General features: G+C 32.8%; 14 protein-coding genes, 2 non-coding genes and 3 pseudogenes across 27 annotated transcripts in view; 6 read left to right on the forward strand and 13 right to left on the reverse strand.

Moving 5' to 3' along the window:
- The window catches only part of LOC114193977 (protein PPLZ02-like), a 1,346-nt gene extending 78 nt beyond the window's left edge, over nt 1-1,268 (reverse strand). Inside the window, exons 1-2 of one of the 2 annotated variants that reach the window (XM_028083991.2) lie at nt 1,097-1,268; nt 1-766 (exon numbers count right to left, since the gene is read on the reverse strand). The exon at nt 1-766 is cut by the window's left edge and continues 78 nt beyond it. In XM_028083991.2, coding sequence (XP_027939792.1) covers nt 274-766; nt 1,097-1,179 — 576 coding nt within the window. In that variant the 5' untranslated portion in view covers nt 1,180-1,268 and the 3' untranslated portion in view covers nt 1-273. The other variant, XM_028083990.2, reaches the window with a different exon arrangement.
- A 13,810-nt stretch (nt 1,269-15,078) lies between these two features.
- On the reverse strand, nt 15,079-15,636 carry LOC146884053 (uncharacterized; annotated as a pseudogene).
- Nucleotides 15,637-17,849: 2,213 nt separating this feature from the next.
- Nucleotides 17,850-19,888, reverse strand: LOC146884054 (protein ANTAGONIST OF LIKE HETEROCHROMATIN PROTEIN 1-like; annotated as a pseudogene).
- Nucleotides 19,889-20,947: 1,059 nt separating this feature from the next.
- On the forward strand, nt 20,948-21,021 carry TRNAI-UAU (transfer RNA isoleucine (anticodon UAU)). Its single transcript has one exon. It is a non-coding gene; the product is annotated as a tRNA-Ile (tRNA).
- A 10,049-nt stretch (nt 21,022-31,070) lies between these two features.
- ASP5 (aspartate aminotransferase 5) lies at nt 31,071-36,042 on the forward strand. Its single transcript, XM_028084178.2, has 12 exons — nt 31,071-31,312; nt 31,384-31,464; nt 31,539-31,607; nt 32,293-32,487; nt 32,886-32,924; nt 33,013-33,102; nt 33,205-33,313; nt 33,408-33,517; nt 33,885-34,028; nt 34,177-34,343; nt 35,194-35,458; nt 35,627-36,042. The coding sequence occupies exons 2-12, from the start codon at nt 31,387-31,389 to the stop codon at nt 35,756-35,758; spliced, it is 1,398 nt and encodes a 465-aa protein (XP_027939979.1). The 5' UTR covers nt 31,071-31,312; nt 31,384-31,386; the 3' UTR covers nt 35,759-36,042.
- A 495-nt stretch (nt 36,043-36,537) lies between these two features.
- LOC114194119 (putative receptor-like protein kinase At1g80640) lies at nt 36,538-41,094 on the reverse strand. The gene is made up of 10 exons (XM_028084179.2): nt 40,778-41,094; nt 40,174-40,344; nt 39,559-39,809; nt 39,337-39,469; nt 39,182-39,245; nt 38,488-38,584; nt 38,270-38,372; nt 37,268-37,386; nt 37,100-37,189; nt 36,538-37,010 (listed from the first exon to the last, which is right to left on the reverse strand). The coding sequence occupies exons 1-10, from the start codon at nt 40,926-40,928 to the stop codon at nt 36,834-36,836; spliced, it is 1,356 nt and encodes a 451-aa protein (XP_027939980.2). The 5' UTR covers nt 40,929-41,094; the 3' UTR covers nt 36,538-36,833.
- Nucleotides 41,095-50,951: 9,857 nt separating this feature from the next.
- Nucleotides 50,952-57,179, reverse strand: ALF4 (aberrant root formation protein). 2 transcript variants are annotated; one of them, XM_028084226.2, is made up of 14 exons: nt 56,856-57,179; nt 56,441-56,617; nt 55,665-55,814; nt 55,079-55,151; nt 53,927-54,102; nt 53,761-53,820; nt 53,481-53,631; nt 53,325-53,381; nt 52,957-53,228; nt 52,761-52,832; nt 52,527-52,604; nt 52,228-52,431; nt 51,847-51,898; nt 50,952-51,568 (listed from the first exon to the last, which is right to left on the reverse strand). In XM_028084226.2, the coding sequence occupies exons 1-14, from the start codon at nt 56,943-56,945 to the stop codon at nt 51,348-51,350; spliced, it is 1,833 nt and encodes a 610-aa protein (XP_027940027.2). In that variant the 5' UTR covers nt 56,946-57,179; the 3' UTR covers nt 50,952-51,347. The 2 variants fall into 2 exon arrangements, with proteins under 2 accessions (XP_027940027.2, XP_027940026.2); XM_028084225.2 differs by having other exon boundaries at nt 53,325-53,384.
- A 14-nt stretch (nt 57,180-57,193) lies between these two features.
- Nucleotides 57,194-66,460, forward strand: TRS120 (transport protein TRS120). The gene is made up of 10 exons (XM_028084224.2): nt 57,194-57,715; nt 58,507-58,713; nt 58,863-59,045; nt 59,923-60,026; nt 60,169-60,228; nt 60,758-61,046; nt 62,052-62,347; nt 62,975-63,852; nt 64,250-65,191; nt 65,907-66,460. Exons 1-10 carry the CDS (start codon nt 57,305-57,307, stop codon nt 66,125-66,127), a joined length of 3,591 nt encoding a protein of 1,196 aa, XP_027940025.2. The 5' UTR covers nt 57,194-57,304; the 3' UTR covers nt 66,128-66,460.
- Nucleotides 66,461-72,358: 5,898 nt separating this feature from the next.
- LOC114194294 (uncharacterized) lies at nt 72,359-72,784 on the reverse strand. The gene has a single exon (XM_028084422.1). The coding sequence runs from the start codon at nt 72,782-72,784 to the stop codon at nt 72,359-72,361; it is 426 nt and encodes a 141-aa protein (XP_027940223.1).
- An 11,580-nt stretch (nt 72,785-84,364) lies between these two features.
- LOC114194746 (Hyp O-arabinosyltransferase-like protein) lies at nt 84,365-87,561 on the forward strand. Its single transcript, XM_028085134.2, has 8 exons — nt 84,365-84,929; nt 85,542-85,609; nt 85,719-85,920; nt 86,006-86,103; nt 86,204-86,273; nt 86,821-86,892; nt 87,022-87,135; nt 87,295-87,561. The coding sequence occupies exons 1-8, from the start codon at nt 84,537-84,539 to the stop codon at nt 87,352-87,354; spliced, it is 1,077 nt and encodes a 358-aa protein (XP_027940935.1). The 5' UTR covers nt 84,365-84,536; the 3' UTR covers nt 87,355-87,561.
- A 39-nt stretch (nt 87,562-87,600) lies between these two features.
- Nucleotides 87,601-108,677, reverse strand: LOC114194743 (uncharacterized). Of its 2 annotated transcripts, none has more exons than XM_085665307.1 (14): nt 108,368-108,677; nt 108,122-108,236; nt 94,095-95,842; nt 93,516-93,606; nt 93,272-93,392; nt 93,084-93,170; nt 92,328-92,771; nt 91,600-91,695; nt 90,631-90,792; nt 90,334-90,498; nt 89,595-89,708; nt 89,336-89,518; nt 88,252-88,296; nt 87,601-87,940 (listed from the first exon to the last, which is right to left on the reverse strand). In XM_085665307.1, the coding sequence occupies exons 1-14, from the start codon at nt 108,540-108,542 to the stop codon at nt 87,809-87,811; spliced, it is 3,678 nt and encodes a 1,225-aa protein (XP_085521433.1). In that variant the 5' UTR covers nt 108,543-108,677; the 3' UTR covers nt 87,601-87,808. The 2 variants fall into 2 exon arrangements, with proteins under 2 accessions (XP_085521433.1, XP_027940926.2); XM_028085125.2 differs by having other exon boundaries at nt 93,516-93,588; nt 108,368-108,568.
- A 3,053-nt stretch (nt 108,678-111,730) lies between these two features.
- On the reverse strand, nt 111,731-118,825 carry LOC114194744 (uncharacterized). 6 transcript variants are annotated; one of them, XM_085665311.1, is made up of 7 exons: nt 118,357-118,825; nt 115,685-116,330; nt 115,506-115,594; nt 115,286-115,384; nt 114,000-114,145; nt 113,470-113,918; nt 111,731-113,342 (listed from the first exon to the last, which is right to left on the reverse strand). In XM_085665311.1, the coding sequence occupies exons 1-7, from the start codon at nt 118,441-118,443 to the stop codon at nt 112,633-112,635; spliced, it is 2,226 nt and encodes a 741-aa protein (XP_085521437.1). In that variant the 5' UTR covers nt 118,444-118,825; the 3' UTR covers nt 111,731-112,632. The 6 variants fall into 6 exon arrangements, with proteins under 6 accessions (XP_085521437.1, XP_085521435.1, XP_085521434.1 ...); XM_085665309.1 differs by having other exon boundaries at nt 113,470-114,145; nt 118,357-118,497; nt 118,620-118,824; XM_085665308.1 differs by having other exon boundaries at nt 113,470-114,145; nt 118,357-118,497; nt 118,568-118,824.
- A 5,240-nt stretch (nt 118,826-124,065) lies between these two features.
- LOC114195558 (rust resistance kinase Lr10-like) lies at nt 124,066-142,359 on the reverse strand. Its single transcript, XM_085665314.1, has 4 exons — nt 141,551-142,359; nt 138,892-138,939; nt 136,992-137,027; nt 124,066-125,367 (listed from the first exon to the last, which is right to left on the reverse strand). The coding sequence occupies exons 1-4, from the start codon at nt 142,335-142,337 to the stop codon at nt 124,250-124,252; spliced, it is 1,989 nt and encodes a 662-aa protein (XP_085521440.1). The 5' UTR covers nt 142,338-142,359; the 3' UTR covers nt 124,066-124,249.
- Nucleotides 142,360-162,327: 19,968 nt separating this feature from the next.
- Nucleotides 162,328-194,680, reverse strand: LOC114193566 (rust resistance kinase Lr10-like). 4 transcript variants are annotated; one of them, XM_085665660.1, is made up of 4 exons: nt 193,668-194,679; nt 191,920-191,951; nt 185,916-185,936; nt 162,328-162,628 (listed from the first exon to the last, which is right to left on the reverse strand). In XM_085665660.1, exons 1-3 carry the CDS (start codon nt 194,419-194,421, stop codon nt 185,919-185,921), a joined length of 804 nt encoding a protein of 267 aa, XP_085521786.1. In that variant the 5' UTR covers nt 194,422-194,679; the 3' UTR covers nt 162,328-162,628; nt 185,916-185,918. The 4 variants fall into 4 exon arrangements, with proteins under 4 accessions (XP_085521786.1, XP_085521785.1, XP_085521784.1 ...); XM_085665659.1 differs by having other exon boundaries at nt 162,329-162,628; nt 191,898-191,951; nt 193,668-194,680; XM_085665658.1 differs by lacking the exon at nt 162,328-162,628 and adding an exon at nt 181,159-182,392 and having other exon boundaries at nt 193,668-193,954.
- On the forward strand, nt 174,909-176,822 carry LOC146884055 (uncharacterized; annotated as a pseudogene).
- Nucleotides 175,290-175,396, reverse strand: LOC146884056 (small nucleolar RNA R71). The gene has a single exon (XR_014984300.1). It is a non-coding gene; the product is annotated as a small nucleolar RNA R71 (small nucleolar RNA).
- Nucleotides 176,910-178,548, forward strand: LOC146884057 (uncharacterized). The gene has a single exon (XM_085665657.1). It carries the CDS (start codon nt 176,922-176,924, stop codon nt 178,524-178,526), a length of 1,605 nt encoding a protein of 534 aa, XP_085521783.1. The 5' UTR covers nt 176,910-176,921; the 3' UTR covers nt 178,527-178,548.
- Nucleotides 194,681-214,389: 19,709 nt separating the features above from the next.
- On the reverse strand, nt 214,390-214,809 carry LOC146884058 (uncharacterized). The gene has a single exon (XM_085665649.1). The coding sequence runs from the start codon at nt 214,807-214,809 to the stop codon at nt 214,390-214,392; it is 420 nt and encodes a 139-aa protein (XP_085521775.1).
- Nucleotides 214,810-282,761: 67,952 nt separating this feature from the next.
- Nucleotides 282,762-284,060, reverse strand: LOC114195475 (expansin-like B1). Its single transcript, XM_028085961.2, has 4 exons — nt 283,875-284,060; nt 283,619-283,731; nt 283,174-283,485; nt 282,762-283,072 (listed from the first exon to the last, which is right to left on the reverse strand). Exons 1-4 carry the CDS (start codon nt 284,008-284,010, stop codon nt 282,887-282,889), a joined length of 747 nt encoding a protein of 248 aa, XP_027941762.2. The 5' UTR covers nt 284,011-284,060; the 3' UTR covers nt 282,762-282,886.
- Between the last annotated feature and the right edge of the window lie 4,298 nt (nt 284,061-288,358).

The following is a 288,358-nucleotide window of genomic DNA, read 5'->3' on the forward strand; positions in this document are numbered from 1 at the left end:
TATCGTTATCTAATCATAATCAAAGTTTTACCTCGATAATATAAACTTTAATCAGATAGGTTTAACGAGGTAAAACTCTAGTTTTGATCAAAGAACAACACTTAAAGAATTTCATCCGAATTGCGCTTGATTTAAAATTGCAATTGTGGACACTCTTTGAGTTCATCACAACTACTACAGCTGCAATTTGAGTCACACATACCCAGAATGTTGTTAATGACAAGGCAACTACAATTGTGACTCTAGCTTCAATTCAAAATCATGCACATTCCATTAGGGTGAAAAGACAGAGGAGAGCTCAACAGAGCCATAATCAAGAAGCTCCTCAATCATTTGCTCTATGTGATCTTCCTCAAGAGGCTTGAACTGCAGAGGAACACTTTCAACAGTTCTGGCCATTGCCTCTGATTCTTGATCCTCCTCTGCTCTCTTGTGTGGCAACACTTGATGAGTTTGGTCACTCTTCACACTGAGACTCTTTGGTTGGGATGTGGAAGTGGCATTTGGCACTGAAGCTGTTCTCTGAGACTCAGAAGATGCCAAAGCCTGTCTTGTCATTTGCAGAGAAGCCATGTAGCACCTGTGAAGTTTTGCAGTCAAAGTTGCTGAGAGAAGCTTTGAACTAGAAGATGATGTGTGAGACACATTGGGGTTGAAAGGGAAGTTTGTCCTTGCCCTCGCACCACACATTAACCTAGCTGCTTCATCATAGGCTCTAGCAGCATCCTCAGCTGTTTCAAATGTACCAAGCCATATCCTTGTCTTCCTGCACAAACCAAATCAACCATTTTTATACCTTTTATTCGTTTAAACAACACCAAAACAAAACCCTTTTCCCATCTCAACCTCTTACTCATTCACTCAAGTTAAAAATCAAATTTTTAACATTACACATTCGGCTTGATTCTTGTAAACAACAACAGTAGGTATTTAGGAAAACCTTTTCCTACCAGTTACATGAACACATGACATTACAAAAAATATCCTTTCCGGCCAAAAGACATGAACCTTAAAGGCATGTGAAAGATTTTGAAGATTTGGAAAATGTGAGTGGTTTATAATCGGTGACATGCATGGGAAAATGGTGGAGACTTACAATATGGGGTGGCGAATTTCGGAGACCCAAGAGCCCCAATGCCTTTGTCGGACACCTCGGTAACGCTGTTGTGGTCTGGCCATGTTGGGGAAAGAAAAATGGATTGTTGTTGTTGTTTTTGAGAAAGTGTTTTTGTGGAAAATGTTTGGAGTGGTAGCAACTGAAGGAGAAATGGGAGAGAAGGGGTGGTTTTGTAGTGAGGGAAGTGTTACATGGCACTGTTTTCTCTGCTCAACAATCTGGCCCCACTCAAGAACATGGCCCCCACACGGATTTTCTTATTCTTTCCCTATCAGCTGTAACTTGGCTATCTTCTGCAATTTGCAAGCCATGATTACGGCATAACTATTCATCAGGTTTTGGTAGGAATACTCCTTTCAGATTTACCACTTCACAAATATTAACAATTCTTCCTACAAGTATTTCAGATCGTTATTTGAACGGTTTAAATGAAAAAAATATATTAAGGAAGTAACCTTTTTTACTTAAAGAATATAATACAAGCATAAGCGTCGACTCATTTGGCTTCTGTAACAAGACAATTGATATCATTTACAACAATCTCACCATCGACAGATGTTCTATTAGAAATTCCATACTTGAACTGTGACTTGATCCACTTAACCTTCGTTACGAGACAATTGTGCAATCTACATCAATTGAGTTAAGAAGAGTATGTTGATTCATTTTCAAGATTTATAGACTCAATTGTATCAAACTTTAGGATAGAGACAAATTCCAAATTTTTTGTTCAAATTTAAAGACTACAAATATATTTATCCCTACATAATTCTTCTTATGTCTCACTATATATGCTTACTCTTGTTTTTTAGTCATGAAATCATATATCTATCTATTATGCAGATACCATGTACCTTTCTTTTTGTTAATCACTGCTTTGAGAATAAAAAATAGAGTGGTAGATTGTCCTCATGTGAGTGTATGGAGCAAATGGTGGATGATGACGGATGTGAAGTTTGTTAAGAGATAAAGTTAGAATTAAAATATCTTTGACCAACATAATATGAAAAATGCAGAAAAACACAGACATTGGGTTAGAAATAAAAGAAGAAGCACTTTAATTGGAGCTTCTGCATTATACCTTGGACAGGAACCAATTGGAGACCAAGATAACGATGATACGTTGCAAATTGTTGGAGTGATCCGTAGTAACACATGTGCAATAGATATCAATAATATCTTTTACCATTGGATTTTATGGATATACATGTGATCACTTATGAAAATGTTTTTATTTTATGATTGGGTCAATCCCACCCAAGTTGCAACAACACTCTTGGGTTAAAATCAAAGATTCTTTGACCATAATAATTACCCTAACATGTCAAATTATTTAATCAAGTTTTTGTCACCATTGTCACTTCAAAAACCCATCACAACAACAACACAATATCCTTTCCTCTATTCTTTATTAGGGTGGGGATGGGGCACTATGATGATGTGAGCTAGTTATGGAGGTAAGAGTATGGGTACTGTTATGGAACAACTGCTAGTTTAACTCACAAAACCTTTTGTTTAAGGTATGTTTCAAAAAATTATCCACAAACACTTTATGAGACAAAAAAAAAATGGAATTATCCACAAATTTATATAAATTAAACATACACTTTAGAAAGTATTGTTTTTAGTGTTTGAAGAAGACTTATAGGAATTTAAATGAGACATGATTTTAATTTATATAATAAACTAACATTATTTTTAACTTCAAATTTTAATAGTTTATGATTTTATTTTTATATATAATTGCTATTTTTTTTTCATTTCTACTTACTGTAATTTTGACTCTCGGTTATATTTTCAACCATTAATGTAAATAATATGGTTTAGAAGGATCCAAATTGATGCTTATATGATGCTGCTTAGAATGTGTTTGTAGAAAAGTAGGTTAGGAATTTGGTTGGTATTTTTGTGGTCCATGTGCTTCTTGCAGCTACTGTTCACCCACGTGCCCAGATAATTCATTCAAATAATTTTCAACACATTTAAAATAACGTTTAAAATTATTTAAATAGGAGAAAACCAAGTTAATTACAATTATTTAAAATGATTCATCTCATTCTTTTTCACATTTGTTTATTTTCTGTTTATTTATCTCTGTTTTCTATCCATACACCTCAAAAAATAATTGTAGACTACCATTATTTCAGTGCTAAGGAAGGCCTCTGATGTGTTTAAATTACTTACATAAAATTTTAAAAAAAAAATTATAGGTCATTAATTCAATAAAAAGATTAATTTTGTTGTCACTGTCATGCATCTGTGTCATGTGGTGAACTTAACAACCACCTTAGAATTCTTCTTATTTGAATAAAAGAAGATGGGGTCCATTATGCATGCTCATCACTGCAGGGGAAGAAGTTCGGCTCCACCTGTAGCTAAACACAACAAAATGCTGCTTAATCATAATAACATTATGCTAACCCTAGTATTTATTTCCCAATAAAAAATACAAAATTTAATCTTATTGTTATTATTATTATTATTATTATTAGTAAAGAAATTTTTAGTATCAGGACATTTTAACAAATGAATTTATATCAACTTCATTTTAAAAAAAACTTAGTTTGTGTTTGTTTACGAGGTAGATCAACTGCTCTACGTTGTTTACTAACTTTTATAGTACACTTTTTATTTTGGAATATTATACTTTGATTTTTATTTTTATTTTTTATATTTTGATATGATTTAATATGAGTTATAATTTAAAAAAAAAGTGATACATTAATCAATAATTTATATTAAATCATATTTAAATAATAAAAAATATAAGAGTCATAATATCGTTAGTATCATTATTTTTTGGGTTAAATATGTTTTTGTTCCTTTAATTTTGAGTAAATTTTGAAATTAGTTCATTTTGAAACTTTGGACTAATTTAGTTTTTCATTTTTTAAAATACGTGGATTTAGTCCTTTTAATCAAATCTTGTTAGGTTTATTTGATATTTCGTACACATTTTAAGATTGTATTTGAGTTGTTTATAATGTTTGACACGTTTTTGTTTTAATGTTAAGTCAAATACTATTATGAAACACGCTTTAAATGTCAAATAAATTTAACAAAATTTGATTAAAAGGACTAAATCCACATATTTCGAAAGGTGAAAGATTAAATTAGTTCAAAATTTTGAAATGGACTAATTTTAAAATTCACTAACATTAAGAAAACAAAAATATATTTAACCCTTATTTTTTTTGGTTTTTGTTTGAGAAAAGAAGAAATTAGCAGGCAGTGAGAAGGAAAAGTTGAAAAAAGAGAAGAAAAGTATGGGGGACAAGAGAACAAGAAGCATGTAAGGTGTATGTCATGGATTTAAACAGTTCCAACTTTATCAACATTCCAATCTTTCTTTCTCTCTTTCTCTTTACCATTTTCCTTTTTGCCTTCCAGCTAACACCAAATTAACTTATATGCATTAATTATCTACAAAATTAATCACATTAATTCAGAAAACTACTACTTAATTAGCTCTAACCCTTGCTTAATTATAAGTATGCGCGTGAAGTGGGTCCAGAATCATATATAGCATGGGCATGGATGTTCAAAACAAAAATTATGTCACTTATTTCTCTCTCTGTCTCTCTCTATCTATGTTTGTTTATGCAATAAAACCGATTGAGAAACATGTTTCAATGTTTTTGTCCCCTTTCATGTCATCTTAATCAAAAATTAACAATTCACCAAACTAATCAAAATTAGATGAATTTAAGGAGTTAATACCTCCCACAATGACAAAAAAATTAGTTTTACAAAGAAAGTTTAATTTAACTAATGTTCCCACTTTTCAATGAGGCATTACTTTCTTATTTTAGTTTGTTATTAAATTAACTACTCTTTTGCCTTCGTTAAATTAATATATTTATTAAAAAAACCATTAAAGTAAATACACAATTCCCAGAATAAATATAATTGTTTTAAATATATATATATATATATATATATATATATGTATGTGTGTGTGTGTGTGAAGTCATTTTAAATTATAATAATTATGGAATTCTCATGGGCTCAACTAATTCAAAAATTAAAACCAAGCTAATCATAATTGATAGTCATTAATATGAGTATTAGATTTATGATTTATAATTAAACTGACAATATGAATCTTTCCATTGTTATACGTTGAATTTTATAAAATGCTTACGAATTTTTTAATTATTTCATGAGTCAATTACAACAAAATATGTATTTTTTTTAATTATTTATATCCTTTAATAACTTTTTATATATTACTTTTTTTGTAAACTAATGTAACATTTTTAAATATACTGTTTACTATAAAAAACTCTATTATTTATTTTGAATCAAATTTTCTTTTTATGGATTTGACCCTACTCAAACTATGAATAAATCTCCAATTTCATGTGTAAAAGTCTATTATTCTCTTTTTAATCAATTAAATTTTAAAAAATGTTAAAAATTTATTTTGAATTTTATCAAAATTAACGTAAAATTACATAATTTTATATCGAATATTTTCTCTGACCTAAATTTACTTCTTTTACCATATTCTTGGCAAATATAGATATAATCTTAAATATTTGACATAAAAAAACTCTTTTATAATAGTGATATATGATTTTTTGGTAAAATAATATAATTTCTTTAAAATATATATCTTTCTATAAAACAAATGTATTGATTTAAATTGAATGAATCTCTATTACAATCTTATATGTGTAAAAAAGTATTATTGTTTTTTATTTTGTATGATGTTGAAGATCTCCATATCCAGTCTATATGGTGGAGTCTCTATTGATCGCATGCCTCACGAAAACTTGTCCACATGTAACATCCATTGAATTCAAACCAAGAAAATAAGAAAGGTGAGACAAATATAACATGGGACTTTCCATCAAGTTACAGACAAATTAAACCCTTTGGTCTTTTTCTCCTTCACTTCTTTGGGTCCTTACCCTATTAATACACACACATGACACATGCCTCCATCGACTCATATACAAGATACATTCTCCTGCTTTCTTTTTCTCTATTTTCTTTTCATCTTCTTTCCTTATTATTCAATGAATGTCAATTTCATAAATCAATGTGATCATTAATTATCATACTATTATTTCCTTCTTCTTCTTTTTTTTTTTTTACCATTTTCAGCTTTCAAAATGAATCTATAATTGCTTAATCTAGGTTTTTTCACCACAAGTTGTCTCACTTTTCACAAGAAAAACAAAATACTTAACCCACCATGTCTTCATCCATCAATTAGGTTGTTTCACCTAAAATGAAAAGATAAAAATTAAAATTTTAAATAAAATCATGTTAAACATTACTATAAACTTTAACATTTCAACTAAAATTAAAAAATTGTTTATTTATTTTTATATAAAATATTAAAGGAATTACATTTAATTTAAAGTTTTAAATTGATATTACCATATTTGTAATGTATTCAATACCTTTTATGTATTAGTAAGATAGTTTTTTTTTTCTTATTTGAATCCCAACCTCACTAGTTAACTTGATTTACCATAAATTCTACTTATATGCCTTGAGTTCTAAGTAATCCACTTTTCTTATGATTGTGGTGATTTTATTTTTATTAACCTAACACGGCTCAAATGTGTGGTTAAAAGTTTGATTTTTGCAAACAGAATGATAAATCTACTCACACTCAATACGATTGGATTTAATGCGTGAAAAATATTATAGATGACTTATTAATGAATATGATAGAGTTTGAATTCAATTCTAAAAAACAATTTTTAAAGTAAGTATTGTTCACTATTTATATTATACCTTTAACTAATGAGATTTGGATTTTTTTTTCCCTTCTCAATATATTTCTCATCCGCGATATTATTAAAGTTTGTAAGTGAATAATATGCGAAGTAATTCTTAATGGATATAAAATAAACTGTTATTTTATTTTATGATTTGAGTTTGAGTCTACTTTAAAAGTTACGTATAAAGTACATGTTTTTCTCTTTTATATGTTCTATTTTAATGATATTTTTAATTAAATATATGATTAAAATATCCTTTTGGTCCTAATTTTCGTCAAATTTTTTCAAACAAGTCTTAATTTTAGTTTTGTGTTCAAATAGGTCATAATTTTCGTCAATTTTGTTCAATTGGGTTCTTTTTTCTAATACAGTTTATTTTTTGAATTTTTTTTTTATTTTTTGAGTTTTTTTTTATTTTTTTAAGTTATTTTAAAATTTTTTATAAAATGTACACATGTCAACCCAGTAGCATGCCACGTGTCACTTCGTGGTTTTTTTTTAATTTTTTAAAAAAATTTTATAAATGTCCACGTGTCAACCCAGTAGTGTGCCACGTGTCAAAGTCAATGTTCTATATTCAATTTGGTCCCTATATTTGTTATTTTTGTTCAATTTAGTCCCAATTTTTTTTAACATTAACCAATTTGGTCCCTATCAAAGATGTGATCAAATTTAATTTTTATATCAAAGTTATAATGATGTGAATTTTAATATATTATATAAAAATATTTAATAAAAAAAGTGAATTTTAATATAAAAATTAAATTTAGTTTCAATTTAGAGAGGGACCAAATTGATTAATTTTAACAAAAATTGGGACTCAATTGAACAAAAATAACAAATATAGGGACCAAATTGAATATAGAATATTGACTTTGACACATGGCACGCTACTGGGTTGACACGTGGACATTTTAAAAAAAAATTCAAAAAAAATTTAAAAAAAATTCAAAAAAAATTCAAAAAGCAAATTCAAAAAAAAAATAATAAAAAAATCAAAAAAATCACAAAGTGACACGTGGCACGCTACTGGGTTGACATGTGTACATTTAAAAAAATAAAAAAATAAAAATAAAAATTCAAAAAAACCACAAAATGCCACATGGCAATCACTGTTCATGGCCGTTAATGATTTAAATGGTGTTAGCAAAAAAGGACCCAATTGAACAAAATTGACGAAAATTGGGACCTATTTGAACACGAAACCAAAATTATGACTTATTTGAAAAAACTTGACGAAAATTGGGACAAAAAGGTATTTTAACCTAAATATATCATCAAATTCTATGTGATTCTAAATATAAAAAGGAATGTGCAAAAAAAATTTCCTCTTTTTTTTAACCTATAAAAAATAAGTTAGTTATTTAAAATAACATAGTTTATGCTTTATTTGAATTTGAGTGTAGGTCGAAAAAGATAAATGTTCCTATAATCTTTTGACACACACCGTTATCAATCTCTTAATTCATAAAACACACACAGTTATTAATCTCTTAATTTATAAATTCATAAAAAGTTAAATTCATCAAAAATGGATTTTAAATCTAATTCAACATTACAAAACTGACTTGTAAAGTGAGGTTTTTACCTACTTATATATTGTAGATTCATTCTATCTTCAATCGATATGAGACTTCCAACCCCCCTTTGACACCAATACACCTTTTCTGTCAAAAAATGTACATCTCGAACATAAGATTAAATATTAATGAGTGGTTCAATAGCAGTCTAATAGCAGATGAAACAATAAACCTAATAATAAACAACAAACTTCACTAGGATAAGATTCAACCCATAACTCTTATATCATGTTAAGAAGTGACTTTTAAGCCTAACTCAACTTTACAAAATCGCTTATAAGGTGACAATTGCACTAAATTATATATTGTAAATTGATCTTATCTCTAGTTGGCATGAAACTTTCAACACATCATGTCAACAGTTCTACAATGAAGCAAGTGAATTTAGGTTTTGAAAAAGATACTAATTGTAAGGCCCATTTTATTCTGTCCCTTTTATTTTAAGGGTTGCCCCAATCTTATGGGCCTAAAGGCTGGCCCAAAGAGGAAGGATCAGACCTAATCTGCCAACCCTAACCTTTGTGCTCATTTTGGTAACACATGACCTTCACACCCTTAGAGCAGCTGATGTTTTCCTCTACTAGGGTTTACTCCCAACCTAGAACCAATGAGCTCAGTTACGTTCCTAGCCTCATGTAAGTGCTTTACACCTCAGGTCTTGATTTCTTTCCGCTCTTATGTTTGTACTTCCAGTTGGGGGTTCATCGTAGGCTTAGGTCTATTCTTTCGCATTTGTCTTCCAGCTCAGTAATCTGCATCTGGAGCTTTCGCGTTCCGTTGTTGGAGACGCATCCTGCTCTTAGTCCTTTCCAGGTATGGGGAAGTTAGGGCTTACTGTTTTATTTCATGTTCTTGCATGCTCAGTCTGGTTTCGTGAGTTGAATGTTGGGTTGCCATTATAAACTGTGTGGGAGTTGTTAAAAAGGTGTTTTGAGCTGTTTGGATGTATCTGCCTACGTGAACAGTGACGGGTTCTGGTTGTCTCGCCCAAGCGAGTACATCTCGCCTAGGCGAGAATAGCAGTAACTCGCCTAGGCTGCTTGAGTGAACGGTCGCCCAGGCGACGAGTGCCAGTTTTGAGCGAGAACCCATCTCGCTCAGGCGGGGTGGTCTCGCCTAAGCGAGCAGGCGCGACAGTGCCACTATTCCTGACTCGAGCCCTCACCTATGCGGAGGGTGCTCGCCTGAGCGAGGCTCTTCTGCCTGAGCGGGGGGCTAAGCGAGGAGTATGTATGTTGACGAATTTTCCTTGTTCTTGGATGTTGAGTACATGTATGAATTGTTTATGCCTTTCTAAGTATGAATTGAGTGGCTTTGTATGAATAAGATGAATGATGAATGGTGATTCATGAGTTTTAACATGATATGAGTATGCTTTTGGTATGGGATGATTCATGGAATTATAATGATGTGTTGGTATGGGTTTGGCATGAGACATGAGTGAAGATTGGTTAATGAATATGGCATGATGTCGGTATGAACACACTCCTACTTTCGTGGTTCGAGTTTGATGAATGAAAGAGATTGACATGGGATACAATGGAGGATGGAATTGCCAAGGTTGGCATGGGATATTTATATATGTGTGTGTTGAATAATTACTTGTTTTGATAATGTTTTGGTCTGTGGTCAGTGCGTAATTCCTTAGAAATCCCTAGGTGGGGTTTTCAGGGTCGTGCTTCAGTGGTCGGAACGTAATTCCATGGCCCATGTTAGTGGGTGCCTATGATGGTGCCTCATCTGTATAACTAGGTAAGGATTCAAGGAAAGGTTGCATCCTGAAACTCTAAGGGGTCGGTTAGTCTCACCTAGAGCGGACTGACTCCTGTGCAGGAGGCCTGAAATTCATTAAGGGCTAACCTTGTGGTGAGGGAAAATTGATTCATTGTAACACTTGTAACACATAGCTCGGGGGTGAGCAGAGGTATCCACCACAAGTGCAAGCATCCGCTGAATCCGACCAGGTTATACGTATCTGGATGAGTCGAGTCGTGTCGTAGTGTATTGTCTGAAAGGTCATAACATGCTTGGTTGATATGAGTACATGATATTGTGAAATTATATCTGATTGGATGGGTGAAATCTTTTGTGCTCTAGCTTACCCTACTTTTGTTGTTGTGTGTTCTGTTGTGTGGTACTCTCTTTTGCGATGATCATCAACTTGTTGATGTGAACAGATGCGAGGAACACCCGTGGACAACAGGGAGGTGATAGTTCCGCTGCATAGTTTGCGTAGGCTGGACCTTATTCCTTGATGGGCTTTTCCTTAGGGCTATGGCCCATGTATTGCTCTATGTTTTATTACTGTACTTCGTCTGTTAGACTTTTCAATTGTTTCTGTTGGCATCGTGGTGTGCCTAGTTTTGTAGGAGTGGCGTTAAGGATCCCAAGACTGCGTTGTTATATTATTTATGTGTGGCGTTTCTTTTAATTACGCATATTAATTAAATGGGACGTTACACTAATTAAAAAAGAAAATAAATAAAATTGTTTAGTTTTCTATTTTAAAGTTCTTAACTATTTTTTTTTATTTACATGTCTTTTACATATTCTCTCTCACACACACACACACATATATATATATATATATATATATATATATATATATATATATATATATTATGTTGTAATGTATTGTAATATTATATAATATAATTTAATATAATAGATTGATGGGCTTTAAGTCTAAGTTAGATATAAAGTTATGATATCTACTATGAATTTAATGTTTAAATCCTTAATGTTGATAAAAAAAATCCTTACTTAATATATTACGGAAACTAAAGAAATCATATTTATAAATCTTAGGACAATTCTAGAAAAAAAAAATTAGAATTTACAAAATGACAAATGATTAAGGACCAAACTTTACAAAAAGGAAAAAAAATATTTTTCACTTTTCATGTACAAATATTGTTTTTATTACACCAGTGCAGTAAGGACTTTTGGCATCGGTTGTTTTTGGTATTTTGCCCTGGTTCCAGAACCGAGGCATATTAGGGCGAGATAAAAAAGGCATGACTTTTGGCCTCAGGTGTGCGAACCGAAGCCAAAGCACAATCTGCAGTTTTCGAACCCTAGCGACCATCTTCTTCACGCTGCCGCCACATACAGATTTATCGACCACCGCAGCCTCACACTAGTCCATTCAACCACCATGGAATCAACCAACCTGCAGCAGAACACGAACGACAATAAACCTCCATTGTAGACGCGAATATCGCGACACACCACCTCTGCAACACGAGCATATCGAAAATCGTCGTTGCGAGAACAAACGTATCAGCGCCTGCATCGCGAGTTCAGCCTCACTGCAAACTACCATTGAAATCACTTGCACCTTGAAACATCATCTTGATGCTCATAGAAACCCTAATCGCGCCACCAAGCACCTACAAGGAGCAAAATGCACAACACGTTGTGGTGGCTCTGAATCGCGCAACAAAGGTTTGATTTGGGGATGAAGAGGAACAGTGTTGTGATTCACGATTTGGGAACCTAAATCAGACATATGACCTCATTTCAATTAATAACCGAGGCCTAAAGTGCATACTGCCTCGGTCCTATTCCACCCGAGGCCAAAAACTCAGATATGTGGTCTCGGTTCAATTAGTAACTGAGGCCTAAAGTGCATACTGTCTCGGTCCTATTCCACCCGAGGCCAAAAACTTTCTTGTCAATGACATTTTTGAAATTTTGAGAAACTCTGATGCTTTATAGGCTTCGGTTGCCTTTTGACCGAGGCAGAAAAGCCCCTATAGGCTTCGGTTGACTTTTGACCCGAGGTAAAAAAGTTCAAAAAATTATAAAAATGTCACCGCATCCTTATAGGCTTCGGTTCTACAATAACTGAGGCCTATAAGACGACATAAAAACAACAAATTGCACTAGTGTTATGTGGATCTTCGTGAACTTTGCCGAGAATAACAAACACTTACAATGACCTGTGCGTTGAAAATTCAAGATTCACATCCGAAAGCTTACTTGTCTCACGTTAGAAGAAACATCGATTCAATTATTAACAAGGGAAGCTACGTGGGTGTTACCTTAAGGCTTGATGTGAAAAATACCTCTCTAGAATAAACTTATACTTCAATCTTATACCACTCTTACATTGAATTTCATGCCCTCATTACAATGCATGACACGTTCAAATATGTTACCATCAACATTGAATACCTAATTCCAGCAACTAATGTTTGCGAGAAAATGTACCACGTTACAATAGTTTGTGGGTCTCTTACGTTATTATGAAAGTCAATTCAATTCAAGACTCATTAACAACATATGTTTAGAGACTATATATCAAACTCATAACTTTAGCCTCCATTCTCTTACAAATTAAACCCTAAAAACTCATTCATGTAAGAAATGTTCAATCACACTTTAATCATCATCACTTGTCTCAACTATTTGAAATAAGTTGTTTGACTTGGAAATGACATTTAATTCGTAGTTGTCCATAAAGAACACATTTGATGAAATAATTTATTAGATATAGATCCCAAAGAATTAGGTTTAAACTTAACCAAACAACTCATTATTTATATAGCAAAGAATTATATTGAACTATAAGTTGAAACATATTTTTCAAATTTAAATTATAAATTTAGTTTCTCGAAAAAAAAAATATACTTTTCATTTAGTTAGAGATTAATTAATAAATTTGAGGGCCATTAAACACAACATGTTGCTATGATTTTTTTTTTTTTACAACAACTAGTGTAGTACAAAATATGGTGAGATATAACAGTGCATATGTTTCCAGAAAAGTCATTTTCTATGAGCAGGAGCATGTAAAAGGACTGCCCCCAACCTTGTCTGGCCAGTCAATTTTTGAATTATATGCAATCTAATTAATGCCATTGACCACCCAAACAAGTTTCTTGTAACCCTAACCTCATTAAAAAAAAAGATAAATGCAATGTTTTGAGAGCGCGTTGAATAATTGATTTTGGAAGAGTTGATTATATGAACACAGAAGCTAATAATATTAGTTTCTATTTCGATGTAAATTTTTTTAGTTCAAACTCAATTTTAAAGCCAAACATAATATAATTTTATATTGGAAAAACAATTACACTTAGACGTGAAACCAAACACACTATGAATGTATAAATTTGCAATACAATTGTACCTTTAAATGTATAATTTTGTGGACAAAAAAAGTAATTAAAGAGAACTAAAAAGGAAATCTACAAGTTTCTTCGATAAAGTTAATCAATAACATAGTTAAAAAAAATGAAGATTTGTTTTGTAATAATTTTATCTAATCATTTACTACATTTCATCTTTGTCCTTTTTATATCTTTTTAAAAAAAATATACTGTGCAAATACCATTTCTCTTGTATAAGGGAAAATTGCAGTTAGTTTCTTAGAAATCTTCCAATGTGATGCTCGTGTAATTTTCTGTTTTCATAGAACGCATAGATATCTCTTGATATCACTATCTCCATCTCTCTGTTGTAAGTTTTGTTTCTCATGAAATAGTTTTAAAAGCTTCCTTAGTTTTTTTATCATGCCTATCAAATGTATATTAGATTGTTTTTCATTTTCACTTTTATGATAAACTCATGGGTAGACTTGCGCATGTGGATAAACTTTTTGTGACAAACAGCCTAATTTTTTAAGTTGTATGAAATAACATATAAACAAACTTATATATACCCGGTTACAAAATATATGATTTATAATTTTAATAAGTTATTTATTAATAAATAGAGATGTTAAAACGGATTCTAACATTTGAATCTGACTCACCACAGGTTTGAGCTGGGTTGAACCGAAAAAATGGGTTCATTTTTTTTTAAATGTGAGTAATTAAACTTAGTTCACTTAACCTTAGATTCATCGAGTTTGAGTCTAGTTGAAGGTGGATTGATTCCATATCTATCAACAACAACTCTTTATTAGTTTTATTACTATTTTTCATAAATTTTTTATATAATTATTTAATACTTCTAATTATGCATGTTGACATTTTTTATTTTTTTTAAATACTAGAATATTATCCGATAATGCTTGAATAATTTTGATATTTAATTAATTTGCTTGTCAAGTTACGTAGGTTAACACTTTAATTTTCAACTAGTATCATATTACATGGAATTTTTCTTACAAATTTATTAAAACAAATTACAAGAAAAAATATTTTTTTATTATTTTTTAAGAATTTTAATTGACAAGTAATTCCTTCATGAATAATTATTTCTTCAAAATTCTTTTGCAAAAAGTGTTTATACGAAATATTTTGTAAAAAAAAAATTGTAGCAATTTCTTATAATTTTTTTTCATAACAAAATTTGTAAATATTTCCTACGAAAAAAAATTCAAAACAAAATTGACAAAAAATATGAATTTTCTTAGTAGTATCTTTATAATAATGTTTGCTAAAATAGGTGAATACTTTGATTATACTACTATAAAAAATGCGTTGAGTCAATTCACTTCAATTGTACTACAATAAATATATAAAATAAGTTGGAAGAACAAAACATCCTTAAGTGAGTCAACCCACTAATCCACCAACATGTGGTGAGTCAATTTAATTACAAAATCTTTTACTCACCAAAAAGTAAGTCAGGTAGAGCTAACTCATTTTTAGCTCAACCGGTGATGAACCAATTTGTGTGAACTGGATTAGCTTAACACCTTATAACATTGTTCCATTAGATTTTCGTCATGTATGTTCATGTCAACTAACATCTCCCATATGTTGCTTTCTGAGTATTGGAAATTTGTCATGCGGCGCATCATGCCAACTTGCTCAATAAGTATGTCATTACGCACCTCAATTGCGACAACCTACCTTTCTGTTGTAGATGATATCTTTTCGGAATGGGAGTTACCCGATCCCATGACATCCATGAACACGTTTAGCTTAGTAGTAAGTTTCTCAAACTGTGAGTCCATGGAATCAACCATTGGTGCTTTTCTTTTAGAGCCTCGTGATGTCGACGTCCGACATGAAGGAACTTATGGTTGTCATTGAGTAGGCCTAGGACTGTACTCATCCATAGCTGGTGGTGATGGTCGAGTTGGGTTACTACCTCCTTCACACAAAGGTGGGTCAGGTATGTACTCCATTTGATCAATAAGATCAACCTCTAACATGTGTTGCTCACGCTGACATCGTGCTTTACGTGTTATGCGTACCCCAACCCTTGTGGCTCGATTTACTCCCCATAATTCCTCCATGAGGTCATAATACCTAATAGTAGTAACCTTCCATTTATCATGGCCATAAATCAACAATTAATTGATTCCTAAAAATCAAAATATTGTAATTAATTTCAATTACCTTTATTAGATCGGACCATACTTCTTCCTCTGTTTCAAAGCGCTACGAGATTGGATTCCATGCAAATCAACTAAGTGAAGAAAATAAATATGAACATCGCGCCATCTCTCTTTCAAGACTTTTTGTCTGTTTTTTACATTGCTTTTTGTTACTGCATCAAACCTTGATTGGTGAAGATTAGAGATGACAAATAAACTCGTCCTCGTGGGTATTGTCCGAACTTGTCCTCGTTTTGACAGAAAATCACTGCATTGACTATGCATAGGTATGGGTATGGGTATGAGTATGGAGAATCTCCAACTTTTTTAATTGGATATGGGGATGAGTATGGGGATGTATATATCCACCCCGTTCCTTTCCCCATACTCGCCATAATACTCGTCCCCGTCATATCCCCGTCTCCATTTAAACTATTAAAATATTCACAGATAATTAAGTGACCTTATATATATATATATATATATATATATATATATATATATATATATTCTATCTTTTATTTCTTCTAATTGTTTAGTTTGTCATGAAATTCATTCGCATCTACAATATATTTTTCATCTTATCATAACATTTATGCAATTATGTTCAAATGATATATGTCAATTAAATATTTTTTTTGTCTCACATTTGAATATTTCTATTCTTTTTTAATATTTTTTTTATTGTATATTTTCCTTTTACATGAAAATGTTTAACACTCTCAAATTAAGCATTTAATAGCATAAACATTTCATTTACCAGGCAATATTAAAAGAATTTATTCTTTACTTTATTATTATTAATTTTTGTTTCATTTAAAGAACTCTTTTGTTTCACTAAAATAATTTTCGTTATTTCTCAACCATTGATTATATATGTTGATATTTGAAAAGTTTTATCAGAACTCTAAGGTATTTTTTACATCTTATCATACTCTTAATTATACATTTATTTTTCTTTGTGCGATTTGATTCAATAGTCTCTCAAATTATTTCTAAGACATATATTTGTTAATTTTTTAATATTTTATTTGTTGTTTATTTTCATCAAGTACAATACTATTTTGATATATTTTATATAATTATTTTGTATTTTCTAACTCATTATCAATCATGCTGTAATTTTGTGACTATAATTATTTAAACAAATTTTATTTACTACAATATAAAAAGTTAATGTAATTGTCATGCCTTTTTTTAGCACCATCCAACATATATTGAAGTTCAAAAGATAAAGATCTATGTTAAAAATTTTATTTATTAGTTTAATATTTGTTCTTTCATTTTCATCATGTAATGTATTATAATTTTTATTAGTATATAAAAAGGATATTCATTAGAATTTAAAAAATTGGAGTAAACAAATATTTAAAATATATTTTAATTTAAATATTTGTTTTTCTTTTATATTTTTATAAAAATAATTTTAAATTTTATCAATTAGATTCCATCAATGTTTGCAAATTTAATAAATGTTTTGGTTCTCATGAAATTTTATTTGGTATTGTAATTTAAAATGTATACAATTATAATTTCTTTCAAAATATTTGATATCGAAAAAACAATCATCCTCTTAATATTGAATATTTGATAATATTATGTTTCCTTTACCATAATTTTTTATTATTTTATAAAAATCAATTAAAATTAATATTGAAGCAGTAAAAAAACGGGTACGGGTATGAGTACAAGATTATACCTGTTACCTGATGAGGATGAGACAAAAGTTTGATATATGTTGGGTTTGGGTATGGGGATGTGGATGAATTTTTTTTATGGAGATGGGTAATGGGATAGTGAAACCCGTCCCTGCCCCGCCACGTTGTCATCTCTAGTGAAGATGATGAATAATGTTACTATATGCTTGTGTTGTCCAGCTGCTGTTAACCCCGTTGCCTAATCGGATTCATCTATCATGGCATTTAGAAGTTTCTTATCCATTTCCTCAATCCACTTGATGAACTCTCAAGGAGCTGCAACAGAAGCAACAACTACTTTATTTCCCGTATTCATAAGATAATACCTAGGACAAACAAAGGTTTCATGACATTGATATTAATGTAATAGTTCATCAACATAAAATTTTTTATTTAATAAAGCCATTCTAAACATGATTAATTAAGTACATGTAGCTAATTGTTTTGGTAATCAAACCACATTTCATTTGCTATATCATCCCTAATATTACAACCTACCTTATAATCATCATCATGATCCACTTGACCATTTATTGTTTCATCAAGATGTTCCTCTAATTCTCAATCAACCTCATCAATTAAAGATTCATCATTATCAAAACCTCGTAGGAAATTATGGAAGATGCAATATGCTAAAATTATATCTGTCATTGTCTCCAAAGCGTAATGCAGCTCAGTTCCACTTGCTATGATAGGAAAACATTTTTTTAGCACATCAAATTTTCTCTCAATCACGTTTCTCAAACACGAATGTCAAAGACTAAACAATTCACGAGAATTTTGTGGCCCTCTTCGTGCATACTCTTTTAGATTATATCTTACACCTCTATATGGAGTCAATATTGACTTTTTCAGCATAAAACCAGCATCCCCAAGATAATATTTTCCTACAATTGTGATAATTATTAAGTTATTAGTGATGGACGACTTAAACGTCATAAAATAAACAAAATTTAAAACTAACCTTCGGGTATGACCAAAGGATCATCTCTAACAAGAGCATATTTCAATATTCTTGAATCAGGTGATGTCCCCTCCCATCCAGCCAACACATAAGTGAATTTCATATCAAAATCACATGCAGCGAAGACATTTTGTGTTGGCTTGTCCTTCCTACCTCGATTACCTAGGAGCCTTAGATAAAGGAACCCTTATTCTAACATGAGTTCCATCTATGGCCCCTAGACAATCCTATTTCAATAAAATTAAAATCGTAAATAAAGATTGTTTAATTTTTGTAAGTAGCTAACAAAACATAAAAGTATTATGGCCAATGTTACCTTAAAGTATGGGTAGATTCGAGTATTGTTCAAGACATGATTTTGCACCTCTGTCCCGAACGGTTGAATTAAAAACTCTGACTCCAAACTTAAAATGGCATCCAAGACATTATGAAATGTCTGCTAACGGTCGACCTAGAATGATAGAAGAAAATTGACACACTACGATTCTTCACATTATGCCCAATGATATGTAGAAACTTAGCAACATATTCCTCTAGTGTGCACCGTATAGCATCTTTCACTTACCCAGTTGCCCTTAAGTGCAAACATAGGTTAATAAATGACTCTGGTCCCTTCTGAATAATGTCACGACATCAACTACTCTCGTGTTGATCATTATCTGACACAAAATCCCTAACACTATTTCTTAAAGAAGAATACATATTCAATATATTCAACGCATGCACAACAATGCATAACATTGTTAGTTGTGCACAATTGTAATTTTCAGTGTAAGTGTGCAACTATATTGAAGTTCACACTGAAAACATCATCTATTACATCTTCGGTAAAAAAATGACACATGTAATTCCTCCTCCATCTAAATTACTAGTATAAAAAATTATAAGCAGCTCACATTGAAACAAATAGAAATAAAAATAACAAAAAAATTAATATGTTTTATAACATCAAAACAAGAAAAATTTCTTATCAAAATCAAACTCATTGAAAAATCAAACTGATATTATACAATAAATTTTACCATAGCAGATAAATAAGATACAACTTATAACTTACTTGTTTGTTAACAAAGAGGTTAGATACCACCAACAAACCAAAGTCAGGAACCACCTCCTTCGAATATCATCAAACACCAATAAGCGATATCACCTAAAACAACAAAAGAGCACTAACCTTGGCTTTAATATCACGCATGACCTTAGGACCCTATAAGACCAACAACAATGAATAAGTGAAGCAAATCATAACAGTATCACGCACCACCATATACCAATAACAACACCACCATTATAACAAGTGTACCACGACTACAACAATCAACAACACGTCCACCACCTCTTTCCACGAAATAACCTACAAAACCAACCACATCTCAACATGGATTTAGATGGTTTAGATGAAATTGAAGTATAAAGCATTGCACTACCATATACCACGAAAATAACTCCCCACTATAACACCACCTCCACGATTCACGCCGACGAGAGCAACAAGAACGACTACCACCATCATCCACTAGGGGAATAAGCGTCGTCCTCCTTCAAGACTGTTGTGAACTCCTTCAACACAACATGAACTTCCTGCCACAACCAGATAAAGGAATTAGAAACTAGTGGAGAAACTGGTGGAATTAGGTACACCCAAAATGGAACCGATTAAACAACAAAAGCCTTTCATTTTGGACCGGATACAAGAAAAGTATAATTGGGTAAATTGAACAAAAGTTATTGAAGTTGGAACCGGATCCAACTACAACGTATCCAGGTCCATTCCTTCTTCAAAAACAAAGTTGTTGTTAGCTATTATCTCCGTGAATGAGCAACAATGGTGGAAAGCTACGAAAATGCTACAAAGCTTAAGAACTGGTATGGATCTTCCATCCATCAAAGGGAATGGAAGTATAGTGCATCAAACAACAAATAGGAAGGGAAGTACAATTTTAGGGCACATAAAAAAACTACAAAATATAAGTTACCTTGTTATAGCTTAAACATATGTGACTCTCTCCGCCATGGAGCAGCTTTGTTCTTCCCAACTCTTGTAATATAATATACCAACCACCTTCTTAATGGCATTCAATGGTTCATTCAAGAGGCTCAACAACACATAATACACGGTCAAACAATTCAAAATTCAAACGAGTCAAGAATCTATCCTGTTACGCATCATGAATCCATATTGTAGATCAAAAATCTTCTTCTTTATACAGACCTTGAGCCATGAGAGCAGTGGGAGCAACGAGGGGCATATTGGTAAACTGGTAAAGTCACTCTCAAATCTCTTCAAAATAGTGGAATGCAAAATGTGGGTGAATCTCGCAAATCACCGCTTTTTGTTCCTTTGCATTCATCGAAAAAGAACATGATAATTCTCTACGGTCATCGCTCTACATCACCTTTCCATAGTAATTCAGCACAAAAGAACACGTCCTAAATGCAAGTCAAATTGTCACATATAATCATGAATAGTATTATTTTTCTTTTATAATAATTTTATTCATACCAAATATTTATCTTGATACTTAATATTGACAAAATTATTTTATTTTGAATTTGTAATGCATGTATTGGTTCCGTAGCTCAGTTGGTTAGAGCGTTGGTCTTATGAGCCGAAGGTCGCGGGTTCGAGCCTCGCCGGAACCATATTTTTTTGGAAAGAGAATCATCGGCTTTCGATATATGAATATTTACTTTTTTTTCAAGTTTTTTCATAATTTTTTAATTTTTAATAATATTTTTTATGTGATGATAAATAATAAATGTTTTGATTTGTTAGTATAGCTAAAATGTTAAATATGTAATTATGTATTGCATGAACTTTTGATAAATACAAAAATAGAGACTAGTAGTATGGTATTTTTCTTAGTTATATTTTATTATCTATATTATTTAAATCTACAATTTTATTCAAAATTAAATTTTAAAAAAATTTCTTTTTAATGTTTTTGTGTAAATGGAAAACAACCTTGTCTTATTTTAATTTTCGAAATTTGAAGGTAGTGTGACAAACACCCAAAACACTATTAGGAAGAAATGACAACACAAGTGTTAGAAAATTCAAATTAAAATTTCTTTATAAAAAATGGATTTTGGATTTTGAACTTGATCAAAATATTTGGATCTAGATTTAAAAAAAAACATCAAAATAGTTCTACAGAAAAAATGGATTTGGATCCACAATCTAATACAATTATTTGTATCTAAAATGGATATGGATCAGATCATTAGAAATTGAATCCATGATCACCCTATCAATGATGACTCTTCTTCCTTTGTTAGACATTTTAAGGCTTCTCTCTTGTAGTCACTGATTTTTTTCCTTTTACATATTTGTGTGTACCAACTTTTGTGGAGCTCCTAATGCATAATTTTTTTCAACCTTTTGTTGATAAGATTCGTGATAAACTTACTTCTTGAAAAAGAAAGTTGCTTTGTATGATGAGAAGAACTCAACTAGTAAATTTTGTGATTGTTAGCTTGTTGTCTTATAACTTTCAAGTTTATAAATGCCTTATTAAGCTTCTTGAGGTGAACAATGGATTCAAAATTTTGTTTGTACTTGGGATACATACAAATGACAATCACTCATTGTTAAATTATCTATCTTGTGTAATTTTAAGGTAAATGATGATTTGTATGTTATTAATACTCAATTGGAAAATAAAGCCTATCTCATTTAGCTTGGGAGGTTGCTTATGGTAAAATGACTTGGGTTGAACTCATGTGTACTCAATTTCTTAAGTCAAAATATAAAAAAATAGTTTTTCTTTAACTTGTTGTTAATTTGGTATGCTATTATGGATGCATATGATGTTATTCTTGAAAATAGTTTTTTGGATAGTAGGTAAAGATGATTGTGTTAATGTTTGAAATGATCACTGGTGTTTTAGACATTTGGACATCTAAATTGATTAGAATTCCTTATTTTGATAAAGTAAAGTTATAGTATATTATTAGCTCAACTTGATAAGTACTCATTGAAACTTTCCTTATATTGTTGCCAATTTATGTGATTTTTCTTCTTTGATGGTTAATAAGGATAATGATGTGCCTAATTGAATTCGGGATGGTATTGGTGTACTTTTTCAAAAAGTTATTAAAATTTATTCTTCTTCTATTATGGAATGTGTGGAATGAGAAAACTTGATTTGGTTGAATGTTGTACCACTAGCTAAAACTTTTATTCTTTAAATGTTATTGTATGACTATTTAACTACTAATTTGAAAGTTAAAAAAGATGTGGTTTTATGTTCTATGTGTTATTCATGTCAATATTTCTTTCATTTTTTCTTTCATTATTATGTTCTTATGCGGTTGTTGGAAAGAATGAAGGAATTTTTTCAGGATCTGTAGTTTTTCTATTTGGATTTGGTTTTTCAGTTTATGAAGTCCCCTTTGCTTAAAGTGATTAAATTAACTTTTATTCTTGTAGTTATTTGACTAATTTGAAGGATGATAAACCATAGTAGATTTTTGATTTGAATTATTTTTACTTATCTTATTTTTCAAATTAAGGAGTTGATGCAAAATAAATTTAAGAAACATAAGAGTAATATTGTCTCTGGTTTTTTTGTGTTGAAATTTTTCAATATTCAAATTATGGAGGGTATGGTGGATTCATTTATCAACGTAATATGGGAAGTTTCATCTACTAATTTTCTTAAGGTGAATATTGATGATACAACTAGGAGTCATCTTGGTTTAGCTACATTTATTGGTATTTTTAAAGAAAGTCAAGGTGAATATATGGATAGTTTTTTTTAAGCTTTGTTAGGGGTGCAAACTTCTTTTATATTGAGTTTATAAGGGTCATTTATGCTTTCGAGCACACTTGAAGAGAGGGTTTTTAGATGCTATGATTACCGAGTAATTCTACTTTTTAATTTGTCATGATTTCTTAGATCAACGAATGGATCCTTGAAGTCTTAGAAGAAGATGACATTAGTGTTTTCATTTTTATAAGTATATACAATTCAAAGATTCTCATATTTTTATGACAAAAATCATTATGTTGATAAGTTAGCTAGTTAGATTTTTATTTATAAAAAAAAAATAATATAAGTGGTTTAATGTTTCACCTATATGTATTATTTAGATTTTTTTTTTCATAATTGGTATAATTTATCTATATTTCGTTAATTGTAATTTTTTTATCATAAATTTGATATGATCTACCATATTTTATATTTATTTATTTATTTTTATTTTAATAAATTTTATGTTATTACTAGGGGTGGGCAAAAAAATTAATTTTCTTGATCCAATCCACTTTTGCTCCAATCCACTCCATTTATAATCCATTTTATTAAAAATCTAATCCATTTAAAATCCATTTAATGGATATGGATCTAATTTACATTTTATATATCTTATGGATTGGATATCCATTTTATAAATCAAGATTTTTAAATATGGATAATCCAAAAAATCCAATCCAAATTTTCAATTTAAATTTTTAGTTGGGTTAGACTAAAGGTTGAGATGAACTATGCTAAATTCAGACTTGGATGGGCCTTGCTCGACGACCTATACGGATCGGACAGGCCCGACAACCATAAGAGGTTGGGCGGGCGTAAAGATATGAACGAGATAGGCGGGCCCGACAAACCGAACGAGTCGATCAGGCCCAATGACCTGATGAGCCAGGTGGGTCCGAAGACCCAAACGGGCTAGGTAGGTTCGAAGATCCGAATGGGCCAAGCGGGCTCGAAGACTCGAACAGGCCAAGCGGGCTCGATGACCCAAATGGTCAAGCGGGTTCGAAGAACTGAACGGGTCAAGCAGGCCCGAAGACCCAAACAGGTCAGGCGAGCCTGATGACCCGAACGAGTCAAGCGGGCTCGAAGAATTGAATTGGGTAAGGCGGACCCGAAGACCCGAACGGATCAGACAGACCCGAAGACCCGAAAGGGTCACGCGGATCCGAAAACCCGAATGGACCAGGCAGAACCAATGACGAAAACAGGTCAAGCAGCCCAAAGACCCAAACGAGTCAAGCAGGCCCAAAAACCCGAACTTGCCTGACAACCCGAACGGGCCCGAAGACCCGGATGGGCCGGACGACCTGGCCACCCGGATGGGCCCAACGACCCGGACGGGCCCGACGACCCGGACGGGTCTAACGACCTACACAGGCCTTACGACCCGGATGGGTACGACGACACGAACGGGCAGGACGACCCGAATGGGCCCGACGATCCGGATGGACCTGATGACTTGGACGACCCTGACGGGCATGGCGACCCAGACAATCCTGACGACCTACACGGGCCTTACGACCAGGATGGCACGATGACACGAACGAGCCCTACGACCCGGACGGGCCCTACGACCTAGACGGGCTCGACGTCCCAGACGGGCCCTACGACCCGGATGGGCTCGACGACTCAGACGGGCCTGATGACCTTGACGTACCTAACGACCCAGATGGGCCCCACGATTTGAACATGCCTGACTACCCGATTGGGCCCGACTATTTGGATCGGTCTGTCCGGGTCGTATGGCCCGTCCGGGTCGTTGGGCCCATTCGGGTCGTCCGGCCCGTCCAGGTCTTTGGGCCCATTCGGGTTGTCCGGCCCGTTCAAGTCATCGAGCCTGTTCGTGTTTTCGGGCTCATTCGGGTTGTCCGGCCCGTTCGGGTTGTAGAGCCCGTTCGGGTCATCGGGCCCATTTGGGTCGTTCGGGTCGTCGGGCCCGTCTAGGTCGTCCGGGTCGTCGGGTCTGTCCGGGTCATCGATCCCATCCGAGTCATTTGAGCCTTAATGACACAAGTTTTAAGAAATTCAATTTAAATTTCTTTTATTAAAAATGGATTTTGGATTTTAAACTTGATCCAAATATTTGGATTGGATTTAAATCTTGATCCAAATATTTGGATCTGGATTTTAAAAATATCCAAACTACTTTTTCTAAAAAAATGGATTTTAGTAAAAAATCTAATCTAATTATTTGGATCTAAAATGGATGTGGATTGGATCATTAAATATCCAATCCATGCCTACCCCTAGTTATTACAACATCCTACAATACGTTAAAATGAATTCTAACTCCTTTATTATTTTGAGGAAGTGACATCGGAAAGATTAAGCACTAATTAATCACGAAAAACTCTTATAAAATATTATGATACTACTTCCAAAAATTTGTGATGCTTTTTTTATATATATTTTTATTTATACTCAATATGACCCAAACACATATTTAAATTTCTACTAAATTTATTAATTTTTTTAGTCAGACTGAAAATTGAAAAATTATTTATTATAGGAACAATGTATACTTTTAATGAAAAACTGAGACATTCCTAAGTTTTTGTTTTATTTTAATATTACAAATTGTATTACATGAATTTAACTCTTATTTTAGTAGATGGCAAAGTGGGTTAGGAACCCGGCGCCGATCATTAAGGTTTTCAACTTATCAACCTTTCATTGGTCAACCTATTTTTTTAAAATTAAAAATAATTTGAAAAATAACTACTTCGTACAAATAAAAAAATAATAATATTATAACTTAAATTATTAATATTTATAAATTATATTTTAATTATAAATTATAATAAAATTATTTTATTCAATTAAAAATATTAATTTATAAATTAAAAACTTATTAAATGTTTATAAAATTAAATATATTTTTTATATATATTAGTATGCACACAGTTGCTGTCATGGCTGTGTGTATGCATTTTTTTAATATATGTGATATTATATTAGTAGGACATGATAATGTAATGTTATTAAGTTAATATATAAAATAAAATTATACTTATTAAAAGTAAAGTGAAATATATCAGGAAAAAAATGAGAGATAAATATTGATGAATAGAGAAAAAGAGAATAGTAGAAATAGACGATTTTATAAAAAAGTGTGTAAAATAACAACCAATTTTCAAAAATTTAATAAATAATATTTTTAAAAATAAAACTGGTATTTTAAAATGTGAACAAAAAAAATCATTGTTATAAATATATATTAACAAGAACAATTAAAAAAAACTTACAATCTAACTCGGAAGTCTATCCGGTCCAATCCAAAAAAGTTCCCATCATCCTAGTTTTTGAGGACCAACACCGGCCCAATCCAAAACTTACTTGTAACCCCATTGTCGGGTATTTTTTCCTGCACCTTCATACTTTCTTCCCGCACCCCATTATTGTGAAGGCATAGTGTGAGAAGACAAGAGGGATTTTTGGAAAGTGAAGATGAAATTCGAGATGGTGACCCCGGTGTTAGTGAATCCAGCAAGTACTACGCTGAGATTACTTTTCATTTCAAAGTTATATAATTAGGAATATAAATTTTACATTTCAAATTTTGATATACAATTTATATTCTAAATTATACAATTTAAAATAAAAAATTATGAATTATACGATCTGAAATTCAAACTAAAACATACATTTTAGATTAATCTAAAATGTATTTCGAAGGTAAAATTAGAATTTTTCTTAAATATATAGAAGTGCAGGAAGAAATTGTAAGGTGCCGAAAGAAATCCCCTCTATGATTAGATCAACTTTAAAGGAGTCGCTTTGGAATGTGGTGTCCAATATCGTTTAGAAGCCAAAAATTGATGAGAAGTTAAAACAAAATGTACTAATGGATGTCTAATTTTAACAATTGAAGCTGCATTCTGACATACAATTTTTGTTTTCATTGTATATTTGTTAATCAATTTAGTGTATTTTTTAATTTAATTTTAATTCTTTATTTTAGAAGTGCTATGTTTTCAGTTAATTAAGTTTTTTTATTCCTGAAAACTATAAATTAAAACCTTTTGCCAAAAGTTACTCACAAATTTAAAATACGGAAGGAAATTAATTACTTGTGAATTTTAAAGTTGCAAGAAAAAAGTACATGTTGATTTTTTAATTGATTTTTTCACAAAAAAATAAATTATTACAAACTTTTTTTTCCATGAAAATTTGCTGTAAATATTTTTTTCATAAGAAATTTTGTAAGAAATTTCATACTAATTTTTAAATTCCACATTAACTAATTACTCATAAAATAATTATTTATCAATCAAAATTCAAAAGAAAAATCACATGAAATAATCTTTCTACAAAATTTTTAAAAAATTTTACAGGAACATCTCCACGAAATTTTAAAAAAATTCTAATACTGTTTAGAATATAAACAATATGTTTAATTAATTATAAGTATATTTATTATGATTACTTTTTAAATATGCATGATATTATATTAGTAGTTGATGATATTGTAATATTATTAAGTTAATAAACAAAATAAAATTATATTTATAAAAATAAAATGAAATGTATGAAAAAAAATGAAAAAATAACTGTTGATAAATAAAAGAAAAAAAAATGATATAAATAAATAGTTTTATAAAAACTTATAAAAATAACCGTTAATTTTTAAAAGTTTAACAAACAATTAAATTGTAAAAGGTAAAGTTGGAATTATGAGATGTGAAAAAAAAAAGAAAAAATTCTTTTTATATATGGTTATAAATTATAGGATGTGAATATTTTTCTCATACAAATCGACTTTCTTCACAAATTTAGTTTCTCATACCAATTCTTTTCTGATATGTTTTTCCAACATTTTCATTAATAAATATTAATGGAAGCTTTCTCATTTTTAAATGATTTTTTTTATCCAATAACAATGTTGGTTGCCACGTATATGTTTAAAAAATTAAATTAAAAATGTTATAAAATTAAAATACATTTCATGATAAGCTGAAATACTAATTAACAAAGCTTAATACTAACATTTGTTCATATAAATGGGAAAATTTACATCTCTTTACCAAGTGTTCTATACACATAAATGTGATGTAATAATTCGTTAAAACTTGATTAAAAAATTTAAAAATTAGAACTAAAATAATGTGAACTACATAAAATAAAAATATTGTAGAAAAATAAGTGTTTGTATTTTCTTTTTTAAAGACTCCAAGTTTTTTTTTTTTCTTTTTACAAAATATGAATTATGAACAATTTGATCAAGTGGCAAACACTTGTGCGAATTAATGTTTTTTTTTTTTAACTTAATACAAATGTAAACTCATAATATACAAGGTTTAATGTTATGCCAATGTAACCATCGAAAATCATTATTGATATGAATTTAAAGTAAGAGAATTATTATTATTATTATGGTTTTTGTTGTTATAATAATAAATAAATATTGATCTCTAATCCTTAATATAAAATACTTTAAATGATCAAATCTATCTATAATTATCTATATCTATAATTAATATATATATATATATATATATATATATATATATATATATATATATATATAAAGAGATAATTTTTTTTCACATTTCGTTTTAGTTTTACCCTTTAAAAAATTAAATTAAAATCATTATAAAAATTATTTATATTTAATTATAATAAAAATATTATTACTAATTATATTACTTTTTAATATCATAAAAAAAAGTTAATGCACATGCACGGAATACATGCATTTTCATTAGTTATATATAAGAAGGATACACCTTATGTTGTCCTATTTTGTTTTTTCAATTTATCCTTTTAGTTTTAATTTTTTAAATTTACATAATCTATATCTATTTATATATAAAGAGGATTTTATTTTTTGTGTACACATATATAAAGATGATTTCATCTTATGAACTAAAAAACTTTGTTAGACAATAATATCTGGTATGACATTTTATTTGTAGTTAACTCTCTTATTAAGAATTTATAATCAAAATGTATATGCATTGCTGAAGTTATTGAACAATTAAAAGGTCTTTTTTCATTTTTTTCATTTTTTGAAAAGTACAGAGAAAATGGATTTAAAAATGCATTGATTTCTTCCAAGGAAATTGCTTTCAAAATGAATATATAACCTAAGTTTCGTAAAAAATATATGAGATGCAAAAAGAAACAATTTGATGAAATTGTAAAATTTCTTCAATAATCATTTAGAATTGATTACTTTTTGCATATTGTAGATAGAACAATTATCACACTTTAAAGTAGATTTGAACAATTTAAAATATATAAAGATATTTTTGGTTTTTTATTTAGTGTTAAAAAATTAAAGTCACTGTATTATAAATTTTTGAAAGAAAAATGCTTAAACCTTGAAAAACCATTAAAATATGATAATTTGTTAGATATTGATAGATTTGATTTATTTTCAAAATTAAATATCTTGAGGAAAATTATACGTGTAAAAAATAATAAATCAATTCATATTCCTAGTTATATATATAAAAAATTGTTTTCCAAATGCATATATAGCTTATAAAATAATGTTAACAATTTTAATGTCAGTTGTTTTAGCCGAGATGAGTTTCTCAAAGCTAAAGATAATAACAACTTATTTAACATCAACAATGTCCCGAGAAAGATTAAACGTATTAGCCCTATTATCTATGGAAAAAGAAATATTCAATGAAATTAATTATCACAATTTAATAAATAATTTTGGATAAAAAAACTTGAAAAATAAATTTTAAATAAAATACCTCATTTTTTAAGTTTGCTTTAGTCCTCCTAATCTCTTGAGTCGTTCGCCCCTAATCGCACTCGCACATGTCCTTTTTTATTTTTTCAATCTTACTCTCTTAATTACTCCTTTTTAAATTGAAATAATTATTCATAATAAAAAAAGTTATTATTTATTTTATAAATTTAGTAATTATATCTTTGAATTTAAATAATTACTCATTATCTTTGCCAATATATAAAGAATACTCCATTTTTGTGATCACATTTCTATTTTCAATTTTATACTTCAATAAATAACCGTTTTCTTAAACTAAAACAATTTTAAAACAATGGTTTTAACATATTTACCTTTTGAATAACTCTTTTTTTTATTTAGATTTAACTATTTCATTCATTTATTTTTAAAATTAATTATTTTTAAACTAAAGTAAGTATTTTAATAAAAAAATATCTACAAAAATAAATAAATAAAATTATAATAAAATTTTAAATAAAATTTATATTTATTTTTAAAATTAAGAAATGTTAATACTAGGTAATACATGTGTTTTCACTAATTATACATAAAGAGATACACCTCTTTAATGTTCTTTTCTATTTTCTTAATTTTATCTTCTTAATTACTATTTTTTAAATCTAAATAGTTATTCATAATAAAAAAATATTTTTAAGTTTTATAAATATAGTAACTATTTTTTGAATTCAAATAATTACTCGATTATAAAAACATTATCTACTCTTTACTCTTTTATCATTTTAATAACTATCTTTTTACATTTAAAGAAATACTCATAATATTATTTACAAAATATTTTTTATAATATCTTTTATTTCAATAACTAAAATTTATTTTACCTATAATTATGTACAATTTTTATTTTTTCAATTTTACTTATTATTATTATTTTTAAAATTTAAATGATTTATAAATACTTAAAAATGCATACGAGTTACGTCCGTGTTTACGCTATATCAATAACAAAAATTAATTTAGTTAAATTTAAATTTTTTTATAATATATTAAATTAACCTATAATAGTTTTTAATTTTTTTTAACTATTTATTACTACTACACAGAAATACTCATAATATTTATAATAAAAGTAAAAATATAAATACACATATGATTAATTTGTTTTTTCTTCTAAAATGTGTGTTGTAATAATAAGGGCAAAAAAGATTGTAAATTGATTAATTTTTACAATAACTATTTTTAAATCATAGTTATCTAAACTGAACCCGTGTGAAGTTCTCTTGATAAAGCAATTAGGGAAGAACTTTTCTCCCTTCCTCCGCTTTCTTCTCTTTCTTCCCATCGCCCACTGTTTCGTTCACTTCTATCTCTCTACACTTCTTCAACTCATTCACACACGAAAACGAATCTACTTCGTCTCTTCATCATCATCATCTACTTCGTCTCATCATCGTCATCTTAACTACGCTATTCAACTTTCCCAACACTCAAATCCGTTCAATTTTTCACAGTTAGTGTAACAGTTTCTGCCGCAGTTTTCCATCGAAAATAGTTGCAATCGCTTAACATTTTCTGTTGCAGGTGATGGCTTCTTCTGTTCTCTCCGCAGCTTCACCTTCTCTCGCTGTCTCTTCTTCTCTCTCCTCGCGCCAAACCCACAAGGTACCTCTTTTTCATTGTTCCCACATTGGTTTTAACTACTTTCCTTTTTGTGATTTAACATTGCTGTCCAACAGGGGAAGCCCAAGACTGGAGGCAACGCTTTGAGATTTAACAATGGAATCAAATCCTTCCCAAATGCAAGGGTGTGTTCTAAAAACTAAAGCTTGTTGCTTCAATTATATTCATCTGTTTTTGTTGCTTTGGTTGGTTCATTTTGATTTCGTTATGATCAATTGTGTGGGACCATTGGGAAACCAAGTTGGTTTTTGCATGTGGTATCTCCGTTGTATGTTGAATGGTCGATGTCTGTAAACTGACCGAAAAAATTAATTTGTCTGACATAGAGACACTTTAATGGACTCAAATGAAACTTTTTAAGTTTAGCAGATTAATGAGATGAGAGATCAAAAGAATATTTTAGCCACTTTGTATTTGTTAAATTAACCTCAGTGTAGAATTTTTTGGTGGAGTTTATTTTCTATACATCGTTAGTATGAAACATGCTTTTGCAGACATTCAATGAGATTTTACAACTTTGCCATGTCATCCTGTTTATTAATACGATGATGTGGGAAAAAGATAAATTCCTGCTGGATGTCCGTGTAAAGATGTTTTACACTGGGGTGTATAAATTAAACTTTTTTTTGTAAAATAATAATTCAATTTAGATTGTGATTAGTTATATTCTCATTCTCCATTTCATACTTGATGGAAGGACAGTTTTAAAGCTGTGTAAAAGTAGTTTGTGAGGATTAAGGAGTGTGAGGGCCCAGAAGCTGTGGGTGCAAGTGTGCTAATATAATATGATTTCTGTCAATTTTGTTTCAGTCTAGTGGTCGGGTCTCTATGGCTGTTGCAGTTAATGTTTCTCGGTTTGAGGGCATACCTATGGCTCCTCCTGACCCAATTCTTGGAGTTTCTGAGGCATTTAAAGCGGACACAAGTGATGCAAAGCTCAATCTTGGAGTAGGGGCGTACAGAACAGAAGAACTACAGCCATATGTGCTTAATGTTGTTAAGAAGGTATCTGTTCCTTAATTTATATGTGTGCTGTCTAAATAGCCCTTTGCAACACTTCTTGCTTTATTATTTTGGATTTTGCCATCTGGGTTATTCTTTATCTTGTACACCCATTTCACACCAATAGCTTCTTTGTCATTTGGCTTCTCATTCAGCTCCCATGTTTTGTTCTTTTCAATTACTTCAATTTCTTCTTGCATACCCTTCCTCCAAGCTGCTTCATTAACTGCCTCTTCAAGGCTTTCTGGTTCTACAACACAATAATGACACCTTGTATAAATATCATAGTTTTCACAATTCTCCTGTCATATTTTTTCATAATTTTTGTTCACGTTCACAAACCTAAGACTATTTTTTAATTGACTTTGATGTTGATTTAGATTAACTTCTTTGTTTTTTAGGCAGAGAATCTTATGCTGGAGAGGGGGGATAAGAAAGAGGTAACTTTGTTTACAGAATATGCGACTGTGTGTTGTGTGGAACCATTGGCCCTTAGGTTATTGACTGAGATTTAACTTGCAAATGCAGTATCTCCCTATTGAGGGTTTGGCTGCCTTTAACAAGGCAACGGCAGAGTTGTTACTTGGAGCAGACAACCCAGCAATCAAACAGCAAAGAGTATGTAGTTGATTTAGAAAATAGAGAAGTTCTGAAGGACATTGCAATTTCTTGGTTAGGATTTTTTTCCATTTCTTACTTACATTATTCAGTTGCATCTAGGTTGCCACTGTCCAAGGTCTTTCTGGAACTGGTTCTCTGAGGCTAGGTGCAGCTCTGATAGAAAGATATTTTTCTGGGGCTAAAGTTTTGATATCAGCTCCTACCTGGGGTGTGCTTTTGACTGCTTACTATTTTTATATTACTTATTAGTTATATATTTGTTCGGGAGTTCATTCAACCTGGGTAATACTATTATCTTGCAGGTAATCACAAGAATATTTTCAATGATGCTAGAGTACCGTGGTCTGAGTATCGATATTATGAACCCAAGACTGTTGGCTTGGATTTTGAGGGCATGATTGAAGATATAAAGGTTACATTCCTGATCCAAATCGTAGCAAGTCAAATGGACAATGAACAGTGTTGTATTTAACTGCTTTGAATTGGAAATCAATGTTCAAGAATGTTCTATCTATTCAGTTATTTCTTCTTAATCGTCGTTGTAAAAGTGCATGTTTTAAAAAAATATCTTTCACTTGAAATACAACTGGTGTAATCGTTTTGAAAACATGCCATTATTGGGTAATGGTATTTGATGCTGAATTGATTTAGTAGTTCTAACTTGCCATCTTGTTATAGGAAGGCACAAGTGGAAACACAAATTCATTTTTAATTTAAAGATTCCTCCTATCCAATATATGATTGAACTCACGTAACTGTACATTCCTACATTTTTACAGTCCGCTCCTGAAGGATCTTTTGTGGTACTACATGGATGTGCTCATAACCCAACTGGTATTGATCCAACACCAGAACAATGGGAAAAAATAGCTGATGTAATTCAAGAAAAGAACCACATTCCCTTTTTTGATGTTGCTTACCAGGTACCAATCTTGGGATAAATGAACTAATTCTTAATAAATTTCTTGATAGCACATTTCAAAAACCATTAACATATTCAGCATTATGGCTAAATCTTTATAGAGACCTGGAACCTAATTCGCAACATGCTGAACCCCTTGTTAATTTTAGGGCTTTGCCAGTGGAAGCCTTGATGAAGATGCAGCTTCTGTGAGACTGTTTGTTGCTCGTGGTATGGAGGTTCTTGTGGCTCAGTCATACAGTAAAAATCTCGGTCTCTATGCTGAAAGGATTGGAGCAATCAACGTGATTTCATCATCCCCAGAAGCTGCAACTAGGTACTGTAAATTAAATCTCCCATTCTTTCTCATATCTGAAATTGAATGGACATGTTTAGGAAAACGATTGGATCTTTCTATTTTCATCACATGCAGTTTTATCCCTTTTCTAGTTAGATAAAGGGATCATCAATTAAGTAAAGGTAGTAAGAAGTAGTTGCAATCTAATGTGATGTTTGGAAGAACTTATTTCCAGTTTATTTTAGGTTATGATATAAGCACTTACGCAAGTGTTTTGAGAAAGTTAATGAAACTAGCACATGCTATGTTCATGAGCGGTTTTCAGTTAATTTCAATAAACTCTTCAGGGTAGATTATAAAACCCACTCACAATTTATATGAAAACGATTTAACCCTATTTTTTTCTCAATTAGAGATACACCTTACATACAAGCGTTTATTTGGTAAGTGTTCATTCAACAAGCTCTTAATTAAGTTGTTTACCCAAAATGAACTAATACTTTCTTTACTGAAATTGTCACAAAAACGCTCCAGTTCTGTTTTAAGAAAGGGAACATCTTGGATTCAACATGATTGGGGCAATGTGTGCCTAAAAGTTCTGTATTTGGTCATATAGTCTGAACTGTTAGTTGGTACGTGGTTACTAGTTAGTTTTTGTTTTTCGGATTCACCTTGATTGGGGCATTGTATACCTCTTGTATTTTTGTTTTTTGTATCTACAAATGTTTTTTGTAAGTGAAGAGACTTGAACCTGCTACCTATCCCTTCAGTTCAACTCCTCTGTGTAAATACCTTCCTGTTATGCATAATGAACATTAAGCTCCCTTTTCACACTGGTCCAATCATGTTGTATTATCCTGATGAACAATGTGGTAACCATGTATTGCAGAGTAAAGAGCCAGTTGAAAAGGCTTGCCCGACCTATGTACTCTAATCCACCTGTACATGGGGCTCGAATTGTTGCCGATGTTGTTGGAAACCCAGTTCTCTTTAATGAATGGAAAGCAGAAATGGAAATGATGGCAGGAAGGATCAAGAATGTTAGACAACAGCTATACAATAGCATTACTTCAAAAGACAACAGTGGAAAAGATTGGTCATTTATACTTAAGCAGATAGGCATGTTCTCATTCACCGGCTTGAACAAGGAACAGGTAATTGATTCCCTTATTATTACTTCTTGCCTGTGATCAATTTCTGTCTTTTATGCACCACTTCGAGTCTTATTGCATTGAATCTTTCAAAAACAATATTGATCTGTAATTTGATTTTACTGTATTGTTATATTGTCTGTGTTCTTAAATGAGACTGTGTTTTATCAGAGTGACAACATGACAAATAAGTGGCATGTATACATGACAAAGGATGGAAGGATTTCCCTGGCAGGATTGTCGTTGGCGAAATGTGAATACCTTGCAGATGCTATCATAGACTCGTATCATAATGTCAGCTGAAACTCAATCAAATATTTTTGGTGAGTGTGGTATCCAATCGGAAAGATTGAGATACATGAAAATAATTTATGTATGCATTAATTGTCATACATATGTACCTCCAAAGTACCTTAGGAAATTTTGTAATCTTATTGAAACAAAACGACTTAGTATTGTTGACGCATAACAAGTCGGATTATGTCTGACTTAAACCTTGTTGAATCAGTACCGATGCATAGTGAGTATGTTTCTCATTTCATATGGGTGAGACTGAGTAAATCATGATAGCGAAGTTTCGTTGGCCACAGTGTCCTTTAGTCGTTGATGGGTACCTTTTTTTCTTTTGTTAATCCTCCTTCAACTGTGATCGAATCATTTATGTTGATAGAGATACCCTGAGATTTCACGCGTCAATTATTGTGAATGGTGATGAGGTATTTTGGAACCAAGAACGTAAAACAATTGAATATATATGGTTTTCCTACTTGAACCAAAAATTTAAAGGCAAGAATGTCTTCGTCATCTGCATAGAATCTGGACAAGTTACCATGTTGAAATTCCTTTATACAATGTTGTTGGAAGGAAATGCAGGGAAGAAAGGAGTAGGGATTCTTAAATTTTATACATCTCTTGATTTAGTATCAAATTTAGAAGAATCCAAATAATGTAACATTCTTTTATACTGTATTTTACTGTATCAAGTTTTTTAGGAAATACAGTAGCAGACAGTGAATCGGAGAACGTTGTTAGTATGTACGAATTATTTGTAGTCTGGTTTGCTGTTATGGCGAAAGAGGGAATAAAGACAGTAAGAGTCTCTCTGAACAATTCAATGATCTGATCCTATATACACAATTATTTCCACAAAAGTGAAACCGATTTGCTCGCATTTATCATAATCCAATACTATTAAGCCTGCTCTTTTCCTCAATCTATCTGTTGTCACACTCCCGGGCTGTGTTTATTACAAAATCAGTGTAGTTGTCTTGGATCTTTCTGTAATATCAAGCCTTGATGAAGCCTCACTAGTTGGGTAGAGAGAATCACAAAACATGTCATTGAAGGATTATCAATGAGTGATGCTGTCTCAAACTGATCATGGACTAGAATCCTCATGTGGGTTACCAGGTAATACTTGCTGTGGCAGCTGAGCTACTTTAAGTGTTCCACCAAGCTCTACAGGGACAAGAGGAATGAGTGAGTGGAGAACATCTGCAATTAAGGGTCGGTAACTTGGCTCTGGTTGCACGCACAGCACGGCCACTGCAGCAACCTACAAAGTACAAGGTCAATGTTGTAGTTAAGCAAAGTCTATTTCATAAACACTTACAAAAGAAAAAACTGTTTCCGACGCATTCAAACCTGGTACAAGTGTTTGGGGTCCATTGTATCCTTAATTACAGGATCCACGATGTTTGGAAGCTTAGATCTGTCTGTGAGCTGTGGCATGGCCTGCAAACATCATAAATAGCTACATGTCATTCCCAATACCAACCCAGTTAAATTTCATGATCATCAAGAAAACAGTACCCATGTGACAATAGATTGGCATTGAGCTGGTGCTAGTTTTTCCACAGGCTTCTTTCCCAAGAGAAGCTCCAGCAGCACAACTCCAAAAGCATATACATCACTTTTATCAGTCAATTTACCTGCAAAAAATAATCAAAAATGAAACTTCAAATAGATAACAGTTAAAGTTTTGCAATAACTGTTTCTCATGTTCCAAGAACATCCCTGGAAAAGTGATCCAAGAACATCTCGTTATTAACGTGTAGTAGTTTGATTCACAAACTCCCTTGATAATTAAAAATAAACTTGCCATATGATCAAAGTTTTCAACTGAATAAAACAAAGGTATTATTATACTTCCAATGTTTCTCATCTCTAAGACAGGAATCAATTGAACTAGCTGAGAACAAATTTCAGTTCCCACCCTTAGGACATTTATTATTACCATTATTCTTTTTTATCACTGACAAGAAGCAGCTGGAGCAAACTAGGCATATGGGTCTGTAAGGTGTAACAGACAACATATTAATTTAATAAATAATCTTATAACATGCCAGATCAGATGGCACGTACATTCCCAAGAGAAGCACAAGGTACACACATTTAAAAGCTATTAAATGGATCAGGACTATCATGTGTTCATAATAACTTCAATCAATCTTCACATCAAACTTAATCAGCTTTTTCAATTTGCGAAAAATAATTAACAAAAGGAAAACAATTTACACAAAATATTAGTTTCATAACTGTTGTTCTGTAATTAAATTTGAAAATTTATCTGCACACATAGAACTACACTATGAAAATCTGTAAGTTATGTGAGGATTTGTTCAGAATCATCCAATCATGTAATAGTTTCTTGCACAGATCACACTTTCAAACTCACCCTTTGGATAATTAATGCATCAATTGTCCAAAAATACAATTATCTTGGATCTGTTATGTTGAAAGTTTTAAACATTTAGCAACTTGTCAGACCATTGCATATGCTATGAAATTATGTCATATGAGTTCAGTTCATACCATCTAAAAGATACTCCGGGGCTACGTAACCCAACGTGCCTGAAAGCTTGATATTATTCTTGTTTTGGGTCCCATTGGTTATGGCAAGGCCAAAATCTGAAAGCTGAATCCACCAGTAACAACACGCAGAAAAGAAGCTTTTGTGAACTCTATGAAATTGTATGGTACAAAAAGAGAATAATAAATGCAGCAAATTGAAGGTGGCCCTTTTGTTTTACCTTGGCATTGAACTTTGTATCTAAAAGAATATTAGAAGATTTCAGATCTCTATGGATCACAGCAGGGTAACAGTGTTCATGCAGATATTTTAATCCCCTGCTTGACATTAATCAAATACCTTGTCAACAAAAGACACAATAAACCAGATAAAAAATTGCAAACACACTCACACTCTTTTAACACACTTCATCATTAACCGAAAATTATTTAATGTAATAAATTATACTCCTTCACTATCATAGCCTTTTTCTGGAAACAATTTAACACAAAACCAGCATTCTAAAAAAGATTATCAGGGGAAGAAATGAAAAAAAGAAGTAATTAGTATTATAAATCAGTTTGGTTACACATAAAAGTGTTTGAAATAAATAATTTTTAATAAGATCACTTATTTAAGAAGTAGGTAAGATTTGCTTCTTTTTTTTAAAAAAAAAAGCATAATACTAGGCAATTTTTTTTTTTTAGAAAAAAACTCATAAATATGTTTATTTTATATATACAATATTAAAAAAAAAAACACAAATAAACTCATCCTATATTAGAAAACTAAATGACAGTAGTTTTAAAATTTATTATTTTGTGACTTCAAACAAATTTTAACAATAATAAAAGAGTGCATGGAAAAGAGTGAAGGTAGCATGGCTTCTAAGCAAATAGAATGATATAGATAAAGAACTGTTTAGGGAAGGTCACCTTGCTGTGTCAAGAGCAATCTTCATCCTCAAATGCCAAGTCAATGCTGAGCCATGAGAAGGTCCTTCAAATAATAATAATTTTATAACTGACCTCATTATATCTTAATCATGTGTCTTATACTAGGTAATAAATCATATAAAACAATGTTTTACCATGTAATTGTGTTTCCAATGATCCATTGTGCATCAATTCATAGACAATAATCCTTGTATCTTCATTACTGCTACATCCCAGAAGAGAGATTACATTTGGATGTTGAATTTTACTTAACAATTCCACCTCGTTCTGTAAATTCATAGAAGCACAACTATTCAATATAATAATGAAAAAAATAAAAGAGAGAGAAGCATGAATAAATTATTAGCAAGGATTACCTCAAATTCTTGCTCAGCACACGGATTTTCACAGTGCAATTTCTTAACGGCAACTTCTAAATTATCTTCCAAACGTGCTTTGTAAACACATCCAAAACCTCCCTCACCTAAGATGTTACTTTCCTTGTAATTGCCGGTGGCTTTTTCTATTTGCTTATAATCAATTATTGGAACACACCCTTTCTTACCAACCAGCTTTATAGAACTGAATTTACTCAGAGTTGGTGCTGAAGTTAGCCCTTTCTCAGCATCTTGGGATTCAAATTACAGAAAAAAGGAAAAAAAAATTACAAACCTCAGACAATACCAAGAAAGCAAATTTATTTGACATTCCAAAATAGTGATTTGTGAAGCAAAATAGAAACCTAAGGGATCTTTTGGTTTGAAAAAAGAAAAGCTTTTCTTTTTTTTTAACTTCAGTTCTTGATTTCAAAGGTTTGCATTGAAAACAGTGAAAACAACTGTTATTGTTTTCTGTTTTCATTGTTTCCTTACATAAACTTCAGAAAATAGGAAACAGAGTGAAAACAGAAAAATGCAAATGAAAAAAACTTTAACCAAACCAAATTTCATGAGATTTTGAGAAATGGAATTGTGAAAAAAAGGAGAAAAAACCTGATCTTTGAACGTTTTTCCCTTTGGATTTTGAAGGGTACTTGGTATGATAAATCCAGATGCACAACACACTCAAAATGACTGCACCAAGTGAAGTGCTGGCTATGGCAATGGCAATTACCATTTTCTTGTGCGAATCCATTTGCCGCTGTTCAGCCCCCATCACAATTCCTGACCAATATGCAGTATATGGCAGTGAGCACAAATCAAACACATGGAAACAAAATATGTGCAATTCATTCAAATTTCAAACCATTAATGACAAGTTAATAGAGTTTAAGCAAAAGGGTAGTGTAGGATCCAAAACGCACTAGTCCAAGAAATGAATAAAAATTAGTTACTACATGCTATCAGCATTAAGTGCCTATCATGATTTTCAATCTCAAATTCGAAACTGTTGGATGCCAACTCCCATCAGAAGTGACACAGATTGTGACAGGGACAACAAAATGGAACAAAATCTTAAGTAATGAATCAGACGCAGCAACAGACAAACATAAATTGCATCAAGTATCTACATTTAGTATCTGAACATAATTGTCCCCGAAAAAAACCGTGAATAACCAAGAAAAAAACATAAACACAGAAAAAAAAGGGAAAGAACCTGGAGAGGAAGCAGACATTGAATTGGGAAATGGAGAAAAGGGTGGAACTTGAGGTGACGGAGCAAAAGGATATGGAGAGGCAAGAGTCGAAATGGGTTTGTGGAGAATAAGGAGGAGCATGAGAAGAAAAAGAAGAAGCTTCCTTTTCATTGTTTCTTTCTAAGAAAACATGAAGATAAAGATAGAATAGATGTGTGAGTGAAAGAAAGAAAGAAAGAAAAAAAAGAAAGAAAGAAAGAAAAAAAAGAAAGAAAGAAAGGTTGTTGTGTCACACAAACACAAAAACAAAAACCATCACTGAGTGAGAGAAAGTGAGAGTGTGTTTTGGGATCTTTGAGACTTGACCTCTTCTTTTAAACTTCCGAAGAAACAACATTTTTCTTTTTTTGTTATATTTTTTGACGCTTTTTTTATTTGAGCATTCTCTGTCTCATCTTTCTCCTTTATCTCTTCCTTCTTTAACTGTCTTTCTCATGCTTTCTCAATGGAAGGAAAAGGGACAACTTTGAACATATGAGATTCAATTTTAAGGTGGGGGCAACTGCACGACAATCATGTGCACTCGTGCATTGTTTTCAATGTCTGAAACAAACACCCAAAATCTTTAAGCCCAAAATTTAAAGAAGGAAATAGAAACTTGTGAGCCATCACCACAATTTTTTTAATTGATTTCATTCAAATCATTATGGAAAAAAAAGAGGTTAATGTTAATTACTTTAACAATTAATTTAATCATATACTTCTATTTCGATAAACTAATTTTTCATTATTCAACTTTTAGCTGGTAGTTCATAAACTTAATTTATTAGCTTAAGTTGGATTTTTTTGTTTTTGGCAAAATTGCCTCCCACAAAACCTAAACCAATCAATTTGAATTTTTCTCTTTTTTCTTTAATCTGGCTCCATGTGACGAACCCTAATCAAGTGACGTGGGAAGATTGAACAAATCTACATATATAATCTTTCTATGTTTGCGACAATATGAATCTTAAAACATGTGTGAGTTAAATTTGATTCGTATTTACATACAATAACTATTTTTAGAGGGCTTGTTGCGGAAATCTTTGTTCTAATTTAGGGTCATTTGAAAACGAAAATGCCATAATCAAAGGGAAAAAAAATAATTAGGTTATTTGCGTGGTAAGTTTTCTTCATTTTGTAGGAAAGTGTAATATAGTTAATACTCACAATCACAAACGTCACTGTCACAGCTCATGGATAAGAAAAATCTTAAAAGCATCATCATAATGCTTCATCGAATCATTGGTAGCTAATGGAAGATTATTGGTTAAAAATAATTGTTAACTCAAATTAAAGCATATTCTTCAAACTCTGAACCTATTATTGTCTTTGGTACGATCAATCATTATACTGAGATTTTTTTCAAAAAATATTTTGGTACTTATATACTTAAAATTTGGAAGTATTATTCAAATTGACATAATTCTGTAAATCTACAAGCTTAATGGTCCTAGCTATACAAATTTTTTATTGAGTTTTCTTAAAAAATTTCGAGGTAAACATTAATAAAATTAAATAATTTTTTCTAACTTAAAATTAGGTTATATATATATATATATATATATATATATATATATATAAATGTTAAAAATATTTTTTTGAAGTTTTTTTTATAAACTAGTTTGTATAAACTAATTTTAGTTTTGAAATAAATATTTTAATTTACCTTTTGGTTCCTCGGGTATTAGAATTGTGTGGTATTAATCCTTATATATGTTTGTTGAGTCTTTTATATATATTGCAAATGTTTGATTTCAGTTTAGGGTTCAAATTATGTTAATTTAGTTTCCTATATATTATAAATGGCAGTAATTACAATAGAGACAGTGATAGAAATTCCTATATATATATATATATATATATATATATATATATATATATATATATATTATAAATAGTAGTAATTACATTTTACAAAAAATAAAATAAGAAAAATATATTTATTTATTGTTTAATTTTTTTAAAAAAACAATACCAATTTTGATTAATAGTAATTTAACTGAATTTTCATTAATAAATTGTGTTAAAAACTTGTAGGTACATTTTCTTCGTACCTTCTTATATTTAGCTATTCTTGGGTTGGTCGTTGAGGTTTGGTTTGTTCTTGAAAGTACTTATTAGGGTTGGTTCAATTTGAGCTTGTATGAAAAAAATTATTAATGAATGAGTGGTTATTATTATTATTAGGGTTCCTTTATTCTTAATCATGCTATATCATTACAAACATTAGAGACAATTTTTTTGTCACTGATAAATAATTAACATGCATAACACTAATAAATCACAAATCATTAAGTTTTATCATAAGAAAAAGAGAAAAGGACATACATATATAGTATATATAATCTTATGTATATGTATAATTGATTAATAGTAGGTAACGTGCATCTTCACCAAAATTCTAACCATAATCGACCTAACACGTGAGGATTATTTTTCTAGTAATATATGTATTCAAAAGTTCAAAGATTTTGTCCTTTAGTTATATGGATCCATTAACTTTTCTTGTTAGGGTTGTTTTATAATAAATAAATGAAATGAGAAAGTACAAGTTTATATACATAATATTTTTTGAGTGTTATGAAGAATTGTTTCCTACATGTTTGTTTTGAGTAATGCTTTTATGCATAATTTTTTTCTTCTTTAAAGATCAATATTTTTTTCTTTTGTAGTGATTGTTTATGAGAAAATAAGAATAACTCTGAATTTGTATTTTTCTTCTTGATTTTGTTCTGTGTTATTTTTATGTTATGTTTTTTAAATACATCGATCTGATATTTTATAAATTTTGATTAGAGATAATTAAAATTATTTTAATTCTAAGATAAATAAGTTAATTTTATACAAGAAATATCATTATTCATTTGATAAAAGTAATAGGCATGATGCAAAAATTAAGAATAGAAAATTCGAAAAGATGCCATATTATAATGGGAAAAGGCATCATGTTGTAATGAAAAAGATAAAGACGACTATTATTCCATATATGTAAGAAATATGCAAAAGTTTAAATAGTAAAACCAAAAGACTTAGCAAACAATATCTATATAAATGAATTTCTCAATTTAGTTCCAATAAGGTTATTGTAGACATCATTATGAACTTGACATCTTAAATATATTGACACTTTAAAGTTCATTAATTATTTGTTATCATATAAAAATTTATTAAAAAAATAAAATAAAATAATTATTACAATAACCCTTCTTATAACCTTTAGTGAAAAGAAAACAAATTCATACAATCTTTTGTCATGAAGAATTGTCTTCCATTGACCGAAATGCTTTCAAGCCATATCAAGCTTCTTACTCTAAGTGTGTGAAGGGTTTATCACATTTTATCAACAAAATACACCTATGCAAATGATTTTTGCACTCCTAGAAACCAACAAGATATTCCTTAACAATTTACATAGAGACTACATCTTCCTCAATGCAAGGAGAAGGTAATTATAACGAACAAATATAACATATATTATTGAGAACTTAAGAAAATGTACGATTTTATGTCCACACAGTTGAAGATGATTTAGAGAAATATCATTGTCCCTGATCCATTAAACAACCCCATCGATATGAAATCCCAAAGAGGAAACTATCTTAATTATAAATAACCAACAACTATTAAGGTCAATGCATCATTAAGCACCAATCAACTTGATCTTCGGTAAGAGTCACTATACAATATCAACATCCAAGTTCATATTTAAATAGGTGTAGGGATTAGGAAAGAAACCCTAAACAATAGTCCCCTTAGTGGAATCTAGTTTTGCAAGTTAAAGATTTAATAAGGATGACAATTCAGATTGAGCTTGTCCTACATTTGGTTTGTAAAAAACAAGTTGTGTTGACCGTTCCACATAAGAATTGTGAACTAGTTTTGTTGGCTTACCTTGTATAATGATTGGCTTGCGGGTTTACCAAAGCTTTAAAACTTTCCTTGACAAATGTTGTAACAATAATTTTATTTTAATGTGTAACATCTTTGTTGCACTCCATGAGTTTACTATTGACAATAAAATTGAAATAAACTAAACAAACATATAAAATTAAGACCAACATAAATAAATATGTCAAAGTTCAACCTTTCATGAACAAGGAAACATAAAAATAAATTATTGTCTAAGCTAACAAAAAACGATAGCAATTAATCAATACTAAATGCGGGAAAGAGAACTAGCTCACGTTCAAGGATTGAGTAAATGGATAAGAAAATAAAATAAATAAAAGCTTTGTACAAAGCATGAGCTTCACACGACTTGTTTCTAATTGTTGAACATAAGCCTAAGCAAGAATCATATTCTAAACACTAGCTAACTTCCCATAAATTCAGTTTCCACCTTCTTTTGCAATCGACATTTTTAGTTTGACGTCTTAGCACCTAAACATAAATATTCTTTAAAAGCATCAATCAAAAATCATTCATGTTTGATATCAAGATCTCCAAAGCATTAAAGTTGGTTTCTTGTGAACATTCAAATGTGTGAAATAAACCATGTATCCTTCCAAGTTCTCTACAATGATTAAATTGAAACCTGTAAAAGATGAGCATGGAATAAGCATAAAAGAAATATACAGTGATCCATTACCTTACTATCAACTTTCTCATTACTCTCTTAATCATCTCCAGAAGGTTCCCTTGATTCATGAGGAGTACATTCAGACTAAACACAGGGAATTTGGTGTTGTAAACAAAACAATGTTAACAACAAAATAATGCTAACAACAGAGAGAGGAAGACATTAAAATCACTAAGTTATTTTCTATTTTATTCAAGGATGAAAACAAATTATTTCAGAAAAAAAGGAGGCAAAATAACTACAAAAGTTACTAGAAACTCTCATCTATATTCCCCTTTTTTTCTCCATGTGCAAAAGCCTTCACTATTTGAGAGGAATAATTCAATATGCAAGGATACTGACGTGTAGAACCCACCAAGATACATACAGTGACATGTGGTTACACAAAATATACCATAAAAATTATATATTTAACTTCCAACATTTCATTGTGGACAAGTGATTATACCATAAATTTTTAAAAAGATAGCAACATATTATGATGTTATATTTCTGCACCTCAGCTTCTGTTGCCCCCATTACAGAATAATTTTTTTTGCATCAGAACCTCAATAGTAATAGAGCAACATACTTATATATATATATATATATATATATATATATATATATATATATATATATATATATATATATATATATATATATATATATATATATATATATAAGCAATAGAGTGTCAATCACCATCAACAATTATGAGATTAATTTACTCACGAAAACAAGAAAATGGAAATGACTTTTCACTCTAAACATATCTCATTGCATTTTTATCAAATTCAGTCCCTGTAAAAAATAAAATCTTTTTATGTATGATCAGGAGAACATTCAACAAGGTATCGAATAACGACCATTCTCTGAATTCAATGGAAACAACCTTAATTAGTAGAGAAGAACAACCTTAATAAGTATAAAGATTAAGCAAGTCTTGTATAAGCACCTCAAAAAGTAAGAATTAGAAATCTGATTCCAAATCTAAATTAGAAACTTGTCAATACGAAATAAGCATAAAAGAAAGAACTTCTTTTAAATTACTATCTTTCCATGTTGGTGACATGTGACAGACTCTCTCTTGTCAATTATTATTCAAAGTGTTTGCAAAGATAGATAGTTCTTACACATTTTTATAATTAATATGCATTTGATATTTAAAAAAAGTTCAAAGTTTGTCTTTTGTCCATTTTAGTGTAGATCACAAGGCATAATAATTGAAGTTTACTAAATCTGAAATAGAAATCACCTTTTGTCCATTTGGTATTCACTGTCATCTTTTTCCCAAACGTTTCTTCTAAAGAACTAACACTTTCACTATAATTGGTTCTGTAAGTATATAGTGGCACACATATTAAACTCTTTAATTAATATTTTGCAAACAATTAAATAGTTAATATATATGCACAAGTATCATATACTTGCACATAGATAGTAACTTGGTAGAAGGTTGACGTGTGTTTGGCTTTTGCGTGCATGTTCCAAAATCCAAATCTAAAAAAAAAAAGTAAAATTTGATTGTTCACACAAATATATGCATCAAAATTCAAATGTATTGACCAAAGAGAAGTAACCTAATAATCGTTTTTTGAGTTCACCAAGACTGATGCTAGGACACTGCCAATAGAACCAATCCAACATAACAAGAAAAAAGAATACTAAATCACCTTTGTCACTGTCACCACTCTCTAATTTAATAGATTTATGCATTTACTATGAAGTGAATCCATGCATTGCATAGAATAGAACAAAGTCAGAAGAAAGAAAACAAAACAATCCCTCTGTTTAGCTTCCAAGAAAAGACCATTTAATTTTTTATGAGAGGCAAAAATAAAAATACCTACACATTGTAATTGTGAACACGTGAAGTAGCTATGAAACAACACGAACGTAGGCGGTCCAAACGTAGAACCAATTTGGATGAAAACATGAAAGTGAAAAAAAAATCGAAAGCCAAAGAGAATGAATAGAAAACCATTACCAATTCGAAGTTGCAATTGAAGGGTGAAGATTGGAAAAGAGAAATGTGGACAAATTGGAAGCTACAAGAGAGGGCAAACAAAAGGTTTTTAACTAAGATTGAGAGATGAAGTAGAGATGAAGAGAAGAGAATTAGAGATTGAGAGATTGAGGGTAAACATATTAGGGTGTGGATTGTATGAACAAGAGAATAGAATGTATTGTATCCTAATTCTGGAAGACCTACAACACACCGGAACGAAGAAGGCGCACCATGCACTATCGAAAGCAAGATGCATGCTAGTTCTAAAAATGTTTTTCTAGGCACTTATTCGAAGCAAAGGAAGAAATATTCAAAAGGTCTGAAAAGATGAAATAGAGAAGGCGAATAATATTTTAACTTGAATTTGACAAAAAGACTTTGGTAATTATCAGGGTTTAGAAAACCTCCGTAAGCATGTTTTTTTCTTGAGGTTATTATAACCTCTCTTAAATAACTCCAGGTAAAATTAATGTTTTTTTGTAATGTGTTTGGCTTATAGATTAAAATATGATAATTTCTTTTTATGGGTTATACGAGTTAGATCACCCCGTCCCGCCATTATTCTGCCTGGGTTGCGGGTTATGCGAGACAACCTAAATTGATCAATAGGCTAAATTATTCAATCTCCTTTGCACTTTTGTTTACGAGCTAGCAAATCCACTTACATGACTCATCCCACATTGTCATCCTTAAAACTTAGTTCAGAGGAGGAAATTGGAATTTATCTCTTATTATTCTTTGTGTTTTGCTTGGACAAAGGACTCTCTCTCTACACATCTATGAAACTAAAAAAAACTCAATGTTGGGTTTGTATATACCGTCTTCTTTTGTAATATTCGCAATTGAATACAATTTTTTCAATTGCACATGGAATTGACATACCTCTATTTTTGGATGCTTATATCAAGAATAAGTCTCGTGAATTTTTTGGTCGTGTTTTGGTTTACGTTGATTTGTTATCTGAATTACCTAACCTAATTTTGGTAGAAAGGAGAAGATATGTATTTATTGCTCATGTGGAGTAAGATAAATTGTATCTATTTTGTTTAAATCGGAGAATAATTGGTCATGGTTTATCTAATTATAAAATATTACAAGATATCAAAGCTAATTCTGGTGGTGAGAAAACAATTAATACAAAAATACAACAACATTGTCATCCTAAGGGTGACATTTAAGATCCAGTTCATGTGGCTCAATCTATTTCAATGATATAGTATGTCTTGTAGTGCAGTTTTTTTAGGAGTGGTAAAACGAGTTAGGCCCGACAGACCAACTCATCAACCCATGTTAAAAGAGACGAAGTGGATTAAAGATTTCAATTCGTCAATTCGTTCTAACTCAGTCCGTCAATTTGACGGGCTAAAATACTAGTTGTGGTATCTCTGTCATGCAATAACATCAGTTAATGTGGTTAAGTATGCTAATATTCATGTTTTGAATAAATGTTCCTATGTTAAAATTTTAAAATTGTACACATAAGACATAATGAAAGAAATAAATATTAACGGCTCTTTAACATATTTGTCATCTGAATGGTTTTGTTAGATATCTCCTCTTCTGTAAATGTTTCTTTTTTTTTTTTCATAATCTCCTGTCTCTAAATATAAAACATAGATAATTAATTTATATTTATCTAAAATAGGTTAATCTATTTAATAACATTACATTTATTTAATTATAATAAAAAGTAATTAATGTAAGTAATACATAAAAATAAGTCTTATAAAAAATCAAGAAAAATTTAAAATAATATATTCAAATCATAAAAGGGTATTTTAGTTTATATTTTTGCTCATGTTATCATGCCAACTTATCAATGTTTAAGATGATTCAGCTTGTCATCTCTTAAACAGAAAAAGACAAACTATAAGAAAGTCATGGTATACAAATATTTATAGAAAATTATTTTGTATACAAAATATTATTTTTTATTATATATATATATATATATATATATATGTTTTATAAACTAACTTATTCATAAACTAATTTTAGTTTGTACAAAACTAATTTTAGCTTATTTTTTTAATGCTTGTAAAGAAACTCTTCCAAATATTTTAACAATATTAAATGATATTCAAACAGATATGAAAATATATACTAGAAAAAAGTTATATTATTATTATTATTACTATTATTATTATTATTATTTCGTCTAAGTATTTAAATAGCTGGTAAAATGTTGAAGTTGAATTTGGGTGTTAAACAAATCTTTAAATGGGTCCAGTATCATTCAAATTCCTTTGTCGCTTCTTTGGTACAATAATCGGTGTAAACATATTTTATACATGGTTAAATATGTTTTTGGTCCTTCAAGTTTCAACGAAATTTGGAATTAGTCCCTCATCAAAATTTTTGACCAATTTAGTCATTCATCTTTCAAAATGCGTGAATTTAGTCCTTTTAACCAAGTTTTGTTAAATTTATCTGACGTTTCGAGTATATTTCATGATAGTATTTAAGTTAACATTAAAGCAAAAATGTGTCAAACAGTATAAATAATTTAAATACTATCATGAAATGCACTTGAAATATCAGATAAACTTAACAAAATTTGGTTAAAAGGACTAAATTCACGCATTTTGAAAGATGAAGGACTAAATTGATCAAAAGTTTTGATGAGGGACTAAACCCAAATTTCGCTCAAACTTGAGGGACCAAAAACATATTTAACCCTTTATAAATCGTGTTAGTACAATAAAGTTTTACAAAAAAGTTATTTATCATCGAAAAGATAAAATGAAAGCAAAGAAAAAGGTAATAGTGAAATATAAAGACAAGTTAGTGCTATAAAAAATATATATTTTATGAATAGTATAATTTTGTGAGAATGTCAAACGTGGGGTATGCATATACTTCACTCATAAAATTTCACCTTTCAAGATTTTGAAACTATTTTGTAAACAAAATGTGGCTAGTACTGCAAATTGTCATAAAAAAGTAAGAATGATAGATTAACTTATTTATTCAAGAAATAAATTGAGCATCAATAATTCTTTGAGAATGTTTATAATTAAAAAAAAATTTAGTTGGCGTAAATAAATATTATTGATTATTTATCTATTCATGTAAATTATAATTAAAAAATTTTCAACCAATATCCACCGATTATTTTCCCATCACATATTTCTGGTGAAAATCTATCGGGGTTACTTTTCTCTTTATCAATTTCATTCCCAACATGCATCATTAATGACTTCTTCCGATGCATAAAAAATACCAATAGTGACTAAAATTGTTTTAATTTATATAAATAAAATTAACTTTCTTACCTAACATCGATTAAAAACCTAAAATAAAAAATTATAAAAGAATAACTCTTATCAATATCAATCTAAATAATTATAACTATAGTAATTGTGATCAATACTAAGTAAAAATAATTTTAATCAATTGTAATACAAATATTCTAAGTAACATCAATTGATAAATCGAAAAACATCATTAACTAATAATTCCAAATTACTAAATATTATTTAGTATTAGAATATTTTTTATATTTAATGATAATCAAAATATTCTATCTTTTAATATACTTAAATCTCTACACAGACAAAATAAAAATAAAAAATTAAACAAATGAAAGGAATTCAATTTTAATGTATTTTAATTTCGTGAGAATTATTAGTTATAAGGTTATTGTACAGGGATACCATCCAAAGCATAAAGATACCTTTGCTAGTATCCTTTTCTATCTCAAATTCTCCACTGGATAAAAGACATAAAAGAGGAAGAACTTTAACATCCAAGATCAAGTCAAGCCAAACACAGAACCGTGATCAACATCCAAGCAACTTCCCAGTTGTTTCACATCATGAATCCGATTTTCAAACATGCTGGAAATTGCATTGCATCTGAAAGGATGATTTCCAATTTGAATTGCATTTCAATAGCCTTGCTTTAGATGTTTAAATTATGAATATTTCAAAAATAACATGCATCAAAATTTTTTCCATAAATCCTGGCTAAGGGCACCTTATGTGGATTGCTTTAGCTTCTCTTCCACAAGTTCAATGCACCGGTACAACACCAACTCAAGTGGATTTAAGGTGCATACAGTGTCAACTGAAAACTCATCATAGTCACTCTTGCTGTCTGCCATTATACCTGTCACTAGGGTACGCAAAGGAAGCAGCCATTCATTGTAAGCCTTCAGTAAACTGTTCCTTGACAGCACTCCAGTGAAGTTTGTCTTTTCTGTTACCAATGAAATAGAAAAACCTTCCAAATTAGACTTAACTTTTAGATTAGATAAACACTACCAACACACTCTATTATTAGTTGAAATTTATTGAAAATCGCATTTTTGAAAGTCTCATTTCATATTTAACAAGTATTAGTGATTATTTTGAAATTTTCTTCTATAACTCAAAAACTTGTAACTCACTGATCACTGCTTCAATAGTATATTTTTTAAATCAAGACTTCTTGTCAGTAATTTTTCCCATAAGTGATAATTAATTGATGCTACATACCTGCAGATTCTGTCATCAATACAAATCTGTATAGATTGAGGGCTGACAACATCTGTGGATCATAATACATAAGACCATTATTTAAAGCCTTTACATATCAGTTCATATTCATAACCCAAAAATAAATGACAATTACGCCAAAATGCTTCTTCTAGAAAATGCATTTCAAGAAACCAGGATTACACAAAGGTTTAATAAATCATTAGGTCCCTTTATCGCACTAACTTTTATTTTAGTTCCTATAAAAAAAAATGCTTGTACATAAGGTACGGTTTTTAGATATAAGAACTAAAATAAAAGTTGGTGTAGGTAGATATAGAGACCAAATGATCAATTAAACCTAACATAAATTACAAAGAACGCATAAGATAGGAAGAATACCGCATCACTCTGCTCAGGTAGGATAGGAGGTCCACCCTGTGGAGGTCTTAGAACCAACTCAACCAACTCTATGACCTCTGGATTCCAAAACGGGGTATCTGGAAATACTTTGTTTTCTATCTGTAGGGCATCTTTTACTATTGATCTACTATTGCAGATTGCTGTGTGCATTTCCTTCCGGATAAGATCGATGAAAATGGCAATCTTCAAAAGGGTGCAAGATCACCATTAGATGATTTAACTTTTAAAAGAAAATAAAGAACAATGCTAAACAAATTGTAATTTAGGTAGAGCATTACCATTGAGGAAGAGTCGGTATTTGTAATCAATGCTTTCAAAATGTCTAATCTTTGGGAAATTGGAATATCATCAAGTACCTAGTTTGATTAACATTAGCACAGTACCATAAAAATCTTAAGAAATATTTGCCCAAGATATCAAGCAGTTCAACAAACATCATATATCTCTATTTCAAAAATTTCTCACTACATTTTGCATCTATAAAAGAGGTGCATCTAGTATTAGAAACTCACTCCTTTTAGCACAGCAAAGGATTTTTTTCTAAGTTCTGGCTCTGGGGCATGCATGATAACCATTTTTACAGCCTGAAAGGTTAAATGTGTAAACATAACAGAAACATATATCACATCAGCATTTTCCTTCATTTGAGAAAGTAGAAGATTGAACAATGATAAACAAACTGAAGTCACAAATTGCAGTGAACACAACCTGCAAAGCCGAAAAAAGACTAGGCATATAAGATGACCATTCAGAATGCTCCTCATTGCAGTTTCTGGAGATACTTCCATCTGTGATGCAAAGCAAGAAGTCGATAGCATGTTTCTTTAATTCCCATGGTAGATTTACAAAGGAAAGTACTTGCTTTAATGTTCCTATTGCTTGCCACCTTTTTGTTTGGTTATTACAAAGTTCATCCTTGATGGCAGTCAAATTCTCTTTTGCAGTGTAAGCAACCTCCTCTGAGACAAGTCCCCAAATTACTAAAAAAAAAATAGAGTTCGATGGGTTAGTGAAAGGGAAAAGGAAAAACAGAAAAGGCATAGATTCAATTACAGAGTAATTATTCAAGCACAAACCTGAAAGAGCAGCACCATGTTTGACATGGGATAAGAAACCCATATATTGATCTTTATCTTCTGGAAAATTGAGGAGATTAACAGAAAAATATATAGTGATGTAAATAGTGCTTACTTTTAAATAATTAACAGAAACAAGGTGAACAAGTGTACTACCTCCAAAAATGGAGCCTGCCACAGTCTCAACTTCATAAGTTGTTAGTAGACTGAGATATGATAAACCACAGTATGAAGAAATTTGTGACAGTTGTAATACAAACGAATGACATCTGGAAGCTTTATAACCTAAACTAGCTGAAATGAGAGCCTGGAGAGTGCGTGGTAACATGTTAAATCATTATAAAATCAATAAAACCATATTTCCATTTTAGTAAGAAAAGTTAGGAAGAAATACAAATTGCAACAATTAATTTTAATGCAGTATAAAAACATGCACCATGCATTGCAGGACATATAGACCAAGAAGAGATTGGAGCTTCTCCTTCGCATCCCCCTCCTAATGTAAAAGAGGAAAGAGAAAAATATCAGCAAAAGAGTTGAAAATAAATCAGCCATTTAAGTTTTTCAACAAAGAAAAGATAATTGTTTTAAAATTGACCGACCAATTTATTGCAAACTTCACATATAGAATTTGCAATCCCAACAGCTCTGTCAAATACATCCTCAAGTTCTTCTTCTTCTTCTTCTGACTCCAAAGACACGACTTTCAGTACATTAAGTATTATAGGAACAGCTTCTTTTACTTGCTCAAACTGACGCCTCTGAATGGAAATAAAGACTGAAAAGGCAAAATAAGTATAAGCTGAAACTTCTAATAATGTGGTTTAAAATCATTGACAGAACAGAGTGAGCCAAAACTAGCATTAAGGTTTTGCATTTCATCAACAAAGATACTTTTCAAGTTTAAATATTTGCTCAAGTCGTAAGAAAAATTCTCCCTTGGTCATATTGCTGAATAAAATGAGCCCAATAAAAACTGCCTGCAATTGACAGCAACAGGACTAGGTGATGTAGTATCCAGCTGAAGCTTAGGATCTTGAGAATATTTATTTTAATTAAATTTTATTTGAGATTGATATCAAAGTCAAGTAAAAAATATATGATGCCGCTTCACCCAAACAAATAATGTGCCAGATTTGATTGTCACTAGTCCTGTTAAGCTCGACATTCAAGTAACTATGTTCAAGCCAAAAGATTTTGTCACAACAATGCTGAACCAAAAGCGTACTGTCCTGTAAGGAACTGCTTTTGTGGTTTCATCTCATTTATAAATTTACAAAAATTCAATAGACAGAATCCATACCTTTTAAATCATCTCTTTTAAATTGATCCTATCATTTTCTTCAAAAGTAATGGTGGAAAATAAACAATTTGTTAATAACTACAATTGATCTCTACAAACCATATAAAATAAAATTAACTTTATATTCAATTTTCCCAATATAAACATAATATGGCCATAAATTGATGCAACTTAGGCTGTGAACAAAAGAAGGAGCCTGGATTATAAATGTAAAGGTCAGAGTGACTAATGATTAAGGAATTGGTTATCTTCATATAAAGCCCAGAGCAATTGAGATTCAACAAAATCAAAACCAAAAAATAAGTTCATGAAATGAATCCAGTGCCAAGTGATTCACATGCTCTACATTGGTAGAGAATTAACAAGGTAATTGCTTCCATCTTTCATTCATTGAACAGAGACTACAGTTTTGTATTCTATCCATCGATTAAAAGGTCAATGCAATAATTACCCTTTGAGATCCCTGATAACGGAGGGACAATGTAACTGGCAGCCTTGGTGATCTTACTTGAATAACCTAATGTCTGCTCAATTACATTAACAGAAGCATATGATCAATATATTAACAAAAAATAGATCAATTAAATGTCACTCTGTCACTGACATGTAGTTCTTTGCATGAAAACTATGATGTTATTATGAGGAAATTTGAGTTTTCTTTTGGATAGAAGATCATCAGATAGAAAGTGAATATTTCAAACTGAGTAAGGAAGGACTAAGGTCCAGCAGGAAGTGAACAATACAAATGAGTAGGAGGTGTGAGGGTTAAGTGATGGGCTGTCAAAAAGAGGGAAGGAAATGGATCTCAAGCCAAAGATACATCATGTGGAATGAGATGTAGGATTATCAGAAAATGTGGAGGTTTCGATGGTAACTGTGTCTTCCACATTATATATTAATTTGGATTCTCCATTGAAATTTGTTCAACAAACATCCAATAGGTAACAGTATTGTCAACTAAGCAAGGGAGTATTAAAGTGAAATTGTGTGTCTTGGAAGTGCTAATATACATTTACTCACAATAAAAACAAACTCACATTACAGAGAATTGAGAGCATATCCCTTGGACCACATTTCACTATAAAATGATCGATGATGCTAGTTGCCATGTCCAAAAATCTACTTGAAATCCTCACAAACTTTGAAACAGCCTTTGGCAGTTCAAAGGAAAGGGCATCAACAACTTCCTGTCACATCACCAAACAATCAACATCGCATTCTTAGTTTTACACTAAACTGTGAGCTCGAAAGACTATATGATACAAATAATAACATGGTTTTCCATAGAATTATTAATCTCCCATTTCTAGTCCCATAAAAGGGTTCTTGAATAAAAGTATAACTAGATGCCTCCCATGGTTCCAGCTTCAGTGCTGCTAGCTTTTCCACATAGCCAGTGTAAAGAAACCATTGGATGGAAATTGAATGACTCAAGTCATCTGACCTTCATCTAATGGTTCCAAGTTGTTGACTGCAGGGAATCGTGTTTTCATGTCTCTAAATTTTTCTTTTTTCTTTATTTTTTCAAAGGACGTAATTGAATAAATCTCTCCACACAAACCTTTATAAAATAAGAAGATAAAATGAATTAAGTTTCTCACATAAGATAAAATCAACTTATGCACTTACCTTTCATTGAATCTCATTTAAATTAGCTTCTCTAAAAGCTAAAGTGCAATAGTAGTAGCTTAAAAAACTCAACGCATTTTTTCTTTTCTCCTCCTAAAACTGATAAAGAAATACATCCAAGCGGTGGCTGAGGCTGATATGAAACAAGAAAACTTAAAAAGCTCGAATGCGAAAATTCACCCACCTGGTCAAGGGAAGGAGAACAAATATATCTGTGGATCTCAGATATAGCTTCAAATGCTTCATTCTCAGCACGTTCACTATCTGGATCAGACATAGCACCATCATAAACAGAATCAAGAAACTTGATAAGCTCCGAAACCGTGTTTTCAGACTCATGAAAATCTCCAGCCTCAACCAACTACCAAGTATAAAACATCATGACAGTCATCACCATGTTAGTAAACAAGTATCCTTTCAACTCTAAACATCACAGACATAAGCATTCCTTTTAAGAGTATCAAGCTTTCATTTTAAAAATTAACAGCAAAAACAATAATCTATACCAACAATATTTGCAAGAGTTATTATTATACACAAACAGAAATAAATAAATTTCACAAAATCAAATTTCCTGAAAAAAAGGTGAGTGATCATACTTTAGAGCATGACTCGAGAACTCTTCGAAGATTGTTTCGAATCTCAGAATCCCGAAAGGACGCAATTTCGCGCTCTACAGAGACCGACATGAGAGTGAAATTTATAGGGAAACAAACTTCGACACTACTACGAAAAACCCCTTAAAGAACAAGACGAGGGCAAAACAGTCATTAAGTTCGAAGGTGGAGAAACACCGAGTACAAAAATATAAAAAATACAAAAACTTAAAATCGTGTATTTTAATTTTCTAGTAACTAATCTAATATTTAAATTTTTATAATCTTATCTTATGATACTAAAGTTCTTTACTTATTAATTTTCATTGTAAGGTATATAGCAAAATTTAGGAGGATATAGAAGTAATTTCAAGTTTTCTGAGATGTTGTTGGTTATTATTCCGCAGCGAAGTTGGTTCGGAAAGAGGAAGTAACCAAGCACCACCATCGCAATGGAGCCGGAAGTTAGCATCGAAGGATCGGCGATGATTCAGGTGGCAGTTGTTCCGGTAGGAGCGGTGCCGTCGAACGTGCTGCGGGACTACTACTGCATGCTGCTCCCGCTGCACACGATCCCGCTCTCCGCCATCAGCTCCTTCTACACCGAGCACCAGAAGTCCCCCTTCGCCGTCCAGCCCTGGGACTCCGGCTCCCTCCGCTTCAAGTTTGTCCTCGGCGGCGCGCCGCCCAGCCCCTGGGAGGACTTTCAGTCGAGCCGCAAAACTCTCGGCGTCGTCGGCATCGTCCACTGTCCTTCCTCCCCCGATCTCGATGCTGCCGTCGACCTTTTCACCAATGTCTGCAAGTCCTTCCCCTCTTCCCTCGTTGAGCGCTGTTTCGCCTTCTGCCCTAACGATTCGCAGGTCGTGCTTCGCTTTCCTGTTCAATTTCTTATTTTCGTGGCGATTTGGTGAAGAAATGGGTAAAATATGAAATAATAACGTAATATTTCTTTGGTTTAATTTCCCAGTGAAGGAATGGATCAGAAAAAACGAACTGTCTTACAGGATTTTATAACTTTAATTTCGTTTATTTTGGCAATTCGATAAACAAGATGAAACAATGTTATAGGTTTTTTCGTAATTTCCTCTGTTTTTGGTGATATGGTAAAGAACTGGATCGGAACAAAACTGTTATGTTTTTTCTTTTTACTTTAATCTCCCCTGTGTTGCCATTTTAGTGAAGAAATGGATCAAAGAAGATAAAGGTTCTGTCGGTTTTTTCACTTTATTTCCGCTGTTATTTTGCAATTTAATGAAGAAACAGACCAAAGAAAAAGTTCTGTAGTTTATATTTCTCTTAAGTTGCTGTTTTTGTCAATTTTTACTGAAGAAATGGATTGAAGAAAAAGTCTTGCATGTTTATATCTTGCATTTCCTTTTTTTTTTGTAATTTAGTGAAGGAATGGATCTCAAAGTAGTAGTCCTATAGTTTTATTTCTCTATTTTTGTCATTTTTATTGAAGGAATGGACTGAATAATGGTTATGTAGTTTTTTTCTCTGGTTTTAGCAATTTAGTGAATAAATGGACTGAAAAGAAACAATCTTGTAGTTTTATGTTTTCCTTAATTTCTCTATTTTTTGCTATTTAGTGAAGAAAGGAATCAAAATGGAATGGCCTTATAGTTTTTTTTTTTCATCTTTGGTTTTGTAGCTTGAGGAAGGAAGTAAGAAAGGGGGAAATTTGAGGTTGTTTCCTCCTGCAGATCGTCCTACATTGGAGTTCCACTTGAACACTATGATGCAAGAGATTGCTGCGTCACTGCTTATGGAGTTTGAGAAATGGGTGCTTCAGGCAGAATCTTCCGGAACCATTCTCAAGACGCCTTTAGATTCTCAAGCTAGTCTCAGCTCAGAGGAGGTGTTCATGTTTAGGTGTCCTGATTTTATTTTATTTTTTTGTATTTTTAGTGGTGTTATGTGAAAACTATTTGCTTTTGTTTTAGATTGATTGTTTCTGCTGTGGTTTAGTTCGGTTAGGTTCATGCTCGAGTGTGTTGTGGACTGCAGGTTATCAAGGCCAAAAAGAGAAGGCTAGGGCGTGCCCAGAAGACCATTGGTGATTACTGTTTGCTGGCAGGGTCCCCTGTGGACGCCAATGCCCATTATTCTACTGCATTGGAACTTTCCAGGTTAACTGGTGATTACTTCTGGTATGCTGGAGCATTGGAGGGTAGTGTCTGTGCCTTGCTGGTATTTTCTCCTCTTCTCCTTTCATTGTTGTTTTATTTGATATTAAACGTTATGGCCTGTATGGTCATGCAATCTATGTGTTGTGTATTTTATGGGACTTCGTTCGCTTTGGTTTGTTGATTGTACGTGTCATCTGTCTGAAAATTAGAACTTCTTTTTATGATTAGTTTTAATTTTTAAAACTGATTGAAGATCATGCACTTTGGCAATCGTATATTATTGATCTACCTACTTGAATTAACTGTTACTAGTGCTTTATTTCTTATTCAGTTGCATGCAATGTTAGCAGAACAGAAGTATTCATTTTGTAACTATCTAAGTAATTATAAAGTATCAGCTAGTTAGTGGGCCATAGTGCCAAAGAAAACGCACTAATGATTAAAATCCTTGTCCTCATTGGCACTCAAATTAAATAAGATATTTATCTTAGTCCTTGAAACAGAAGAATGAGATGTGCAGAAGACAATCATATGAATCTTTCTGACATTTGTTTTCTCTGGATTATGGATAGATATATATTGTTAGGGTGTAAGATTAAAGGTCAAAATTAGTTGAACTTGGAAATGATGTATGTCTGATATAATTTGGTTATTGATTTATTATTTAGAGAGTTGCAGTTCTATTGAATCTAAAGCTAAACTTAGGCGCTACTGTTGTTTCTAGAGCTACTATGACATAGCATGCATAGTACCTATGGCCGTCTTTACTTAAAAATAAATAAATAATTTAATAGTTTTATAAAATGAGGTAGTGACAATGCAAGGGAAAGAATAAGATGGTAGATATATGGTGACTTACTTATCCTGATAAGTGGGCAGTGTGACTTTTGCCTGCATTCACATCTCTATCTTTTAATTAATTTATTTTATTGTACCAGATTGACCGAATGGGCCAAAAAGATTCAGCACTGAAAGAAGAAGTTAGATATCGTTATAACAGTGTGATAGTGAATTACAAGAAGTCACAAGATAATGCTCAGAGGTAAGAGGCTCCGCTTTGAGTGTGATAGTGAACATAATTGTGCTTTCTCTAATTATATTAATCTTTTGTATTTATACCTCTCGCTGTTTATTCCAAATACTACTGGTTGTCAATCTTAATTGTTTTTAATCTTTTTATGCAGAGTTTCTCCCCTTACTTTTGAACTTGAAGCTACTTTGAAATTAGCAAGGTTTCTTTGCAGGTACATTCTTTTCTGTGCTTTTACTATGGGATAATTGAACTATGTTGATGTGTTGTGAATAATAGGTACAGCTAAGAGTATTTTTAAATAAAGATTATGCACCATATTTATTCTGACATGAATTTTGCTGTTCATTTCTTTGGCTTTTAGAATTTAGATCAACATATCTGCTTATGCTTCACAAATTAAATGTGCTATGGGATAACTGAACTATGTTGATGTGTTGTGAATAATAGGTACAGCTAAGAGTATTTTTGAATAAAGATTATGCACCATGTTTATTCTGACCTGAATTTTTCTGGTCATTTCTTTGGCTTTTAGAATTTAGATCAACATATCTGCTTATGCTTCACAAATTAAATTTGCAAAAGCAATGAGTTCGATTAATAAAAACAGTGGAGATATAATCTGATTATCTTTGCCATTGTATACACAAAATTTAAAGAAATTTGAGGTGCTGTATTTCATAAAGCAATATTCTTGTTTTCATTATTTTACTTCAAGTTATCTAAATTCTCTCAATTAAAAGGAGAGAGCTGGCCAAGGAGGTGGTGGAGTTGTTGACCACAGCTGCAGATGGTGCTAAATCTTTAATTGACGCAAGTGATAGGCTCATATTGTATATTGAAATAGCTCGTCTGTATGGAAGTCTGGGATACCATAGAAAAGCTGCATTTTTCTCAAGGCAGGTTGCACAGTTATATCTGCAGCAAGAAAATAGATTGGCTGCAATTAGTGCTATGCAAGTTTTGGCAATGACGACCAAAGCTTATCATGTTCAAAGTAGATCATCAATCTCTGATCATTCTTTGCACAGTGTGAGTTACCGAGCCTAACCAATCAGAACACCAAATTTTGTTATGATAATTGGTATGCTTGAAATATATGCATGCTATAATTAATTTATGCATTGGGCAGAAAGTTATGCTTGAAATATATGCATGCTATAATTATTAGTCGCTATGATGATATTGCATTACTGCTTAGATGTGATTTTGGTTTTTTTTTCTTAGGTTTGGGAAAACCCAAGTCCACGTTGTCTAGAAATAGATTCAAAATACAGTATATAACTGATGACAATTTTCACCTTACAAGCTAGTTTTGTTGTAATATTGAGTTGAATCTAGATCATTTTTTATTACGAAAAACCCAAGCCTCACACAATATATAAATGGTGGCAATCTTCACCTTTAAGCTTGTTTTGTAATGTTGAATTAGGCATAAACCATTCTGTAAGAGCTTAAAATGTTGCCGGCTCTTTTCTCTAGTTGGTTTGACTAACCTGACCCCTTGTCTAGGTTGTTACTGCTCATAAATATTTTCTTGCATTGCTCTGGTGGTTGTTAGGAATGAAATAAAAATTGAAGCCAGGATAATAATAATAGAAAAGCATTTTGAGCATTGATCTATATCTCATGTGTCAAAAAATATAGTGCTTTGTTTTGTTGAATTTATGGTGAGAAGAGTAAAAGTCCATCATCACAGTGGAAACATATACAAAGATGTTATAACGTTTGGTCTTGAAAGGATTTATCTGAGTTTGAATTATTTATATCTTGTGTAGCTAGTTTGTCAACTATATGGCATTAGCGTTTTTTATTTGAATATATGTGCTTCCATATAACTTGTGCACACTGAGTTTTCCTATTGGCATTTTGTATTTGAATTTTTTAGTGGGTAGCACAAATAATTCAAATATAAAGTTTAGTATAAAAACATTTACTAAAATCAGAGCTCAAACAAAGTTGATAGTTGAAATGACTTTTATTATTGACAAGCTGCGCATTTATAAAATTAGAACTTAAGTTGCTGCATCTTTGCAGAATGGAATTGTATCAAATCATGCTGATAGTGGGAAAACAAACCACCAATCAGCAGTCTCACTATTTGAGTCTCAGTGGAGTACCCTCCAGATGGTTGTATTAAGAGAAATTCTACTCTCTGCTGTGCGTGCTGGTGATCCTCTCACTGCGTGGAGTGCAGCAGCCCGACTCCTTAGATCCTACTATCCTCTAATAACACCTGCTGGGCAAAATGGCCTTGCTAATGCACTTTCAAATTCAGCTGACAGGCTGCCACCAGGAACTCGCTGTGCTGATCCTGCTTTACCCTTTGTGAGGTATTTACTTGGTTAAAGATTTCTTTTCCCACAACTCTTATCATGTTTAAGTCATACAACAACGATGACAACAATGATGATAACAATCACCACCAAGTCATTTTTAGCATTGCTGGGGTATATCATGATTAAATCGTAGTGTCATAATCCTTTTAATGGTAGCTCATTTGTGCTTACGCAAAATGAAGCTAGAGTTAATGGTGACTGACATTTATTTGAATAGCTGCTTATAACTACCTTTTTCTGAATATTCCCTATCAAAACTTGAACTTCATTCCATTTTACTGTATTTTGACTCATCCGATATATGGTGTTGAATATTCCCTCATCAATGCGTTTATATTTTTCTGTTTATGTTGTCATATCAAATAGGTATTTTTGAGAGCTAAGGACAATGATTGAAGTGTTGTCTTGAATGAAATAACTAAATTGCTATGATAGCATTAGAAAAAATGTATGACAATAAAATGGGTTTTCAGAATCCTGAGATATTTAACTTTTTCCTGTGGGAAATCTTTATCATTGTTTTCTGCTTAGGGATCATTATTAAGTTTTTCAAATACTAATTTCTTGAGTCACAAATTTGGAAAACTAACAAAAGAGCAACTTATTACTAATTGCTTCCAGGCTGCATTCATTTCCTCTCCACCCAACACAAGTAGACATAATAAAGCGCAGTTCTGCCAGAGAAGATTGGTGGGCTGGTGCTGCTCCTTCTGGGCCTTTCATTTATACACCATTCAGTAAAGGAGAGACTAACAATGTCAAGAAGCATGAGCTTATTTGGATTGTTGGAGAACCTGTTGAGGTCTTGGTGGAATTGGCAAACCCATGTGGCTTTGATTTAAGGGTTGATAGCATCTATCTATCCGTGCATTCTGGAAATTTTGATGCTTTCCCCGTAAGTGTAAGCCTTCTACCAAATTCTTCAAAAGTGATCACCTTATCTGGTATTCCAACATCAGTGGGACCAGTTTCAATTCCTGGGTGCATTGTTCACTGTTTTGGTGTTATTACTGAACATCTGTTTAAAGAGGTTGACAATCTGCTTCTTGGGGCCTCACAAGGGCTGGTTCTTTCTGACCCTTTTCGATGCTGTGGATCTCCAAAGTTGAAAAATGTGTCTGTGCCTAATATTTCTGTAGTACCACCACTTCCATTATTGGTATCACATGTTGTTGGAGGTGATGGAGCCATCATTTTATATGAAGGAGAAATTCGGGATGTGTGGATTCGCCTGGCTAATGCAGGTACTGTTCCAATTGAGCAGGCCCATATTTCACTGTCTGGAAAAAATCAAGATTCTGTAATTTCATATTCTTCCGAAACTTTGAAATCTTGCCTCCCTCTGAGACCTGGAGCAGAAGTTACATTCCCTGTGACCTTGAGAGCCTGGCAGGTTGGCTTGCTGGATGCAGATGCTGGTGCAGGGAAGACTGTCTCAGGGAACAATTTGAGGCATTCCAAAGATGGAAGCAGCCCATCGCTGTTGATCCACTATGCTGGTAATGTCTTCAATTACAAGCAGTAATATTTCATGTTTTCCTCTGGATTAGCTTATCTGTTCAATCTGCAGTGTTTACACTGGAATACATTAAGATCAAACCTTTTTAATTTCTGGATTGCGATATTTAATTAAATTTGTTCCCCTTTTTTATTTTCTTTGTCTTCACACTTTTCCCTTTTATTATACCAATGTCATTGTTTACTTGCATGCTATTCTGTAATTAACAAAAGCTCCCATCTCATGGCGCACTGGGATTATGTATTGAGCAGATATATGCTTTTTAATGATTTTCATGGTGTCATTTTCTCATTTCGTAGCTTCATATGTTGCCAGGACCATTATTATCTTGTGTGAAATCCTTTATATATGCAACCAATGCTGTTTTTCTATTTCAGGTCCGACGAAAACCTCTGAAGAAACTACCACGAATGGATCTACTGTGCCCCCTGGCAGAAGGCTTGTTGTTCCTCTGCAGATTTGTGTTTTGCAGGGCTTGTCCTTTGTGAAGGCTCAGCTTCTTTCAATGGAATTTCCTGCTCATGTTGGTGAAAGTCTTCCGAAGTTGGATGATGTAAATAATAAGTCTACTGATGAAAATGTTAACTCAGAGACAAAAATGGACAGATTGGTGAAAATAGATCCTTTCAGAGGAAGTTGGGGGCTGCGATTCCTTGAACTTGAGTTATCTAATCCAACTGATGTTGTGTTTGAAATCAATGTCTCTGTCAAACTGGAGAACTCAAGCAGTGAGAACAACCATCTTGCTGATCAGGGTGCAACTGAATTTGTCTATCCTAAAACAAGAATTGATAGAGATTGCTCAGCGAGGGTTCTAGTGCCTCTTGAGCATTTTAAATTACCCGTTCTTGACGATTCCTTTTTTATGAAGGATACCCATTTAGATGGGAATGGAGGAAGAAATGCATCCTTCTCAGAGAAGAACACCAAAGCTGAACTAAATGCTTGCATCAAGAACCTTATATCTAGGATTAAGGTTCGATGGCATTCAGGACGGAATAGCTCTGGGGAGTTAAATATCAAAGAAGCTATCCAGGCTGCTCTCCAAACATCAGTCATGGATGTTTTACTTCCAGATCCATTGACGTTTGGCTTCAGGCTTGTTAGAGATGGTTCTGAATCAAGAACAGCTGATCCTGATAAAGAATCTGAATCTGCTGCTTCCAAAGGTTCCGTGATTGCTCATGAAATGACAGCAATGGAAGTTGTGGTTCGTAATAATACTAAAGATATGCTCAAATTGAGTCTTAATATTACATGCAGAGATGTAGCCGGTGAAAATTGTGTAGATGGTACCAAAGCGACTGTTCTATGGACGGGTAATTCCTTGTTTATTAAGTTTTTTAGTCCCTAAACTTTTCTAAAATTCTAATTTTAATCCCTACAGTTCTTTGTTCATGAAATTTTCTTCCATTAGCATTTTAGTTCCCGTCGGTAGTATTAGTGTTAAGTGATGACTTGATAGTCACGGCATCAACCGTGTCAGGTGCCATCTCATCTCATCAATTTTTCTGACGTGACAACTACATACATATTTTGGGTAAATTATGTTTCAGTCTCTAATCTTTTCAAAAAATTCCCTTTAATCTTTATATGAAATTCACTTTTAATCATTCAACAATCTTTTTACCAATCTTATTCCCTTAACTATGATTTTCATTGCTTTTAGTCTTAATAGATGATGGGAAATCCAAAATCAATGATAAATATAGTTGAGACTAAGACTGCAGTAAAATTTAATTTCATGAAAAGATAAGGAACCAAGATTGGTCAACAAAAAGTTAATGGAGTTGAATTATTTAAAATGATGAAGGACTACAAACATAATTTATCCAAAAAATATTAGTAGCTGTCACGTTATCACTTAACACAGACTTAACGTTAAGAAAAATTCAGGACTAAAATTAGAATTTGAAAAATTTGTAGGGACTTAATAAGTATTAAACCTTTTTTAAGTTAATGACTGCCTTTTCTAATCAGCATGCATTTGAATTGGTGTCACTGTATTTGCTTGCCTGAATCTCTCTTTTTCAGGTGTTCTGAGTGACATTGCCATGGAAATTCCCCCACTTCAACAAATCAGACACTCGTTCTGCCTTCATTTTCTTGTCCCTGGAGAGTATACACTACTTGCTGCAGCAGTGATTGAGGATGCAAATGACATTCTTCGTGCTCGTGCCAGGACCACCTCGGCTTCTGAGCCAATTTTCTGTCGTGGACCACCCTATCACGTTCGTGTCCTTGGCACTGCATGAAAATTTTCCATTGATCAAATTTGAAACTGCAGATTTCATTCACAATTTACACTCTCAGTATTAGGTTTTCCCTTTGTTATCTAAGATAATCCTCAAGCTGCAGAAGGTGACGCATGTGGGGTTCTTCTGCTTCAGATTTCTTTGATATGAACTTTCCAAATTAAGAGTTCATGGGAAGACATGTATTATGATAAGATATAGAGAGTTTGAGAATTTTGTTTATTTTTCCAAATACTGATACTTGTTTCATTTTCTTAGACATCTCATTTGATTGTTGTACGAATTCTCAACACGGCTTTGGTAGATAATTTACTTCATTATTTTACACAGTAAGAGGCCTTCATTGTTAACAAATTGATCTTCTTTAACATAAAAGTTATTAAAAATTTAAATAAATACACTTAATTTTTTATAAGCTTAAAACATGTTACAGTATTATTTAACAAACAAGACTAGTAAGATGTTCTGAAAACTTTATTTTTTTTTATATAAGAATTAAATAACTATTTTTCAAGAATAAGGAAAATATTTAAGTTAATCCATTTTAATTACTGAAAAATATTTTAAGTTTATTTAAAATATATTTATAGAGTTAAATGGTTTTGGTGAAAATTATATTAAACTAATCATAATTTAATAAATAACTCTTTTTACTAATGAATTGAAAGTATTATTAGTAACACATTTTGTAATGCACTATTTTGAATACATCGTTTGTTACTAGTTATAATCTACTAAAAATTACACTAGCACTGTTCCATCACATGAAAAATATCTGTATTTAATTTCTCAAAATATGATCCTAATTAAGATTAAGATTTTTCAAACGAGGATAAAAGCATAATTTAACCAATGTTTTACTTATACTTTCTATTAATAATATATCAATCAAAGTACCAACTTGCAAGAAGAATAAATATCTTAACAAATTATTTTAAAATAATCAAAGGTATACCAAATTTGTTATTAATACAGTGGTCTATTTTTATTGTTTGGTTAACAAAAATACTTACTTCTTTCTTACTTGTATAAAAAAACCATAAATAATAACAAAAATATGCCAAATCACGAAAATAGTAGTAGTAATATGAGTGGTTGAATCTTCTTTAAATTATTTTTATTAATATAAGTATTATAATCATGTAATATATATATATATATATATATATATATATATATATATATATATATTATTAATAATAATAATAATAAAAAGATTGTGATAGGATGAGTTCATTTCTTTTTCTGCATCAATATTTACTATTTATAATTTCATATGTTAGGTTTTTTATTTTTCAAAATTAATTGTGTAAAGCGTGAATTAGGCCAAAATTAATGTTTTATTTAAAAAAAAATAACATGTGATGCATTATTTGTCATGTAAGATCAACTTTAATACAGTAAGAAAAATAAAGACAAAATTTTCAATTATAAATTAAACTTCAGGACCGAAAACAGATTTTTTTTTTCTTTAATATAAACACCATATTTTTTCATTGTGGTTAATAAGTTGAAGATAAAGACTAATACTGTTGTTTAGTTTTTTTTTTTCTATGTTTGGGAATATATAAACAAATCATATATGTATTTGTTTTTCTTTGATTTATTTTTGTATATGAGTTGGTACTTTATACATAAGTATATAATTTTCTTTATTAAAAGAATATTGCTAATATTATTTTTTGGATGATTTGTAATAAAATAATGTGTTCATGCAATATAGGTGGTTTTTTCAAAAGTAGTCACTTTTTTCCTTTCCAGAACAAACATTGTACTTGAGAGTTGTAGTGCATCTGTATTTACACATACATTCTCTTTGGTACCACACATTTACTTTGCAAGGTTGAATTAACGGTTATTAATAAAAAAATGCACTCTTACTAGTATGAACTCAACAAATTAAAAAAAAAAAAAAACATAAATAGAACATGATACTTATATACTCTTTTGACAAACAAGCGATACCGTTTTAGGATTGACAAGTGGAGAAAGATTCTTCTCCTCAAAATTCGAATTGTTGTATGAAGTGAAGTCTATTAAGTTTGGAATAAGTTTAAAAGTATATAGACAAAGATAATCTCATGTTAATTTTGGAATTAATTACCTTTTAACTATCTTAAAACATTAAAAAAAAAAAAAGGAATAGGTAATCAGTGCAGTTTTAACACATTTTATTTTTTTATATTAAAAAAGTAAAATTTTATTCAATAATTTTAACTTTGTTAATTTTCTTTAAATCTTATTAATAGTTAATATTATGTATTTGGTTTTTACTAATTTTTATTAAAAACAAAGTTAACGTTAATATATTTAACTTTAAGAAACAACGAATTTAAAATGTATAAGACAAAAATATAAACAGTAAAAGGTTTTCTTAATTTCTTTAATAAACATACATGATAATGAATAAATACTAAATATGCACTTAATTACTTCAATTATTAACTGAGTCCAAACAAAACTATCAAAATTAGAAATTTTAATTTTTTATTATACTAAAAATAAAATATAACAATATTTATTATATAAATTAATTATTTATTCTATGACAAATAAGTATTATATGGATTGTCATTTTCATCACGTATAAAAATGAGCTGGTCTTCTTAAAGAATGAGGATTTATTCTTGTTTCAGCTTTCTTTGCCAAACTTTTGACTCATCTTTTTAAATTTACACCAACAACGTTCGGTCGAGGACATAAATGTTTAATACTATTTTGTCTTCTGATGCTTTTTTTTTTTTCCCACATTACGTTCGTTCTTTTCGATTGTGCTTTTTGATGCAGCATCATACTTGAAATTCAATCATTATTATGATCCTATACTACAACTTTGATTATAATTAATTTATAATCATGTTGTATGTTTATCATTAGCAAATAATAGGAGACGATTAATAGACCAATAGTCTTAAAAAGGAGAAATGAAAAGAAAAAAGTATTTAGATACATCACAACTAATAATAATCAATGAAGAAAATTATTTCTTTGATAAAATTTAAAGCAAATTAATTTCATAACAACATTAAATTTATTTATGTTGTACATATCTTTCTTGGTCAAAAAAAAAAAAACACAGAAAAAGCCAATCTCAGGATGAAAAGATCTTAATTGAATTATTTTATCTTGCCATACACTTTAAGCTATCATGATGTCTTTTTCAATCAATAAAGATATTTTTTTACGATGAAAGTCCATAAACAAAAGTAAAATAAAAGTGTTCCAAGCATCATGTTATTTTGGTCTTTTATCTCTCAAATGACATTGGTTATCCAAATTAAATGGTTATTTCCTATCCTTTAGACTAATAATGAATATAATTTGTTAATAATACCAAAAAACATGGGTAATTCAATTTTATCGAGGATTACCGATGATAAAAAATTTGTTCGTATGTTGGTCGTCGATGAATTTCACCGATTACTAAAACTACAAATTCGTCGATAAATATCCATTGATATACATCCGTCAATAATTATCGATAAATTTTGGTCGTCTGTAAAATACATCGCTAAAAGATCGTAATTGGATATTCTTCTTCCTCCTCCTCCTCTTTTTTTTTTTTCACATTTGTCACTGATAGGGGTGGGAAAAAAATCTAATTTTCTTGATCCAATCCACTTTTGCTCCAATCCAATTCATTTATAATCCATTTTAATAAAAATTTAATCCATTTAAAATCCATTTAATGGATCTGGAATTTAATCTAATCTACATTTTATATATTTTATGGATTGAATATCCATTTTATAAATCAAGATTTTTAAATGTGGATAATCCAAAAAATCCAATCCAAATTTTCAATTTAAATTTTTAATTGGGTTAAACTAAAGGTTGAGATGGACTATGCTAAATTCAGACTTGGACAGGCCTTGCTCGACGACCTATACGGATCGGGCAGGCTCGACGACCATAAGAGGTTGGGCGGGCCTAAAGATATGAACGGGCTAGGCGGCCCAATGACCCGAACGAGCCCAACGATCCTCAAAATTCGAGTGAGCCCGATGACCCGAACGGGGCAGGCGGGCCCGAAGACCCGAACTAGCCCGAAAACCTGAATGGGGCGGATGACCTAGACGGGACCGGCAACCCGGACGGGCCCAACGACCTGGATGGATCTGACGACCCGGATGGGCACGACGACACGAACGGGCCGGACGACCCAAATGGGCTCGACGATCCGGACGGACTTGATGACTCAGACGACCCAAACGGGCCCGACAACCCAAACAGGCCCGACGACCCAGACGAGTCTGACGACCTACACGGGCCTTACGACCCGGATGGCCCGACGACACGAATAAGCACGTCGACCCAGATGGGCATTACGACCCGGACGGGCCCTACGACCTAAACAGGCTCAATGACCCGGACGGGCCCTACGACCCAGATAGGCTCGATGTCCCGGACGGGCCCTACGATCCGAACGAGCCCGACGACCCGAACAGGCCTGACGACCCAGACATGCCCGACGACTCGGATGGGTCCGATGACCCGAACGGGCCTGACGACCTTGACGTACCTGACAACCCAAACGGGTCCCACGACTCGAACGTGCCCGACTACTCGAACGTGCCCAACTGTTTGGCCCGTCTAGGTTGTCTGGCCCATTCGGGTCGTCGGGCCCATTCGGGTCGTTCGGCCCGTTCGCGTCATCGAGCTTGTTCGTGTTGTCGGGCCCATCCGGGTTGTCGGGCCTGTTCGGGTCGTCGAGCTCGTTCGGGTCGTCGGACTCGTCTGGGTCGTCGAGCCCGTCTAGGTCGTTGCGCCCATCCGGGTCATTCGGGCCTTAATGACACAAGTTTAAAAAAATTCAATTTAAATTTCTTTTATAAAAAATGGATTCTGGATTTTGAACTTGATCCAAATATTTGGATTGGATTTAAATCTTGATCCAAATATTTGGATCTGGATTTTAAAAAAATCCAAACTACTTTTGCTAAAAAAATGGATTTGGGTCAAAAATCTAATCCAATTATTTGGATCTAAAATGGATGTGGATTGGATCATTAAAAATCCAATCCATGCTCACCCGTAGTCACCGATGTCGTGATTGTTGCTTCAACTGTCGTCACCTCTGACTTATTTTTCTCCTTTTCCTTCTGTTTCTCTTCCTCTTCTTCCTCTTCTTCCTCTTCCTCCACTTCCTCCAACTCTAGCAGCCACTGTCATCACACCTTTGCATCAACGTCGCACTTTCGAGTTGTCACTGAGTCGTCGTTGTTGCAGTTTTCGTTGCACCTTCGTTGTCACCATTGACTCCAGCATGCTCCTTATCCTTCAACACCTCCTCCTTCTTTTCGTCCTCTTCTTCTCACTAACCTTTTCTTAATATATAAAAATTTGTCAGTCAATTTATCGGTGAATTTTTTTTTCAAAAATCAAAATTATGATTTATTGACATAACAAATTATCAGATATATTATTGATAAAAAATTTGTCGATAATACAAATTTTAATTTATCTACAAATGTAGCTAATGAATTTTACTGACAAATTTATTATTAACAAAAATTTATGTCACTAATTTAAATTTTAATATTCATCAATAGTCTTACCAATAAATTAATTTCTATTAGTAAAAATTCGCTAATAATTTCAAAAGTTGTTGTAACTAATTTATCTCAAATTATAATTAAAAAAGTGATATAAAATAAATCACATTAAAAAGGTGAAATAAATGAATGAAAGTAAAAGATTTTTTTTTTCAAGTGAAATACAGCAGTGAATCATGTGACAGAATTCTTGGTATTTTAGTAATCCCTCGACAAAATTTCTCTCAAAACAAATCTACCAATTCAATATTATTTCTACCTCAAATTTTGAACCTCGATCGGAGTTTACCTAATGAAATATTTAAGCGAAGCAATAAACACCTAGTACATAAAAAGAAGAAGAAAATGATTTCTAGAAATGAATAAAAACATGAATCACTAATTACAAGGATCAGAAGTTGATAACCAAGTTTCTTAAAACCCGTAAAATAGTTATATATAAGAATAAATGTCTTGTATACAAGGGGAAGAAGTAGTATCCACCCATATTTGGCCACACAACACCACAACCTTCACAATTCACCACAAAACCAAAAATATTTTCCGTTTTCATTCCAAACTTTACCTCGCTAATCCCCGCGGCACCCATCAAATTCAACAACGCCAAACCAATTAATTAATCAATCAATCAATTAATCTTCCAAATAATTAATCAATCACGAGATTAAATGATTAATCAGTGGCCGGAATATTCGACCGGCGGCGAGGGCGGCAACCGTGAGCTGAAGTTTCTGAAGGGAAACTCTTCGGGGCTTTCGCTCTCGAAGTTGAGGGCGTAGCTGGAAGGGTCGTAGCTAAAGTCCGCCGACTGTGACTGACGGTTATGGAGGAGCTTCCGACTCAATCGGGACTTTAGACTCCGTCCCCTCACACGTGTATGCGAGTCATTCCCGAAATCGGTGCCCGGGGGTGACTTTAGTTTGAACCACGAAAAAGATGACGTGGAGCCTGCCGGAGAAATTGGCGTTCTGGGTATATGAAATTTGCTGTAAAACCCTTCTCCGTGTTCTAGGGAATCGTTATGCGATGTTCCTGAGAAACAACATATGGAAGATTTTAACTTCTCCCTCAGAGAATGTTGCCGGTTAATACCACTTTGCATTATTATTGTTGCTTTGTTAACAATAACAACAGCAACAAAATTATGGTGAAACACAATAGAAGATAGGTTTTTTAAGAAATGGGAATTTTTTTGGTTTTTGCTTTGGAACACAAAGAGGGATATATGTTGTGGGGGTTTTGATTTTTGAGATCGTGTGGGTATATATGTCGGGAATTGTTTGAGTTCGGAAAGTCCGAAGAATCCGTGGGATGAACGTGTGCCCGATTTTTTTGTGGAAACTTTGTTGTTTTCTTTAGGGTTTTGTTTTTCTTCTTCTTTTTCACTATATTCAGTAAATGGGTGCCAATTTTTGCCCTCACGATTTTATTTTTTATTTTTTAAATATGTAAAACTAAAAGATGGGGTGTTGAGTTTCTGTTCAATAATCAATGGGGATGGGATCCTTAAGCTGGTGAAAGATTTGGTTATATCTTAACAGCTCTTTTAGTTTTTGTTTTTCTACTTTGTCATTAACTGTCTCGTAGTATCCTTTGTTGTATCACTCTAACTGTAAGTTTAAATTTAGTTAAAAATCATGTTCATTTTTTTTTCTAAAATATCATCATTATGTTACCTTAGTTTATGTTAATAATTTTTATTCTTCGTAAATAAATAGAATGAAACAAAAAATGTCATTCACGTAATTAAATTACGTAGTTAGGTAGCCTAAAACCAAACATTAGATTCATCATAACTACAACTTGCAAAAGATTTGACCTCGGTACAATTTTTCTAGTTATTCTCTCTCACAAACATTAATAACTTCTTCTATGTAAATATTGCCCCTTTTCTCTCCTCAAACTTTCCCCCCTTTTTCTTCCTTTTTCATTTCAATCAAAATATAAGTATGACAAAAGATTCATTATCTCGTATACTCTTTTTTTTTTCTCCAAAATCACTTCACATGTTTTGGTAATATTTTGAGAAACAATCAAGAGAATTAAAAAAAGGGTAGTACGATTAAGAAAGAAATAAACATAGTAATTTAAATTAGAAATTAAAAAAAATTTACATTTATTTTTACTTGCATAATATAAATTATAAAATAAGTTTAAATTTATTTTTACTAACATTATATATCCTCCTATTGATTTGACTTATTCTTGGATGTGATTCATTAATGATCTTAGATTAATAATTCCGAGTTATTTACGGTTTACTTGAAAGTATTTTTCAGTAAGAAAATCTAGAAATGAATATAAAAAATTAACTTCTTTATAGATAAAATTTAATTTATTCATAAGCTAATTTCTAGAAAATTTTCAAATTCTTTATTTTTAATTTGAACATAAATTAATTTATATTTACAATTTTGTATACTATAATTTTTCATTTTATAATTTCTCTCATATGATATAATTTGTATCCTATGTCAGAAAAGTTTTGATATAATATATTTCTTAATTAATTTTGGAGCTTTCTTAGTCAAGTAGGTAACCATGATTTTACTTTCCCGTTGTGATTAAGGTTCGATTGACAACGTCACAAATATTTTAATGTTGTAAGTAAGGATCTCAACGGACGAGTAAGGTACCGGTAATACTTTCCTCATACCTTATTCGTTACATCAATATTTGTCCTGTATCTATACTCATATTAATATCCACGGATATTCAAGGGTACTCACAGGTATTACAAAAAATAAAAATAAATATTTAATAACACATTTTAATCGTAAATGCAAATAAAATACAATACATAACATTCATAAATTTTAAACAAAGTCCAAATAACTCATTTAAATAGTGTTGAATGACAGTTTACAAAGAAATGAAATTTTTTATAACTAATTAATAAAAAAATAACTCATTCAAAATCAATATGTTAATATTTTTATCATGTTTTTTTATTTTATTTTTTAATTTAATTTAGAGTATAGCGGGTTCCTGTATTCACGGATACAGATACTATGATACCCGTATTCATCCTGTTAACAAGTGGGTATTAAAAAAATCTGTACCCGTTATCCACGGGTATCCATTTAGAATATTTATTTTCTTCCCGTTACGGATTTTATTCGTGGATACCCATGAGTACGAATTTTTTTGATATCCCTCGTTGTAAGTAAATAGAATAGAACAACCCTTGTATTAGGAAAATATATATGTTAATTAATCATGCATTACAGAATCTAATCACTTAACAAAATATTTTTAAGTATTTTCTATTTTGTGATGATTTCACTAAAAATTATATGGTTTGTGACGGAAGCACACGTGATTCAGAAATTTCAATGCATGATAGTTTCAAATTATGTTCCTAGGATTGGTTTTTTGTTGTGAAATATGAGAAATTATGTTTCTCTATGGTAATTAAAAATGAAAGACAAGATGAATTCATTGAAATGGAATAGATGAAATCAGTGGTCAATGCAAAGAGGGAAAGAAGTAGAATGGAAGAGACGAAGGTTTCCAACGTCCAAATCACTGTGCATTCTGCGGAAAAATAAGATGTAATTAATAGGTTTCTAAACCTCCCAATACCATATTAAATAAGAATAAGAGAGATAATAAAAAAAAGAATAAATTGATGTTTAAAATTTAGATAGTTTTCGCGTGTTGACACAAAAAAGCTACTAGGACTTTTTTTTTCTTCACAATCTAATGTTGCAGAATCGGAAAAACTTATTTGGTTGTATGTTATTCTACCGATCAAGAGTTGTTGAAGGTTTTACATCACAATCACATATTGCTTATTGATCTGGATTGGGTAGCGTTATGTGTTTTAAATACCCAGACTCTAGTAAAGAGAAAATCGGTCTTCCTTTTCTCCACCAAATCCTTCCTTCCCGCCATCTTCCCTTTTCCCTCTCCGTCTTCCACTAACTCTCATATCACTATCTTATACTTCTTATGTACATCTTCCATCCTTTTTGTAACAGAAACGGGATTGGAAACCCTACGGAGCCCTTCTCTTTTTGACTGAACGTTTTTCCTCTTTGAAACCCTTGAGTTGAGTTTTTGGATTCCTGTACTCTCTTTAGTTAAGGGTTTTCCTTTCTCAGAGTTTGTAGTTGTTTAAAGGTAAAGAAAGCTAGAACTCCCTCTTTTTCTTTGAAATAGATTGTATTTATTTTCATTCTGGAATGTGCTGAGTATGTTTGATTGGTGATTGTATTGAATGGGGATGAATTTCATGTTTGGGTATCTATGGGTTAGAGAAATTTATGGGTGATGTTGAATGCATGTGATTTAAGATAAATTTGATGGAAATTGAGACTGTAACGTGGAATTGAACATGCTTCTAACTTACATGGGGCTTAAAATGGGTTTTAGAATTTGACGTTGTCAAATTGTAGGATTCACGTTTCTACATTATGCATACTCGTTGGACGAGCCAAATATCTTATTGGGCAAGTTGGGCTTTCCAACTCTGATTCATCTCGCAAAATTTTAAATTTCAGCTTTGTTAACCATCAAATCGAGCTGAAATGTTTACAACAGGTTTTAAACATATGATTCTTTGTTTTTACTGTTGTGATCTTTGTTTGGATGTGTAAAGTGAGAGCAGTTTTTTTTTTTTTGTAAGGTTCCCGTAGATTAGGTTGTTGACAACTTTGATTTTTATCACTTGTTTAGTGCATAAATTTTTTCATAGGTATCCAATCGAATTGATTCTTTTGCATCGAGTTCTTAATTCAATTATCTTTCACTTGAATGTAAAAACATAACTTTTGGATCTTTGTACAAATTGCAATTTTATTTATTTTTTTAAATCCCAACCAATTTGCATATGCATTGTTAAGCTATTGTGTAGTATATTTGGTGATTATGTGAATGCGTGGGGATATGAACTTTTGGAATATAATGATGTACGAAACTGTGATGATGACCTTGCCAATGGATATGTGTATTATACATTGATGATATATTGTAGGAGATTTGTTTAATTGTGAATTGAGAATGATGAATTGATTTTCAAGGGAAAATCCTTTTAAAGTATGTGATGAGAATGGTTTTGAGATAACTTGTGGAATGCTGATGATGAAAGAGTTTCAAGGGAAATTCTGTGTTGGATGGTGTGGTTAGTGTATGCCTTGATATAGGAGATGTCTAGATAAGGAAATATATTCTGAACTCTAATAATCACTCACACTCACTTAGAGTAGAGTGATTATGTGGTGAAAGTGGCAAAAAGTCCTAGTCTTGGAAGGTGTTTTGAGCCCGAGACATATTGAGATTAACCTTGTGGTTGGTTGGGTGATAACACATTACGATTAGACTTTGCAGAGTCTAGTAATCAACACAACTGCATATTTTCCTTAAAATTATATATCAAGTGCATAATCTGAATAATCGAGTTAGAGGGTCTTCTGTTGCTTGATGCCTTATGATGTTTGTATCTTTTAATATGTTGATTTATCTGTTATATTAATTTTATTTTCACTAGCTTACCTTTTTCTCTTTTTGGTTTGTATTTCTTGTTGTCTTTCTTTCTTTTTTTTGCGATGATCACCAATATTGATGGGAGAAGATGAGGAAGCTATTGTCGATCTTGACCAGGCGGAGGAAGTTAATGTTGTTGCTTAAAGTAGAATGCAAAAGTTTGATATCTGTGTAGAATTCTTTTTGGAGAACTTGTATGTCTTGCTAATCTGCTCAGAGGAGCACTTTTTTCAAACTCGTGATGTATAACTTGGATGATTGTATTGTTATTATCTTATACTTTCTGTCGTTGCTTGTTTATATTATATTATGTGATGTGTTATTTGATAATGTTTCCTATTAAATGGGATGTCACATTATGCTCCATATATTTCTTTATGTGGAAAACATAGAGTTTGTAACTCATTTTTTTATTGTGTTAATGTACGTTTGGACTTGACTACAACAAATTTTTAAATCTTCATATTGAATCTACTGTGTCTATTATTTAGTTTTTAAAGTATCAAAGCAGTCTTATGCTTAAAGTTGTTTGAGTTATAGTTATTACTATAATGATTTTGATGATTTGGCGTATGAGAAACTACTGTAAATTTCAATATCCCATTGATTTTAGTATGACAACATGCAAAAATAAAGAAGTAGTTAGATTGGTTGGTTCCAAAAAGACATGCATAACATTGTTTCATATTTAATGGTTTCTAAAATATTTTAACATAAATACTAGACATGGTAAAATTTCTACTTTGAAGGAAACTGTTTGGCAGTTTCCATAACCTAATTGGATAATGGTAAACACTCATAGAGCTACCCAAGGTTGTCATACTCTAGCTATGTGTGGTGGTATTTTTAAACAAAGGTGAACATATTAGGTATTTTTTTGCATTCTTGAGTATATATAATTTTGTTTATGCATAATTTATGGAGATTATCTATGCGTTGCAAAAAGTTTGGACTATGGATTTTACGAGACTTTAACTGGGGTATGATTCATCTTTAGTTTGTCAAGCTTTTTCTACTAAAAAAATAGTGCCTTGAACACTTAAAAGCATAAGGCGTAAATGTTTACATGTTTGCAAATAAATTCATTTTAAAATTTCACATATTTTCGAGAACACTAGTGTAGCAAAGGGATATGACTACTACGGTTAATTTCAATGTTATATTACGATTAATCAACCGTAGTATATGCACGCGTAATAAAAAATGATGGTTTATAAGCTACGATTAAAAACCGTAACCTATAGACCTAAAAAAAATTACATAATAGGCTACGATTGGATGAAAAAATCGTAGCCTGTTCATAACTATAAGTTATAGTTATTAAAGGAACCGTAGCCTATAGTCATGAATAGGTTACAATTTTTTCATCCAATTGTAGTTTTCTATGGAATTTAAAAAAAAAATATTTTAGTAACTTTTACACTTTATTAAACAACATGAAACAAGCACCAGATAAAACAAGATAACATTATTGAACCAGAAACAAGCAACATAGAAATTCAATAAACATAGGTAAAAATTTGCCCAAACGAGCTCAGGTGTTGACAGCTACTAACTATTAGCTACAAACTCTAGCGACTAACTACTAGTTCTAGCTACTAGTTACTAACTTTATATCTACTAGCTACTAGCTAGTAGTTACTAGCTCTACCTCTAGCTACTAGCTACTAGTACTAGCTCTTGCTACTAACTATGCACTAGGTTTAGTTACTAACTCTAGCTACTAACTCTAGCTACTAACTCTAACTACTAGCTCTAGCTACTAACTCCTAGCTCTAGCTACTAATTACTAGCTCTAGCTACTAGCTACTTGCTACTAGTTATTAGATCTAGCTACTAGCCACTAACTCTATGTTAGGTACTAACTACTAGCTATTAGCTACTAGCTCTAGCTACTACCTATTGGCTTGTAGCTACTGACTATTAGCTACCAGCCACTACCTACTAGCTCTAGCTACTAACTCTAGCTACTGGCTTCTAGCTCTAGCTACTAGCTACTAACTCTAGCTACTAGCTACTAATTACTAGTTGTAACATCCCGGTAGGATATTACTTAAAATAAGAAGAATTAAACAAAGATGAAATGAAAAACCTCATTTATTATCAATCCATTTCCTAAAACGCGGGAAATTTTTTAAACCTTTAAATTTAATATCCACTATAAGTAAACAAAACACTTATAATTCTCTATTACAATTTGAAAGTCCAAAACAGTAATTTAATTACATGAAAATTAAATACAAGTATTTATAAAATTCCCTCGTACTCTGCTCCCTCACTCTACCACTAAGCATCTATTGGCTCACTTGAAACATCATCTGCTCCCGGATAACAAGTTATCTGATCATCGCCACACACAAACAGATAGGGTGAGCTATGCACGTAGATATAAATAAATATGAAATACTCCCACCCGACAATTCATAATAATTCATTCATTTAGAATAAAATTTCCCTTTTTCCCCACTCATAACCATTATGAGTCCATGCATGCACTCTAAATCTTGGGATTTCATGTGCTTCCACAACCCTCCTCGCTCGTGGTCCAACCTACAAGCCTATCCCACTCGTAGTCCTGCTTCACGGACTCCCTCGCCCGTCATCCAAACTCCATGCTCGAACCTGGACACGCATACCCGCCTTTCCTACTACGAACTCCTTCGCTCATAGCATTCCTAAGTTGAGCATGAGATGAACTCCCTCGTTCACTCATCCCAATGAGAGTACCTCTGATGAACTAAACCGTTCATGTTCCGCATGCGGTCCACCCATCACGAACTCCTCGCTCGCGACTCAAACCAAGCACATCCAAGATCCTAAGCTTAGGACACCAAGCAAACCACCTCAAAACAATATACACAAACCTGATTGCTCGCCATACTCTCTTAAGCCATGGGTCTTTGCCCAAGCAGGTCTCATCAAAAAAAGGTTTAATTCATGTCTATCAAAGCCAATTCAATACACCACCACTCAACCAACTCATATTTCATGATAATTATTATAATCTTTTGATTATACTATCACTTACAGGCTCAAATATACTATCAAAATAATAATAAACCAAATAACACACAATTGGCATACATAGGACTTGAACCCAAGTCCTCTCACGCCACTAAGTACTCTCAACCATTTAAGCTAGTACTTTTCCACGTCACACTATTGAACATTTAATGTCATCAAAGTTTCCACCACTCATATTAATTAATTAATTATTTAATTAATTAATTTTCACGGGTCTTACACTAGCTTCTAGCTCTAGCTACTAGCTACTAATTACTAATTACTAGCTTCTAGCTTTAGCTACTTGCTCTAGTTACTAGCATTAGGTACTAGCTATTAGCTCTAGTTACTAGTTATTAGCTACTAGCTACTAGCTACTAGCTATTAGCTCTAACTAGTAGTTACTAACTACTAACTACTGGTTACTAATTCTAGCTACTACCTACTAGCTCTAGCTACTATCTAGTAAGTATTAGTTACTAGTTACTAGTTACTAACTCTAGCTAAAACTAATTATTACTAGTTTAGCTACTAGCTACTAGCTCTAACTATTAGCTACTAGGTAATTTGTACTAGGTTTAATTATTAGTTAGTGGCTTCAGCTACGACCTACTAGCTCTAGTTATTGTCTCTAGCTACTAGCTATTAACTCTAGTTATAGCTCTACATATAGCTCTACGTATAGCTACTAGTACTTAGCTATTAGAATTTAATTTGGAGTGAGATTCTCACTTATTTTGAATTTTATTTTTTTATCTTTCTTTTCTAATTTTATATGTGAATATCATGGAGTTTTATATATTCAATCAGTTGAAAATGTTATTTCTTTTAATAAAATCATGTTTGATATTATTATAACATTTTAACATTTTATCTGGTGCCACGTAATAAAAAAAGAAAGAAAATACAAAAAAAAACATGTAAGAGGATTAAGATAAAGTTCATTCAAGAAAAAAAAAATATAATCTCAAAAAAATAACAAAATCGTAATTCAGGGAGGCTCAGGTGATTTCTACTTAAATTAAACATAATGTATTATGAAAGCAACAAGAAATTAAATCTATTATCCACACCAATATTAACAAAAGTATCAACACACTTATTTTCTTAGCAAAAAATATGACAAAATGTAAACAAGCTTTGCATGTGTCTTTTAGCGGGTTTTTAGGTTTTAGGAAACAAACTTTGGACTTTCAAACTTATACTAATGCAAAATCACACTCAATCCAAATTGTTTTGAAGATTTTTATTTTAAAAATCTATATAATATAAATGATGACCATCAACTAAAACATAAAAGAAGTATCTAATACATTGATAAATAGTAAATTCTCTAACAAACTTTCCTTTATTACCTCTACAGATTCCTCCATTAGCATTATCTCTAGGACAACCTTTAGTAACACAATCAAGATCGACCTTTATCCAGCTAACTTTGAACAAAATCTACTCCACATATCTAACTCTAATACCTTTGGAAATTCTAGTTTCAACATTAAAAAATCTCAAAATACAAAGGTTAATCATATCGTTAAACTTTCGTTTTCACCGTTGCAAAGTTTACACTTGAAACACATGTTGATGCCTCTGGTCCAAACATCTTTCTCAAATGGTAAGAGAATATGAAGTAATTTCCATAAAATCAAGTATTTAGTGGATGAATAAAATCAAAATCCAGTCTTAATATTCAACAGGATAAAATCATTTGACTTCCATATATGTTCAATATCTTAATAAGTTATAACCATGTTATTAATATTAGGGTTAAATATCTTTTTGTTCCATTAACTTTCAGTGGATTTTAGAATTAGTCCATTTTGAAATTTTAAACCAATTTAGTCATTCATCTTTCAAAATACATGGATTTCATCATTTTAATCAAATTTTGTTAAGTTTATTTGACATTTCAAGTGCGTTTTATAATAGTATTTGACTTAACATTAAAGGAAAAATGTGTCAAACAATATAAAGAATTCAAATACAATCCTGAAATGCGTACAAAACATCAAATAAACCTAACAAATTTTGATTAAAAGGACTAAATTAACGTATTTCGAAAGATAAAGGACTAAATTGGTCCAAAGTTTCAAAATAGACTAATTTTAAAATTCACTGAAAGTTAAAGGACAAAAACATATTTAACCCTTAATATTATTCATCCTTAATAATGATTAGTTTAATTAAGTAGTGTATTATGAGATTATACAGATTTTGAGGCATTTTTAGTTCTTTCTCTCATATAGAGTTGTTGTCACTTAATAAGTGAGTTCATGTGTTGTTGAAATGTTTATATACACTTGAGTAATTCAATACTGAATTTGAAATTTGTATTGCCTCAATGAATTATAGTGTGTTCATGTGTTTTTAGGTATTGTATACTTATATTTTGATTGATATACTAAATTATGGTTAGAAGTGCAAAAGTAAGTGTAGATGAGTGTTTTAAGTTGCTCAAACTAGTATCTCAAGTGAGGATGTTGTTGCTTAAGTCAAGCAAGAATGTTATTGCTTAAGCAACAACATTCACAATTCAAGTGCCATTCTTGTGTTTGTGTAAAATTTAGTAATTTATAATTTATTTATCCATGGTTAGTTGTTTAAAGTTAAATATTGATTGTTTTATTATATATGATGCATGTGGGAGCGTGAGATCACATAATGTAATTGATCTACAATATATTACTCTACAAATGATATTGGAAAAAGTAGTCATAGAAGGTACTAAAAAGTTATTGATTGGTTGTGTAAGTATTAATTTGGGATTTGATAAAATATTTGTGTTATAATGATACACTATATCAAATAGAGAAAATACGAAGATATTTAATATCAAATTAAAGATAAATAACTATCGATATTCAACGAGATATATATCATATCATAAAAATTTATTAGATAAGATTTCTATAAAAGAATGATAGATTATCAAGAAAATCAAATAGTGTGATTCATATTAGTCTTTTTAAGTCTAAATTTAATATTAATCTTCCTAAAAAAAATCCATCATTATATATTTTTTGTGATTTTGGTATAACACAAAAATAAATAATTCTAGAGTTTAAAATTGAAGGATCCAATAAATGTTACACGGTACTTTTATTTTATGTACCTGTAATTTTAGCAATATATATATTCAAAGAATGTGCCATAAACTTATAATAAATATGCAATGGAGAAAATTATACATATTTTTTAATAAATCTAAGACTACATCGTTATGAATGTTGTAATGAAATATATATATATATATATATATATATATATATATATATATATATATATATATATATATATATATATATATATATATATATATCTTTTCACAAAATGTTACTTTAAAAAGGAAAATAGCATCAACTCTACTTTCGAAGAAAAAAAAATCATATCAATGAATTTTTCGCATGTACACGTATCATAAATGACATTTATAATGGATGAATTAAAATGTACAGTCTCGAAAAGAATCATTCAGAAAATATAAAAGTATATAATTAATTACCAATTTCAAAAGTTTATTAAAAATATTTAAAATTAATAGTTTATTTTTAGCATTTAAAATAATGATTAATTAAAGTACTGGTAGTATAGGTTGTATACCATAATTCAATCACAACTAACTATACATATTAATTTTAATTAATTATTTGAATTATTGTGCTGTTTTTACTGTGTTTTCCCTGTAAATTTTTTGCAATAAATTAACAAGTTGTTTTAATTACCCATATTTCTAATTGTCTTATTTCTTATATCTGGAAACAGTTTTGCGACCTGTTAAGAAGTAAAATAAAAAAATATATTTGAATATTTCTCAAATGTTTTGTTGGAAAATTTTTAAAAATGATTCTAATTTGAAAAACTCTTAACTACAATCTCAATTATCTAATCCAACATAACCAACTATATCGTATAAATAGAAGTTATATACTTGAATATTGTTGACCTTATTACAAAATTATACCCAAAGTCTAAATTTGAATGCATAGAAATTAAAGTTTCAGAAAATGTGCCTAATTAATTAATGCAAGTGAAAAAATTGTTAAAAGAGATAGTGACTCTGATGGCGATGGCTGACCATATAAATTCACTTTACCAACAATAGCATAATATAAACAAAATAGACACTAAATATATCTTATTATTATTATTGATGAAAAGGGAACAATAAAAAAAGATAAATAGGAGAAGACTTTTTGGAGTTTCATTTCAATGCATCACAACAACTGGACACAGAACAGAAGAAGTATGACCAAGCCGCCTCTGTTGTCAAATCCAACAACTACTCTCTATTCTCTATAATTCTGAACAAAGATTCTTCCTTTTTGCTTCTTCGTTCTTCGTTTGAAGCAAACCCATCGAATTGGAAAATGGGGTGTGGCAATTTGTTCTTCACAATTCTGATAACTTTCTCAGTGGCTCTCATAACATACAACATCATCATCTCAGCCAATGCCCCTCTCAAGCAGGACTTCCCAGGGCCTTCTCGCCCTTCCATTTCGGTGGATCCTCTCATCAAGATGCCACTTCACAGATCCTCCTCCCAAAAGAAGAGGCTTTTTCACACTGCAGTCACTGCTTCTGATTCTGTCTACAACACGTGGCAGTGCAGAGTGATGTATTTTTGGTACAACAAATTCAAGGATGGACCCCAATCTGGGATGGGTGGCTTCACTCGGATCCTTCACTCTGGGAAGCCTGACCAGTTCATGGATGAGATCCCCACCTTTGTTGCTCAGCCTTTACCTGCTGGGATGGATCAGGTTTTGCTTTGCTTCTTTCACAATTATGCTTTCTGGGTTGTGTTGGGTGTTTTTTGCTGTGTTTCTCTGCTTCACTGTGGATGTAGTTTTTCTGAAGTTCAAAAAAATTGAATTTTTTTATATGGGGGGTTCAATTTCTGAATGATTAAATTGTGGGAATGGTATCACACTCTAAAAGGTTTTGAACTGTTTTCCGACAACATGGTGATATGTTGACTTTTGTTTTTTGTAATTTCAAGTGGTTGGGTTGTGTTTCTCTACCAAAAGAACAAACAAAGAACAGGGACGTTTCTAATCCCTCCCCTTAACTAGCTTTTGAGATTGAGTTAGATTCAAACTCAAATTATAAGAAGTTGTCATTGTTGACGAGTCTAAATTCAGAATGTACTCTTTCTGAAATGGGAGAAAATAGCTATTGTATATGTGATCGTATTTGTTCCAGATTTCGATTATGAAATGCTAGTTCCAATCATAAAAGGGTTTGGATAATTGAGGGACTAAAAACATTAATTTAAGTCAACGACTGATACGTGAGGTACATTTTCAGGGATGAAAATCATTAGTTTATTCCTCATTGTTGTGGATTTCTTACACATCTGCACTGTATAACAGGGATACATTGTGCTTAATAGACCATGGGCATTTGTGCAGTGGCTTGAAAAAGCTGATATTAAAGAAGAGTATGAGCTGTTTTTTAACTTTAAATTTCTATATTGAAGACTGCAATAATTTTCTGTATTTCTCTCTCTTGGGAATTTGGTTTTGACTTTTGTTAGCGCTGTGTATCAGTTACATATTGATGGCAGAGCCAGATCATATAATTGTGAAACCTATACCCAACTTAGCCACAGATGGGCTAGGAGCAGCATTCCCTTTCTTCTACATCGAGCCTAAGAAGTATGAAAAAGTGCTAAGGAAGTACTTTCCTGTGGAAAAGGGACCAATAACTGATATTGATCCAATTGGGAATTCACCAGTTATTGTTGGGAAGGTATCTGTCAATTGGTTTTCTGTGGTACTAATGAATAGTGTTTGATTTGGTGCCATTTCATGAATTTTGTGTGGATGAATGTTAGGAATTCCTTAAGAAGATTGCTCCCACTTGGATGAATGTTTCCCTGGCAATGAAAAAGGATCCTGAAACTGATAAAGCTTTTGGATGGGTTCTTGAAATGTAATTTTATTGTTTTCCTTCTCTTATTCATGTTATTCTTTCTTAGAAACTCACAACAACTTGACCTTTTTTATGTTTTTATTTTCTATGGGTGACTTAGGTATGCTTATGCGGTTGCATCTGCTCTTCACGGTGTTCGTAACATATTACACAAAGACTTCATGATTCAGGTTCAATAAGGTTCTTTCTTTAAGTTTTTTATACGACCAGTATTCATATACAAATTATACAAGGATCTTTGATGTCTATCCATTACTTGTAGCTTAGAAAAAAATGAGTTATATGTGAGAATGTCCTATCGTACACTAGTGACTAGATCCCAAGTAAAACACTCTAGTCTTGTGTGGCCATTTAAATTATCAATGATAAGAGTCTGTCGGGATATATTTTCTAACAATCATGGAAAGAAGAAGAAAAATAAAATAAAATAAATTGAACCCATTGCTCGCGATAAATTCAATTTAAGCACCTCAATTTCTTCGTACGCACTTGAATACCTAAAGAGTTTGGTTTTATTTTGTTTTTTGGAAGATCTTAACACGAGCGATTTATAATTAAAAAGTTCCTGTAAAAAGGTTATTAAAAACTGAAGTTTTTTATTTTTTGGTCTATCATTCATTGCTTTATATTTCATAACTTTTCAATAAAACGCATAATTCATCGAAAGCTCTCTATCCTCAAAATGGCTAATATTTGTTTGTTTATTATGCGTTTCAGCCTCCATGGGACAAAGAAATTGGCAAGACATACATAATTCACTATACATATGGTTGTGACTATACCATGAAGGTACTGTGATGGGATTGAGCTTAAAGGAAAATATTTATAAATCAATGATCAATCTAGGAAAAATACATCTTAATTTCTATTTAATTGCTTACAGTTGTCGCTCAATGTGTGTGATGTTAAATATTTTAGGGTGAGCTGACGTATGGAAAGATCGGAGAGTGGAGATTTGATAAAAGATCGTTTGATAAAGTTGCCCCTCCGAAAAATCTGACATTGCCGCCCCCCGGTGTTCCAGAAAGTGTGGTATGCAATTTCACCTAGTTTCATATTTTTTGTTCGCGGTGGCTTTCTTTTGTTTGTTATTCCGGTTGTACCTTATATGAAACATTTTATTTCAGACTTTTTGAAAAGTTTTCTTTTTTAGACTTTTGATGTTGACGATTCAGCTATAAACCTTAACAGGTGACTCTTGTAAAAATGGTGAACGAAGCTACCGCAAGTATTCCCAATTGGTGGTCGTAGGCGCTACAGGTGGTAACAAATTACAATCGTTCGAGAGAATACACTGTAAACGCCTGTGCTTATGTATTTATTTAATTCTTCGAACATGGTTGTGGCTGCGCGACAAGCCTGGGAAATTGTAACGTGTGCTTTTACGAAATGATTGCGTTCAGCTGCTGCCAAACTATTTGTTTTCTATGAAAACTTTCTTCACCTTAATTTCATTAATCCTGAAGGCGTCTAATAATTGAAGATGAGAAAAACTGATTGAAGATCAAAATATTAAGACAATCAAGGGAAAAACTCATTTACAAAAAATTAAGGAGCAAAACTTTCGCTGCTCCACGTATAGATCTCGTAGCAAACTCTTGCCAGTTATATACAAACTACAAATGGCACCTTGATTACATTGCAGCGACTTGCATTTTCAGGCGCCATGAATGCTACCATGTAGTCCATCCATAATTGCAAGTCGTCAGTTCATATATCGCCTGCAATTTTTTGAATTGCAGTAACATTGAATCTTTCCTTCGTCCTCATGGTTAAAATGGTAATCATACGTGATCTCTTCACCAGGAAATATATCCCTCTCAGCAAAGAAGATAACCTTGAAAAAAAGCAAAACCCAATTTTTTCCATTAGCGTGCAGTAAAAGAAAAAAATGGAAGCTGAAACCACAAACGTAATCACAACGTTGCTTGGAAGGACCGGGTGCGCCTAAATATACAAACTATCAGAGCATATAAAAAAAAAATTAATCCACAACGTTTATATATTTGCCAACGATCCAACATTAAGTAACCTTTACTGTAATCAAGAATCATGAATGAAATAATTCCTATGTATAATCAAGTGGTGACACTTTCTAAACCATAACCTACTGAATCCAGAAAATTGAATAAAATGTTCGCAATTTACCTTCTTTTCATGCCTTATAGTAATCACTTTTGCCACGCAATTTGGCTGGTCATAATAAAAAAATATTTGTTAGAATGAATTGAAGAACAAATGGAACAGAGCAATTGTTAAAACACATCTCATCTATTGAAACTTCTCACGGTCGTAGGACACAAGTTATATCAAGGATAGACCACAAGGATAGACCACAGAAATATTCATGAGTAGGGATTTAGTTTGCTCAGTGAATTGATTTTTTATTAAATAATAACCAAATCAAACTACCATTCTGCAGTTTTGTTTACAGCAATTTTTACGAATTTTGTCGATTACAATTTGTTCATTTTTTACAAAAAAATAAAATTATAAAACGTTTGTAGATACTGTTAAACATAAATGTACGAAGAATTGTGAAATAGACATACAAAATAAATTCTGTTTGTATGATTATTTTTATATTTATAATTTTAGCTTTAGCTTCCTCTATTATTTATAAATAAATTAGATAATATAGTTAACAATTACAATACAGATGTATTACCTTGTTAATAAATATAAATATTTTATAAGTAAAATTCAATCAGTCCATAAACAACCTTAAAGAGACTTTCTCTTAGATATTTGTTAGCTTTTAATTAACTCTAAATTTATAATATTTTACTTAAATACAATAAGCGATTTTACTTAATTTTATTCTTGATCCCAAACCGCACCGTTTAGTTTAGGAAAAAATAAATTCAGAAAATATCAGTTATGATCAACATCTGGTTTTACGAATTTTGGGTCGGTTTCAAATATGAACAACCTTCATTCCAGGAGTATGGAGTTGAAAGTACATGCAGCATGCACTGGCACAAAGACTGATTAGAAAAAAGGTTCTTGTTTGTACAAGCACGGTAGCTTTTTTGGACAGATCATCAATACTAAACGTTCTTAACATACATATTTGAGGACACTAGCGGAATCAATTTTACGACAAGTATTGAGTCTTTATAAGCCAACAACCATAAGCGTAGACGAAGGCATTAATGAATGCACAATAAAATCGAGAAAACTAAAAACGAGATGAACAATAAACAAAGAGTCAAACTTGAAGTAAACATACCAGACACGAGTGGTTAACAAAACGAGCAATCCCCCCTTTCCTTGTGGCATCAATAATATGCTCTTTGTCTATCCTGAAGAAGTAGCAGGCACTCTTGTACTGAAGTTTCTTTCCAGATTGATAATCCTTCTCCCTTTTATCAGCCACACGCAATCCCACAATTTCACCAATATATTCAACTACCTAAAGAAGCACAAGATACGCTTAATATTTGCAATCAGTGTAGAGGCATATGAACACTTGTAAACCAGTATCATACCACTTCACCCCGGGAAATGAATCGAGAAGTGTAAAGACCAAGTGCGTGTATACGGGACTTGTATACAACAAGGTGTTTCCATCCCTTTGCTTGTTTGTACCGAGCGTAGTCCTTCTGCATACAGTAGGAAACAAGAAAGTCAGGACAATAGGCTGAAGCTTACAATAAAAATTAGAAACTCTATCTAAAAAAGTACACGTTTTCATAGTCATAAAGCTTATGATCTGCTAAAGTAAGATGCCCGAGATATATGGAAATGCAATTTTTGTTAGGAAAACTAAACATTATCTTCTTGACTTTAAAAATGTTGAAATAAGAGGATTTAAGAAGAGGGAGGAAGGATAAATGACAATGAAACATTAGATTAATATTAACTGAGATATGTTAATATTACAATGTATGGATATGATTAAGAAACCTAGAGTATTAACCATTACACTAATCATAATACTAACTAAATAAGAGACAAATTAACAAGAGGAAATATGGTGACTGATCTTGAGAAATCACCAGTAAAGAGGAACGTGAATCTAAAGGATAAAGATACTCTAGGATAGGACAAGATAGGATGTAATATTTTCCATAATACTAACAGAGTCATATTAGTTACACATCCCAGGAAAATACTTAATCTAAAATATTAATCAGCTACTACTAGTAAACAAAATTTAAAACTCATATTTCAACAAAACAAATGTAATATCCATATTGGAGGCTATGTAACACAATCAATACATACTCGACAATCATGCTCCATATCCAAATCTGGGAATTTTGTGAGTCCTTGAGAACATAATTTCTGCCCATTGATGTGAATCCAAGCATTAAGCTGCTCCTCAGGAACAAGGCATCCACCTTGGCAGTGATTATTCTGAAAACCATCCCATCTTCTTCCCTTGTAACCCTACAATAATCCAGAATAAGACATTTAATATCATTATATGTCAGTATTCCAAAAAACTTTTGCCCTGAAAATGGTTCCCCACATCACCCGAGAGGATATAAGTCCCAAAAATGCTATGAATGAAGAAAATACCTCTACCCTGGCACAGGTGAATTCCTTTTCTTCTTGACTTCCCATTTCATGAATAGGATCATACATGGACAAATATCTAGGTTCAATAGCATGAAGCATGCATCTTCCATAAAATCCAATCTTTTCATCATCAATACCTTCAGTCTCACTTTGCAACAGGTTCTGTAAAGTTGAGAAGCAATTCTCATGGGAGTTATGGCACACTAATGGATGCAACACTTAATTTGCATTATCAAATATTTATTGACAGCAGAATTCATAATATATGTTTAAAATCAATGAAACATTCATAGTTGGCAGAAATTCTTGACAACTCATCTTAGGTACCAAACTCAAGAAAAAGAAAGTGCATACCACAGCAATGCCCAATTGTCAAGTGCAAAATAACCGACATTTGCAAAGCACTTGCAAAGTACTTGCGAAACCAGGAAGATTTAAAATGAGGTAAAGTTCATCATGATAGTTAAAATTGTAAGTCAACATGTAGAGTCATGCGATTACATTTTCTTCACAGGAGCAATTCTGATTGAAGCTCCAAACATGTTTTGATGAGATTAATAGAGCCCTAAGTCATGCAGTAGTAATACTAATACAAACCCAAGTTCACAAACAGCAAGCGATAATCCTAATATACTATAGCAGTCCCACCCAAACTAAGTCAACTAAGCTTAAGCTTTAAGCATGTCGTAAGTAATAAACCCATGATACAAATGAAATGACCTATTTCGAAAGAACTCAGACAAATAGTACTCGAGAAAAACCTTGGCAACATCCTTTGGCATATCTACTGGTAGGGAAGAATAGATCTGAATTTTTTCATAAGCTATGGTACGAGACATTTTCCCTAACAACAGATATTATTAGACCGCGTACCTATAAATAAAAATTATAGTTTTGGAAATAGTTTAACTAAAGCATCAGCCGAAAGTTTTATGATGTAAATTCCCACTTATCAAAAAGAAAAAGTACCTTTTGATGAGAACACCAAGGATGAAACTTGACAGAGCAATCAGCCACCCTGCACTCTATACAAGAACCACCCGATCGATTGCAAATGGAACAAACCTGTGAAAATAGTTTAGCGAAAGCAGAGCAAATGCTAAATGCCACAAAATAATGTTAAGAAACAGTCATAAAATAAGTTTGACCATACATACAAGTCAGAGCAAGTTGCAGGCATAATATATTTCTTCATTTTCATAGTCAAACACTTCCAACTTTTACAACTCTATATTGCATTCATTCCACAAACTACTAAGCTCACATATAAGGCCCAACAATCAGTGCGAAGCTTGCCCAAATAACCCAGAACATGAAAATAAATAGCACAGCACAAATTAGTGAAATAACCAATAAAAAGCACAAAAATTGTGAAATTATTGGGTTAACTGCCTGTACTGTAACAAGACAGACAAAGGAAGAAATAAACAGTGATTATCTATGTGACAAACAGCTTATACCCTGTTTTGCATTATATGAATTAGTTTGTGTCCTTGTTTTGAATAATAAGATACAACAAAAATAGAGAAATAGAATACCTACACGTTATACCATGTAAACAGACTACTGTATTCACACAAAATTACTAATAATGGTAAAAGGGTCAGAACCCATGGAGAACAATAATAACTTTAGTTTTACTTCAGAAATCAGTGTTCAACCAGCTTAGCAATATAAAACTCCTGTTAGGTACTCACCACATTTGCCCTGGGACGCGAAACACCAGATACATCAAAAGCACTCATGGTGTCAACATTCGGGCATCTTGTTCCAGGAGTCCAAAGACCACAAACCATATGAATCCATTGTTTAACAGTTGGATCAAGAACTCCTGCAGTAATGCTGTTGTGTACCTTGAATTTAGAAAGACTAGTGGTGGTATGCTGCATATGATTTGTAGATATTTGAACTTTCACCAGATCTGTTGATGTATCACCGATTTTTGTCTTCAAAACACTTTTTTGATCAGCCCTTGAGGATGGAAATGCATACATTTCCTTTCCAAAAAATTCACATGAAGTTGTATGCTTAGGCATGCCATCTTTCTCACCATTCCACACTTTTAGGAGGCTCTTGACAATCGCATGACTCATTGTTGCTCGAGTCATGGCTCCACCTCCATAACCACATAGGACACATGCCTTGATATTGGAACCACGCAAAACAAAAAGCATGGAAAGAAGTGTTAGATTAATTTTCATTTTCAATGAACTTATTATAGAAGACTATACATACACAGCAGCAGAGGAATCACAAATATTCATGAAAAAATCATTCAACAGATGAATAACTTTATCTTGGGGTCTGGATAGAGGGAAAGAATAAAAAACTAACACGAAGTAAAAGATTTTGATGAATGGCTTCATGTATTAGAAAGGAAAGCACAAAAAACAAAACTCATATATAAGGATTGAGAAATCAAATACAAAATTAAAAATGCACATTGGATATACAATATTTTTTGAGTTCGTTCGGCATGGTCTGCAACACCAGCGACTTCTTTTGGGTAATTTGGAAACACCATAGCAAGCTTGGTGCACCTGGCAGACAAGATAAAGGTGATATATTAAAATCTTGTTTCATACAAAAAATATGAACCGTTCAACAATTCAATATTACTTAACTGTAAAAATAAACATACTCTAATTAGGCATTGACAACATTCCAACAAACAGTTGATTTTATCATTGCTTGAGCTTCGACACACACAGCAGAACGTATCTGAGTTTATAGTAGATATGTTTAGGTGACCTTGAATAGAGCTGCAAGACAACAATGCAATGAGACACACAGTAAGAATAACAATATGGAAAGAAAACACTGGCATTTAAATGGAATACATCTAAAACAGAATATGTAAATAGGACAGTTTTTTATTTGCTTACTTTCTACTTTTTGGGCTACACAAACCAGTCTCTCTGTCTTGAGCACAATTCATCATATCCGTCACTTTGGTTTCTAACATGCATTTAAACACTGTGAGGGGACATTTCTCAGGAAAATAATTCTCTACAAATACGTGTAAATAAGAACCATGTTTCAAATGAAGAAGACATACATGTGTAAATAACAATGCATACTATTAATAAATATTGTAGTATGGGGACGTGCTCGGATAAATTTCAACCCTAAATTTAATAAATCATCACTCAGAAGTTGTTGCTACTAGACTCTGATGAAATCACAATACTCAAGTAACAAAGTTTGGTAGAATATGAATAGTCAATAAAACCAAGCATTAGTCAACATCTATCAAGATCAGCTTGTAGATCATCATAGGGTGTGGCACTCCAATCATGAAAGAAAGCCCGCATTTAAGTCAAGGAATAAATAATAAACCAATTAATAAACTACTCCAAACATGAATATGTTAATAATCCACACCTCATCATTCTAGATTCTGTTTAATTTGTTGCTAAAACAATTATTTAGAAAAACAATCACATAGCTCTTCTCAAATTCACCTTTAGCAGAGAGCTCATTAATGCTACGGTGTTTCCGAATGTCCTTGTTCTTCACCTTCAAAGGAACATTTTCTCTATTTCCAACCCTAACAACCTGCTTATCTTTAGCATCTTGCTTGCCACCTCTCTCCAAGTCTTCCAGGGACATATCAACATTTGCTTCATCATAAATTATTGTATTTTGTGTTTCAATGCTTTCCTTAAATTTTAAACCATGGTTCCCACAGCAGTACCCACTATCTGTTCCAATGCTCAATCTCTTCCATTGCTTTTCTAAAGTTAGTCTACGTTTTCCATTTGTGTGGCTCATACACCTTTTGGAAGACTTAAGGACCTTCTTGAGGGAGACAATTTTTGCAGGCTTTTGCACCTCTTTAGCCAAATGTTCTTTACAAATTTCACCATGTTTTCCACAGACTACTGGCCTTGTGATTCCATGATCATTTTCCTTCCTGCATAAGAATGGCCTCAACTTACCATTTTCAGGTTCCTCATAGGATGGTTCTTGCATATGAAACTGCTCAAAATGAGAAGTGAGATTCTTTCTCAATCTCTTTGTTCCAGAAACTCCAGGAAATGAGTGAAACTCAGCATCAGAATCTGATTGAGACTCATAGGCAACTTTATGACCGAGATGCTTTCTTAGACGATTCTTACAGGAAACAATTTTGGATGCAAATGCAGACTGTATTCGTTTGTTACAAGGTTGAGCAAAGGAAGACTTGTTAAATGATTTCTGCAGGCTAGGCAGAGAATGCAGTTGCATTTCTTTTGACAAACAAGAGGAATTAAAAATCTCAGCATCTTCATTATTCTTATTGTGCAACAAGGAAGTGAATTCGGAAGATAATGAAGCATCTAGAATCCTCACTGCATTTCTCTTTCGCTTTCTTCCTTTGATGCCCCTCTTGACTTTTTGAGATTGATTGGTTTTACAATTAGCAGAAAGCAAAAAATGATTTTGATTCTTTTCTTTCTTCCATATCGAGGAATCTAACAGTTTAAGATCATCAAGTAGATCACAACATGATTCATCATTCAACACTCTCGAACAACCATTTTTCAAATAATTCCCAGAGATCAAGCCTAGAGACTCATCAGTTCTTTTACTTTCAACCAAATCTGACATGGAGCCTTGATCAATACCTGACCCTTCATCAACTACGAGGTTGTTGACAAAGCCAGTGTCTATAGCATCATCAGTACAGTAATCAATTTTGTTCACCATCACAGAGGCCTGAGTAATCACAGGAGCAGAGCATCCAGAAGAAACATTAGAATTTTCTTTCTCTTCTGACAGGTCTCCCATATCAGTGGTTCTTTTGGAGCGTTTTGTGGAAATTTTTCCAAGTTGAAAACCATCTCGTCCTTCCTTATCCAAACCATTAGATGTTTGATCTAAAGTTCTTGCATCACAAACTGCTTTCCTGACCTTACTGGGCACATCTCTCCATTGAGGAGTATGAAAGCCAATTATGGTTGAGTCTTGGCCAAGTATCTTCCCACCTTGCTCAAAGTGGATATTTCCATTGTTCGAAATATTCAGATTTCTACACAAATCTAAAGGCATCTTCAAAGAAGTTTCACCACTGACATCAGCAAATTGTTGCCCTATGTTCTTACAAAGGGGTTGGCAACAGTTTATCAGAGCAGCACAAGGATACTTCCCTTCCACACATATATTTGACGGTTGCTCAGAGCATTTTTCAAATGCACTAGATCTGATATTGTCTTTGCTTATACCAAGGCTGCAACATCAAAATTGTAGGAGAGAAAGTGACAAAAATAATTAGAGGTGTCACTTAAAAATGGATGGAAAAGTTTGCAGATATTAGTAAATGTAACCCAATTTTCTGATCTGACAAGAGGGAATTAGAAAAATGAATAATGTTTATCAATGAAATACCCAAATGACATGCATAAAAACAAAGCCAGGCAGGCATTTTTTTTCGCAGTTACTGGTTTTAGGTGTTTATCCCAGCATAAACAAAAACTACAGTACCTATTCTTGCAACATATTGCGTTAAAGTTCCATCACCCACTCTTCTGACAATGGATGATTTCACCTATATATCTCTATGAACATGTTAGGAAGCATTTCTACATCCACTCACATCTACATCCACTCACATTTAAGATGCCAAACTTATATAGTCAGCTTTCTCTACAGAAATTTGAAGATCAATTTACACAATCTTGAGGTTTTACCTAAATAAATTTGCTTAAGAAATTACCTGAAAAAGAACAAGAGTTGCAGTTTCATCCACAAATGTCAACAAAATAACGGGTACAATAGTCACTGCTACAGAATAATGTTGGAGACTGATTTATCCCCAAAGCCTTAAGTATTATACCAGGGTAGCCAATTATGGAATGGCCTCTATGTTGACAAAAAGAAGATGATGAACATCTTCCTCCAATAAGGAGTTTTGATGATGATGATGACTTATGAAGAAGTATGGAAGACTTAATGATGATGCATGAAAAAATGTTGAAGACTTAAAAAAATGCTTCGATTCAAGAGATTAATTGAAGACTTAAGAGTTTAGTTGTTTAAAGTCTTGTAATATGTGTACATTATTTAAGATAGTTAAATTTGTAGGTCAAGAGTCAAAAGGCAGAATCCAAACAACAGAACACTGAAAGAAAGTCTTATTTTTATAAAACCCACTATGATAATTGATTATCATAAGTTTTCTTTTAAACTTTTCAGAAACTACTCTAGAATAATCGATTATTTCAGAGGATAATCGATTATCAGCGCGAAACAATGTTTTCCAGAAACTGCTCTGGAATAATCGATTATCACTTATGATAATCGATTATCTATGGCAGTTGTGACTTAACTTTTCATATTCTTAACCTAATTTCTAAATAGGCTTTTATAAATAGAGTGGTAGGCTTTCATTGTAAAATACAGAAGTTAGAGAAGTTTGAGTACTTGAGAACTCTCGGTGGGAAGGCTTTGAAAAACCTAGTGTGGGTAGAGCGATAACTTTCATCAAGTGGGATCTTGAGTGATTGAGTGCTGCTGCTGTTGCTAGGAGAATTCAGTCATCCTTTGTGTGATTCAAAGGAGGTGTTCATTCCTTGTGTGATTCAAGGAAGGTGTTTTCATCCCTTAAGATTTCAAGGGAGGTGTTTTCTAAACTTAATCTTTCTTATCATTGATTGTAAATTTGGTTCATTTTAGTGATTGAGTTAATCTCGTTTTTTAGAGATTAACAACTGGACGTAGGGTCTTTTGATCCGAACCAGTATAAATACTTTATGCAATTTTCTCTTCTCTACTCTCTTTATTTTATTATGTTTATTAAAATAAAGGAAATAATTTTAATTGTTCTTTGATATTAAAAGGGAAAATTTTAAAAGCACAATTTTTATTAAGAACCCAATTCACCCTCCTTTTGGTTTTTGTCCAAATGCCAAACATTCCGCTGCGCGATACCAACAATTGGTATCAAAGCTTGCTTTGATAGTTCTTCAAAATTTTCGAAAATGGTTGGACAAAATCAAACTTTTGCCGAGGGTGCGTCTATCAACGGAACTCCTCTTTTTACTAGTGAAAATTATCCTTTCTGGAAAGTTAGGATGCAAATTTTTCTGGAATATGTTGATAGAGGTATTTGGATGCAGTGTTAAATGGTCCATTTGTGCCTGTTAATGTTGTAAATGATGTGCAGGAACCAAAGTTATTCTAACAATGAACTGCAGATGAAAATAGACGAGCTTAGTACGATGTAAAGGCTAAAAATATTATTTCATCTGCTTTAACCCTTGATGAGTTTTACAGGATCTCAGTCTGCACCAGTGCACGAGATATGTGGGAAATTTTGCGTGTGACTCATGAAGGAACAAATGACGTAAAAAGGGCACGCAAGAACTCCTTAATACAAGAATACGAAATGTTCCGAATGCAACAAGGCAAAACCATTTACGATGTGCATAAGAGATTCACCCACATCGTTAATCACCTCTCTGGATTAGGTAAAAATTTTGATATTGATGAATTAAATATTAAAATTTTGAAATCTTTGAACAGGACATGACAGCCAAAGGTTACGACGATTTCTGAATCTCAAAATCTAGCAACAATGTCCATGGAGGCTCTTTTTGGTAAGTTGAGAAAGCATGAACTTGAACTTGAACTTGGGCGTTTAAATGAAGAAGAGGACCAAGGAAGGAAAAGGAACATAGCTTTCAAATCTAAGATTTTGAAAAGCAAAAGCCTCAAAGAAGATGATGACACTGACAATGAGAATATGAGTCTCATGATAAAGAAATTCACAAAGTTTATGAAGAACAAAGGCAAAGGACATCACAGAAGGTTTAAAAAACCAAAACCAAAACTTTGTTTCAAATTTCAATTGCTATGGATGTGGTGAAACAGGTCACATAAAAGTGAACTACCCAAATGCTAAAAAGGGTAAAGATAAGAAGGGCAAAAAGGTTTTCAAGAAAAAGAAATGAGAGGATAACGATTCAAGTTCTTCTTCAAGCTCATCCAGTTCTAGTGAATCTGATGTGGAAGCAAATCTATGTTTGATTGCTGACCATGACTCTTCTGATAGTGAGGTAAGCTCTTATGGTGAAAATGATTATGATGCTCTATATGATGCATTTCAACAATTGCTCTTTAAATCTAGTAAATTAGATGTTGCTCACGAGAAATTAAAATTTGATTTTAAGGAGTTACAAAGTAAGTTTGAAAAGTCTCTTGAGGAAGAAGAAATTTTGAAAAATAAAATTTCAATTTTAGAAAATAAAAAGACTGAAAATGTTGAATGTGCATCTTGCAAAAGTTATATGTTTGATATTAACATTCTTGAAAAACAACTTGAAGATGCAACAAATAATAAAATTTTTGAAAAACCAATGTTTAGGAGAAAGGTCTTTCATAAAAATAAGCAAACTCCCAAGAATAAAAATAAAAGAACTCGTAGAGTATGGGTAGAAAAAGGAACAACTCATTCTTGGAATATAAATTGTGTTACATGTTTCTATTGTATGCAAAAAGGACATACTTCTAACAAATGTAGAATCAAACATTTTGATGTTCCTAATGGAAGATGTGCTTGGATTCCTATTATAAAGTAACATGTCTCTAACCTTAAAGGACCCAAAGAAGTTTATTGGGGACCAAAATGTTATTGTTCTCTGTCTCACAGGTTATTTCAAAATCAAGAAAGTCCCTTTGATGTTTAAGAGCTAGTATATTCATCAAACTTTTGGTATCTTGGTGAGTTCTATGATTTTATAATGGGTTTGGGAATATTATATATGTGTAAAAATGGTAAAAATCATTGATTTCAGTGTTTTCCGATAAAACTCCGCTGTGATAATCGATTATCTCAAGTGATAATCGATTATCAACAAATCTGGAAATTTTTTTTCGTGGGTATGAACCAATAATCGATTATCTTAGGCTGATAATCGATTATCTTGCATAGTAGGACGCATATTTTCAAATTTTTTACCGTTTGAGTGAGCTTTTCGAAAATTTAGACCATGAGCAACAACTAGGTACTTCATAAATGCAAATTAGTACGTTGGAGTTCATTTTGTTAATATAACATTTCCTTCTTTAAACCCATATTTTTTAATCTTTAGAGTCTCTCTTTCATTTAGGGGGAGTCTTTGATTAAGGGGTAGTATTTATTCTTGAAATGTTTGTATCAAAAAGGAGAAATATTAAATGTAGGAGGAGTTTTATATCTTAAACAATTTTTTAAGAGGAACTTAAGTTATTTGATTTAGGGGGAGTTGTCTAAAAAAATTCATTTTTGATTTTGATAAAAAAGGGGGAGATATATTTGTGTTGATATCTTGTGATAATTGGGAAGATATGTGTTTACTGATGTATTGTAATACATTGTTTTTTAAAAAGGAGGAGAAAAGTTATTTATCTTTTATTTGGATTAACTATTCTTTTCTCTTAAGTTGTTTATTAAGAACAAAACACATCACAAGTCTTCAGCAATTTTTGATCATCATAAAAAGGGGGAAATTGTTGACAAAAAGAAGAAGATGAACATCTTCTTCCAATAAGAAGTTTTGATGATGATGATAACTTATGAAGAAGTATGGAAGACTTGATGATGATGCATGGAAAAATGTTGAAAAAAATGCTTCAATTCAAGAGATTAATTGAAGACTTAAGAGTTTAGTTGTTTAAAGTCTTGTAATATGTGTACATTATTTAAGATAGTTAAATTAGTAGGTCAAGAGTCAAAAGGCAGAACCCAAACAGTAGAGCACTGAGAGAAAGTCTTATTTTTACAAAACGCACTGTGATAATTGATTATCACTTATGATAATCGATTATAATAAGTTTTCTTTTAAATTTTTCAGAAACTGCTCTGGAATAATCGATTATTTCAGAGGATAATCGATTATCAGCGCGAAACAATGTTTTTCAGAATCTGCTCTGGAATAATCAATTATCACCTATGATAATCGATTATCTATGGCAGTTGTGACTTAACTTTTCATATTCTTAATCTAATTTCTAAATAGGCTTTTATAAATAGAGTGGTAGTCTTTCATTGTAAAATACAGAAGTTAGAGAAGTCTAAGTACTTGAAAACTCTCTATAGGAAGGCTTTGAAAAACCTAGTGTGGGTAGAGCGATAACTTTCATCAAGTGGGATCTTGAGTGATTGAGTGTTGCTGCTGTTGCTAGGAAAAGTTAGTCATCCTTTGTGTGATTCAAAGGAGGTGTTCATTCCTTGTGTGATTCAAAGAAGGTGTTTTCATCCCTTGTGGATTTCAAGGGAGGTGTTTTCTAAACCTAATCTTTCTTATCATTGATTGTAAGTTTGGTTTATTTTAGTGATTGAATTAATCTCGATTTTTAGAGATTAGTAACTAGACGTAGGGTCTTTTGATCCGAACCAGTATAAATACTTTGTGCAATTTTCTCTTCTCTACCCTCTTTATTTTATTGTGTTTATTAAAATAAAGGAAATAATTTTAATTGTTCTTAGATATTAAAAGGGAAAATTTTAAAAGCACAATTTTTATTAAGAACTCAATTCACCCTCCTCTTGGTTTTTGTCCAAGCGCCAAACATTCCGCTGCGCGATACCAACACTCTATACATATCATAAATACGCATCATAACTAATAATCAACAATCATAATCTTGAGACTCAATCACCCGCCAATCTAAGGGACATTTAACAAGTCAACAAAAACAAGAGTCTGATCTGAGGTGTTCTGTTGACCTGATTGTGACTAAGAAGATGCTGTGTATAAACCAACTGCAATTAATAATCAGCAGAGGAAAACAAAAGACAAAACAGGATGAAGAGGGTGTGTTTCACATAATAAAGAAACAAAGAATAGAAGGATGCAAGAAGTTGCACAGAAAAAAAGGTGAACCTTCAGGGAATGCGGCATATTATGTGGAATAAGGAGAAGACTAACCCAGTGTAAAGGAGGCCAAATAAAACTGGTTAAATTTTCAGAAAGAATGTAATTGTAAATGGGATAAATTACACACCACACAGTATCATATAATCACAAAGCAAGGGTTTTTACCCTATCTAGAAAAGCAAAGGCATCTTCCAGAAATTGTCGCATCCAATGTAAATTTTCATGTTTACTTGGAGAAGCAACCATGTTAGTCATTCTTTGAGTAAGGGAGGATTTTTATTCCTGTTTTCATTATGATCCGGACAAACATAAAATTTCAAAATCACCTTAAAATTTTGAGCGGTTAGTGAACAAAGGAGAAAAGAGAAAAATTTAACGGCCTGTTAATCTCAATGAACATAATTTGTTTTCAATCTGTAAGATTGATATCATAACTTTGCACAAACGCAATGCAATGTGTTGAGAATAAAGAAGATAGGGATTGAGATTAATCTCCCTTGTGTATAAACCACACATAGGGTAATCTATTTATAATAGAAAGAGGTACAAGTAAAAAGAGTAACTGAAAATAAAAAGATTAAATAGAAGATATTGTTTGATATTGTGGTTATCAATATCTAACAATATCTTAATAATATCAAACTATATCTAACACTCCCCCTCAAGCTGGAGCATACAAATCGTATGTGCCAAGCTTGTTACAAATATAATCAATTCTAGGCCCCCGTAAGGACTTCGTAAAAATATCTGCTAACTGATCACTTGAGTTAACAAACTCAGTCTTAATGTCTCCAGACATAACCTTTTCCCGAACGAAATGACAATCAATCTCAATGTGTTTAGTCCTCTCATGAAAGACAGGATTAGAGCTAATATGAAGGGTAGCCTGATTGTCACACACAAGTGTCATTTGAGTAACATCTCCAAATTGTAACTCTTGAAGCAATTGCTTGAGCCAAACAAGTTCACAGGCAGCTGAGGCCATAGCTCTATATTCTGCTTCTGCACTAGATCTTGCTACAACACTCTGTTTCTTACTTTTCCACGAGATCAAGTTACCACCAATGGAGACACAATACCCAGATGTAGATCTTCTATTAGAAGGAGATCCTGCCCAATCAGCATCTGAATAGCAAACAACTCTTGAATGGTTATTAGAACCATATAACAATCCTTTTCCAGGAGATCTTTTAATATACTTCAAGATACGAATGACTGCATTCCAATGATCTTCACATGGGGAATTAAGAAATTGGCTTACCACACTGACTGCAAAAGAAATGTCAGGACGAGTAACGGTAAGATAATTTAATTTTCCAACTAATCTTCTATACTGCTCAGGATCAGATATAGGCTCCCCTTGATTTGGTAGAAGTTTAGTATTGGGATCCATGGGTGTATCAACAGACTTTGAACTCACCAACCCAGTTTCCTCCAGAATATCCATGGCATACTTTCTTTGAGATATAACAATACCATCATTGGACTGTGTCACCTCAATACCCAAGAAATATTTGAGTTTGCCAAGATCTTTTGTCTGAAAATGGTGACAGATATGTTGTTTCAACTGAGAGATGCCATGGTTGTTACTCCCTGTAAGAACGATGTCATCAACATATACTATCAAGTAAACACATCCAGCACTCGAGTGTTGATAAAAAACAGAATGATCTGTTTCACACCGAGTCATACCAAATTGTTGAACAACATTGCTAAACTTTCCAAACCAGGCCCTAGGAGATTGTTTTAGGCCATATAGTGATTTGCGAAGACGACATACCATCCCAGAAGACTCCCCCTGAGCAACAAACCCTGGAGGTTGCTCCATATAGATTTCTTCTTGCAAATCACCATTGAGGAAAAAATTTTTAACATCTAGTTGATAAAGAGGCCATTGTTGAAGAGCAGCCATGGCGATAAATAAACGAACAGAAGCCATCTTTGCCACGGGGGAAAAAGTATCGCCATAATCCAAACCAAAAATTTGAGTATAACCTTTGGCCACAAGACGAGCTTTGAGGCGATCAATAGTACCATCAGGTCCAACTTTGATAGCAAACACCCACCTGCAACCAACAACAGATTTTCCAGACGGTAACGGGACCAGATCCCAAGTTCCACTGTTATGAAGAGCAATTAGTTCATCTGTCACGGCCTGACGCCAACCAGGATGGGCTAAAGCTTCACGGACAGTTTTTGGAATGGTCACAGTAGAAAGAGAGGAAAGACATGTATAAAAAGGTAATGACAAGCGATGATAACTCAAAGCAATATAATGGGGAGAGGGATTACGGGTAGAACGCATACCTTTTCGGAGGGCAATGGGAAGGTCAGACTCAGGTGTTAGAGCCGGAGGAGACAGAGCAGTTGGCACTTGAGTGGAGTCACATGGTGGTAGTTGTGATCGGTTTCGGCGACTATAAACCTGAAGAGGTGGTGGAGAAGCGGACTGTGGAGCAGGAACCGATGGTGACGAAGACACAGTACGAGGGTCATAAACAAGAGGAACATTAAAGGTATGAGAAGAGGTGTCAGAACTAGATGGAGGTAGAGGTGAAGTTTGACTCTTAAAATAAAGGGAGAACTCATCAAAGGTGACATCTGCAGACACAAAATAACGATTAAGAAAAGGAGAAAAACATTTGTATCCTTTTTGTGATCTTGTAAACCCTAAGAAAACACACTTATGTGATCTAGGAGAAAGCTTGTCAAGACCAGGACTGAAATTATGAACAAAACATGTAGACCCGAAAACTCTTAGAGGTAAGGGATGAAGAGGGTCATGAGGAAATAAAATGGAATGAGGGATGTTATTCTTTAAAACCGAAGAAGGCATGCGATTAATAAGATAACATGCAGTAAGAATAGCATCACCCCAAAAATGTTCAGGAACCGCTCCATGAATTAAAAGAGTGCGAGTGGTTTCAATAAGATGTCTATTTTTACGTTCAGCTACACCATTTTGTTGAGGGGTATAAGCACAAGAAGTTTGATGCAGAATACCGTGAGAAGCCATAAATTGTTTAAAAGAATGAGAAAGATATTCACGGCCATTATCACTGCGCAAAACTCGAATAGAAACACCGAACTGAGTTTTAATTTCATGAAAAAAAGATTGAAAGATATGAAATAATTCCGAACAATGTTTCATTAAAAATAACCAAGTACATCTAGAATAATTATCAATGAAAGTAACAAAATATTGAAAACCTAAAGTAGACTTAACGCGGCTAGGACCCCAAATGTCAGAGTGAACCAATGCAAAAGGGGATGAAGCACCACGTGTGACACTACGAGGAAAGGAAGTACGACTATGTTTGCCTAATTGGCATGACTCACACCAAATGAGATAATTTGAACAAGGCAGGGACAAGCTGTTGTAACTTAGCAAGGCTTGGATGACCTAACTGAGCATGAAGAAGAGAGGGAGACTCCATAACTGCACCAACTTGTGTAGAAGGACGGAGATGATAAAGACCATGAGACTCACATCCTGTGCCAATCACCTGTTTCGAACTCCGGTCCTGTAAACACACAGAATTGTGGGTAAAAGAAACAACACAATTCAGAGAACGAGTTAGACGACTAATGGACAACAGGTTAAAAGGAGACCCAGGGACATAAAGAACATTATCAATGGTTAAAGAAGGAAAAAGTTTAACAGTGCCAACACCATGAGATGAGACTCTAGAACCATCAGCCAGTGTAACAGAAGGTAAATGATTAGGAGAGGATAAAGAAGAGAACAAAGATTTGTTACCAGTAATATGATCAGTGGCTCCTGAATCAAACACCCAAGGACCAAGAGAAGAAGATCGAATCAGACCAACAAAAGATGTACCTGTGTGAGCGAGTGGAACTAGAAGACTCATGATCCTTATACCATTTGAGAAATTTGTTGAACATAGCAGGTGTATCAGGTGAAACAGAAGGAGGATCCCCAGTAGAGGAAGGTGGGGAAAGGTTGGTCTGAACAGCTTGCCACAATGTTCACACTCATGTAATGCATAACACTTGTCAATCTTGTGACCGAGCTTGCCACAGTGGTCACACTTAGGACGCCCTTTTCCCTGTTTGCGAGGGCGAGTCCGGTCATCACGATGAGATACCAATGCAGAAGAATCATCAACGGAAGCAGGTGTATCAGTGTTAGGTTGTTCTGGTACACGCAAAAGAGTAGAGCATGTTGAAGTTAAGGTGGGGACAACCGGGGAACCCAAAATTTGATCACGAATATGTGAATATTTATCAGCAAGCCCGTGTAATGCTCCGAGCATGAAGAACTTTGAGCGTTGTTCGATCTTCGTGGCAGGGTCGGGGGAAGGAGGCAATAATTCATTGAATTCATGAAATAAAGCATGAATTTTGCCCATATAATCAGTCATAGAGTCTTGATGTTTAGAGGAAATAAGCGTTGCAAATTTAGAACAGACACCATAGAGACGTTGAGTATCATTGGTGTATAATAACTTGGCATGCTCTCAGATTTGAGCACACGTTTCGTAGGAACGAAAAAGTTGCTTTAACGAAGGATCAAGAGTACCCTTAAGAACCACACATAATTGAGCATCAATGGTTTCCCAACGGTCGTTCTCAGCAGGAGTGAGAGTAGATGCTTTCGGGGCAAGATGATCAAGATACCTCTGACTCTTAAGCCATAAGCGGACGTCTGATGACCATGTGGCATAATTATGGCCAGTTAACTTGTCAATGGATAAGTGTACATTAACATAGTTAGTGTAGATGGACGGGTCAGACACACTAAAAAAGTTTTCAGAATGGGAAGAGGCAGCGGAAGACGCCATGGAGGAGGCACGGCTTCAAGGTTGCCGGTCAGAATTGGCACTCCAGCAACAGAGGTCCGACGGCGAAGGTCCGGCGGAGGTCCGGCGGAGGTTCGGCAAAGATCCGGCAAAAGTCCGGCGAAGGTCCGGCAAAAGTCCGGCGAAAGTCCAGCGGCGGTCCGGCGGTGGTCCGGCGGCGACAGAGGCAGAGGCAACGGCGACGAAAAGAAAAGATACCTTAAGCTCTGGATACCATGTTGAGAATAAAGAAGATAGGGATTGAGATTAATCTCCCTTGTGTATAAACCACACATAAGGTAATCTATTTATAATAGAAAGAGGTACAAGTAAAAAGAGTAACTGAAAATAAAAAGATTAAATAGAAGATATTGTTTGATATTGTGGTTATCAATATCTAACAATATCTTAATAATATCAAACTATATCTAACACAATGCAATGCAACTTCAGTTGTCTTCAATCTGTAAGACGCACTATCATGCCACTAAAGCACACTGATAGCTAATTTGATGATAGGTGAAAGTCATTATTAAAAAAAAAGTAACAAAATTAAAAAAGACAACCTATATCCTTGACTGTGGATAATGAGGACAGAACATTCAAAATGAAAAATATAACATGATTATTTACATTATCTGAACTGATCATGCCCCTAAAAGTAAATTATCCCATGCCACAAGTAGCGACATAATTGCATAGTTCCTTTAACTTTGCCGGTCTATTTGTTAACCACAAAGCAAAACAAGCACATCAAACATATCAACACATTTAGCAAATATATAACCAAGTAAGCTAGGCCTCCTAGTTATAACAGCCATGAGTTTCCACACCCATGCTTTCCATTATACTACCTAGATTAAGCCAATGGCTGATGTTTCTTCCCCAGAAAATTTAAAACATCTTGCAACGCTTCATTGTTGTCTTGCTAACAAAGCCATTAAATTAACTACCCCACCCCCAAATATTCACATATTTAATAAGAGGTTGAAATTATTTGCTTGCAGGTACAGGTTAGGTTCGATGGGATCATTGGTTATAACAGGACAGGTTTCTCTCTCCCTCCAATGTATCACATTTCTCTCACTATCTATCCCACATATCGGAAAAATCCTAAACTTTCACATTGACTAGAAATAGAACTTAAAAAGGGTATATTATAAGGAGAGCACAACACTCATCGCATAAGTTCTTTTCGAATATTTAGTTAGACACAAACTCAGATTCTATACCAGATCCACTCTACTAAAGGGTGGCCTATCATGTTATCCATGCACCAAATCCAGCCGAATTGGGTGAGGAGAGATATATGGAGAAAAACTCAAGTCCCACATTTACTTGACATAATGAAGGAGTGTACAAGTGAGGGGCACTGAACTCATAAGTTGATTTTGGGGATTTAAGTTAAGTCCAAACGCACATTCTAAGACCCCCAACACATTGAAGTAAACAAATAAATTAAGCATCTATTTAATTAGTTTCTACCACACAAAAGCTTATTTCATAACTTTGACCATAAAAAAAATATAACCTTATTTCATTCGTAAGCTTCACCATGAACTTTAACTTACAGAAATCATAACCTATTTCAAAAACCCAAACATACAGTTCTCCAAATGCGCCTCTAGTATCTTCTTCCTCACCCTTCTAGAGTCAAACAAAACAACAACTCATACCCTAAACATAGTTATAGAATCAAGGGAAAATCACTCCTTAAGAAGCCATTAGAATAGGCTGCAAACTGAATATGCTAGCTGATTTTAAAATCAAAGCTACAAAAAGATAATTTTCCAGCAGTGCAACACAGATATCCTTATGACATTTAACATCATAGTTTTCTGCAATTACCTTAAAGAAGTCTCTTCATTTTGAAGATCGTAAGAATGTTTACATTGTGATTCCTTTTCTTTAGAATGTAAAGGTGTTGGTGACAGGTCAGACAAATGATAATATCCGTTCATACCTGTAAGAACAATCACAATTAAATGCACAAGCTACAAAACTAAACTAACATTAAATTTCACAATCAATGGAAGGCTATCTCTAAAACCACAGTTAAAAGTCATGGGAAAATTAAAAAAGCATTATGCTTGCCTTTGAGGGAAGGCAACTTCTCTAAACCAACAGTATTCTCATGATTCTCAAATATCCAACTATTCTGAGGCAATTTTAATGTTGCACAAGAGGTTCCCTGTTCAGATGTTGAAGCCTCACAAGTATAATGCTGAACTTTCAAAATACTGCTGGATCCCCCTTGCTTCTGATTCATATTAAAATGCAATGCATGATGTGCTTAGATAACTCTGGTATCTGTGTCATAGCAAGCAACCTCGTGTTTTCATCAACAAAATAAGCATCCATATTGTTGAGAATAAAGAAGATAGGGATTGAGATTAATCTCCCTTGTGTATAAACCACACATAGGGTAATCTATTTATAATAGAGAGAGGTACAAGTAAAAAGAGTAACTGAAAATAAAAAGATTAAATAGAAGATATTGTTTGATATTGTGGTTATCAATATCTAACAATATCTTAATAATATCAAACTATATCTAACACTCCCCCTCAAGCTGGAGCATACAAATCGTATGTGCCAAGCTTGTTACAAATATAATCAATTCTAGGCCCCCGTAAAGACTTCGTAAAAATATCTGCTAACTGATCACTTGAGTTAACAAACTCAGTCTTGATGTCTCCAGACATAACCTTTTCCCGAACGAAATGACAATCAATCTCAATGTGTTTAGTCCTCTCATGAAAGACAGGATTAGAGCTAATATGAAAGGCAGCCTGATTGTCACATACAAGTGTCATTTGAGTAATATCTCCAAATTGTAACTCTTGAAGCAATTGCTTGAGCCAAACAAGTTCACAGGCAGCTGAGGCCATAGCTCTATATTCTGCTTCTGCACTAGATCTTGCTACAACACTCTGTTTCTTACTTTTCCACGAGATCAAGTTACCACCAATGGAGACACAATACCCAGATGTAGATCTTCTATCAGAAGGAGATCCTGCCCAATCAGCATCTGAATAGCAAACAACTCTTGTATGGTTATTAGAACCATATAACAATCCTTTTCCAGGAGATTTTTTAATATACTTCAAGATGCGAATGACTGCATTCCAATGATCTTCACATGGAGAATTAAGAAATTGGCTTACCACACTGACTGCAAAGGAAATGTCAGGACGAGTAACGGTAAGATAATTCAATTTCCCAACCAATCGTCTATACTGCTCAGGATCAGATATAGGCTCCCCCTGATTTGGTAGAAGTTTAGTATTGGGATCCATGGGTGTATCAACAGACTTTGAACTCATCAATCCAGTTTCCTCCAGAATATCCATGGCATACTTTCTTTGAGATATAACAATACCATCATTGGACTGTGCCACCTCAATACCCAAGAAATATCTGAGTTTGCCAAGATCTTTGGTCTGAAAATGGTGACAGATATGTTGTTTCAACTGAGAGATGCCATGGTTGTTACTCCCTGTAAGAACGATGTCATCAACATATACTATCAAGTAAACACATCCAGCACTCGAGTGTTGATAAAAAACAGAATGATCTGTTTCACACCGAGTCATACCAAATTGTTGAACAACATTGCTAAACTTTCCAAACCAGGCCCTAGGAGATTGTTTTAGGCCATATAGTGATTTGCGAAGACGACATACCATCCCAGAAGACTCCCCCTGAGCAACAAACCCAGGAGGTTGCTCCATATAAATTTCCTCTTGCAAATCACCATTGAGGAAAGCATTCTTAACATCCAGTTGATAAAGAGGCCATTGTTTAAGAGCGGCCATGGCGATAAATAAACGAACAGAAGCCATCTTTGCCACGGGAAAAAAGTATCTCCATAATCCAACCTAAAAATTTGAGTATAACCTTTGGCTACAAGACGAGCTTTGAGGCGATCAATAGTACCATCAGGTCCAACTTTGATAGCAAACACCCACCTGCAACCAACAACAGATTTCCCAGACGGCAACGGGACCAGTTCCCAAGTTCCACTATTATGAAGAGCACTTAATTCATCTGCCATGGCCTGACGCCAACCAGGATGGGCTAAAGCGTCACGGACAGTTTTTGGAATGGTCACAGAAGAAAGAGAGGAAAGACATGTATAAAAAGGTAATGACAAGCGATGATAACTCAAAGCAATATAATGGGGAGAGGGATTACGGGTAGAACGCATACCTTTTCGGAGGGCAATGGGAAGGTCAGACTCAGGTGTCAGGGCCGGAGGAGACAGAGTAGTTGGCACTGGAGTGGAGTCACATGGTGGTGGTTGTGATCGATTACGGCGACTATAAACCTGAAGAGGTGGTGGAGGAGCAGGTGACTGTGGAGCAGGAACCGAGGGTGAAGAAGACACAGTAAGAGAGTCACAAACAATAGGAACGTTAAAGGTATTAGAAGAGTTGTCAGGATTGGATGGAGTCAGAGGTGAAGATTGACTCTTAAAATAAAGGGAGAACTCATTAAAGGTGACATCTGCAGACACAAAATAACGGTTAAGAAAAGGAGAAAAACATTTGTATCCTCTTTGTGATCTTGTAAACCCTAAGAAAACACACTTATGTAATCTAGGAGAAAGCTTGTCAAGACCAGGACTAAAATTATGAACAAAACATGTAGACCCGAAAACTCTTAAAGGTAAGGGATGAAGAGGTTCATGAGGGAATAAAATGGAGTGAGGTATGTTATTCTTTAAAACCGAAGAAGGCATACGATTAATGAGATAACAGGCAGTAAGAATGGCATCACCCTAGAAACGTTCAGGAACCTCGCCATGAATTAAAAGAGTGCGAGTGGTTTCCATAAGATGTCTATTTTTACGTTCAGCTACACCATTTTGTTGAGGGGTATAAGCACAAGAAGTTTGATGCAGAATACCGTGAGAAGCCATAAATTGTTTGAAAGAATGAGAAAGATATTCACGGCCATTATCACTACGCAAAACTCTAATAGAAACACCAAACTGAGTTTTAATTTCATTAAAAAAAGATTGAAAGATATGAAATAATTCCGAACGATGTTTCATTAGAAATAACCAAGTGCATCTGGAGTAATCATCAATGAAAGTAACAAAGTATTGAAAACCTAAAGTAGACTTAACGCGGCTAGGACCCCAAATGTCAGAGTGAACCAAGGCAAAAGGGGACGAAGCATCACGTGTGACACTACGAGGAAAAGAAGTACGAGTATGCTTGCCTAATTGACACGACTCACAATCCAAACGAGACAACTTGGACAAGGCAGGGACAAGCTGTTGTAACTTGGCAAGGCTTGGATGACCAAACTGAGCATGAATAAGAGAGGGAGACTCCATAACTGCACCAATGTGTGTAGAGGGACGAAGATGATAAAGACCATGAGACTCATATCCTGTGCCAATCACCTGTTTCGAACTCCGATCCTGTAAACAGACAGAATTGTTGGTAAAAGAAACAACACAATCAAGAGAACGAGTTAGGCGACTGATGGACAACAGGTTAAAAGGAGACCCAGGGACATAAAGAACATTATCAATGGTTAAAGAAGGAAAAAGTTTAACAGTGCCAACACCATGAGATGAGACTCTAGAACCATCAGCGAGTGTAACAGAAGGTAAAGGATTAGTAGAGGATAAAGAAGAGAACAAAGATTTGTTACCAGTAATATGATCAGTGGCTCCTGAATCAAAAACCCAAGGACCAGGAGAAGAAGATTGAGTCAGACCAACAAAAGATGTACCTGTGTGAGCAACAGATGCAGTGGAACTAGAAAACTGTTGATCCTTATACCATTTGAGAAATTTGTTGTACATAACAAGTATATCGGATGAAACAGAAGAGAGTTCAGAACAGAAAGAGGCAGCGGAAGACGCCATAGAGGAACTGGAAGACACGCGGCTTCGAATGCGGCTTCGAATGGCGCGTGAGGGATGATCAAAACTGTATGGTCGCCGGTCGGAACTAACACTCCGGCGACGACAACGGTGGTGGCGACTTCGGCGGCGGCTCCGGCGACGGCTCCGGCAGCGTCTCCGGCGACTACTCCGGCGACGGCGCCGGCAGTGGCGCCGGCGGCTCCAGTGGCAGCAGCGGTGGTGGCGGCAGAGGTGGAGGCAGCGATAGCGGAGAAAAAAAAAACCTTAAGCTCTAGATACCATGTTGAGAATAAAGAAGATAGGGATTGAGATTAATCTCCCTTGTGTATAAACCACACATAGGGTAATCTATTTATAATAGAAAGAGGTACAAGTAAAAAGAGTAACTGAAAATAAAAAGATTAAATAGAAGATATTGTTTGATATTGTGGTTATCAATATCTAACAATATCTTAATAATATCAAACTATATCTAACACATATTAATGGCCTGCTGCTGTGGCAAAGTCGGAGTCTGATTTGACACAGAAACTGAAACATGATACGGGGGGGCTTTCAAAATATCTTTAAATGGAATGGAGGTCTGAGGATTCACATAATTTTCTAGCCCATGAGAAGACGTATTGTGTGAACCATGCAAAATATTTGCACGAACGGATGTATCTGATGGCAAGCTAGATTCAAAATTTGCTTCATGCATCTTTTCGTGAACAACTGAAATACAACTATCATAACCACCAACAGATCTCATGATGGAGCTTGGATATTCCATTAACTGACCAATTCCAAATCCCAGATTTTTTTTGCCACCAGAATCTTCGGCAAAGCTCACACCTATATCATTTTCCAAATATTTATTGGTCCCTACGACAGATTTATTTGATTGCCTTCCTGTGTGACCATAATCAGAATATAGTTTCTTAGGCATGTTAGGGCTGTCATCAACCCACAAAATTTCACTAGCTTGTGTCTTTCTTCCAGGTACATCAACTTGCAAAAATGGTGAAAATGATACACCCTTAGCCACATTTTGTATTTCTGATCTAGCTTTAACAGAAGCCTTACTCACCGCTGACATATAGTTCTTGGGTTTAAGCTGAGGCAATTCTTCAACCATTTTGAATGAAGCAGCAGCATAGCTAAAATTATTCTGTAATCCCTCCCCCCTGCTGAGGTCTGCATCTAATGTACAACGTACATTGTTAAGAGGTTTCTTCAAAATTAAACAAAAGGACAATACACTGACTAAATAATAGATACAATATAACACTCAAGCAATAAGCTAAAACAAAACATTGATTCAACGCACTATTAATCATCTGCTTCTGAGGTTGCAATTTTGGTGTACTGGCAAGGGCCTTAAACTGCAGTGGTTCTACAAATGATGGAAGTGGATTTCCTGTCTGAGGTGGTTGACCAAGCCTAAGGTCAACATTAGATGAAGCCGCATCTCTGCCTACAAGACCATTTGCATTTTTTTTCATGCAATCATGGTCTTTCAAACGGTTTGTTGGTGTTTGCAAAGGTGAGTGGACAGTTGACAAACTTACTTTCCTTTTCAGAGAATCCAGGAAAGGAGGTATAGGGTGACAACCATCATCCAGTTGAGTTCCACCAAAATTTGGTGCAGTTGTGTACATAGCAAGATTAGATTCCATTAATTGGTTTTTCAACTGACCAACAAAGCTGTTTTGTGAAATACCAGTAAAACCTTTGAGTGGAATGTTGCAACCATCCTGGATTGTTGTTGCTTGTTTTCTGGACAATGTACCAATAAATAAATTGTTCTCCATATGAGCATTATTTGGACACATGACATAGTCAGAAGACTTTCCAGACCTTGACATGACTGCAGATGAACTCAAAATATGAGACAAATTAGTCTTGGACATATCAAATGCCGATGCATTGGATTTCATCAGACTTCCTGTTGTTGATAATACTTCTGGCCAGTCCCATTCATTCTCATTCCCCAGAGACCTAATCTAAAGCATCATAAAAGTATCACCATCGAGTGTTCTCGTTGCTTCAAACATGCAAATAAGAAATTCAATTCTTAAAGCCAACAACAAAAGGAAAGGTAAAATGAATGCACAGATTTATCAAATTTGCACACACAGTTTAAAATATGGTTCTGTTGTAATAAGTTAGCAAGAGTTCACACAAATAAGTGTCATTGCCTATAACAATACTACAATGCCCTAATGAAAGAATAATCATCACGAATGACTATAACTATGACTAGGATGAACAAATATAAGATTAGCATACATGTTTGGGTTGTACAGTAATCTAAAGTGTAATATCTAGAGTTATCGATATTACTTTGTAGTTGCTATTTTACCCCATGCAAAACATACTTACAAAAACAGGACAGGCTGACTGAATAAGAAATACAATTCATGGTTTGGTGGTATGATCGTAAATCTAATAGGAAATTTATGAAGTCATTAGTCAGCAAATAAGTAAAAGAACTTGCTAGTGACAATTTATATAAATATATAAGATTTAATAGTTTGTAGCATAGGAGAAGTTTAGCTTAATGATTAGCTTTCTTGACTGTCAGTGTTAGAGAATGTGCATATGGCAACCAGTGTCATAAAGAAGATTTAATTTGCACAGTCCAACAATTTAAATCATCTTCCTAACTCTTAAAATCCTCCCAATATTAGAGGGAAGACAAAAGTAGCAAGCAGGAAATTTAGTTCGCTTATCACCCCCCTCCTTTCCCTCCAAATTTTTAAACCAAATTAGGATAAAACAATTCCCTCCCTCTTCTCTGTTCCCTCCAACCCAACACACTAAACAACAAACATCAGCTTATGTGTACTAGAAAACTTCCAACAGAAAGGAGAAAATAGAAGCAACTGAATAAAATTTTAGGGACCAGAACATGACATCCTCAAATCTTGAATAAACTTGAAGAATGGAAAAGAAATCTATGATTCCATGCTCAGTGGAAAAACTTAAAGGAAAGCATCAACACTCAGAACAAAGAAGATGATAAATTCCTAATGTAATAATAAGCAAAAGATAAAGTACAAACACTCGTCTCCAAAACACAATAGCATACATTATATATCAAGAAACATCAACAAAAAAATTGCATGAGAGCTACGACTTACCCCAAACTTCAAAAAGTAAAGCTTCCGCCATTGTGAAATGGTCTCCCCACTCTCCATACAAACAGCATCCCCTGGATCACCGCCATGTAAACCTGAATGCTGCAATATCAGAGAAGACAAACCAGTAAGCATTAATTGTGCATAAAATTGTGAAATCAACTGCTCAAGAAGGGTGTGATTAAACATTGTTATAGAGTAGAACCAGTTTTACGGGATTCACCTCACAAAACTTAAGAACAGACATGTGGGAACAATGGCATGAGCAAACAACACCAAGAAGCCCTGTATGGCTAAGAAGAAGCTGGCCACCTTTAAATTAAAATTGGAAATGTGAGCTATCTATACAATAACCAAGGATATATCTTATTCAATAGGACACTATAAGCTTCTACCACTCACTTTTTCCCATGCAGAACACACGAGGACACCCACTCATATAAGGAGTTGAATACTTAGATGAGCTCCATTCTAAAGCAACATTTGGTGTAGTGTGAATATCTGAGCAGCGACCGTTCAGACCAAATGCAGTGCATGTACCTCGGCACTGACCTGGAAAAGAAAAAGATTCCGCCACTTTTGTATCACCAGGAACTGTGTGCTGAGTAGCAGTATTGCTTGCCCAGATATTATGGAAGACAAAATTACTACTATTATTCAAACCAACCATTGCTCTAGAAGAAATCTCAGGAAAATTATTCACCCAACTTTGCAGGTTACAGTTAACCAAATTTTCTGTTATCAACCCCACACCGGATGTCCGGAAGGTTCCACTTTCTATAGAACCAACAACAGAATTCCCAATAGCATCAGTATAATCACCAGATGACATGCCAAGCTTGCATTCAGACATATTCTGAAAATCATACCGTAACGAGGATGGAGAACCATAAAGTAGAGTCAGAAAAGAATTTCCAGCATCTGTTTGGCCTGATCCATGGGTGGTTGAGAGGGGAAAGCTTGGGTAAATAGGGCCTTGCTTCCCTCCAACAAATTTTGATCTTAAACCATGGGCAAATTGTGGATAAAGATAACTTGCATCCATCTCCTATTTAAAAGAACGTGATAAAAGAGATCTATGAAAATAGCAAGAGTACTACTAAAAACACAGTGATCTTAAAAGAAAGAGAAAAAAATTCTAAAAGACGGTATTATTAATGATGTAGTACATGCAAAGTTGGCGACTATAAAGCATAGATACAACATGTGAGCCAGATGCAGCATAACTGTTAGAACATTAAATAACCATAATACAAAATATAAAGAATGAAATTAACAAAATACATAAGACTTAAACCAAAAGATAATCACTGTTTTAAAAGAGAGCAAGGGCGCATTAGCTGTTGTCACCTGATAAAATATTTCAACTTCTCCAGTTATTGTATCTGTAGTATTTCCGTCTATAATGCCATAAAAGTTCAAAAAGAAAAAGAAGAAAAAAATGTAAAATGCATTTAGGATTATTCAAAGTATCCAACATAGGTAAGCCGGTATTTTAAGTGTTCATACTCATTTGGTTGCAACTGAAGATGAGCGTGCTATTCCCAAAGATGAATAAATACTATGAAAAAATTCCCATCATGCTCAAACGAATTTTGAAGCTACTAGACAACAGTAGCCTCCACGGAAAACAAATTATGATCATAGGCAAGGCCACATAAACAATTTACAATTAGTGCACTAAAGGAGCAGTAATGAGATCCAAAACAAACCAAATTAATAATATCATTTTTGTAAGTTGAATGAAAACCTATCCACTCTAAAAAAGGCCACCCAAACCGAAAACTACCAACCAAATGCAAACCTTTTCTGCTCAGCAATTCATCACCACTGTCAGAAATTTCCAAAACTAGACGGAATATTATTTCTTAATTGTCAGTAAAGACCTTGTTAAGAAAAAAAAAATTAAGGACATTTGGGGTCCTAACATCCATGTTCTTTCTCATTATATTAATTTTTTAATTTAAAAACAGAAAACCTGCAGATCCCGAGCAGATGCATTATTTCCAAAGAAAAAAAGCTTTCCCAGTTTCCAATGAATGTTCTTGGTCGATCAAATTTACTACAATTAGTGTATCCAATCAAACTACTGTGATATGTCAACTAAAAGTTCGTTATAAGAGACAGCAAATAAAGTATCACTAATACACGCCACGTCACCAGATACTAACTAATTCAAGTGTATATACGTGCAAACATAGACGCTTTTCAATTAGATTTGAGTCCCACTATTGGAATTTTTTTACAAACTCAAAACATCAATAAATGAGGCAAAAATAATTCCGCTATGCAAATCTTGACACAATACATGATTCCTTTAAATAGAATTGGTTCCTATAAAAAATAAATTGAAACGTAGTGACTATTAGTATTAGTACTGTAATATCTCAACTAAAACTTCATTAAAAGAGACAGCAAATAACGCATCGCTATAACACAACCACATTAGCAATTATTAGTTCAAGGAGTGAGCATAATACAAACATAGACGATTTCCAAGTAGACTCCATTTCATAGAGAACTCGAAACCTAAATAAACACGAAACAAAAATCTTTCACTATGCGAATCACGTGACACGATACATAATTTCTTTAAATAGCATTGGTTCGTAGGAATATATATATATATATATATATATATATATATATATATATATATATATATATATATATATATATATATATATATATATATATTAATAATGACAATAATGACGGCACCAACAAAATTACGGAGAGTTTACATGGTCATCACGGTTGAACAATGATAAATTACATTGCATTGCATCGAAACAACAAAGCAATTTATCAGGTTACAGATAAGAACACTCACGAAACGTACGTTCGTCATCGCATTACTGCATATTTGGTTTATCATCCAACACAACTCGACGCGTGTTTTTTTTTCTAAGCAATGCATAGTAGATTTCACGTTCTTTATGTGGAAATTGGCATGAAAATGCGTAATTAACACGGAGTCGAACAGAACTAAACTGTAACAACCGAAACGCACAGGTAATCACAGTAACCGAAAGAAACAGCTCAGACAAACAAACAGAGCAGAGTCAGGTTACCGGCTCCGGCGCCAGTACGGAGGAAACCGTCGCAGACATGGACGGCTGAAACGGCGAATCACTATTCCTCTGCCACGCGCCCTCCATCTCTCAAAATCCCAAACATTCCACGAAACCACTGGAGAGCCACGATGATAACCACTGCGGAAACAGCGTTATATAAGAAGAGAACAAGGAAATGGAGAAAATGCGCAGAGTGAGAAGTGAGAACCCTAAAGCGAAAGGAAGTGGTGGAGTTGTGTTGAGCGCAGTGGGAACAGCACCTGAGGAGGGTGTGGATAAAAGCGGGGTGCAGGTGATGGTGGTGGAGCAATCCGAGGCTGACAGAAACTGACACGAAAGGTTATGTTCGGGGATTTTGGAGCGTTGATCTATCTTGTGTTTGAGGGAAGAGAGAACGGAGGCCGTTGATTATGAATACAGGTAGTTTGGTCAAGTTGTGTGAGCAGGTTTTACTGGGCATCGTTGCGTGGCAACTCTCTCACTCTCAATCGGGGGCAGTCTGGTTTTGCCAATGGAAAGGTGACACGTGTCCTAGTAATAATTTCTCTTGCGGTGTTTCTCTATTTTTATAAGTTCGGCAATATAAAATTAGTAGAGTACTAATATGTTAGTTTGAAACTTTAGCTTCAAATTAATCTAATATGTAAAACTTTTATAAAACGGAACCATTTGAATTCATGCAGTTCTAATTTTACATTGTCTACTTTTATAAAATAAATATATACTATTTTATGTAGTTTAATTCTATAATTTCGTTCTTTATATTATTTTTATTTTAGTATATAGTTATTTCTCTTTTTTTTTAATTTTTATTATTAATAAGATTATTCAATTTAAACAACTTATTAACATTTTTAAATAAACGTGATTGATTGGTTCCATTTAAATTGTTGGTTTTGTTTTGAAATAAATAATTCAAGTCAAACTTATTAATATTATATGTATTGATAATAGTATTTCTTAAAATTAAATTAGCTCTTCTTGTGGTCACATCTAAATTCTTTTATACTATTTTCTTCTAATTTTAATTTTCCTATTATGGTTTAATAATTACTTCGAGTCTTTTCATTATTTTTTTTAAGAGAAATCACATTTTTAGTTTTCATTTATTCAACTTCCTTTCTAAAGAACAATTTAAATAGAGAAATATAATGTCTTAAATTTTAGCATAGGTAAATATCAAACAAATATAGAAATTTATAAATAAGATGTAGACATTTTTTAGTAACCTAAAAAATTATTTATGTATGATAGTAAACTGAAGGGAAAAGATAAGTCCATCAAATTTCCTAAAAAACAAAATCAAATTCTTCAGGTGAATAACTAATCTATTTATGTTTTTTTTTTTTTTGTTAAGGATTCAATTCTCCATCCCTCTTCATTTCTTAGTTTTTTTTTCTTAAGATAGGATAATATTTCTATAATATATATATATATATATATATATATATATATATATAAACTTGTTCTAATTATATTCTCAAATTACATAAATTGGATGGTCAACTGTGTTAGATTCTCTCGAGTATTAATTTTCTAGTCTCATAATTGTCTATATAATTGAGATAACTTGTGTTATACATTGATTGTGAGATAGTTTGGTACGTTTGCATTTAGACATTTCTTGTTTAATGTGAGAATATGACCATATTTTTTAATATTTGAGTGTTCTGAGCTTGTGTGTAAAGAGTTATAAGGGAAGCAATTATTGTAATGAAATTGATTTTTGTCTGATTCTTTTTAATATAATTACATAAATGGTTAGAAAGGATAAAGACAATTGTTTTTATTTATGTGTTTAAAGTTAGTTAGTTAAATAACCAACCCTGATATGTGTTAATCATTTGTTCTTTTTAAGCCTAATCGTTTCATTATTTTATCCTTAGCCTTTAGAGAGAAAAATATCTTGTTCCACACCTTAGTCAAGGAGAACAAGTTAATGTTGAGTAATATAAAGGTATGAGATCATATCAGTTTGGGATAGGGTATAAACATCCTACCAGGATATGAGATTGGATAAGTTTGTGTTAGAATTATGCAACGAAATGTTTCATGTGTGGACAAAAACAAGAGCGGGTTGAATTGGTTTGACTAATACAAATTAATACTTTAAGGTTTTCCCAAAATTTATCATTTAAATTAAAGATTCTTTTCTTTAAAGCAACTGAAAATTAATAAAGAGAGTAAGAAAGAAAAGATGAACACAGAATATTTATACTGGTTCGGATCAAAAGACCCTACATCCAATTGTTAATATCTTGAACAATGAGATTAACTAAATCACTAAAATAAATCACAGTACAATTAGATAAGAGAACGAAAGTGGGGCTTTCAAAGCTTTTAAGAAATTTGAAAAATTGATTCAAAATGAAAAAGATTTGAAAATCAAAGTATTGAGCAGTAATCATGGGAGCAAATTTCAAAATGAATTATTTGAAAATTTTTGTGAAGAAAATGGAATTTTATATAACTTTTCTGCACATAGAACTCCTCAACAAAATGGAGTTGTAGAAAGAAAAAATAGACCATTAGAGGAACTTGCTAGAACAATGTTAAATGAATCAAATGTTCCTAAATATTTTTAAGCTGATGTTGTGAGTATTGCTTATTATGTTTTGAATATAGTGCTTACTAGGTCTATCTTGAACTGACTAGTTATGAATTGCTTAAAGGTAGAAAGATTAATGTTGATCATTTAAAGATTTGTGGATGTACATGTTTTGTATTAAATAATGGAAAAGAAAATTTAGGAAAATTTGACTCTAAAGCAGATGAAGTCATTTTCTTGGGATATTCTCTTACTAGTAAAGCATATAAAGTCTTTAATAGGAGAACTTTAAATGTAGAAGAATCTATGCATGTTGTTTTTGATGAAATTGTAGACCTTGAGGAGAACCTTCTTGAGTCAAATGCAAGTGATGAAGAATATCTTAAGGAGGCACTTGGCGAAATATACTTAAATGAGAATTCACTCCCTCAACCTGAAGATCTTGCAAAAAGTTAGAGATCACCAAGGATTATCTTTGGACAACATCATGGGAGACATATAAAAAGAAGTAACTACTAGGAAGATGACAAATTTTTGTATGAATGTAGCCTTTTGTTTCACAGATTGAGCCAAAGAATGTGGAAAAAGCTCTTCAAGATGACCAATGGTGCATAGCAATGCAAGAGGAGCTAAATCAATTTGAAAGGAATGAAGTTTGGGAACAAAGTGGAAACAAAGAGGACTCACATCAAGTCATTGGAACAAAGTGGGTGCTTAGAAACAAGTTAGATGAAGATAAAAACATTATCAAGAACCAAGCTAGGCTTGTTGCAAAAGGATGCAAACAAGAAGAAGGTATAAATTATGATGAAATATATGCTCCGGTTGCAAGGTTAGTGGTTATACTCCCTACTTCTTGTATATGCCTCTATTATGAAATTTAAATTGTATCAAATGGGTGTTAAGAGTATTTTTCTAAATGATTTTATTAAAAAATATGTGTATGTTGAACAACCTTCTAGTTTTGAGGATTATAAGTTCCTAATCACATCTATAAGTTAAAGAAAACACTTTATGGATTGAAACAAGCACCTAGATCTTAGTATGAAAGATTAAGCACGTTTTTGTTAGAAAATGATTTTGAGAGAGGAAAAATTGATTTAACTCTATTTATTAAAAGAGTAAGTGATCATATATTGCTTATTCAAGTATATGTGGATGAAATAATTTTTGGATCAACTGATAATTCTTTGTGTGAAGGTTTTGCAAGTATTATGTAGGGAGAATGTGAAATGTTAATGATGAGTGAATTGACATTCTTCCTTGGACTGCAAATTAAGCAAATGGAAGGAGGAACTTTCATATCTCAATCTAAGTACTATGAGGAAGTACTCAAGAAATTTGGAATTTGTAACGTCCTAACTGAATATTACTTAATAAAATAAATAAATATAAATAAAGTTCAAATCATCTTATATTATTAATCCCAAAACCCAAGAAATTTAAAATTCGTCCATCGCGCTTAAATTCAAATTCATAATTTCGAATGTAATTATTACAATTCAAAAATCCAAAGCTAATGGAAGAATAAATAACACAAATACAAATGTCTTATAATATTTCCCTAGGATAGAACTCTTTCTGTCTCTAAGCATCTCCAGCATCATCTGGAAAATCATTTACTCCCGTGTGACAATAACCAGTGCGGACCTCATTTTCTCTTCACTCTTATCTTCGCGCGAGCTTCCAAGGTCACTTAGCAACTACGACGATGACGAGGAGCTTCTAAAGTGGTTTTTGTTTCATTTTTCACTCATATTTATGTTATTTCGATGCCTTCTATAACATTTTTTTCTTGTTCTCACTGATTTTTTTTCGTGCAGCTCTGTTCTCAAGGCTCCTTAAGCTTTGTGTTTTCTCATCCTGTCTTTCATTTTAGTCGTTTTAGGGTTTTCTAGAGTGTTCATATCTCAGATATTGTTCAGAAACCTCGAATGGAGACGCTAAAAAGATAAAAGTTGTTGGAAAGGGGGTGACATATGTGTTGGCCAAAAATCCATCTTTAAGGTATTTTTTTTTATTTCGTAGTAATTTTTACCAATTTTTTCATACTTTACAACTTTATTTGAGATACCTAGAGTACTTAGACATTTTTTAAACTTTTTGTGGTGTATCATGTATTGTATATTGATTTTTCGTGGGTTTAGTGGAGAAAACATTGAGGAAAAAATTTGAAAAAACAAACCCACAAATTGATGTATGTTGTTCCTACAACAGACATCAATTAAAGTCTGCTATAAATACAACAGACGTTAATTGAGGTTGTTCAGAGACAATAGATGTCAATTTAACGTCACTCGCTGTGACGTAGGATCTTCAACAGACGTCACAGGTCTAAAATACCAAACGTTATAAGTTATTTTTGTGTTAGTGATAGGTAAATTTCAAATTACTTGAACAAGAGTGAATATTTATTAATTACAAAAGTTAGATATAATATTAAAATAAGGAATGGTAAACAATTTTTTCTTTCACTAATTATGAAATTTTTTTAAAGCTTACCAAATTATGGCTAGTCTTGAGTATTGATAATCTCTTTATGTTGGTTGTCCAAGAAAAAAATGTGTACATGACATTAATAGTGGTGTGAATATTAGCCAAACAAGCTTTGGAACTAAAATAAGGACATTTGTTTAAACTTTTTGGTGCAAATATTAAAAAACATGTGCAAGTGAATGATAGAGAGTTAGAATATTGTGTTCATTTAATGCTCGACAACCATCTTTGACAAACCTATAATAGTGACTCCATGTTCAACATGAGTAGAATATTCACATACATAATATAAGTGTTGCAAAAAAAAAAAATTATCGATGATAATGACTAAAACATAAATATGATAATTTAAAATTTTTCCATAATGATAATTTCGACGAAGTGAAAAAGAATACATCTTTACCCTTCACTAATTTAACATCATATCTTACAATGTTTAGAGTATAAGGTTAAACAATGCTAAATCTTGGATAAGTTATGCCAGTTCAATTAGTCTTTATTGTCCATTCTCAAATAGTATATTTTATTATTTTATCAAAGGTTTTGTAGCACTTTACAAGGATTAATAAGAACAACTTTCACTATTAGAAGAAAAAAACATTATTTGAAAAATATTTACTTATATTACTCAAATAACTCAAATAACATGTGCAATTAAAAAGTGAAATATATAATTGTGAATACAAAAACATATTTTACATGAACAATAAATATACAGTTTCACCTTAAAACACCTTGCTTCTCTTTTTCTTTTTTTTTTTAATGCAATATGATGCACATTCCATTGTTTTTCCTGCAATCCCATAACCTTATCACATCTTGTAACCACCTTAATTGAAATCATTACTAAATGAATTCACTTGAAATTGTTTGGCTAGAGTTGATTGTTGTATCCTCTACAATCATTTCATCTGGATATAAAGCAGGCTTTGGCGGTATTTCTAAGTCTTCAATGTCTCCTTCAAGCATTTTTACTACTTTATTCATTGAGGGACGATCCTTTGGTTTCAATTGTATACACCATAGAGCCACTATGATCATCTTCTTTGCTATTTTCTTTTCCTCTTCTGTCACATCTTCAATATCTACATCTTCCTCTTCTCTAATGTGATCGTAGATCCAAAGGGGAAAGTAAAGTTGACTTGAGTGGTTTGCATAGGGATTTAGATTCTTCCTCTTGCTAGCCATCTCCATCAAAAGCATTCCAAAGCTATAAACATCAGCTTTATGAGATATTCCTCCAATATTATTATAAAATAGTTCTGGAGCCATATAACCAATGGTTCCTCTTGCTGCAGTCATTGTGACGATGCTATTATCTATCGGATATAACTTTGCCAATCCAAAGTCCGAAACCTTTGGGACGAAGTTTTCATCCAGTAAAATGTTATGGGGTTTGATGTCAAAATGTAAAATTTGCATCTCACACCCATGGTGGAGATAAGCAATCCCACGAGCCACTCCAATTGATATACTATATATTTTTTCATGGCTTAAATGCGCACTTCCATCTTTTGGAAAAATATATTTATCAAGAGATCCATTGGACATGAACTCATATACAATAGCACGTTTTGAACCATGAACACAAAATCCAATTAATCGTACCACATTTTGATGACATATTCTTCCAATAGTTGCAACTTCATTGATAAAATCTTGGCAATTTCCTTTTGATTTGCCTAATATTTTGATTGCCACATAAGGTCCGCTACACAACTTTGCCTTAAAGACGGAGCCAAATCCTCCCTGACCTAACTTTTCTTTGAAACCTCTTGCCATCTTCTTGATTTCCTTATAAGAGTATCTTATAGGTGCCAAGTTATTTTGTTCAAGGTAATTTTCAATATTTTCATATGTTGATGCATGTCTTTTCCTCCATTTACATACAAAAATCACAAATAAAAATGGCAGTCCAAACAAAATTTTGTAAGCCCATGCAATTGAGACAAGAAAGAGAATATCTGCAAAAAAAGAAATAAAAATCTTATACTATAAATTGTAAGATATTTGTTAAAGTAAATTTTCATATTCAATTTGCAGTTTACTCATCCATTCCCTTACTAACATCACACAAAAGAGTAAATTTAATGTTTAGTATAAACAAATATCAAACAAATTTAGTTTTTGAGGTTGTTATTAGTAAATAGATTTATATGTGATGTTAATATATACTATAAGCTAATTCAATGGTGGAAAGAAAGTTGTTTGTGTTTCCACAAAGCAAAATTTTCTACAGTTGGTGTCTGATTATTCTCCATTCTAGGATTTCTTCCGATTGGTATCCTAAGTATATGAATGAGTTTCCATAGTTGCATAGTTCAATATAATTGCCATTGTTTAAATGTTTAAACTTTCCACCTTAATTCAGATTAGTAAATTAGTTCCATATGATCTATAAATTGGTTAAAACTTTACGTTTCTCAGTTTTTTTCAACCACTTAACCCATTCTTTCTCATTTTCTTCTTATTAAATTAAAGTCCTATGTTAGGCACCACATATTACTTGCATAAATACGCCCTTTCCTCTCAATTGTATCAAATCCTCCAATAATGTTCTTTTTCCTTGTATTTCGCTTGACCAATAAAATATAAAATAATCATTCGTATTTGACATCTTTTTCATGTCCTACTACCCTAAAGTGTTCGTCATTTACTAAGGATGTTTTAACTGTGAACATTTTGTGTTCTCTTGAATGATATATATTCCCTGCTTTATTTACTTATGGGCACTAAGCTCACCATATGTCATCGTCACTTTCCAATTTATAACACATTTTCCTGTTCACTTCCTCCAATTTTTGTTTCTCGTATGAAAACAAAATTAAAATTTTCTAAAAGTGTTATCTTCATGCCTTACCTCCTTTTCTCTTTACTCTTCCTCTTAAACTTTTAATGTTGTAACTTAGGATTTTCATGTGATAGTCACTTATATCTTATTTTCCTTTTTCATGTCTTATAACATATGTTCTTCTTTTATTATCTCATTGTTCCGTATCTAAGAATTTTTCCAATATCCTCTCCTCTGCTCCTTTAAAACCCACCCCCAATCCCTTCTCTAAATCATACAATTTATTTTTCCTCAAAATCATTATTTCTTATATTAAGCAAGCAATTTCACATGTCTTATACCTTGATCAAAAATAGAATTTCTAAGAGAATGAAAGGTATTCCATACTTGTCTTCTTGAAAATGCAAGGGTTTTCTGTAGTTGTGGTATCAGTTCAATTGATCTGAATCGTCTATACTCCACCCTTCATACTAAAGCCAACTTCATCCTGTGGTATAACACTTTTCTAACTCCTTTTTGTAGCCACTTGTTGTAATTCTAATAAATCTTAGTATTGGTTCCGTAATTGAGGTTCTTATCCCAACCTTCCAAACTCCAGCCAATCAAACTTTGTTGTTGCTTCATCAATCTGGATCAACTTTCCCATCGACACCACTACTTTGTTTAAAACACTCCTCATTCCACACATCTACAACTATTCTCGGAAACTTAATCCATGTGATTCGATGACCAAGGATATCCATTGGATTCTATGGTTGTATGGAGTCTGCAAGACCCGAGAAATTTAATTAATTAAATAATTAATTAATTAATAAATGCAGGTAGTGAAAGTCCTTATGATAATTAATGTTAGCTTTTATGACATGTAATACTATTAGTTCAAGTGGTTGAGAGTACTTAGGTATGTTGAAAGGATTTGGGTTTGAGTCTAGTGTATGTCATTTGTGTGTTATTTTAAATTATTTATTATTTTAATAATAAACTACTTGATCATGATAAATGATATTAAAATCCTAGGTTTATAGGAATTATCATGGAACATGAATGGGTTGAATGGTTGGACATTGTCTTGATTATTAAGTTGTTATGGGTTCGAACCTTGGCTAGCATAATTTAGCCTTGAATTTTTTTGTTATATTATTTTTTTTTTTTGGGTTCTACCAGGTTAGGGAAAACCTAGAAACACTAGTAGCTGTCAGAGAAACCAAAGAGGTATGGAATAATCAGTTAGAGTGCAATGAATTCACTTGTTAATGGTGTAAATTAATATTTTCATTTTTGGTGAGTAAAGGAATATTATTAGTGTAATAATTGGGAGAGGAAGGAGTGTTAGGAAGGGGGAAGAGTGGAATTTCATGTGAATTGTTGGAGAGAGTTCTGGAGGACACTAGAACGTGAGAAAGAAGAGTGTAGAGAGACTTTTCTGCAAATGTTAGAGAAACACTTGGAGCTAGATCAATGGTGGTGCAAGAAGGACTCTAGGATTTCGAATTGGAGCAAGGAATACAAGGTTAGGGGAGCTGCTCTATTTGTCAGATTAAATTGTATGATTTTACGTGGTATGTTGTATGATTGGGTCACTTTTCTGCATTAAAATTCCATTGATTTTTAGTTTTTGGAAATTTCCAGAAACCGTCTGGCAAGCCTTCAAAGCCGCCAAGCGATGCATGAGTGTGACACCCATTTCTGGGTTATTTCAGATTAATCGCCGGGAGACATGAGTGCTTCCGCCAGGCGGCACGGATAGTAGTGTGATTTATGTGATATTTTTTTTATGGACTTTATGATATTTTGGGTTTTGCGAAAGTATCCTATGCATGTTGAATGAGTGATCATGTGTAATCGTTGATCATTACTGTGTTTTATGATACTTGAAAGACTGAATAGGTTGCAAATCATGAAGGGTTCATGTTAGAATTCGGGGCTGAAACTGTTAATATGAATTTGGGGGTTTTAACCATGATGAAATTACAATTATATGATTGTACTGGATGAATATGCATGGGAAGAAACCAAATGGCTATAAATTTATGCATGTAATTGAATGGAATGAGATTTGAGAATTTAGGGTTCTTCACGGGTGCGGGAAAAATCTAGGATTTTCCCAAAACTGTTTGCACTGCCTGGCGGTAATGAGTTGCCGCTAGGCAATGAGTGTGGTGTTTTGTTCACGAAAAATATTGTTTTTCGTGTTTTCGCGGAGCAGGTATCGTCGGGCGCTAGTTTCATGCCGCCAGGCGCTACTGATTTTTTTTGTTTACGCAGTTTTCGTAAAACTGCATTTCCTGATTCGTTAACCGTCCGCTTTAGGTGAAATTTTGTAAGATGATTCACAACATGTTATTATTCACTTTGATCGGTGGAGATTTGAATTGGATGCCTGCAGAGGGAGATATACGTCACTCATGATTGGTTGTTTGAATTCCCTAATAGTATGATTACTAATGGATTATTAAGTGTGCTCAAGTGCTGGTATGGACTTGATTAGTGAATGTATATATATATATATATATATATATATATATATATATATATATATATAAATATATAGATGTGTGATTGATGAGTATGTTTTTGGTAGTGCTTGCTAAGACATGTTGAATATATGAACCTATATAAGTGTGTGAAAAAGGTCACTATTGATGATATCACTATGACCGAGTGTTGCATGATCATGACGGGTTTTGGGAAAGTATGGAAACATGATAATCATACTTTAAATGTAATGGAATTGTGAGAGCATGCAGAATAAGTATATAGCTTTGATTGTGTCTTATGTGGGGTATGTGAATTTTAAGCATGCAAAGGGTTGGGAAAATGAGAAGGGGAAAATAAAGTGTGTTGGAATTGATTTAAAAGGTAAGTATATATGAATTATAAAAGAGAGGAATGTGTGCTTATACTTTAAAGATGCATATGTGTTGTGATGTTTTAATTTGGAATATATGAATGTTATGTTGATTTCTGGATGTTTGAGAATTGAATGGTTGAATGCTAGGAAATGAATTAGAGTACCTAAAACCAATAGTGTCACATTACTGGTGTAGTGCCTGACGGTGTAAAGTGAACCGCCAGGCAGTAGTAGGAAACATGGATCTCTTATGAGTTGTGGCGCCCGGCGGTGATGTGAAACTACTAGGCGGTTTGTACTGCCATTTCGCCTAGCGACGCTTAGGTTGCGCTAGGCGATGGTGTAGTGGCAAGGTGTGTTGCGATATGTTTTGCATGGTTTGTTGTGTTGGTCCTGGTCTGGGATATGCTTGATGTTGTCATGAGCGGGTAGGTTCATGACTGGTGATGAACATGTGATGATATGAGCAGGGAGGTTCATATCCTGATACTCTCGTGTGGGGATACGAGCGGGGAGGTTCGTATGTTCCGTGCTTATACTTGAGAGATGTTGCGAGTGGGGAGGTTCGTAGCTGATGGATGACGCGTGTTGGACTACGGTCAGGGAAGTCCGTAGAGTTGGACTACGAGCGGGGAAGTTCATAGAGTTGAACCACGAGCGGGCATATTCGTGGAAGCATTGGAATCCCTAAGACCAACTTGAGAATGTACTTTGTGTAGCGTAGTGTGCTTTTATTGTTTTCGTTATCATGTTGTGATGTAAAACTTGGATCAGGGGATGTTGTGTCATGAGTGGGTAGGTTCATGGATGGTGGTGAACACGTGATGATATGAGCGGGGAGGTTCATATCCTATTACTCTCGTGTGGGGATACGAGCGGAGAGGTTCGTATGTTCTGTGCTTACACTTGAGAGATGTTGCGAGTGGGGAGGTTCGTACCTGATGGATCACGTGTGTTGGACTACGGTCGGGGAAGTCCGTAGAGTTAGACTACAAGTGGGGAGGTTCGTAGAGTTGGACCACGAGCGGGCAGGTTCGTGAAAGCATTGGAATCCCTAAGACTAGCTTGAGTATGTACCTTGTGTAGCGTAGTGTGCTTTTATTGTTTTCGTTATCATGTTGTGATGTGAGACTTGGATCAAGGGATTTTGTGCCATGAGCGGGTAGGTTCATGGATTGTGGTGAACACGTGATGATATGAGTGGGGAGGTTCATATCCTATTACTCTCATGTGGGGATATGAGCGAGGTAGGTTCGTATGTTCCGTGCTCACACTTGAGAGATGCTGCATGCGAGGAGGTACATAGCTGATGGATCACGTGTGTTGGACTACGGGCAGATAGGTCCGTAGAGCAGGACTACGAGCGGGGAGGTTCATAGAGTAGGACTACGAGCGGGAAGATTCGTAGAGGCAAGACCACGAGCGGGCAGGTTCGTGTGATTATCATAAACCCTGAATCCGAGGATAACTATTTGTGTTGTGAAGGTTGAAAAGTCTTGGGGATTAAGGTCTTGGCCAAGAATTAACTAGAATAAATTAGATGGGTGTATCTTGATTTTTATTAACTTATATGTTAACTGTTTATGAGCTTACCCTATCTACTTGTGTTTAGTGATGATCGTGTGATGCGTTACACAGGAGCAGATGATGTTGCAGTGGTGCTGGTGAGACATAACATCGGAGAGAGGGTTAGTTGGGAAAAGCTTTTACTGGAGTTTTATCATTATTATTTTTATGAACTTTGTAAACAGTGTTTTACTGATTTATGAATTTGGATATTGTATTGGAGTTTCATAAATTATGGATTTTTGGATAACTTCTGATTAATAAATGTTTTAAAATTTTCTGTGTTTTTGGGAAGCGAAGTATAATAAATGAGGTTTTCATCATATTTCTTAATTTTATTACTTAAATTAGTAATATCTGATCGGGATGTTACAAAGTCGAGAAAGTAACTTGATCATTATTGTTCCTCTATGATAATGGCATGTAGGTTATCTTCTTCCACTCATTTCATTAGTACCATGCTAGATCTCCCATGGACCTCAACCTTATGGTTTTGGCGTCTTTTAGTAGGATGATCTCATGTGTGTGTTGTGTATTGAATGAATTAAACAATCTTCCCACCCAACTTTGATTTTGTTGGAATAAACTTAAATGGGTGGTTAGTGTCTCAAGAGTTTATTATGTTGTTAATGGTCGTAAGTGTCATGTTTCGCAATAACCAACATATTTGAATGGAGGAAGATGAAAAGTCAAAATTGAGTCTATAAAGTTTAGGTATAGTGTTTAATTTAGTAAAACAAGTGTATGACAAATATTTGAATAGAAAGACTTGTTGTCAACAAATTAGTATCAAAGTTTGACAGCTTGAGTGTCTCAGTGCTTGACAAGTTTGAGTGAGAAGGTCAACCTTACAAATAGTGTGTCTTTGTCCAAATTGACAAAAGTAGTAAACTATAATAATTGGAATCTCTAGTTGAAGGCTTTTCTCGGTTCCCAAGACAATTGGGAGGTGGTTGAGAATGGTTTTGTAGAACCAAAAAGCATCATTGGCTTTACGAATGCCCAAAACAATGCGTTAAAAGTAGTGCATATGAAGGACAAGGCAGTCTTGTACGTATTGTACCAAGTTGTTGATGAGTCCAACTTTGAGAAGAGATAGCAAGTGCAAAGTCTTAAAAGAAAAGCATGAGACTTCAAATACTCAAGGGTGAGTTAGAGAGTATTAAAATGAAAGATACAAAAGGAGTTTTCGAGTACATAACTCGGATTGAAACCATGGTGAACCAACTCAACAAAAATGGAGAGATGTTGCTCGCGAGCTTACTTGTGGAGAAGATTTTGAGGTCATTAACCGACAATTTCGAGAATATGATATATGCAATTGAGGAGTCAAAGGACATGTCAAGGCTATTGGTTGAAGACCTTATTTGTTCTCTTGAGGAGCACAAGTAGTGGAAGAAGAAGAAGAAGAATGTGGAGTCAATCGATCAAATACTCCAAATGAAGGTGTTAATTAAAGATGAGAAAAATTATAATACTCAAGGCAAGACGAGATCGAAGAAGTAGAAGAAATGGTCGTGGAGGCAAGTCTTGGAAGATGAAGAAAAGGAGCAATCTAACTAACAAAGAGGACAATGTTCGTGAAGAGAAGGTCGGTCAAGCAACTCAAATGTTGAGAACTTTAAGTGTGGCAAATATGAACATTATGTAAAAGAATCGAAGAAGTAGAAGAAATGGTCATGGAGGTAAGTATTGGTCAAGATGAAGAAAAGGAGCAATTTGACTAACAAAGAGGACAAGGTTCATGAAGAGAAGGTTGGTCAAGCAACTCAAATGTTGAGAACTTTAAGTGTGGCAAATATGAACATTATGTAAAAGAATGCTACACTAAAAATGTTATAGAAGGGAACAAATAACCAACTTTCTCATAGAAGATGTTGAAGAGGAAGAGGTGTTATTGATGATGACATGTAGCTCGGGTGCCGAGAAAAGCAACTGAGCAACTCGGTAAGACATCCGAGTAGCTTGGATAACTTAGTGGGATGTCTAATAAACTTGAATAACTCAATGAGGTGTTTGGATAACTCAGACAACTCAATGGGGACATCTTGACATCTATACAACCTAGATAACTCGATGTGGCTTCTTGACAACTGGATAATTTGATGTGGTATCCTGAAACGGTGCAGGAAATCACATGTTCGAAGACGAGTTTGTCATCCAAAGGTTATAGGTTATAAAAGGTAATTTGGAACAAAGAAGTGAAAAGAAGGTTAAAGGCAATGAAATTTTACAAGCAAGTCTAGAGAAAAGGAAATAAGATTTGTATAAGCAACATTTGGAACTCAAACAAGATGTTTCAATATTACAAAAAGAGTTGCAAATTAAGAAGGGTCTTATGATTGCACTGAAAGTGCAATATGAGAAGTGAAACCTATAATGAATGATGAGATTGGTGTGAAGTGGGCGTAGAAATTGTCCAATCTCTCAAAAGGAGTTCGACCTATGGACATGAATCCGATTAATAACAAGCTAATAACCACCGAGATAGCAAAGACCCCGGTTAATCATGAACGGAGCAAGCACATTGATGTGTATTTTCACTTCATTTAATAACAAGTAAAGGAAGGTAAAGAGGATTCAATGCTCGTTGTAAGTTGGGATGAAGGATAAAAGGAACATTTAAGTTTACGAGGGAGTTTTGTTGAAAATAGCTTTAATTGGTAGTTAATGTGTTAGGAGTTTTTGTCTATTTTTTTAGTTGTGGAGTGCAAAGGTCATGACTTTATTGTGTTGTTAATGGTCATTAGTGTGTCATGTTTTGTAATAATTAGTAGACTTGAACGCTTGAAGATGGAAATCCAAATTAAGTCTATAAAAGTCTATAAAGTTCAGGCTATAATGTTAGATTTAATGCAACAAGTGAATGACAATTATTTGTATAGAAAGACTCATCGTTAACAAATTCAATCGTAATACCTCCACCTTGTATTTAGATGAAGCATTTCAACAATGCCGAGAAATTGAAATGCATTGTATTTGAATTGCTTGTAATTAAATTCCATTTATTTATTTAATAACTTGTTTGGATAAAAGAACTTAAAATACCTTACATTTAATTTTCTTGTTTGGATAAAACAATTGAATTTCTTGTGAGATAAACTTTCATTTTAACAATATTTATTTTAGGTTTAATTATATTTTGAGTTCATGATAAATTTGGAAATGGGCTCGACGACCCAAATAGGCCAGGCCGACCCGATGACTAAGCTGGGTTGGTCCGACCTGACAACCCAAACGGGTCGAACCGACCGGGAAACCAAGACAGGCTGAGCCAACCTGACAATCCAGACAGGCCTGTCCAACATTACGGCTCATACGGGTTGGTTGTGCCTGTTAAGCTCATACACCTGACTCGGCTTGTCTGGGTGTTGGCCCGACTTGGCCCCACTAGGTCATTGGGTCCGCTCGACCTATATGGGTCATCAAGCTTGTTTATGTATCCGACTTGACGACCTACCCAAGTGAGCCAACCCAACGACACAGACTGGTCGGACGACCCATATTGGTCGTTGAGTCGATCTGGCTCGTACAAATTATTGGGCTTGCTCGACATGTCTGGGTCGTCGGGCTTGTTCGACACCTCTAGGTTGTCTGGCCCACCTGTCCCGTAAGGGTCGTTAGGCCTGCTCGATCTATTTAGGTCATCGGGCCCGCCTGATTCGTCTTAGTCGTCGAGCCCATCTGACCCTTCTTGGTCATCGAGCCCACCCGATACGTTTGGGTCGTTGGGCTTGTTTGGGTTGTTGGACTTGCCTGACCCATTTATGTCCTCGAGCCAGCCTGGTTCGTTTGGGTCTTCGGACATGCTCGATACATCTAGGTCATCGAACCCGCTCGATCCATGTGGGTCGTCGAGCCTGCCCGACCTATTTTGGTTGTCGAACCTGCTGGACCCGTTTGGGTTTTAGCCATGTGGTCTTCTTTAATGTGCAGCTTTTTGGCCTTGTGGGCTTTTTTGGTCCTAGCCCACATGGGTCATTGCCAAGTCTTGTGGACTGGGCCAAATTAACAACTCTACCAAAGAGTCTTGAGTGTGAGGTTGAGTGAGAAGAATTTCAAATTCTACATATTTTAAGGGTATTTGAATATTTACTAATTTAGCTAAATGAAATACTTCAAAAAAATATTTTTCATTTTAAATGTTTTTTAATTTCTTTATCCAAAAAAACATTTCATACAAAGAAATCAAAATTCTCTAAACAAATGAATTACTTCATTAAAATACTCTATTCAAATACACCACCAAGGTTTTTGTTATAATATCTAGCCTTGTGGAGTCTCTCGCTTCCTCTTCTCTCTTGTTTCTTTATTTCCATCTTGTGTTTTTGTTAATTTTTCGTTCCCCTAAAGCTTAAATATAGGGTATCTCTTTAGTTTCGTGTATCGTCACTTTCCCAAGGTCACCTTGAACTTCCCTTTTATAAGAGAGCTTGCTTACTGAATTGAGGTCATTTTTTTAGTCTTACTACCTTTCTCCCATACCTTATAATGCTTACTTTCATTCTTGTCCCCTATGTAGATACCATTAAGTTCCACAACCACCCGTTTCGAGTTCTTGCATCCTTAAAAACCTAACAAATCCAAATCGTTAACCCTATCAATATTTGTTACATGCAGAGAATATTGTTGGGAAGTCTCACACCATCTCCTCCATGTCTTTAGATGAAACTATGTGTCTCTTGGTCAACTTTATACAATGTCAATTGGTTTTGGTTTTAAGATGAAATCTAAAATGGTATTATTAGAACCTATATAGCCTAGATTGAGAGGCATCAATGGAAGGGGTGAGATGGAATATTTATAAACTTATACCAATTGACCACAGAACATTTATTGATTTTCTTAGCATATTCTATAATCCAAGAGTTATAAAAGTAGACAAGTAAATGATTTTAGTTTTAGAAGAGTTACATGTTCCAACCAACACATTTCACTTTCATAAGTGTAACGATTGTTTGTAACTTAAACACATGGAATGTGTATGTTATCATGAGTTTTCTTTTAAGTTATTGGACTACCTCCTTTATTTAAGGAAGTACTCAAATATTTTTCCTAATTTCGAGGAACTATCATGTGTTAATCTAGTTTAGGAGTTAATGAGATAGTAAAATTTGAATAGTTAATTGTACATTAGTGTCACTTGTCTTTCAAATTTGTATTTTCTTCGTCCTGAGCTGAGTTCCATACATGTATAAGGATGTCTCTCCAACTTGTAAAATCAATTTTGAATATTGAATGTAATTCTTCTTGTGAGTTCACCTTTTAAAATCTTAAAAATTCTCTGATTTTTTTAGACTTGGAATTAACTACGTATGAAATGAATCCTAAAAAATTTAGGTATCCATCATAGTATATAACCTGTTTTGTCAGTGGTTTATAATTTACTTTCAAGTTTAAGTAAAAATAATTTTATTTCTAGTTATTTTTGACAGGGTTATGATAAGGGAAAATTATACAATTTATTTAAAACAAAAAACTCTTTTTTAAACAACAATTTTAATACAAATCGTTGTCGTTTTTGCAATTATAATAAGGTTGTTTTGGCATAACTTGTCGTCATTTTTTCAAGTATATTAAATATGTTTTTTCTTAATTCAATTTATAATGATGGCGTTTGAAATCTATCGTTATATTTTTAAATAAGTGACGCTTTTGAGCACCGTCTTTGTTTACGCTTTTGAATGATAAAATCAATGAGTGTCCAATCACTGTAGTACAAAGTTGTTTTAACCTTTTATATATATATATATATATATATATATATATATATATATATATATATATATATATATATATATATATTTCTACGTGCATATGTATATATTCTCATCCCATGTATATAATGATATTTTATGACAAGGTTAAATACGTTGTTGATATCTTAATTTCAATAAAAATTAAAATTAAAATTAGTCTCTTTTTGAAATTTTAGTCTAATTTAATTTTTCAACTTTAGAAATATATAAATTTAGTTTTTTTAACCAAATTTTGTTAAATTTATTTAAGATTTTAAATGTTTTTCATGATAAATTATTAGTTAATATTAAATTAAAGATGTGTCAAATGGTGCAAACAACTAAAAAGCTACCATGAAACACTCTTTAAATAACAAATAAATTTAACAAAATTTTTAAATTCACACATTTTTAAAGTTAAAAAATTAAATTGATCTAAAATTTAAAAATGGACTAATTTCAATTTTTAGTAAAATTGAAAAGACAAAAACATATTTAACATTTATTATATGGTTAATAATACGTATATTTATTGAGTTAATAAATCATAGGCATATGATGTCGTAAAATATTAAATTAATTATTATTATTGTTAAAGTATATAATTAAAGCAATGGTAAAATAAGATGATAAAGTTATTACCTCTTCTTGCAAAGAATTCTGGGTTTTCCAGCAGTTCTAATAGGTCACCAAGAAAAGAAGGAAAATATCAATTTCAGAATCCAGTTGATCTCAATAACCAGACAAAAAAGAGATACTATTTGCATTTGAAGATTTCATAAAGGTTGTGTTGGACTAGTATAAATCACACTCTTTATTCCTATATTCATTAGGAAATTATGATAATATCTAAAAGCTATTACGGGGTTAAAGTAAAACATCCATTTACATAGTCAATTTGAATAAAGATAATTTAATTTCTACACCTGTTACGAAATTATTTGTTAAAATTATAGAACTAAAAAATATTCATCTATATTAATTGAATACATTTCATAGAAGCATATTCTTTTAAATAAATTAATATTAGTAATCACACGTGTGTGGTGATGTTTTATTACATAGTTAATGAATTTTTTAATATATATATATATATATATATATATATATATATATATATATATATATATATATAATTTTTTTGATAGATTCAGAATTTTAAGTCAGTGGGACAATAAAAAATAATGAGTATATTCTTTTTTTATTTTTTATAACTATGTTTATTTAAAAAAATCAAAAATCAAAGATAAATTATTAAAATGTAATTTAATATTAAAAAATATAATAATTAAAAAGAAAATATATCGTTACAAATAAAATAATATTATAAAAAAATACATATTAATTAATTTTTTCTTTTGTTCTCATAAAAATTACTATACGAAAAAGTAATAAAATAATAAGATATGAAACTAATATTTTTAAGTGATACAAGAATGAGGTTTTTTTCTTTCTCACAATAAAACAAAAAAAGCCATAATAAATAAAAAAACCATAAGTAAATCAAGAAATAAAAGAAAAACTAAAAAATATCAGGTTTTTTTTATTATATTTAATTTATATTTGATTATTTATTAACATTAAATAATATGTTTTATAAAAAAGTTAAAAAAATATTAATTTAATTCTTATATATTCTCATCATCAATTTTTTAAGTTTGGAGCCTCTACATTTTAGGACTTCTACAAGAACCGCCATGGAAAGTGATGTTATGTTGTTATTGATTTGATTATGTTGCATATACATCAAAAGTTGTTGTAATTTTGAATAAGAAAAATATGAAAAGAAATGGGCACGTGTAAAGAAAAAACTTCTAACTGAAAAATTAAATACTCATACAAATTTATAACTTTGTTTAAAACAAAATAAAAAGAAAATCAAAAGGGAATGATATCTCTCGTTTAAAGTGACTTCATTCAAGGTGAAACATTTGATACACATAATCAAAATATGTTTAAACATGGACGGATCTTAGTGTTAACCCGTCCAATTTTCTTTATATATATATATATATATATATATATATATATATATATATATATATATATATATATATATATATATAATATTAAAATTTTATGTAAAGATGTGTCATTTTGTTTAAATATGATAACTTGTGCTTAAGCAAACCATATCTACGCTTAAACAAAAATAATTTTATGTTTTTTTTAATTTTCTCTTTAAAAATTATTATTTTTTTGAATTGTATTAAAATTGGTTTAATCTATTATATATATATATATATAATATTAAGTAAATTCTATTAGTGTCCACTAAATTTACTCTGTTAGATTCTGATAACGTTTTTTATACTAATATAAATATTTATTTAAAAAATCAACTAAAATTTCATATTTTTTAAATTAAAAAAAGTTTTTAATCGTATAGTGTTGGCTTAACCTATTTTAATATTATGTTTTATAGTAGTGAATGATTCTGCTATGATGGTAGTAAATAATGGTCATTTGGCCTCAGCCAATTCTTATTACTATCATGCACAAAACTAAAGCATAGGGAAACTAAGATGATATAAAATCTTACCTGCTACCAAGGATTCCAGCACTTGACGTATTGTACCGTAAAGTGAAACTGAATATGAAATGAAGGAAAATATACACCAATTTCAGAATTCGCATAATCTCAATAGCTATAGAAAAAAACTATTTGCATATTTTCATAAATGTTATAGATTTTTTCCTTTTTTTTTAAACGGAGTAAGTGTTTAATTTAATGCATAAATTCTCATAAATACCTGTAAAATATGAAAGATAACAAGTAATTATTTTTCCTCTATTGAAAACACATGCATTATGTGGATGTGTTTTTACTTTTTTAAAGATAATAAAATATAATAAAATTTTTATTATTATGAAAACCCCATTATCCCTTCCCCTTACAGTCTCTTCTCTCTGCTACCCATCTCTGCTACCCATGTCACAGAACAACACACTCCACCTTCATTACAATTCCCTCTCATTGTTTTCACTGCCTTCTCTCTAATAGAAGCTTGAAACTTCCATTCTGATCAATCCTCCATTTCTGCTATAGCAATTGAACCTGGAATCAGAACAGGAATCCCTCCCCCAGCTGAGTCATCTTCTTCTCCACGTAAGTCAGATTCGGTTTTCTCAATTTTCTTCAATTTTTGGAATTTCTGGAGCTCAATACTTACCAAAATCGAATTAGGGTCCTATCCTCACTCTGAGTTTATGAATTTCAGTCCCTTAGGTTGTGAAATTGAGGTGCCCCTTTGTTGATAGAGTTCTTACTTGTGGTAGTTCTAAAAGGTAAGGGAAGCTAACTGTATTTCTTCTTATTTAAATTCGTGAACCATGTTTGATGAGTTTGATTGAAGCATTGTGTGCTAAATTGATGTTTGAAATGCATGTGTGGTTGCTTGATTGATTTTTGCCATGGATTTAGTGCTCCTGCATGTGGGAACAATAGAGTAATCTGGTATTTTCGCTTAGGCGAGTGGTTCTCGCCCAAGCGAAAACACCAAAACCCACCCCTGTTCCTGCGCGAAGTCTCGCCTAGGCAAGCTGAGGTTGCTTAAGCGAGAGACACTCTCGTCTAAGCGAACTAGTTTAGCCTGAGTGAGAGTTCGCCCAGTTTTTAATTTTTGCCACTGTTAAAGCCTCGCTCAGGCGAGACTAACTCGCCTAAGCAAGATGGCCTCTCGCCTGGGCTAAATTGTCTACCTTGAGCGAGAGCCACTATAGTGGAGTGCTTAAGGTTCTGTTTTAAAGGGTGAAATTATATGTTCTAATGTGATCTTGATTAGTCTTTTATATGCTTGGAATGTCATTATTAATGTATTGAGTGGTGAAATTGGATGAATATGAATTATGAGGAGTTGTGGTTGGAATATAATATCAGGGGAAATTCAAATGAGCTTGTTAGTGTGTGTAAGGACGTGAGGAATCTGTATTGGTTGGTATCCTGAAACTCCAATAATCATTCACGCTCAGATAGAGCAGAATGGATTATGTCGTGAGGAGTAGCAGGAGGTCCTAGTCTTTGAACTTGATCAAGTCCTAGACGCGAAAGAGACTTACTCTGGGAACAGTCAGGTGATAACTCCTCGTGTCTAGACTCTACAGAGTTTGGGAATCGTTACAGGTGCAAGCCACCAAGAGCTCCAATGTCTTTTACATAATCCGGATATTGAGTCTAGAGTCATGTATATTATATTGTGTTATGGAAGCTTAATTGTTTATGGCGAATGTGATAAGTTCTGATTGATACTCAATATTAAACTGCATGAATTTTCTTATTCAAGTTAGCTTACCCTTCTTGTTTATGTCTGTTTTCCTTGTGTGCTCTCTTTTGCATTGATCACCTACTGTTGGTGTGAACAGAGTCGAATCCAGATGAAGACACCCCTCTTCTGAGCAGAAGTTGATCTTTTGTTTGGATGTCCCGTGGTAGTTTTTGGGTTAGATGCTGTGGAATCTTGAGATTTATAGTTTAGCCCTTTTTCTTGTATACCTATACTTGCTATAGGAGGGATTTATATGGTTATTTTGGATGACTGTACCAGCTATATATATATATATATATATATATATATATATATATATATATATATATATATATATATATATATATATATATATATATATATATATTTATATATGACAATTATTTTCTCCTATCTGCTTTGCTTGATCATAATATAATGTTTTACTTGGTAGTGTGAATGTTACAATTATTGTTATTATAATAATTATAAAATTAAATACAACTAATTTTTATATATTTTGTAAATAAATTTTATTTATTTTATATATAATTTTTTAATTAAAAAAATAATTAAGTTTAAAAAACGGTAAAATAAAAAAATGATTAAAATTAAAAAAAATCACTTAAATAGTAAAATTTGATAAAATAATTATTTTAATTTAAAAATCGTTGTTTAAAAGATAAAATTAGAAAATAAATTAGACATTAAAGATAAATTCTTTTCATTCTTTTTATATATAGGCATTGGTTGAATTATTAGAATGATGTTTTGTCAATAGTAACATATGTAAATGAAAAGTATAATATGTTTGAAACTCTGTTTTGAAAAAATCTTAAATATTGGTCAATACATGAAATATCAATTTGTATAAATAAAAACTGGTAGGTATTGATAAAACTACTCAATGTATATTACTTTCTCATTTAAAATAAATTTAGTTGAGATCTAACTCACTTGTTTCAAATTTTCCGCAATCAAGTTTCTGGCTCGCAGAGTCGATATAGCAGAATCCATCTGGACAAGGATGATTCTGGCAGGCGAGGTTTATCCAAGAAATCTGAAATCCATAGGCCAAGCCCCGGTGCATGGAAGTGTAGGAATGGTTATTGAAAGTCCTCAAAGATGTTGGAACAACAAGCTTTATGGCACACCCAACTTCCAAGTCCTCTGCTTTTAGGTCACCAACAACAGCATATGCATAGCCCTTTGAGTCCCACTTCACGCACTCTTCTGTTTTCACATACTTCCCATTCTCTCTCACTGTATGCTTACAATTCACAAACACTATATGCTCGAAACTCAGAGATCCCCAATTTTCATATGAACTTGTAATGGCTTGGTATGGATCCGAAGAGTAAGTGTAAGTGTAAGTATCAGAGAAATTGGAGCGAGAGAGGGAGCGGAGAGGAAGAGAGGAGCAGTTATGAAGTTGAAGCGCAGGATCAACCACTCTGACTGTGTAGTTGTTGTAGTTGATTGCCTGAACATGGTATTTTGCAGAGTGCAGATACAACACCGTAACATTATTCTCACAACCAACCTCATAACTTTTGTTACCGCACTTCTCTGGGTCGCCTTGTAATCGAAATGGATAAGTGATGTTGCTGATTTTGCCACACGAAGAAGGGGGACAGAGGTGTTGTTCTTGGTCGTCCTTGGTAGCACAGATATGGTGGACTTGAAGTAGCACTAGCAGGACAAATGCTCTCTCTCTCCACATCGTGTCCAAACTCTTTCTCATTCCATTGAAGTTAGATATTAATATTTAAAACAACCCAGACTGACTGAAAATATATAAAGGACCACATTTTTCCATTTAGACAGTTATTTGATGACTTGTGATAACCGTAGACTTTGAATGAGAAACCGCGTTGCCATATGCTTTCCGCATCATTTAATGAATACAAAATATTTAAATGCTCGTCAAGTGCAGGGATCACGGAGTGACTATGGGCAGCGGCTTTCAGCTATACTTTTACGGATAAATATCACTTGGGAAAATTATCTTTTAACAATTTTTTTTTTATAAATTTGGTAAAGTTTTGATAAATAAAATTAAAATGAATAAATATTTTATTTTTTAATTAAAATAAATAATAAAATTGTATTTTTTTACTCAAATTAGTAGTTTATCCAAATTTGTTATTTTTTTTGTTTGTTAAAACTATCATTTTCCTATTCGTTGCTACCTGTTCCATGATACTCACATTACTCATAGATATTACGGCACAAATATTTAAAGAAAATTAAAAATATATTACAAAATATTTTAATCATAAAAATTTATACAAAATTTTAAATAAAATTTTATAAAATTTTTATTAAAGTTTAAATACAGTAAATCATTATTATAAGTTTCAAAGTCTAAATCAACTTAAATTAATATAAGTTCAAGTAAAATTACAAAAATAAATATTAAATTATCTTAGATACAATATGAGTAAAGGTGTCAATTTGGATATAGTTCATGGGTCAGCTCTATCCTAATCCTTTCTAAGCCTCCTTTAAGGGGATCTTTAAACGAGAGGTCCAAAAAAAAGTCTCAGCCCCCAAAACTCCATCTCGAGTGGGTTAAGATCAGGTCCAAAGTAAGTTTAGTCCATTAAAATACTTTAACTAATTCTTAAAAACAATATTTGTGTTTGAATCAAAGATGGAGACAAGTTGGTTTAGGTTGATCCTAACTGAAGGTTGAGACTGAATGATCGGACAAAAGACCAAGATCAACATAGGCTAGCCTAGGCCAAAGGTCGTAATGGACTATCTCAAGCCAATGATTGAGATGAGCTGAAATAGTTTGGACAGACAATCGAGAAAGGCTGGATCGAGGTGACGGAAGAGACAGGCCAACCTGGACCGATGGATGAGATGAGCCAGTCTAGGCCCACAGTTGAGACAGCCCAGTCCGAGCCGAGGGCTAAGACAAGGTGGCTGGGCCGACAAACGAGAAAGGCAGACCCGATTGATGGACGAATTGAGCATGCCCAAGCCCACAACCGTGATGGACCATCCTAGGCCGACAACCGAGACCGACTGGTGGCCACGACGGGTTGACTTGATGACCAATATTTGTCAAGTTGGACCAATTAATGATATGAATGGTCCAAGGCTGACATGCCGACCTAAATTGAAAGTTTAATAATATATTTAAAAATAATAATATATTTTTCTTGTTTAAAAAGGAAGCCCATGGGTTGACCCTAATTCACAGGAATTTTGTGTGTTTTTTGGCCTTTTGAGTTTTTTTAATTAGGAGCATTTTGGCCCTGTGAGCTCTTTTGGCCCCAACCTACGTGGGCTAAGGCCAAGTCGTGTGGACTGGACAAAATTGACAACTCTAAATGTAGTTCTTTAATTAATTAGTGTTTGGATCCGCCAAAGCAGCATAAGTAGGCTTCTATTGCTACGCAACAAGAGAGTGCATAGCATTTTGTGACCACATGTTTGAATTTTTTGGTAAAAAGCTCGCTTGTTATTTGGGATACGATGCATCCAACAGAGCAAAGCAACGTTCCCTTCTTTTCGGTGGTATCATTCCACATTGGCAACGAGTGGAGTGCCACAATCCCATTCATCATTTTTATCTACATAATCCAAATCCCATAGCATTGACAATGTCTCCAGCATAAATGCAAGAAGGATGTATAACTCATATAAGATCTTGTGGAACAGGATTTGATTCTACAAGCGGTTCGGTGCAAACGAAGAAATTTTGAACAAAAGGATCGAAACTCGCTGATAAGAAAGGAGAGAATGTAACGTCCTAGCAGGAAATTACTTATTTAAAATAAAAATAATATATAATATATAAATAACCTCATTTATTAATAACTTCTTTCCAAAAACGCGGGAAATTTAAAGCAATTATTTCAACGCGCCAAACTAAAATAAAATCGTGGCGTTCAAGTATTACAACTATAAAATGTTTATAAAGCCAATACAAAAATAGTTTATAAAATTCTATAAAAAGAACTACTAAAACTACCATAGTTAATCCTCACTCCGTCGCTAAACATCCACATGCTCACCTGCATCCACATCTGCTCCCATGTAACAAGTTACATGATCATCGCAAAACACACACAAATAGGGTGAGCTCATTTAAAAGAAACAAACTAAAACATGGCGATAAATAAAGCATCTCAAAACTATAACCAAAGTTAGCTTTTCCCATTCCTCAGTTCATTAACTTTTATCCATTACGTCAAACGTCTCTTGATTCTACACCCTTTGGGTGAGGTCACTGATCGGTCTTTGCTGCACGAGTGTCTACTCGCCCCTCCGATTACAGGCCACCACCTGATAGTCCACACACGTTAATGAGAAGATTTTTATTTTTAAACGATATGAAATCCCTTCTTAGATTTATAAAGGACAACCTGGCACAAAGTTTATCACTATAAATAACTAAGTGAATTACACACTGATACTGTACGTCAATTAATGTCCCTGTATTAAGTGTTTATATAAGACAAATCTTTTGTGAAAATCATTACAATTTTTTAACCTTATGTTTGGATGAAGCATTTCAATAATGTTGAGAAATTGAAATGCATTTGTACTGCACCTAGGCGGCTTAGCCTGACTATAGCCATAAAATCCGTCTACATAACTCCCAAGGACGCAAATAATCACCATATATATGCTGAGCAAATAAAAGTAACCGGCCTAAGCCGCTAAAAGAGCAACCAGTCGAAGTTGCTAAAGAGTAACCGGCCTAAGCCGGTAACTTAAGGAAACTAAGCGAGAACTTGAAAAATTCATAGCATTACCAACCCCTAGGGCCCACGATAATCGAACTAAGTGACCTAGACTAAGGCCCAGGCCCACCTGCAGCCCAAACAGGGGCCCAACCCATGATGTGGCCATACATAATTAATAATCTATAAATATGCATGGACCCCAGCAATTAAAGGTACGCATTCATTACTCCCTTAGTCACGAGATTTGACTTTTTGAGAGTTCTTTTGCTGACTTGAGCGTCAGAGTCTTCTCCGCAGGTAACCCCTCTCGGGTCCAGACCGTTCCAAACCGAGATACCTATAGATAGCATATGCCAACCGGGAGGAAGCCTACTGAGAAGATTGCGGATTGAGATAAGGTAACGTTTGTGTCTGACATCTCTTATTTGTTCTCCGCAGGAACAACATTGTATTTGAATTGCTTGCAATTAAATTTTCTTCATTTTCTAAATAACTTGTTTGGATAAAGAAATTAAAATACCTTACATTTCAATTTCTTGTTTGGATAAAATAATTGAATTTCTTGTAAGATAAAATTTCATTTTAACAATATTTATTTTAGACTTAATTATGTTTTGAGTTCATGATAAATTTGAAAACAGGCTCGACGACCTAAATGGGTCGGTATGACCCAACGACTCAGCCGGGCCGAGAAACTCAAACGGGCTAGCTTAGATCGACTCGACGATCCAAACAAGCCTAATCAGCCGACGACCAATACGGGCCGGTCATGCCAGTCAAGTTTGTCAACCCAGCTCGACCTAATCTGTCTAGGTCGTTGGCCCGACTTGGCCCTACTAGGTCATTGGGCGGGCCCGTCCGACCCATATGGGTTGTCGGGCCCATTTGTCTCATCGGGCACACTCGGCAAGTCAGTGTCAATGTGCTGGCCCGACCTAGCAAGGTCGTCGGGCCAGTCGATATTGCTCGGGTCTTCGGACCGGTCAGGCTTGTCTAGGTCGTTAGGCCGGTCGGGCCTAACTAGATCATCAGGTCGGTCAGGCTTGTCAGGTCAACGGGTCGGTGGGGTTATTGGGCCTGCCCGACGGGTCGTTGGGCCTGCCCCACAGGTCTAGGTTGTCAATACCGCTGAACACCTCTAAGTAGTCTGGCCCTCCAAACTTTTGGGGTTCATCGGACCCGCTAACCCGTCTTGATTATCAGGTCAATTCAGCCCGTATCTGCCTTCGAGCCCACCCGGCTCGTCTAAGTCGTTACTCCCATCTGGGTCATCGAGCCCGCCTGACCCGTTGATGTCGTAGGGCCAGCTTGGTCCACCTAGGTCATTGGGCCAGCTCATTACATCTTGGTCGTTGGGTCCGCCCAGGTGGTGTGGGTTGTCGGGCTTGACCAACCTTTTTGAGTTGTTCAGCCCGCCCGACCCGTATGTGTCATTAGGTCACCCCGGTCCGTCTGGGTCGTCGGGCCCGCTCAACCCGTCTAGGTCGTTAGGCCAGCCCAACCTGTCATGGTTGTCGAGTTTGCCGGGTCCGTTTGGGATTGAGTGAGTAGAATTTCAAATTTCACCTTTTTTAGGGTGTGTTTGGATGAGGCAATTCAAGAGGGTGATTCATTTATTTGAAGAATTTAAAATTCTTTTTAATGAAATGCTTTGTTTGGATAGAGAAATTAAAAAGCATTTAAAATGCATGCATTTTTTTGAAGTATTTCAATTAGCTAAATTAGAAGAAATTCAAATACCCTAAAAAAAGGTGGAATTTGAAATTCTTTTCACTCAACCTCACAACCATGGCAGGCTGGGCAGGCCATACGATCCAGACGGATCAGACCGACTTGACGACACAAACAGGTCGAGTAGGCCTAACAACCCAGGTAGGTCGGGTGGACCCAATGACCTAGATGGACCAGGTGACCTGATGACACATATAGGTTGGGCGGGCTTGATAACTCAAACAGTGGGTCCGATGACCAACACGAGTTTGGCGGGCCATACAACCTAGAGGTGTTGGGCGAGCCTGACGACCAAGATGTGTCAAGCAGGCCCAACGACTTGATCGACCCGTTGACCCGACAAGCTTAACCGACCCGATGACCTAGTTAGGCCCAACTGGCCCGACGACCTAGACGAGTCTGATGACCTTGCCAAGTTGGGTCGGCCCATCGACACAAACTTGTCGGGTGTGCCCGATGACAAAAACAGGTCTGACAACCCAGATGGGTTGAGTCGATTTGACGACCTAGTGGGGCCAAGCCGGGCCAATGACCTAGACGGGCCGACTTAGGCCGAGTCGTGCCGGGCCAAGTTGATGAACTTGACAGGCATGACCGGCAGGTATGGGCCGTCAGGCTTGTTTGGATCATCGGGTCGACCCATCCTATTTGGGTTTTCCAACCGGCCCGACCCGTTTGGGTCGTCGGGTCAGACCAATTCGGTTGGGTAGTCGGGTGGGTCAGCTTGGTCCATCTGGTCATCGAGCCCGTTTCCAAATTTATCATGAACTCAAAACATAATTAAGCCTAAAATAAATATTGTAAAAATTAAATTTTATCTCACAAGAAATTCAATTGTTTTTTCCAAACAAGAAATTGAAATGTAAGGTATTTTAATTTCTTTATCCAAACAAGTTATTTAAAAAATGAAGGAAATTTAATTGCAAGTAATTCAAATGCAAAACATTTCAATTTCTGAGCATTGTTGAAATGCTCCATCCAAACATTTCACCTTTTTTAGGGTATTTGAATTTCTTCTAATTTAGTTAATTGAAATACTTCAAAAAAATATATCCATTTTAAATGCTTTTTAATTTCTCTATCCAAACAAAGCATTTCATTACAAAAAAAAATTTAAATTCTCCAAATAAATGAATCACCCTCTTGAATTGCCTCATCCAAACCCACTATAACCTTGTGTTTGGGTGGAGCATTTCAACAATGCTTAGAAATTGAAATACTTTGCATTTGAATTGGTTGCAATTAAATTCCATTCATTTTTTAAATAATTTGTTTGGATAAGGACGGATCGACGACCGAGACAGGTCCAACGACTCGGACGGACCTTCCAAACCGTCAATGATGTGTTAGAAGATTCGAAATAGCAGAAGCCCCCTAATCGACAATGATGTGTATGACAGGCGAGTTTTACCCATGAAATCTCAAATCCATAGGCCAGTCCCCTGTGCATGGTAGTGTAGGAATCGTTATGGAAAGTCGTGAAGATGTTGGAGCAACAAGCTTTACGTCACACCCAACTTCAAAGTCCTCTGCTTTTAGATCACCACCAATAGCATATGCATATCCCTTTGAGTCCCACTTCACGTACTTTTCAGTTTCCACATACTTCCAATTCTCTCTCACTGAATGGTTAAAGTTCAGAAACATTATATGCTCGAAACTCAGAGCTTTCCAATTACCATATGTTCTTAGACCGACTTTGTTATAAATTCAAGTGTGAGTCTAAGTTTCACATTGGCTAAAAATGAGAAAGTAGAGCACTATATAAGGATAAAGGCCCATAAACCCATTGTCTTAAGGTTTTGGGTTGAGAGTAGTGTCAATGCCTTACCTGGTTGGGCTCAGGTCTCATTGGTGTTTGATCTCCCTAGTGATACACCCTCCTTATAAACCTAACAAGTGGTATCAGAGCCGATGGTTAAAATCGGCTCAGACGAGTGCAGTATGGTCCCAGTATCGAAAGTCTTCCTGGCAAGGGCCGGCTCAAACGAGTGCAGTATGGTCCTAGTATCGAAAGTCTTCCTAGCAAGGATTCCAGGTAAAGCGTGTTGCGTTAAAAAAAACGACAGTACAGAAAAGGACAGAAAAGGAATACTCGTCGTTGAGAATGCTTCCGCTGAAGGGGGAATGTACTAATGTGGTTGAAGGGACTCACCACACTTCTCTAGGTCGCCTTTTAATCGAAATGGATGAGATTTCGGTGATGTTGGCATAGAAAGATGGAAGACAACGAGCATGACTTGTCTCGACTAGAAGTAAGAGCAACACTGCTACCTCTGGCCACACCATGTCCAAACTCTTTCTCATTCAATTTGAATCTGAACTGTAAAACTTAGATATTCATATTTAACAAATAACTACAAAAGGACCACATTTTCCCTTTCAGAAAATGGCTTCAAGACTTTATCATACTTCGAAGGTAGACTTTGACTCAGAAACCGCGTTTCCATATGCTTTCCGCATATCATTTAATGAATACAAACTTTTCAAATACTCGTCAATTCAGTGAATTCTTAGATATTAAATCATGTAATTTTGTTCATGGACTTCTTCCAGTTTCTAAAGCCATCCTATATTCTTCTTTTTGAAAGGTTTTATTATTATGATGTCAAAATAATTTTAGACAATTAGTTTGAGAACGCAATTATTGTTTTCATGACTCTCCATCCCAAAATGGCCTCATCTTTTTCCCTGTGTTAATTTTTTCAACATATTCTTCTTGGACTTGGACATGGAACAGGAAACAAATAATAATACATTACTTTTAAATAAAAATTTTATTATATTATTTACTAACATTTAAAATATAATTCATATAGTAGTTAGTAATTAGAAAGCTAAAATTAATAATTATGGCTTGATTAATATTATTAAATCTTATTCGATCAAAAACAAAATTAATATCGTTGGATTGCAAGTATCATGCCGATAATATTTATTTACATTTTATTTGATTATTTTTTCATGTTATAATTTATTAGTCGTTGACGAAGTTAATTTACAATTTTTTAATAACTTTAACGTGTCCTTCAATTTAGATTGAGATTTACATTCTGTTATTTAAAGTATGTACTTTTGTTTATGACGTTCCTTTTCATGAAATGTTTATGCAGTTTTTCATTTCAATGAAAACCAAGTTACATGCTAACATTAGAGGTTGTGCCTGTCACATAGATTAATAATAATTCATGCCAATCACATGGGTTCATAATAATTCGTGCCGTTCACATGGATACATAAAAAGTTGTGTCAATCACATAAGAACATAAACGTTCGTGCCACTCACATGATAACATTAAATATCGTGCAAGTCACATGTTCACGTAATAGAAAGTCATGATAACTTTAATTTTGGTATAAAACACTACCACCACGTTCTCTCCTTTACAATCTCAATCTTCCAATATTTCTGTACTCTGAAAAGTCATCAAACGTGAGCTTCAACGAAAAGCTAGAATGGAAGGATCAATGTTTGTTTGTGTATACGATGATGGAGAAATCGCCAATGACCCTCAAACTGGTGTTTACTTTGCATCTGCAAAGACAATCATGATCCTCATCCATAGAGGTTTCTGCTTGTCCAATCTTATTCACATAATTATGGAGAAGGCAAATAAAGATCCAAGGGATGAATTTCCAGTCATTCACTTCAAATTTCCAACTAAAGTTTGTGGCCAACATGTGACATACACTACCACTTAGATCCAAGATGACGACGACTTGGATGACGCTTTCGACATGATTCAGACCACCCCAACAGTTACATCTATTGAACTCTACACGACCTACAACTTAGGTACGAGACTTTTCGAAAATATTTCTTTAACACATTTAGATCTGCATCATACACACCCAAACACTGAACCAGAACAACAACTATTTGACCTTAACACTACATACCTAGGGGAGTGGGAAAAAGATATACAAACATATACTGAACTACTAACCTGATGAAGGATTATCTTGTTCCTTTTTAAGATTATTGAATATGGTGTGAGTTGATTAAGAAAGCTAAGTGAAATCCCCACTGGACATTAAGATAGCAAGCTATCTAGATGTGAAGGTTCCTTTCACAAAGCTCAAGAGAAGAAGATGATGGATTGATTCAAAATGAAAAGGATATGAAAAGCACATAAATCATAGAAAACCAAGAACAATTAAAGGAAGAAGAAAACATAAAATGGAAAGGAAAGAAATGGTAAAAATGTGAGAAGCACGCCACTACAAGGCTAGGCTAGAAGCCATGACAACCTTGAAGATGAGTGGATATATGCCGCCACTTGCTATGCAAGATAAGGCTTAAAAGTATTCACTCCCAAGGGAGGAAACTCTCACAAATGGTTGAGACACAAGAGTGTTTTTACTTCAAAAATGTTCAACCCTTTTACATGTCTAGGAGCACCCCTTATATAGAAGAGTTTAGGGGCCTCTAAGCAAATAAAAGATACCTAAGGATGTCTCTACAAAAACCTAACCCTAGCTTCTAGAAACTAGGTCAAATAAGGTTACAAAAATGAGAGACAAAAGAGCTAACTATGGTATGTGCAAGGCTAATTTCGTTCTAGCATAAAAAGAGACAAAGAATGTGTCTCATATGTCTCCAAAAAGTGGCCAAAGTGTGCTAAAAACAAAGGAGACCAAAGGTACATAGGTACACTTGCTTCATGCCTTTTACTTTATGGTTTATGCCTTTGCTTTACTCTCTCCTCCACATCATTTATGCTCTCCAATCACTATGCACCACCTAGCATTGCTTTCTTACTCCTAATTAACCTACAAAGCAAATAAACATAGATTAGCATGTTGGCTTAAGTCAAGTTAACTATAGTCAACAAGTCAAGCCTAGTCAAAGGTCAACAAGTCAACTAAAGTTGATTCAACTAAGTCAACTTAGGGAATCAAAAATAGCAAACACAAATGAAAGGGATGAAGGATTAGTGAACTTCCTTTCTAAACATGCTTAGTCTTCTTAAGCATTTGCTTCCATCCTTGGTTGGGGTCAATCCTTCATCATCCTCCCCTCCTTGGAGAGAATTTGACCACAAATTCTTTAAGCCTTTGTAGATGGAGCTTGACTTGATTTGGGGGAGGATTTGTGCCTCCCTTTTATGAGCTCTTGTTCCATCCTTTCTAAGGGTATTACCCCTAGCTTTGGTTAGGCCATCTTTATTTTCTAGACTATTCTTCCTCTCTTGCTTGTGCTTTGAGCCTTCCTTTTTGGCTTGGAAGAGAAGGAATAGTGATGTACATCTTGCTTTGGAAGAATTTTTTTGTAGGCAAGTAACACCTTGGTGAAAGCTTGCCCCTTTTCTTTTTCTTCTTTATCTTTTCTTATTATATTTCTATCCTTATTAACTTCTTGAGGTGATAGAGGTAGTAAAGTGGTCTTTTTCCCATTTATGAAGAAAATGTATTGGTTGGTATGACCATCATGTAAAGTTTGTTTATCAAATTGCCATGGCCTACCTAGTAAGATATGTGTGACTTCCATGGGAACAACATCACATAGCACCTCATCTTTGTAGCTTCCTATAGAGAAGTTAATTAGGACTTGTTTATTGACATCTATTTCTCCCTCTTTACTTATCCAAGCAAGCTTGTAGGGCTTAGCATGAGGAATGGTCTCTAAGCAAAGCTTTTCCACCAACCTTGTGCTAGCTACATTGGTACTACTTCTTCCATCAATAATTAGAGAGCAAACCCATTTGTTAATTTTGCATCTAGATTGAAAAATGTTTTCTCTTTGAGTTGGCTCAAGCTCACTTTGATCTTGACCTATCATGCGCCTTAATAACATAGGGTCTTTCTCAAAAATTTTAATTTTACTAGAGGAAGAAGATTCTTTTGAAAGAGAATGGAGAGATGAGTGTTCACTTTCAACATCATTACTCTTCTTTAAGATCATGGTCCTTTTGGTTGGGCAATTTAAAGCAATGTGATTATAACCCAAACATTTAAAACATTTAATGGAACTTGATCTTTGAGAAGTGGAATGGTGAATGTGATCACTTGGTGACTTACTTTTACTTGGTGGTTCTTGATGAGAATTAGAAGGGAACTTATCATGTTTCTTTTTATCCTTTCCCTTCCATGAGTGACTAAAGTAGTGGTTGGGTGAGTAACTCTTCCTTGCCATTCTTTTTCTTTTCAATTGAATTTCAATCCCAAGGGCAAGTGTGAAAACATTTTCAAGAGTGGAGTACTCATACAACTCTACTTGGTCTTGTATGTCTCTCCTAAGACCACTCACAAATCTTTTTATTTTCTCTTTGTTAGTTTCTTTTATTTCAACCCTACGCATTTGAGACTCTAATTCTTTAAAGTACTCACTCACACTCATAGAACCTTGGTGAAGCCTTTGGAGCTTCAAAAGAAGTTCATTCCTATAGGAGGGTGGAACAAATCTAGCGCGCATAAGAGATTTAATGTCCATCCAAGAAGCCGCAGGTGGCCCTTGGTCATAATTCTTACAAACTTTATGCCACCAAGTATTGGCATACTCCAAAAATCCTAAAACTACTAGATCAACTTGTGCTTGATCCTTTACATGATTTTCATTGAAAATTTGATCAACTTTAGCTTCCCAATCAAGGAAGATTTTGGGATCACTTCCACCATAGAACTTAGGAATCTTTAGAGTTTGCTTCTCTTGTGATGGTTTGCGCCTAGAATGCCCTCTTTTCCTAGCCTCTCTTTCTTTCTCCTTAGCTTCAAGCCTTTGAATGTGCTCTTGGATTCTTAGGTCTCTTTGCTCCTTGTCCTTTCTTAATTGTTCAAAGGCCTCCTTCCTAGACAACTCCAAATCTCGAAGCAATCTCATCAATGTATTGTTTTTGTTTGGTGTAGGTGCATTTGATGAACTTGCCATGATTCCTACAACAAAAACACTCAAATCCGAGACAAAATAAATGGATTAGGGGTTAGACAACATGAAAATCGAGACCAAATTTAACCCAAAATGCAACCCAAGTGTTTAGATCACACTCCCAAAGTAACAAGGCAAGGCTAGCACTCAAAATCCACCAAAGGAGTGAAGCAAACACTTTTAAAAACTTGTTCAAAACCTTTCAAATGCAAGACAAGTGATTCGGCCACAACATCCCAAGAGTTTCAAGAAAAGAAAACTACTAAGACACAACAAAGAACACCTAGTGACAAGCAAGAAAAGCACAAAAACAAGAAAGTTTAACTTCTAAGGAAATTTTATTTTAAAGACAAAACTTGAACAAGACTAAAGCAATGAAAAACACTTTTAAAGACTCTATGGAAAGCATTTGAACAAGCCAAGATTATACCTCAAGTTATGCATACACCAAGAAAGATCATAACTAAGTTAAAGCATGGAACTAATTTGCCAATATCACCCAAAATCCAAGTATAAAATTTGGTAGCATAACACCTAGTAAAAATGGCCAAATGGATTCACCAAGCAACACATTAGCTCTTGGCCAAACTGTTTTTGGTCATGAAAATAATTTTTCTTTTCAAAACTAGGTACTTAAGATGATGAGAAGGATATTTTAGGGTGTCTTGAACACTTAGTTCCTTAAAAATTAGGTCAAAATCAATTTCATGGAGCATACATCAAGCAAGACATAAAGTGAAAGCAAGATTCAAATACTTGGAAAAACAAGAATAAGAAAACTTCAAGTTAACATATGACATATGACTCAAGCAAAGGTTAGGAACATTTAAAGACTCAACATGACATATACAAAGACACAAACATGTAGCTATCATGCATTTAAACTCATGGATTTGAGGCTCAAAGACTAAGCATCAAAAGACATGTTATCCAACCACATTTAGGAGCAAAAGAGTCACAAAACCGAAGCCAAAATTGCCACAACATAACCTGAAAACGTTGTTTTTCGTATTCTCAGCAGCTTTGACCTTTGCTCACTCATTTGATCATAACTTTCTCCACAGAACTCCCAATGCGTTAATTCTTTTTTTTTTTGTTGGAAACTAGACTCACAAAGCTTTCTTTTGATATAAAGAACGTTACTTTTGGACCACTGAGCTAGCTGCAGTATTTTTTTCAAAAACCACATGTTGCTGTCAACACTGTTTTTATGTGGACCATTCAAAGATAGCTACACAAGACAAGGTTAGAACATGAAAACACCATATTCAAGGACAACCAAAGCTCTAGATACCAAATGATGAAGGATTATCTTGTTCCTTTTTAAGATTATTGAATATGGTGTGAGTTGATTAAGAAAGCTAAGTGAAATCCCCACTGGACATTAAGATAGCAAGCTATCTAGATGTGAAGGTTCCTTTCACAAAGCTCAAGAGAAGAAGATGATGGATTGATTCAAAATGAAAAGGAAATGGAAAGCACATAAATCATAGAAAACCAAGAACAATTAAAGGAAGAAGAAAACATAAAATGGAAAGGAAAGAAATGGTAAAAATGTGAGAAGCACGCCACTACAAGGCTAGGCTAGAAGCCATGACAACCTTGAAGATGAGTGGATGTGTGCCGCCACTTGCTATGCAAGATAAGGCTTAAAAGTATTCACTCCCAAGGGAGGAAACTCTCACAAATGGTTGAGACACAAGAGTGTTTTTACTTCAAAAATGTTCAACCCTTTTACATGTCTAGGAGCACCCCTTATATAGAAGAGTTTAGGGGCCTCTAAGCAAATAAAAGATACCTAAGGATGTCTCTACAAAAACCTAACCCTAGCTTCTAGAAACTAGGTCAAATAAGGTTACAAAAATGAGAGACAAAAGAGCTAACTATGGTATGTGCAAGGCTAATTTCGTTCTAGCACAAAAAGAGACAAAGAATGTGTCTCATATGTCTCCAAAAAGTGGTCAAAGTGTGCTAAAAACAAAGGAGACCAAAGGTACATAGGTACACTTGCTTCATGCCTTTTACTTTATGCTTTATGCCTTTGCTTTACTCTCTCCTCCACATCATTTATGCTCCCCAATCACCATGCGCCACCTAGCATTGCTTTCTTACTCCTAATTAACCTACAAAGCAAATAAACATAGATTAGCATGTTGGCTTAAGTCAAGTTAACTATAGTCAACAAGTCAAACCTAGTCAAAGGTCAACAAGTCAACTAAAGTTGATTCAACTAAGTCAACTTAGGGAATCAAAAATAGCAAACATAAATGAAAGGGATGAAGGATTAGTGAACTTCCTTTCTAAACATGCTTAGTCTTCTTAAGCATTTGCCTCCATCCTTGGTTGGGGTCAATCCTTCATCATAACCGGTCCGTCTACCTCAAATATTTTTCAAACTCTCGCATATGAGAACACCTAAACCTTCTCTCCTCCAACTATCGTAGAAGTTGAAAACCTAGGTCTACCTCCAACATCCTTAGACGCATTTAGTGAAGATGAGGACATTATACTTTTTTATTAACATGATTACCATGATCGAACACTATATGTCCACCCCATACAATAACAAGACCCTCACCCTCAGGCACATGTCCCCTATAACCCACCACAACACTTCCAATTATATGAGGAATATAACCAGAGCCCACACTAGGAATACCCAAACGCATATGACCACCACACAATGTTGAATGACAACTTTAACCACGATGTTGGTACACTGACCCAAGGAATGAGGTTCCATACAAAGAAACAACTTCTAGATGCTTTAAATAGGTACCACATAACAAACCATTGCACCTACAAAATGACACACTCAAACACCACAAGGTTGAAGGTGCAAGTGTACAACAGTTATGTCCTTGGAAATGTCAGGCAATATTACGTACAAGGGACCAAGTGTGGGAAATTCGAAAAGTTGAAGGTATGCACACATGTGCCACACAACTCATAACGCAAGACCACAGACACCTAGGCTCAAGAATAATTTCTCAACACGTAAGACAAATGGTGGACTCAGACCCATCCACACCAATTGCAACAATAATTTCTTCCATCCAAACCTCTATGGGATATAACACAACCTACAGAAAGGCATGGTTGACGAAACAAAAGGCAATTAAAGATGTGTACGGAAACTGGGAACAGTCATACAACCGATTGTCGTGCCTACTACAAGCCATGCAAACTTATTTGCTTGGGTTTGTATACAAGTTGAAAACTAGCCCATGCACAGATGGGGACGACGTCCTACAAAACCAACAATACTTTCGAAGGGTGTTCTGGACATTCAAACCATGCATTGATGGCTTCTCATTTTGCAAACCAATAGTCCAAGTCGATGGGACCTTCCTTTACAGAAGGTATAGGGACACCCTTCTAGTAGTTGTTGCATAAGATGGAAGAAATAACATTTCCCCATTGCATTTGCTATAGTAGAGGGTGAAACCGCTGAAGCTTGGTTTTTTTTCTCCTTAAAAACCTAAGGACACACATCATGCCTCAACAGAATTTATGCTTAATATCAAACCGCCACAATTCAATCAGTGCAGCATTCAACAGACCCAATAGTGGTTGGACTCAAGGGAATTGCATGCAAGTGTTTTGTATTCGACACATTGCACAAAAATTTACAAAAAGATTCAAGAATACAACTCTGAAAAAGGACCTCGTCAACATGGGTAAGTTATTACATGTAAATCTGTCTTTTTCATTTTTTTTGGCTGTTAATTATTCACACCCAATATTAAATCATAAATTGTTCTTAAAATTATATTTTCAGCGTACGCATTGACGAAGCCACGCTGTAACTACTACTACAACATCATTAAAGAAGACAACCCAGAAGCAACAGCTTGGGTTGACCAAATTCCAAGGGAACAATGGTGTCTTGCATATGATCAAGGAAGAAGGTGGGGTCACGTAACAACAAATCTGGCTGAAGCAATAAATTCTGTCCTGAAGAAGACAAGGAATTTGCCAATTTTATCCATAGTATTGGCCACATACACCGGGTGCAACACATACTTTACTAAAAGAGATAGACAAATAACTGCAATGCTCAGTGTTGGTCATGTGTATTCTGAATATGCGACGAACTTCCTACAAGATGTGGACTCCAAGTCCAACACGCACCACGTCGTTGAATTTGATAGAAATATCACAAGATTTAGAGTGGAGGAGATGGTGAATCCTAGAAAGGTTCGTTTGGTAGGAAAATTTGTAGTCAAGTTAGATGAAAGGAGGTGCAATTGTGAAAAGTTTCAAAAACTACATCTACCATGTTCACATGTTATTGCAGCTTGCAAGCATGCACATCTCGACTTCAGCATGTACATAAGTCCACGTTACAGGCTGGATGTCATCGTCAAAGTATATGACAATTTATTTGGTGAGCTAAGACATGAAGAATATTGGCCACCATACCAATGGCCACAGGTTTGGCCTCATCCTGCCACAAATTATGAAACAAAATTTAAAATTCAATTCAATTTTATATTTTGAAATTACACATAAAATCACTTACTACACAATAAAAATTCATTTTTTTAATTTACAAATTCATAAACACAAAAAATTATTCTTTATTTTACTATTTTTTCAAATAACACCTCAAATAACTAATAACACATTACTAATTCTATTTTTTAAAATTTTTTTTTACTCTTATCTATTTTTTTAAAATAATTATATCAATTTTAAAATCAACAAATTCAAAAACAAATAAAATTATTTTTTATTTCTAATACCTAATAACACATTAATAATTCTATTATTTAAGATAATTTATTTAATTATTTCTATTTCATTAATAACAAAAATAAAAATTAATTATATTTATTTAAAAAAACTTTATCTTTCCATTATTTAAAAAATAAATAAAAAAACTAATACAGAATTCGGGTCCCTAACTGATATAACAAAAAAAAAATACAAATGGAAGTCCAAAATTTAATTACTCGAAAACCGAATTCTGAACATAAAATAAACAAATGTGCTATCCAAGTAAATATTATGCACAATATGCTATCTGGGTAATATTTTTAAAAAAGTGTGCTAGATGGGAAAAAAATCGCAATTCCACACACGTAACCCAAAATTCCTGCTCGCTTTTCTACTTCAATATGTGGTTGGTACAACTTCCAAAATGACGTCATATTTTGTCCTGTGTTATTTCTTGAACTCATTCTTCTTGGAGATGGGAGCAGGAAAGGGCGGTGATGGGCACAAGTACTATGGTGGCAGAACGAAGCAGCAACAATCAGTGGTGAATCTTGACAACAAATATTGGAGGGCTAAAATAATATAATTTTGAGATTATTAAATTTGATTATTAGTATAATGTTTTAAGAAATGAATTCTCTAACTGAATTGATAATTAGTCTAATGCTTCAAAATATGTGAAGAAATAGAGTTTATCTTCTTTTCATCAATATTTTCTTTTTTATCACTTTTAAAAAATGAATTTATTCTTTTATTCTTTATCAATATACTTTTCTTTTGTAAATAACATTAAAAAATAATTTATCATGGTATTTTTTTTATAATTGAGACACATAACTATTAAAATAAAAATATATTATAATCAAGTCATAATTAAAAATCGGTTATGAAAAAACACATAATACATTTTTTTTTCTATATTCATAAAAAATAAATATACAAAAAAGCTTATGAGATAAAAAATAATGTTTTTCGTTATTGAGACAAGAGACAAGAAAGGATACGATAAATGAGAGCAAAAATAATGAGTTTGTTTTTAACTTTTTTTTTTCTTCAGGAACAGAAAGAAAACATATAGAGTGAGAAATTATTACAATTTGTGAAGAACTAAAAAAATAATGAGAAAGAAAATAAAAATTATCTTAAAAAATATTTTGTTGAATTACTTTTTTGATTCATGTTTTGGTTTAAAAATATTAAATAGGTCTTACAGTTTTTTAGTTTCAATTTGGTCTCAATTATTCAAAAATTGATACAATTTGATATTTTATAGTAAATTTCATTAAATTTTTTAAAACAGATCAATGCTTTTTTTATTAAAATTGAAAAATATGGATGATTTGCTTTGTTTGTGTAATTAACATCATTGTAGAATCAATTTTTGACAAAAAGAGGGACAAAAAAATAATTAAGCCTAAATATTTTTATTCTTTATTATATTTAATTTTATGTTTTATTATCTATTACCACTAAATATTGTGCTTTATAAAATAAATAAAAAAATATATAATTTAATTTTTATCAATTTCTCAAATATACTACCAACAATTTAATAAAATTTAAATATATATATATATATATATATATATATTATAAATTAAAAAAAAAATTAAAATTTTGGGGGCCGGACCCCTCCTGCCCCAGTAAAATCCGCCGCTGGCAACAATGGCAGAGATGGAGGTTGGGTTCGAATTCCACCTCAACTCTTTCTGCAAGTGTTCGTTGGTAATTACAGTGGCACTCACCTCCAAAATATATTTGTAATTTATCTAACATATAGTTATATTTCTGATTATTTATCTTTATTTAATACAATTCGACAAAAATAAAAGAGATATTTTATGATTTTATTTTACATAGAGTTATATAATAAATCAAATTTATTGAAAAAATATTTTATATAACAGTTATATATAACTTTATAAAGTAAAAAACGAAATTTACTTTACTTTATAATTTAATTTAAATATTAAATATAATTTTTCATAAAACTTTAGGCACGAAAAGTATAATCCTTGAAATTAATAATTATAGCTTTCTTAATATTATTGGAATAATTTTATTCAGAACAAAATTATAATATGTTGAATGAGAAGCATCATGCTGATAATTTATTTACATTTTAATAGATATTTTTTTTCATGTTATAATTATTAGTCGTTTTCTGTATGTGTAAAAGGTATTAAAGGATAGAGAAAAAGATATGGAAGCAATTCCACACACGTAACTCAATAATGAAAAGGCGTTTCGAAGAATTTGACGAGCGTCCCAAAATATAATGTCCATGTCACGATAATGTGTATGGTTACAACTCGTGGACTTTGATCAACTCCGATATTTTTTTTAATTTAGGCAAACGTTATGTTGAACAATTTTCTTTCCTCAGAGTTAATTTTTCACTCAAGAAAAATAGGAAAGGATGAAGTAAATCTTCAATTTACACTAAAGTGAAAGATTTTTCTCAGACGAAAATTCTTTTCCTGTTTAAGGAAAAATAGGTCGCTTAAGTGATAATTATTCATTGAAGTGATATGTATGATTGATTTGCAATGTATTTTAAATTTAAATAGATTTTATTATTATTATTATATATATATATATATATATATATATATATATATATAACGTTGTAATATTTAATATATTTGAGCTTGTATTTGAATAAGAATTGAATTGATGCATCCTTTGGATTGAATGATCTGAGGTTAAATACCTAAACTGATATGATTACTCAATTTTTAAACTTGTATTACATGTAGGAGGTTACTAATGAAAGGAGATATCCTTGTCTTAATGATAGTCTAAATCATGTAGGTTGATCCACTTAAACATATTTTAAATTAGGTGTATAATTATTAGTTCAACAAACTTATCCTTACATGTGAAGTTGAGATCTATATAAAAAAAAAATGTTTAAAATGAGTTAGATGTTAATATATTACGATAAGATATAGTACAAGTATTCCATAAGATTTTGATTTAATATATTTATTATCTAAAGTATTTTGAAATGGATCAAATAGAATATTTTATGTTGATTTTGTGTGGTAATTGAATGAGGATTTAACTATATATTGATTTTATTCTTGATTACTTACCATTTCGATATTTACTATGTAGTTTTATGTTGTAATTACTTATTACATATAGACTCTCTAATTCACAACTCTGATATTATTGTTAATGTTAAAAGGTGAACTAACAATATTTTTCTTAGAGGTGTCCATGAATTTGTTTCCTTTTTGTTAGGCCTCATTTCTGATAACAATATTTTTTCCAAGACTTTTGTGAAATAAAATATTTCTAAACTTACTTATTTAACTAGGGGAAAATAATAACTTTAATATCTAACCATTAGTTGTTTTATTAGATTTCAGTCAAATAAGAGATTGAATGATAGAGATTTCAGTACATGAATGACTTGGATTTAAGTCTAGTAAAAAAACTAACACCAACTCAGAGCCTACAACACTACTAAAAAAACTCATATTTCCTGTTAATTTTGTTTTGAAACTTTTTTTTGTAGGAAATATTTATAAATTTTGTTATGAAAAAAAGATTTGCAGGAAATTGCTGTCAATTTTTTTGCAAAATATTTTGTATAAAACACTTTTCGCAACAAATTTTGTAAGAAATACTTGTGAATTTTATAATTTTGTAGAAAATAATTACTCACGAAGGAATTACCTACCAATAAAATTTTTTACAAAAAATAGCAGGAAAAAACCTTTTCTTGCAAACATTTTTAACAAATTTGCAAGAAAATTTTCATGTAATATGAGAATTTGTAGTAGTGCAACTCTACAACTCTTCTAGCCAAAATAAAATATAAAAAGAAAGAAGTATAATTAAATATAAGTTGAACAACTATACTACACCTGGAGAACTAAAACTGGAACACGACAAACAAGGGATAAAATCATTGTTGCTTCCGGTAATTAAAAGATCATCATCGTACGAGCATATGATATGATGACTTTTCCATTGTTCACATAAACTCCATGTTCCGACCTACATTTTGCAAAGCCAATTTTGTCAAAGAAACCATCAATTCGTTTGTTACAAGCCTCTTGGTGCTTTCTTTAGTCCATATAATGTCTTTTTTAGCCTATACACCTTATCCTTCTCACTGTCACACAGTTCTAATTTTACATTGTGTACTTTTATAGTTTATATATTGTTTTATGTAGTTTAAGTCTATAATTTTGTTCTTCATTATTTTATTTTATTGTATGTTTATTTTTCTTTGTTTTACATTTTTATTATTTATAAGGTGATTCAATTTAAACAACTTATTAACATTTTTAAATAAATGTGATTGATTGGTTCCATTTAAATTGTTAGTTTGTTTTGAAATTAATAATTCAAGTCAAACTTATTAACATTAATATGTATTGATAACATTATTTCTTAATATTAAATTAACTCTTCTTGTGGTCACATCTAAATTCTTTTATACTATTTTATTCTAATTTTAATTTTCCTATTATGGTTTAATAATTACTTTGAGTCTTTTCATAACTTTTTTTTATAAGAGAAATCACATTGTTAGTTTTTATTTATTCAACTTTCTTTCTATAAGAACGATTTAAATAAAGAAAAATATAATGTCTGAAATTTTAGCATAGGTAAATATCCAATAAATATAGAAACTTATAAATAGGATGTGGATGTAAGACTCGAGAAAATTAAATAGTTATTTAAATAATTATTTAATTATGGTGGGTAATAGAAACATTTAAAGCAATTAATGTGAGGAACTATGATGTGGAAAAGTGCTAGCTCATGTGGTTGAGAGTACTTGATTGTGTGTGAGGACTTGGGTTCAAGTCCTATGTGTGCAACTTGGATGTTATTTAAATTATGCGTTTTTGTGTGTTTATATATTGAATGCATGGGGTGATGATAAATTCCTAGAATTGTAGGAGTTATCATGAAATCTGGATTGGTTGAATGGTTTGGCCTTGGTTTGGTATGTGTATGGGTGTGAGTTCAAACCTTGTTGAGATATTGAGTAGACATTAACACACACTTTTATTGTAATTTTCGTTTTAAAAGGTTAAGTGAAATTAAGGGTGGAATGAATTAGAGTGAGAGAGGATAATTAAGGGATTAAGGGTCTGAGACAGGAGAGTGCATACGGAATCACAGACTTCTGGGCGATTGGCACGAATTGGCACGAATTGTAGAGGAGAATTAAAAGTCACGTGCAATCTGTGTTTGAAGCGAGGATCAGAGGTTATGTTTAATTTCATGAACTGTATGATTTAATTGATGCATGTAGGAGCTAGAATTGTACCTTTAATTGCGTACTGTTTAATTTCATGAACTGTATGATTTAATTGATGCATGTACAATGCCCTGTTGTGTACAATTCGTGTTTCTGGAATTTTCCAGAAACCGCCTGGCGGACGATGAACTGCCGCCAGGCGACTCATCCAATTTTTACTTGTTCTTGGGTTCTAGAGAGGAACCGCCTGGTGGTGAGCGTTGTGCCGCCAGGCGACGCGTGATGACCAACCCAGATTCTGGGTTTTTGCTTGAACTGCCTGGCGGTGATGAACACCCGCCAGGTGACGCGGACCAATTTTGGTTCGGTTTTGGTGTTTTGAGTGTTCTGATTGGATTCTAAATGGAAGGAAATGGATCATTAACTTTTAATTGAATACTTGACTAAAGAAATTGGGGAATTTCACTATCAATTAGAGTTAATTTGAGAGAACTGTTAAGAACACCCTTTTTAGGTTGATGAATTGGGGATTTCGAAAACGACACACATCTAAATGGAAAAATGTGAATGAATTCGGGTATGGAAAGTGTTAGAGATGAATTGTAATCCTAAGAGATAGAATCGGATCTTATAGAGTCAGAAATTGATGGAAATTAGAGTTGTTGTGAAGAGGGTAAGGTTCGCAGGTGCAGGAACCGCCCGGCGGTAGTTTCATGCCGCCAAGCGCCACCGATTTTTCTGGTCTGCGCAGTTTTCGTGAAACTGCATTTCCCGCTTCGTTAACCGTCCGATTTAGATGAAATTTTGTAAGGTGTTTCACAACATGTTGTTCTTCACTTTGAACGGTGGAGATTCATTTTGGATGCCTAAAGAGGGAGATATACGTCACTCATGATTGGTTGTTGAATTCCCTAATAGTATGATTACTAATGGATGATTAAGTGTGACCAAGTGCTGGTATGGCCTTGATTGGTGAATGTATATATATAAAAATATTGATGCATGATTGATGACTATATTTTTGGTAGTGCTTGCTGAGACATGTTGAATATATGAACCTATATATGTTAGCTCGAATGTAAGATGTTATAAGTGTGGGAATAAGGCCACTATTGATGATATCACTATGACCGAGTGTTGCATGATCATGACGGGTTTTGGAAAAGTATGGGAACATGATAATCATACTTTAAATGTAATGGAATTGTAAGCATGCAAAGGGTTGGGAAAATGAGAAGGGGAAAATAAAGTGTGTGTTGGAATTGATTTAAGAGGTAAGTATATATGAATTATAAAAGAGAGGAATGTGTGCTTATACTTGAAAGATGCATATGTGTTGTGATGTTGTAATTTGGAATATATGAATGTGTATGTTGATTTCTGGATGTTTGAGAATTAAATGGTTGAATTCTAGGAAATGAATTAGAGTACCTAAAACCAGTAGTGTCATATTACTGGTGTAGCGCCTAGCGATGTAGACTGAACCGCCAGGCGATAGTATGAAACAGGAATGTCTTATAAGTGTTGGCGCCCGATGGTGATGTGGAACTGCCAGGCAGTCTGTACTGCCATTTCGCCAACGGCGCTTAGGCTACGCTAGGCGATGGTGTAGTGCTAGGGTGCATTGTGATATGTTTTGCATGGTTTGTGGTGTGTGTCCTGGTCTGGGATATGCTTGATGTTGTCATGAGCGGGTAGGTTCATGACTGGTGATGAACACGTGATGATATGAGCGGGGAGGTTCATATTCTATTACTCTCGTGTGGGGATACGAGCGAGGTAGGTTCGTATGTTCTGTGCTCACACTTGAGAGATGCTACGTGCGGGGAGGTATGTAGCTGGTGGATCACGTGTGTTGGACTACGAGCGGGGAGGTTCGTAGAGTTGGACCACGAGCGGGCAGGTTCGTGGAAGCATTGGAATCCCTAAGACCAGCTTGAGTATGTACCTTGTGTAGGGTGCTTTGCTTGTTTTCGTTATCATGTTGTGATTTGAAACTTGGATCAGGGGATGCTGTGCCATGAGCGGGTAGGTTCATGACTGGTGATGAACACGTGATGATATGAGCGAGGAGGTTCATATTCTATTACTCTCGTGTAGGGATACGAGCGAGGTAGGTTCGTATGTTCCGTGCTCACACTTGAGAGATGCTGCGTGCGGGGAGGTACGTAGCTGGTGGATCACGTGTGTTGGACTACGGGCGGGTAGGTCCGTAGAGCAGGACAACGAACGGGGAGGTTCGTAGAGCAGGACTACGAGCGAGGAGGTTCGTAGAGGTATGACCACGAGCGGGCAGGTTTGTGTGAGCATCATAAACCCTGAATCCGAGACTAACTATTCGTTTGTTTTAAGGGTTGAAAAGCCTTGGGGATTAAGGTCTGGGCCAAGAATTAACTAGAATAAAATAGACGGGTGTATATTGACTTTTTTATCAACTTATATGTTAATTGTTTATGAGCTCACCCTATCTGCTTGTGTTTGGCGATGATCGTGTAATGCGTTACACGGGAGCAGATGATGTTGCAGGTGGTGCTGATGAGGCATAGCATCAGAGAGAGAGTAACTGGGAAAAGCTTTTACTGGAGTTTTATCATTATTGTTTTTATGAAATTTGTAAACAGTGTTTTACTGATTTGTGAATTTGGATACTGTATTGGAGTTTCATAAATTATGGATATTTTTGGATAACATCCGATTAATAAATGTTATAAAATTTCCCGCGTTTTTGGGAAGCGAAGTATAATAAATGAGGTTTTCATTATATTTCTTAATTTTTATTACTTAAATTAGTAATATCCGACCGGGATGTTACAGTGGACATTTTTATTAACCTAAAAAATTATTTATGTATGATAGTAAAGTGAAGTTAAAATAAAGATAATTCAATCAAATTTGCTAATAAAAAAAAATCAAATTCTTTTTAAGGTTGGTAAGCTCTTGAGTGAAAAGAGTTGTGCTATAAATATGAGTTATAGATTTTGACTTAGTGATTAGCGCTCGAGAAACCCATAAGTGGTATCAGAGCTAATATTTATACTTGAAAGAAATAATCTGAAAGAAAGATGATGATTTTATTGATTTGTTAATTCACTAAAACAGTACATCAACTTCTCTATTTATAGAGATCTCAAACCTAAAAGTAATAATTACAAAAGATCTTTAGAATCTTCTAAGAGCTTTTAATAACTTCTAATAACTTCTAATAATACATTTAATATACCACCAACAACTTTTAATATTGCATTTCATATTCAACTAACAACACTCCCCCTCAAGCTAGTGAATGGATATCTATCATTCCAAGCTTGCATGTGAGATTATGAAATCGCTCAGTAGGAAGACCTTTCGTGAACAAATATGCTAATTGAAGTCTAGATGGGATGTAGGAAGTAGTGATAAGGCCACTATCCACTTTCTCTTTAATAAAGTGTCGATCTATCTCTATGTGTTTAGTCCTATCATGCTGAACTGGGTTGTGAGCAATGTTAATGGCTAACTTATTATCACAATAAAGGATCATAGGTTCTTCACAGTAAAATCCTCTTTCTTTCAGCAACGCCATTTTGTTATGGTGTGTCCACACATGTGAATTCATGAACAACCCCATTCTCGAAAAAGAATTTAGACATGTCATGGTTTACATATTCCCTTCCATTATCAGAACACAAACGTTTAATTGACTTTCCAAATTGTGTTTTTATCATATAAAAGAATCTAACAAATAAGTTTAAAACTTCAGATTTTTCTTTCATAAGGAAAACCCATGTAACTCGGGTACAATCATCAATAAAAGTGGCAAAACATTTAGCACCACATATACTAGAGCTTGATGCGGGGCCCCAAACATCAGAATGAACCAAATCAAAAGGGTTAACACTCTTTGTATTACTAGAAGGATATGTGGCACGATGGTGCTTTGCAATTTGACATACATCACATTTAAATGACTCAACAGACTCTTTGGTGAACCAGGAAGGCAACATAGACTTTAAAACAGAAAAGGACGGATGTCCTAAATGACGATGGAGAAGCCAAATTTGAGAAGACTAAAAAAAAGTGCAAGACTGGAGACAAAAGGTAGTTGTTTGCCTACCGATACTATTCGTAGTTTCCAAATTGTTAAAGCAATACAACCCTCCTTGTTCCTAAACAACTCCAATTGTCTTCCCCGTGGCAAGATCCTGAAAAATACAATGACTGGGAAATAAGGTTATGGAACAATTTAGGTCATGAGTAAGCTTTTAAATGGAAATAAGGTTATTAGATAGTTTTGGAACATAAAGGACATTTTTAAGACTAAAGGATTGCAAAAGAGAAACATTTCCACGTCCATGTATTGGGATATGGGTCCCATTGGCAATAGTAATGTGGTTATCAGAAAGAGTAACAAATGACGTTAAAAGAGATGAATGAGGGGTCATATGGTTTGTTGCACTAGAGTCAAGAACCCAAGAGTCCTTACATAAAGTTCTAGAAACATTAAAAGAAGAATTAGAGTTCTTACCAGTCATGGTTAGAGAGCAAGTACCAGAAGGTGGCTTAATTATTGACTCCATAAGAGTTTTTAGACATTCAATCTCAGCACGTAGTGTAGGCATTCCTTCCTCAGTTGAAGAGGAAGAAGGTGTCTTGTCAAGATTTTCAGAATCTGAAGAAGCCTGATAAGCTTTCCTTGAGGGTTGTCCTTTTAAATCTGCTAGATGATTGAGAGCTTTCTCCTTTCCATGTAGCTTGAAGTAAGTGTCCTTGGTGTGCCCAACTTTCTTACAATGAGAGCATCAAAGCTCTTCCTTACCTTTTAAGCTAAGTTTAATATTTGCAAGATTTGAATTCCCAAGTTTGGAAGCCTTTTCGGAAAACTTGGCAGCTCCTTCGGTGGAGGCCTTATTCATCATGACCATTCGACGAGCCTCCTTACCTCGGACAATGAAGAAGATTTCAGAAAGAGAAGGAAGTCTTTCCTTCCCAAGAATTTGAGCCCCAACAGGGTCATATTCAAGATTCAATCATGATAAGAACTTAAATATCCGAGATTGTTCAACAAATTGAGCAAGAGTGATAGCATCTTTGCTATTCTCAAGCTTAAAGTTTTGATTCTGGTCCAACTCAATCCACAAACCCTTCAACTTTCCATAATATTCTGAAACAGAGAGAGTTTTTTGCCTGACACCAAAGATCTTGCTTTCTAACTCATAACACGTAGAGATGTCCTATCACATAGAATAAGTAGTTGCAAGGTCCTCCCAAATTTCACGGGCACTAGAGTAGAACATATAATTTTTACTTATCTCTGTAGTCATGGATTCCCATAACCATGTAATGATTTGTGAGTCATCATTATCCCAAATCTGAAAATTGGGATTATTCGGGGAAATGGCCTCACCTTCCCATATATGATTGAGTCTTCCCATACCCTTTAGTGTGCGTCTGATAAATTGAGCCCATCGGAGATAATTTCGACCATTAAGACGATTGTCATCCGGCAATTGTGGAAGATCGACATTGCTTAGTGGAGTTTCCATGCCAAAAAAAAAAAGGAATTCCTTAGGTCTCTCCTAAATGCAAATGAAAGGTAAGACAAAAAGTGACAGCAACAGTGATGGCAACAATGCGACAACAGTTGTGATGGAACAGCGACAACAGCAACAACAATGAGGATGCAACAACAATAGCAGCAGTGATGCAATAGCAGCGACCATAGTAGTGATGCAGCAACAACAATGACAACAATGATGTAGTAGAGGATGCAACAGTGACAACAACAGTGATGCAGCAGCGACAACGACATCAGTGATGCATCAGCGATGACGACAATAGTGATGCAGCAACGATGACGACAATGGTGACGCAGTAGCAACAATGACAAAACCACAACTTAGGGCACTTCAGGCAACCCAATAATTAAAAGAAATGGTTGCACTTCGAATAACACTAATGAGAACCATAACTAAGACGGAAAAGGAGAAATATGAAAGCAGGGCTCCCTTGATCAGGAGCTCTGATACCAACTTGAAAGGAATAATCTGAAAGAAAGAGGATTTTACTGTTTTATTAATTCACTAAAACAATACATCAACTTCTCTATTTATAAAAATCTCAAACCTTAAAGTAATAATTATAAGAGATCTCTAGAATATTCTAAGAGCTTCTAATAACTTGTAATAATACATTTAATATACTACCAACAAATTTTAATATTGCATTTAATATTCAACTAAAAACATTTATCTTGGTAATTAGGTCAGACAAGTATGACATAAATAGGTGAAGAATCCTAAACTTTGAGGATTTTTTGTCAAATATGTACAAGAAGTCATCTATAACCAACAAAGTATATTTCATAAGTAGGCTAGTTAACCTAAAAATGAAATAAGGTAATTTGGTTACTAATCACATTAATTGATTTAACATAGTTATTTCTTAGTTAGCATCGATGCAAATCATTAGTTATATTATCATTTGTTTTGGATATTGGGATCCAACTATTACCATAATTAGTAACTTTGCAAGTAATAACAAGTTGAAGCTTGATAAAATTTGTGACTTCATCTAAAGAGAAAATATTCATAGGAGGATATATGAAAGTTTTCTAATTTTGATTCTAGTTCAACATTTAGTGTTGAAAATAGAGGAAAAAGTAGTTAGAAGGGTTAAAATTAAGGCCTAGGTAGATCAAAATCCAAAAGTAGAACTCAAATAAAAGTTTGGAATTATATTTACTTGTTGGAGTTGTAAAAAATGGATCATTTTACTAATCAATATAAGGTTATAAGGAAGAATAACAAAAAAATATAAACAGAGTGATTATGTGATTATCAGTCCACAAATGTAGCAACTGATAAAATTACAAATGCATTAATTTTTGTAGTTTGGATAACCTTATTGACTCATGGATTATGGATTGTGGTGCATCATTCCACATTACACTTTGCTTATAACTATTATATATTTGTATTTTAAGAAAGTATAGGAAAGTTTACCTTGTAGGGGGAAAATCTTTTGATATTGTGAGAAGAGGTGATATTGAGATATGAATCTTTAATGAGACTTTGTGGACTTTACATAATGTTAGACATATTCTTGCCTTAAAGAAAAGGCTAATATTTATAGGTTGGTTTGATGATGAAGGGGCATTACACCACTTTGAAGATGAAACTTGGAAGGTAATGAAAAACAATATGATTATTGTTCATGGAAAGAAGTGAGATTCTTTTTGCACGATTACATATGAGGATATGGTAATAGTTGTAAAGGCTACCGAGTGTTCTTTTTTATGGCTTCAAAGTTGCGAGTCTATTTTCCCAAAAAAGAAATATGATATGTTTTTGTTTTTAGGAAAGGAAAAACAGAGGTTAAAATTTAGACAGGTGTAATATTTAAAAGTCTAAAATCAGATAATGGTGGAGAGTATGACAATAGTGGATTTAAGAAATTTTGTTAAAATAAATAGGATAAGAATAATTAAGACAGTATTAGGAACACTTGAACAAAACAATGTGATAAAAAGAATGAAAAAAATCTCGAAAGAAAGAGTTAGGTTTTTGAAGATCTAATTAGGCCTACCTAAAGTGTTTTAGGCAATATATACTAAACACAATGATCTATCTCATGAAGACCATAAATTTTGTTAGGAAAAACTATTAGTTACTTGAAGAAGTATTTGATACTTTTTTTTTTGTATCTCATATATTTGATAGAATTTAATAGCAAAGATAAATAGCCTAAGACAAAATAATGATATTTCAATAATGTAACCCCAAAACTGTATTCCTCTTCATTGCATTACTTGTTGTAATTGATTAACTAGTGAACTAGGATATTTTTTTATATTATGCAAGGATATGACCCAACTAAGTGGGAACAAGTAATGTAGGATGATATGAAATCTCTCTAAAAGAATGAAAATTAGTCTTTGACCAAGCTACTAGAAGGAAATAAGGCTTTACATAATAAGTGGGTCTATGAGTAAAAAAAGAACTTTACTGTAAAATATACAAGACCATACTCGTAGTAAATGGATTTGAGCAGAAACATAGAATTAAATTTGGTGAGATTTTCTCTTATGTTGTTAAGATGATTATCATTGGGGTTATCTTAGGTATTATAACTCTAAACAATCTTCGTCTAGAGTAGTTAGAAGTTAAAAATGTATTCCTATGTGATGTCCTAGAGGAAGACATCTTTATGACACAACAAAAAGGTTTTGAAGTATAAGGCAAGGAGAATCTTATATGCAACTTTTATAAAAGTTTGTATGACTTGAAATAAACATCGAGACGGTGTTATGATAAGTTTAACGAGTTTATGAGAAACTTAGGTTTTCATAAATTTGAAGAAGATCATTGTTCTTATGTTATGTTGACAAATATATTAACTTTACTTTGTATGTTAACATGTTAATTGTAAGCTCTTATATGACAAATCTTAACATGTTGAATAAACACATGGTAAAAAATATTGAGATGAAGGATCTTGGTCCAACCAACAATTTTTTTGGTATGAGAATCTCCAAAGATAGACCAAGAGGTAGTTTGAAGTTGTCCCAAGAAAAGTATGTAGAAAAACTGCTTAATATATTTAATGTTGGAGATGTTAAAACTAGGGATGTCAAAATAGGCTAGGTCTACCGAGATGGCCCGCAAAGAAAAAGGTGGGCCGAGTTACATGTTTTGAACCCATCTCACGTAGCTTGCTAGCTCGATGGGTTATAAGGCGGGCCAACCCGCTATAACCCATTGATGAGTCATTATTTTCTTCTATTCCATTAGACAGTTGATTAGTGCTTAATTGTTCATCATTAGAGTGTTTTTCATTTGTTGGGCTTTATTGGGCCATTGTTCTGAATTTGGACTAATTTCACATTATTTGGCCCTAATTTTTTGTTTTTAATTATTTTTAGGTATTTAGGTGAAGCAATTTTAGAGCTTGGACATTAGTATTTAGTTGAAGAGACTTTCCACATCATTGCCACATCATTTCCATGTCATTTTCACGTCAGCAAAGTCAATGGGTCAACATTTGAGGCCAGAGTGGCATTTTTGTAATTCTGCGGCTCATAATGGTAGTTTTGTAATTCTGAGTGGCAGGGGGTGATATGACCACGAATTAGGTCTGCATGAAATGAAGCCAGCCGCTCCATCATCTTCAACCTCTCTTCAAAACCTCCATTGTCGTTCTCCAAGCTTCCATGGACGTCCCCCTTGCGGTTTTTCACGTTTTTGGCTCATTTTTACCGTTTTTATGCATATTTGACAGCACCCATTGAGGGTTTTACGTTTGGAATTTGTTTTCTTGCTTGGGCAGTTCGTTTTGTGGGTTTTATTTACTTGGAACAATACCGATTCATGGGGTTTTCGCATTTATATATGATAACACCGTTTTGCATTCCATTTAAGCTTTGAAATCTCTATTTTTGCTCTTAAATTGCGTTTTCAGATTTGATAAGTTAGGGTTCTTGGTTCTGACTTTTGTGATTTCAGTTTTGAAGTGTTTAATTACTCATTTCCATGTCTAGCTAAATTCGTGTATTGACTCCTTGATGAAAAATGCAATGAAGCTTTGAGGTTGTGCTTGTTTTGTGAAATCTGCCATGTTCTTGTTCTGAATTCGTGGAATGCATGTGGTGAATCTGTTAATGCTTAATTTACAGAGTAATTGTATGTGTTTTGTTTAAGATATGTTCATGCTTAATATATGTAGCTTGGCTGTCACGAATTTAAGGATGTGTGCATTGTTTAATTGCATAATGAAGCTAGATTGTAATTTTCGCTTAGTGAATTATGATCTAGTGGATTGAGACAAGGCAGGGTTGGTGTTAATTTGGTGGCCTATGATAAGTGAAATTGCGTTTGAATCAGGGATGTCAATACGATTTTAGTCATTGTAGCATTTAAATTAATCTATTGATTAGCATTCTGAATCTGTCTGCCAACCCCCCATTGTGTTTTATTGTTGTGTTCATCTGGAAAATTCACTTTGAATGAAAATATTGGTCGTTGGGAGACGACTTGGTTCACTTTCATGTACTGCATTTAATATGTTTCAAATTTGGTGGGGTACGGCCTCTATCAAATTTGGCGCCGTTGCCGGGGACCAATCGTTTCGTTCAAAGTAAAATTTTCAGTGTGTTTGTGTTCTGTGTTTTGGTGTGTGTGTAGTTCAAGTGTGGTTGAGTTGGTATATGTTCATTGTGATGTTAATGTTGTGTTAAGTTCAGTGTCTGTTTCCATTCCTGTGTGTTTCTGTGTAGCGTAGTGAATAGTGTCGCGGAGCGCATGAATAGTGTCATTTGTAGTAGTGAATAGTGTTTGAATAGTGTCCAAATTTGGCATTTAACTTCTGGATTTTTGTTTTGGTAGCTACGGTGCTTGTTTTGACTTGAAATTTTTTTTCCCCACTTCTAAGACGTTGAACTTGATAGGAAAAATAGCTAGAGCAATTGGTATGGTCTGAGTTAAGAGATTCAAAAAACTTTTGGACTGATTTTTAGTGAAACTTCAGAGGACCATAACTTTTGCTCTGGTTATCAGAATCAGTATTATTTTATATGGATTTGGGGTAGAATTTGATTTCCCACCTTGTTATAACCCGCTCCGCCGGTTTGTAAACTCAGATTCTCCAGAAAATGCCATTTTCTACATTTCAGCAATGTTTTTTGTGATTTTTCTTCATTTTTTTTACTTTTGAAAAATTGTCAAAAATACTTGTGCTTTGAGTTTTGATCTGATTTTTTTTGTGCTTCTGTTTGACCACTCAAAGGAATATCCTACCAATTTTCAAGTCATTTGAAGGTCGTTTGAGTATACTTGTAGTTATACCCTTTGTTATGCCAATATCACTACAATTAGTGCTTTTTGGTGCATGACTAGGGGAAACCCAAGTGAATTACAACCATTTGACCCTGAAATTCATAGGACATTCCATAGATGAAGTAGGCATCTTAGGAATTCATCTTTGCATGCTGAATATTCAGTGACTTTTCCTGATTCTTTTGATTCTCATCACATTCCTGACACTCCTCATTCTTTGCATTCTGAGCATTTTCATTTTCATACTGATAACATGGCTCAACCTCCTCCACCTCATGAGCGAACCATGAGTGAGCTCACTGCACCAGAGTTCACTTATGATAGTTTATGCATACAATACCCTGAGGAGGAGGTTCCATATGTGCTGAAAACTGGTTTAATACACTTGTTGCCAAAGTTTCATGGTCTTGCAGGTGAGGACCCGTGCAAACACTTGAAGCAGTTTCATGTCGTCTGTTCCACCATGAAACCTGCAGATGTATAAGAGGACCATGTATACTTGAAGGCTTTCCCTCATTCTTTGGAGGGTAATGCGAAAGACTGGCTGCACTACCTAGCACCCAGGTCCATCACAAGTTGGGATGACCTGAAGAGATTGTTCCTTGCCAAGTTCTTTCCTGCTTCAAGGACAACAGCCATAAGGAAGGAGATTTCTGGCATCAAGCAGCAATCTGGGGAGACCCTTTATGAGTACTGGGAGAGGTTCAAGAATCTCTGTTCAAGCTGTCCACACCATCAGATTTCTGAACATCTCCTTCTGCAGTATTTTTATGAAGGCTTGCACCACATGGATCGAAATATGATTGATGCCGCAAGTGGTGGTGCCCTTGGTAACATAACCCCAGCTACAGCCAGGCAACTGATAGAAAACATGGCTTCAAATTCTCAACAATTTGGCACAAGGAGTGATGCCATAGTTGTTAGAGGTGTTCATGATGTAGGAGCAGCCGAGTACACAAAGCAGTTGGAAAGTAAGATTGATGCTCTTACTACACTGGTCAATCAACTTGCTTCCAATTAGAGAGCTCCAGCTACAAGAGTTTGTGGCCTTTGTACATCTGTTGATCATTTTACAGACTCTTGCCCAGCATTGCAACAACAAGGTTCTTCTTCTACACTAGTGGATACCCCTCAGGCCTATGCAGCAAATATTTTCAACAACAATAGGCCCCAACAGCAACAACAAAACCACCATGATTTGTCAACCAACAGATATAATCCAGGATGGAGGAATCACCCTAATTTGAGATGGGGAAACCAGGGTAACCAGCAGCCTCAACAATTTCAAAATGTGCAACCACGTCCACAGCAAAGAGTTGCACCTGCACAAGCTGCTCCGGTTCCACCTGTACCTACACCAGCTCCTCCCCCTGCTGCAGCACCTGCACCTTCTTCTTCTACTTCATTGGAGGAGTTGGTCAGGATGATGACCCTTCAAAATATGCAATTCCAGCAGGAGACTAGGGCCTCAATCCAGAGTTTGACAAATCAAATGGGGCAGATGGCCACTCAACTAAACCAGGCACAGGCTCAGAATTCTGACAAGCTTCCATCACAGACGGTGGAAAATCTAAGGAATGTGAGTGCCATTACATTAAGATCTGGGAAGAACATTGAAGTTCCCACTCCTGAGCCTACACCTCCAAAGGAAGCCGACCCTGCCAAACTTCAGAGAAAGCGTGATGTTCATGCAGCTGGTCCTTCCACATTTGGTGTGACTTCTACACCTTCCTCCTTTACTGTTGCACCTTCCATACCTCTTCCTTTCCCTCCAAGAGCCATTCCAAGCAAAAAGATGGAAGAGGTTGACAGGGAGAACTTAGAAACATTCAGGAAGGTGGAGGTGAACATACCTCTGTTGGATGCCATAAAACAGATTCCCAGATATGCAAAGCTCTTGAAGGAGCTATGCACGCACAAGAGGAGGCTAAAAGGAAACGAAAAGATCAGCATGGGCAGAAACGTGTCAGCATTGATAGGTAAATCTGTTCCTCAGATTCCTAAGAAGTGCAAGGACCCAGGTACATTTTGTGTACCTTGCATCATAGGTAACAATAAATTTGAAAATGCAATGCTTGATCTTGGTGCTTCAATAAATGTAATGCCTCTGTCTATTTTTAAATCTCTTTCTCTTGGACCCCTGCAACCTACGGGTGTGGTGATTTAGTTGGCAAATAGAAGTGTTGCCCACCCCGCAGGTTTGGTTGATGATGTTTTGGTTCGTGTTGGTGAATTGATTTTCCCTGCTGATTTTTACATTCTTGATATGGAAGAGGGATTTTCACATGGTTCTGCACCAATCATTTTAGGCAGACCATTTTTGAAAACTGCACGAACCAAAATTGATGTCCATGCAGGTACTTTGTCCATGGAGTTTGATGATATTGTTGTGCGATTCAACATTCTGGATGCCATGAAACATCCTTCTGAGGATCATTCTGTTTTTCACGTGGATATTATTGATGATGCTGTTGATGGATTGATCTCTGATTTCCACTCTTTGCATGCATTTAAACATTCATCTGTGTCTGAGTTGTCTGAATTTGCATGCATTGATGATTCTGATTCTAATTCTGATTCTGATTCTAATTCTCATTCTAATGATGCTGAATATAATGTGGATAATGTTGAATCTACTGAGTTTAACTATCTGTATGTTGTACCTATTGACTTTGATGTTATACAATCAGGTTGCACTAACCATGTTGCAGGAAGTACATACGCATCTGATTGTTATGCTCAGGTACAGGCTGTGGAACCCATTTCTCCCTCCCCTCTGGTTCCTGATATTCAGCCAGCATCCACTACTCCAAAGTTGAAACCACTGCCAGACAACCTCAAGTATGTCTACTTAGAGGAGGAGGAGGACAAACTGCTTGTCATCATTTCCACCTCCCTCACTGCTGAACAAGAGCATAGGTTGTTGCACGTTCTTAAGAAGAATAAGAAGGCAATTGGATGGACATTGGCTGACATCCCTGGTATTAGCCCATCAACATGTATGCACAGGATATTGTTGGAAGATGGAGCAAAGCCAGTGAGACAGCCACAGAGGCGACTCAACCCTATCATCTCGGATGTTGTAAAGAAGGAGGTGACCAAGCTTCTACAAGCTGGGATCATCTACCCCATTTCTGACAGTCAGTGGGTTAGCCCCATCCATGTTGTTCCAAAGAAGACTGGCCTCACTGTAGTCAAGAATGAAAAAGAGGAGCTGATTCCAACAAGAGTGCAAAACAGTTGGAGAGTTTGCATTGACTACAGAAGGCTAAATCAAGAAACCAGAAAAGACCACTTCCCCCTCCCTTTTATTGATCAGATGCTTGAGCGCTTGGCAGGTAAGTCCCACTATTGCTTTCTTGATGGGTTTTCTGGTTATTTTCAAATTCACATTGCACCTGAGGACCAAGAGAAAACCACATTCACCTGCCCCTTTGGCACTTTTGCCTATAGGAGGATGCCGTTTGGCCTATGCAATGCCCCTGGCACATTCCAGCGGTGCATGCTAAGCATTTTTAGTGGTTTTCTTGAAAAATGCATAGAGGTGTTTATGGACGACTTTACTGTATATGGGTCCTCATTTGATGCATGTTTGGATAGTTTGGACAGAGTTTTAAACAGGTGCATCCAATCTAACCTTGTTCTCAATTTTGAGAAATGTCATTTCATGGTAGAACAAGGCATAGTATTGGGGCACATAATTTCAAAAAAGGGCATTGAAGTTGACCCTGCCAAGATCTCAATTATTTCACAATTGCCTTACCCCTCTTCTGTGCGAGAGGTTCGTTCTTTTCTTGGCCATGCAGGGTTTTACAGACGCTTCATTCAAGACTTCAGTAAGAAGGCCCTCCCACTGTCCAACCTACTGTAAAAAGATGTTGACTTCATCTTTGATGAAGGATGAAAAGAGGCTTTTGATTGCCTCAAGAAGGCCCTGACCACAACTCCAATCATTCAGGCGCCCGACTAGACAGCCTTATTTGAGCTTATGTGTGATGAATCCAACTATGCATTAGGGGCTGTTCTAGCTCAAAGGATTGATAAGCAGCCAAGGGTAATCTACTACGCCTCCAGGACATTAGATGCTGCCCAATCAAATTACACCACAACAGAAAAAGAGCTCCTTGCGGTAGTTTTTGCACTTGAAAAGTTTCGATCTTATCTGCTTGGTTCTCCTGTTGTTGTGTTTACTGACCATGCAACTCTTAAGTACCTGTTGAAGAAGGCAGAATCAAAACCTCGGCTGATAAGATGGATGCTCTGGCTCTAAGAATTTGATTTGGAAATCCGTGATAGGAGTGGAGCACAAAACCTGGTTGCGGACCACCTAAGCAGGATTGAGAGGTCTACTGATGATGCTTCACCGATCCGAGATGACTTTCCCGATGAAAGTTTGTTGACACTCTCTACTTCTTCCTCACCTTGGTTTGCTAACATTGTTAACTATCTTGCTGCTTCTGTTTTTCCTCCCCTAGCATCCCGAGCTCAATGTGATAAACTCAAGAGCGATGCTAGGTATTACATTTGGGATGACCCCTATCTGTGGAAAATGTGCAGTGATCAGGTTACCAGGAGATGCATTCCGGACCATGAGATTGACTCGGTCCTCAAATTTTGTCATTCATCTGCACCTGGTGGTCACCTTGGCACACAGAGGACAGCTCGCAAGGTGCTAGATTGTGGATTTTATTGGCCCACCATCTTCAAGGATGCGTGGAGGATATGTAGCACGTGTGAGGAATGCCAACGAGCAGGAGGAGCCATTTCTTGGAGACAACAGATGCCTCAACAACCCATGCTATTTTGTGAGGTGTTTGATGTTTGGGGTATAGATTTCATGGGCCCTTTCCCTGTCTCTTTTGGTTTCACTTACATCTTGCTTGTTGTTGATTATGTTTCAAAATGGGTGGAAGCCAAAGCCACTAGAACTAATGATGCACGAGTTGTTGTGGACTTTGTTAGGTCTTACATATTTTGCAGGTTTGGAGTTCCTCGAGCTATTGTTAGTGACCAGGGCACCCATTTTTGCAACAGATCCTTGGGGGTTTTGCTTCAAAAGTACGGGGTTGTGCATAAAATTTCTACACCATATCACCCCCAAACTAATGGGCAAGCCGAGATCTCAAACAGAGAAATCAAGAGGATCTTGGAGAAGATTGTGCAGCCCAATAGGAAGGATTGGAGCAATAGACTTGAGGACGCTCTATGGGCTCACAGGACTGCTTACAAGGCACCTATAGGGATGTCTCCTTATCGGGTTGTCTTTGGTAAGCCATGCCACCTTCCAGTGGAGATAGAGCACAGAGCCTACTGGGCTGTCAAGTCATGCAACTTCTCTCTTGATCAAGCTGGGGAGGAAAGGAATTTGCAGTTGAATGAGTTAGATGAGATCCGTCTGGAGGCATATCAGAACTCTATGTTCTACAAGGAGAAGACCAAGAAATTCCATGATAGCTCTATAGCTAGAAAGGAGTTTGTTGTTGGTCAGCAAGTTTTACTGTATAACTCCAGACTTGGACTCATGGGGGTAAGTTGCGATCAAAGTGGATTGGTCCTTTTGTTGTTACTAATGTTTATCCTTATGGTGCAGTTGAAATCAAAAGCCAGTCCACCGATAAGAGCTTCAAAGTGAATGGGCATCGTCTGAAGCCATTCCTCAACAATCCTGCCTTGGTGGATACTGTTGTGGAGGAAACTTCCCTGCTTGACCCCACTGTTGTTTCACCATAATTCAGGTAGTTTTTCTTTCCCCTTCTTTTTTTACTTTTATTACACTTGTCCAGGTCTGTCTGTCTGTTGTTGTTTTCATTTGTTTGTTTCATTTTTGTTAATTAGTGTTAGTTAGTCTGTTATGTTTTTGCTTTCTGTTTGGAACACTCACTTCACTCTTGGAGGATGAAGTGAATATTAAAAAGCATATGTAATTGAATGACAAGAGTTTGAAAATTGTTATTATTTAATGTTCAACAACCATCTTTGGCAAACCTATAATGGTGGTTCCATGTTTACCATAAGTAGAATATTCACATACACAATACAACTACTGAAAAAAAATTATTGACCACAATGACTAAAACATAAAAATGATAATTTAAAATTTTCCCATAATAATAATTTCGACAAAATGAAAAAAAAAATTACCATTCACTGATTTAACATTATATCTTACTACAACAATGTTGTTTAAGTGGTTGATCACAAAATTTTAATAGTTACAAACTAAACATAAATAAAGACTAGAGTATAAGGTTAAACAATGTTATCTTGGACAAGTTATACCAATTCAATTAGTGTTTATTGTGCATTCTCAAATAATATATTTCATCAAAAGGTTTAGTTTCACTTTACAAGGATTTATAAGAACAACTTACACTATTAGAAAAAACATATTATTTGACAAATGTTTACATCTATTATTCAAATAACATGTGCAATTAAAAATGCAATGGTATATATATTTGTAAATATCAAAAACATATTTTATATGAACAATAAATATAAAATTTCACTTTAAATCACCTTGTTTCTCTTTTTCTTTTTAATGTAATCTAGTGCACTCTCCATTTTTTTTCATGGAATTCCATGACCATCACATATGGTAACCATCTTAATTTAAATAACGGTTAAATGAATTCACTTGAAATTGTTTGGATAGAGTTGACTGTGTGGTCCTCTACAATCATTTCATCTGGAAATAAAGCAGGCTTTGGAGGTATTTCCAAGTCTTTAATGTCTCCTTCAAGCATTTCCACTACTTTATTCATTGATGGACGATCCTTTGGTTTCAATTGTATACACCATAGAGCTACTATGATCATCTTCTTTGCTATTTTCTTTTCCTCTTCTGTCACATCTTCAATATCTACATCTTCCTCTTCCCTAATGTGATCATAGATCCAAAGGGGAAAGTAAAGTTGACTTGAGCGGTCTGCATGGGGATTTAGATTCTTCCTTTTACTAGTCATTTCCATCAAAAGCATTCCAAAGCTATAAACATCAACCTTATGGGATATTCCTCCAATGTTATTGTAAAACAATTTTGGAGCCATATATCCAATGGTTCCTCTTGCTACAGTCATTGTGACGATGCTATTATCTATTGGATATAACTTTGCCAATCCAAAGTCCGAAACCTTTGGGATGAAGTTTTCATCTAGTAAGATGTTATGGGGTTTGATGTCAAAATGCAAAATTTGCATCTCACACCCATGGTGGAGATAAGCAATCCCACGAGCCACTCCAATTGATATATTATACATTTTTTCATAACTTAAAGGTGCACTTCCATCTTTTGAAAAAATAAGTTTATCAAGAGATCCATTGTGCATGAATTCATATACAAGAGCACGTTTTGAACCACGAACACAAAATCCAATTAATCGTACCACATTTTGATGACATATTCTTCCAATAGTAGCAACTTCACTAATAAAATCTTGCCCATTTCCTTTTGATTTGTCTAACATTTTGATTGCCACAGAAGGTCCACTACACAACTTTCCCTTAAAGACAGAGCCAAATCCTCCCTGACCTAACTTTTCTTTGAAACCACTTGCCATCTTCTTGATTTCCTTATATGAGTATCTAATAGGTGCCAAGTTATTTTGTTCAAGGTAATTTTCAATATTTCCATACGTTGATGCATATCTTTTCTTCCATTTATATATCAAAATCCCAATTAAGAATGGCATTCCAAACAAAACTTTGCATGCCCATGCCTGAGAAACAAGAGAATATCTGCAAAAAGAAAAATTGCTTATACTACACTACAATAAGATATTTGTTAATGTAAATTTTCATTCATAGAATTTACAATTTACATACCTATCTCCTTTCTAACATCACAAAAAAGAGTAAATTTAATGTTTAGCATAGACAAAGATCAAACAAATTTAGTTTTTTATGTTGCTATTAGTAAATAGATTTTTATGCAACAATAATATATACTAAAAGCTAATTCAATGGTTGCAAAAAGTAAACAACTTTTTCAAATAAACCTTTTAGTTTCTACAAACATTTTAAATTCAATTTTGTTTTCTCTAACTTTTTGAACCTATATTTAGATTTTTTTATCAAACAACAAGACTTATACATATATTTTGGTATTTTAATCTATATGGTTAAATTTTCACTCCCTGTGTTGTGTCTAACAACCTACCATGGTTAATTTTTGCTCAGAGTTGCTAAATACTCTATTGAAACTTTCCTTTACAATGCGTTCACTTCTATTCTTTTACTGTTTGAGGAGATGAAAAAGGCGATGATTTTATTTTTTATTTTGCATCATTTGCGAATGAGTGAAGGCGCATATTTGCAAGATTGGTGTGAAGATGAATTTGTGCTCAAGTGTGAAGATATGAGAGTATTTGGATCAAACATTGTTGTTGCTTCATCAATCTGGATCAACTTTCCCATTGACATCACTATTTACTTGAAACACTCCTCATTACGCACAAATACAAGTATTCCTGGATACTTAATCCATGTGATTAGTTGACTAGGGATATCCATTGGATTCTATGGTTGTATTGAGCCGAGAAAGTAACTTGATCATTATTGTTCCTCCATGATAATGACATGTAGTCTATCTTCTTCCATTCATGTCATTAGTACCATACTACATCTCCCATATGCCTCAACCTTATGGTTTTGAAGTCTTTTAGTAGGATGACCACATGTGTGTTAGGTATTGAATGAATTAAACCATCTTCCCACCTAATTTTGATTTTGTTGGGATAAACCTAAATGGGTAGCTTTAATGGGTATTTTTTTACTATCTTAAAAGTTTATTATGTTGTTAATGGTTGTTAGTGTGTCATGATTTGCAATAATTAGCAAAGTTGAAGGCTCGAAGATGAAAAACTAAAATTGAGTTTGTAAAATTCAAGTTATAGTGTTCAATAAAAAATATCAGTATAACATTTATAGGGATAATAAATTTGATCTTGAATTGGAGAGAGACAATATTACTTTATTTTGAAAAAAATTGGGACTAAATTGAATGAAATAGACATATGTACGAACTAAATTAAATCATAGAGACATATATAGGGACTAAATTGAAATCTAGACAATGATAGTTTAAATCATCATTCCTCTTTATATGAGAGGCACCTCTTAAGGACAAAATCGTAACGGAGCTTCAAACAATAAAGCAAACAATATACCTCAAATGCGGTGATTGACCTAACGATGTCACTCAACGAACTTGGAATCAAAACATTGACACTGTCTGTGGGAACAAAAACTCCTTTAGTCCAATTAAGGGGCTTGTTCCGGTATATCCAATAGTCTCACATCGCTTACGAGTTGAGGTCAATAGCAATTTAAATACCCTTCCTCCTCCCACCCTCAAATGTGCCTTTTAACGATGGAGCTTCAAGCTCCAAATAGAATAATACCTCAGATGTTGTGATTGACCCAAGCAATGCTCTCATCGGACTTGAGTTTAGAATATTGGTGTTGTATGTTAGAACAAAAACTCCCTTAACTCTCAACTAGAAGGTTTGATCTAGTACACTCAATAATCTCACCTTACTTAAGGTCAAAACTAAATTAATTTTTTTTATATTCTTATTAATTTAAGCATCAAAAAGCCACCTTGGATCTTCTTCCTATTTTATTCATCCGGTCTCTCCAAGTCACTCAAAGGCTTTTTTTTCAGGAAAAAATAGTTTACACCAAAACTTAACATGGTATTAGAACTTATATAATTCAATTTCACTAGTGCATAATTCCCATTTTACCTCGCCTTATATGCCTCGGTTGGCCAGGAACCAAAGCATATAATGGCGCAGTGACATTTTTGCAATTAGAGCCAAGTTTTAGGCCTCGGTTCTCCAAATACCCGAAGCCAAAGAGGGGTATAGGCCCCGATTCGCTCAAAACCGGTGCCAAACAGTGGTATAGGCCTCGGTCCAGTGAGACCCGAAGCCAAAAAGTGGCTGGACGTTAGCTGTTTGGCCTCGGTCCAAGGAGACCCGGTGCCAAAATGGGGTCAATGGCTTCGGTTCCTCTAACAACCGAAGGCATAGGGTTTATTTAGGGTTCGAATTTCCCGAACCCTTCTTCTTCCCCGCTGCTGCACCTCCATTTCGCGTCTCTCTTTCTCGCTCTCTCTCGCGCGCTCTCTCTCTCGCCAAAACGCAACGGTGACGAAGGAACCAACGCAATCGAAGAAGTGAGTGAAAGCAACAATGAACGACGATCACATGGTGAAGGGACATGTGCTAGCCAAGAAAGCGGAGAACAAGCTCCACGCTTGTTGCCCCTTGTTGGGTTCCAATGTCAAAGACGCCGCTCTGTTGTTCCACAAATCCGCTACTTCCTTCAAACTCGCCAAATCATGTCCCGTTCTCTCTCTCTCCACACAATCTCTTCCAAAACTTTTTCTTTTCCTTTTCATGTTTTTCTCACACTTTTAACTGTTTCTTTGTTTCTTTAGGGTTTCATGTTTGGCATAGTAAAACATGAATTGGAGGTGTGTGTGCAGGTTCAAGGATTGAGCATCAAGTGCGCTCGTGTTGGCGGTGTGGAGATTCCGAACAACAAGCGAATCGAGTATTCGCTGCAGTACATTCATGGAGTTGGGAGGAGCAAAGCGCGACAGATCATGTGTTGGAAAACTGGGTATATGGCACCAGTTTTGAAACAACCAAGGCATAAAACTGGGTATATGGCTTCGGGTGATAACCGAGGCCAAAAGGGATACCTTTTGGCCTCGCTCCAATATGCCTCGGTTCCAAACCCGAGACAAAATGTGGAAAATAACCAGGACAGAAAGCCCTTACTGCACTGGTGAATGTTTGTTCTCAAAAAGATTTATGAAAAGTTGAAGAAATATAATGACGTGATGTCCGCTACATATAGCTAATTGGAAAATCACAAATTTGACCTTTAATATAGGTTATAAAACTCATTTATGTCATATTAAGGACTAACAATATTGATTTATTCTCTTTATATATTTTATTTACTTATGGATGGATTTTAAAAAGTTTTCTACATTATATATTACGAAATCATTGGTTTAAACTGTTACATATAAACCAAACGGATCATCTATATTGAGTATATTTCTACTTGCATATGTGTAGCAGTGTTTTATTATATGGTTAATAATACTTATATTTATTGAGTTAATAAATCATCCTAAAAGGCATATAATTGTAAATATGATCTGCTAAAATATTCAATTAATTATTATTGTTGTTATGTACATAATTAAAGCACAGGTAAAATAAGATGATAAAGTTATTACCTCTTACAAACTCGTCCGGGTCTTCCGATATTCCAATAAGTCACCCAGGAATGAAGGAAAATATCAATTTCAGAATCCTGTTGATCTCAATAACCAGACAAAAAAAAAATACTATTTGCATCTAAAGATTTCATAAAGGTTGTGTTGGACTAGTATAAATCACACTCTTCTATCCCTATATTCATGAGGAAATTATGATAATATCTAAAAGAAAATTTACTTGAGTGGATAAACATCAATGTAAAGAGTCATTTCATTGCACCGTTGTAAAATGTAATAAGCTATTACACGGTTAAAGTAAAACATCCATTTACAATGCCAATTTGAACAAAACTTAATTTAATTTCTACACCTGTTACGAGATTATTTGTTAAAATTATACAACTAAAAATTATTCATCTATATTAATTGAATACATTCATATAAGCATATTCTCATTAATAAATTAATATTAATAATCACACGTGTCGTAATGTTTTATTACATAGCTAATGAATTTAAAACTATATATATTTATAGAGATAATAAAAGATACAAACTGACAACATTATGTGATGAGAAACAAATTTTTGTATTGAAAAATAAATTTTGATAATGAAATTTTTGTAACTAATTCAAGTTGTTAGTTAGTTTCTCTAATTCTATTTGTACAAACTCTGTAAATAGAGTCTTCCTTTCTTTTGTATAATAAGCTTTTCAATACACATTCAATAATAGAAATACATTCTGCACAGATTGTTTTACCTTTCTGTTTTCCTCTAAACTGCCACAAGTTAATAGGTGGTATATAGAGTTGTAAGGTTTTGGGAGCTGTGTTTTTGTATAATGGCTGTCAATGGAGGAGGAAGTTTCCTATCTAATATGCCAATTCTAGATGGGAAAAATTATGATCATTGGGTGATAAGAATAGAAGCTATTCTGGGTTTTCAAGAAGTTCTTGATGTTGTGCAAGAAGGTGTTGCAGAGAAGTGCAAAGATTTTATTGTGGCAGTGATAGAGGAGTGCAAAGATATTGGAAAGGTGACGATAGAAGAGCTCTAGGGGTTGCTAGAGGCTCATGAGCTGAAGTTGATGACACGAAATGCTGGCAAGAGTGGTGAGGAGCAAGCTCTAAAAGCAACAGTTTCAAGAAAGAATGTTCCATCACGTGGCAGATCGAAACAAGGAAAGTAGGGTGCAATATTTGGCAAAGAAAAGATTTCTTTTGACCAAGAACAGTCCAAGAATGATGAAAAACCAGAATTCTCTGGCAGGAACATAGGGGAGGTAGAAGTGGAGGCAGACAAACCCAAGATATGAGGAAGATTCAATGCTATAATTGTGAAAAATGGGGGCATTATGCAGCTGATTGTTGACATGGAAAAGGGAAGAAAAAGAAAGAAACAGAAACTGATGCCTTTGTAGCTCAAGATGAGACTCATTTTTGGATACTGGTTGCTCAAACCATATGACTGGCCACAAGGACTGTCTAATCAATCTTGATACTAGTAAAAAGAGCAAAGTGAAGTTAGTTGATGATAACTCTATTTCAGCAGCAGGCATAGGAGATATTGTGATTAAAAGAAATGAAGGCAAGATTGTTGTCATTAAAAATGTTCTATACGTTCCTGGTATTAAATGCAACCTCTTGAGTGTAGGACAACTGGTTAAAAAGGGGTTTTCAGTCACTATGGAGAATGAAATGTTTATGATTGCAGAAAAAGATTGGTGTTAAAGTCTCCACTTTCCAAGAACAAAACCTTCCAAACCAGGTTGCAGCAGGTTGAAAATAGTGTTTATCAGCCACTGTTTCAGATAAACCAGATTGGGTTTGGCACATGAGATATGGTCACTTAAACTTCCAGATTTTGAAACAGTTAGCTGACAAAGAAATGGTGATTGGTCTACCTAAAATAACTCTACCAGATAAGATTTGTGAAGGGTGCTTATTTGGAAAACAATCCAAAAATGCATTCAAGTCTCATATGCACATGAGGGCTAAAAACGTGTTGCATGTAGTATATTCTGACACCCGTGGTCCTTTTGAATTATCCTTTCTTGGTAAAAACAAATATTTTGTGTCTTTTGTTGATGAATACATCAGAATGATGTGGGTGTACATGATCAAAGCAAAGTCTGATGTTTTTGAGGTTTTTAAGAAATTTAGAGCTGCTGTTGAAAGATATAGTGAGAAGGCCATCAAGAGTCTCAGGACAAGGACATATGAGGTAGGAGAATATACCTCTCAGATATCAAGTGTTTCTGTGCAGAAAATGGAAGAGAACATGAGGTTATAGCACTATACACGCCTCAACACAATGGCTTGGCAAAAAGAAGAAGCAGAATTGTGCTTAATATGGCTCGAAGCATGCTGAAACAGAAACGTATGCCACATTCATTTTGGGGAGAAGCAATTTCTACTGCTATATATGTGTTAAACAAGTCCCCCACAAAGAAGCTGAAAGAAAAGGTACTAGAAGAAATCTGGTATGGCAGAAAACCTACAGTAAATCATCTAGGAACTTTTGGATCACTATGCTACAAGTATGTGTCAAATACAAAGAGGAGAAAGCTGCAAGATAAGAGTGAGTGCATGATTCTTGTGAGATATCACTCAACATGGGCATATAGGTTATATGATCCTATTAAAGCAAGGATATGTATCAGTAGGGATGTAATTGTGAATGAAGCTGAATCTTAGGACTGGACATCAAATTGCAGTAGTTTGACAGATTCAAAGATTCAAATGATACTAGAAGATGATAAAATTGATGAACAGAACAGTGATGGAGTGTGTCAGGAGGCATATGTTCAACCAACTCAGGAGGCATTAGTCCAGCAACAAAGAAGGCAGCCACGACAAAGAAACTTGCCAGAGTCTTTGCTGAATTTTGAACTATTCCCAAACAGTGTCGTAACCTATGAAGGTGGTCTAGTTTATTTCACATTGCTAGTAGAGGCTGAGCCAATTGATTATGCAGAGGCATTAAATCAGGAGTTGTGGAGGGCAGCAATGATAAAAGAGTTGGAGGTAATTGAAGGGAATGAGACTTGGGTTTTGACTGAATTACCACATGGCAAAAAGCCAATTGATGTCAAGTGGGTCTTCAAGATCAGGCAGAATCTTGATGGATCTATGTCAAAAAGAAAAGCTAGATTGGTTGTAAGGGGTTTTCTGCAGAAACAAGGAGTGGATTATTCAAAAGTGTTTACTCTAGTGGCAAGAACTGAAACCATCAGATTGGTTGTGGCACTAGCTAATGGAAGAGGTTGGCCCTTATTTCAGTTAGATGTGAAATTTGCCTTCTTAAATGGCCCTCTAGAAGAAGAGGTGTTTGTCACACAACCACCAGGATTGGAGTTGCAAGACAGTCCAGGCAAGGTATATAAACTCAGAAAAGCCTTGTATGGCTTGAAGCAAGCTCCTAGAGCCTGGAAATAAGGTGATGGATTCATTCATGCATAAACAACAGTTCAACAAGTGCTCAGTGGAACATGGTGTGTATGTAAAACATACAAATGCTGAGAGCATGGTGATAATGTGCATATATGTAGATGACTTGCTGATCACCGGGAACAACAATGCTGAAATAGAAGGTTTCAAGCAAACTTTGATGGCAGAATTCAAGATGACAGATCTTGGAAGATTAAAATACTTTTTGGGAATGGAGTTTATTGAAGACAACAGAGGAATGATTTTGCACCAACACAAATATGCCACTGAAATATTGAAGAAATTTAATATGATAAACAACAATCCTACAGTTACTCCAGCAGAAACGAGCGTCAGGAATGGTGAATGCAATGTTGAATCAGAAGAAATAGACAACACTTTATACAAACAGATGGTGGGCTCATTATATCTCGTTTGCTATAGGATGGATCAGCAGGTTCATGAATCAACCACGCAAGGTTCATTTACTAGCTGTAAAAAGGGTTTTGAGATATATAAAGAGGACAGTTGGTCATGGCATTCTATTTTCCAAAGGGATTCAGAATCAGGAAGAATTGTGTGGCTGGACAGATTCAGACTGGTGTGGAGATAGTGAAAATAGGAAGAGCACCAGCGGGTATATTTTCAAATTTTTGGGAGCACCAATCTCTTGGTGTTCAAAGAAGCAACCTGTTGTGGCATTATCCAGCTGTGAGGCTGAGTATATTGCTGGTGCATATGCAGCATGTCAGGCTGCATGGTTATGTTCAATTTTTTTGCAGAATTAACAGTTGAAGTTGAATGACCTATCAAGTTGTTTATTGACAACAAATCAGCTACAAATCTATCAAATAATCATGTATCCCATGGCAGGAGCAAGCATATTGAAGCTAGATTCCATTTCTTACATGATCAAGTAAATCTTGGAAGGCTAAAATTGATGCATTGTCCTACAAATTTGCAAGTTGCAGACATTTTTACTAAAACTTTAAAGAGAGACAGGTTTAAGGATCTGAAGATTGAGATTGGTGTAGTTGAACAAAGATGTACTTGAATTAGAGGGGAGTGTTGTAACTAATTCAAGTTGTTAGTCTTAGTTAGTTTCCCTAATTCTGTTTGTACAAACTCTATAAATAGAGTCTTCATCTCTATCTTTTGTATAATAAACCTTTTCAATATATATTCAATAATAGAAATATATTCTCCACATATTGTTTTACCTTTTTATTTTCCTCTAAACTGCCACAAGCTAATAAAAACTTATTTTATAATATGTGTGATAAATTTTATGACAAAAACTAAAATACAAAAGTTGTCATAAAACTGCTTTAATGATGCAGATTCATGACTTCAAATGTGCGTAGCTAAATATATGAGCTACAAAGTCCTTGCAGAATGATTAATCAGGAAATTAAGATAATATATTCAAAATTTATTCAATTACTATTATTAATAAAATAAAAATAAATAAGTAAATCATATTAACATTACATTTCAGATTAAGGAAAAAAATTGAATTGTGCTGTTTTCAATTTTCATATGAAATTATACTTTCATCACTTTAAAAAATTATTATTTTATTATTTTATTCTTCATTATTTATAATAAAGAAAATATAATAAAGCTACAAATAAAATCAGATTAAGAAAATAGACATATTAATTAACTTTTTCTTTTATGTTCAACAAAAATTACTGTACAAAAACTAATAAGATAAATAAAATAGTTTTATTATCAAATAGTACCAGAAGAAATTACCTTTTTTTCTCTCGTAATTAAACAAAAATAATAAGTAAATCAAGAGATAAAAAATGAGAAAATATAAAAGAAATATGAAAATATGATTTTTACTTTTAATTATATTCAATTGCATATTTTTTTCTAATTTCTCATTATGATTTTTTAAAATTTGAGGAAATATGCATTTCCTGCTTCCAACATATACCAAAATGATGTCAATTTCTTATTGATTTCATTATGTTGCATATACATTGAAAGTTGTTCCGATGAATGAATAAAAGAAATATAAAAGAAATGGTCACATGTAAAAAAAAAAAACAACTTCTAATTAAAAAAGAAATACTCATACAAATTTATAAATTTGTTAAAAACAAAACTAAAAACTCAAAAAGTAAAAATATCTCGCTTAAAGTGACTTCATTCAAGGTGAAATATTTGATGCAATAAAATTTGTTTAAATATGATAGCTTTTGCTTAAGCAAAGTAATTTTATGTTTTTTAATTTTCTATTTAAAAATTACTTTTTTTTAATTGTGTTAAAATCGGTTTAACCTGCTTTATTAATATATAATATTAAGTAAATTCTATTAGTGTCCACTAAACTTACTCTACTAACATCTAGTAGATTCTATTAACGTTGATGATACTAGTATAAATATTTTTTTTCAAAGTTAACAATAATTTTATATTTTTTAAATTAAAAAAAATAACTTTTTTAATCGTATCGATGTTGGCTTAACCTATTTTAATATTATGTTTTATAGTAGTGAATGATTTTGATGCATATATAATTAAAGCATAGAGGGAACTAAGATGGTATAAAATCTTACTAGATACATAGAATTTCAGCACCTCAAGTATGCTACCGTAAAGTGAATCTGGAACTGAAATGAAGGAAAATATATACCAATATCAGGATTCGGATAATCTCAACAGCTATAGAAAAAACTATCACATTTTCATAAATGTTATAGCTTGTTTCTTTATTTTAGAGGGAGCAAGTGTTTAATTTAATGCATAAATTCTCATAAATGCATGTAAAATATGAAATATAACAAGTTATTATTTTTCTTCTAAATGTTTTTTGAATTATTAGAATGATGTTTTGTGAATAATATTATATGTAGATTGAAACATACAATATAGATGCTTGAAACTGTTTTGAAAAAAATCTCAAAAATCGGTCAATAGATGAAATATGGATTTACTAACCATTTGAAATCTAATTATGAAAAAAATTCAATTGAAGAAATAATCAATTACAGAAATTAAAAATAAAAAACAAAAAAAAATTACGCTTTAACTAAATAAAAATAATTAATTTAATATGAAAGCTATACAAAATTAGAACGATAGAACAAAGATTGTTATCACAAAGTGAAATGAATGGTTAAAGCTAGGAAATATAATAAAATTTTGAAGTTAAAGGGAACACACCATTTAGAATTTTTCAAGTTATGATCACAAGAACTTCATATCCTGCGGTAGAAGTTACTAGCTAATGTTTTACCATTTGTTCTCTCTAATCACGCATATGTTGATTGTACTTTAGAATTTTGTTCGTAAATATTTCAAATAATAAAAATAATAAAATTTTATTAAAATAATTTTAATGTTAATGCTTTATTTTAATTGAAATAAAAATAATAATTAAATAGTTGATAGATTAGAAAGAAATATGTAATTTATATTTCATTAGAAGATAAGAACTTCAGTTTAATTAAAATTGTTGCAGAAGATGTATATATGACTATGGAGTATAATAAGATACTTCCATCACTCATGGGAGAACGTATCGAAGGGTTTAATTTAAATAGAAGGTTATTAAACACAGTAATAAATATTTTTAATAATGACGGATCTTAATAATAAAATTTAAATTTTATTATAAAATTATTAATAACTAAAATAATTTTTATTATAAATTAAAAATTATAATTAATTTTTAAATCAGTAATTAAAATAAATTTTATGATGAATGATGTCTAAATCCATCACTAATATTAATAATCAAAGTTTTGATTATTAAATAAATTAATTTTGAATTAAAAAATTTGTCTTTAAATGTATTTTTAATTACTAAAATTAATAATATTTTTGTAGAGAAAGCTAAAATTTGAAGCTCATGTATATTTTTTATTATCAATTTGTATAAATCAAAACTGGTAGGTGTATTGATAAAACTATTCAATGTATGACTTTCTCGTTTAAAATAAAAGGTTAAATATATTTTCATCTCGGGGAAAATTGGACTTAGTATTTTTTTAATATTTTGGAATAATTTAGTCCTCATCTTTAAAAATTGGGTAAGTTTAATTCTTTTAACAAAATTCGGTCAAATTTATTTGATGTTATAAACTTGTTTCTCAGCTAATATTGAAGCAAAAATAACTTAAACGATGTAAATAACTTAAATACTATCATAAAAAAGTTTGAAACGTTAAATAAATTTAAAACAAAAAAATTTAAAAATTAAATACACCTATTTATACAATTGGAGACTAAATTAATTTAAAATTTTAAAAATAAACTATTTTCGATAATTAAGAAACCAAAAATATATTTATCATTCACGTAAATTAATTTGCGATCTAACTCACATGGTCCGCGTCGGCAGTCAAGTTTCTGGCTCGCAGAGTCGAAATAGCAGAATCCATCTGGACAAGGATGATTCTGGCAGGCGAGGTTTATCCAAGAAATCTGAAATCCATAGGCCAAGCTGCTGTGCATGGAAGTGTAGGAATGGTTATTGAAAGTTCTCAAAGATGTTGGAGCAACAAGCTTTATGTCACACCCAACTTCCAAGTCCTCTGCTTTTAGGTCACCAACAACAGCATATGCATAGCCCTTTGAGTCCCACTTCACGCACTCTTCTGTTTTCACATACTTCCCATTCTCTCTCACTGTATGCTTACAATTTAGAAACAGTATATGCTCGAAACTCAGAGATCCCCAATTTTCATATGAACTTGTAATGGCTTGGTATGGATCCGAAGAGTAAGTGTAAGTGTAAGTATCAGAGAAATTGGAGCGAGAGAGGGAGCGGAGAGGAAGAGAGGAGCAGTTATGGAGTTGAAGTGCAGGATCAACCACTCTCACTGTGTAGTTCTTGTAATTTATTGCCTGAACATGGTATTGTGCAGAGTTCATATACAACAGCGTAACATTATTTTCACAACCAAGCTCATAACTTTCCTCACCACACTTCTCTGGGTCGCCTTTTAATCGAAATGGATAACTTATGTTGCTGATTTTGCCACAGGAAGCGGGGTGACAAAGAGCATGACTTGTCTGGACTAGAAGTAAGAGCAACACTGCTACCTCTGGCCACATCATGTCCAAACTCTTTCTCATTCAGTTTGAATCGGAACTGTAAAAGTTATATATTGATATTTAACAACACCGACTCAAAACATAAATAAGTACAGAAGGACCACATTTTTCCCTTTCAGAGAATGGCTTCAAGACTTTATCATACTTCGAAGGTAGACTTTGACTCAGAAACCGCGTTTCCATCTGCTTTCCGCAGATCATTTAATGAATACAAACTTTTCAAATACTCGTCAATTCAGTGAATTCTTAGATATTAAATCATGTAATTTTGTTCATCCACTTCTTCCAGTTTCTAAAGCCATCCTATATTCTTTGAATAAATAAAAAAGATTGTTTGATATCGATTGAAAACTATCTGACAAGTTATACAGGAGTAAAATAGTTATAAAAGAGTGAATTTTTGTATTTATATAAAATAAAAAAATAAAAAATAGTGAAGGATAATATTAAATGGGTATAAAAATATTTTGGATGACAAAAATATCATTCTTCTTAAACAAAAGCTCCCTTTCCATTTGCAATGAGGTTATCCAAAGTTAGGCTTTCAACTAAGAAATTAGTGATAAATGTTTATATTTTTTTTTTATATTCAAGCATATATTTCGTTCTTGTAAAACAACTATAAAAGTTTACAATAACACGATTAAAACTTGATTTTTTAGACGTATAAATTTATTGTTTTTAAGATTTTATCTAGTGTATTGCACAGCCTCAAACGATATATAATAGAAATTTGTCAATTTTTTTTGAGAATTTTAGGACATTATAAAAGAAAGAAATGAGGAAAAAGGAGAATAAAAGAATAAAGAGAAATGAGAAGAATGAGAGTGAGAGGTGTCTTTTGGTGGAGCATATGACATTTATTAATAGGTGTAACTATAGCCCCCAAATTTTTTTATTTCTTTTGAATGAGAGTGAGAAGAATTAGTTTTGGACACATTAAACAAATAGTATCATGAATTATTTAAATAAGGACGTATACTTAAATATATTATAATAAATAAAGGAATTGAAAAACAATGTTTATATAATGCACTTAATTTTTTTCGACTTTAAATTACAAATTAATTGTTCAAGGGCTAGTAATTTGACAATTGAGAAAAACGCAAATTGATTAAGAATGAGAAGGATAATGGAGTTTATACAAAAGTTTGTTTTCTATAAAATCATGTAATCCAGAATCAGGTTTTCAAGTAAGAAAATAATATTTAATACTTAAAAAAAAGAGTCCAACTTGAATTTATTTTAATAATATATTGAAATATATCTAAATAAAAATAAATATAATTAAATATTATTATTTTAAATTATTAAATAAGTATATTTTATTTGGTTATCGCCCTTAAATAGTAGTACGGTAAATCACACTTAGACTGTTCCTCTGTTTTGTTTTGATTACCTTTTTTTTTAATTGTTTGTGTTTCGTATCATGTTTGGATGTGAGTCTCAAATAATGTTTGTTTGGATAAGAAACTTCAATCTGTTTGGTACATATTGTTTCAATGTGATTGGTACAATTACTGTTTTAATAATTGTAGCCTGGTTAATATTAGGAAAAAGTTATTTTTCACACCATTTTTAATTTTGAGTTCCATTTGACCCTAAATTTAATAATAAAATATTAATTAATGTTATAAAAGTAAATATAAATAAAATATTATCTATAACGGTATATAAAAAGAGCATTTCCTATTTTGTGTTCACATTTTAAAATACAAATATTACTCTTTAAAATATAATTATTTATTAAATTTTTTAAAATTGACCGTTATTTTTACAAGTTTTATATAAAATCGTTTATCTCTACTTCTTCTCTTCTTTTTTATTTACCAACGTTATTCTCTCATCTTTTTTGATATATTTTATTTTATTTTTAATAAATATAATTTTATTTTATATATTAACTTAATAACATTATAATATCATCATCTACTAATATAATATCACACATATTTACAAAATGCATACACACAGGCGCAATAACGCATGTGTTTATGCTAGTAATAAAATAATAGTTTTTTAGGTGTTAAAGGGAAGTAAGAGAAAATTGGCAGTGTCAAAGTAACACCACCCTTAATATTATTGGAATCTTTTGTCATAACAAAGTTAATATACTTGGATTGCAAGTATCATACACCGATAATTACTATAACTTTATAGATAATTTGATTTTTTTTCATGCTATAATTTAGTAGTCGCTTTTTGTAAAACACATGTGTAAGCAATTCCACATCTTTGATATCTTCTTTTAATTTTCTGCTATGATTTTTTATTGTTTATATTTTTTATATTCAAGCATATATTTCACTTTTGTAAAACAACTTGTTGTAAACATTGATAATAACACAATTAAAACTTGATTCATGAGGTGTGTAAATTCATTGTCCTTAAGTTCTTATGGGGAGGAATTTCATGTTTGGGTATCTATGGGTTAGAGAATTTTAGGTAGTTTAGAATGCAATTGGAATGAGAGATATTGATTGTTGTAATGTTCAGTTTGGTATCATCTATAAACCACTTTGAAATGAGTTTGAGAAGATAAAAGTGCAAGATACCAAATTATGCAATGGAACAAGTCAAAATCTCACAACCAAGAAGCATATGGTGTGGCGTTACTCATTTTCCTACACTGCACACTTTTCGTAAAATGAAGGTTTCTACTTTGTTAACCGTTGGATTGAGCTGAAATTTTAACAACTGATCCTAGACACATAGTTCTTGACTTTGACATATCGGATCTTGAATCGGAGGTCTGTAGTGAGAGCATTTTTTATCGCAAGGTCCTTGTAGTTTTGGTTGTTGACAACATTGACCTTTGTTGCTTGTTTGGTGCATAACTTTCTCTATAGTTATTTAATTAAGTTGGTTCTTTTTGCCTTTGGTTTTTTATTCAATCATATTTGATTTGAATATAAAGAAAAAAAATTTGGAGCTTTACACAAGCTGCAGTTTTATTTCTAAAATCTCAAATTGTTTGCATATTATGTTGTTAAATTGGATTGGATAAAAATTATAAGAATTAGTTATTTTCCAAGAGAGACATATGTTGTATGGGTTTTAATATGTGTTTTCAATTTCTTTTGTGAGAATATAGGAGATTCCATGGTGGAAATCCTATTTAATTTAATTAGTAGTGTGTTCATTGATGTAAGGAGTCAGTACTAGAGATTTATCCAGATACTCTAATGTTCATTCAAGACTCATGTAGAGTGGAATGAGTCATGTGGTAAGAGGGGCAGGAGGTCTTGTCTTTAAGAACAATCACAAAGTTCTTATGACGATTAAATGGACTAACCTTGTGTGGTAGGGTGAAATTCATTGACAATGACTCTATAGATAGTAGAGACCACCATAAGTGCAAAAACCACCAAGAATCATATAGCAATGTTTAGATTCGGATAATTGAGTCTAGAGTGTTATCTTGTGTGATGGGTTAGTTGATATTGCTTAGCTTGGTGTAATTGGTGCGTGGTTCTGCAATTCTTTTGAGTGTTTTATATATATATATATATATGTGTGTGTGTGTGTGTGTGTGTGTGTGTATTTTTTTTCTTTTTGTAATTACCTTACCCCTTTTTCGTTGCTTGTGTTATGTTTTCTTGTGATGTTTTCCTTTTTGCAATGATCACCAAATTTTTTGTATGAGCAGATGTGGGAGCTCGCGGTGATCGTAGTGATGATTGAGATGTTGCAGTGTAGTTAGGCTCGCTGGATTTTGCTCTATGATGGAGCCCCTTTTTTAAGTACTGTTATCTTGTAGTTTCTTGCTCTGTGAGCAAATTTCCAGTTTAAACTAATCTATGTTTAAATTTTGTTTCTGGCATGTGTTTTGTGCCTTAGTTTTCCTGTTCAGTATATTTTGGATGACTGTAACAAGTTAATTCTGATATGCTTCTGCCTTGGCTCTATATTATTATGATTATGGGACTTTTTGTTTATTAGATTTATTTATTAAATGGGATGTTAGATGCACAACGCTCACAGGATATATAATAGGAATTTTTCGATTTTTTCGAGGATCTTAGAAATTAACAAGAAATTCTCTTAAAGAATAAATAAATAACCTAAGACATTATAAAAGAAAAAAAATGAGGGAAAATGAGAATAAGAGAATTAAGAGAAATGAGAAAAATGAGAGTGAGAGGTGACTTTTGGTGGAGCATATGACACCTATTTATAGGTGTAACTATAGCCCACCAATTTTTTTTATTTTTATTTTTGAATTATATATATATATATATATATATATATATATATATATAAGTAGAGTATGAGTATTTTAATAATTTAAACGAGGATGAGGATAAGAGCACAAATGTGTATGTAGGTATTGGGACGGGAATAGAACGAATATGTACATACCCATATCCCCATCTCCATACTCAATTAGAAAAATCAGATGTTATTTATACCCGACCTAGGTAATGAGGTAATTCTCTGTCAAAATGGGGATAGGTTTGATACCCATGAATATATATATATACACACACACACACAAACACACTATTACATTTTCTTAAAAATGTTACTATAAAGAACATAAAGAATTTCTTGGGCTCTTCTTCTTGTCAAGTTTCGTATACATTTGAGGTAAGGAAAGCTAGATTTTGTTGAAATATGTGATTGTTTGATATTTGGAATTTGAGATAGAATTATATTGATATGTGAATTTGAAAATATTATTAAGGATGTATATGATTGTGAAAGTATTGTTGTGAAACTATGATGATAATAGATTTGTTAATGTATATATATATATTGTGTATGCATTGGACTATGGGTTCAAGTAAGGGGACATCCTAAAACTCTAATGATCATTCACACTCAAATAGAGTAGAATGGTTCATGTTGTGAGAGTAATAGGAGGTCGTAGTCTAAGGTAGGATAAAAGTTTATGTGCAGAGTTATGTGAATGATTTGTAGTTGTCCATGTATGACTTATAATTGATATGATTTAAATGGTCTTAGGACAACTCTTTTGTATACTAGCTTACCCTTACATTTGTGGTTTTTGTATTGTGTTCTTCTTTTTCAATAATCACCATTATAGTGAAAACAAATGAAGATGCAGGTTTAGAGGCATCTATGAAGGATAAGGAGTTCATAGTTAGAGTTGTGAGATTATGGTGGAGGTATGAATGGTTAGTACATTCTTTATAGAAATACCTTTAAAGTTTTTTGTGTTATTGTATAAATAGTATATTTTTACATAGTCCGAACTCTTAAAGTTATTCAATTAAGTTGGTTTTTTTTTTTTGAATTTGGTTTTTGATTCAATCATCTTCAATTTGAATATAAATACAAAATTTTTGAAGCTTTACACAGGCTGCAGTTTTATTTCTAAAATCCCAAATTGTTTGCATAATGTGTTGTTAAATTGGATTGGATAAAAATTATAAGAATTAGTTATTTTCCAAGAGAGACATATGTTCTATGGGTTTTAATATGTGTTTTCAATTGCTTGTGTGAGAAATATGAGATTCCATGGGGGAAATCCTATTTAATTTAATTAGTAGTGTGTTCATTGATGTAAGGAGTCAGTATTGGAGGTTTACCCTGATATTCTAATGTTCATTCAAGACTCGTGTAGATTTGAATGAGTCATGTGGTGAGAGGGGCAGAAGGTCATGTCTTTAAGAACAACCCCAGGGTTCTTATGATGGTTAAAGGGACTAACCTTGTGTGGTAGGGTGAAACCCATTGACAATGACTCTATAGGTAGTAGAGGCCACCATAAGTGCAAAAATCACCAAGAATCATACATCAATGTCTAGATCCGGATAATTGAGTCTAAAGTGTCATCTTGTGTGAAGGGTTAGTTGATATTGCTTAGCTTGGTGTAATTGGTGTGTTGTTCTACAATTCTTTTGAGTGTTATATATATATATATATATATATATATATATATATATATATATATATATATATATATATATATATATATATATATGTATGTATGTATGTATGTATGTATGTATATGTATATATATGTGTGTGTGTATTTATTTTTTCTTTTTGTAATTAGCTTACCCCTTTCTCTGTTTGTGTTATGTTTTCTTGTGATGTTTTCCTTTTTGCAATGATCACCAAATTTTTTATGTGAGCAGATCTGGGAGCTCGCGGTGATCGTAGTGATGATTGAGATGCTGCAGTGTAGTTAGGCTCGCTGGATTTTGCTCTATGATGGAGCCCCTTTTATAAGTACTGTTATCTTGTAATTTCTTGCTCTGTGAGCAAATTTCCAGTTTAAACTAATTTGTGTTTAAATTCTGTTTATGCCATGTGTTTTGTGCCTTAGTTTTCCTGTTCAGTGTATTTTGGATGACTGTAAAAGGTTAATTCTGATATGCTTCTGCCTTGGCTCTATTTTATTATGATTATGGGACTTTTTATTTATTAGATTTATCTATTAAATGGGATGTCACATGTGCAATGCTAACAGGATATATAATAAGAATTTTTTATATTTTTCGAGGATCTTAGAAATTAACAAGAAATTCTCTTAAAGAATAAATAAATAACCCATGACATTAAAAAAGAAAGAAATGAGGAAAAAGGAGAATAAAAGAATTTAGAGAAATGAGAGGAATGAGAGTGAGAGGTGTCTTTTGGTGGAGCATATGACACCATTTATAGGTGTAACTAAAGCCCACCAATTTTTATTTTATTTTTTTTGAATTATATATATATATATATATATATATATATATATATATATATATATATATTAGTAGATTATGAGTATTTTAATAATTTAAACGAGGATGGGGATAAGAGCACTAATGTGTATGTAGGTATTGGGACGGGAATAGAACGAATACCTATATCCCCATCTCCATACTCAATCAGAAAAATTGGGTGTTATTTATACTCGTACCTAGTTAATGTGGGAATTCTTCATCAAAATGGGGATAAGTTCGATAATACGCATGAATAGGGATGTCAAAAAAATTTGTACCCGCGGGTATCCACGGATAAAAACCACAATGGGTAGGAAACGGATATTAAAAATGGATACCCGCTACCCGCGGGTTCAGGTATTTTTGATACCCGCATGTTAACGGGGCGGATACGGGTATCATAGTATCCGTACCCGTGGATACCCGTATCCGCTAAACTTTAATTCACAAAAATATCCTCATATATATATATATATATATATATATATATATATATATATATATTAGTAAAAAACATTATGAGTCTTCATTCAGTAATGGTGGTCAGATTCTTACCCCACAACGTAGTAGATTACTTCGAGATACTATGGAGGCATTGATGTGTCTCCAAGACTAGTTATGAACCAACATGGAAGGTAATGAAATTAACACTTTTACTTAGACATTTTAATCAAGTGATTGTTAGAAATTTTTAATGAACTTCTTATGTTTTCAGGCTCTTCTAGATTAAAATTTGACAACATGAAACTTTATACAAAGTTGCAAGATGTGGACATTGATGAAGTTGGTAATTTCTTTAATATTTCATTAAAAAATAAATTACAATATAAATTGTTAGTGATTTTTTATTTGTTTATTTTTCAAGAATGAAGCAGAGAAGGTGGACTTGTTGATCAAAGCACTGATTGTGATTAAATATTTATTTTTTTAAATATTTTTGTAAATACCCGCAGGTACCTGTGGATACTCGCGGATATGAAAAAAATAGGCGGGTACCCGCATTACGGATATCAGACGGATATGGGTACGGGTACAGGGCAAATATTTATCCAGCGGGTAGGGTATAGGGGAACTACTACCTGTACCCTACCCGCCCCGTTGACATCCCTACCCATGAATATATATATATATATATATATATATATATATATATATATATATATATATATATATATATATACACACACACACACACTATAGTTACATTTTCTTAAAAATGTTACTATAAAGAATTTCTTGGGCTCTTCTTCTTGTCAAGTTTCATATACATTCGAGGTAAGGAAAGCTAGATTTTGTTGAAATATGTGATTGTTTGATATTTGGAATTTGAGATAGAACTATATTGATATGTGAATATGATGTTAGGTTTATAAGGAGGGGGTATCACTGGGGAGATACAACACACCAATGAGACCTGAGCCCAACCACATAAGGCATTGACACCACTCTCAACCCAAAACCTTAAGGCGATGGGTTTATGGGCCTTGATCCTTAAATGGTGCTCTACTTTCTCATTTTTGGTCAATGTGGGACTTAGACTCACACTTGGATTCCTAACATATGAAAATATGATTAAGGATGTATATGATTGTGAAAGTAATATTGTGAAACTGTGATGATAATGAATTTGTTAATATATATATATATATATATATGAGTATTGTATGTGTTTTACGTAATTTCTTGGGGAGATTTTATGGTGGTATTACTTTAGTGTATGCATTGTACTATGAATTCAAGTAAAGTGACATCCTAAAACTCTAATGATCATTCACACTCAAATAAAGTAGAATGGTTCATGTTGTGAGAGTAGTAGAAGGTCGTAGCCTAAGGTAGGATAAAAGTTTATGTGCAGTTATGTGAATGATTTGTAGTTGCCCATGTATGACTTATAATTGATATGATTTAAATCGTCTTAGGACAACTCTTTTGTATACTAGCTTACCCTTGCACTTTGTAGTTTTTGTATTGTTCTTCTTTTGCAATAATCACCACTCTGGTGAAAATAGATGAAGATGCAGGTTTAGAGACATCTTTGAAGGATAAGGAGTTCATAACTAGAGTTATGAGATTATGGTGGAGGTGTGAGTGGTTAGTGCATTCTTTATAGAAATACCTTTAAAGTTTTTGGTGTTGTTGTATAAATAGTATATTTTTACAATGTTTGAACTCTTAAAGGACTATATTAATATTTTTTTTTATTTCGTCAATCTGTCTTTGAATATTATTATGAAATGTCTTATTTTATTAGTTTTAGAGTTTACTATGTTATGGATCCCTCAACTATTATGCGTTTTTGGTTTCTGTCCCTCTCTCAAACTTTGCTCTATCTAGGTCCTTCACCTTTCAAAACTTGTGGAATTGGTCTTCATTTTTGGCGACGTTAATTTTTTAATTGCTGTGACAAACAAAGTGCCACGTCAAAATCTTGTTTATATAAAATTAATATCTTTGTGTCACCCTAGCCCATACTAATTACGGTTAGAAATCACCCAAACTCTCACTCACATTCCACCTCAAAAGTAGAAAACCATATTTCCATCCTGAATACCCTACAACCAAAATAACTCACAATCAACAAAGATAATATGTTCAACACCAAAATCTTACAACCTAAGTTTCCCTTGGACTTCTTCATGGATCACCAAAACCAGTGTCTGCTCTTCCTAAGGTTAAAACCACATCCATTGCCGCCTATTAATAAACTAAAATGCCTAATGCAACATGTAGAGAAAAGACACGGTTAGGTTAGGGTGAGAAAACTACTTGCAGAGAAACAAAAATGAAGGATAATAAGACAACCATTTGGAATGACTTCCACATAACAAAACAAAGAATCTCTTACCGAATTCTTTCTCTTAATCAATTCAAGAAGCCATCAACTTCTTGTATGAAAAAGAACAATTTATTTCTCACACTAAAAAAGTATGAAAAAGAAAGCAAGAACATATTTCATCAATTTAAACGATGACATTTACTCTTATAATTTCAAAATAAAACAAAAAACAAAAAACAAAATAGTATTTTCAAGATAAATTATTTTTTTATAATATATGAGATATAAATATTTACTAATCGATTTTATCTAAAAGTTTTATTAAATAAACTACCATGCATAAATTAACCATTTCACAGGACAATTAATAAATTTAAAAGAATGTTACGTTTAGTTTTTTTCAAGATCATGGATTCACACTTTCTCTAAATTTGAAATAAATAATTATACTTTTTTAGGTTTTAATAATCGAAAATATCGAAGTAACACACCTCTTTGACATTTTGCTGCTGAAAAAATTAAAACTAAACTCTCTTGGACTGGGATTTTTGTGAATTGTGATTTTTTGTTTCTTTTTGTGTGTGAGTTCTGTGATGGTGAGTGAGCTAGGTTTGGGTGTGACTAAGTAGTGGCGGATCTTGACTACAAAATTTGGAGGGACTAAAACAATATAATTATTTGACTATTAGATTGGATCATTAGTATAATGCTTTAAAAAATAACTCATCTAACTGAACAATTTAATCATTGATACACTACTTTAAAATATGTGAAGAAGTAAAATCTATCTTGTTTTCATCTTCACCCACAACTTCTCTTCTATCACTTTTAAAGAATGAATCTATGGTTTTATTCTTCATCAATATACCTTTTAAAAAATTAATATTAAAAAATAATTTATCATAATCTAATGAGAAATTGAGAGTCGTAATTATTAAAAGAAAAATATATTATAATCAAGTCATAAAATCGGTTTGAAAAAATACATAATACATTATTTTTTCTTCTATATTCATAAAAATATGAATATACAAAGTTCATGATATAAAAAATAATATTAATAACTATTAAACTAATAGTTCATTATCAAGTGCGACAAGACAATTATCTTTTTTTCAAGGAAGAAAGATAACAAATGATAAATGACAGCAAAAGTAATGAGTTTGTGTCTAACTTCATTTTCTCTTCAAAAACAAAAAGAAAACAAATGAGACTGAAAGATGAGTACAAGTTTGTGAAAACCTAAAAAGACAATGAGAAATAAAATAAAAAATATTTTAATAAATATTTGTTTTAATTACTATTTTGGTTTTTGTTTCCAAAAATGTAAGTTGGTCCTCAAGTTGATTTAGTTTAAATTTGGTTATGATTTTTTAGTTGAAATTTGATATTTTTTTGACAAAAATAAAGACAAAAAAATAATTAAACCTAAATATTTTTACTCTTTATTATATTATATTTTATATTTTATTATTTATTATGCTTTATAAAAAAATTAAAAAGACACAATTTAAATTTCTATCAATTTTTAAAATACTTTACTTATAATTTAAAAAGAAAAATTAAAATATATATAATTAAAAAAAATCAAAAGTATATACATAATTAAAAAAAAATCAAAAATATTTTGGGGACCGAGGTCCCTCCCTGCTCCATATATAATCTGCCACTGTGACTAAGTGATGTTGTGAAGGTGGTGAAGAATGCACTTGGAGAGGAAGAGAAATGGGGAAAGATAATGAATGTTAGGGATTTCTTTTGTTGTTTATGATGGTAAGGAAAAATTTGGAAGAAAAAAAAAAGTTTAATTAGTCGGATGGTACCCACTTTCATTTAAATGTGTCAGTTTGGAACTCGTTTTTAAAAAGGTGTCAATTGAGTCAAACTTTTGAAAAGATGTCTCAATTAGGTTCTTTTCAGCAAAAAATTATTAACATCGTTAACGGTATTAATATTTAAAATGACTTACAAAATTAAGTATTGATATTTATATCAAAATTTAGTGATAAATGTCATGAATTAAGTTAACGGCTTTAGTAATTTTTGTCTGAAAGGGATCTCATTAAGACACTTTTTCAAAAATTGGGATTAGATTGACACATTTTTAAAAGCGGGTACCAAACTAATACATCTGAACGAAAGTGGATACTATCCGACTAATTAAACAAAAAAAAAAAAAAGTGGGTGAGGTGACCGTGAGTGTTTTCATGAGTGGGTGAGTGATGTGATTTCTAATCATAATTAGTGTGGACTAGGTTGACACAAAGATATTAATTTTATATAAACAAAACTGTAATGTGACACTCTGTTTGTCACGTCAATTAAAAAATTAACGCCGTCTAAAAATGAAATAGAACAAAGTCTGAGAAATGGACAAAAACCAAAACACATAATAGTTGAGGACCTCTGACATATTTAACCCTTAATTTCATACTACTAAAAAATAAAATAGGATGTTATATGAATACCCCTCAATGTCCCGCGCCTTTGTTTGTAGAGTCGATTGTACATCCACAGGAATGCAAAGGGCAAATTTTACAGAAGCACATAGAGCAAGAACAAAAGCGCCATGACGTTTTGTGAGCAGTTGAAGCTCATGTTGGTGGAATTGATGTCTTAGAAGTCATAAATGACTTATAATAACATATACCACGGCAAAACAATTCTTAAATAATGACTAAAAATAATTAATTATTAGAATGAACAATTTATTATATATTAATTTATAAATTAAATAATTTATTTTTATTGAATAATTTCAACATCGGTACAATATTTTAGCCAAAATATTTGATGGCTCTTTTGGAATTCAGTCTCACTTTTACATGTGGAGATAAAAGTATTTGAAAATATAAGTGCAATATTTCATTTTATAATATAGTCGTACATTGTTATTATAATGAGATCTTCCAAACCTTTCGATCAAAATATGAGAAAGGAGGCAAGTTTGGAAGGATTGTGTCGATTTAGTAACTTTTAGGGAAACATTCATTTTAATAATCAGAGATTGTAAATTGCGGATTTCTTCACTACTATAATTTATTTGGAGATCTGTATATAGTTTTTTCATCAAAATGTGTAAGAAAAGTATTTCTTATATATATATATATATATTTATATATATATATTACGAATTTCAATTGGTAAATAATTTCTTGAAAGATAATTAGTTAACAGAATTTAAAAATTTGTAAAAAATTTATTATAACATTTTATTTGAAAAATATCCTCAACAAATTTTCATTCGAAAAGAAAATTCATAAGCAATTTTTATAATGAAAAAAATCAATTCAGAAAACATTGGTACTTTTTACTACAAATTTAGATTTTTGACGTAATTTCTTACACATTTCAAATTCGTATGTAAATTCTTCCAAAAACAAAATCCCAACTATTGTTTTTTTTTTGCAAAAAAATTGAATTCATATGTAAATTTATTCCGCTAATATTTTTACAAGAATTTCCACAAAATTTTTTAAAAACTATATAATTACTTTTCAAAATCTATAATTGTTATTTTAATCTTTATATATCTTTCAAATTTGATTTTATGCAATTTTAAATTCTATACATATTGATTTATTTTATATTTTACATTTTAATTAGATGAATATTTTTTAATAATACCTTTTAAGGTTGAATAGGACAATTTTAAATATTGGAATTGTTGCTAAAACATTTACTGGGGAGTTGTAAACCGTAGAAATATATATTCTTATTCAATAATATTTTAACAATAAAAAACTCTCATAAAATATATTATATTTTATTATTATTTAAAAGACATTAAAGATTTAAAATCATCAAAATTTGTTTAAGTTATTTTTAAAATTCCAAAAAATATATATATTAATTATTTTTTATTAATTTTATAACTACAGTCAACATTCACTTAAGTCCATACTCATTTAAGTCCGCATCCTGCCTAAATCTGCATTTAAAAAGGGAAAATTCTCGAAAAATGAAAAATTCTCGGATCAATAATTTTGTGACTTTATTTTCAGTAAAAATCACGTAAAGTTGTTTGACTTTATATTATGTTACATTTTGTTATATATATATATATATATATATATATATATATATATATATATATATATAGAAAATATATGAATAAAATAAAATATCAAGTTTCTTTGGTAACATATCTCTTATATCTATCATATATCCTAGATCTTTCATATCATACTCTAAATTATATGACTCTTAATATCTCATGTTGTAATATGACTTTTAAAATTCCATAAGTATGCATCCCAGTTAAGTCTACATCAAACTTTCAATATCAAATTGCGAACTTAAGAGAATGTTTACTGTAATATTTTAGTTATTAGTTTTGTTTAAAATTATTTTAAAAGATGATAACAAAAAAATTTAATAATTTTATTATATTCAAAGTATTAATAATTTAATTAAAATCTTAATAATCTAATTACATTCACCTGTGAAAAAAAAAGGAGTTCTACAACATCAAATAACGATAACTATATAACCACTTTCCTCAACTGAAACACGACGACCATTTATGTTGTGTTTGGATTGGGGTGTGGATTTGGGGGAGTGGATTTGCGTTGATTTGAGTTGCTTTGCAAGTAAAGATGGGATTGTTTGGATTAAAGGAAAGATTGTATAATTTGAGTGGATATGAGTGAAGAGTTTATGAAACTTTGTGTAAGACATGATTGATAAAATTTAATAAATTATAATTTTTAATAGAATAAATTGTATGATTACCATTATACCCTTCAATTTAAATAGAATAAATGATATTAAAATAAAATTAAAAATGTTATTTAAAATTACAAAAAGTATAATTTATTCATATTATAATTAATAACTTAAAATAATAATTATTATTCTCAATTATAACTTAAAATAATTTATAATATAGACTGTTTAATTTTAACTCCACATTTATTTAAATATATTTTATTTTATAGAATTAATTTATTTACAAAATATATTTATATGAATAATAATAATATTATTATTATTACTATTATTATATAATACTAATTATTGCCACATCCCATTTTAGTAGATTAATCTACTAAACAAAACATCGCATAGTTATAATGTTTAAGTGCAACGCTGACAAAAGAAACCAGAGTTAAAGAATGTACTTTAACAGTCATCCATAGGAGTACCTAGAGGGAAACTTGGGCATACAACCATGCCATAAACAAAAACAATTCTAAAGTTTAACAGTTGTGCAAAAGAAATGCTCTAGGAGCATGGAATTACAAGGCACTAGGGCCATAGAACTTCTTCGAAAACCATAGCAACGGGCCCACTAGGCTGCACTGCTACCACCATCAGGCCTACCTCCAACGGTATTCCCATCTGCTCCCACCAATGGTGATCATCGCAAAAGAGAAACACAACAGGAACATACACAAAACGCAAGGGTAAGCTAATATGATATGAAACTTATCATAGTGTAAAAGAACAAGTACATAAACATTCTCAGGCATACAACACAGAGACACATAAGTCATGTTATGACAAGCAAGCAAAACACTATGACTCGATTATCCGGATACATATATTAAGATCGGATTCACTGGACGCTTGCACTTGTGGTGGCCTCTACTGCTCTGCAGAGCCATTGCCAATGGGTTTCACCCTACCACACACAAGGTTAGCCTTTAAGCGTCTAAGGCCATTATCCTGCCAAAGACTAGGGCCTCCCGCTACTCTCACCACTTGGGTCAGATTTCTCTACCTGAGACTCACTGACCCTTTAGAGTTTCGGGATGCGATCCTTACTTGAATCCTTATCTTAATATATACACTACACGCCACCACGAGGTCTCCCCACGAGACCCATGGAATTACGCCTATCACACCAAATTTATGTTCCATACCATAACCACCACCTTTATCTTGAACATCCAATTCTCATGCCAACATACCAACTTTTAGTTCATAAGATTCAAACAACCATATATATATATATATATATATTCACATGCTTTAGGTTTTGAAAGAAAGGGGTAAATAAATAAATCACACAATTCACCCATCAAACAAAGAGGAAAAACAGAATTGGAACCACCCGCTGCAGTAGTCTCGCTCAAGCTAGGAGTCGTCGCCCAGGCGAGAGAAGTTGTCTCGCTCAGGCGACTGGCTCTCGCTTAGGCGAGCCTACAACAGTGGGTCATTGGAAGATTCACGATCTCTCGCTCAGGCGACGCTGTCTCGCCTGAGCGAGCTGGCCTGTCGCTCAAAACGCAGCCCCTCGCCTGGGCGAGTGCTCGAGGCAGAACTAGGGTGAGCATTCTGATACTCTCGCCTAGGCGAGACGAGCTCGCTTGGGCGAGAATAGTAGAGCTCACCACTGTCAACCCACATGCAGTGGCGGAAACCGCCCAGATCCACTCCCAAACACACATGCAACTCCATTTCATCCAACAAAAGCACACTATGCACGCATATAAACATACAACGACCAAAAACAGCCAAGAATAATTTAAGACCGATGAATCTAGCTTCCCTTACCTTGCTTAGATGATAACAACACGACACTGACCCGCAATCTACGAAAATAGCAGCTCCAGAACCAAGGAAGTGAGCTAGAAACATGGAAACCAGGACAGAAACACGAGTACAGAGTTAAACCCTACCAAGATCAACGTACAAGACAGTGGGAAGGAGGAAAACTGACTAAAGATCTCGAGTTTTAACTTACCTAGAGACGGGGTGAAAGTAGCTAGCCAAGGAGGAGGAGGCTTCTCTTCTGGATTTCAGAGCGTTTGAGGGAGGGGAACCAGCTTCTGAAAAGGGAACAAGGCATCAAATGAGCTGAACAGGAGGGTATAGGGTCCTACTGAAGGATTGGCCTTGGGCCTCCGAAAAGGCCAGACCCAAAACTCTAAAGCACTGAAAAGGGGCTTACAATTATTATAATATAATATTATCAATATCCATATAATAAATATATAATTATTATATATTTTTTATTATATAATACTAATAATAATTATAGTTATTATTAATATATATATATATATATATATATTATAATAAATATAATAAATTAAATTGTTAAAAGAGAGGGATAATAAAGCAATTTTAATATGATGATCTGACTTTCCCTGCCCATCTTATCATTTTAGAGAGTGTCAAGTTTTGCAACTTACATGCAAATCTACACTCACAAATGAATGCAAACGAACATATCTAAATACATTTTCAAGTCACATTTTCATCTCGGTCATTGTAGAACCGTCATCAAATCCCCTTCATACCCTTTCATATTTCCATTTTCGCCTACGCACGTTGCGCATGCGATCTTTATTCCCTCCCTTTCCCTTCACGCCATTGTGGTTTAGTCAGAACAAGATTAATATCATTTAATGGCAACCATCTGTTAGAAGGAGGAAGAAAAGGGGGCTAGGGTTCAGATGAAGAAGAGGAGAAAGAAGAGAGATAATGGACAGAGGTCTCTCACACACACAATACACAAGTGAATACTGAAATCATACACTGGTATTTTATTACTACAATTATTTTACAGAGGAAACAAAAACTCTATTTATAGAGTTGATTATACAAAACAAACTGTAAAACTAACAAACTGTAAAGGCAGCTTGAATTAACTACATCACTCCTCCTTAATTCAAGCTTAGAGCTTCAAAAAATGCCTAGATCGTTTCTCAAATGTTCGAACCTCTGCTTCTTCAAAGGTTTGGTTTAAACATCTGCTAATTGTTGTTGTGTAGGGCAATAGACGAGCTTGAGTTTCCCACTGTTGACTTGCTCCCTTAGAAAGTGAAATCTGGTCTCTATATGCTTGCTCCTGCCATGTGATACTGGATTGTTAGCTAGGTTGATTGTTGATTTATTATCAACAAGCAACTGTATAGGTTCTTTAACCTCTATAGTCATCTCTGACAACACAGACTGTAGCCAAACTGCCTAGCATGCAGCATAAGTTCCTGCAATGTACTCAGCTTCACATGAGGATAGTGCTACCACTGGCTATTTTTTAGAGCACCATGAGATTGGTGCTCCCATAAACTTGAACAAAAACCCACTTGTGCTTCTTCTATCATTGTAATCTCCATACCAAACCCAATTGTTCCTTTAATATACCTGAGCACTCTTTTGGCAGCAAGTAAATGCACTTTCTTTGGCTGATGCATATATCTGCTTATTACTCCTACTGCAAAACAAATATATGGTCTGCTGTTGCATAAATATCTAAGTGAACCCACCATTTGTTTGAATGGAGTGTTGTCTACCTCTTCTTCCACATCTTCTATTTTACTAGCATTTACCTCTGTTGGAGTGATTGCTGCATTGTAGTTCTCAATGCTGGATTTCTTTAATACTTCAATAGAGTACTAATGTTGGTGCAAAACAATTCCTCTGTCAGTCTCAACAAATTCCATTCCCAAAAAATACTTCACCCTCCCTAAATCAGTCATTTCAAATTCACTCATCAAGGTGGTTTCAAACTTTTCAATCTCAATCAAATCACTTCCTGTTATCAACAGATCATCCACATAGATACACATGAGTACCAGATTCAAACCATTCTACCCCTTTACATACATTCCATGCTCTACTGAACATTTCTAAAAACCATGCCTTATCATGAATGCATCAATCAACCTCTTCCAGGCTCTAGGAGCATGTTTTAAGCCATATAAGGCTTTCCTTAACCTATAAACTTTTTTCTTACTTCCTTCAATTTCAAACCCAGGAGGCTGTGTCACATACACCTCTTCCTCAAGTGGTCCATTTAGGAAAGCTGATTTTACATCCAGCTGAAACATGGGCCACCTTTTACCATTGGCCAAAGCTACCACCAACCTTATAGTTTCAATTCTGGCCACAAGAGCAAACACTTCTGAATAATCCAGACCTTTTCTCTGTAGAAAACCTCTAGCAACCAGCCTTGCCTTCCTTTTAGAAATTTTTCCATCTGGATTGAGTTTTAACTTGAAAACCCATTTAACATCAATGGGTTTCTTATTCACTGGTAACTCAGTTAAAAACCAAGTTTGGCTTTTCTCAATAGCCTACAGTTCCTTCATCATTGCTTGTCTCCACAATTCTTGACCCAAGGCCTCTTGGTAATTAACAGGCTCAACTTCAACAAGTAGTGCAAAATGCATTAAATCCCCTTCATCTGTAACAGCATTATCTGGGAAAATTTCAAAATCCACCATAGACCTAGGTAATCTCCTCTGCCTAGACTCTCTTTGCACCCGATGAGGTTGTTCTGGAGTTGTTTCACTATCAGAAGTCTCTCTAGAACTTGCAGTATTTCCAGAACTTTCACTCCTATTTTCATCTCCTCCAATCACCACAGATACTCCTTGATTTCTACTATTGTTCTGAGTTGTCCAGTCCCAAGATTCTTCTTCATTGACAACAACATCTCTGCTGATGCAACTTTCTTTGGTGACTGGATTACACAATCTATATGCTCATGTAGGATGATATCCTACTAACACCATGAACTTACTCTTGTCTTTTAACTTCCTTCTCCTAGCATTTGGAACATGTGCATAACACACAGATCCAAACACCCTTAAATGAAACACACAGCCAAGTAGTTTTGTCCACTATTGTAGCAGCCAAACAGTGATTTTCAATCTAATTGAATCTTGTCTGAAAGATTCTGTTCTTGGAGAGTGGAGATTTCAGAATAAGCCTATATTTTGAATCATATACTTTCAATAGATCATCTTTCATGCATACAGAGAAACCTTTTTCCACTAGCTGCCCAACACTAAGAAGATTACATTTCATACTTGGAACATACAACACACTTTCAATAACAGCCACAACTTTTCCATCTTTCTTGATATGTATATCACCAATTCCAGTAGCCTCAATTGTATTATCATTAGCCAATCTGACCTTACTCTTCTTACTAGTGTCAAGATTCGAAACCCAATATTTATGCCCTGTCATATGATTGTTACAACCTGTGTCAAGAAACCAATTTTTAGACCCAAATTCTGCATCCTGGGTAGTAACCATCAATATTACTGGTTCTTCTTCTGAGTCCCCTTAAGCCACATGTGCTTCCAGGCCAGATTCCCTTTTCTGCTTTCCTTTTCCATGCCAGCAATATGTTGCATAGTGTCCCCACTTTTCACAGTTGTAACACTGAATCTTCCTTAAATCTTGCACTTTCTTTCCACCTCTTCCTCTACCACTAAAACCATCTTTGCTGGTTTTGTCAGAAGATTTTGATTTCCCTTCACCTGAGGCCAGATCTTGATTGGCAGATCGTCCTCCTTTACTGAATCTGCCACTGGAATTGTTCTTCTTCCATCTGCCACGAGAAGAATGACCCATGTTTGAAATCTGGGCCTGCAAAGCTTTCTCTTCCTTGGCCTTTTCAGCAATCTTGTTCACCATCTTTAATTCATGAGCTTCAAGTGTTCCTTGAAGTTCTTCTATCTTCAGCTGTTCAATATCCTTGCATTCTTCTATTGCTGCCACAACATAGTCAAATTTAGAGGATACTATTCTCAGTACCTTTTCAACCATTTTCTGATCTGTGATGGTTTAACCATAATTCCTCATTGAATTCACCAACAATTGCAGTTTATTGAAATATTCAACCATTGTTTCTTGATCAGCCATAGACAATAACTCATATTGCCTTCGAAAAGATTGGAGTTTCACCATCTTGGTCCTTTCTGCACCTCCATATGCATTCTGCAAGATGTCCCAAGCCTCCTTGGTTGTTCTTGCTTTGGATATCTTCTCAAAATTCACCATATCCACACACTGATGAAGTAAACAGCGAGCCTTGCAATCTTTCTTTTTAGTTGCAACATCATCCTTTTCTGGAACCCCATTCTTTACAACCTCAAGAACTTCTTGATAACCAAGAATGGCTCCCATTCTTATCACCCAATAGTCAAAGTTCTTGCCATGAAGAACTGGAAGATTTGCCAGAAAATTTCCACCTCCATTTGTCATAGCAACTCACACAGATCCAGAACCTTACTGCTCCTGATACCACTGTTAGAAGGAGGAAGAAAAGGGGGCTAGGGTTCAGATGAAGAAGAAGAGATAAAAGAGGGATAATGGGTAGAGGTCTCTCACACACACAACACACAAGTGAATATTGAAATCATACACTGGTATTTTATTATTGCAACTATTTTACAGAGAAAATAGAAACTCTATTTATAGAGTTGATTATACAAAACAAATTGTAAAACTAACAAACTGTAAAGGTAGCTTGAATTAACTACATCACCATCATGCTGATAATTTATCCACATTTTAATATATTTTTCTTTTCATGTTACAATTTATTAGAAAAAATATTATGACTTTTTTTTCTGACTTTTATTTAATATTTTCGAAAAAATTAATAATTTGCACTAAATGACATCAAAAATAAAAAATAAAAATAAAAGAGAAATCATAATATTATTTTCTAATTTATTACTCGTTTTCTGTATGTGCAAAAGGTATTAAAGAATAGAGAAAAATAGGACTGTCAAAATGGATAATCCGACCCGACCCGGATCGACCCACCAGGTTGACTCGCGTGTTCCAACCCATTTGGACAATTTTAGAGAGAAACATAAAGAAGCAATTCTACACACGCAACCTAAAATTTCACCACACTTTTGACTTCTCAACTTGGGACCTTCTTGAGTACTCAATAATTAAAAGTGCGTTTCGAAGAATTTGACGAGGGTCCCAAAATATAATGTCACGAGAATGTGTATGATTACTTCTCGTCGACTTTGACCAACTCCGATAAATTGTTTTTTTTTTTTTTTAACTTAAGCAAATAGTATTCAAGTAGTAGGTAAATAAAGTGTACAACAATATTTGTTTATAAACTAAATTTTATAATTTAGTTTTGTTGTGAATTTGACTTATTTTGAGTGTTGAATAGTTATGTTTCGTTTCGTTTAAATGATAGTTTAATCTAAGAATAATTTTATTTTGATATTCAAAATTAGATAACAGAGTTAAAATTGATAAATTTTGAGATTTATAAAATTTGCCAAATTATTATATTTTACACTTTTTCTCAAGTAAAAGTTTGTAATCCAATTAATTTTTTTTTTAATTTAAAACAAAAAATATTTCGAACAATTCTCTTTCCTCGTAGTTAATTTTTCACTCAAGAAAAATAGACGAAGAAAATCTTCGGTTTACACTAAAGTGAAAGATTTTTTTCAAACTAAAACTCTTTCCCAATTTAAGGAAAAATAGGTTGCTTAAGTGATGATTATTCATCGAAGTGATTTGTGATTTTTGCAACGTATTTTTGAATTTAAATTGACATATGTGACATGTGTGAATATATATGTGTGTGTGAAGATTGATGAAGGAGCTGAAGCCTGAAGCCGGAGATGCCGTTGGGAGAAGCAGATACTTAGTGTCGTGTTTGGAGTGGAGTGTGAGTTTGGATGGCACGAAAATAGAATGAGACGGGAAAGGATTTCGTTATTTTATATTTTATTTTAGAGAAAAAAATTCATCTACATTTTCATATTATGCATTCTCATATTATGTAGTCATATTGACTGTATTACTATTTCATATCAATTAACTAAATTTTATAAAATAATAAAAAATTATGGTAAAAAAAATATAATATTTAAATATTTAATATTAAAAATAATATTGTTTTTTCAATACAAAATATTTAAAAATAAATTATATTATAATTATATAGGATAAAAATATCAACTTAATTATCGATGATTGATAGATAATTAAATTTTTTTAGTAAAAGCGCTTTTCAAATGAAACAAAAAACAATAATAATGAAATAAAGAAGATAATTTTTTTTATATGACCTACAAAATAAAAGTTTTATGTGAAAAAAAAAATATACAATAAATAAAAATTGATAGTGTTAAACATTCAAATGTGAAAAAACAAATATACAATAAATAAAAATATTAAAAAAGAGTAAAAATATTCAAATGTGAGACATAAAAAATATTTAATTGACATACATCATTTGAATATAATTGCATAAAGGTTGGGATAAGATGAAAATTATATTGGAGATGCAGATGAATTTCATCACAAACTAAACAATACGAAAAATAAAAAACAGAGGGTATGTAGTGTGTAGTGTGTGAGTATTTTAATAATTTAAACAAAGACGGAGCATATATGTACATTCCCATATCCAATTTAAAAACTTGGGTATTCGCCATACGCATACCCATACTGTTAAAACATATCTTTCTAACCCAACTCAACCAAGAAAAGGGGGTGAACTGGTTATTGAATCTTTTACTAATTTTAAAAGAATCTTGAAAGTTTCTTTAACCTTTATACCCCAATTAACCAGTTTTATAGTTCTGTGATAATGGACTGTGTAAAGCAATTGAGAAAGGTATAAAAGAGGAGAGAAACACAGAACACAACAATATATACTAGTTCGATTCAAGATGAATCTGCGTCCAGTCTTCTCCTAAGCAACCCACTTAGGAGGATTTCACTAAAACAATAGAGATTCAAGAATTACAAGAGCATCTATATAATTCAAGATCCTAAAGACTAAGGAGCTTGATCTACAAATCAAGAACTCCCCCTAGATGCAATGCATCCACACAATTGCACCTAGCCCTTCACTTTACCCAGTGAAACACTGTAAACAGAAATACAATAAGAAAATAAATAAGGAACGAATACACCTAGTAGTTGTGCAAATTTGTCACTTGATTCCTAGATCCAAGCTTGACTCATCAAGGTTGAATCCACCTTCAATCTTCTTGAAGATTAACTTGAATGATCTCTCAAGAACGCACAAGAACTCTGTAGATCTTAGAAAAGCAGTCTCTCAATTCGTTTCTCTATAATTCAATTGGTTTTCTCTCTATTTTCAAAACTGATTTCAAAACTATTTTTATACTAGAGTTCTGTTGCAGTTATTAATAGATTAGGAATTTACCTAATAGATTATCGTGAGTGTATTTTCACTGCATCAATGCAGTGCCCTCATCTAATCTATTAGTTAAGTAGCTAATCTATTTACGAGTTCTGCTTTTGGTCACATTCAAGAGTTTGATGGTTGATACAATTCAATGCAAGCTTGTTTTACATGTAATTCTTTATCTACAACATTTAATGAACAAGCTAGAAAATCAGGATTAATCCTAAACTAGTGATACACAAGTTGCATAACTTTGGACATCATCAAAACCATCTTCATTTAATTGAGTAGGCTCCCCCTCTCAACAATCTCCCCTTTTTTATGATGGCCAATATGTGTCTTGCAAATAAAAACAATACAAACGACCTTTCTCCCCCTTTGGACAATAGCAAAAAGAGCAATAACAATTTAGAACACCACCACACTGAATATGATGGTAGATGCATGGCCATGACAGCAAGGGAAACACAAAGAAAATATATGCAGTAGAGACACGCAGTAGATAAAATTATCAAGCAAAAGTAGTAACGAGGAACAAACAACAATCAAAGCAATATATAGATGAGCAAAACCAACAATCAAGGCAAAGTGTTGATTCAGTACAAACCATAAGGAAAGTTATCCTAGCCAAAAAGAACAGTGTGAGGTCAACTAAAAATACACACACCACCTCACTAAGAACTAAAGGAAGTCTAAGAGGCGTAAAAGGTTATCCTAAAGGGTAGTTAGACAAAAGTGGGTGTGTGGGGATAGGACAGAGCTATTTGTCATCAAAGGCATCCTCGTAGTGCTCACTCTTAGTACCCTCTGCAGAATCACTAGCAGTAGCCGAATTGGGAGGTGCACAACCAGTATTGAGCAGAACAAGCTGTCATCCAGGTTTGATGATGGTCGAGACGAGTGGTGACCATGCATAACATTTCTTGCTCATAAGCAATATAGGAAGCAACAGCGGGAGAAGATTCGACATTGTCAGCTTGTTCTTCATCAGTTTTGTCCTTGAAACACCAGATATTTCCCCTAAAAGCCATGCCCATGTGGTGAAGAGCATTTGCACCAATCAGACTAGTATGGTTCTGACCATAGGAAGTTTCCCAATGAAATTAACATTATAGTGTTCAAACACTTTGCACAAGATGACACCATAAGGCTAGGGATAATTAGGTAGCTTAATAGCCTTCTGAATTGTATCAGAGACCACCTCAAACTAATCAATGAGAAGGTTACATTTGAAGGCATGGAGAAGAAAGACATCCTCTGTCGTGAGTTGAGCATGATTGCTGTTGTGAGGAACCAGAATCCAGGAGATAATGAAAGCAAGCACCCGTTCATCCTTTTCAATCGCGTCTGCCCTAAAAATATTGTAGTTGCGCTTGGCAGTGGGATCCCTCAAACACGATTGGTAGATGTCTAGACGATTTACACCGGGAAGACCACGATGAGCAGGAAGCCCACCTGGCTGAAATCCAGCAATAGAGGTCCAAAGCTCCTTGGTCAAGACGATGTTGACCCCTTTGACGTGAGAGGTGAGAAGATCCTCTTCACACCGGAGATTTACGTAGAAAATCCTAACGAGATCGGGGTATACATTGCCTTTGAGCTGGACAAATTTCTCCAAGCTTTGGAAAGAAAGAAGAGTGGGAAAAGCAAAAACATGGGTCTGGAAGAAAGGAAGATCAGCATACTTGTGATTAATGATCTTGCAATTTCGAAAGGAGCGCACAAAGGTGTCTTGAGCTTCGGGGTCACTAATCCAACCATCAATATCAGAATCTCGTTGTTTGGTTGCAACCTGTTTGATTCGCTTGCAAGAGGAGGAGGATGAAGCCATGACTGATGTGGAGAAAGGGCATACGAGGGATGGAGCAGGGGGTCGAAAAGGAAAAGTGAAGCCTAGGGTTTGTAGGGTGTGAACCAAGGTGTCGAGGTCTGGGTGTGAGAAAGAGCAAGGGGGGCAGGTAGGCACTAACCTAATGGATTAACAAGGTCAACTTAGTGGAGTATTGTGCAATTAGTTGCTGAGAAAATTGACTGAATGAGGCACGATAATCGATTAAGGCAGAATTAGGCTAGCAACTATGCAAATAACACACAAAATGCACACCAATAGATGCAAGGGAAAAATAAAATAGGTATGTAAAATTATGTCATTTAATTCTTCCAACATATATGTGACCACGAGAGAGAATAACAACATACAAAATAAATGTTTTACAAACAAAACAGAACAGAGAATAATAAAACAGATAAGAAATATGCAAATGTAAATGGGGAGGATACAACAGATGCTCAATGAGAGCAAGTGACGTTGAGGATACCCAGCTCATTTCTAAGAGTGTAAAACCTCTCTCGGGCTAGGGGTTTTGTAAAGATATTGGCCAATTGATTGTGAGTGTCAATGTATTCAACTTTGCAGTCTCCCTTTGACACATGATCTCTAATAAAAGGGTGCCTGATTTCAATGTGTTTGGTCTTAGAATGTAGAACAGGATTTTTAGTGAGATTTATAGCACTTGTATTGTCACATTTTAAAGGAATGTGATCAAGATAAATGTCATAGTCCTCCAGTTGATTTTTAATCCAAATGGACTAGGCATAGCAGCTGCCAGCAACTATATACTCTGCCTTAGTGGTGGAAAGAGCAACGCAGGCTTGCTTTTTGGAGTGCCATGAGATTAGGGAGCAGACTAAGAGAAGGCAGGTTCCACTGGTGCTCTTCCTATCTGTTTTACAACCCCCAAAGTCTGAATCACTATACCCTATGAGAGATATAGTTGTGCCATGAGGATACAACAGTCCTAGGTTTCTAGTGCCTTTTAAATATTTGAGGATCCGTTTAACAACACTTAAATGGGACTCTTTGGGACAGGACTGAAATTTGGCGCACACACACACGTTGTACATAATGTCTGGACGACTAGCAGTGAGGTAGAGTAATGAACCAATGATACCTCGATATTTAGTTTGGTCAATTGTAGGACCTGCCTCAACTGCATCTGGATAACAATTAGTAGCCATAGGAGTTGAGGATTCTTTGCAGGTTTCCATGTTAAATTTTTTTAGCAGTTCAATGCAGTATTTTGATTGATGAATGAAGAGACCATGCTCTCCCTGTTTTATTTGGAGGCCAAGAAAGAAATGCAGCTCCCCCATCATGGACATTTCAAACTCATCCTGCATGCACTTAGAGAATTCTTGACATAGGAGATTGTTGGTGGATCCAAATATGATGTCATCCACATATATTTGGACAAATAGTAGATAATTTTCAGCTTTCTTGATGAAAATGGTAGAGTCTACTTTACCCCTTTGAAAACCACTTTGCATCAAGAATTCACTTAACCTCTCGTACCATGATCTAGGAGCTTGCTTTAGTCCGTAGAGTGCTTTCTTAAGTTTTTACACATGATCTGGGAATTCATAATCTGTGAATCCTGGTGGTTGTTCTACATGGACTTCTTCCTTGATAAAGTCATTTAGAAAGGCACTCAATGCGGATATTCCTCGTCAAAACAAGAATAAGTTCGCACGGTATCCACGAGTGTGAGTTTATTTGTCATCTCTAAGCATGAGTGATTTTGGAAGTTAGGAGTGGAGAAAAAAAGGAGTAGATGAATGGAGAGGAAAGTAGAGGTGCCAAAAAGAGATGTAGAGAAGTGTGAAAATGACGAAAACTAGATTTTTGGACTACTTGGACCAATAAAAACAAAATTAGTGTGTGAGTGTTAAAAGAAAGTAATAAAAAGGATTAAACTCTATATTTTTTCTCTTTGTTTTTTGTTTTATTTATTTTTCTTATCATCCTTTTATTAAAATATTTTTTAATTATTTTTTATTAATTAATTATTATTTTTTGAAGAACTTTTCTTTAATTCCTTTTTATTTTTTTCTATTTTTGAATTTTTAGAATAAAATGTATTCATCCGAACGAGATTGGGTTTTACCACCATGAACTAGGGATGTCAGAGTGGGTTGGACCTGACGGGCCAGCCCATTAACTCGACTACATTCAAGCGGCACGAGTTAGCTTTTTAATTCACCATCCCAACATGACCTGACCCGCCTAACCCACCTAACCTGCAATCTCGTGCTACAGGGTGGGTTAGCCCGCCAACTCACCTAACGTTGCACAAAAGATGCAAGCAAGATCGATGAAAACATACGCAAGAGAGATAAAGATGAAGCGAGAGAGAGCGAACCTAGACCACAACATCCACCTTCCATACCATCAATGCAAGGATGAATCCTACCTTTATCTCAAATAGACGATGCGACAGTGAATCCCACAAACCTTTAGATTGACGAATCACATCTTTTTATATTAGAGGTTAGGGCAAAGTCAGAATAGCACAAAGCAAGGGGCACCACCTAACTCAATCGTTACCGTTCTTCTTCTCTGACGATGGTGTGGTAGCGACAATGGTGGGTATGACGACGATGGTGGGTGTTACTTTTGATTCGGGTTAGCGGGCCGACCTGTCGGGTTGAACCCGAATTAACACCCTACTTGAGTGCTTCTTGTTTAGATGTTCAATTAAAAATTCCAACATGTTTTTCAGCTTATAGTTTTTGGTAGAGGTGTCAATTTGGTCCAGTCCACAGGATTTGGCCCTGGCCCATATGGACTAGGGCCAAAAAAGCCCACATTAAAAAAAAAACCCACACTAAAAAAGTTCATAGGGCCAAAAATCCTACAAAAGCCCTGTGGGCCAGGGCCAATCCATGGGCTTTCATCTTCCACATGAAAAATATATTATTTTTTAAAATATATTATTATTTGTGGGACAAACCCAATGAACTGGACAAGCATGATGACCCAAATAGGTCGAACGACTCGGACCTGCTCGATGATCTTGACAAGAACGATGACTCGAACTAGTCCGATGATCCAGACAGGCTCAACGACCCGAACGGGCCCGACGACCAAGACATGCCCCACAATACAAACGGCCCTACAACCAGGACGCGCCCGACAATACGGACAGGCCCGACAACCTGGACTGGCCCGACAACCTGAACGAGTCCAACAACCCGGACAACCCCAACGACCGGGACGATACCGACGACCCGGACGTGCTCGACAACCCAGACGACACCGACGACACAGACGGTCCCGAGGACTCGGACGGGCCCTACAACACAAATCGGCCCGAGGACTCAGACGATCTCGATGATTCAGACAGTCCCCACAACCCAAACGGGGCCTGATGATCCTGACAGTCCCCACGACCCGAACGGGCTCGACGACCCGGATATGGCCGATGACCTGGACAAGCCCGACGACCCAGACGGACCTGATGACCTTGACAGGCCCGATGACCTTGATGGGCTCGATGACCTGAACGAGACAGATGACCCACACGGACCCGACGACCAGGACAGGCCCGACGAACCGGACGGGCCCGATGATCCTGACGGGCTCGATGACCCGAATGGGCCCGATGACCTAGAAGGCCCCAACGATGCGAACGGGCCCGACCACCAGAACGAGCCCGATGATCCAGACAGTCCCCACGACTCGAACGGGCCCGATGACCCAGACATACATGATGACTTGGACGGGCCCGACGACCCAGACATGCCTGATGACCCGAACGAGCCCGACGACCCTAACGGGCCCTACAACACAGATGGGCTTGACCATCCAGACGGGCCCTATGACACAGTCAAGCTCGTTCTGTCGTCAGACTCATCCGCGTCATGGGGCCTGTCCGGGTCGCTCGCCTTGATTTTTGACTCTGGCTTAGTGTAGTATTATTTAGGGGGGCTAACCCACTTTAGCTCTAGCCCTAACCCACTAGAGAGAGGGCTTTAGGGGCTGGAGCTTTTTTTTGGCCCCCTAATTTGGGGACCCCCTAAAAGGGGGATTTATGAAGAGTGGGTCAGGGCTGGCCCATGGACTAGAGGCCAAATTGACACCTCTAGTTTTTGGTAGTAAATTTAGTTATTTCCATTAATCTTATTAAGTAGAATTAGATTTTCATTTCAGTGTTGATTGCTTGTTAAATTTAAGGTTTTACAATTCAATTAGCATTGTGTTAGACTAGGTTATCAGTTCAAAACATCACTCGCGCCACAATACTTTCCATTCTTAGTTTCACACAGACGCTTGCCTTTGGATCTATTTCTTGCATCAACTTTGTAGTTCAGGTTTGTAAATGTGATTTCGTTGTTTAAGCTCATCCCGCACTTGGCCTGTAAAATGCGGTCAGGCAAGCCCGTCCCACGTTGAAAATGAGGACTGAAAAGTTTGGTCCACCCCGCATAAGTTTTGGCCCGCAAGCTGACCCACTATTTTTTCTTTTTTGAAAAATAAATTCTTATGATAAAGCTTTCAATGTTTAACAAATTGGGAAACTTTAACAAGTTCAATAAATTAAGCAAAGACTTTGGACCGTTGAATGATAAATTGATAATTCAACATTTTCATCATATTCATATTTGTACTTTGACATGTACAATGTATTCTTCAAATGTTAGCACATTAAAAAAATACATAACACTGGTTTTTTCCACTCATACAAGAATTTGAAACGTTCATGTAGAGATCCAAAAGGAATGTAACCAATATACAAAAATACAAGTTTTTTTTTTCTTTTTAATTTTTATTTCTTATGCACATTGCAGCCACGCGGGTCACGGGTTATGCACGGTGGACTTTTGTGAGCCAGCATGCTCAATATCTCTGCCCGTCCCGTGTTTTTTCAACGAGCCAACCCGCCGAAAAAGCCTGCAATACCACCCCTAGATATTTCATTTGAAAACCGAGAACCTTGTTCAATTGATATTTTTAACGATCACTGTAATTATGGAGGTATGGGATTATAGGGATGTTAACATGGTGGGTATGGTATGGGTAATAGTTCCCATATACCCTACTCATTGGATAAATATTCGTCTAGTATCCATCCTCATGTCCATACAGGTATCCGTTATGTGGGTACCCGCATATTTTTTTAATATTCACGGGTACTATGATACTTATATCTGTCTCCTAGATATAAAAAATACTCGTACTCGTTATTCCTGAATATTTATTTTCTATCGTTTGTAAGTTTTATCAGCAAATATCCAGAAGTACAATGTTTTTTTACATATTCCATTTAGGGATAGGAGGATATAGCACATACATGTATGATTAAATATATAAAGTATATACACACAGTACAATAAATACGTGTAGTAAATACATATATACTAGTGTTAAATACGATGCAAAGCATAATTAGGCAGATTATTTTGTGGGGGATCGCTGTCAAGACATGATACATTACATCGACCATACAACAATTGCTATATATGGTGTTTGATTTACAATTGGACTGTCCTGATGGATGAATACAAGTTATGATTTTTTGACTTATAAATGCACTGATCATTTTATATTGTAGGTACACTATATTATGAAAACTTTTTATATTTGTATACAGGTTGAAGCACTACTAGTGTTCCAAAATATATATATATATATATATATATATATATATATATATATATATATACATATATATATATATATATATAAAGGCGGATCTCTTCGGGGGCAGGGAGTCCCCCTAAATTTTGATTTTTTTTTTGAGTATATATGTATATATATATATATAATATAAAAATATATTTAAAATTTATTAAATTTTTAAAATTTTTAAAATTTTTTAAGTTGTAAACAATATATATTAGAAATTAATAAAAATTAAATTTTTTATTTTTTTATTTAAACATAATAAATATATAATAAAACATAAAATTAAATATAATAAAAAATAAAAATATTCAGGTTTAATTTTTCTTTTGGTTTTTACTCTTATTTGAAAATTGACGCTAGGATTAGGTTAATTACACCAACAAAGCAAATCATCCATATTAAGAGTCTCAATTTTAATGAAAAAATAATTTATCTGTTTCGAGGAATTTAGCAAATTTTATCGTAAAAGACTAAATTACATCAGTTTTTCAAAAATCGGGACCAAATTGAGATTAAAAAAGAAATAGAAGACCAACTTAACATTTTTAAACGTAAGCATGAATCAAAAGAGTAATTAAACCAAAAATTTATTAACATAATTGTAATAATCTCTCACTCTCATATGTCTTCTTTTTGGTTTTAGAGAAAAAAAAAAGTTAGACATAAACTCATTATATTTCTCATTTATCCTCTTCCTTTCCCGTCTCATGTCTTACTCGATAATGAAAACATTATTTTTTTATCTCATGAGCTTTTTGTGTATTCATTTTTTTATGAATATAGAAAAAAAATGTATTATGTATTAATAATATTGAATATATTTTTCTTTTAATAATTACGTGTCTTAATTTTTTATTAGATTATTATCAATTATTTTTTAGTATTATTTACAAAGAAGGTATATTGATAAAGAATGGAAGAATAAATATATGTTCAATTAGAAAAGTCATTTTTTGAAACATTATACTAATGATCGAATCTAATAATCTCAAAATTATATTACTTTGACCCTCAAAATATATATATATATATATATATATATATATATATATATATATATATATATATATATATATATACTTTCTGATAAAAAAAATATACTAGTGTTCAATACATATAAATGCAGTATATTGAATATATACATTAAAACATTTATTACATTTATTAAATACATTTAAATACCATAATGATAACACATATCATGAATACAATATATTAAATGCATCTATTAAATGTACTTCTTTATTCCACTTCTTTTTTAAGTTTCGTTTAAGATTTAAATATATATATACTATAAATTTAATTGATTTCAATAAAATAATTATAATATTTTTCATTTTTTATTTTTTTTTAGGTCACAGTAAATACATGTAAGTAAAATAATTTTAGGTAAAATATAAGAGTATAAAAAAAAATTAACAAAAGCCTTCAAAAGCATTGCATCACTCACAAAGGAAGAAAAGAGAGACGATTTACTACTTTCCTAGTGTATTTGATAAGGTTGTTAAGGTAATTACAGTTTCATTTGATTATTCTATAAGTTAATTTATTTAACTAATGAGCGGTTTTAAAGTAGTTTATTTTTCTACAGTTATTTTTTGGTTGTTATTTTTTACCTTTTATTATTATTATTATTAATTAATTAATTATTACATTTTTTTTAATATGTATGGGGTTACTTTTGAATTTCAAGGGTCATTAATCGTACTTTATAGTGTCTTTAAGGAAGTAGTTAAAATTAAGACTGTAAGTAGGATTGTAAGAGGTTTATATGGTTGTAAATAGTGAGATCATGACACGAACAGTAAATTTCACTTTTTATAATATATATATATATATATATATATATATATATATATATATATATATTATTTATATATATATATATATAATATGTAATAATATATAAAAAATAATTAACGTAATAAAATATGAAAATTATGAAAAGAATTAAAATAAAATAACAAGGGAAAATTAAAAAAGAAAAGTTTGTTTTCCATCTTCATAAATAGCATTAATATAAATTTTTTTATACAAGAAATAATAAATAGTAACATTATAATTAATAAATGTGAGAAGTAATAAATACTATCGTTATAATTAATAAATACTAAACATTATTATGCTTTGGATTTATATAAAATTAGGAAATTATAATTATATTAAATTTTAATTGAAAAGTGTTATGGTGTATTGGAGTTGGATTTTAATTGTATTAATTTTTTTATTGACAAATTAATTTTAATTTTACTAATATTTAATATAATTAGGTAAAAGTTGAATATGTGACTGAAAATATGAACAAGTAGTGTAAAATTTTAATTATTTACCAAAGAATATGAACAAGTAGTGCATCAGAAAATTCGAATATAAAACGACAATTTATACGATTTTGTTCAACGATCCTACTTTGTTTATCGAGATTATTTGTGGGATCTAACTATAAATATTATATAAATAGTAGGATCTTATGATTTTAAAATTTAAATCTTGATTTTGATTACCTTAATTCTTAGTGACATGAGGTAACACTTTCCATTAAAATAATATCAATTTATATATTTGATTTTCTAAAGATAAAAATACCAATTTTTTTTTTCTTTTGATTCTAAACAATGAGAGATAGCATAATTTTTGTGTAATTTTTTACAAGATAAAATTTTAATAAATCATCATTAATATTTAACTTTGTTGGAAGTCCTATATCAACTAGAGATAGAGTTAAGTTAGAACACTACAAAAAAATATTCCATTAATAACCAATTTTAGTGACTAAAAGTTGTTAGTTACTATGATTACCAATTAACAAAATTAAAAATTATTGGTTACTAAAATAGTTACTATTAGGAATGAAAAGTTATAATTGATCTCTAAATTGTTTTCTAAAATTTAGCTATTATGATTTTGCTACCAAAGAAAATTGGTCACTAAAAATTAGCTATCTAGGTTTTCGCTACCAAAAAAAGTTAGTTTCTAAATCAGTCTCTAATAATTTAGTGACCAAATATAATTTTTTATTTATAATAGAGATTATTTTAGTACCCAATAATTTTTAATTTTGTAAATTGGTATATAAATTGATTACTATAATAACTAACAACATTTTAATTACTAAAATTGGTTGCTAATGAAACACTTTCTTGCAGTGAAATATATAAGTTGATGCAAACCTTGTTTTTACCAACTTGATTGGTAACATTGCATATGACTTCACATGAGGGTTGTGTGTCTAATTCGGAAGTCTCACTTTTTTTTCTTTATTACTTTTAAATTTACGTCGTTGTAATTATTAATCATACTTACACATGATATAAATTATTTTACGTATTTAAAGACAATCTAATTTTTAGAATTTATAAACATTATATTATAACATTTTTTATTTCTTAACGAGTTCAATGTATCAAATTCAACTATAAATATATAAGCTAAAAAATTATTAACAATAATTAAATACATCTATAAATAAATAAATACAAACACATAAAGTATTTCAATGTAAAAGTTTTCTTAATGGGGTCAAATAAAATTTGATGGTGGCATTTTATAATAGGTTTTGATTCTTTTCATCCTTATTATCATATGAAGCAACATAAGAACAAACGATGAATTAAATGGTTGGTAAATGATTAATAAGATCAGGAGTGTCAGCATTATAAGAGTGAAAGATTTACAAGAATTTGATTAGTTTAATTATAGAATTAATTGCTAATTTGTTTAATTTTTAAAGAATATTTTGGATTCTATCAACATTAAGATGTCAAACTTCACAACATAACCTTATTTGAAAACGATAAAATAAATGAGAAGAAATTACTCATATGCTAACATTTATTTATTCATTGTATGAATATTATTTGAACATCGGCGCAATAAAATCATTACTTATTCTTACCACATTTTTTATCACAGTCTTGCATACATTTTGAATAAAGTGGTGGTGTTGGTATTAGGCCGATACATGAGAGTATACACTTAGATTTACATGAACTAGAAGAGTCAGTATTCAACTTAACTTGTTCAGAAGTATGTTTGTAATCAGCCTCTGCAACACCTAACGCAGTCATAAGTAAAATCATAATCCCAATCGTTTTCATCTCATTCATTCTCTATCTCCTATTGGAATCTTTATGAATTATACAAAAATTCTGTGTGTAGGTATATGTTATTCTTGTTGTGGTATGTTAGAAAACTAAACATCAATTTATAGAAAAAACTAGTACACGTAGAATGATTCTAGCATGTGGAAATTATTTATTATTGGTACTAGAAGATATATTATTAGTAACCAATTTAAGCAATAAAAATTAATTAATGATTAATTTAGATATCAATTCATAAACTAAGAATTATTAGTAATTAAAACAATTTTTAAATTGTTCTCTAAATATGTCATTGTAATGAATTGATTTCTAAATTATTAAAGAACATTAACAAAAATTTGGTTTCTAAATTTGCCCCATTAATAACTAATTTAGACTCAAATTTAGAGTCCAATTTGTTTGGTAGTTAAAACCTTAATTACTAATATTAATGACATCTAGAGACCAATTCACTATATCAATTAATGTTAAGCATTAATAATTTTTAATTTATAAATTGGTCAGTATAGTACTAATTATTTTTTGTCAATAAATTTGATACTAATATGAGATTTTTTGCGTGTATTGAATTAGTTATTAATTATAATTAGTTAAAGTTTTTTGAATTTAAACTACTGTTATTCTTTTTTATAATTTTTAATGTGTGTATACAACGCCATGTCATAAAATATTAATTACTTTTAATTTATAATGTTATCTTACTAATTAGAACTACCTACAAATTAAAAAGTAACCCCACACATACTAAAAGAAGGCAATAATTAAATAATAATAATAAAAATAAAACTGTGATTAACAAATACACTCATATAGGATAGTAGTAAATCGTCTCTTTCCTCTTCTTTGTGAGTGATGGAGTTATTTTTGACAACTTTTTATTTGTATTTTTTAAGACTTTTAACTAATTTTTTTTTTGTCAATAAACTTTGTTATTAATTAAATATTTATTGTAAGACCCTAGAAAATGGCGTTTTAAAAGTGATAGTGGTTTAAAAATAGTGAGACTCGATTATTTTAATATTAAAAGGTTTTAGTATAAATAGAATTGTTATAAACGAGTTTCATTATTTTAAAACACACCATCTCTCTAGAAACCACTTTTCTAGAGTTCTCTGACTTCTCTCTAGAGGTTCTGTCTCTCTGGTCATCTGATTGAAGAACCGAGACCGTAGGATTGATCCTCTCGGCAAGCTCTTCAAATTGGACCGATCAGTTTCTCCGTTCGCGTAAGTTGAGTTTCCGCTCTCTTTTTAGTCTTTTTCTGTTTCTGTTGCATGCAGGCCCTCTTCCGCTTGCATGCGACGTTTTAATCATCAGTATGAGTCTCTGTTGATCAGTGATCATAACGGTATGTCCTGATCGTTCTTCTGATGTTTCTATGTGTAGATAGAGCATCCTGTGGAGTTAGAGGTGTTGACGTTTTTAAGGCGTTGATGTTTATAAAGTTGTCTAAACAGGATAACAGGTAAGGGAAGCTAACTGTTTTACTTGAATTTCGTATAGAAATCATTCTGATGACTTTGAATTGCATGATTGATTGTTGTATGAGTGCTTGAACTGTGTAATTGAGTGTATGCTTGAATTGTGCTAGATTTCTTTACTGTTGCATGTGAGAACAGATTAAGAATCTGGTATTTTCGCCTAAGCGAGCAGCTCTCGCCTGAGCGAAAACACCAGAAATTCATCTCCTGTTTCTGTGCGAGATCTCGCCTAGGCGAGCCAGTCTCGCTTGAGCGAGAGTCACTCTCGTCTAAGCGAGACAGCTTAGCCTGAGCGAGAATTCGCCCAGAGTTTGGGTTGTTTTCTGTTTCGAGCCTCGCTTAAGCGAGAATGACTCGCCTAAGCGAGAGAGCCCTTTTCGCCTGGGCGAGACCTTCTAGCTTGAGCGAGAACCTCTGCAACTGAGTGTTATTTCTCTGTTTCTAATGAATGAAGCTATGTTTAAATGTTAAAATGTGAACTTAGTTATGATATGCATGAATTGTTATGACTGGTAATATGTGGAGTGAAATTGCATGAAGTTGGAATATGAGAAGATGTGGTTGAATTAGGATTTCAAGGGAAATTCTAAGAGGAATGTTTTAGTGTATGTAAGGACATAAGGAGTCCGTATGGGTTGGTATCCTGAAACTCCAATAATCATTCACGCTCAGATAGAGCATAATGGATTATGTCGTGAGGAGTAGCAGGAGGTCCTCGTCGTTGGACTTGATCCAGTCTAGACGTGGAGGGGACTTACCCTGGGAACGGTCGGGTGAATACTCCATGTGTCCAAACTCTGCAGAGTTTGGGAACCGTCACAGGTGCAAGCCACCCAGAGATCCAATGTCGCTTACATAATCCGGATATCGAGTCTAGAGTTATGTATATGTGTTGTGGTGGTCTATATGATTCTGGTGATAATGAGAAAGATTGCATGGTCTCTGTTTATAAATGAACTGTATGATTCCTTAATCAGATTAGCTTACCCTTGCTTGTTGTGTGTCTGTCTCGTGTTGTATGTTTTCCTTTTGCAATGATCACCTATTCGGTGGGAGCAGATGTGGTTGCAGTTGTCAAAGGCACTTCTGGAGGATGAAAAGTCATCGTGTTAGTGTTGAAGAGGAGGTTTCCAGTGAGAGCTTTAGCAGTGGTCAGTAGTACAGAGTTTATTAGTTTAGTTTAAGTGTATAAGTGATATATTTTTATAGTCATACCTTTTGTAAGACTGTATTAATATATTGGGTACACTGGATTATCTGGTTTGGAACTATGATGAAACTCCCTTTTTTTTTTATTAGTTTTAAGCTGCTGAAATTGGGATGTTACATTTATTGTGTATTAAATTAGTTAATAATTATGATTAATTAAATTTATTATTTATTTATTTATTTGAATTTTTTTAATTTAAGTTACTGTTACTTTTTTTATAATTTTTATTGTGTGTATTTTTTTTATAACGTCATGTCATAAAATATTAATTACTTTTATTTATAATGTTATCATTTTAATTAGAAGTACCTACAAATTCAAAAGTAACCCCATACATATTAAAAGAATGTAATAATTAATTAATAATAATAATAATAATAAATCAAAGATAAAAGATAACAATAAAAAAATAACTGTAGAAAAATAAAGTACTTTAAAACAGCTCATTAGTTAAATAAATTAACTTATATTAAAAACAAATAAAACTGTAATTACCTTAATGACCTTATCCAATACACTCATAGAAAAGTAGTAAATCGTCTCTCTTATCTAGCTTTGTGATTGATGCAATTTTTTTTAAGACTTTTGTTATTCTTTTTTATAATCTTACATTTTTCCTAAAATTATTTTACTTACATGTATTTACTGTGACCTAAAAATTAAAATAAAATAATGAAAAATATTATAACTATTTTATTGAAATCAATTAAATTTATAGTATATTTTTTTGAGTTAAATATGTTATTGATCCTTCAATTTTCAGTGAAGATTGAAATTAATCCATCTTTGAAATCTTGAACCAATTTAAATGTGTGAATTTAGTTCTTTTAACTAATCTTTATTAAGTTTATTTAATGTTACAAACACATTTCATTACAATATTTCAGTTTCTTTATACTCTTTGACACATTTTTGCTTTAATGTTAGTTGAGAAACGTATTTAAAATATCAAATAAACTTCAAAATATTTGGTTTAAAAAACTAAATTGACGCATGTATAAAAATGAAAGACTAAATTGATTCAGGTTATCAAGAGTAACACTAAAAGTTGAAGGAAAAAAAAACATATTTATTCCTTTTTTTTTAAATCTTAAACAAAACTTTAAAAAGAAGAAATGGGATAAAAAAAAGTAGATTTAATAGACGCAATTATAAAATATAAGTATTAATATTAACTAAATAATATTAGTTTTAAAAATAATATAAATAAATATTTATTAATATTTCTTAATTTAATTTTTAAGTATAAACATTTCCGTTAATATTTCATTTATAATGCTTATTAATAACTTTAAATGCACTGAAATAAAATATTCAATTAATTGTTCCCATAAAATTATATGATTCTTAATTTTTACAGAATTATATAATATAGTAAAAGGTTTAAAAAATACATAAATTATTTATATATATATATAATAAAATATTATTATATAAATTTATAAAAATAAAATATTTATAATAAAATTTAATTATATTTTCATTATAATTTCACGACCTTCAGTAAAAAATTGAATTTAAGATTATTTAATAATAAAAGAGTTTAAAAAGGTATAATAATATACTACAATAAATAACTATATTTAATAATAATAATCACTACAAAAATAATTGTTTTTTTAATATATTCAGTGTTTACATAGGTTTCAACTTCCCTTTGGCTTTATCCAAACTTTGCAACTCCCTTTGAAGAACAAGTGTGGAGTTCTTACAATCCCTGAAAACCACCGCTTGCCAAAGGTTTAAAAAACTCCAAGTATTGCTTGGGATTCTTACAACCCAACTCTATCTTAGGTTTTTGAAATTTGAAATCCGTATTCCATGGAGTTTTCAAAGTTCCCACCGCTCTTTGAGATCTTTTAAAGCTCCACTGCTATTTGGGATTAATGAAGTTTAAAACCCTGCTTTTTTTCTTTAAATTATCCTTTATTTTATATTTTTTAATAATACATAAATTATAAAATAAAAGAAATTATAAAAAGAAATTATAAAATACAAAGATTTTAGTCTTTTGGTATTTATAATTTATATATAACATTTATAAAAAGAAAAAGAACAAAGTATACAATTTTAATATTAATGAATAATGTTAGAAATAATATATAAAACAAAAATTAATTAACTAAATATTTGCACCAGTAATAAACTAAAAGTAAACTTAATAAAAAAGTGATAAAAATAATAAAAATTATAAAATTATAAAATCCTAAAGTAATTGATAATTTATTTAATGAAAAAATAATTAAATAGTAAAATAATGTTAACTTTAACTGTTTCTCTATTTTTTAATGGTGTTAAAAATTAAATTATAATTAAACATAAAAACAAAAAGTTTAAATTAACATAGAGAATAATAAACGAAAAAAAATAACTCATTATATCAATTATCAAGTAATAAAATATAAAACATATAAAATTTTATTTTATCATTTAATTATTTTTAAAAAAATTTGTGTGTATCAAATAAATTATTATTATAAAATATAATATTTATGGATATTTTTATCTTTAAATAAAGTAAAACTGCATTGATTATTGAGATCAAAATTTATTTATCATAACAAATTAAAATACCAATTATCTACTTATGAATTTATATTATTTTAAGTTTTGGAGTTAATTTATATTACAGTTTTATTTGTTTTTTATATAATTTAATTTATTTAACTAATGAGCTGTTTTAAAGTACTTTATTTTTCTACAGTTTTTTTTTTATTGTTATCTTTTACTTTTTATTGTTATTATTATTAATTAATTATTACATTCTTTTAATATGTATGGAATTACTTTGAATTTGTAGGTACTTCTAATTAAAAAGATAACATTATAAATAAAAGTAATTAATATTTTATGACATGACGTTATAAAAAAAATACACACATTCAAAATTATAAAAAAGAGTAACAGTAACTTAAATTAAAAAAATTAAAAAAAATTAATAATAAATTTAATTAATCATAAGAATTAACTAATTTAATACACAAAAAGATCTTGTTTAATTAATAACAAAGTTTATTGACAAAAAAATAATTAGTTAAAAGTCTTAAAAAATACATATAAAAAGTCTTCAAAAATAACTCCATCACTCACAAAGAAGAGAAAAGAGACCATTTACTACTATCCTATACGAGTCTATTTGTTAATCACATTTTTATTGTTATTATTATTTAATTATTACCTTCTTTTAGTATGTGTGGGGTTACTTTCAATGGCGGACCCAGGAAGGGACGGGGAAGCCGTGGCTCCCCCAACGTTTTTGATTTTTTTTTATTTATCTTATATGAAATTTTCTTTTGTTTTTAATTTTTTAAATTATGTATGTACCGTACCTAGCCGAACTCAATCAAGTAAACAATATACATACCAAAACCGCCTAGCACCTGGTACCCGGATACCACCAGCACAAAGCCATCTAGCCAGGTAGCCGGTCGAAGCCGACTACTTATCTAGAAGGTCAACTAACATCAATACCCTGCCTTCAATAGGCCTCCAGGGCCTGTTTTGGGGCCTAGGCCCACTCATGGCCCAAGTTGGGGCCCAAGTCAAAACCCAGCCCATGCAATGGTCAAACGTCATTAATATTCTATAAATACACGTGGACCCCATCATTTAAAGGTACGCATTCATTAATTGCTGATTGGATTCTTTGAGAGCTTTGACTTACTTGAGCTTCGGAGATTCTTCTGCAGATAACCCCTCCTGGGTTCAAGCCGACATGTATCGAATAGGAAGAGGCCAACGGAGGAGATAGCGGACTACATGGTAAGGTGACGCTTGTGCCTGACTTCTTAATTGTTCTCTGCAGGAACAATGTATAAGAAATTTAATGTTTTAGAATTTTTTAAATAATAAAAATATATATTAGGAATTGATAAATATTAAAATAGGTATCTTTTTATTTATTTTATAAAATATAACATTTAATGTTAATAAATAATAAAATATAAAATTAAATTTAATAAAAAATAAATAAATTTATTAAGATATTTTTTATTTTGTCTTTCACTGTTTTTTGAGTTTCTCACATATTGTATCCACTTTAGACTTTTACTTGTTTTGTTTTCTTTTGTTTATGAAGAAAAAAAGAAAGTTGAACACAAATTCATTATTTTGTGCTCTTATTTTTGTATGCTTTCTTCTATTATTGAAGAGAAAAGTAATTCTTTTTTTCTCAATTGATAGTGAAATATTAGTTTAATAATTAATATTATTTTTTATCTCACGAGCATTTGGTATATTCATTTTTATAAATATCAAGAAAAAGCAATGCACTAAGTGTTTTTTAATAACTGGTTTTTAATTGTGACTTGATTATCATATATTTTTCTTTTATTAATTACATATCACAATTTTTATTTAGATTATGATAAATTATCTTTTAGTATTTTTTTTAAAACATAAGTATATTGATGAAGAAATAAAAGAATAAATTAATTATTTAAAAGTGATAAAATGGAAGCTATTGTGAGGAAAATAGGAAGTCAATCTTTGACAAAAATAGGAAGTCAATTACATCTATTTCATTGATTTTTTAATCTGTCTCGTCTTATTTTAACTCTTCTTGTTTCTACAACTATATCAAAAAGATAATTTTCTACAATGAAAATTATCAAAATAAGACTGCAAAATAATACGGAAGATGAATTTTTTTTGCTGACGATATGATTATTTACATTAAAAACAAAATATAACTAAAAATTTTAGTATTGATTCAATTATTATTAAGTTAAATAATCTTACGGATCCATAATTAAATATATAAATTAAATATATAAATTTTAAGTATATTTTGGCACCCCCATAAATATCGAGCAAGTTCCGCCACTGATTACTTTTTAATTTGTAGGTAGTTCTAATTAAAAAGATAACATTATAAATTAAAATAATTAATATTTTATTGCATGAAGTTTTATACACATTAAAAATTATAAAAAAGAATAATAGTAGTTTAAATTGAAAAAAAAATTATTAATTATAATTAATAACTAATTCAATACACAAAAAAGAAAATTCATATTAGTATCAAATTTTATTAACAAAAAATAATTAGTATTATACTGATCAATTTATAAATTAAAAATTATTGATGTTTAACGTTAATTGATATAGTGAAATTGGTTTCTAAATTAGTCATTAACATTAGCTACTAAGATTTTAGTTACCAAAAAATTAGTTTCTAAGTTTGCCCCCATTAATGATCAATTTAGACTCAAATTTGTTGCCAGTCAAGATCGAACCCCAGACCTTTAACACCCTCTCAACAAGAGAAATGTCACTAGTTGCGCTGCAGCACAGCTGGTGACATCTTCTGGTTCGCCAGGGTGTTAAAGGTCAGGTTGGGAGTTTGATACCCACTGACAACAACTTGCCTTGCGAGGTGGGGGGAGAGAATGGAGCAAAGCGATCTCATACGCCACTGGTCTAATTCTCTTTAAGACTTGATATGGGCCAATGAACTTAGGAGAGAGTTTCCTTGAACAAATAACCTTCTCATACCAGTGGTTGGAGTTACTCTCAAGAAAACATGCTCCCCTGCTGAAAACTCTAAAGGTCTTCTTCTTCGATCCGTATACGACTTTTGTCTGCTCAAGGAGACTTTCATCCTGTCTCTTATTTTGGACACTTTTTCTGAGGTTTGCTTCAACAACTCTCGCCCCAACAATACTGCCTCACCTTCCTGATACTAACATAAAGTTCTACATCTTCTACCATAGAGAGCTTCATAGGATGTCATACCGATACTTACATGATAGTTATTATTGTATGTGAATTCTACTAGAGGTAATACCTCATCCCATCCTCCTAAATGGTCCAGTACGCAAGTCCTTAGCAGATCCTCTAGAGATTGGATTGTTCTCTCGGATTTCCCATCAGTCTGAGGATGGTATGCATAACTCATGGTCAATCTGCTACCCAAAGCACTTTACAAAGTCTGCCAAAATCTAGAAGTAAATCTAGGGTCTTTATCTAACATTATACTCGAAGGTATACATTGCAGTCTCATTATTTCTCTAATATACAACTGTGTCAGTTTATCCATTGACATCCTCAATTTTAATGCTAGAAAGTGGGCATTTTTAGTTAATCGGTCTACTATCACCCAAATAGCGTCGTGATTTCTAATGGATCGTGGCAGGTGGGTAACAAAGTTCATAGCAATGTTATCCCACTTCTAAACTGGTATCTCCAATTGTTGCAACACTCCTTTGGGTTTTTGATGTTCTACATTTGCCTTTTGACAAGTCAAGCAAGAAGATATGAATTGAGCTACATCATGCTTCATTTCTGACCACCAAAAGGACTCTTTCAAACCATGGTACATCTTAGTCATGCCTAGGTGCATGCTAAGGCGGCTCTTGTGCCCTTCTTCAAGAATAATATGCTTCAACTCTGGGTTTTCTGGACTACAAATTCAGTTCTTAAATCTCAACACCCCATCCATCCCCATCACAAAGTCTTTAGCTTTTTCAGACCCGAGCAAATTCATTGTTTTCTGTATCTTAGAATCTGACATCTGCTTTTCTTTTACTAACTCAAGAAAATCACTAGTTATAGTCATGTGACTACATTTAATGACTTCCTTACCCAACAACACATGTATCCGCATGTCTCTGAATTTCTCCACTAATTCACCTTCCTTTATCATCATAGCAGAAGCATGCATTCGTTTCCTATTTAACGCATCAGCCACCACATTAGCTTTCCCCGGGTGATAAAGAAATTCAAAGTCATAATCTTTTAAGAATTCAATCCATCGTCATTGTCGCATATTCAACTCTTTTTGATCGAATAGATACTTCAAACTCTTGTGGTCACTGAAAACTTGCAATTGTGTGCCGTACAGGTAGTGTCGCCAAGTCTTTAGAGCAAACACTACAATTGCTAATTTTAAGTCATGAGTAGGATAATTTTTCTCATGAACCTTCAACTGCCTAGAAGCATAGGCCACCACTTTCTTCTCTTGCATTAACACGCATCCCAATCCTTGAAAAGAAGCATCACAGTATACTTCAAAGGATTTACTAGTGTCTGGGATTATTAGCACTGGGGCACTTGTCAACTTTTGCTTTAACATTTGAAAACTTTCCTCACAGCAGTCTGTCCAAGCAAACAGCTGATCCTTGCGGGTTAGTTGAATTAACGGGGCCACTATCTTAGAGAATCCTTTAATAAATCTCTTGTAGTAATCTGCCAGTCCCACAAAACTTCTTATCTCCATGATAGATTTAGGACGTTCCCATTGTAATACAACTTCCACTTTAGAAGGATCCACAACAATACCAAAAGCATATATTACATGCCCCAAGAATTGGACTTCTTTCATCCAAAACTCACATTTAAACAATTTAGCATATAATTTCTTTTCTCTTAAAATGCTCAAAACTATCTTCAAATGTTCTACATGTTCTTTGTGAGTCTTAGAATAGATCAAGATATCATCAATGAAGACCACCATAAACTTATCAATAAAAGGCCTGAAAATTTTGTTCATAAAATCCATAAACAAAGCAGGAGCTTTCGTCACACCAAAAGACATAACTACATACTCATAGTGCCTGTATCTAGTTCTGAATGTAATCTTCTGCACATCATCATACTTGACCACAATTTGGTGATATCCTGATCTCAGGTCTATCTTAGAGAAAATAGTAGCCTCGTGCAACTGATCCATCAAGTTGTATATCCTTGGCAACAAATATTTATTCTTGATGGTTAATTTTTTTAGTTGCCTATAGTCCATGCATAGTCGGGATCTATCGTCTTTCTTCTTTACTAGCAGTACTGGTGCTCCCCATGGTGATACACTCGACCTGATGAACTACTTTTCTATCAATTCCTCTATCTGCTTCTTTAATTCTGCTAATTCTGCTAGAGCCATACTGTAAGGGGATATTGATATTGGTCCTGCTCTAGGCACCAAATCAATAGAAAACTCCACTTCCCTCTTCGGAGGCAATCCCGATACATCCTTGGGAAAAACATTAGCAAACTCCTCCATAACAGGTATCCTGGCATACATATCTCTTTCCTCAACAAATAGTTAGGTTAGAACGAGAAAACACTAAGACCCTTCTTTAGCTTCTCTAACAACTTGTTGTGAAGACAACAACTTCTCATCCTCAAGATTAGGAAACAACAACCTTCTTTCATTGCAATCTATAAGAATGTGGTTGGTAGATAACCAATCCATTCCTAAAATTACATTTAAGCCTTTCAAGGGGAAACACACCAGGTTTACCTTGAACTGACGTCCCTCAATCACAACGGAGCATCTAGCACATAAGGTATATGTCTTGACTAAACCCGACACTAGAGTAGATACAGTCAGATCATACTGTAGCTCTTTAATTAGAAATGTGTCACTCCAGAATCATATAAAACATTTAAACACCTACCAGCAATCACACATGAGCCAACGATAAGATTACCTGAACTTGCTGCCTCTGCCCCCGTTATAGCATATACTCTACCTGTTGTCTGGGGTCTCTCATTCCCTCACTTCTTAGGAGTCTGTGACTAGGTTGTAGGCCTTGAGACTAGGCCTCTACCAGATGGACAATCCTTGACAAAGTGTCCCTCTTTACCGCAACCATGGCACTTCCTCCCTCTAGCAAGTTGTGGGTAAGCACTTCTCAGGTGCGGTCCTCCGGACTGAAAACACTGTGATCTAAATGACTGAAAATGTGGTTGTGGTGAGAATCTTCTAGGTCCTTGCTGCGGTGTTCTAGAGTATGACTTCTTCTTTTCTTCGTATATGACCGTGGGCCCAGATGGCCCTCCCGCCCTTTGTTGAGATGATTGTTGAGTCTCAACCCTTGCTTTCAACTTCTCCATTACTCGAGCTTTCTCTACTAGTGCCGGAAATTCTTTAATGAAGAAAGGAGCTATCAAAAGCTTAAGATCTCCTCTCAATCCATTCTCAAATTTTTTGCATTGCCACTCCTCATCCATGCACAAAGTATGAAACCTGCTCAGATGTGTAAACTTTTCTGCATATTTTGACACTGACATGTTTCCTTGCAAAAGTTGCAAGAATTCTACCTCCTTTGCATACCTCACACTGTCAGAGAAATATTCTGCATAAAAATTTTTCTTGAATAAGTCCCATGTGATGTTCTCCCTATTGTCTTCCAACATCATCTTCATACTTAACCACGAATGCACTGCCTCTCCAGCTAACAGATACTCCGTATATGCCAGTCTATTTGATGCAGGGTATCTCTTTGCATCAAAGATTCTCTCTAAGTCTTTTAGCCATTGGTCCACCTCATCGAGACTAACCTTGCCACTGAATCTGGATGGGTGGTGCTGGAGAAAATCTTCTAAACTCCACTCTTAAGATCTAGAAGGAGGGGCTTGTGAAGAACCAGCTGGGAATAAAGATTTTCCCAGTTGTTGTAAGGCTTCTAGATGCCTCTATTGAGTGGCTTCAGTTGCCAATCTTGCAGATTTCATTTGTCACATAGCCAAATTATGTTGATTCACCATGTTTGCATTTTGTTGTTGCATAGCTGTAACCATAGCTTCCAAAGCACTAACAAGATTGGGGTTATCTATAGTTGGTGGAGGAGGTGGTGGCCTTGGTGCCATAACTATGTTCATAGCAAGAAAAGAAACCATCAGTTCGATTCATGAGTACTAACACAACAACCGGAACATCTACTTAAAACATACAACAAAGACTAAGCAACCTAACACTCACAAACCCTAAAGGAACTACTGCTCTGATACCAAAATGTAACATTTCATTTAATAGCTTTTAGACTACTAAATAAAGCATTATATAGTGATAACACAAAGTAGGTATCATAGAAGTTAAAATAAAGTCTTATACAGTCATCCAAAATTGAGCAATGACAATTCTATATGTACAAGACTACTAGGAGAGGGAAATAGATAGCTTCAAATCGTGAACTACAAAACACATATCTATAAGGACCACCAGACACTACTGCTCCATCCTACTACCAACACCTCGTGAGATCTCTTCGGCTTCAGCTTCCTCTGCTCACACGTTTAAGTGATCATTGTAAAGAATAAAACAAAAGAACAAACAGACACAAAACACACATGGTAAGCTAATAATGATTAAGGAAGGTTAAATTAAAGCAAAAACACAATAACAATCTCTTATCATAGATTCACATAGAAACATTCCAACACACACACACACACACTAGTCGACTCTAGACTCGATTATTCAGATATATGCAATTGACATCAGACCTCTTGGTGGCTTGCACCGGTGTATGATTCCCAAACTCTATAGAGTTTGGCCTCAAGGGGTTATCACTCAATCATCACACCATGTAAGTTTCCTTCGCACCAACAACTTGATCGAGTCCAGTGGCTAAGACCTCCTGCTACTCCTTATGACATAACCCATTATACTCTATATGAGCCTTAATGGTTATTGGAGCGTCAAGATACCAACCAAAATTGAGTCCTTATGTCCTTGCATACCTCATCCACACTTAGAATTTCTCCATGAAATTCTTCCATAATTCACATAAAGCAGACTCACACTCACCAAATCTCGTACAGAGTATATCAATACAATCATAAAATCCATTTCAAATCATTTAATGCATCAAAACAGGTCAAAACAACAATCAAATGAAATAGGCCAGCTCAGCGCTCAATGTCAAGTTCCAATGCTAAGCGTCATTCGCCTCACAAATTTCACCGCTCAGCCTTAGATCTAACGCTTGGCTTAACATTTAAATTTCGTTCCAGACCTGCAGAGGTCCCAGCGCTGGGGCACCGCTCAGCCGGCACTCAGCGCCATTTTTCTCGCATTTTTCAGCGTAGGCACTGCTGAGGCGATAACGCTTATCCTCTCGCATTTTCAGCGCTCAGCACTGGTTCTGAGGCTTAGTGTCACACCAGAAAACTGCACATATTTGATTTCTTAAGGAATCTTCTACTTGTTTTTATGACTCTAATTGGCATATCTATTGTAGATTTGCTTGGTTTCAAATTGGTTTTTAACTGAGGAATATGATGCCAATTAGAGTTATGACTTAAGTATCCATTTCTCTCAATTCAACCTCAATTCATACAATGCATTCACATCTTAACTTATACCAAGCACCAATCAATTCACAATCTCACAGCAATCAAACATGTAGTTCTAATTACACACAATTACATCCACTGAATTCTTTTAAGTACAATCAATTATTATCTTCTCTTACCTTATTGACTCGCACGATTACGACAAAACCTAAAATCCTCTTCTACTGCTTACTCTCACAATTCAACCTAGAATTAGCAGAAACACGATCAGAGAACATCATTTGAGCCACTGATCAACAGGGATTCTTACAAGATACTCAAATATCACATGTGATATAGATTATATCACATGCAGGGTTTTCAAGAGAAGACCGAGAAAAGAGCAGAATTATTACTTACTCAATTCAAGGTTCTGATCAGACAGACTTGAAGATCTCGCCCTAGGGATCACTCTGGCGGTCTCTGATCTTAAAAAGGGTGAGAGGATAGTGAGATATTTTAGAGAGAAGTCGGAGAGAATTTAGAGAATGAAATTTTAGGAAGATAGTGTTTTCTAAATAATAAAATCCTTTTATGAAATTTCTATTTATATATAAGCGGTTTATTGTTAAAATAATACTAGGATCTCATTATTTTAAACACAGTCACTCTTTTAGTGTGATTTTCTAGGTTCTCACAGAAACAATCATCCTCTTAATATTGAATATTTAATAATATTATGTTTTCCTTATCGTAATTTTTTTATTTAATAAAAATTAATTAATTAATATTTAAATAGTAAGAAAATAGGTATGAGTATATATAGGAGAATATATCCATTACCCGGTGGGATGGGGATGGGACAAACCCGTTAGGTTTGAGAATGAGGATGAAGATGCATTTTTTTTCCATAGGATGAGTATGGGATAGCGAAACTTGTCTCTGTCTTATCTTGTCCTATTACCATCTCTACTCTTTTATATGAATGTATTAAATAAGGTTATTAAGGTAATTAAAGTTTTATTTGATTATTCTATAAGTTAATTTATTTAACTAATGAGTTGTTTTAAAATAGTTTATTTTTCTACCGTTATTTTTTTATTGTTATCTTTTTATCTTTTATTTATTATTATTATTTTATTATTACATTGTTTTAATTGTGTGGGGTTACTTTTTAATTTGTAGGTAATTCTAATTAAAAAGATAATATTATAAATTAAAGTAATTAATATTTTATGACATGACGTTATAAAAAGAAAATACACAAATTAAAAATTATAAAAAAAGAATAAGAGTAACTTAAATTAAAATAAATAAATAATAAATTTAATTAATCATAATTATTAACTAATTTAATACACAAAAAATATTTTATTAATAAAAAAGTTTATTAACAAAAAATAATTAGTTAAAAGTCTTAAAAAATAATAAAAAGTATTCAAAAATAACTCCATCACTCACAAAGAAGAGAAAAGATACTATTTACTACTTTCCTGTATGAGTGTATTAGTTCTGTATGAGTGTATTAGTTCTGTATGAGTGTATTAGTTAAAGTTGTCAAGTAAATCACAGTTTTGTTTGATTGTTCTGTAATTTAATTTATTTATCTAATAATCTGTTTTAAAGTAGTTTACTTTTCTACAGTTATTTTTTTATTGTTATCTTTTAGCTTTTAATTATTATTATTATTATTATTATTATTTAATTATTACCTTCTTTTAGTATGTGTGGGGTTCATTTTTAATTTGAAGGTAGTTCTAATTAAAAAGATAACATTATAAGAAAATGTTATCAAATATGAGAATATTCAGGGAAAGAGATGAAGTTAGAAAAACTTATTTAAAATGAGTTTCATATCAAATACAATTTCAAAACTATAATTTTTTTAAGAAAAATGATACAAGAATTTTAATATTAAATTATAGGTATAATTAGTCGTATAGTACCCAGTTTGGTGCTGAAGTTTCTAATTGGTACCCGGTTTTAAAAAAGTCTCAATTACGTACCCAAATTAGTTTAAGTGCACCAATTTAGTCCAAACCGTTAAATGTTCCGAAACGGCGTTTAGAAAGAGGTGAGGTGGCAGTGTAGAAGGGATACGTGTCAAGTAATAACATTGAATTTATAATTGTACAGTGTTCCACGTGGTATTTACATTTAAAGGAGATTTGTCCCCATTTTCATTGTCTTCTTCCTCCGGTATCTTCTGCCCTAATCCAGTTTCTTCTTCATCAATATACCATTTTGCATTAGTACTTCTGTTGTATCTGTTGCTGCTATAGAATTGCAGATTAGGATGCTAGGCCTCATGCTCGTACCCATGGTGGCATGATGCCATTTCAGTTTGTTTGCTTCCTCTTATGAGCTAAGATATGGTGTGAATTTTTGAGTTTGTTTTGGTTAAGTAGAATGAAATCGCCATGAACCCGTCTATCATGAAGCTGCTAGAAGATGATGAGGTTTACTCTATTCTTCTTTCCTTATCTTCTTTGAAGGAGAAAAACTGTGGTCTTAGTCTTACCGATTTGGGGCTTTGCTTATCGGACCACTATGTTTAAATGTTCACAGGATGAAACAATGAATTCAGGGGTGGATGTGGAAGTAGAGATGGCAAATAAACCCGTCCCCGTGGGTATTGCCCGAACCCGTCCCCGTTTTGACGGGGAATCCCCGCATTGACTAGGTATGGGTATGGGGAATCCCCGACTTTTTCAGTTGGGTATGGGGATGGGTATGAGGATGTACATATACCCGCCATAATACCCGTCCCCGCCATATCTCCATTCTCGTTTAAATTATTAAAATATTCACAATTAATCAAGTAACTCCTATATATATATTTTTTTTTTCTTTTTTTTTTCTTTTAATTATTTCATTTGTCATGAAACTCATTCTCATCTCTAATATATTTTTTATCTTATCATAACCTTTATGTAATTATGTTAAAATGATGAATGTTAATAAAAAAAATATTATGTCTCACATTTGAATATTTATATTATTTTTTAATATTTTTATTTATTATAAATTTTCCTTTCACATGAGAATGTTTATACTCTCAATTTAAGGTAATATAAAAAAAATTCTTTACTTATTATTATTATTATTAATTTTTGTTTAATTTGAAGAACTCTTTTGTTTCATTAAAATAATTTTCGTTATTTTTCAACCATTAAGTATATATGTTGATATTTGAAAAGTTTTCTTAGTTCTCTAAGATATTTTTCGTCTTATCATACCTTAGTTATACATTTGATTTCCTTTGTGTGATTTTTTTCGATAGTCTCTCAAATTATTTCTAAAACACACATTTGTTAGTTTTTTAATATTTTTATTTATTGTTTTTATTTTTATTATGTAGAATAATATTTTGATATATTCTATCTAATTATTTTTTATTTTATAACTCATTATTAATCATAATGTAATTTTTTCACTTTAAATTCTGTTTGAAGTGGTTAAAATTATATATATATATATATATATATATATATATATTATATATATATATATAATGATATTTAGGAATAGTATATGATAATTCACTACAAGAAAAACATGAAATGGTGACTGATTTAGTCAGTAACCCATATCAGTCACTATTTTTCGTCATTGGTGGTAGTAGTTGATTTATTGTCTGAATCAATGACTAAATTAGTGACTGATTCAATGATCGAATCGATACTTGATTTAGTGACCAATTTAATTACTAATTTATTTGTAATTTAATGACAAATTTTTTGGTCACTAATGATATTTCTATTTAATTTTAACAACTTCAAACGTAATTTAATAATTAGTTCTCTAAGGTATTTTTTATTTTATCATACCTTAATTATACATTTGATTTCCTTTGTGCGATTTCTTTCGATAGTCTCTCAAATTATTTCTAAAACACACATTTGTTAGTTTTTTAATATTTTTATTTATTGTTTATTTTCATCATGTAGAATAATATTTCGATATATTCTATCTAATTATTTGTTATTTTATAACTCACTATTAATCATACTGTAATTTTTTTCACTTTAATTGTATAAATAACTTTTATTTACTACAATATAAAAATTTAATGTAATTGCTATGAATATTTTTTTGTCACTATCCAACATATATTGAAGTTCAAAAGATACAAAATCTATGTCAAAATTTTATTATTATGTTTATTATTTGTTCTTTGTGTCATTTTGATCAAGTGATGTATTATAACTTTTATTAGTGTATAAAAAAGAGATTTATTATAATTTAAAAAATTGAAGTAAACAAACATTTAAAATATATTTTAATTTGAATATTTGTTTTCCTTTTATTATTATGTTTATTATTTGTTCTTTGTGTCATTTTGATCAAGTGATATATTATAACTTTTATTAGTGTATAAAAAAGAGATTCATTAGAATTTAAAAAATTGAAGTAAACAAACATTTAAAATATATTTTAATTTGAATATTTGTTTTCCTTTTATATTTTTTTGAAATATTTTTTAATTTTATCAACTAAGTTCATCAATGTTGTAGTTTGCAAATTTAATAAATGTTTTGGTTCACATGAAATTTTATTTGGTATTCTAATATAAAATGTAAACAATTATAATTTATTTTAAGGTATTTGGCATCGAAGAAAATCCTCCTAATATTGAATATTTCATAATATTATGTTTTCTTTACCGTAATTTTTTTTCTTTTATAAAAATTAATATTGAAGTAGTTAGAACACGGGTACGGGTATGGGTACGAGATTATACCCGTTACCTGGTGGGGATGGGGATGGGAAAAAAGTTTGATACCCGTTGGGTTTGGGTATGGGGATGGGGATGAATTTTTTATGCGGGGATGGGTATGGGATAGCGAAACCCGTCCCCGCCCCGCCCCGTTGCCATCCCTATGTGGAAGCCTTCTAGGCTACGCCTAAACACATAAATCAACAAAATTTCACAAAAAACAACCCTAACATCAGAACCCTAATCACAAAATCAGAAAAAAACACAATACCAACCTTTCATTATCAATGGCTGACAAGTAGCTCTCAAATCTCCACTTCAGTGTTCGAAATGAACCTTCAATTTCTCCAACACTTCGCGAAGAATCGTCCACCACTTCGTCTCCCCTGCCTCACCTTTCCCCAATTTCACGTCTTCATCACATGCTTCTGCGACTTCTTTTTAACTTCTCGCCCCTTTTTTTTTTATTTTCGTTCTTTTTTTTTTATTTTTTCATTACAAAACATATTTAATATTCTTCCCCAGATTTCCACATCATTAAATTTTAATCACCACGTGTTCCAAATTAAATTCAGAGACCAACCAGTATCAGTCAACATTAACCTTTCTAACAACGTCAACTGAAATGGACTAAATTGGTGCACTTAAACTAATTTGGGTACGTAATTGAGACTTTTTTAAAACCGGGTACCAATTAGAAACTTCAGCACCAAACTGGGTACTATGCGACTAATTATACCTAAATTATATATACTTTTGTTATATTAGTAATAATAATTAAATATACAAGATTTGAGTATATTATTTTGACCCCTTCGAACATTTTTATCAAGATCCGCCATTGTTAGTTGTAAACGTTATTTAGCAATTTAGAAATCAATTCACTACAATGATATATTCTGAGAAAAATTTAAAAACTATTTTAGTTACTAAAATTTTTAATTTATAAATTGATATCTAAATTAGTTCCTGTAGGAACTAATTATTTTTTATCCCTTAAATTGGTCGCTAATAATAGATTTTCTTACAATGATAATAAATAATTTCCACATGTTAGAATCATTCTACATGTACTAGTTTTTTCTATAAATTGATGTTAGTTTTCTAATATAATGTGTACAAATTCTAAAAATTATGTTGTTTTTAAATACGTAAAAAAATTTATATTATATGGTTTGTATGATTAATTATTACAACTACGTAAATTTAAAAGTAAAAAAAAAAATTAAATGAGACTTTCGGTCAAACACACAACCCTCATATCAATTCATATGCACAGGTGGACTTTACGTTTAATTTAATTTTATAAAATTAATTAATAAAATAACGTTTGCACCAAAATATATATATATATATATATATATATATATATATATATATATATATATATATATATATATATATATATATATATATATATATTCTAAATTAACACTATTCCAAGTTGATACGATACTTTTAACAAAGTTAAATATTAGTAATAATTTATTAATATTTTATCTTATTAAAAATTACACAAAAATTACGTTATCTCTTTGTGTTTAGAAAACAATTGTAGGCTCTTTGAGTTTAGAAAACAATTGTAGGCTCAAAAGACAAAAAAAATGGTATTTTTATCTTTAGAAAATCAAATTATGAATTTATATTATTTTAATGGGAAGTGTTGTCTAGTGTTATTAACGACCAGGTAGTTAAAATCGAGATATAAATATTAAAATCGTAAAATCGTGAGATTTATATAATATTTAAAAGTCAGATCCCACACATAATTGTAAACACAGTGGGATCGTCAAAGAAATTAGTAAAATTGGGTAAATCGTAATTTTTTTTTCCGAAATTTCTATTGCATTATCTGTTATATTTTTTAGTGAATAATTAAAATTTTATATTGTTATATGTGTCCTAGTCACACAATCGCCTTTCACCTAATTAAATTAAATACTAATAAAATTAAAATTAATTTCTCAATAAAAAATTAATATAATTAAAATCCACTTCCAACACACCACAACACTTCTCAATCTAAATTTAATACAATTATAATTCCCCAATTTTGCAGCCACAATTTTGAATAGACCCAAAGCATAATAATGTTTAATATTTATTAATTATAACGTTATTATTTATTACTTCTCGCATTTATTAATTATAACGTTACTACCGTAAACATTCATTCAAGTCTACACTCATTTAAATTTGCATCTCGTCTAAATTCTCATTTGGAATGAGAAATTTCTCAAATCAATAATGTTGTGACTTTATTTCCAAAGAAAAAAAATTGCTTAAAGTCATTTTGACTTTATATTTTATTATATATATATATATATATATATATATATGAATAAAATAAAATAAGAAGTTTCTCTTCACATATTTCTCATATTTATCATATATCTAATAGTTTTTATATTTTCACAATCCCTACAAATTCTCAATACGAAACTCTACTCTTACAATTATAGTTTTTTGAATCCTAATAAAGGTTTCTTTATATTTCAAAAAATGGATCCTTAGTATTATCTTTTAAAATATGCACAGAATTCAAAATATGCGACGAAGTAAAATAGATCTTGTTTTCATCTCTATGGGTATCTTCTCTTATCATTCCTAAAAAATAATCTATTCTTTTATTGTTCATCTACCTACCTGTCTAACAAAATAAAAAATAATCTATCAAAATTTAAGGCAAAATTGAGAGATGTATTATTAAAGGAAAAATCTATGATAATCACATCACAAAACGGTTATGAAAAATTATATAGTACATAACTTTTTATTCTATATTCATAAAAGAATACATAAAAAATTCATGAAATAAAAAAATTGTTATTTATTAAACTAATATTTTTCTATCAATATAGACAAAAAAAATTGCTTTTCTATTAGAACATATCACTAATCAAAATACAAAGGATGAGTTTGTCTGTCTAACTTTCTATTTCTTTTTTTCTTAAACAAAAAGTATATGAGATTAAGATATAAATATAATATATGATCAAAACATAATGAGAAAGAACATAAAAAATATTTTAATAAAATTTTTATTTTTTTGTTTAATTTTATATTTTATTATTTATTAACATTAAATGTTATAATTTATAAAAAAATAAAAATATACATAATTTAATTTTCATAATAATTTAAAAAAAATTAAATTTTCTTCGAGGGGGCCATGGGGCCCCATGTATCAACTAAGATCCGCCGCTGATGTGAAACCCTGACTATTCTACTCTCTGGATTTAAACTACCTGACTAACCCTATATAAAACATGATTAATCATCGGTGGTATTGTAATTTATTATAATAAATAAATTTTTTTCGCAATAATCATTAATTTAGTTTTACTAAATTTAAAAATAAAAAAGTCTATAGGTGTGATGCCCTGTAATTGATAATTTATTTCATGCACACAAAAAAAAAATTAAAAAAAAATTAAATAATAAAATATTTTTACATGTTTAACATTTTATTATTCGGTAATTGATGTAATGAGTTACTTTTTTATTTTTTGTTTGCTGTTTTTTATGTTAATTTAAACTTTTTTGTTTTTATGTTTAATTATAATTTAATTTTTAACATTAAAAAGAAAGTGGAACAGTTAGAAAAAGAGAAATGATAGAAGAAGTTAAAATTATTTTACTATTTAATTATTTTTTTCATCAAATAAATTATCAAATACTTTAGAATTTTATTATTTTTAATATTTTTTTATTAAGTTTACTTTTAGTTTATTAATGGAGTAAATATTTAGATAATTATTTTTTGTTTTATATAATATTTTTAATATTATTCATTAATATTAAAATCGTAAATTTTGTTCTTTCTTCTTTTTATAAATGTTATACGCAAATTATAAATATAAAAGTTTTAAAATCTTTGCCTTTTATAATTTTTTTTTAAGATTTATGTATTATTAAAAATATAAAACAAACAAAATAGGATATTCTAAAGAAAATAAACAGGGTTTTTAAACCTCAATAATTCCAAGCAGTAGTGGAGTTTTGAAGACCCCGAATAGTAGTGGGAGTTTTGAAATTTTGTAAACCTTCGGCAAGTCACTTTTTTTAAGGGTTAAAAGAACTTCACACTAGTTCTTCCAAGAGAGTTACAATCTCTAGATAAAGCCATTAGCAGGAGTTAAAATGTCGAATATATTTTTACTAAAAAATAATTATTTGTGTAGTGATTATTATTATTAAATATAGTTATTTATTATAATATATAATTATACCGTTTGTAAGATTATAAAAAAGAATAACAAAAGTCTTCTAAAATTTCATCGATCACAAAGCTAGAGAAGAGAGACGATTTACTACTTTTCTGAGTGTATTAGATATATTAGATAAGGTTATTTACGTAATTACAGTTTTATTTGATTATTATATAAGTCAATTTATTTAACTGATGAGCGGTTTTAAAGTAGTTTATTTTTCTACAGTTATTTTTTTATTGTACTCTTTTATTTTTATTATTGTTATTACTATTAATTAATTATTACATTCTTTTAATATGTATGGGTTACTTTTGAATTTGTAGGTACTTCTAGTTAAAAAGATAACATTATAAATTAAAGTAATTAATATTTTATGACATGTTACAAAAAAAATACACACATTAAAAATTATAAAAAAAGAATAACAGTAATTTAGATTAAAATAAATAAAATAAATAAATAATAAATTTAATTAATAATAATTATTACTAATTTAATACACAAAAAATCTTTATTTTATAACAAAGTTTATTAACAAAAAATAATTAGATAAAAATATAAAAAAATACAAATAAAAAATCTTCAAAAATAACTCCATCACTCACAAAGAAGAGAAAAGAGACTATTTACTACTATCCTATATGAGTGTATTTGTTAATCACAGTTTTATTGTTATTATTATTTAATTATTACCTTCTTTTAGTATGTGTGGGGTTACTTTTTAATTTGTAGGTAGTTCTAACTAAAAAGATAACATTATAAATTAAAGTAATTAATTTTTTATGACATGACATTGTATACACACATTAAAAATTATAAAAAATAATAACAGTAGTTTAAATTGAAAAAAATTTAATTAATTATAATTAATAACTAATTCAATACACACAAAAAATCTCATATTAGTATTAAATTTTATTGACAAAAAATAATTAATACTATACCGACCAATTTATAAATTAAAAATTATTGATGTTTAACGTTAATTGATACAGTGGATTCGTCTCTAGATTAGTCATTAACGTTAGTTACTAAGGTTTTAACTACTAAACAAATTGGTCTCTATATTTGAGTCTAAATTGGTTATTAATGGAAGCAAATTTAGAAACCAATTTTTTGGTACCTAAAATCTTAGTAGCTAATATTTTTTTTAGCAATTTAGAGATCAATTCACTACAATGACATATTTAGAGAACAATTTAAAAATTATTTTAATTACCAATAATTTTTAATTTATGAATTGGTATCCAAATTAGTCACTATAATGATTAATTAATTTTTATTTCTTAAATTGGTTACTAATAATATATTTTCTACAAGCGATAATAAATAATTTCCACATGTTAGAATAATTATACATGTACTAATTTTTTTTCTATAAATTGATGTTTAGTTTTCTAACATACCACAAGAATAACATATACCTACACACAGAATTTTTGTATAATTCATAAAGATTCCAATAGAAGATAGAGAATGAATGAGATGAAAACGATTGGGATTATGATTTTACTTATGACTGCGTTAGGTGTTGCAGAGGCTGATTACAAACATACTTCTGAACAAGTTAAGTTGAATACTGACTCTTCTGATTCATGTAAATCTAAGTGTATACTCCATTGTATCGGCCTAATACCAACACCACCACTTTATGCAGAATGTATGCAAGATTGTGATAAGAAATGTGGTAACAATAGGTAATGATTTTATTTCACCTATGTTCAAATAATATTCATACAATGAATAAATAAATGTTAGCATATGAGTGATTTCTTCCCATTTATTTAATCGTTTTCAAATAAGGTCATGTTGTGAAATTTGATATCTTGGTTATGCTTAATAGAATTTAAATTATTCTTCTCAAAATTAAACAAAATTAGCAATGAATCTCTATAATTAAGCTAAATCAAATTCTTGTAAATCTTTCTCTCTTATAATGCTGACGCTCCTGATCTCATTAATCATTTACCAACCATTTAATTCAACGCTTATTCTTATGTTGCTTCATATGATAATAAGGATGAAAAGAATCAAAACCTATTATAAAATGCCACCATCAAATTTTATTTGACCCCATTATGAAAACTTTTACACTCAAATAGTTTATGTGTTGGTTTTTATTTATTTATTTATATATGTAATTAATTATTGTTAATACTTTATTAGCTTAATATTTATAGTGAAATTTGATGCATTCAACTTCTTAAGATAAAAAAAAAAGTTATAATACAATGGGTACAAATTCTAAAAATTATATTGTCTTTAAATACGTAAAATAATTTATATCATATGGTTTGTATGAATAATAATTATAACGATGTAAATTTCAAAGTAAAAAAGAAAAGATGAAGTGAGACTTTTCGATCCGATACATAATCTCATGTGAAGTCATATGCATAGGTTGGATTGAGTAAAAGTGTCGGAGGGACCAAATTAATATAATTTTAAAATCATTAGATATTAGTACAATGTTTCAATAAATGGATTCTTTAACTGAACAATTTGATCATTAATATAATGCTTCAAGATATATGAAGAAGTAGTGTCTATCTTGTTTTCATCAATAGTTTGCTTTTTATCACTTTTAAAAAATGAATTTATTCTTTTATTCTTTATCAATGTACCTTTTTTTTTGTACATAATATTAAAAAATAATTTATCATAATCCAATAAAAAATTAAGACCCATAATTATTAAAAAAATATATATTATAGTCAAGTCACAATTAAAAATCAGTTATGAATACATTATTTATTTTTCTTCTATATTCATAAAAAAATGAATATAGAAAAGGCTCATGAGATAAATATAATATTTTCATTATCAATTGAGACACGTGACAAGAAAAGAAGAGGATAAATGAGAAATGGGAGCAAAAATAATAGATTTGTGTCTAACTTTTGTTTTTCTTCAAAAACAAAAGAAAACATATGAGAACTAGAGATGATTACAATGTGTTAAAAAAACCTAAAAAGACAACGAGAACGAAAATAAAAATTATTTTAATAAATATTTGGTTTAATTACTTTTTTGATTTATGTTTTCGTTTAAAAAATGTTAAGGTGGTCCTCTAGTTTTTTAGTTTCAATTTAGTCCCGATTTTTAAAAAACTTATGCAATTTGGTCTTTTATGATCAATTTCGTTAAATTACTTGAAACAGATTAATAACTTTTTCATTAAATTGAAACTCTTAATATGGATGGTTTGCTTTGTTGGTCATTGTCAATTCTTGGACAAAAACAGAGACCAAAAGAGAAATTATATCTAAATATTTTTATTATTTATTATATTTAATTTTATGTTTTATTATCTATTAACATTAAAGATTATGCCTTATAAAAGAAATAAAAAGATACACAATTTAATTTTCATCGATTTCTAAAATCTACTACCTACAATTTAATAAATTTCAAATATATTAATTATATATATATATATATATATATATAATTAAAAAAAATAAAAATTTTGGAGGCTACCCGTAACAAGATCTGTCCCTATTTACCTTTAACTCAATATTTTGCTGATAAAATAAGGTTTGCATCAACATATACGCTCTCTAAATCAATGTTATCTCTCGTTGACATGTGACATTCAATAAAATTAAATAGTGATGACTTATTAATATTTTATCTTATTAAAAACACATTTTTTTTCTGAAGGGTGTGAAATTTTAATCAAAATATAATTAAAAGTCACTATACATGTTTTATTTTTATAATTTATATAACAATATTTTATTATAAATTTATATATATATATATATATATATATATATATAATATAGTTTTTGTATTTTGTAAACCTTTTACTTTGTTATATAATTATGTAAAAATTAATATTCATATAATTCTATGAAAACAAATAATCGAATATTTTATTTCAGTGCATTTAAAGTTATTAATAAGCATTATAAATTTAAGAAATATTAATAAATATTTGTTTTTATTATATTTAAAACTAATATTATTTAATTAATATTAATACTTATATTTTCTAAATGCATCTATTAAATGTACTTTTTTATCCCACTTTTTTTTTTGTTTAAGATTAAAAAAAATTACTGCAAATTTAATTGATTTAAATAAAATAATTATAATATCTTTCAATATTTTTTTTAGGTCACAGTAAATACATGTAAGTAAAACAATTTTAGGTAAAATATAATATAAAAAAGAATAACAAAAATCTTCAAAAAAATTGCATCACTCACAAAGCAAAAAAAGAGACTATTTACAACTTCTTATATGAGTGTATTTGATAAGGTTGTTAAAGTAATTACAGTTTTATTTGATTATTCTATAAGTTAACTTATTTAACTAAAAAGCTGTTTTAAAGTTGTTTATTGTTCTACAGTTATATTTTTTTTCTTCTCTTTTATCTTTTAATGTTTGTTATTATTTAATTATTACACATTCTCTTAATATGTGTGGGGTTACTTTTTTAATTTGTAGGTAGTTCTAATTAAAAAGATGACATTATAAATTAAAGTAATTAATATTTTATGAAATGACATAATAAAAAAATAAACATTAAAAATTATACAAAAAATAACGGTAGCGTTAAGAATCTAGAAAATGGTGTTTTATGTGTGATAGTAGTTTAAAAATAGTGAGACTCAACTATTTTCATATTAAAATGTTTTGTATAAATAAAATTGTTATAAATGAGTTTCATTATTTTAAAACACATAATCTCTCTAAAAATCACTTTTCTAGAATTCTCTAACTTTTTTCTACGAGTTTTGTCTCTCTGGTCATCTGATTGAAGAACCGAGACCGTATGATTAATTCTCTCAGCTAGCTCTTCAAGTTGGACCAATTAGTTTTTCTATTTGTGTAAATTGAGTTTTCACTGTTTTTTTAGCCTAATTATGTTTTTTGTTGCATGTGAGCAATCTTCTACTTGCATGTGTCTTTTTAATAATCAATATGAGTCTTTGTTGATCAGTGATCATAATAGTGTGTCCTGATCATTTTTGTGATCTTTCTATGTGTAGATAAAGCATCATGTGGAGTTAGAGATTTTTGGCGTTTATAGAGTTGTTTAAACAGGATAATATGTAAGGGAAACTAATTACATTATTTTAAGTTACGAGCATGTTGAAATTGAAATTGTATGTTTGTATTATGACTTATGATTGTATATAGATTACATAATGATATGTGATTTGTGAAACCTATAGAATTTAAGTTTTAATCTGTTTGTTTGAGCATGATTGATGTTTTAAATATTGTATTTGAGATTAATTGACATTGATAGCTCTAATAAACTTAAATTTGGTTGGTGAAATTAAGTTGTTGGGTGTTGCTTGATGTATGTAAATTGATATGTTTATTGCAACATTGCTTGATTAGAAATTTAGGTAATGTGATAGGTTTAGTTGGTTCAAGTTGTGATGATATTGAGGATGAAATTTGAAGTTAGCATGCAACTGGTATCTGTGAAGCTTCCCTAGTTGTCTAAGTTGCGTTTGGAGTCCACAATTATGCAGACTCACTGGATGAGTAATTCTTGCCGGGTTAATCTCACGTCAGGTATTCCTCTGAATTGGGACTCGCTGGGTGATTTATTGATGGATTTTCTCCGTGGACTCCCAATGAATCACTCGTTTGGCGAACCTCCTAGTTGCTGCTTGAAAAGTGTCTTTTCGCCCAGCTAGAGGATGAGTTCGCTGGGTAAGTGGATCAGTTTTTGAATAGATATCAGTTAATTGAATTTAGAATTTGTGTACATTTTTTCTATACATGATTTGTAATGATGATTGAATTGCACATGTACTATATGTGAGCATAAGAATGTGATGTGATGATAAGAATTTCAAGGAGAAATTCTATGTGGAGGTTTTAGTGTATGCATCGACATAATGATTCATTATTAGATTGATATCCTTTCTCTAATAACTACTAACACTCAAGTAGAATATGGTACATTATGTGGTGAATAGATGAACGAGATCCTAGCCATTAGACTAGATCAAGTCCTAGGTGCAAAGGGGATTTACCTTGTTGATGGTTGGATGATAACCCTTTGAGGCCAAACTATACAGAGTTTGGGAATCATCCTCAAGTGCAGGCCACTAAGGTATTCAATATCAGATGCATGTATCCAGATAATTGAGTTTAATGTCAATTGTTTGTGTGATTAGAGATATGTTTTATACCATGTTTGTAAGTATTTGACATGATTTAAATATAAATATATATGAATATCTCTTTTGCACATTAGCTTACCCTTCTTTTGTGTTTCTATCTTGTGTTGTTTGTCTTTTTTTTTTTGTAATGATCACCTATTTGGTATGAGCATATATGGTTGTAGTTTCAGAGGCACCTTTGGAGGATGAGGAGCCATCTATTAGGACTGATGGAAGGTTTCATGGGAAGCCATTGTTAGTGGTTAGTATGTGTTTAGAACTAGAGTTGTTGGTTTTCAGTTGGTTTGTATAATTGATATATTCATGTAGTCCTATCTTTTATAAGACTGTATTAATATTCTTTATACATTGGTTTATTTGTTTTAAACGCTAAGGTGAAACATCCTATTTTATAACTTTTAAACTGTTAAATTTGTGATGTTATAATAGCTTATATTGGAAAACAAATAAATTTAATTAATTATAATTATTAACTAAATTTTATTGACAGAAAAAAAATAGTCACAAAGTCTTAAAAAATAACAAAAGTCTTAAAAGAAATTGCATTATTAAAAAAGGAAGGGAAGAGAAAAATACTATTTACGAATAAAATCTATAACGGATGGTTGGTACCTTCGAGTATTTGTTACATGCGGGTAACAGATATTTTAATACCTGCAAAAAATTTAAAATTAAAATTAAATTTATGTTTTAGGTTAAATTACTCTTTTGGTCCTTCTATTTGTCATGAAATTTCATTTTGGTCCTCAAGTTTTTCATTGTCTCAATTTGGTCCTCATTTTCTTAAAAATGACTCAATTATGTCCTCACCGTTAACTTTGACCAGACAGTGTTAAGTCAACGCCACATGTCAATTTATGGTTTTTTTGAATTTTTTAAAATTTTTAAAATTTTTTTAAAATTTTTTATAAGTTTTTATAATTTTTTATAATTTTTTTTATTTTTGACATATGTCACTTTACAGTTGTACCACGTGTCAAAGTGACTCAATTTGGTCTCTTTATTTGTTTTTAGTTTCAATTTAGTTCCAATTTTTGTAAAAATGAAGCAATATTGTCCTCCTTAGATTGAGACTCAATTTAATCTTTGTATACAACTTATGATGATATTTTTAATAAAATTGACGTTTTTATTAAATATTTGTAGAAATATTTTTAAATAAGTTTTTTTTTTAGTTTTATTATTAAACAAAGTTAAACCCCAAACTTAATTTCAAAAGTTAACAATTTTGTCATCATATATAAAGGCATCAAGTGTATCATATTATACAAACTTAGTAAAAAATAAAAATCAAATAACTTGTCACACATAAGTTTAGGAACTAAATTTAAAGTTCAAAACAAAATCAAAGTCTAATGTTTTGTGTAGAATTTAAAGTTAATTTAAAATATTTATAGAAATATTTAATAAAAACATTAATTTTAGTAAGAATATCACCATAAAGTTTATAAAAAATTGAATTTAGTGTCAATTTAAGGAAGAACAATATTGCTTCATTTTTACAAAAAATGGGACTAAATTGAAACTAAACAAATATTGGGACCAAATTGAGTCACTTTGACACGTGACACAACTGTGAAGTGACACGTGTCAAAAATAAAAAAATAAAAAAAATTTAAAAAAATCAAAAAACCAGAAATTGATATGTGACGTTCACTTTAACACCGTTTGGTCAAAGTTAACGGTGAGGACCAAATTAAGTCATTTTTAAGAAAATGAGGACCAAATTGAGACAACGAAAAATTTGAGGATCAAACTGAAATTTCATGACAAATAGAGGAACCAAAAGACTAATTTAACCTATGTTTTATTAAGTTAAATTTAATTAAAATTAAATTTTAATTTATATTTTATTAGATTAAATTTAAAATAAATTAATTTAAATTTAAATTTTATTTTACATATTTTTGTAATTTATTTAAATTTAATTTTAAAAATTTATAAAATATATTTTTTAAATATTTACGGGTATTCATGAATACCAGCATGTTTTTAAATACTCGCGTGTATTTTTTAAACGGACACCTACTCGAGTAGTGGGTGAATACTTTTTTTTTTTTTGCGGATAGACACTATTCGTGTCTGATCCGTCTCATTGCCATCCCTATAAGAGAGGCGACTTATTAATTTCCTATGAGTGTATTTGATAAGGTTGTTAAGGTAATTATAGTTGTATTTGATTATTTTATAAGTTAATTTATTTAACTTATGAGGTGTTTTAAAGTAATTTATTTTTTTATTGTTGTCTTTTGTAAGGCCCATTAAATTTGTGTCGTTCCCTCTGTCCTAAATTAAAAAGGACTGCCCTTGTAAGTGGGCCTAAGGACTGGCCCAACAAATAAAACCCCTAAGTCTGCCCTAACCCTAACACTCCTTCTCACTTTTAGAAACTGTTCCTGGTCCTAAGAGCCGCAGCCGTCCTTCTATCTCTGCTAGGGTTTGGTACCACTGTGAGCACGCAAGTTTGAACCAGTCCTTTTCTTCTCTACATAAGTGCTCCCTCTTTCCGTACCTGTATTTCTGCTACTGTTACTCTGGGTAACTCATATCCCCACTGTTTCTTATTTTTCCAGCTCCTTAAGTCGTCCCTTGAGTTGCCGCCTCCCGCTGTTGGGAGTCAAGGTCTTGTGCTAGCCATTTCCAAGTAGGGAGGCTATAGCTTACTCATGTTTTTAGTTTTTTTTCCTATTGTTCAGCTGTTATTTGAGGTTATGTGGTTGGTGTATGTTATGATAGCTGTGAACGTATGAGCATGTTGGTTTGGACTGGTGTGTGTAACTGTTGCAGGAAAACAGTGGTGAGACCTGATAATCTCGCCCAAGCGAGCCAGTCTCGCCTAGGCGAGATGGACAGGGGCTCGCCCAGACCCTTTTTACGCGAGGGGTCGCTCAAGCGACCAACTCAATTTTTGAGCGAGCGAGCATCTCGCTCAAGCGAGGAGAGGCTCGCCTAAGCGAGAATGCGTGGAGGTTGCTGTTTCTGTGTGTCGAGATCTCACCTAGGCGAAGGGAGCTCGCCTGAGCGAGAGACCCTCTCGCTTGAGCGAGGCCCTTCAGCTTGAGCGAGGAGTTGGGCGAGTATGCGTTATGGTGTGGTGTTTTACTTCTAGTCTTGGATGTTTGGCTTGTTTATGAGTGAATCATTATATACTAGTCTGAAGGGAAATGAATATGCATGCTTAGAAGGGTGCATGGGTTGTGAATGATGAATTTGAATGAACTTAACATGTTAAAATCATGAGATGGTTAGTTATGAAAGTGGCATGATAATGAGATGTGCAGGGATTCGGTATCCATGGATGGAGTATGATGAGTTGGTATGGGTTTGATCTGAAACATGAGAAGGACCGGTAACAAATGTCAACATAATTTTGTACATGTATGATAAAAGCTTTATTGATTGTTTGGATATGATTGGTCTTTGTCAGTGCGTAATTCCTTGAAATCTCTAGGTGAGATTTCAGGGTTGTGCTTCAGTGGTCGGGACGTAATTCCATGGCCCCTATTAGTGGGTGTCCATGGTGGTGTCCCATCTATATAGTCTGGTAAGGATTCAAGGTAAGGTTGCATCCTGACACTCTAAGGGGTCAGTTAGTCTCACTTAGAGCGGACTGTCTCTTGTGGTGAGAGTAGCAGGAGGTCTGAAACTCATTAAGGGCTAACCTTGTGTGTGAGGGAAATTGATTCATTGTAACACTTATAACACATAGCTCGGGGGTGAGCAGCTCAGGGGTGAGCAGAGGTATCCACCACAAGTGCAAGCATCCGCTGAATCCAACTAGATTGTATGTATCCGGATGAGTCGAGTCGAGTCTTCGTGTATTGGTTTAAGAGTTATAGCATGCTTGAGTGTTTTGTGTATTGTTGATTGTGAAAGTGTATCAGATTGCATGATGGAATTATTTTTGTGCTCTAGCTTACCCTACTTTTATTGTTGTGTGTTCTACCGTGTGGTACTCTCTTTTGCGATGATCATCAACTTGTTGATGTGAGCAGATGCGAGGAACACACGTGGTCAATAGGGAGGTGATGGTTCCGCTGCTTAGCCTTTGGATTTGCTTCTGCCTTTGGGCTTTTCATTTGGGGCTAAGGCCCATGTATTGTTTCCCCTAGGGATTTGTTTAAGTCTTTATCTCTCTTGCTTTACTTGGTAACTGGCATCGTGGTGTGCCACTTTTATTCGTCCTTTAAGTTTGGGATATCTGTATGAGTGACGTCATACTATTTCATTCTCGCTTCTTATATTATTCTGTGTGACATATCCTTAAACTATCTCTTCTCCTATTGAACTCTTGGAAAGGAACCTTCACATCTAGATAGCTTACTATCTTAATGTCCAGTGGGGATTTCCTTGAGTTTTCCTTAAACAACTCTTCACCATATTCATAATCTTAAAATGAAACAAGTTAATCCTTCATCATTTGGTATCTAGAGCCTAGGTTATCTTGAATATGGTGTTTCTCATGTGCTAACCTTGTTTTGTTGTAGCTATCTTGGTATGGTTCAAATCCACTTCCATGACACACAAAAAGAGTGCTGGCAGAAAACTTGACAATTTTAAAACATTAAACTGCACCAGCTCAGCGGTCCAAAAATTACGTTTTTGGTATCAAAAGAAATCTCTGAGTCTAGTTTCCAGAAAAAAAAAGAACCAACGCATTTGAAGTTCTGTGAAGAAAGTTATGATCAAATTAGTGAGCAAAGGTCAGAATTGCCAAGAATACGTGAATCAACATTTTCAGGTTTTGTTGTGGCAGTTTGGCTACTGTTTTTGCACCTCTTTAAGCTCCTAAATGTGGTTGGATAACATGTCTTTGGATGCTTAGTCTTTGAGCCTCAAATCCATGAGTTTAAATGCATGATAGCTATATGTTTGTGTCTTTGTGTATGTCATGTTGAGTCTTTAAATGTGCCTAACTTTGCTTGAGTCATATATCATATGTTAAATTGAAGTTTTCTTATTCTTGTTTTTCCAAGTATTTGAATCTTGCTTTCACTTTATGCCGTTCTTGATGTATGCTCCATGAAATTGATTTTGGCCTAAAACTTGAGGAACTAAGTGTCCAAGCCACCTAAAACTCTTTCTCACAATTTTATGAAGCTAGTTGTGAAAAGAAGAAAATTTTTACAACAAAATTTGTCAAAAAACCGAGAGCAAACTTGCTCATTGGTGAACTCAAAGTGTGTTTGTCATTAAGTGTTATGCTACTAGTTTTCATGCTTGAGAAATGAGTGATATTGGCAAATTAGTTCCATTCTTTGACTTGGTTATGATCTTTCTTGGTGTATGCATGATTTAGGACTAGGAATGCATGTTCAAGTATTTTCCATGTCATTCTTATAATGTGCTTTTCTTGTTTTAGTCTTGTTAAAAGTTTGTCTGAAACTTTTCTTCTTTAGAGTTTAGCATTTCTTGTTTTTGTGCTTTTCTTGCTTGTCTTTAGGTACTCTTGGTTTTGTCATAGTATTTTGTCTTCTTGAAATTCTTAAGTGTTTGAACCAAGCCACTTGTATGCAAGAAAAGGATTTTTGAACAAAGTGTTTTCTTCACTCCTTGGAGGAACTTTGAGTGTAGCCTTGCCTTGTTACTTTGAGAGAGTGATCTAAACACTTGGGTTGGAATTGGTCTTGGTTTTCATGTTGTCTAACCCCTAATTCATTTATTTTGTTTTGGCTTTGAGTGTTTTGTTGTAGGAATCATGGCAAGTTCATCAAATGCACCTACTCCAAACAAAGACAATACATTGATGAGATTGCTTCGGGATTTGGAGTTGTCTAGGAAGGAGTCCTTTGAACAATTGAGAAAAGACAAGGAGCAAAGTGACCTAAGAATCCAAGAGCACATTCAAAGGCTTGAAGCTAAAGAGCAAGAAAGAGAAGCTAGGAAAAGAGGGCATTCTAGGTGCAACCCATCACAAGAGAAACAAACTCCAAAGATTCCTAAGTTCTATGGTGGAAGTGATCTCAAAATCTTCCTTGATTGGGAAGCTAAAGTTGAGCAAATTTTCAATGAAAATCATGTAAAGGATCAAACACAAGTTAATCTAGTAGTTTTAGGATTTTTGGAGTATGCCAATACTTGGTGGCATAAAGTTTGTAAGAATTATGACCAAGGGCCACCCGCGGCTTCTTGGATGGACATTAAAATTCTTATGCGCACTAGATTTGTTCCTCCCTCCTATAGGAAGGAACTTCTTTTGTAGCTCCAAAGGCTTCAACAAGGTTCTATGAGTGTGAGTGAGTACTTTAAAGAATTAGAGTCTCAAATACGTAGGGTTGAAATAAAAGAAACTAACAAAGAGAAAATAAAAAGATTTGTAAGTGGTCTTAGGAGAGACATAAAAGACCAAGTAGATTTGTATGAGTACTCCACTCTTGAAAATGTTTTCACACTTGCCCTTGGGATTGAAATTCAATTGAAAAGAAAAAGAAGGGCAAAGAAGAGTTACTCACCCAACCACTACTTTAATCACTCATGGAAGGGAAAGGATAAAAAGAAACATGATAAGTTCCCTTCTAACTTTCATCAAGAACCACCAAGTAAAAGTAAGTCACCAAGTGATCACATTCACCATTCCACTTCTCAAAGATCAAGTTCCATTAAATGTTTTAAATGTTTGGGTTATAATCACATTGGTTTAAATTGCCCACCCAAAAGGACCATGATCTTAAAGAAGAGTAATGATGTTGAAAGTGAACACTCATCTCCCTATTCTCTTTCAAAAGAATCTTCTTCCTCTAGTAAAACTAAATTTTTTGAGAAAGACCCTATGTTATTAAGGCGCATGATAGGTCAAGATCAAAGTGAGATTGAGCCAACTCAAAGAGAAAACATTTTTCAATCTAGATGCAAAATTAAGAAATGGATTTGCTCTATAATTATTGATGGAGGAAGTAGTACCAATATAGCTAGCACAAGGTTGGTGGAAAAGCTTAGCTTAGAGACCATTCCTCATGCTAAGCCCTACAAGCTTGCTTGGATAAGTAAAGAGGGAGAAATAGATGTCAATAAACAAGTCCTAATTAACTTCTCTATAGGAAGCTACAAAGATGAGGTTTTATGTGATGTTGTTCCCATGGAAGTCACACATATCTTACTAGGTAGGCCATGGCAATTTGATAAATAAACTTTACATGATGGTCATACCAACCAATACATTTTCTTCATAAATGGGAAAAAGACCACTTTACAACCTCTATCACCTCAAGAAGTTAATAAGGATAGAAATATAATAAGAAAAGATAAAGAAGAAAAAGAAAAGGGGCAAGCTTTCACTAAGGTGTTACTTGCCTACAAAAAAATTCTTCCAAAGCAAGATGTGCATCACCCTTCCTTCTCTTCCCAAGCCAAAAAGGAAGGCCCAAAGCACAAGCAAGAGAGGAAGAGTACTCTAGAAAATAAAGATGGCCTAACCTAAGCTAAGAGTAATATCCTTAGAAAGGATGGAACAAGAGCTCAAAAAAGGGATGTGCAAATCCTCCCCCAAATCAAGTCAAGCTCCATCTACAAAGGCTTAAAGAATTTGTGGTCAAATTCTCTCCAGGGAGGGGAGGATGATGAAGGATTGACCCTAACCAAGGATGGAGACACATGCTTAAGAAGACTAAGCATGTTTAGAACGGAAGTTCACTAATCCTTCATCCCTTTCATTTGTGTTTTTTATTTTTGATTCCCAAAGTTGACTTAGTTGAATCAAATTTAGTTAACTTGTTGACCTTTGAATAGGTTTGACTTGTTGACTATAGTTGACTTGACTTAAGCCAACATGCTAATCTAAGTTTATTTGCTTTGTAGGTTAATTAGGAGTAAGAAAACAATTCTAGGTGGCGCATGGTGATTGGGGAGCATAAATGATGTGGAGGAGAGAGTAAAGCAAAGGCATAAAGCATAAAGTAAAAGGCATGAAGCAAGTGTACCTATGTACCTTTGGTCTCCTTTGTTTTTAGCACACTTTGGCCACTTTTTGGAGACATATGAGACACATTCTTTGTCTCCTTTTGTGCTAGAACGAAATTAGCCTTGCACACACCATAGTTGGCTCTTTTGTCTCTCATTTTTGTAACCTTATTTGACCTAGTTTCTAGAAGCTAGGGTTAGGTTTTTGTAGAGACATCCTTAGGTATCTTTTATTTGCTTAGAGGCCCCTAAACTCTTCTATATAAGGGAAGCTCCTAGACATGTAAAAGGGTTGAATACTTTGAATCTAAACACTCTTGTTTTCAACCTCTTTTTTTGTGAGCTATCCCTCATCCCAAGGAGAGGAAAAACTCTTGCCTTATCTTGCTATGCAAGTGGCGACACCATACACTCATCTCTAGAGCTTGGTTTGGCTTTGCCCCCTCTATGAGTGGCATGCTCCACTTCCATCACCACTACTATCTTCTCTTCCATTTTATTTGTTCTTCTTCTTTCAATGCATTTTCGTTTTTGGTTATGTTCTTGCTATTTTCATTTCTAAGCACCTTAAACTATCTCTTCTCCTATTGAACTCTTGGAAAGGAACCTTCACATCTAGATAGCTTGCTATCTTAATGTCCAATGGGGATTTCCTTGAGTTTTCCTTAAACAACTTTTCACCATATTCATAATCTTAAAAGGAAACAAGTTAATCCTTCATCACAATAATACAAACATTTTATACACAAAATACTTAAATTAGGTAAGTATGTTAAATACAATAATAGATTTTAGTATCTTCAAACATTTTGGTCCGAAAAATAAGTAAAACAAACAATTAATATTTTTAAATGTAAGGATTTAATGGTAAAGATATTAATGGTGACTTTTAAATAGAAAAAAACACATTTGATGAAATATATTGGTTTTAGGGATGACAACGGGGTGGGGCGGGGACGGGTTTTGCTATCCCATACCTATCCCCGTAAAAAAAATTCATCCCCATCCCATACCCATAACCAACGGGTATCAAACTTTTGTTCCATCCCATTCCCCACCGGGTAACGGGTATAATCTCGTACTTATACTCGTACCCGCTTTCTTACTACTTTAATATTAATTTTAGTTATTTCTTATAAAATAATAAAAAATTATGGTAAAGGAAACATAATATTATCAAATATTCAATATTAGGAGGATGATTGTTTCTTCAATATCAAATACTTCGAAATAAATTATAATTGTTTACATATTACATTAGAATACCAAATACAATTTCATGAGAACCAAAACATTTATTAAATTTGCAAACATTAATGAAACCTAGTTGATAAAATTTAAAATTATTTTTAAAAAAATATAAAAGGACAAAAAATTCAAATTAAAATATATTTTAAATGTTTGTTTACTTCAATTTTTTAAATTATAATGAATCTTTTTTTTATACACTAATAAAAGTTATAATACATCACTTGATCAAAATGACACAAAGAACAAATAATAAACATAATAATAAAATTTTAACATAGATCTTGTATCTTTTGAACTTCAATATATGTTGGATGGTGATAAAAGAATATTCATGGCAATTATATTAAATTTTATATTGTAGTAAATAAAAATTATGTATACAATTATAGTGAAAAAGTCAAAGTATGATTGTAATGAATTAGAAAATAAAAAATAATTAGATAAAATATATCGAAATAGTATTCTACATTATGAAAATAAACAAAAAATAAAAATATTAAAAAAATTAACAAATGTGTGTCTAATAAACAATTTGGAGTCTATTGAAAGGAATCACACAAAGGAAAATAAATGTATAATTAAGGGTATGATAAGATGAAAAATATCTTAGAGATCTAAGAAAACTTTAATATCAACATATATACTCAATGTTGGTTGAGAAATAACAAAAATTGTTTTAGCAAAACAAAAAATTTCTTCAAATGAAACAAAAATTTATAATATAATAAGTAATATTTTTATATTACCTATTAAATGAAAGGTTTATGTTATTAAACACGTAAATTGAGAGTATTAAACATTCTCATGTGAAAGGAAAATATACAATAAATAAAAGTATTAAAAAATAATAGAAATATTCAAATGTTAGAAATAAATTTTTTTTAGTTGACATACATCATTTTAACATAATTATATAAAGGTTATGATAAGATAAAAAAATATTGGAGATGCGAATGAGTTTTATAATAAACTAAATAATTAAAAGAAATAAAAAATAGAAAGTACATATATACATATATATATGGATAATGATTAAATGACTACCAAAATTTGACTACTATGTTACTCCCTGACGTGGAAAGTAATTTTTAATTTGTTTTTACTTGTAAAAGAGAGTGTGTCACGTGAGGGAAAGAGAAGTTAATTAATGTTAACTTTTTCAAGCCGTGAAAGTGAAACGAAATGGCCAAAAGCGATTTTGGAAAAAACCCATTCGCAAATCATTGAGAATGGTGTTGGAATCCTTCCAAACTCCATCGTACCTACGAAATTCACTGAAACTCAAAGATTTCTTCAAAGTTTTGTTCTTTATTCCTAAAATATCCAAACCCAACAATAGATCTCCCTCTTCAGCTCCAATTATGAGACGAAGAAGTGCAGATTTTCGAAGGCCAAGAAAGAGGAGGCTCTAGGATGTAGTGTGGTGGATATTGTGTTCCATTTTGATTCTTTTTTTATTTATATTCTCGCCAAAGGCTCCAACAAAATTGACTCCAGTCACTAAAATATACTTATAAGAGAAATTGGTGTGGAAAAATTGGCCCACAACTCCCCAGCTCACACACATGATAACAGTGGTTGCATTAACTGGTCACCCCTGATGTATTACATGTTGACCTGTCCATTACTTTTTGCAAATCAATATCAAATGGGGTCTGTGGTTACGACACTAAACTTGTACACCATTCACACTGACTACATGACATTCAAAGCATGTCTACAACGAATATTGAACCTAATAAAAATTGTTGCGAGATAATTGGTCAACGAAATCCAGCTCTCTCTCTCTCACTCTCACACACACATTATATATATATATATATATATATATATATATATATATATATATATATATATATATATATATATATATATATATATATATATAATCTGCATGGAATAACTGGTGACCACTAACTTATTAAGTGGTGACTTGCCTTGAACGTTTTGCACATTAGTTTCACCACTTCTCTATTGTAAGGAAGTCCATAACTAAAGCATGTTTACTGTCTAGGAAGACCTCAATAACATGTATGGAAGGTATATTTACTCCTAAGAGAAATTGGTATGGAATAATTGACCCACAACTCCCACCTAACACGTGATAATTGTGGTTGCATTAACTGGTCACCCATGATGTATTACTTAGTGACTTGACCATCAATTTTTGCACATCAATATCAAATGGGGTATGCAGTTAGGGTGCTAAACTCCTACACCATTCACAATGACTCACATGACCTTCAAAGCATGTCTGCAATGTATATTGAACCTAATAAAAATTGTTCCGAGATAATTAGTCCACGAAATCCAGCTTATATATATGTATCAATTCTGCATGGAATAACTAGTGACCACTGACTTATTAAGTGGTGACCTTCCTTGAACTTTTTGCACACCTGTTTCACCACTGCTCTGTTGTAAGGAAGTTCACAACTAAAACATGTTTACTGTCTAGGAAGACCTCAATAAAATGTATGGAAGGTATATTTACTCCTCAGAGAAATTCGTGTGGAATAATTGACCCACAAATCCCACCTAACACACGTGATAACTGGTTGTATTAACTGGTCATCCCTGATGTATTACGTAGTGACTTACCCATTACTTTTTGCACATCAATATCAAATGGGGTCTGCGGTTAGGGTGCTAAACTTGTACGACATTCACAATGACTCATATGACCTTCAAAGCATGTCTGCAACATATATTAAACCTAATAAAAATTGTGAGATAATTGGTCCATGAAATCCAACTTATATATATGTATAAATTCTGCATGGAATAATTGGTGACCACTAACTTATTAAGTGGTGACTTGCCTTGAACCTTTTGCACATCCGTTTCACCACTGCTCTGTTGTAAGGAAGTCGACAACTAAAACATGTTTGTTGTCTATGAAGACCTCAATAACATGTCTGGAAGGCATATTTACTCCTAATAGAAATTGGTATGGAATAATTGACCCACAACTCTCACCTAACACACATGATAACAATGGTTGCATTAACCCCTTATGTATTACATGTTGACTTGTCCATTACTTTTTGCATATCAATATCAAATGGGGTATGTGGTTAGGGTGATAAACTTGTACATCATTCATAGTGACTCACATGACCTTCAAAGCATGTCTGCAACGTATATTGAACCTAATAAAAATTGTATATATATATATATATACATATATATATATATATATATATATATATATATATTATAAATTCTGCATGGAATTATTGGTGACCATTGACTTATTAAGTGGTGACCTACCTTGAACATTTTTCACACTGCTCTATTTTAAGGAAGTCCACAACTAAAACATTTATACTATCTAGGAATACCTAAAAAACATGTATGGAAGGTATATTTACTCATAAGAAAAATTCCTATGGAATAATTGGCCCACAAGTGCCCCCCTCACACATGATAATAGTGACTGCATTAGTGAGTGACCCTTGATGTATTACATGGTGACCTACCCATTACTTTTTTCACATCAATATCAAATGGGGTCTGGTGTTAGGGTGCTAAACTTGTACACCATTCCTTTAAGGTTTAATGGTAACGAAAAAACTTCCAAAGGGGATTTCGAAAAAATGGGGTCTTCTTCCTCACACTTTCATCTTCACCACTTCTCCCTAACCCTACGCGACAGACCCTTCTTTTCGATGCTTGTGACTATTCTTCGTCTTCCGTATTTGCCTTTTCCCACTCGTTTTCCTTTTTGCATTTCTCTTCTCTCACAGAATGGAACAAAAATGGTGGCTTTCGTAGGGAGTGTGGAGATTTTCCAAGGAAGAAGACCAACACCGTGGATTTCGCATGTAGGAAAATATAGATTTCGTAGGCACAATGAAGTTTGGAAGGATTCCAACACCATTCTCAATGGTCTGCGAATGATTTTTTTCCAAAACCGCTTTTGGCCATTTCCATTCACTTTCACAGCTTGAAAAAGTTAACATTAATTAACTTCTCTTCCCCTCACGTGACACACTCTCTTTTGCAAGTAAAAAAAAATTAAAAATTACTTTCCACGTTAGGGAGTAACATAGGAGTCAAATTTCGGTAGTCATTGAATCATTATCCTATATATATATATATGTTACTTAATTAATTGTGAATATTTTAATAATTTAAACGAGAATGGAGATATGGTAAGGACGAATATTAAATTATTATTAATTTAATAATTATGTACATCTGAATTCCCATCCCCATACCCAATTGAAAAAATTAGGGATTCCCCATACCCTTACCCATATCCAATCAATGTGGGGATTCCCCGTCAAAATGGGGACGAGTTCGGGCAATACCCACGAGGGTGGGTTTATTTTCCATCTCTAATTGGTTCTAACTTAGGGTAATGTAAAAGTAAAATGAATATAGGGTGGGGATTAGGATGTAAACAAGGGTCGAGCTTGATTCGACCCGGCCCGCGTAGCTCGCTGACCCGACGGGCCAATTCACAGGCCAAATTAGGCCAATCCGTAGGTCAAAACGGGCCAATCCGCAGCCCACCTAACTTAATTAATTCAAAACCCATGTGCAGCGCATGTGAATGGTTGGTAAATTAGGGAAAAAATTGAATCAGCGTAAATGTGCATTGGTAGTGGATTCACAACACACAGATAGAACACCAATCTTTTCTTCTCTCTCGAAAAAATATAAAGAAAAGAACCCACCACCATGCTTCATCCTTGTCCCTCCTTGCTCTACGCTGCGATTGCGAATCACATAGACCACAATCATCCACCAATCTTTTAGTCCTCCATTTGTCTATTGCATGGTGTTCTTCGTCATCTATCATCCACAAGGGACGATTTCAGCCACCAATCTTTCAGTTCACCAGACTTTCAGCCACCACCACCACACTACGACTTGAGAGATGATTTCGACCACCACTAGGGATAATGAAAATGTGTTGGGTTAGGCCTAAAACGGGTGTGAAAAATAAAACGGGATGGTATAAGTGGATGAAAACATGCTGGACTTCGTTCAAAAGGGTGTACAAAATAAAAAGGATATTTCTTTCTGTAGCCCTAAATTTTCTTCTTGTACCTCCAAGTTTTTCTTTGATGACCATTATATCCATATAAAAAATATAAATTAAAAATGAGATAAGGTAAGCACTAATAGTTTCTTACCAACCTTAATTACTTTAGCAACTTTGTCCCGCTATGTATACTAATATTCTACACCCCTAACTCATGATCATTCCTTTTCACTTTCATTATTGCATCACAACGGACTTTTGTATGTGGTTCTTCTTCCTTTGAGAGTTATATCATTCATTCTTCTTCACTTTCATTCCAACATTTTTTTTTTGAATTTTGCAACTGCGTTTTGAATTAAGTTATTCTTCATTGTTCTTGTTCTCCTTTCTCTTTTGTCTCTCAACTTTCATCATTCCACTTTTGGTTCACAAATCAAGCAATATATTTGTGATTTCAGTTTTTTAAGAGCATTTTTTTTGTTGATTGGGGTGTAAAATTCATTAAAATCAAAAGCTAAAAATTGGGGTTATCAAATGCGGAAGAGGAGGCTGAAATCCCCACCATCGGATTCTGAAATTCGGGTGCACCAAATTTTGAGATGTGAGGTACAAAAAAGTTTGTGAAAGGCTATGGTTTCGGTTTGTGATAGCCAATAGTTTCGGTTCATGAAAGCCGATAGTACCGGTTCCTGAAAATTAGTAGTTTCGATTTTTGAAAGTCGATTATTGAAACCCTACTACTTAGGGCTTCAGTGCTGGATCTTAAAGTTAGAGGCTGGATCTGTTAGAAGTTAGTTAAGGTTTTCGTTTTTCCCTTTTTCCTCCTTTCTGTTTTCATGGAGACTATATATGATAGTGCTCCTCTTTCGTTCAAAGTGTGAAAATATACAATAATCAAACAAGATATTGGACATAACATCAATCAGATGAAGAAAGAGGCTAATGACACAAACAAAAACCCACAAGGTAAGAATATTTGGATTCTTGATATTGGTGCAACATATCATGTTGCATATAATAAAGATTGCTTCACTACCTTTTTTTAAAATAAAACCTGTGAAGATAAAGTTACCTAATAATAGTGATGTTATTACGTATTTTGCTGGAACTGTTCAATTTTCTGATAACCTAATTCTTTTTAATGTCTTGTATGTCCCCGAATTCTATTTCAATCTAATTTCAGTTCAAACCTTGATCAAAGATTTGAACTATAATCTAATCTTCTCCTCTAAGTGTTGCCAGATACAGGACATTATTACATCTTAGATGATTAGGCAAGCTAATCTCAGTCATGTCTCTACTAACTTGATAACACTCCTGTCAACAAAATTACTAATTTTTTTTTTCCAAATATTGTTCTGAATTGCTCTAAGGTTGATGTAGATACTTGGCACTATAGACTTGGGCATCCTGCTCGTAGAATTACTGATCAAATATGTAAAACCTTCCCTTACATTCAATCTAAAGATTCTAATGTTTGTGATATATGCCACTTCTCCAAACAACATAAACTACCTTTCTATAAAAGTGATAATATTTCTTATAACTGTTTTGATCTCATTCATCTTGATATATGGGGGCCCATAGCCATCCCCTTTGTTCATGGTCATAGATATTTCTTAATTGTGGTTGATGATCATTGTAGACACACATGGATCTTTCTTATGCACACTAAACTTGAAACTAGAAAACTTGTCCACAATTTCATAATTCATGTTAAAAATCAGTTTGAAAAGACTATCAAATGTTTTAGGTCTGATAATGGACCTGAATTTAATTGTGTTGATATATATGATGCTTATGGGATAAATCATAAAAAAAGTTGTGTTGAAACTCCCTAGCAGAATTCTGTTGTGGAACGTAAACACCAACACATCCTCAATGTTACTCGTAGTCTGTTATTTCAATCTAATTTGCCTAAAGCCTATTGGTGTTATACTGTCACTCATGTTGTTCACATCATTAACAGATTGCCCCCTACTGTAAAAAATAATGTTTGTCCTTATCAGATTTTATATAAAAAGCCTCCTACTTATCTCAATCTTAAAGTTTTTGGAACTTTATGTTTTGCTAGTACCCTTGAAAATAATAGAACCAAACTTGATCCTAGAGCTAGAAAATGCGTGTTTTTAGGTTTTAAAATTGGTGTTAAAGGCTATGTTCTTCTTGACACTTTAAGCAAAGAAATTTTTATATCTAGAAATGTGATCTTTTATGAGAATGTTTTCCCTTACAAATTTGTAAATCAACACATCCAACCCACTGAGAATGAGGACCATGACCTGAATTTTTTATTTGACGACACTAACAATTGCCCCAAGGATATCAAAGTTGATAACCAGATCCTTCCCAGAACAAATACTGATGATTCAGAAACATAATCTATTCTTGACACAGTCAGTGAAAACTCTGCTAGTAGTGATGACATAATCATCCAAACAGCAATGATCAGGACCCTGAAAACAAGAACTTACGAAGATGAGAAAGACAGAGGAATACCCTTGTAAGACCCGAGAAATTTAAATAATAAAATAAATAATTATTTAATAAATATAGGTAGTAGGAGCCTGATGAAATTTAATGCAAATGGTTGTGAATTGGAAAGGTACTAACTCAAGTGGTTGAGAGTACTTTATTGTGTGAGAGAACTTGGGTTCAAGTCCTATGCATTCCAATTGTATGTTATTTTAATATGAGTATTATTTTAATGTATGCCTTAATGGGAGTAGTGATAATGTAATCATAAAATTATAGGAATTATCATGAAACATGAATTGGTTGTGCATTGACTTTGTGATTGAATGGTTGTGTGTTCAAATCTTGCTAGAAACAAAATTAACTTTCTTTTTGCCAAAATTTATTTTGGCATGGAGATGAAAAGACATGAGTAACCCTAGCTGCCAAGAGAGACAACCTAGAGTCTGAGAAAACACCTTGTTAATGACTAATGAATAGTCATTATGCCTCCTTTATACAAAATTTTCGTTTTAGAGAGTAAATAGGATTTATTACTGTTGAGAAGAGTGTGTAAATTGCTGTTGTGAGTGCACTGGAAAAAGGAAGGGATCAAAGCAACCATTATCAGCATCTGTGCAAGAGTTTCAGGTCATTTTGTGGTGAAACAAAGGAGCACTTGTGGGGAGCACGAAATAAGCATGGAGTTTTCGAATTGGGAAATGATTAACAAGTAAGGGGAGCTGTTCTCTTATGTGTTTGATTCATGTATAATGTATCGTGCCTTGCTATGATCAAATTGCATGAAAACCATTTCGTTTTGCGCTGTTTTATGAGGTTTCTAGGTTTCTACCAAGAACCCCCTGGCGGTGATGATGGTGCCGCTAGGTGACACATCAGCTTTAACGTAGTTTCTGGGTTCTGTCATAAGCTGCTTGGCGGCGAGGTGTACTCGCCAGGCGATGCGACGTGTTTTGGGTATGTTTTGATGTGTTTGTGAATTTTATGGTGTTGTGATCTTTCTACTCGGAGTATTATGTCTATGTTGTTAAATTATGCATTGCTGCTGTTGCTCGGGGGTTGTGACTCGAGTTGGATATATATATATATATATATATATATATATATATATATATACTTGGAGAGCTCATTTAAGTGGGGTGAAGGATTATGAATTTTGACATATAGACGTCAATGACGATCCCTTTAGATTGGTGTGATGTTTGGGTTGAGTATGTAGTAGGAAATTAGGGGAATGTGAAATAATTGTGCGTAAGAATTAACTAGAATTGAAGATTATAAAAAGAATCGGGTTCGTAGGCATAGGAAAACCTGGGTATTTATCCAGGTACTGATGTGTCGCCTGGTGGCATCTCATTAGTCGCCAGGCGATAGCGATGAATCAGTGATGTCTAGGAAAATTGGTTAATTGACTGTGATAGAGGTAGCGAGTGAATTGAGTTGTGAATAAATTTAGCGTGATTATATTACAAAAAGTGAAACAGAATGGGAGGTTAGTGAGGAAATAGGTATTGAATTGGAGGTTAGGTTGTATTTGGATGAATTGGTGACAAATAGGTAATGAACCTCTAGTGGTGATCAATAATCTGAACATGAGGGAGCAGTGGAAAAAAAGAATAACTAATTTGAAGTTGTGGGTTAAATGATTATGGGGTTTTGAGAGTCAATGAATAATAGTTGAATGATGAAAGAATACATTATACTAGTTAAGCTATAAATCATAACTATGTAATTTTATATTGAGAGGGGTTTTGAGTGCAAGGCTTGGATACCTTTTGGTTTAATTAGAAATAGGTGGTCATATATTGACATACTGGATTAGAGGTATTTTCTATAAGTGGGATTGAGGTATTATGTAATGTTAAAGTAATTAGTGAATTCATAGTCCTTGAATAAGGGAATTGATAATTATGAATGATAGGTAATTGAACACTATGAGGGTTGCAGATCTCTAAGGATTTAATCTTAATTGACGTGTGTATTTCTGGACTTTTGGAAGTTTTGTGGGTTGTAAGTCAAACTGTTTTAGGTGCAAAAACCAGTAGGGTTTTCACTACTAGTATAGCGCCTGGCGGCATGGGTATGTGCGCCAAATGATAGACTATCAGGGATGTGCACTGCAACGTGTGGCACTTGGCGGCAAGGTGTGCTCCGCCACACGATATTTGTGAAACAGTGGGTCAGGGAGAGGTTTCGCCTGGCGGCGCTTAGGCTGCGCTAGGCGATAATGTTGTAGGTATTTGACTTGCGTGAGTTGTTATACGCAGTCATGCGAACTTGGTTCAGGAGATGTTGTGCCATGAGCGGGTAGGTTCATGGATGGTGGTGAACACGTGATGATATGAGCAGGGAGGTTCATATCCTATTACTCTCGTGTGGGGATACGAGCGAGGTAGGTTCGTATGTTCCATGCTCACACTTGAGAGATGCTGCGTGCGGGGAGGTACGTAGCTGGTGGATCACGTGTGTTGAACTACGAGTAGACAGGTCCGTAGAGCAGGACTACGAGCGGGGATGTTCGTAGAGCAGGACTACGAGTGGGAAAGTTCGTAGAGGCAGGACCACGAGCGGGCAAGTTCGTGTGAGCATTATAAATCCTGAGACCAAGACTAACTATTTGTGTGATTGAAGGTTGAAAAACCTTAGGGGTTAAGGTCTTGACCAAGAACTAACTAGGATGAATAAGATGGGTGTATTGCTTTTATTTTGTTAACTTATATGTTATTTTGTTTATAAGCTCACCCTTTCTATTTGTTATTGGCGATGATCGTGTGATTTGTTACATGAGAGCATATGATGTTATAGGTAATGTTGTTGATGCGTAGATGTAGAGAGAGGGCTAGCTTGGGATACTATGAGCTAGGGATTTTTACTGTGTTTTCATTCGTTTATCAAAATTTGGAACTTGTAATAACATTATATTCTAGTTTCATTTAAATTTTGGTGCACTGGATATTATTTTAAATTTTCCCGTGTTTGGGAATAATAAAACTCATGATGTTTGAATTTCAACTCTTATTTATTTTGTTTAATTAAGTAATTTCCAGTAGGGATGTTACAACCCCTGCCTATCTGAAGGACTACTTACATCAGGTGAACAATTCCATGAACCCTAAACATTTCATTCATAATAGATCTGTCCATAAAACTAATTATCCTATTAGTTCTATTCTCTCCTGCAAATCTTTGTCAAAGGAACATCTTAACTATACTCTTGCTATAACTGATTCCCATGAACCTCAATCATATGCAGAGGCTTCTCAAAATATTAAATGGATTAACGCTATTCATAAAGAAATAAAAGCTCTAGAGGATAATAAAACCTGGTACTTTACTGATCTCCCTAAAGGAAAGAAACCAATAGGGTGTAAATGGATCTTCAAAATCAAATATAAATCTGATGAAACTATTCAAAGACACAAGGCTAGGTTAGTAGCTAAAGGGTACACTCAGTTAGAAGGAATTAACTTCATTGATACTTTTCTCCTGTTGCTAAGCTCACAATTGTGAGAATTCTGTTAGCTATTGCAGCCTAAAAAAAAATGGTATTTACACCAACTTGATGTGGATAATGCATTATTGCATGGGAACCTAGATGAGGAAGTATACATGAATCCACTTCTAGGCCTTCAAGTTCCTAAATCAGGTCAAGTATGCTGGTTAAATAAATCTCTCTATGGCCTAAAACAAGCAGTCGCCAATGATTTGCTAAACTATCCTCTTTCCTTATTTCTGATGATTTTATACAATCTCAATCTGATCATTCTCTCTTTACTAAGGCAAGTTCAAATACTTTAACTATTCTCCTTATATATGTAGATGATGATCTTAGTAGGCAACTCCATGACTGAAATTGACAAAATAAAAGCTTGCTTACATGAAGCATTCAGAATTAAAGATCTAGGAAGTTTGAAATACTTCCTAGGTTTTGAAGTGGCTAGATCTAACAAAGGAATTCACTTGTGCCAGAGAAAATATGCTCTAGACATCCTATCCGAAACTGGAATGTTGGACTGCATACCCAGTCAGACCCCTCTCGTGAGCAACACTAAAGTTCTTTTTGACAAAACTGTTGATCCTGTCAAAGATCCTGAGATTCCTATAGGCGACTAATAAGGAAGTTACTATACCTTACTAATTCTAGACCTGACATTTGTTATTTTGTACACTTACTCAGCCAATTTGTGCAGGCACCTACCATCTATCATCAACAAGCAGCCCAACATATCCTCAGATATATAAAGGCCAGTCTTACCAATGGCCTCTTCTTTGCTGTCACTAATGACATTCAAATCAAGGCCTTCAACGACTCCGACTGGGCCACCTGTCCAGACACAAGGCGTAGTGTTACCGGTTACTGTGTCTTCCTGGGAACTTCCTTGATTTCCTGAAAATCAAAGAAACAAAACACAGTATCCAGATCTTCTTTAGAGGTCGAATACAAAGCCATTGCCACCACTACCTGCGAGCTGAAGTGGATCAACCACCTTCTCCACGACTTGCGTGTTCAACCCACAGACCAAGTTGTTCTATGCTGTGACAGTCAATCTTCTAGGCAAATATCTCATAACCCAACTTTTCATGAGTGCCCTAAGCATATCGACCTGGATTGCCATGTCATCCGTGAAAAGCTTCAGAAGAAACTCTTCCACTTGTTATTGATCCGATCCGATGAACAACTCGCCGATATCTTTACAAAAGCACTCCACCGCACTTCCTTTAAGACCATTCTTCCTAAGCTTGGATTGATGAACATCCATCATCCAAGTTAAGGGGAGAGTATTGAAACCCTACTACTTAGGGCTTCACTGCTGGATCTTAAAGTTAGAGGTTGGATCACGAGACTATATATGATAGTGCTCCTCTTTTGTTCAAAGTGTGAAAATATACAATAATCAAACAGAGAGTTGAAGTTTTCTTACCTTCGTGTTCTCTTTCTCTTCTCGCTTTCCCTTTTCTCTTCTTGCTGCTTCTTCCTTCTCCATGCTTTTCATCTGAATCATAGCACCATGTGCATTCCTCTTAGGTAAGAGGGTAGCGGGTTTGAAACCCTTGATGTTATGTTTGGGCTGCAATATCAATCGTTCCACATCCTAAAACCTGATGAACCATACTAACTTTTGAAAGTTGTTGTTACTGCATCTTACAAGTTAGTGACCACTAAACTGACTTACGAAAACAAGTGCACCACTTCCTACAAACTAGTGACTCCAAAATGCGAAAAATAACGCTAGATCGCAGATTTTTCATCTACCCAAAACCAACCTGAGACCCCTTAACAAAAAGAAACTTACCTTATGAAGAAGAAAAGAATCCAGTGTGAAGAGTGTAACATCCCTAAGGAATATTACTTAAAATAAATATGAAAAGAAATAAAATATATCACAAACGTATTAATAATACTCCCAACGCGGGTAAATTTGAATTTATGACAAATACGCACCAAAACTTATAACATAAATAGTAAACATGTTACAAGTTCCCAATAATTTGTGTTCATAAATGAAAACATAACAAAATACATGTGAGAAAAACCCCTAGCCCTAATCCCAAAGCTAGCCCTCACTCCGTCGCCTGGACGTCCTCAGCATCACCTGTATCAACATCTGCGCAGAAGGCATTAAAACAACTCCCCTTACCTGGATTCCTTGCTCCAAATTCGAATTTGCGTGCTTTTGTCTAATCCAATCACTTCCTTGCCTTTGTTCTCTCTCCAACAATGGTTTACACTCAACTTCTTGGCTCCACACAATCCAAATTTCTCTGGAAAAACTATGCCCAACCCTCACACGAAAAATGGCAGTGCTCCCTTCTCTCTCAAGGTTAACTCACCCTTAATTACCATTTAATTCCTTAAAACAAAATTTAATTATAATTTTGGTTTAATGGTTATTCAATACTCCCTCAGAGAATGTGTTCAGCCCTCTGGATTGCCACTCTTGTCTGCTAGGGTTCCTAAACCCTTTCATGTTCTTGCCAAGGAAAAATTTGGCAAAAAGAAAGTAAATTATTTCTCAACAAGGTTTGAACCTACAACCCATCAATTACCAAGTCAATTTCATAACCAATTCAACCAATTCATATTTGTGATAACTCCTACAATTTTAGGAATTTATCATCACGTCACGCATTCAATATATAATTGAACAAAAATACATATTTTAAATAATATTCAAGTGGCATTCATAGGACTCGAACCCAAGTCCTCTCACACAAACCAACTACTTTCAACCAATTGATCTAGTACTTTTCTACATCTTAATTCCACACATTAAATGCTTTAAATGCTTCTATTACCCGCAATTATTAAATAATTATTCAATTAACTATTTAATTTTTTTCGGGTCTTACAAAGAGATGCGGCCAAGAAACAAATGAATGAAGAGCTATTCGTGAGGGATAATCAAAGAAAGATACGGAATCAGGGTGAGCTTAAAAGACGAGAAAAAAATTAAAAGGGGTGAGGAGATGTGAGAAAGAGGAGCAAATATGAGAAAGTTAGGATGCATGAAGAAAAGTTGGGGTTGCAGGAAGAAAATCCCAATAAAAGGTGTTAGGCTCGATCCACAAGGGTGTAAAAACAAAAATTGGAGTAAAAAATAAGTTGAGTTAGTTGACCATTAGAAGGGGTGCAAATAGAAAATAAGGATGAGAGTTTCAAAAAGGTAAAATGGAAGGTGAAAAAAAAGGTTTTCTCTATTTTGTTTTGTTTTTTTAAGATAGAGAGTTGGGTCAAATAGAAAAGACCCAACCTTTTTTTTCCTTTCATTTATATTTTCTTTTTTTTTCATTTTTCAATTTTTCTAAGGACGATGGTGGAGGTGGAGGAGGAAAAAGTAAAAAAAGAAAAAGAAGAGAAGAGACATCATTTGTTATCAATGGATTTTTTGCTATCAGTAATTATCGATAATATTTTTATCAACAGATTTTTAATCATTGGTAAGTTATTGATAATTTTACTTTAACGAAAAAATTCTAATATACTAACGATAATGTTTGTCTTGATACACAAATTATCGAGTTACTTTTGGATGAATAAGAGAAGAAATGTGAATGAACAAGTCGATTAGAAGAAACACACATGTTGTAATGGTGTTACTGGATTTTAAGAATTTATATGGACTATACCCTACACTTTTATTTGTCGGTCTATTCATATGACTTGTCCCGCATTGTTATTCCTACTTTCACATAACATACAATGCAGTTTCCATCATGCTCAACCCATAAGACATCATTCCAATGAAATGACAGTAAACATGAAAAACTCAAATAGATTTTCAAGACATTATTTATAATCAATCTACCACTAGAGTTAAATAGTGAACTTCAAAGACTTAAATAGATTTTCAAGACATTATTTATAACCAATCTACCACTAGAGCTAGCATAAAGTCATTAGTTTCCCACATTCAAGACAACATCTCAAACTTTCCAATACTTGTCGAACCTACATAGTCCAACCAAAGCTGAGAATACAAATGACAATATGTCGCTTCAAGCACAAATAATGTCAACTTGCTACCCGACTCGCAACAGGAATTTTGACTTGGTACCCACTAGATATTCGTTCCATGGATACTATCCTTGGATAAATGCGGATTTTTTTAAAAACCAATAATTTATAGATATTGAAAAGGAAATCTAAATAAAATTATAAAAAATATAAAATATAATGTAAATTAAGTAAGCATAAATTAAATTTTAATTTTAATTACATTTAACATAAAAAAGTATAAATTAAATTTTAATTTTAATTTTTATAAGTAATTGATAGTTATGGGTACGAGATACTTGCACCAGACCCACACCCACTCTTGCATACATGAATATTTTTGTCATGTTTAATAAAGAATTAGGCTTTGGTCTTCTCATCTCTATTGATTATTGTACCCGTATTTATGTTGACAAATTCAAAATATTAAATAAATAATTTTTATAAAGAGTTGAAAAACACAGTATTTTAAACGATCCAATATAAAGAATATATGTTTTTTCAATGATAAAAAAAATGTAATAAGAGATAAACAAAGATGTGCAATGAAGATTTGCAATCTAAAATAACTTTTATTTTATTTTATTCTTATTCAAAGTATTCTTAGAGGGAAAGTACAAGAATCCCCATTAATTATTTTGTAATCTGTTGTTGGGATCCAAAATGAATTATTGAGTCTAGTAAAGCTGAACTTTGGTGTCATAAGTTGCTCCAGGCTTCCAATTAGCAGGAATAGGGACTTTTGGTATCATCCAATTAACGCCCACTTTAAGCCTCAGCAGGATTGCACCTCTCGCTGGATTTGCAAAGTCAAACACTGTCCCATACACCCTGCGCAGTGGTTCCCATCGTTGTTGCCCTTTCTGCACAACATTTCAACAACAAAATTCAACACACGAAGTAATTAAACCTATTCATATGCAATACGCTGAATCAAACGTAAAAGTTGACATTTTATACATACCTGCCACATTTCAACAGCAGTGACGTCGTATTTTCCATTTATATTCAGAATCACAACAGCCAAGTAACCAGGGTTGCTGCTACTTTCCTTGATGTGAAACAAGACGTTGCCCATGAACGTACATGGAACCCTTCTGTATTCAATCTCCACTGTACCGTATTTCTTAAGCTCTGCAGATGCATTTTGATTGCGTCCCAATCTTGAGAACGCCTGTGGGCTCATAACGAAGTCCGTTCTGTCTCCATAACCCTGGTCTGTTGCCACAAGGAATGCTCCATTCGCATCGCACAGTTCTGGTATTTTGCACTTTACCTGGACCACCATCATCATCATCACTCATATTTTCTTATTAGTGTTTAATTAATTATTAATACATAATCACTGATAAGTCAAAAGAATTATCATCGAAAATAAATTACCGAAAGAAAAGTGCATGCGTACGTACCTGATAACACGTGCCACAACCAGCTCCGTTCCTCCATAGCCCAGAGACCCCTGCGACTCTTCCATCATACCAATTCATCTTCCTTCCATACTCCCCGAAGCCACAAGCTCCGGCTACAACATACACGCTTTAAATGAGAAGCGAAAATTCCTCAAACGTATTTGAAAGAAAAAGAGAATATTTAATTTCAAACATGGGAATGCATGCTACTAGTTGTATCCTATAGGCTGCAAAAACAAAGAACGTAAGCACATACTTGGAGTACCGTAACCGTCGGGGCTGCCATAATAGGTTGCTCTTGAGTTGGTGAAATATTCCTTGCAGTTACACAGTGCAGGGAAGAGCAATATGACACAAACAAGTCCAAGTTGGTGCCTAAAACCGAGTTCCATCACAAATTCAACTCTCAGACGCAAAGAAAAATGCGAGAAGTGACTGATTACGAGATTGTGACCAATGCGACAAAGCAAAGCATAAGATTTGAGAAGTGTTTATGAGATTGGAAGCGAAGCTACATTATATTTATAGCACAGCCTTATGCATATACCGTGGGTGGTGCACTTCTATTCCTTTGTTTAGGTGTTTCTTTTCTAAACTGGTTTGAATAATTCGGGTTCTGTGTACCTGTTTGCTGATTTTGAACCATGGTTTAGGCATATTGGGAAATTTTTTATGGGAAAATAATTCTTTGACTTTCTTAAAAAAAAATACATTCAGTTACCAACCCAGTTTAATAATACAATACCGTGTATTAGAATTTGAAGTTAAAAAGATATAATTAAAATATTATTATCTTAAGTAGTAAAGTAGAATTTTTTCTGTGGGTATGAAAATCACCACCCTAGTTAAGTTTGACTCCAAATTGATGAAAAATTATTTTTACTGCGGTTGCATGTCTGAAAATTGGGTGGAACGTAAGATGTATGTAGATCATTCCAAGCCATAACATATTACACACAAGGTCAACCAGATTATAATAAAGCAGGAGTGAATGTCATTTAGGATTATGTTTACCTAGGGTTCGGCAGATTATGTTATCTTAATCACTTGTGAAACAAAGTTAGTAATTAAATATTTGATTAAATTTAAATTCACACTTTTTTAATTTATGTTAATTGATTTAAAATTAAAAAATAAGATAAAATGAAAAGCAAAAAAAAAAGTGAATAGTACTTGTTGGGTTCCTAAAAAAATAGAAACTTAAAAATAACCTAATTGTAATTTGTCATTGACTGAACAAAATTGACCTGAAACTTTCTTCAACGCAGAAAATCAAGCACAATGAAGACATTCTGTTAACTTGATATCCTTATGTTAATATTATTAGAGAAACTACTTTTTCTACAATCTGCAAGACCTGATCCATCACCGAGAGATTAGAATTTGCTGAGATCGTGCTAATTCATAAATGGGTGCGCCATAGCTTGGATACTAGATTACATGTAGAGCATATATAATGATCAAAATTAGTTGTGTAATCTATTTTTTTTATCAACAAAAAATGAATTAAAATTAAAAGAGCGCTTAAGGGGTGTTCTAACCCTTAAACAAAAAGTTATCGTGTATAGATTGATACACTAGTATGGCATCATAGCAGTAGCTAAATACATATCTGCCAAACCCAAAAAATGACTATGAAAAACTATTTCAAAAACCTCAAAACAATCCGAATATATGCATCATTGATATGAAATTCTAACTTGTTTCCTTATACCAGCCCAGAAGCGCATATTCATTATTGTCATCCAAGCTCCTTTATATAGCAGCCATATTTAAAGCATATGCATTATACTGCAGTAATGGCTAAAACACCAAAGTAGTGGTCAGGACTAAAGTATTTTTATCTTTGTTGTTGTACCTGCAACCGTTCCTTTGCTATACTTCCCTCTACATATTCCACTGCATCTTTAAGAAACAACTTCTGACATAGTGCAGAATGTGCAATTGTGAGCCAAGATAACTATTATATTCTCATACAAACATCCCTCTTCCTCATCAGTTCAAAGGCATAGATGTGTCTTTCATTTGATCCCGCAATTGGACTTCAATCAATTGGTACTATTAACTTTGCAATACCTTGGTTCCTTCCTCTATAGTTCTTGTATATGTTCACCTGGCACACTTGAACACATAGCAGTTACCATATTAAAGAGATTTTAAACAAGTATACGGAGATAAGCACCAATCACTGTATGAGAATTTTACACTTGGGATTTTATGTTTCATCCAAACCCAGGCCATGACTTGGGCAAGAGCAAAAATCTTAGTAGGATCTACTTTACTTTGGTTGAATATTAGCCCATTCCTATGTTTCCAATTCTCCCCTATAATTGCTAACCACATTCCACGACATACTATACTTTGCTTGTCGCCTTAACGTGAGATATTGTGCTTAATCCCAACCACTTATAATACATATTCCATACCTTTTGGGCTACTCTACATGAAAAGAATAAGTGCTCTACGGTCTCCTCGCAATCTAGACAAAACTTGCATAGGCTATGTTGTAAGAGTATCCCCTTCGCTATTAATTTTGCCTATGTTTGGAGCTTATCCAAAAGCATCCTTCAACCTAGTATTTGTGCCTTTGGGGTAACCTTTGTTTTCCACAATGTTTCAAACACTTTATTCACTCCCTCTTCAAGGGTTCCTTGCAACTTGTTATAGGCATATCTAACCGTGAAAACACCTTCCCCATCTTCCTTCCACTTCCAAATATTTGGGTTCCCCTTGGATAGGCTTCGACCATTTAATAGTTGAAGTAGTTGTTTTTCTAGAGCTGTCTCCCACACAAGTCTTTGCCTCCTCCAAGTTGGGACCCAAACCCAAATATATGCTTCCCAATGTCCAACCTCCTCTAAAACTTTTCCTTTACATTCTGATATCAAGTACAACCTAGGAAACCTGCAGCACAATGGTTCTTCCCCTATCCACTTGTCTTCCCAAAATTTTAATATTTTCCCATCTCCTACCACCCATTCTATGCAATTATCAAACCATTTCCCAGCCTCAGTATTCCCACACACCTTGTGAGTGTCTTTCCACCACCTTGAAGCAGTCCTAGATATATTAGATTCATTGAGCACCCTCCATGATCCGTATTTTGAATCCAGAATTTGTTTCCATACACCTTGATCATCCATTCCCAATCTCCACTTCCATTTGGCTAGAAACGTTGTATTAAAGTTGTCAATTTCTCTTATTTCTAATCCCCCAGCCTCTTTTGGCCTACAAATACTTCCCCATCTTACCCATGCTATTTTATTTACTTCATATCCTCATCCCTAAAGAAAGTTTCTTTGTAAACTAACAAGCTCCTTGATCACACTTCTTAGAATTTTGAAAAAGGACAGATAGTATAAGGGAAGAGCGGAGATTACTGATTTTATGAGGCACACTCATCCAGCCATTGATATTAATTTGCCTTTCCAAGTAGTGAGCCTACTTCTAACTTTATCAACTATAGGTTCCCAAAATTGCTTATTCCTTGGATTTCCTCCAATTGGCATACCAAGATACACAAATGGGATTTTCATATGTTTACAATTTAGAACATTGGATAAGTCTGTAAATAATGTTGCATCCATGCCTAACGAGAAATTAACTCTTAGTCCTGATGCTAGTTCAAAACTTCTTAATATAGCTTTTATGACCCATGACACATTGTAATAGTCCCATCGTAGTCCCTTTGGATCCCACTTGCACCTCATGTATTGAACCTTTGTACAATATTAATACTTAATTCATTGTTGATATAAAAGCGTATCTAATACAAACCACTCCGCTTCAAAACATGTAATTCATCACTGTAAGACTTCTAATCCACCACCAATCAGCACAAGAATGAATTGTTTTACAGATTTCCTATTCTATCATTTCGGTTGGCGAAGTCAATTTCATAACACTAAACCTCATCTCATTGTTAAATAATAAAATAACAATGTATGAGCAGTACATCATGTTAAAGGTGTGCCCTCCAATATACATACCCATCGGTTTTGCCAAAAACCAAACCTCTGACTTTCTTATAGTTTAAAAGCATGTATTTAATACAATCAACGACAAAAACACTACTTGGATCAATACAAAATATTTCCATCATCAAGATTGGGATGGTTCGGACAATACGCGAGGAAGGGTTAGGGGAATTTCTTCCGTAGATTTTTCCGTTCAAAACCAGTTAACTCGTTCGAAATCCAATCAGTTTCTTGGATTTCAAAATCTGATAAATTTTTTAACCGGATTTCAAATCTAGTAAATTTCTTAATCCGATTTCCAAATTATGGTAAACTTTTTAACCAAATTTTGAAATTTGGTAGATCTAATATATAATAATTTGGGGTGCGAGGATCAAAAAATATAACTGCAGTACTTATTGAGGGACATATTTGGTATCACAAAGTACTTATTGAGGGACATATTTGGTATCACAGTAAAATTATGGGGGTGCAGAAGAAAAGTTAGAGGTGAGGAAGAAAGTAACAATTTTGGCTCCCTCTCTGCCGAATTCGACCTTTAATCAAATGTAAATATGCAAATACATTGTCTTACATAAACACTTTATATATGCAAATACATTGACGAAGTCAAATGTACATATAACTAATTAATAATTATCGATTAGTATGTATGTGAACAAATATAACTCAGTCTTAGGTATGACATAGGCAAGGGAAAGACAACCTTTATTATTTAATTTTTCATCTTTGAATTAAAATTTCAAATAATCCGGTTTTAAAC

This window comes from Vigna unguiculata, chromosome 8 (genome assembly GCF_037176805.1).
Source record: "Vigna unguiculata cultivar grain cowpea cultivar isolate G323 ecotype 2 chromosome 8, ASM3717680v1, whole genome shotgun sequence".
NCBI classification, from domain to species: Eukaryota; Viridiplantae; Streptophyta; class Magnoliopsida; order Fabales; family Fabaceae; genus Vigna; species Vigna unguiculata.

What these genes read in the sequence shown, in the direction of transcription:
- LOC114194744 (XM_085665309.1), bottom strand. Translation starts at nt 118,443, where the DNA reads ATGGAGGGCGCGTGGCAGAGGAATAGTGATTCGCCGTTTCAGCCGTCC. An exon ending in CCGTACTGGCGCCGGAGCCG is followed by an intron (nt 116,331 to 118,356) that starts GTAACCTGACTC and finishes TCTTTTAAATAG; the next exon opens with GAGATGGATGCAAGTTATCT. An exon ending in TTTACTTTTTGAAGTTTGGG is followed by an intron (nt 114,146 to 115,285) that starts GTAAGTCGTAGC and finishes ATGATGCTTTAG; the next exon opens with ATTAGGTCTCTGGGGAATGA.
- TRS120 (XM_028084224.2), top strand. Translation starts at nt 57,305, where the DNA reads ATGGAGCCGGAAGTTAGCATCGAAGGATCGGCGATGATTCAGGTGGCA. An exon ending in CTAGTCTCAGCTCAGAGGAG is followed by an intron (nt 58,714 to 58,862) that starts GTGTTCATGTTT and finishes TGTGGACTGCAG; the next exon opens with GTTATCAAGGCCAAAAAGAG. An exon ending in TTAGCAAGGTTTCTTTGCAG is followed by an intron (nt 60,229 to 60,757) that starts GTACATTCTTTT and finishes CTCAATTAAAAG; the next exon opens with GAGAGAGCTGGCCAAGGAGG.
- LOC114193566 (XM_085665658.1), bottom strand. Translation starts at nt 193,724, where the DNA reads ATGGATTCTGCTATTTCGACTCTGCGAGCCAGAAACTTGACTGCCGAC. An exon ending in TTTACGGTAGCATACTTGAG is followed by an intron (nt 185,937 to 191,919) that starts GTGCTGAAATTC and finishes GAATATCGGAAG; the next exon opens with ACCCGGACGAGTTTGTAAGA. An exon ending in CCCGGACGAGTTTGTAAGAG is followed by an intron (nt 182,393 to 185,915) that starts GTAATAACTTTA and finishes TTCTTTTTGCAG; the next exon opens with ATATTCTCTTGTTTCTCAGG.
- LOC114194294 (XM_028084422.1), bottom strand. Translation starts at nt 72,784, where the DNA reads ATGCAAAGTGGTATTAACCGGCAACATTCTCTGAGGGAGAAGTTAAAA.
- LOC114195475 (XM_028085961.2), bottom strand. Translation starts at nt 284,010, where the DNA reads ATGGAACTCGGTTTTAGGCACCAACTTGGACTTGTTTGTGTCATATTG. An exon ending in CGACGGTTACGGTACTCCAA is followed by an intron (nt 283,732 to 283,874) that starts GTATGTGCTTAC and finishes TGTATGTTGTAG; the next exon opens with CCGGAGCTTGTGGCTTCGGG. An exon ending in CTGCTGTTGAAATGTGGCAG is followed by an intron (nt 283,073 to 283,173) that starts GTATGTATAAAA and finishes AATGTTGTGCAG; the next exon opens with AAAGGGCAACAACGATGGGA.
- LOC114194743 (XM_085665307.1), bottom strand. Translation starts at nt 108,542, where the DNA reads ATGAATCAGAAGCAAGGGGGATCCAGCAGTATTTTGAAAGTTCAGCAT. An exon ending in GAAGTTGCCTTCCCTCAAAG is followed by an intron (nt 108,237 to 108,367) that starts GCAAGCATAATG and finishes TTGTTCTTACAG; the next exon opens with GTATGAACGGATATTATCAT. An exon ending in TTGTTAACCACTCGTGTCTG is followed by an intron (nt 88,297 to 89,335) that starts GTATGTTTACTT and finishes TATTATGACCAG; the next exon opens with CCAAATTGCGTGGCAAAAGT.
- LOC146884058 (XM_085665649.1), bottom strand. Translation starts at nt 214,809, where the DNA reads ATGACAAATGGAGGTGGAAATTTTCTGGCAAATCTTCCAGTTCTTCAT.
- LOC114194119 (XM_028084179.2), bottom strand. Translation starts at nt 40,928, where the DNA reads ATGAAAAGGAAGCTTCTTCTTTTTCTTCTCATGCTCCTCCTTATTCTC. An exon ending in GTGCTGAGCAAGAATTTGAG is followed by an intron (nt 39,470 to 39,558) that starts GTAATCCTTGCT and finishes ATGAATTTACAG; the next exon opens with AACGAGGTGGAATTGTTAAG. An exon ending in ACCCCAAACACTTGTACCAG is followed by an intron (nt 37,011 to 37,099) that starts GTTTGAATGCGT and finishes TGTACTTTGTAG; the next exon opens with GTTGCTGCAGTGGCCGTGCT.
- LOC146884057 (XM_085665657.1), top strand. Translation starts at nt 176,922, where the DNA reads ATGGAAGAGGGATTTTCACATGGTTCTGCACCAATCATTTTAGGCAGA.
- LOC114194746 (XM_028085134.2), top strand. Translation starts at nt 84,537, where the DNA reads ATGGGGTGTGGCAATTTGTTCTTCACAATTCTGATAACTTTCTCAGTG. An exon ending in AAAGCTGATATTAAAGAAGA is followed by an intron (nt 85,610 to 85,718) that starts GTATGAGCTGTT and finishes GCTGTGTATCAG; the next exon opens with TTACATATTGATGGCAGAGC. An exon ending in CCGGTGTTCCAGAAAGTGTG is followed by an intron (nt 87,136 to 87,294) that starts GTATGCAATTTC and finishes AAACCTTAACAG; the next exon opens with GTGACTCTTGTAAAAATGGT.
- ALF4 (XM_028084225.2), bottom strand. Translation starts at nt 56,945, where the DNA reads ATGTCGGTCTCTGTAGAGCGCGAAATTGCGTCCTTTCGGGATTCTGAG. An exon ending in GTTCTCCTTCCCTTGACCAG is followed by an intron (nt 55,815 to 56,440) that starts GTGGGTGAATTT and finishes GTGATGTGACAG; the next exon opens with GAAGTTGTTGATGCCCTTTC. An exon ending in ATTGATGACAGAATCTGCAG is followed by an intron (nt 51,569 to 51,846) that starts GTATGTAGCATC and finishes CATTGGTAACAG; the next exon opens with AAAAGACAAACTTCACTGGA.
- LOC114195558 (XM_085665314.1), bottom strand. Translation starts at nt 142,337, where the DNA reads ATGAGAAAGAGTTTGGACACGATGTGGAGAGAGAGAGCATTTGTCCTG. An exon ending in TTGCGGAAAATTTGAAACAA is followed by an intron (nt 138,940 to 141,550) that starts GTGAGTTAGATC and finishes TTTCATATTCAG; the next exon opens with TTTCACTTTACGGTACAATA. An exon ending in GCTGGAATCCTTGGTAGCAG is followed by an intron (nt 137,028 to 138,891) that starts GTAAGATTTTAT and finishes GTGACCTATTAG; the next exon opens with AACTGCTGGAAAACCCAGAA.
- ASP5 (XM_028084178.2), top strand. Translation starts at nt 31,387, where the DNA reads ATGGCTTCTTCTGTTCTCTCCGCAGCTTCACCTTCTCTCGCTGTCTCT. An exon ending in AATCCTTCCCAAATGCAAGG is followed by an intron (nt 31,608 to 32,292) that starts GTGTGTTCTAAA and finishes ATTTTGTTTCAG; the next exon opens with TCTAGTGGTCGGGTCTCTAT. An exon ending in TTTTTGATGTTGCTTACCAG is followed by an intron (nt 34,029 to 34,176) that starts GTACCAATCTTG and finishes TGTTAATTTTAG; the next exon opens with GGCTTTGCCAGTGGAAGCCT.